The sequence below is a fragment of the Camarhynchus parvulus genome, chromosome 1A (assembly GCF_901933205.1).
Source record: "Camarhynchus parvulus chromosome 1A, STF_HiC, whole genome shotgun sequence".
NCBI classification, from domain to species: domain Eukaryota; kingdom Metazoa; phylum Chordata; class Aves; order Passeriformes; family Thraupidae; genus Camarhynchus; species Camarhynchus parvulus.
Genome location: NC_044586.1, coordinates 17,930,759 through 18,215,406, shown reverse-complemented (window position 1 = coordinate 18,215,406; position 284,648 = coordinate 17,930,759). Strand labels below are relative to the sequence as shown.

The 284,648-nt window shown below is 40.6% G+C and overlaps 4 protein-coding genes across 5 annotated transcripts; 1 reads left to right on the top strand and 3 right to left on the bottom strand.

Moving 5' to 3' along the window:
* Positions 1–16,191: 16,191 nt before the first annotated feature.
* Positions 16,192–19,897, bottom strand: MCAT (malonyl-CoA-acyl carrier protein transacylase). The gene is made up of 4 exons (XM_030960979.1): positions 19,243–19,897; positions 19,068–19,155; positions 18,583–18,800; positions 16,192–18,312 (listed from the first exon to the last, which is right to left on the bottom strand). Exons 1-4 carry the CDS (start codon positions 19,684–19,686, stop codon positions 17,890–17,892), a joined length of 1,173 nt encoding a protein of 390 aa, XP_030816839.1. The 5' UTR covers positions 19,687–19,897; the 3' UTR covers positions 16,192–17,889.
* A 47-nt stretch (positions 19,898–19,944) lies between these two features.
* Positions 19,945–29,031, top strand: TSPO (translocator protein). The gene is made up of 4 exons (XM_030960004.1): positions 19,945–20,025; positions 25,915–26,115; positions 27,764–27,902; positions 28,648–29,031. Exons 2-4 carry the CDS (start codon positions 25,928–25,930, stop codon positions 28,822–28,824), a joined length of 504 nt encoding a protein of 167 aa, XP_030815864.1. The 5' UTR covers positions 19,945–20,025; positions 25,915–25,927; the 3' UTR covers positions 28,825–29,031.
* A 1,470-nt stretch (positions 29,032–30,501) lies between these two features.
* Positions 30,502–62,693, bottom strand: TTLL12 (tubulin tyrosine ligase like 12). The gene is made up of 14 exons (XM_030960644.1): positions 62,522–62,693; positions 55,614–55,789; positions 53,446–53,644; positions 52,103–52,262; positions 51,376–51,509; positions 48,767–48,843; positions 44,610–44,726; positions 44,290–44,484; positions 36,104–36,215; positions 35,073–35,224; positions 34,918–34,999; positions 34,407–34,475; positions 32,795–32,933; positions 30,502–30,979 (listed from the first exon to the last, which is right to left on the bottom strand). The coding sequence occupies exons 1-14, from the start codon at positions 62,639–62,641 to the stop codon at positions 30,828–30,830; spliced, it is 1,884 nt and encodes a 627-aa protein (XP_030816504.1). The 5' UTR covers positions 62,642–62,693; the 3' UTR covers positions 30,502–30,827.
* A 5,496-nt stretch (positions 62,694–68,189) lies between these two features.
* SCUBE1 (signal peptide, CUB domain and EGF like domain containing 1) lies at positions 68,190–264,347 on the bottom strand. 2 transcript variants are annotated; one of them, XM_030959460.1, is made up of 23 exons: positions 264,179–264,347; positions 261,331–261,453; positions 233,237–233,365; positions 211,602–211,736; positions 164,353–164,478; positions 155,643–155,759; positions 152,750–152,839; positions 136,900–137,016; positions 116,621–116,743; positions 97,284–97,400; positions 95,202–95,324; positions 91,743–91,862; positions 90,588–90,680; positions 88,477–88,593; positions 86,628–86,786; positions 85,422–85,625; positions 83,849–84,010; positions 80,428–80,595; positions 79,427–79,588; positions 77,848–78,045; positions 76,284–76,436; positions 75,730–75,809; positions 68,190–74,688 (listed from the first exon to the last, which is right to left on the bottom strand). In XM_030959460.1, the coding sequence occupies exons 1-23, from the start codon at positions 264,264–264,266 to the stop codon at positions 74,536–74,538; spliced, it is 3,057 nt and encodes a 1,018-aa protein (XP_030815320.1). In that variant the 5' UTR covers positions 264,267–264,347; the 3' UTR covers positions 68,190–74,535. The 2 variants fall into 2 exon arrangements, with proteins under 2 accessions (XP_030815320.1, XP_030815321.1); XM_030959461.1 differs by lacking the exon at positions 152,750–152,839.
* Between the last annotated feature and the right edge of the window lie 20,301 nt (positions 264,348–284,648).

The window sequence follows — 284,648 nt, the reverse complement described above, 5'->3', positions numbered from 1 at the left end:
AGTTTGCAGTGTGTTGGAGTACAGCAAATTCATAAGAGCCTTAATTCCCCAAATAATCCAAGTAGAATAAATATACATTATGATTTCCTGGGTGATGCTACAGTAATAGGCTGTTTCAAGGATGCAACTACAAGCAAAGAGTTAATTTAATAATTCATATAACCAGAGCTATCAAATATTCCCTAGTTTAGCTGTGAAAGCAGCTGCAAAATGCAGGGTCACGTGCATGGCCACGTGCAGTGGAAATTTCCTAGCACAACAATACCTCTGGCAGCAGAAGAAAGCAGCCTTCACAGCCTTCTTTCTATCGAGAAGGTATGTCTGCTGTGGCAGCTGACAGCCAGAAAAGTGAGCCTGAATCTTCATGCTGGTTAATCCTTTTTGTTCCTGCACCCATCATACTTCAGAGGAACGCTGAAAGGAAGTTCACTTTTTAAATGTATTATATATTTCATTAAGGACAGAAACAGTTGTTGTGTTGATGGTGGTTTGGGTTTTTTTTCGTGTTTTGTTTGTTTGTTTGGATTTTTTAATTATAAGAGTTTTTTAGCTTAATTCAGCAATTTTAATTGATGTTACAGTTCCATAGTATTAGATGCTGTTTTGCTGTCACTCTGACATTTACACTGACACTATTACATCACAGCTAATAATAGATGCTGTGGTTTTCAATATTAAGGCATCTCCACTTTTTAACATTATTGTTAAAAAAAGGGAAGTGGGGTTTAATTTGAGAGCAGCTCAGTGGTGCTTACTATTATTATATCAGGAAATGCAGTGGCAGCCCTGGTGTGCTATCTTTGTGATGGAAATGACTCCTATGATGACATCTGGGTATTTTATTTTAAGCTTGAGGCAACTCACAAGGTTACCTGTATGTGCAAAATTCACAATTGCCAAGAGAGGAACTATTATTGATTTGAAGTGGTAAATACCAGAATGGAAATATCAGAACTGGTGAACAGAAGAAAGCTGTGGTAAGCAGTGACAGTGCAAAGGTTAATTTACCTTTTATTATATTGTACCTTCGAGGCAATTTTCTTCCAGCATGTGCGAATGTAAACACAGCACAGTCCTTGGCATGAGTTGGAAGATAAGCTTTGTCATGTTCATTTTACAGATGAGTAAACCTCTTGTACGGCGCTTGAAGGGGGGAGACAAGGGGGGTTCTACTGCACAGTGCTGAAAGAAGTGGTTTGCATAAGACACATGCACACAACACAGGCAAACACTTTTATACATTTAAAAACTTAGCCAGGAAAGTCTTAAGGGCATCCCAGCTCCAGGTGGAGTGATGTATCTATGCTGCTGTTCTGCTTCTCCTGGTGTTTACCTTCACTCAGAGAGATGAAATCATACTATAAATAGAGGGCAAAGTCCGCTCTCAAACATTACCTGGTGTAGTCTGCTGTTTGACATGACAATAAAGTGTGGAGCAATACTGGGGTTGGCTCTTTAGAGCTCTTTTGCAGTACACTGTGCTCTCTAGTGATGGGTGATACTGACTGAATCACAACACTGCTATCACCAGCACAAAAGAAAAACACCGAAAGTCCCATGACCTCACTAAACCTTTTGGGCAAGGTGTCAGTAGCGTTTCAGCAGATCTCTCTCTTTAACCTTTCAGTAACTCTGCATTGGCTGTGCTGCCAGGGCTTCTGTTCTCTGCTCCACGCCCTTTTCCTCAGGTGCCCTCGAGACAGTGGGGGATGCAAGTGTATTTTTGTTGCTAAGCTGAACTAAGAGGAAAGCCTGCTCCTCCCCGTTTAAAGGTGAACACCACCACATTCCCAAACCAAAGCCCTGCGCGGGTTCCAGCACGCTCAGCGTGCTGGAAAAAATCCAGATGGGCCCACTGAGAGACAAGAGCAGCCATTTGGAACAGGGCTCCTTCTGCAAAAGGTGTCCGCAGGGCCTGCTCACGCCACTTGGCATCTCCATCGGTGCGGCAAGGCTCACGCACGCCGTGGCGGCCAGGGGCCCGTGGTGACCAAGTGCCGTGGCGGCCACGCAGGGGTCCATCCCACCACGGCCGCTGTCGCACCGCGGGGCGGTCCTCGCCCGGGGCCATCCCGCTCCACCGGCTCCCCCCGGGGCGCAGGGCGCAGTCAGCCCCGCTGCCCTCGCGGCGCTTCCCGCGGCGCCGGCAGCGCCGGGGCTGGCGGGCGGAGGTGGCGGTGGCGGCGGTGTCCCGGCGGGGCGGGGCGGTGCGGCCGGGCCGGGGGCGGGGCGCGGGCGGACAAAAGGGGCCGTCGGGCAGGATCAGCGCCGAGAGCGGCCGGCGCGGGGGGCGCGGGGAGCCCCCTCTGCTGACGCTGCTGTGTGCCCGCGACGCGGCGGGGACTGCGGGCCCAGGTGAGCGGCAGGACACGGGCGGCGCCTTTCCGCGGGGGGAGCGGGGGGAACCCGGCCGCGCTCTCCGGGCAGACCCAGGCTGCGCCCCCGGGGCGCTGCGGGGTGCCGAGGGCTGCCGGCGGTGCCGGGACCCGCCGCCTCACCTGTTCCCCGGCCCCGCGGCGTGCCCCGGGACGTTCACGGGCAGCACCTCCGCATCTGCGGCTCGGGGAGGCGGGATCGATGCCCTGTAACAAACGCGGCGGGCGGGGACGCTGTGCCCGCGGGCGGGAAAGCGTCCGGCCCCGGCTGCTCTGCCCCGGCGGGGACCTGCGTCCTTCCGAAGGATGCTGCGACCACCCGTGCGCTTTGTATCAACTACGGTGTTCTAAGCAAATGAAGAGCGGAGTGCGTGTAGTTTCACTCCTAGTAAAGCAGGAAATAAGCCCTCAAAATAAGTCCAAGATATGTAGCAAAATATGCCAGAGTTAAACATAAAATATCCCCGAATAACTCGTTTACCATATCTGTGTACGTTTAAAGCAGTGCTGTTGATAACAGGAATGATCTGCAACAGCAGAGATAGATACAGAAATCTGTGCAGCAGCGTATACTCAGTAATGCTTAAGTCATTTCACAAGGAGTGATTTCATCAGCGTGGTGAGTTTTGTGATTAAACAGATTTTGAGGTGTTTAATTGGAAAGTATTAGCCTGAGGTTGCTTCTCAAGGCCATAGCAGAAAGACAGACACAGGTAAAACAGGAAGACAGAGTAGATTCAATTGTCATCTTTTGTCAGAGGTACATGGACAAAGTTATTTTGAATTAAAATATTGTGGACACATCAATTTTTTTTCATTTAATGCATGTCAGCTGAATGAGAGTTGGCAGTGAGTATAATGAAGAAGAAAATCAGTCTTTATGCAAGGTGTTTAATGTCTTCTGATGTCGAAATGTCACCTCTTAGAGACACAATCTCTTTGAAAAAAGAAATTTAACAAAATTGCCGACTTCTCCTGTTTGGTAGGTGTCTGTGGTAGTTCTTTTTAATGATTTCTATTTCAATAGGCTATTGACCATAAGACCATTTAGAGCAGACTAAAAAAAAAATGAATGTACTCAGCTTCTGCAGGGTAACAGCCTGCTGGGCAAAACAAGAGCTGGTGGGAGTAGAATAGGAACTGTGAGCTTGACACAATACAGGAAATCTAAGTAAAACTGCGAACAGCATGGCATTTGAATTCTCAGTACTGATGTTCAGAACAAGGACAGCATCAATACTGAGATAAATCTGAGTTTTTTGACTCACAGTCACACTGTTCTTGCACACCAACAGTTTCTCTCACCTTCCCAATGTGGCAGCATTAACTGGGATTCCAGAGGCACCTGTAGAAGATGCCACCAAAGGTCTTAGAAGATGATGAGTTTTCTGACCACAAGTCCAGTAAAGTGTCCCTAAATGGGACAGGCTGGAGGTGCAAGGTGACAGTGTGGGTGCTGTGCTGCCCAGTGCTCAGGGGATCAGGGATGGAAAATGCTGCCCATGGCTCTCCCAAGTGTGCCAGCTTTTTAATATTATGAATTACCAGGTTTAAATTAAAAATGTTATTTGGTCCATTAAAGCTCAGCATCTGTCTCAGTATTTTTATAGGTTATGACCTTGCTGACCAGCATCCTTGAATTCTATATTTAATATCAGGGCATGAATCCCATAATATATCTGCTGAGGATGCAAGCAGGTTCACTGCAGGTACCTTACCCTCCAGGTGGATGGAGTGGTTGAACAAGGTCTCAAAAGTATATCAGATTTTAATTTTTAATGTGATTGAACACATCTTAAAATTAAGACTCAGATTTTACTATGCAACTGTTATTAATAATTATGAGTTTTGCACAAACTTTTTTGAACACCAATAATAACTTTTCTGTCTGAATAGTTTATATTAGGAGCTTTCAAAATTAAAAAAATCTAAGACACAAAATTTTGGAGTAAATGTGAACAAAGAAACATTTTTCCATTCATAGATTATTGGACCATATATATTGTCATACTTACCTCCAACAACTTGGCCATACCATTCAATAATCAATTTTAAGCAAGTTCTTATTTATTATATAAGAATCTTGACCTTTTGGTGAGACAGAGAAGTACAAAGGGCAGAAGATGTTTTGAAAAGGAAATGTAAATGTTAGGGCAGAATCTGACTCAATTTAAACCTTAACTCCTTATCAGCAAGTTGATATCCCTGAGATGGGTGGTGGTGTCACAAAAACCCCCAGAACAGAGCCTGGCAGAATATGTGTGTGGTTTTGGTTCTTTTTATTAGAATAGTTTCACTGTGGTATCAATATATGCTTATTGTCAATGTTCTTAGCTCTTCCCATGAAACCTCTTGGGAACTGAATGTGTTCATTTTGATAGAAGCAGACACTCCTTGTTTCTTTTTCAGTTTAGAAGCCATTGAAATAGGTTTGTGAGAACTGAAGGAATCCATAGACTCTTTAAGGAAAATGATACTTTATAGGCTTATCAAATGATGGCTTTTTAATGCAGACGTACCTGTGGTATCTACTCTTTAAGGTGGAAATCTCTTGTTCTCTATAGTCACAATCTCTGTCACAGTAAGAACTGGTGCTCTCTGGGTGCTCTAACGGACAACATGGAAATGCTGATGATACATAAAAATTTTGAAGTTCTTGAAGTCTTGACTTAGTCAGAGCCCCTTAAACATTTTCGGTAGAGACTGAAATACAAAATACCTGTATGTGCTCTTTGCTGTAAAAGGTTTCCTCCATCTAAAGTCTGCTCTATGCATTTTTCATGTTACTGAGGTTACAGAACTTGCTTAGGAACATGTTTTTTATGTTTAAATATAATCAAATGCTTAATTCCCATTCTCTTTTGAGATAAGAGAATGTCTGTTACATTCCCACTGGAGGCATGTTATCATACTAACTTACTGAGCATAAAGCCAGAAATGAAGTAAAATGTAAGAAGTGCAGTTGTGTATTTTTTAGATTTACAAAGTGTCCCTTAATAGCTGTTTGAGGCAATATTAAGAAGTGTTTTGTGTAAACAGACTCCAAGGTCATTGAAGTTAAGCTGACTGAGAACATGGTAGGAGACAAAGAATTAATTTATCTTTGCTCTTTGACCTAAGACTGATTTAAGAGTTCATCTAGCACCCTGGGTTAACTAACCTGCACAAAATGAGTAATGATGACTTAACCTCTCATCTTCCTAAGAGAAACTCAGGTTGCTGATGGTTACATTGCAACGTTTTGCCCTGAGCTGTGGTGGTTCCCAAGGCAGGTGTCCCTGTGAGGGAGGGGCAGGGATCTCTTGGTGCCCACGGGCTGTGTGCTGGCCATGGCTCGCAGCATCTGGCCTGCAAGGGAAGAAGGCCAGAAGCTGAGGGCAACTGCTGCTCATTGACAGAGGTCACAGGAGAGCCTAAAGAAAACCAAACAAAAAAATGCCTGAGATTTTAAAGTGTATATTCCTGTAAGCAAAATATTGCTGTTTCTCTGAAACCTTAACTAGCTCTTAATCTTCAGTTGCTATGTCAGAGACTTGTCCTTGTAAAATAGCACAGAGATTTGTGCTTGCAGCCGTGAGGATGATGTCATGTTTTGAAAGAGGTGGCCATGGATTGAAGATATACATGCAAACAACCAAGCCTCTATTTGTTTTTCATTTAAATTTAGTTTGCATGGGCAGCTGGTAGAATCTGAAGCAGTTTGAGATAGGCTTTGATACAGTGGGGGTAAAGGATGAGGGTCCTGTCTGTCAATCCATATTTATGTAGGCAGGCACTAGGAATTTTGAGCCTGAACACTGGAATTATATTATCAGTAGTGGTCTTCTGTTTTCATAACCAGTTTTAAAATATAGTAAATAATATGTTGGTGTATTTATAGCTTTACGGTGTCACATCTGCATAAAATATGTCAGGTTGTATGTGTAAGACATTAAGTGCACATAAACTGCATTGAAAAGTTGTGAAATACATAAGGATAATATATAAACTATAACTAATGCTTTCAGTGCATTGTACTAAAGAATCATTGTGCCTGTCTTAAAATCTGTTAACACAGCAAATCTAATTGAACTGACTACAAGTAAATTTCAGATCCTTTTATTTTCCCCAACTCTGGCTTGCCTGGTTTAGCAATGTTCCTTTTTCAAGAAGATTTTCTGTTCTCTTTTGCTAGATTAAAAAACACCTCACAAATAAAACCAACCTGACTACGCAAAGTAAAGACATCATCAACATAATATTTCTACTGAAGATGCTTCATTACTTAATCAGTCTTGTGTTCATAAATTGCCATAATTTCCATCATATAATTAGGCATTTGGAGAGCTGTTTTTAAAATTTGGATCTAGACCTCTTTTCATCAGAACATTATGTATGTATTTGACTTGAAATACATTATTTATTCTGCTGAAGGCATTTTACCATTGAAACTAAGCTTTAAGCATGCTCAGTCAAAGCTGTACAGGGAAGCTTGAGCTTTTTTGATCTGGTTGCTTGTTTGGAAATGATCTCTGTTGCTGTCATGGGGTCATGCCAATGCCTCCTCAGAGGTGTTGTGAGGTGGACACTTGCTCTCTGCATCACAAGCAATTACTCACAAACATGTACAATCTCTTTGGTCTCTGTAAACCAAAATCAGTTTGCCATTTCTTCCTGTATAAATGAGAGAAAGAAGATAAGGTTGAGATGGGTGGTAGAAGATTGATGCATCCTGCTGTGGAGAAGAATATATGCTCCTCTTGATCAGCTCTGCACAGATCCAGACCTGAGGAACACAACGGGTCCATATTAATGTAGCTTTTGTGTGCATTTCTATATTACACCTATACATCCAAATTTTTTTAAATGATGACAGAAATCAGTAAATGGCCTCAAGACAGGTAATTCTCAAGAAGATAATTGCTAAGCTTTGCTCTGAATCTAAATTAGACCCATCCTGTACGCCTTCAAGACAGTGATCCTCCCAGACTACGTTTGCCTCAGTACTGCCCATCCTGTAAAATACATTTGAGCACCCCTGCTCGCTGGATGGGCCTTGCATTGAGGCAGTGTGGTGGGCAAAGCCAACATACAAGGCTGCAGCTGAGCTGTGGAGAGCATGACCCAACAACTCTTTTTTAGCCTGTGGGAGGAAGGTATTATCATGGTAACAGGTGTGAGGTAGCACATGTTGCACTTTGGGCTTTTGTTGTGGTATTGTATGGTTTGTTTACATGTCTGAGTTCTGTACTGTGTTGACTTATTATAGGTCTTTTGTGTCCTGAGATACAGTTTTCATCTCACACAGATATAGACATTTCCGTTGTATGGCCCCGTGAATGTGAAACTAGCATCAAGTCTAGAAATGAAGAGAAAAAGAGAAAAAGAAAACACTTTTTTTTAGTATTTTTCCCCCTCACTATGTTGTTGTGAAAGCTAAAAATAGTAAGTAATACGTGTGCAGGAGACAGCTGACCTTTTATGCTTGGTCTTAATACATTTTATCCACTATAGCATTTGTTTTACTAGATAACTTTTAACAACTTTCTGAACTGCGAAGAAACACAATTAATACATTTCCATTGGTACCCACAGGCTACAGGAGTACACCATTACATCCCTAGGTGTTTACTTTGTACGTGTGAGCCAAACAGTTGGCTTGTTAAACCTCCAAAAGTCCAGCACTGCGTGCTTTGACTGTTTCTCTATGCAGCCTACTGAGATTAACTGCATCCAGAAAGCTGACACTTTAATTGTCCAAGGGAGTGCTTCAGCATCCCTGGGATCCTCCAAACCCTGCTCTGCCATTCCCAGTTCCCCATTCATGGGTCTACAGGATGCCTTGGAGCTCCTGCCTGAGCTCTGGTGGAGTTCTCAAACCAGGAGCTACCCTGGGTCACCCAGGCCGTACTGCAGTAGTGTCACATTGGACCTTGCACAAGAAAGGGACAGGGATGCACTTGTGGGAACGTGATCAGCCCTTGGCCACCACTACACCCAGTAACCCACTGGTCTAGATGTTGCCCTGGGAAATGGAAGATCAAGTATCTGCTGCAGTGAATATGGAATGATTTAATGTGATACAGCTTCACTCCAGTGTGTGTATGAAGCCTTGGCACCTGATTCAGAGCTACAAAGCCCTTGGGGTGACTGGGTATCTGGAAATCAGGTATGGTGCTGGAATGCACAAAGTTCCTCTATGGTCATCACCCTTTTTTTCTCTGATTTTTTTTTTTTTTATGTAAGAGAGAGACACACAGCAATACATAAAGGAACAGCGCATCTTTTGAAGCAAATACAGCACCTAAAACTACTGTCTCTTTAAAAAAAAATACTATCTGAATTAAAAGAGCCTTTTAGCTCACCTGTAAAATACATTCAGATAGGTGCTCCCTTGGAAGGAAGGCTGTGGTATTTCCCCTTAGAGAGAGAGTTGGGTCACACAACTCCCCTCAAAGCCAGTGCAATAAACTCAGAGGACCTGATCCAGCTTCTCTTTGTCATGGCTAAACTACACATCTTTTCAGAACTTTCAGAACTCTGGATATATTTAAAACCCTACATTCTAAACATCTTCTTAAGTAAAGCAGAAATGCTACAAATAGAAGGAAAAAAATCCAGAAGATGAAACTACAAACTGTATAAAACACATAATATCTGCCAGCTGACACTGGTCTGTAACATGCTTTTCTCCAGCCACATTAAACACCACTGCCCACTGTAAGAGGATCCTATGCTTCTGTAAACCAAGCCTATTTTCATTTATTTAGTATCACATTTTTGTGAGTTTGCTTATGCAGTAATGTATACACATTAGTTATGAATAATTTTGCTTTGTGGAAAATGTAAACTTCATCTAAATATTGAAAAAAGATCCACAAAGGCCCTAACCTCATCCCAAGTGAAAAATTTAAAGTTTTTACAAGACTGCAGCAATGTAGCAAACCAAATTCATACCAAGCAGCATTATGACATTACCTTCTGCTTGCTTTAGTTTAATTTCTGAGAATATTTTATTTGCATTTTATTTATTTGACCTGCTGAGAGCATGTTTAAAATGAGAAAGAAATCAAGCCAGCAGAACTTCCCTTTGTTGCTGTCCAGGATCACTCCATCAACAAAAGGGATCAGTTTTTTAATGATGGAGCCAGGAAGCAAAGAAACCATGAAAAAGCTGGCCAAACCCAATGTCAGATAAAACCAGAGCATCTCCAGAAGGTTGTAATTAAGTTCCTCATCAGGCAGAGCCTTCCACTACAGCAAGTGTCCAAGGACGTGTGTAATTGGAATAATCCCCATCCGCAGCTCTGATGTTGTTTCCCTTGATAAACCAAATAAAACAATCCTAATTACTACAAAAACATCAGCTCTGCTCTCCAAACACTGCTCTCTGTGTTACACAAATGCTTGCAATCTTAGACACGAGCCACATGTGCTGATTTTGTGGTACTGGTTGTGAATAACTTTCCCATTGTACAAGCAGGCAGCTCTACTGATTTTACTGGTTCCTACTGTCTGCTCCATCATGTGGAAAGCTATTAATGGGTTTAAATCTTTCTTATATTCTATTTCTATGGTGAGTTGCTTGTAATTTCCATGGTAGTAGCCTGCAGCTGAAGAAGATGTGTAAATTTGGACCTGAATTAGACTTAGGAAAACCCGTTCAAGTTTGTTTTAGGTACTTTGCTGCCTGGGGTTCTCCATGGGTTAGAGTGATTTAATGCCAGGCAGGTTGTTGCAAACAGTGTAGGAAAGCATCTTGTACTAAGTGAAACTACTGAGAAACTATATTTGTCTACACTAGTTATATTTATAGAGATTTTCCAATTTCTGGGTTGTTTTGAGCCAGTATAAAGTAGCAGCCATCTAAATGCTGCATGTTTGAATTGCTGGACATCCACTGGGTCACTGAAACTTTCCTTTGACTACTCTTAAAATAGTAATCTTAGAAACACTCGTGTTCTGACTGGAGAAGTTAAAAGAGTAACTTTAAGAGCACTTTGAACAATTTCCACCTAAACTGAAAGGACCTTGCATAACATGAAGCCCTGAGGTTGTCTTTCATGACTTGTTGCAGAGTTAAAATGTCTCAAATCAGGAGAACCCCCAGGCACTTTGTCCTCTCCAGCTACCCCAATGGAGCACGAGAAGAGGAAACCTACAGTAACCTCCAGACAATTCCAGACACCACAGAGCAAATGGAGTTTGATATCAGGTATCACACTATATTAATACTCCTTCTGTCCTCCCCAAGTACAAAGTGCCAGACTTTCCAGAAAACTGCTAAGCCAAGTAATCATAGTGCATACTGCTGGAAATGGAATAGATGCAAGTGTAGATAACCTGTGGTGCTTAACACTGACTGTGCAAGATTATGCTGCATTAAATGTCTGTAAGTCTTTATCTTGCACAGGGGCACAGAGATGGCTCTTTATTAGAGACCCACCTGTTACAGCAAGCAGCTGAAGAAGCCATTTTTACATAATTCTCCAGGCGCCACTTACAACAAACTAGTAGTGCTGCCTTGGGTTTTTCTTAATCCCATACATACATTTTTTCCAGTACAAGAATCAGGGGTTGCCTTTCTCCCCCATCTGTGAAAATTCCTTTATGTGGTTTTTCTGGTGGTTTTTGTAGGTGGACTGCCAAGCCCAAAGGGTTTTTTTCAGCAGACTCTAGAATTAAGTTCTTAAGCCTACTTAGTATTTAGCAGATCTGGTGAGCAGATCTCAGCAGAAATGCAAATTCAAATAAAAATGTATATTCATATTATTTGTCTAGCAGAACAAAATCACGTGTCTAAGAGAAGCTAAATCTAATGGGAAATTTTCATCAGGAAAGCATAACCAGCGTTTAGCATCAACATGTGCCACAGATGTTCAAGTTTACATATATCCCAAGACCTCTTTAAAAGCCTTAAGGTTTTGGTCACTTTGTACCTGGGCACCACCCAGTAGCTGGAGACACACACTGCACAGTGGAACTCATTGGAGTAAATCTGTTGGATGACAAATCCAACATTTTTGTAAGATGAAATATCTTGCAAGGTTTGAAGTGAAGGCAGTTTCAATATTTTGACTTGGTGGGGAAGGGAGCAGGACAATCAAAAACCCCAAACCAGAATCTCATTGTCTTACATAAAGAAATGAAACATCTAAAAAATCAACATATTTTTTCAAAAGTGCCAAATATGCAGCTTCTTATGAAAACATCAAGACACTTCATGTATGGGCCTAAAATACTTAATCAATAAACGCATAAACAGGAAACAAACCTCCTGCAACATTTCAGTTTTACATTCCCAGTTTAGCCCAGCTGTTGAGGGAATTACATTACCTGACTTTTGCAGAGTGCTTTTAGAGAATTGCTGTTGTAGGGTTCTCCTCTAACGTGCACATCTTGCCTGCCTTGCAGCTCAGCTACACAGGTTGGACATCAGCTGGCCCTGATTGGAGATGAATTTAACAGGAGGCACCACAGGACATTAGAAGAAACACTGCTTCACCTGGCACAAGTGTAAGTTACCTTATTGGCAGATCCTTTTAATAATCATGTTAGACAAACAAGAATGTTTCTGTACACAAAATAAAAAATTTATTGCTGCTACTGCTGCCTCATACAGAACATAGAAAAGCAAAGCAGCTTGTTTTACAAGGAAAAGTTTTGTAATAATGTAAAGTGTAAGTTGTTTCAACAGACTACAGCCATTTAAAGTCCAAAGACTTAAATAGTGTCTTGCTTTTCAAATTCCTCAGAGGCACAGTAACTTCAGACACAATTTTAAGCACAACTGAGTAATGAGAGACTTGCAGCCCAGTGTGGGATTAATATGTTACTGCATGTGCAATAACTTATGCATGCACATCCAAGAAAACATGGCTGGAACTAGTTTGAACTGCCTTTTATCTGCTGTGAGCTGAAGGGTTGTCCTGCATAGTTATTAACTGACATGGAGCAGTGTCCTGACATGAGATACTCAGCTGTGTCTGAAGCCCCAGGTACTCCACCTTATTTTCTCCTTGCTTCTGGGAGGGGATGGTCACTCATTGCAGACCTACCAGAATGCAGTTCAATTACAGCTATGTAACATAACCTGTAAATACATCTGTGTATAACATTTGTATACACTTTCCACCTCAGCAAAGCTGGATTCACACTCCAGAGAGAGCTGGTGGCACTGCTGTGTCAGCCTTGTATTGCTGTCCTGATTCATCAGACATGAACATCTCTCGTTGGGTTATGCTCTTCTAAGTTGGAAACAACCACAAAGATTGTCACTTTATCACTTAATTCTGAACGTAAATTATCTTCAGATTTCAAAGGTCTTCTTCCTAAATATTTAGAGAAATATATACATACACATACACTTTTAGGAAGGAATATACTAAAGGTTTTTGTTTCCTAAACATTGCTATTTTATTTGCCACTTTTTAGAATGTATGTTATATCCTCATGCTTTCTTTGTTTTGTTTAAATCATCAGGGTTGCTATCAGTGTTTTCCAGACATGGAATGTTATTGAAAGTGTTATAAGAAGCTGTGGAGATGTGAGCAGAAACTGGACAAAGCAGATCACTGGCTATGGAGGCTGGGTACGCTCTCTCCCTTTTCTCCCACCTTTTTGTTGGCATGTAGGCAACAGGAACACCTGACCCCCTTGTAATGTCAGGGAGTGAAGTATATCATGTGGCTTCAGGCTGGGCTTTATCCCTTAGTTCGTTGGTATCCCCTCAGTGCCCTGTTTCTTTTCTCTTTAGGCTGAAATTTCTCATTTAAAGACTACCCAAATCCCACAAAACTCGTGGGGTTCTGCTCTGTGGGGAGGCACCTGCCACTATCAGATGCTGGAAGGGTCTCCCTGGGGAGATGAGCAGAGCTGCTGCCAGCGCTACTTACCCAGAGAAGAGAGGATTCTTTAGTGGCTGGAGCCCCCAGTAAAACTGAACCCCCACTGCATTTCTGCAGCAGAACCAGACTGTGCTCTCGGGCCCACACTGACCTCCCACATGGGCACTCTTTTAGTTTCCTTGCACCTTCTTTTTGCTGCGTGTTATTTCTAACGACCAACCCATTTCTTCCCACAGACTTGCAGGCTTCCTGTCAGGTGCCTCTGCCAGAAGCTGGTGCCTGCAGCCTTGCTTGTTGCTGCCTTTTGGTGGGCCATGAATTACGGACTGTAGAATTAGCACACAGAATTACCACAGGAGGTCATTGCTGGACACTGACCAACATCACTAACACCCCAGTGGTGGCAGCTGGTTTGTTTTTCAAATTTACACTGATAAAAATCTCTTTAATATTTAAACCTAGGCGAGTGCTGGGTCACTGCTTTTTCATATCTTTTTTAAAGAAAAAACTTTTAAAATAAGGAGGTTGTTGCTGGATAACTGCCTGACTTGCTAGTTTTGAAATGTGACTCCACGCAATTAGAAAGTCTGTCTTTTTTGTGTTTATTTTAATGCAATATAAAGTGTCTATTTCCTATAAATGAGTTTGTTAAAGAGATTCTGGATGTGAAGAAAACTGAAGGCATGCTGGCCATCCTTTAAATTTTAACACTGTAAAAGCAATAGTAAAGATTAAAACCATGTTACTTTTTTAAAATTAAATTGTTGCTTCAAACCTTTTGCAGTGTTGTCTGCTTTATTTTCCAAGACTGCTGTCACACATTAATGGCAGGATCTTCTGCCCCTTTTCAAAGTAAAACTAGGAGCTGCCCAGAACAAAAGTCCAAGAGCTGATGGATTCTGAGAAGGGATTTTCTCAGAGGATGCATGTCTTTTGGCGAGGCATGTGCTTGGGCAGACTGGAAGCCTCAGGGGAACATGAGCAGAACTTACAGGATGGAGATGGCCGAGGTGTCACCCTCCTGGACTCCATGGGTGACCATTAGGGCACAGCAGAGTTTTTCCTCTCTCAACATCTCCCATTTGTGCCTGGTATTCTCTCTGTATCTGAGTGCATCTTCTCTTTTTGCTCTTGAAGCTGGTTTTCAGTATCCAGCTATAGACCCTCTCAGCAACAGAAAACGAAAGTGCAGCTCTGTGGTTTGAATATTCCCCTCAGCACAGGGGGTGCCTGTTTTTGCCCAGACAAGCAACTCCTTAGTGTATTTTTAAAACAGGAAAATACAATATTCAGTGGATTTATGATCTAAGCACTCATCAGAGAAGTTGGAGTTTCAAGTTCGAGTCTCTGCTTTAAATGAAACAAGGAATTTAAAACCCTCTTTAGTGAAGACAAATGCCAAATCAAGCCAAATTTAAGCATGTTGAGGAACATGCTTCCTCTCTTTAATGAATGGTGCCTAAATCCCATTATGATGCTAACTGCCCATCTCAAAAAATGTTTCTGGGAAAAAAAAAATGAAGCTTCACTAGACTATTTCATTTGACCGTTTCATGCAAAGGATTTTGAAATATCTTTGAATGACTTGAAATACAGAACAAAAGGAAAGCAGGCAAAGAAGGAATATAAAGGGTGATGGCTCTAGCATACCCTAGAAATTCAAGCAGCAGCAGCAGCATATATTTCAGTGTCACACTTTTCCAAAATGCTCTCAAGCTGATGTGCCCTTCAGCAGTAGGTAGGCAAGTTTTTTCTAGAAAAGCACAGTTCACACACCTGGAACTGGAGTCACACACAGGCCAGAAGCTGGCCCACATAGCAAAAAAAACATACTAAAGTTTTATCAGTGAATTGACTGCTCTATTGAGCTCTATTAGCAGTGTGATAGAAAAATATGTTAACGATATTATTTAGTAAAGGGTAAAATTTAACATCAGGAGGGTCTAATAAATGAACTATTTGTATGTAATAAAAGTACCAGCTGTGAAAAAAATTACTCTTCCCAGCTGAATCAATTTAATACTATCAAATAATTATTTCTAGATAAATAACCTTTATGCACAGGGGAGCAATGATGAACAGGAGACTCTTTACTGCCTATTTTATCCAAGAGCTGTGTGGGGTGACTGCTTTTTCACACTCTTGTGTTGAATCACAAGAGAGGGGGATTTCATCATCCAGCATGCATGGAGCAAAACACAGTCTCAAGGAATACAAAATTCAATCCCAGCAAAGAAACAAGTGAAACACAAAGCAAATGGCATCCAAAGCTACAGCAATCAGCACTAACTGGAGTAGCAGGGAGCAGTTGGTGCCAGGCTCCTGTTTCACCTGTGGGGCACAGTTAGTTAATCCTTTAGTCACAGCCCCACAGTGACTCAGGGGACCCAACGTTAATTCTGTTTTTTTCACTGCACACTTCCTGATATGTGACAGCATTTACGGCACTTGATTTTCTTCCACATCCTGTTATGCTTCTTCATAGGCGAAGGAGCCACACTGGTTTCTCACCTCTCAAATATTCAGTTTCCAGAAGCAGAGGGGATAGAGGAGCAAGAGCATTAAAGAAATGCTCTGAGATCCAGGATTTGTAATTATTTGGGCACTTTCTGCCCAGGCACAGGCAATGTTATTGTACACGTTAGGTGAGGCTGTGCTGATGGGCACCACACAAAATCAAGCCCTGAACACTCTCCATACAGAGGTACAACACCTCCATCACACCTCCTCTGCTCCTAGGAATTGCAACATCAGCACAAAAGCATGATTCCCGCTGGTTGCTGGTTTTGGAGACACAAAGCTCACTGAGGAGCAGCCTCGCCTCAACCACTGCACAGAAGAAAAGCAAACACCCAACAGTGGTGACGGGTCCTTCTTCCCACTAATTAAACAAGACCCACAACATTGGAATGCTCTTATGATACAGATTTCTCTTCAGCTGACAAAAGTGCAAAGGTTATCAATGGTTTGCAAACAGGAGATTTCTAGCATGAATTTCCCAAAGAGCTTTAATTCTCAGCAAAGTGTACAACAAAGTGAAATGAGGGGGAAAGAAAAGGAAAAGAATTATGGCAAGAACACTACAAATAGAAAGCAGGTCTCCAACATTTCCTCAGAAAGGTTAAATAATTAAAAAGAAAGTCCAGAACTTTCAAAGCACTAAAATTAGTGCCACCAACATACCACACTCAGTTTCACCTATCATAAAAGCTGGTTTGAAAGTCATCAACCTTGCATTTGGTCCTACAAGGTGTGGTCAGAAACTTCTAACACAGGACAATCCAGTGTTTAATAATATGAATGGATTTAGTTGCAATATTCTAACCAATAATTCTAACTGAAGATTTTGGTATGCTTTTCTGAATAATTAACACCTTACCTGTAACACAGGAACTTTCACTGAAATAATTTTCTTTACAGTTTTTCCAACCTTTAATCATCAGCCTCTAGCAGTCGAATGGTGAAGCTGAAAAACTGCAGTACTTTACTAATTGTTAATGTTTACACATGCTAAAAGTGGAATTTGTACTGTGAGGGCAGGCACAGCTGCCAGCTGCAGTCCACAAAAGAACTGTTTAATAATACAGCCCACTTAGCAAAGATAATAAGGGCCAGTGTTTTTAATTCACTTTCTCTGTCATAAATGTGAAGTTACAGAATGATTGGTACTGTAATTGGAAGTTCTCTTGCATTTCATAATACATTATTGAAGATGCTGCCAGTCATTTAAGTAAAATATCCTAATTATTTTTTATGTATCTGTTAAATACAGCATAAATATACCAAAATAAAAAATACAAACTGGGTAATGGGAAGCTCTTTCTAGAAGGGTTTGGGACAACCTGCTGATCTCCAGCTCATCATTTCCTGCTGCCAGGAAATGTACATAATATTTTTGTAAAGCTTTTTTTCCCAGTGAACATTTCTTGTGTAACTTAGCACAACCAGTGTGGCATTGGACAACTCGAGGGAAAGTTACTTCCATCCACATGTGGACAGAGCCAATAATGATGCACCCCAAAGCATTAAAAATAGCCAGAAAAGCTTCAGTTTATTTATAGTTTAACCTTAAGAAAATAATGTTTCTAGTAACATCATCTGCCTCACTCAGCTGCTACCTGGCAATGTTGACACAAAGTAAGAGAACTTTACATAGATGAATACCCCACAAGCCAGGTGAGTAAGAAAACAGGAACATTAGAACACTGAAAGCCTTCCCAACAAATGGCTCCTCTAAATGCACCCTCCAGCCCAGACCCAGAGCAGGGCCCTCCAGAACCTGAAGCCAAAACCCCTGCATTCCTGCAGATCCCTGCACCAGACAGCCAAGGCTACCAACTGGAACCTGAATCCACACCCAAAAAACTCCTCCAAAAAACAACCAAACAAAACCAAAAAAAAAGAAAACCACCCAAGAGAGAAAGTTGCTTGCAGGATTGAGGCCAAACTGTGCTACTTGGCCTGTTTGTTGACAGCTTTGCAGTCCCAACACAGACAGAAGAGCCAAACTTTGCTCTCCCCTTTCCACACCTGAGGAACTCAAAGGAAAATGTTCATTGCAATTATGCACATAGTGAGTGCTCTTTACATCATGAGAAGCCACGAATGTTTAAGACTTCCTCTTTTGGGAGCACAGAGTTTTAAATCAGAAAAAAACTGAGTTGTGTGGATTTTTCTCAAAAGGTTATTTAGGTCTCCGCTGCTTCCTCATCTTCCAGAGCATCTACATGTTTATATTGTTTCCAGGCCTTTAAATTACATTGTTTGAGAATGGCTCCCAGTTGATTCCCAGGCCCCACTTCATACGTGTAAGGAAATTCTGTTCCTTGCTTTCTTTCGTACACTGAGTGCATGGTCTGCTCCCACAGAACAGGTGACACCACCTGCTTCACTAACAGCTTCTGAATGTGCTTTGAGTGCATGTACTTTTTGCCATCGACATTGGAATACACACAGAGCAGCGGTTTCTGAATTTCAATCGATTTTAGAACTTCAGCCAGTGGCTCTACTGCTGGTTCCATAAGTCTGGTATGAAAAGCCCCACTGACTGGAAGCATTTTTGTACGTTTAAAATAATATTTTCGGGCATTCTCCTGCAAAAACTCCAAAGCCTATAAAAGAGAGAGAGAAGTGAGTCTTGCACAACAAAGGTTTTCTCAGTCACCCCACAAGAATCACCTCATCAGACTTACTGTGATAAAGGGATTCCTTTCCCTACCCAACAACTGAACACATGCAAGAAAAAAAAAACCCACAGATCAAATACTTTTGTTTGGACAAACTAAGGCCATACATAACATCCACACAGAAGCGGAAAGTAAGAGTTTTTAAAAAGTGAAATGCTCAGTTCAAAGGAAGGAATAGTTACTCTGAAGCAATACCTGTAAGTGTCCTGCAATGACTCTGCTGTCTGGAAACAAATAGTTTGAAACTGTGCACACGGGGTTCTCTATACCCAGCGATTCACAGTGTTTCCGGGCTTCCAGGCAGGCAAATTTGTAATTTGCCTCTCGCCGGCCGACAACCGAGAGCATTCCACTGGGGACAACTTCCGACGCCCTTTGCATGGCTTCGGCGCGCACTTTCACCGCGTACAGCGCTACGGAGAGAAACAGAGATGCGGCGTAAATGTGAGCGCGGGCACCTGCGCGCAAGAAAGGGCAGTTGTTCACTCGTCGTGAAACGTCAATGCTTTTAATGCCGTATTACACATGTTAAAGCGAACAGTCGAAGTAGAAAGTAAAATTTCTCCTCTAGTTAAAAATAAAAAGCGGGAAGGACACAGTCATAACAGGCAACGCTTTGGAAACAGCACGGGCCCGGGCTGGGAGATCCTAGCAGGGAGTTCCGCACGTCCCCCAAGCACCTTCGGCAAAGCCCAGGGCTCCAGCGAAGACCAGCGCCGCGAACTCCCCCACGCTGTAGCCGGCGGCCGCCACGCAGCGCTCCACGACCTGCGGAGACAGAGAGCCGAGCGCCGCCTCAGCCGCATCGCGGGCAGGCCCGAGGCGCCGCCGCCCCGACCGCCCGCGCCCCCTCACTTCAGGCTGCAGGTGGTTGAGCTTCTCCACGGCGGCCAGGGAGGCGACGAACACGGCGGGCTGGCAGTGCTGGGTGCGGTCCAGCGCGTCCCGCGGCCCCTCCAGGCAGAGGGAGAGCAGGTCGTAGCCCAGCACCTTCTCGGCCAGGCGGTACATGTCCCGCACGCCGGGGAACTGCTGCAGCCCGCGGCACATGCCCACGAACTGGCTGCCCTGCCCCGGGAAGAGCAGCACCGTGCCCTCCCGGGGGCACCGCCGCTCCCGCCTCGCCGCCGCCGCGCCCGGTTCCTCGGCCTCCACCGAGCTCTGCAGGAGGTCGCTCAGGGTCGCCGCCTGGTCCCCAGCGCCGGGGCGGGAGCTGCCCCACCGCCGCGCAGCGCCGCGGAGGCCGCCGCGCCCGCTGCAGCCACCAAGCCGCCATGGCGCCGCGGCCCAGCCGCCCATGGCCGCCGCCCGGGAACGGGCGTTGCCACGGGAACGGGGCGGCCCCCGCCGGCAGCCGCTGCCGGGCCGGGCGCCGGCAAAGGGGACGGGAAGGGAGGGGGGAGGGGAGGGAGGAAAGGAGGGAGGGAGCGAGGGAGACCGGTCGGGCCGCCGCGGCGCTCGCAGCCCTCAGCCCCGTGCGCCGCCCTGGGCCCGGCCCGCGCCAGGCGCCTCCGCCCGCCCAGCTCCGAGAGCCCGCCCCGGGGCGGGGAGCCCGCCCGGCCGGCCTCGGGGGCGGCGCTTGGCCGCCCGGGCAGAGCAGGCGCGACCGGCGGCAGCAGCAGCGCGGCACGGGAGGAGGTAACGCCGGCGCTGCTCGCGGCCACTGCTCGGGGTGGGACGGGACGGGGAGCCCGAGGGGCGGCGCAGCCCCGCGGCGGGGCCCGGCTGCTCGCCGGTGGGGCCGCCCGACCCCGCCCCGCCCGGGTCCCGGCGCTCCCGGGGCGCTGCTGCCGCCGGGACCCCGCCGCGCCCCGGGCGCCCTCGGCTCCCCCGTGGGTCGGCGGAGAGGGTTGAGGGAGCGATCCCGCTCCCTGCTGCTGGCGACAGCCCCGTGCCGGCCAGCCGGGATCCCCGGGCAGGACGGGACCTGCGGTGCCGGCTGGAGACGGGCGGGGTGGGCCCCGCTCACGGGCGGACAGGACTCGGGCAAACTCTCATGGCTTTGCCGTGCCGGCGTTTAGCACGGAAAGTGCTTTAAAATAAACAAACCAAACCACCAAGCTGTGAAGCTTGCTCTTAATTTCGATCCGGCACGCGAGGTTTTCAGTGGCTGGCAGCTGTGCGCACCGCAGAAGGGCAGAGCCCGTTCCTCCGGTCCCACCGGGCCGGCGGCTCTGCCGCGCACACCGGGCACGTTCGCTCTCGGCACTCGGGAGGAGTTTTCACGTTGCTCTTTAACTACAGGTATCTTCCTTCAGTGTCGCCGAGGAACGTTTCTTTAAGGGTGAAAGAAAGGGCTTTGATTTTCAATTCCGAGTTTTTGAGTGATACTTATAAATCAAAGCCCAAAATGCACTGTGATGTAGTTGGAGCGTTCAACGCTAAGATTATTTTTTTTAAAAGCGAAAGTTGGCGTGCCGGAGTTGCAATTGTGTAACGACATTGCATGAAGTTAGGTTCTGAAACAGTATCAAGCATTGAGTCAGAGCAGCTCAGTAAAACAGACTGTAAGTCTTGAGAGAAGGAAAATGTGTCATAATAGCAGGAAACTATGTTGACTTTTTATTTTTCTCACTTTTCTATTCTCTGTGCTATTTGGTAAAATGATTTCTTCCATTTGTGTCAGCCTCCAGATAAAATACCTGGAAGTGAGTTGCTAAAGTTAGCTGAAATGTGTGGGCAGCAACATAGGAGATATCTGACATATATGTGACCGTATCCCAGCCCGTGGCTGCCTCTACCTGTAACATAAGCATCAATGAGAAGAGATTGAGAGTAAATGGCAAATTCTCCACGCAAAAATCTTGCTCCAGTATGCATTTCAGTTCCCTGTATGTGAATAAATCATAGATTTATTTGCACAACTTGTGCTCTGCCAAGTTGAAATCTCACTGGGGAGGGAGATCTTTTGTTTCCATCTGTACACCTTACATTATAGTCTTCAATAAATACAATATTTTTAAAAATTCTAAATACATATTATAAACACATATTATACACTTATTAGATATTTATATTCTATTTATATCCTATAGCATTTATTGTTTGAAATGTCTGAAATCTGTTTGAAATCTCTATTACTTGAGATTAGATAGCCTACTTTTTTTTTTTTTTGGTGGTAGCTGTATTTTTTTGTCATGGGCTGTGAAATAAATTTGATTTTAGTGTTGCAGCTTCCCAGGAATTAAACCCATAACACACATAAATAGTTAATCAATATAAATTAAGTATGTTGTCTTTAATTTTTCAGACAGCTATCTTGGGAAGAAGCCTTCTTCCTGGGGAAAATTTGCATGCTGCCTCTCAGACCTGGGCAGAGCCTTATTTGCCCTTAAAAAAAATGTATGGTAGAGGATGAGAGGAAGCGTATGTGTCTTGGGGACCCCCTTCCATGGTATGGTCCCAGCTTTGTCAGTCCATCTCCAAACACTGGGCATTGGGAACCCCAGGGCTGCCAGGGTGATTTAGCCCTGCTGGGAGTTTTTTGTTTGTGTTTTTAATGCAATTTTTAAGCCCCATGTGATTGGGTAGCCAGCCTCCAGCTGCACATGAATGGAACTAATCAGAAGTTTTATCAGCACAGGGGTGTAAGAAAAAGGGATGAAAGCAATTCTCCTTTCCTACCTTCCTTCTCCTTCCTGCAGACAGGTTGCCCCAAGGAGGGAAAGGCACCTGTCCTTCAGAGACCTCCTCAAGGCAAAGAAGTGTTTCAGTTCATTTTTCATCAGGCTGAAGCAACTCAGCTGCTCTGTCATGATATATCTAATCCCACCTATAGAGCAGCCCATCCCTTTCTTTGGGTGCACAGTGTTTTTTCCAGGAAGAGGACACAGAAAGTTTCTGGTAGTTTTTTCTTCATGTTATGCCACCATAGAAAAACAGCAGAGAGATGTCCATTTGGCGGCAAGTTTTTTCCTACTCCAGTTTTTTCCCCTTTATTTCTCCTTTTACTTTATGTAGCTGGAACTAACTTTGGATAAGTCAGATATTTTGAATACTTAGAATAATTATTCTAACATGTATATAAAGCAAAGTAGCCCTCACTGCTCTGCTGGAGCTGCCTGAAGTCACACTAGGGCTAAACAGAAAAGGGGCAGCAATATATTCTTTTTGCAGCACCCTGCAAAAAGAATATATTGCAGGGCAGAGATAAGAAGTGGAAAAGAAGTAAACAAGTTAAGTGTGTGTGAGAAGAAAATATTTCCAACCTTGATGGTTCTTAGAGGCAGGTATCTGCTGGGTACACTGCAAATATCATTCACAGACATCCAGCATTCTTCAGTACGAAAATGAGGGTGCAAGAATGTTGTGCAACTCACCCTGGAACTGGAATAGGATTGGGAAAGTAGTTATTATTTCTAGGTTGAGTAACGCTGCTGCAGCCAGTGGGGCTGTGTTAGCAAGTCTGTGGTGTTCAAGTTCTCACCGATTCATCTCAGATCATCAGCTGTACACTGAAAGGAAGGCAGGGCTGATGAACCTCTGTGCTCACGTTACTTTTAGAAAATGTACAGAGTGTTCTGTAAACATTGCACAGCTCTTGTACTGCACAGGTAAGCAAAGACTGCAACACTGGCCAGTGCACAGATTCCCCAGTGCATCTTGCCTTTTACTCATTCTCTTGCTAAAGACCTACATCAGGTAACCAGACACAGACAGACGTGGCTTTTTCCATGCTGTTTTCTGAGTTACCTGTGCTTTTTTGTGGAAAGTTGATACCAGTATTTAATTTCTTGGGAATGAAAACACAGGAACTCCCACTGCAGATGGACAGCTGTGGTCTTGCTGCCAGCACACCTTGCTGCATGGTTTCATTTCTCCTTCTCCTTACAAGACAGAGTATTTTGCCATGCTTGGGAAATCCTGAGAGATACAACTGGAAAATAGAGCACAAAATAAATTAATAGCAATAGTTGTTAAAAGACTGGGACACCAAAATTCAATTCCAGCCAGTATGTTCAATCTCTTAATTTCTATTTCCTCCCCTTTGCTGTGCATGAGTGGCTTCACTTCTCTCTTTTCTTTGCTTTGCACCCTCCCTGTTTCTATTTGCCTGTCTGGTTTTCTTTCTCTTAAGAATTATTTCAGTGTTCTTTCTCCAACATGCATGGGTACATAATTTATTCACTAATGACTGCCACAGAGCAGTATTGTTTTAATTTTATAGTATTTAGCACTTTCAGACTTTGTTCCCTGGGAGGTAGTTGACAGAACCCCTGACAAAATCTGTTGCTGATTGCTGTGAGGAGACCATCCTTATATTGTTAACATCCAAATAAAGCATAAAGCCCTTTGGGTTCTTGCTTATCACTTTTGAAAAAATAGTATTTGGCAGCCACTCTGGAGTTGCACATATCACAGCATGTGTAGAGAGCTAAGTCTGGCCTCCCTGTAGGCAAAGCAAAAGGGTTAAAAATTAGTGAGATCTTATTAAATTGCAATTTCTAACTTAACCTTTGGGAATTACTCATCTGAAGGCAGCCAAAGAGAATCGTTGTGCTTGGAGCTCTTGTTCCCATCACACCTTGTTGCTCCTGCACATGGCACTTGCTTCACATCCCAGTAAAAGCAGAGCCTTTCATGCTGTCAGTGGGGATGACAAGTAGTGCACACAGCAGCTGGCAGCCTGCTTCCTTGGGAAATAACAGCACAGATCTTAGTGCAGGAGAACAGGAGAACTCCTCTGCTCCTCTTAAGATGCTTCTCTTAAGTGGAATCCACTAGGCAGAAGTATGGCAGCAGTGAGCCCTGCAGATTTTTCCTCCCTCCCTTGTCCATCCTCCACCCAAGACCCAATCGGTCCTATCTCAGTAGAGTACCACATTGTCCTCCTCTTCCTGCTTCTCCCCAGCCTCAGTTCTGAATTCTTCCCTGCTTGGCTCTTTTCACCCATTCAGTCTTTTTTGGTTTTTGACTTTGACTTGTATCTCTGATGGCTTTGTCTGCTGCCTTTTTGTGTATATTTCTATTCATTGCCCACTTCCCCCAAGCCCAGGCCTACTTGCCCCTTCTTGTTTACCCCTCTCAACCTTCTCATCCTGTGTGCCTTACCAGTCCCTTCATGCTCAGTTTGCCTTCAAAACTCTGCTCTACTTCAATCATCAGGATTTCTCTCGATCCCATGCAAACTGCATTGTGGTCCCAGCCACTGAAATCTCACATTAAATCTGTGTGGGCAGAGCCCTGAGTGCAGGGACAAAAACCATAATGCAAGAACTTTCTTGCTGCCCAAGCTTCCCCTGATCTCTGAACAGAAATTCACCAGGTCAGAGCTGTGACAATGCAACCTCATCTGTGCCATTTCCTATTTGTTTAAGCACATCTGTCACAAGTAGGATTTCCTCTTCCCCGCTCCCTGCCTCCTCATCCCAGCAGTCATGACTAAAGCAATAGAAGCTTTGAAATCCAGGGAAACACAACAGCCAAGATAGTATCACTATGGCACTTTTCTCTGACAAGCATCTGAAATGCTCATTGATCTAAAACTTCATTTTCTCTCCTGGGCCTTCTGTAGTTGCTCTTTCCCTACTGATGCAGTCTCTCATAATCTCTCTCCTGCATAACAGATGAACAGGAATTGGGTGTATTTGCCTACCGTATATTTGAAAAAACATCTTTCAGTTCTGCCCTTTTTTTATTAATTGTAGCTCTAATGTTTACATTTCAGTAAACTAAGCACAGCTCTTCTGTAACATTTGGTCTCTGGCCAGAAAATCTGCAATGAAACTTTGTCCTCCTTCCTTGCTTGCTGGTTTTCCTGCTGCCTGTACCCTAACTAAAGCAGCATGGCCCAGCAGAGCAAAGCGTTACTTAGCCCTACTTCTGTAGGCAAATTTAATGGGCTTGACAGCAACAATTGCTGCAACTGATTGAATGCTTTATGAAGGAGCCAAAGGTGTACTCCCCACGTATCCAGATCACCTTCCTTGTTTAGCAAAACATCAGTTAAGTGCTTATCTTCTCATTGTCTTCCCTGGTGTTTGTGTTCCAAGGCAGCTTCTCAAGTGTCTGCTACTGTCACATCCCTCTGGCTCCCACTGAGCATCCTGCAGGCAACATCTCACATTATTTTGCTTGAGCACAGGAAAGCACGTGCTCTTTTTTTCCTTGGCTCTGCCACTTCATTGAGGGAATAGGCTTTTTGGTGAATACAGAAATACACACTTACTGCATTTATTTATTTTCCAAGTGCAGTTCATATAACATCAAACTGCTTTATTCCTCTGTCATACTTACTAGTGAGGATATTTCTGTAGGTAAAATTCACTAATCTTCATGCACTCAGCTGAGAGAGAAGTAAAGGCCCCATTTCCCTCTGGCTCCCCCCTCCCCAGGGACAGATTCCTTAACAGGTACAGGTAAGATTATGGTACAAGATCCATTCATTTCAGCTGCAGTCTCTCTCAGTGACAACACTGGGCTGTGGATCAGATCTGACATGCCTACATTTAAAATCTGTTAGAAATGGAAACTTTTGCAGTTGCATTTTAAAAGTTCTCTGCCAATCAGTGTTGGATTTTTTTTCAGGTTCACTGTCTCAATGGAAGTGCTACCAGCCTGGGCCCCAGCAGTAGGTTTCACACTCCTGCCACATGCAGGAGGATTTTTAGGAGGCAATATAACCAAAAGGGAAATCCCAACATGGTATCAAACTCTACAGAAGCCATCCTGGTGTCCACCTAACTGGATGTTTGCTCCTGTTTGGGGAACTCTCTATACATCTATGGGGTATGTTTTTCACATTGTATTAAGGCACTGGCCTGATCTCAAAGTTGCATTTGGTATAATGCTGGACCAGAGGATATGACTGTACTCCTGCGGCTTTATGTTTGTAAGAAACTGTGTCAACCTGCCTCTTTAACAGGTAAAAACTTGTTTTGGGAGTCATGTGTGGGTTTGATAGGACATTTTGTATGCAGAAGTACCTGCATCAAAAGCAGCAGCTTGAAAAGCTGCCATTAATTTGTTTTCCTCATTCATTCTGAGGAGAAGACATGCCAAACTGGAAACAGCAGAGCAAGGCAGCACTGGGATTTCTTCTAAGTATATCTTTCAGTGGTTTTAAGAAAATTTAAAAAAAAAGGGGTGGGGGAAATTAAGATAGAACTGTTCTAACAGAGCTCAATAATGCAATGGATGAAACTGAATGCTAGACTGGCACTCCCATGTTCTCTCATTTTGGTTTAATTTTCTTTCCAGAAAAGCTTTGTAATTTTTATAGCCTCATGTCCTGTCCCTCGCCACCAGACTTCTCTTCTCCTTTTCCTCACACAGACTGTACTTTTTAACTTATTTAAGTGGAATACTTGTGTATTTGAAGAGTTAACATTTGAATGAGATCATTACTGACCTGTGAATAAAAACATGCCTTTTATCAAGGAGAAGAGAGTTGGGTGGCTTTCCCAACTTCGTTCAAGTTGATTGCACAATCTGTAACCCTGTGTCTGGATTCCTCACCACAAATCTGGGTAGCAGGTTAAATACCTTAAAGTCCAGATTGTGACAGTTAATAACTTATTTTGGTAATAGCAGAATCAGTGTATCCTAAGGTGGATGCTCTTGCTCATGTATTATACATCCAGCCCAGTGGAAAGATCATACTTACTACCAGCCTTCTCTAATCCACCATGCACACACATTCCTTGAATGACCAAGACATTTCATTCCTCCAGAATCTCTTAAATATATGGAAAGCAACAAATAACTAGCAGCAAGATTTAATAAGCTTACCTGTCTTTCTTGACACTTTGCTTCTTAGATTTGTACATCACAGTATTGGCCTGAAGTTGAAGTCAGGTGTATGAAAAAGTTGAAGTCCATACTGTGCTTTGGAAATCACTTAGGAAATGGAAGTTTCTAATGCTTACCCTGCCCCAACTTTATTCTGTTTTCATTATTCTCTGCCAAAATAGCAAAGCTGCATTGTTTAGTCCCTGTGAAAGTAATGAAAGCGACCAAAGGGTTCTTCCTGCTCCCCATACTGAACTGTGCTTTGGGATCCCACTCAATGCCATTCATTTAATCTTCTTAAAACTAGGGTTGGATTTATTTTTAAAAAGTCTTTAAAGCACCACGTCCCAATACCAAAACAAAGTTTCTTCACCATTTGCATCTTAGACTTGTTCCCATTTCAATGTGGTATTCTTTTTAAAGACAAATGCAGTAGATTATCTGCTTCTATTGGAAGTTTTCTCTCTCCATGTTATCCAGAGCAGCTGATCAAGTCTGTGCTGTCAGTTACTTTGCCAAGTAAGGCTTAGACCTCTCAGTCTTCCAAGTTAATCTAGACCCTGGCACTGAACTTATTTCATGGATCAAGAATGTGTGGTAGCTTTAAACAGTGTCGTGAATGACACTTCCCCTTTGCTTTCTGCAGATACGGCTCCTACCTTGTGTGGAAGGAACTGGGGGGCTTCAATGAAAAGTCAGTGGTTCCTCTGGGTCTGTATGCAGGGAACCTGGCATTAAACTGGGCATGGACTCCAATATTTTTTGGAGCTCACAAAATGGGATGGGTAAGTGGAACACTAAGGCATTGGCATGAAAGGTTTGTGTCATCATATTTTCTTCCTGAAAATGGGCCTGAGTAAAAAATACGGCTTGCAGAACTTTTCTAAAATTCTCTTTAATGCATGCCAGCACCCACCTGAGAGAATTTACAGATTCTGCCAGCCTTTGGTAAGAGCTTTGTGTGACTATAAAACAAACATTTATACCTCATTGCAATTCCTAGATTTCTCTGGCAAACAGCAGTGATAAGCAGCTTATTACAACATTATTTAGGTGATCAACATCCCTTTTAGAAGAGACTAACTTTCTGCAGCTCTCTGAAGAGAAACTGCTCAATTCTCAAAAATAAGAATTGGTAATACAAAAAATAAAATAGCAGTACATGCAATGCTGTATCAGGGAAAGACTGCAGTCCATCACAGATTCATTCACATCTCATCTCTTCAGGTGACATGAACAAACTGGACAGGTTTGCTTGCTCCAACTTACTCTTGGAAGTATCCCACTGCCCACTGAAGAGGGTATGGGTGAAAGAGACTTCATTCTTCCTCTCTGCTCCCAGCTGTAATGCCCTTTCTTTTATGGTTTTATGACTTAAAGTGGTTTGTAACTCAGCAGAAATCTTTTTTGCTGGCTGGTTTTCTGAGGATTTAACACACAGAGGGATAGAATAGGTGCCAGAGCTAGGTGGAAAGTGACACACAGGAAATGCAACGAGTAAAACAACACTAATCACCTTCTGTGTTTCAGGGGTTGGTGACTCTCCTGCTTACAACTGGTACAGCAACAGCTACCACTGCTTCCTGGTACAACATCAACAAAGCAGCAGCTTATTTGATGATTCCTTATTTAGCCTGGCTAAGCTTGGCTTCTGCACTCAATTATCGGATCTGGAAGGACAATCGCAACAAGAAAAGATCTGAATAAGCAGTTTTCAGCCAGAACTATAATTTTTCCACGATCATTTTTATATAAAGTTATGGCCTTAGTTTATTATTAGCTGAACTAGTTCAGCCCTAACTTTGGTATTTACAAGTTGACAAAACAAATACGACTTTACTAGGCAAGCCAGAAAGGGGTGTATGCCTGACTGGGTTTTATAGCAAACTAAAAGAAAGTCTTGATTGAAAAGTGGTAAGGGCCGTATTCTAGTGTTATGTGTTACATGACAACAGCATTGTAACCATTACCAGAAGAAAGCAGGGACTCAAACTTCCTTATGCTCAGAGGAAGAAATCCTGCCACACACTAACAGTTTCCAGAAAGGTGTTCCTAACAGTGACAGGGATGATTGTGGCCTGAATCTTTCATATTTACCACTAGGCACAGTGCTTTTGTGCTATGATATGTCCCACTACAGCCACCAGATATTTGTCTTCTGGCCATTGTACCCTGAAAACGTTTAAGACAAGCTCTTTTTAACAATTTGTGCCTTCCCACTTGGAAGAACTGTATATGCGTTCAGCTAAATGTATTAAACTACACGTAAACTTAATAACCTTGTTCCTTGCTGGTATTGTTTTAAATTGTTTTGAGCAGAAAAACACTGAAGGCAGCAGGATGCTACAGCCTCAAAGACAGCCCCTTCATCTCATCTCCTCACCTTTGCAATGGCCAAGACAAACCAGGAAATTCAAGCAACTGTAAAGAAACTGTGAGAACCCAGTCACAACATTTCTTTGATCAAATTTACATAAGGAGCCCAAACCAGTTGGGACTCCCCTGAGCAGCAGGCCAGCATGGTGTGAACATCACTTCTGGCTGTGCAGCCCTGCTCTCCCTTCTGCCTCACCTCCACAGCAACTGGATGTTCCCAAGTTTATTTCTCCAGCATACTACACTCCAGTCAGTGGAACAAAGCAGGTTCCTGCAGACCAGCCTGAAATAGCCTCAAATATTCCTTCATGTTCCTGATCGTGATGGACAATGTGCTGCATGTTTGCAAAGTTGGAAGCAAGATTTAGAACACTTACACAATTTTATAATTGCACTTTCTTCTCAAGCACATCCTAATTGCTGCAAACTAGCTTAAGTAATTACTACCCAAACAATATATATGTCATGGCAGGCAGCAGAATTTTTTGCAGCTTGCACATATAATAGCTAAATTTCAGCCAAGTGACCCTCATTTGAGGAAAGAGTAGGAATGATTCATTTCAAATGGGCAACCCACTGCCAACTACCTCTCTCTTATGCCCTAAACTTCAAAGTCCAAAGACTGTTTGGGCTTCTAGCAGAGTTTTCAAAATTCCTTTCATTCCTTTAGGTTTCTGCATTCCTGTGCTGCTCCAGACATTGCCTCCTGCTCACATCCTCAAAAATCTGGTTTCTTTAAGGGGCAGGCTAAGGATGACAGCCATCAGAACAAGCTTCCTAAATTCTGTGGGGTTGTTTTCTCTCTTTTTAAATAAGGAAAATGGGATGATCCATAAAATCTTTAGTCCCATTAACCCCATAGTTCATTGCACTGAAATACCCTATTTATTGTTATTATGATTTCCCACCCCCAGAACGTCTTAGATCTTTGTACAGGAGGGGTAGATAAGAAAGAGACATACAAACCCCAGCATGATTCAGTAAATTATAGTTTTAATGTTGACACAAGGAACTTGTGCAATGTTTCCCAGCAAGCAAGCAATCAGGCTACCTGAAAAACAAATCCTACTCTGAGGTCTCCAATATTCAATAAACAAGACACTTTGTCAACACAGAGCTATGTTTTACAGAAAGAACAAAAGCAAGACGAGGACGATGCAGACAAAGGGATTATCAATACAGTATTTGGTATATGGCATATTCTTCTGAGAAATTTTTTTCCCCTGGTGATCAGTACAGGAAAACAGTTGCATCAGCAGCTCATAGAACTGATATATAAATCCTGCTGTTAAGCATATCTGACAAGGAAATTGATGGAGTCAAATCTCCTGTGGTTAGACAATGCGTGTCACATGGCAGTTGTCTGTTTCATCCAGAAATAGGGTGCTGAAGACATCATTAAAAAAGGTAGGGTGGTATTTGCAGGCTCTGTCACAGTCAGGATTAAAGTTCACCTCCAAGATCTGAGGCTGCATAATTCTTTTCCCTGTCAAGGCAAACACAAACGTTGCTGCTTAATACAAACTCTACAGAGATCCCAAATCACTATTTTTCTTTAATCCAGAAATTAGAGAAAATTATTGGAAAAAGCATCTTTTGTGACCCAAACTGCCAAGCCAGTAGGGTGTTTTTGTTTCAGTGGGTTGGTTTTTATTGGAGGGACAGAAATGTTCTACCATCATTATCCAGAGGACAATTATCCAACAGATTCTGAAACTACTGTGCTAATTCAATGCCTCCTCTGGAATGAGAATTTGCAGCCATTCAATATGATCTCCCTGAATCAGCTGTTTTGCTTGTCAGTCTCAAACATCTTCAAGAAAACTCTGCTTCTCCTTTCACATTTCAGTACAAACCTTGCTTTCTTAAACCTCCTAGGTATTTAGCAGTCCTGTTCCTTTAACTGCAGCCACCCCCATCTGCCACTTCATACCACTCCTAAAGGAAGTCAGGAAATTTAATTTTCTCTTAAAACTTCATCAGTTCTGAATCAAATGCATTCTGTGCAGAGAAAACCGAAGAATTTTGTTTCATGTCTGGTGTTGAGATTGTTAAGTGAGGGAACAACCTTCTGATGGATAAGTGAGTCCTACTGTGCTTTGCACAGGAGCAACAAATCTCTTTGTCCACAGGCTGCCCACAGCTTTACAGCATTGCTACTGGCACACCCTTGCTTTCAAAAGGCCAGGCACCTGTGCAGCTCATGTTCAGCCAGGATGTAATGTGAGGTTGGTTCTTTTACTACAGTAGTTGTCCTCAATCCAGTAATGTTTGTGAGCTGCTTTGCTTATCCCATTCAGGACACCTCTGGGACAGGTGAAAGAGGATCCAGTGTGGACATAGCAAAGCACATTCAACCCTTGCGCCACATCATCTCAGCAGCAAAGGCTCCATTTTATATCTCCTGTTTCTCAATCATTTCCCTCCATGAAAGCAACTCAATCTTCACAGAATCAGTCCCTGCAGCAGGGGCCATGGGGCACTCACCCAACACACATCATCTAATTGCTCTGCAGGCAAACTGGCACAGGTAATCAACTTCTCCTGTGGCCCAGAGAACCCAGTACCACACAAAGAGAATATGCTCAGCTCTCTTCAATACTCCCTGGCAGTTCTCTTCGTGTTGGTGGCTATGCTACTTTTTTACCTCTACAAGGAACACATGTCTGAGTCAGGGACATTTACAGAACATTTCTGAGCCTCCTAGTGAGACAACAAACTAGTCTGTCTGGCAGACTTTGCTACCAGTCCTCCATCCTCCACAGCTGCCTGGAAGAAAGGCTTCAGGTAGGCAGCCATGCTGTGGCACTAACATGAAGCAGCCTCACTCACATGTTCTTGCAGAGACTTGGTAACAGTTGAATGTCAGCCCTGAGGACATCAACAGCACTGAAATGGTGAATGTGGTCCCTTCCCTGCCACAGTAAGTCACTGTGCACTGAACACTGCTCCAAGCCTGCAAGCCACAGGCAATTAGATGTCTCCAAGAATTTCATAGAGAGTTGGGTATTTCAGACATTTGTTTGGGGTTTTTGTGTGTGTGGTGGTTTGACTGGATTCTTTTGGTTCCCTCCCACCCCCCTGTTGTTTTGCTCTGTTTTTCTCCAAACAGAGAACAACAGCAGCAGGGAAACAAGGATGCAGCCCAGCAGCTGGCAGCTGCTTCACTCCTGTTAGCAGCATGGCAGATGCTATCCCCACAGATTTGCAACTTCAGGTGTCAGTGGGAGGCACAGAGAAGAGACTTCTGAAAAGGTCCACAAACATAAACAATTACACACTCAAATAAAAAGCTTCTCACCATCTCTGCTGGTGTCCCACTTAAGCATCAAGTCAATGGCATATATTGCTCTTGAAGATGGATAATCACAGATGCCAAGAGGGGCAGGTTTAGATGTAGCAACTTGGAACAATTCAGCAAATGCCTTAAAAATACTTGCCTAATAACAGAAAAAGCAGTGAATTCTGAATGAGCAGTGAGCTTCCATAAAAGCAACACACATGTTTCTAATCACTTCATTCATGCAGCGTTTGAAAGGGTTCGTATCAACTGCACTACACAACAGATGAAAATCTGCACAGTACTGGCTTCCAAATGTGCATTTAGACCTAATGCCAACACAAAGAAAGAACTCAGCACCAGGTAATATCCATGGACTTTTCTGGGGAGCCAATGAATACTATGGAAATCCTAAAAATAGTGCATTTAACATTAGAATTAACCCCCTTCTCAGGCATTATGCCAAGTATTGCACTTATGTGTAGAGGAGGGGAAAAAGAAAACCTAGGAGAGTTCTGTGAAGACCAGCAGTACAATTGTGAAATTCTTGCTTTTTTTCCTGCCTATTCAGTTGTAGTCTTGCTTTGTTTTGTTCTGTTTTGCAATGAAAAATCTTCTACCCATTTATACCCCTAAGAAAGGTGGGGGGACATAGAAATTTGAAGAATGTATTACATAGGTATTTTGAAAAACAGTCAGATATCCAATCTGGAAATGAAATAAATCAGGAAGAACACAGAGATGTGAGTTTTAGCATCGAATTTATGCTGCAGTGAATTTTTTTTCTGTACACTGTACTACTTTGGGTAACCTACAGGATGTATTTTTACATCTCTCTTTTCACCCCTTGTAGTCTCTTTCAGACTATTTTAAACCCTGTCATAATCTGAGTATACAAGGATCTAGTTAAAACAAATGTGAATTAATTTAGGAAATCAAGCCACAGTTGGATAATTTATGTACTTTTGAATGAATATGCAAATATAAAGGCTCAGCTATCATTCACTCTGTTTCTTCCAGCTCCTAATAAATATGGAAGAATGAAAGAATTCACTTTTGTGCATGTTTCTGAAGCAGCTCTTCACATTCAGCTTTTTCTTTCAAGCTTTTTCTTTCACAGGAAAAATGAAAATCAATGAGAAGGCCCTCATCTGCCTTCCTGCATGTTTTATGGAACTGTAGTATTTGCAGCTTCCTTTTTACAGTAAAAAGATGCCCTGGTATGAGAGAGCCATCTGTGTTCTTGTGAAAAGTCATCTGTGCAAGGAGCAGGGACAGGGCTCTGGCAAGGCTTCTAACACAGAGAAGCTGAAGCAGCAGCAGCAAACTCTGCACTTCAGAGTAGCCAGGTCTGGCTGTATTGCTAAGTCCAACATAAAGAATTATCACAGTGTGATCATGAAGTAAAATTCTCAAATCATAAAATACAACCCTGTAACAATCAAGTATTTGAGGGCAAATTACACAAAGTTCTGAAGTAAAGATTAACATATGATCTCCTTTGCGATACACATGAAATATGTCTTCTAAGAAAAAAGCAAGACAAGACTTTTGGAAAAGCTGGTTTGCTGAGTAAAAAAACCCCAAAACACATAATGAACATTTACATGAGAAAGATGAGTTGCTGACTTACTTGTACTGTTGTCCAAGGATATTCAGGATATTGTTTTTCAAACAGAGGAATAAAGTCTTCACAGTGCACCTAAAACAGTTCAGTAACATCAAAGGCTGTCTTGGTCAGGAATGACAAGAGAACAGAGCATCAAATATATCTGCCATTCATACAAATGCAAGTAGAGAACTAGGGAATTAAGACAGCTCCTGAATACCTTCCTTGTTCCAGGATTTCTTGTTGTAAAAGATCACACTAAGGCTCTGACAATGACAAGGTGTTGTTTTTTATAGTTCTTTTATTGTCTCTCTCAATGTGGGTTCCATTCAGAACATAGGTTTGTATTACTTTAGATAACCACAGGTGACTGGGGCAAAGAGGAGAAAGAGTCTAGGAAAGTATTTGCTTAGGACTTCAGGTATTTTGAACACCCTGTTGAAGTGGATGTGACACACACTAATTGCTAACAGCAAACACCAGAAGATTTTCTACCAACAGAAAGGTGAGGGAGCATTTTGGGCAGTTTGCTTACCTGTTTCAATGTCGCACCAGGAGCATAATTCATGACGGTGAAATGCTTCTCATAGTCATCCAAGTCATCAAGCGAGAACACCCTAAGGAACAGAACAACTCCTCAGTTTAAGGGCTCCATGTCAGCAGGTGCAGCCTGCGAGGGGAGGGCAGCACCTGTTGGAGAAGCGCAGCCAGAACACGTCGTAGCTGTAGAGCCGCAGGGGCTGCGCCGAGCGCAGCAGCACCACGTAGCGCACATCGAACTTCACCAGCCCCACGTCCTCGCGCTCAAACAGCACCGGCTCCTCGATGTACTTGCACACCACCTACAGCACAGCACAGGCACAGCTCAGGTGAATTGCAAGTGTCACACACCTACAGCACAGCACAGCACAGGGACAGCTCAGGTGAATTGCAAGTGTCACACACCTACAGCACAGCACATGGGACAGCTCAGGTGAAACACAAGTGTCACTGCACCTCGGTGACTTAGGACAGCCCTGCCTGCATTTTGGCTTTTCCTCAGAAAGGTGCACAAATAGGCAATGTTGCTTTTGTTCACACTCTGACTACAGGGCGTGGAAACATGGAGGTCAGGATGTTCTCATTTTTAAAAATCACAGATTTCTAACTCTGGTGACCTTGCTGTTTTGCAACAATTGTGAAGCAATTCTGTGTGCATTTCTGTACCCCAGAAAACATATACAGTCCACACGTCACCAACAAATGGTGCTGAAGTGAGCTCCAGTGCTCACACACAGTGAGGTACAGGTGGATGTTGCAGGCTCCCTGTAAAAAGCTCCATAGTTCATCTTCTGTTGCAAGGGTGGTCCTTTGTGCCACTGAGCAATAACAACAACCAGGAGATAGAAGCAATAATGTTCTCAAACTGATGAGCAATGCTAACTATACCCAGTGTGTTTGTCTGCCAGCCTGAGGACTGGCTTTACAGCAGCACCACGCTGGAGTACCCCTTATTGCCAGGGCAAGTTTTATTCTTTACATAAGGCAACATCAGGCTCTGAGTTCATCTCTGCAACAACTGGAGTTTACCAATTTGCAACTGAATCTACTCTGAACTGTATGCTTATGGCCAGCATACGTATTTTGAAGAATAAATTTCCTTTGTATTTTCAGACCTCGTTCGATGAAGCAGTTTTTTCAACTCTGCTTTTTAAATCCCATTCAAAACTATGCCCTCTCACCTTTGGGCTGCTTTCCCTGTGCCTGATGATACTGTTCAGGTTGTTGGTGATGTGGGTATCCAGGCTTCTGGCCAGGTTCCATGGTTTGCATATCCAGTGATTATCTTCTCCTCTGGGAGAGAAAGTGAGAGAACGATACCTGTAAGCATCCACCTCATTCATCTGGCTAAATATCCATTTGGCTGGATACATGTCTGTTGAAGATTGCATGCAAGATGTTTTCCATTACCATCTGTATGGCTGATTACCTTGTCAAGTGAGCAGTTTGCCTTATCTCTCTCTTTGAATGACCACATTCACACCTTCCTCGGGAGGGGACCTCCGCTGATAACAGACTATTGAATATCGGTGCATGACTGATAAGAACTATAACATCCCATTGTGAGATGCTCCGCCCAGAGGGAGGAGCCAAGCACTGCTACCCCATATACTCCAAGATTCTGAAATGGCAGTTTCAGTTTATTTCTCCACGAGATTCCCCAGAGGAACAGCAGCTACCTTTTCCTCCTGGATCTTCAGAGGAAGACTACATCCTTCTCTACAGATTCCCCTTGCTCCAACAGAACCACACCTGATACTTCAGAGGACTGCAGCCACATTTTCAATCGGACTGCCACCAACACCCTGACCAACAGGGTGTCAGGTTGGGTTTCTGACTCTGTCAGTGTTGTTCCAGTGGACTGTATTGTTTATTTTATTCTTTTTATTTCTTCCCTATTAAAGAACTGTTATTGCCTGCTCCCATATCTTTGCCTGAGAGCCCCTTAATTTAAAATTGTAGCAATTCGGAGGTGTCGGGAAGGGTTTACATTCTCAATTTCAGGGGAGGCTCCTGCCTTCCTTAGCAGACTCCTGTCTTTCCAAACCAAGACAGATTTTGGCGCCCAACGTGCGGCTCGAGGGCACAGAAACCAAAAGGGAATAACAGTTCTTGAGTAATCTAATTTGTGTGTGTGGCTATAGAAACCTCATTAAGCGACACCATGTGGTCCAGCTTGCCCTGGTTTGGGTGGCACGTGATCGTGGCTGTATTTCTCCCATTTATAGGCCCTTATCTAAACATGGGTCCTATAACCAAGGCTACTGTGTCTGTTATCCGGTTTGTGTTATGGGTGAATAAGGTGAGGAATTCATAGATTTTTAACTTCCTCTGGAAAGCAGGCACATGGATTCACAGCTATCACACATTAAGTGTGTGTTTTTGGAGTTACTTTAATAATGGAACCTGCTGTAAGGAAATGACCCCAGGCGAAATCTTCTCCCAACCCTTTAGCCATTTCTTTGGGTCTGCCCCACCAGTTTTTGAAGGGTTCAGATCCACTGTAAATATTAATGATATCATACAGTGGCTGGTGTTGCTGATAGGCCTGCTCTATTTAGCATTTAGAGAGAAGGGGAGACTAACCTGGATAACTACCATGACACCTACCCCAGAACCTAATACGCCTCCAGAGTCTAGGGATGCTGCTGCCCCAGAGCCTGCCCCTGCCCCACAGTCCACCCCAGCTAGGGATGCTGCTGCCCCAGAGCCTGACCCTGCCCCACAACCCACTCCAGATGTGAACTACCCAGATTGGGTGGGGGGTTTGGTGAAGGAGATAGGCCAGATGCTGAAGGAATACACTTCCCCAGCTGGTGAGAGGCTTTCCCCCCACCCTGAAGAGGGAGAGTCTAACAGTGCAGCAGCAGCAGAACCCACAGATGTTACAACTGTCCAGGCTCCAGCTGAATTGCAAAGGCAATCACAGCCAGCAGCAGTTGCCCCTGTAGAAACAAGGAGATCTAAGATGAAAGCAGAACACCCAGATAGGGGAGGGCCCTCACAAGCCACAGGGGAACCAGAGGTTGCAATCATCACCGAGTCCCTGACGTACGAAAGTCTCCGTAATCTGCACAAAGACATTGTATGACGAGGATGTGAGGCTTATACAACCTGGCTACTTCGGGTCTGGGATCTTATGGGTACAGGTGTCCAGCTAGATGGTGGTGAGGCAAGGAATTTGGGACCCTTGACCCAGGACTCAAGTATCAATCAGATTTTTGTAAGAGAGCCAGGGTCCCTTTCCCTCTGGGAGCGGCTTTTAATAAGTGTCAGAGAGAAGTTTGTTCACAGAGAAAGAATGCAGGAGCACCACCATAGAATGCGCTGGAAGACTCTTGAAGAAGAGATCCAACAGCTGAGAGAAGTGGCAGTGTTGGAAGTACTTTTTGGGAGGGATGGACAGCATGATAATGACCCCGACAAAGTCAGGTGCACAGGGCAAATGTTGTGGAGCCTGGCAAATCTAGGGCCATCCCAATACACCACCTTTATTGCAACAATTAATGCTGACACCAACCGAGAGACAGTGGGTTCTGTGGCCAACAAGCTTAGGAATTATGAAAGTATGATTAATAGCCTGATGCAGGCTCATGTCTCTGCCGTAGTCCAAGAACTCAGAGAAGAGATGAGGGAGATGATGAAGAAGAACAGTTCCCATATGGCACCAGTGTGAGTCACAGGCCCCAGAGTCAGAGCCCAACGTTCCCCAGCTACAGAAAGAGGGTACACCCCAAGAGCTGACCTGTGGTTTTTTCTGCGTGACCATAGGGAAGACATGAGAAGGTGAGATAGAAAACCCACTTCTGTCCTGGCAGCACGAGTGCGTCAACTCAAGGAGGGAAACACTAATCAAAGGAACCCCAGTAAAGTGAAGGTAGCCTCAACCTCCCATGACCGAGCTGCTGAGTATGATCTGTCAGATCCCCTGGAAGGCACCTCTACCATGTATACCCAGGGTTAGAGGGGCCCTGCCTCTAGCCAGGCAGAGGTACGGGAAAACCGGATTTTCTAGACGGTGTGGATCCGATGGCCTGGCTCATCAGAACCACGAAAGTACGATGCCTTAGTTGATACTGGTGCGCAGTGTACCCTAATACCATCGGGACATGTAGGGGCAGAACCCATTTCCATTGCCGGGGTGACGGGGGGATCACAGCAATTGACCCTGTTAGAAGCCGAAGTGAGCCTGACTGAGAAAGAGTGGAAAAAACATCCTATTGTGACTGGCCCAGAAGCCCCGTGTATTCTGGGCATAGATTTCCTCCAGAACGGCTATTACAAAGACCCAAAGAGACTCAGATGGGCTTTTGGCATAGCTGCTGTGGAGGCAGAAAACATCAAGCAGTTGAACACTCTGCCTAGACTATCAGAAAGCCCATCTGCAGTAGGACTCCTGAAAGTAGAAGAGCAACGAGTGCCAATTGCCACCTCGACAGTGCATTGCCGGCAGTATCGGACAAATCGAGATGCTGTGATCCCCATCCACAAAATAATCCGTGAGCTGGAGAGCCAAAGGGTAGTCAGCAAGACTCACTCACCCTTCAACAGTCCCATCTGGCCTGTGCGCAAGTCTGACAAAGAATGGAGATTGACTGTAGACTACCGTGGCTTGAATAAAGTGACTCCACCGCTGAGCGCTGCTGTGCCGGACATGCTGGAGCTCCAGTACGAGCTGGAGTCCAAGGCAGCAAAGTGGTATGCCACTATAGACATTGCTAACGCATTTTTCTCCATTCCTTTGGCAGCAGAATGCAAGCCTCAGTTTGCTTTCACCTGGAGGGGCGTGCAGTACACCTGGAACCGACTGCCCCAGGGGTGGAAGCACAGTCCCACCATCTGCCATAGACTGATCCAGACTGCACTGGAAAAGGGTGAGGCTCCAGAACACTTGCAGTACATTGATGACATCATTGTGTGAAGAAACACGGCAATAGAAGTATTTGAGAAAGGAGAGAGGATCATCAAGATTCTGCTAGAAGCCGGCTTCGCTATCAAGAAGAGTAAAGTCAAGGGACCTGCCCGAGAGATCCAGTTCCTGAGAGTTAAGTGGCAAGACAGAAGGCGTCAGATTCCCACTGAAGTCATCAACAAAATCACCGCGATGTCTCCACCAACTAGCAAGAAAGAAACGCAAGCTTTTCTAGGTGCCATAAGTTTTTGGAAGATGCACATTCCCGAATACAGTCAGATTGTGAGCCCTCTTTACCTGGTCACTCGCAAGAAGAACGAGTTCCACTGGAGCCCAGAGAAGCAACAAGCCTTTGCCCAGATCAAGCAAGAGATCGCTCATGCAGTTGCCCTTGGCCCAGTCAAGACAAGACCAGAAGTGAAGAACGTGCTCTACTCTGCAGCCGGGAACCATAGCTTGTCCTAGAGCCTTTAGCAGAAAGCGCCTGGGGAGACTCGAGGCCGACCCCTAAGATTTTAGAGCCGAAGTTACAGAGGGTCTGAAGCCAACTACACTCCCACAGAGAAGGAAATCTTGGCTGCGTATGAAAGAGTCCAGGCTGCCTCAGAAGTGATTAGCACGGAAGCACAACTCCTCCTGGCACCCCGACTACCAGTACTGAAGTAGATGTTTAAAGAGAAGGTTCCCACCACCCACCACGCCACTGGCACTACATAGAGCAAGTAGATTGCTCTTATCACACAGCGCGCCCGTATTGGAAACCCGAATCGCCCTGGGATTCTGGAAATAATTACAAACTGGCCAGAAAGTGAGAACTTTAGTCTGACTGATGAAGAAGAACAAGAACCAGTGACACGGGCTGAAGAAGCTCCTCCATATAACCAGCTGCCCCCAGAAGAAATGCGCTACGCTCTTTTCACTGATAGTTCCTGTCGCATCGTGTAGAGATGAACCGGAAGTGGAAAGCAGCCGTATGGAGCCCCACACGACAAGTTGCACAAGCTACCGATGAAGAAAGTGGATCAAGCCAACTTGCTGAACTCAAAGCTGTTCAGCTAGCCCTGGACATTGCTGAGAGAGAGAAGTGGCCAAAGCTCTACCTTTACACTGATTCATGAATAGTAGCCAACACACTGTAGAGATAGCTAGAGAAGTGGAAAAAGGCCAACTGGCAGCGTAGGGGAAAACCGATCTGGGCTGCTGATGAATAGAAAGACATTGCCGCTCGGTTAGAGAAGCTACCTGTGAAAGTCCGTCATGTTGATGCCCATGTCCCCAAGAGTCGAGCTAATGAGGAACACCGAAACAATGAGCAAGTAGATCTAGCAGCAAAAATAGAGGTGTCAAAGATAGACTTAGATTGGCAACATAAAGGAGAGTTGTTCTTAGCTCGATGGGCCCATGATGCCTCAAGTCATCAGGGTAGAGATGCCACCTATAAGTGGGCACAAGACCGAAGAGTAGATCTAACCATAGACAGTATTTCTCAAGTTATCCATGACTGTGAGATGTGCGCTGCCATCAAACAGGCCAAGCGAGTGAAGCCCCTCTAGTATGGTGAGCGGTAGTCCAAGTACAAGTATGGGGAGGCCTGGCAGATTGACTACATCACACTGCCTCAGACACGCCAAAGCAAGCGCTACGTGCTGACCATGGTGGAAGCCACCACTGGATGGTTAGAGACCCACCCTGTGCCTCATGCCACTGCCAGGAACACCATCCTTGGCCTGGAAAAGCAAATCTTGTGGAGACATGGCACCCCTGAGAGAATTGAGTCAGATAATGGGACTCATTTCAAGAATGGCCTTATCAACACCTGGGCCAGGGAACATGGCATTGAATGGATATATCATATCCCTTATCATGCACCAGCTGCCGGGAAAGTTGAACGGTGCAATAGACTACTTAAAACTACACTGAAAGCACTCGGAGGGGGGACTTTTAGAAATTGGGAAATGAACCTAGCAAAAGCCACCTAGATAGTCAACACCAGAAAGTCCATAAATCGAGCTGGTCCTGCCCAGTCTGAACCACTGCACACAGTAGATAAAGTCCCTGTTGTACACATGAAAAGTATTTTAAGAAAGACTGTTTAGATTACTCCCACCTCAAGCAAAGATAAACCCGTCCGCGGAATTGTTTTTGCTCAAAGACCTGGTTGCACTTAGTAGGTAATGCAGAAAGATAGAGAAAGCCGTTGTGTACCACAGGGAAACCTAGTCTTAAGTGAAGACTGTGTGTAAGGTTTGGGTTTTGAGTTTTTGTTTTTGGTTTTTTTTTTTTTTTGTGATACAGATAGAAATAGGAAAAGGGGTAGATAATGTTGAAGATTGCATGCAAGATGTTTTCCATTACCATCTGTATGGCTGATTACCTTGTCAAGTGAGCAGTTTGCCTTATCTCTCTCTTTGAATGACCACATTCACACCTTCCTCGGGAGGGGACCTCCGCTGATAACAGACTATTGAATATCGGTGCATGACAGATAAGAACTATAACATCCCATTGTGAGACGCTCCGCCCAGAAGGAGGAGCCAAGCACTGCTACCCCATATACTCCGAGATTCTGAAATGGCAGTTTCAGTTTATTTCTCCACGAGATTCCCCAGAGGAACAGCAGCTACCTTTTCCTCCTGGATCTTCAGAAGAAGACTACATCCTTCTCTACAGAACCCCCTTGCTCCAACAGAACCACACCTGATACTTCAGAGGACTGCAGCCACATTTTCAATCGGACTGCCACCAACACCCTGACCAACAGGGTGTCAGGTTGGGTTTCTGACTCTGTCAGTGTTGTTCCAGTGGACTGTATTGTTTATTTTATTCTTTTTATTTCTTCCCTATTAAAGAACTGTTATTGCCTGCTCCCATATCTTTGCCTGAGAGCCCCTTAATTTAAAATTGTAGCAATTCGGAGGTGTCGGGAAGGGTTTACATTCTCAATTTCAAGGGAGGCTCCTGCCTTCCTTAGCAGACTCCTGTCTTTCCAAACCAAGACAATGTCTTCTCCTGAAAAAATACTTTATAAAGCTGTGGGCTACACTGCAAGAATTAAGACTTCTGCTGACAGCTGGGAGGAGTAGGTCTTAGGAATAAGGGAGAGAAAAGGCAGTGGTACCTTTCACAATTTTTTCTTTTAGTTAGGGCCTAACTCTGTCTCACTGTTTATCTCCTTCTACTGCATCTGACTCCAAAGGTGAGTCAAAAGGGGAAATCATCCCATCAACAGCATCATCATGAACATGCACAAGCAAGTCACAGTGTGAAATTGTTCTGCCAGGAGCCTGAGAACACTCTGGCAGGATAGTGTGCAATTTTCCAAGTTGGTCCCAACTGACACCTCAAAATGATTCACATTAAATGACATCAGAACTCATCTCATTGGGAAAAAAAACCACACAGTTTATCAGCAGCTCACACTACAGGAAAATAAAACCACACCACCATTGTCTCACTTTCTAACCCCCAGACACCTCCTGGGGCAAAATTCTTTGAGATATCCTTGAGAAAATCCAGCAATATGCTGGTCTTTCCACCTATCTTTTCAAGTCAGGACAGGGTGATGCTTGATGCCCTTTCCTCAAACTATTAAAGTATCATAAAGTGAGCTAAAGCTAGCATTTAACTTCTGTTTTGTTTGAAAATTCCTACCACCTCCTTCCCATTAAGCTTACATGCACACTGCATGCACTGTCAGTCCTTGATACTGAAAAGGAATTAAATCACCACACACGAGGGACATGTGGCAGGTGTGCTCTCTCCTGGTCAATGCCAGTCCATAAAGACATTATGTATAGCAAATAATGGCCAAATGAAACACCTGGCAGGTGTCACCATAATAAACAGGCATCACCAAAGCAGCAACCTTTCAACCAGAGTACTCCATGCCAGACAGAAAAGCAGTAGCTAATGCTCTCTTTCTCTCTCACAAGAAGAGAAATCATAATTTCCACCCAAGGGAGCTGCAGCAGCAGAAGTGTGGATTTAAAACCCTAAAGCTCCACAACTGCTTCAGTCTAACACTAATTTTACTTTCATAACCTTACAGAACCCAAGTACTTTAAACATTTTCCATTCCAGCTTAAGTGCAAGAACAACTGCTACTGTGCCCTTGAAATAAAAACCCACATTTGTTGCAAACACATTTTGAGGCTCTGTATATCTGTTAAATACAAGAGGCAAGATCCTGACTAGGAAAAGAGCAAAGGATTTCAACTATGTATTCAAATCACAGCAAAGTTTCTGGGTTTCAAACTGCACTGCTTAATTACTTTTACCTAAAATAAAAACCTAAAAAGCCTCCACTTTTCAGGTAAAATTCACTTGAATATAAATGCAGCAAGAGCTCAATCATGGTAGTGCAATGGCTGCCAAGACCAAAATGTGGGCTCCTGGTCTCTGAGGAAAGTGAGATCAAGACAGGACAAAACCTAAGGAAAAGGAAACACAAGTCACCTTCTGTCACGTTGCTGGAAGCAGCTGATGAACTGAGGCAATTCTGTCTTGAGGTTAAAAGTCCGAGGCAACCACCTGGGCCCATCTGGTCCTCCAGCTCGTCTAGCAATGGATGCCAGGCAGTCTTTGACAGTCAGGAGGTTCTCACATGGGAACTGATTCACCATTACCTCAGGCCTCTCCTCACTTAGCTTCCTACAATGCAAACACGTGCTTGGTGAAGGGGGAAGGCTGGGGAGGCCTTTGGGAACACAGGTTTTTATAGCAAAGAAATTTACAAAGTATTATCAGGGGAATAATGAATCCTATAATTAATTAACCTATAATCTTTGAAGTGTGAGAAGTTGTAGAGGATGTCTGCCTCTCCCTCGTTGTCTGTGAATACAAAACGGGGATGTGTCAGGTTGTTGAGAACTTGAGGAATGTCTGTGAAAACCCTAGAAGAAAGAAGCACACAAAAGAAGAAAAATGTCAGTTTAGTTCCTGAAACTGATCAACTAATGCTTGAATAGAAAAAAAACTTTTATGTTTTTCCTGTATACACTCTCTGTGACAATCTCTTCTTGATTCACAAAAACAACTTAAATTGAAGTGGGATAGATAAAAACCTTGTGAGAGATTACCTAAAAATTATCTATTTTGAGATAGTAATATCAAAGGTAGTTTAGCTCTGACAGCTTCATAAAAATAACAGTTCAGAAGATGATGACTAAATCCCTGACACAGAAGCAGTAACATGAATTCACTGTTCTACATGAAATATCCAGAAATGAGAGTGGCCTTGTGAATGCCTGCACTCCTGAAAGAGCTCGAAAAATCAACTTGCTCTCATCCACATGAAAGAAAGTCATAGGAAATCTTGTCAGCTTAATTCTGTAGCTTCAGAAGATTATTTTTGCTTGTTCAGAACTATAAATAACCCAAGCACATGAAATTAGGTACATTAGGTATATGCTGGGAATACAGAAAATTTTGAGGCTTGATACAAATTCCCTCTCAACCCCATTTAAAATCACACAAAACACCAACCCAAACCTGACACACATTTCAGAATGTAACCAAGAATGAGGTAAATTGTTGTGTATCTTAGGGAATTTCCCTCTCACACAAAGCCAGTGACTTGGATGCTAAAATAAGCAGATAGAAATAATGGCTATTTTGATGACTTTATAGCTTTAAGTGAGGCCACATAATTCAGAATTCAGCATGTTAACTCAAAAAGCAAGACTGTTTTTTATATAATTCTCATGGTAAGGAAACATTTAAACAGAATAAAAAACCACTAATTTTTTCCATGAGAAACTACTCTATTCTTCCTTCTCTCCAGATCTATTCTTACCAGTTGTAGAACTTTCCTCTCCTCCTCCACTACTAACCAGTTGGAAAATATATTCCCCTGAGAGACGCTTCTCTAAAAAGATGAACTGCAGAAATAGACCAGTCACAGGGGGAAATAAAATCTTTAAAAAGCAAAGTATGTCAGGTGCTTTGCATAGCTCCATGTGTGAGACATTACAATATTTATACTATTTATGCTGAAGCCTATAACTGAGAGAGCTGACTTCACTCTGGATGAAGGGAATCAGCCTGTTGAAAGAAGCCACCAGTCCTTCCTCACTGTTCCAATAGAACAAAATTAGTATTTCCATTAGAGTCCCACTAGCATTTCTTCCTGCAATTTGTGGCTTCTTGGCTTCTCCTTGTAAGTCTGCACACAAGGGGAAAGTGTAATACCAAATGTACTGGATCCACTACAAGTGCTGCCAAACCACAAGCTCCCCTAAACATCCACTGGTTTGGAGCAACTGTTAGTCCCTGCTGGAGCCAAGAGGAAATCAAAGTGGTGACCTAAAGATAAAAGGCCAATTATATAATGCTGTAACAAAGTCCTGAAGCACCCAAAACCTCCACACAAATAAGCAAGAAAGAACACATGCAGCACAATTGAAGTTGTTCAGAAAATCCCGAACTGGTTCTTTACAAACACACCCTACAAGTCACCATCCTGCAAAGATCCAGTCCCAGAGCACTCAGGATTACATATTTGAAGACTTGCTTAAAATGCAGCACAAAAGAAATAGGGGAGCTCAATTTAGCTTTAAGTGCAAGAACATCATTGCAATAAGATGAGGGAGGTTAAGATTAGAGAGGAAATAAGGCCATTTCATTTTTTCTAAGGTAATACACTGATAATGCCACAAAAGATACAGAGAGGTAAGGAATGCACCAAGTCCCATTCTGGCTTTGGCAGAGGGCAGAACACCTCCACTGCAATCCTGTATTATCAGCCAAGCTATTTTGGACCTTTCAGTCCAGTATCAGTGACACACTGAACCAATGAAGCCAGCTAACCATGCCTCCCAAATGATGCATTTTTCCCCCTGGTCTCACTGAAGTCCTGGCAGGGATGCTATGAACTCTGGGATTAAAGATGACATTCAGTGAAGTGATACAAGTAAGATAAATATGTTTAGATGTTACTTAACTTTAAACTCAAAATATTTAGAGCTAAGAAACAGTTATGAGAATCAACTCCCACAGCACAGAGCTGACAAGACCAACAAAAAAAAAGAGCTGCCTCACAACAGCTCTTTGGACATTTTAAAACAGTAACTGATGTAGCGGAAAAGAAACATGAAAGAGAAGATCAAAAGAAACAGAGATGATCAAGCCCAACACCAACTGGAAAGACTTTCCCTAATGAATCTGTCTTTGAAGCATTTAGTTCTTTGATTCTTTTTTTCCATTCAGCAATGAGCACAGCTGGATAGAACAATCTCCCTAGGGCAGCAGTTACTATGCTACAAGACCTAATTAAACATATAAATTTGCTGTATCAAACTACTTGTACTCACTCCCCTGCTTTTCAGGGCTCAGGTTAAACATTTATTTGATCTTCCACTCTCTGTCTTAACTCTGCTTGGATACAGATGACTAAGAGTTTGTTCCAGGTTCTAAACTTTGCAACTTGAATTTCTTCTGAATCCCCTAAAGCAGCAGCAATCCACAAAGGAGAGCACAAACATTATTAACAGGTTACACCCATCTACCCAGCTCCACATGTTCCCATCTGTCTGCCCAGCGTGACAGCCCTAAAACCTTTAGAGAAAGCCAAGAGCACTGGAAGGCTGCAGCTCCCACTCAGTCATCTGGACTCTGAGATGCTGCTCTACCTGTGGAGGAACATTAGTACACAAAATTCAGAGCACGAGAAAGACCTTACAGCCTTTTGTCCAGATATGGACAAGATAAAGGAAAAGGGAGGGAAGCCTTTAAGAGTACGTTGACTGGGTATGGATTAAATTTCTTAGAAGAGAAGCAAGAAGAATTTCATGTGCTTCCCCCTCCTTCTCTGCCTAATGTGAGTGCCATTCATTTGAAATGTACGATACAAACTAAAGAGGTAAGTAGTGAAAAATATGTCAGTGTTTCCCAACACCCTAAGTCTTGCTTTCTGCCTCTATCAGAATGCATCTGCCTTTGACTCCTGTATCTGAGTACATCAGATGAAAAGTATCAGCTTTTGCTTATCCTCACAGTCATGCAACCAGAGATTTCAACTACAAATGAAACCTTGACTACTACTGGGCAAGTTAACAAATGTCTCTCCACAAGAAGTGACTTCTGATTCTCAGTAGTTCTTCTCAAGTAAACTTCATCTAGGGAGTAACAAATCAACACAAGAAGCTGGTGTGTGAGTACACTACCAAATACATTTTAGTGCAAATTTACCATTTAAGCAAATAGTTTCAAGCAAGAACTGTGATCCCAGTGTCAGACCACAAACACTCCAGAGTTCAACTCACAGCACATGCTAAGCAATGGTTTGCTCTTCTGGAATAAAACCAGTAACAAGGCAGCCTGGCCATGCAGCACCACTGGTTTTGCTCAAAAAAATCCCTTATCTTTGCAATATTCTTCCAGCTTTCTTCGGAAAAGGTTTCACAGCATACAGCTCATTTTTGTAGTAAACACATGTCCAATTTAAAACATCCCAAGTTTTTACAGGATTCCTGTTTGGTAATGCCATCTGAACAAGGGGAATAGTCTGTTATATTCACACAGCACAGAGCAACCCATACGGACATACATGCTATAATGCAGAAGACAACTCTTCAGTGTCTCTTCTACACCTTAAATCATTCTTAGTGAAAACAACTTAACTTGTGTAACTTAGTGTTAAAACATGACACAACTTTTCTTTCACCCAGAAGGTGGCACTTACTAAAAAAAAGAAACAAAAAACCAAACTAAGTTTTTTTTTTTTTAGAAATAATGTAAGCGACAATTTGTTCACTTTGAAGAATAAATCCAAGAGCAGTAACTAGTAAGTCAGAATTTTAGGCAAGTAGCTCCACATAAACCCACCTTTAACTTGCCTCTGTTGTTCAAAGATGGAAAAGGCTGCTCAGCCTGAACACACTGCAATTACTGCACATAATCGTGGTAAGAAAACATTTTGTTTGTGGATACGTACTTGAAAACTTTGTCTTTGGCATAAACTGGTGGATTTATCGCTACAGGAAGTTTTTCCTTGTTTTCTGCTAAAATTGCCTAGAAAACAGAAAACCACAAAAAGTTAATTCTAGGCAGAATGAAAGAGTCCATTGCATGTCTTACTCCATTCTCTTTAGTGCAAGTGAATTTCAGCAAAGTTACAATTCCATTACGTTGTGTACTATGTTGTTCAGGAAAAAAAAAATCAGTACAAGAACAGAGGCAGAAGGAAATCCTAACAGTAAAAAGGAATAAGAAATAAGGCTTCAAGACCAGGGCACATCAACACTGCTGAATGACTCTGAGAAATTCTTGTCTCCTAAACATGAAAAAAAAATCCTCAAATCACAGCCAACCATATGCAATAGAAGACAAAGTTGTTGTATTTCCAACAAAGTGGAAGACTGACCACTTAGTTGTGATACTTTGTTACAGATGACTAAAAAAAATTATAGGATGTTGGAAGCCAATTCTGCTCCTGTGAAAATGAGCAAAACGGTTTTGCAGTCTTCAGCAGTAACCATGCCTGCAATGTCTCTCTCCATCCTGTACAGCCCCCCTCTGACTGCTAAAAGGAAATACACTTCTGCATCCCTGCTGATGCCCTGCAAAAGGAAGCAGCTCTCAGAAACTCTGGGACAGGAGAAGTACATCTTGAGAAAGAAAAGCAGCTGCTGCTCTGCAACAGTTCTTTGAATTCCAGCTGATCCAGACTGTCATAAATTGCAGTGTCCAGCCACATATGCACCTCCTTACCCTTAAGGTTGGTATAGCAATAAAATCCTGCATAAGTGGAAAGACAAACAAAACCACAACGGTAATCAAAGATCTTAGACATCACCTTCTGAAACAGACTGGGCAGGAACAAATACAAAAGAATGGTTGCAGTCCCTCCAGAAAAATAAAGGAGCCTGTACTTTTAAGGTGAGAAGATTACAATTCTCAGAACAGTACCAGAGGATGCATTACTGTGTTTTTTGCAGCTCAAACCCAGGCAGCTGTTGAAATCTCCCTAGTCCCATGAGATACCTCCTCCATCCCAGACATTTCATTAGAAGCTGCCTCCCCTGACACTGGTTTCTGCAATCAGTGCCCCATCACCACCCACAGTATCATCTAAGTTACAGCCTTTGTGGTCTGTGTTGGAAACCAGAATTAGATAACACAATAAAAAACAGGTATCAAAAAGTTAAGCCAAAATGTCACTGTGATAACTCTCTCACTATTTTACATACAATGAGAACTGTCAGCAACATGGTATCTCTTTCTAGCTGTATCACCTTTCTAGCTGTATCTAGCTGTATCTCTTTCTAGCTGTGTCACCTTTGGTGTACAGGGATGTGGCATGCCCTGAGCTACTCCTCACTGGTTTGTCACTAGCTGAGACTTTCTTTTACTCTAGAATGTCTAGCAGTAAACAAAAGCTCTGTTGGTTGGTTCTAGCATCAGTAGAGCTCTCATCTCCCCTCAACAGCTGAGTGGTAGAGACAGTTTAAAAAAAAAGCTACCTTGAAAAGATGTTTTTAAGGTAAAATGGTAAAGGAGGATTCTGGACTCATTTGCCACACAGTTCCTTAACTTGACCCGATCATACCAAAACAGAATTAAAACATGCAAAAGTTGCCTTCTCTGAGACCAAGGCAACTTTTGCCAAGAGAATACATATAAGACAAACTCTGGGTGCATTGCTGTTTCTCTGTTAATGCAAAGTACAGCTCTTCCAAAAATGCAAAATCACAACCAAACAATCTGCCTTAGGTTACAAGACAGCCTAGCTATTATGAGTGTACAACTTTACCTAGCAGAAGCAGGTTAACTTCACTTCTGACTGGATATTGTTATAACAAGCTGGATAGAGCATTTTCTGCCTCTCATCCACCATAAAGAAACACAGGGTTGAGGTTTAGAAGCTGTATTTTGAATGCTATTAGTAGCCAGTACAGCATCCTCATAGGTATCAGTTTACTCATTCTTCTAATAGGTCAATCTCATGTAGACATTGTTCATGACAAGGAGATTCCAAACATTCATTTCACATCCTTAAAATAGCCCAAATGTTTATTAGAAAGGAAACAAACTCAATCAGTACTTTAGAAGAGTGCCATCAACTTAAAAATGTTTCTGCTCCAATATTTATTAATTCTAAACCACAACATAGCCCAGAATCCAGTCTGAAAAATTAAAACTTCTCTTAAAATAATAAAACAAATCCTTCTGTAATTCAAGACTGAACAGCAATGCTACAATAACAAATTCAATCAATAAGCCTAACAGGCAATGTATCAAACATCTACCTGGAAGATGGATGCCTCATATGAAGTACCTTGTAGTGTGCTTATAAAAATAGCCATGCAATACAGCAATAAAATATTAAAACTTCTTTATGTTGCTCCAGTATTTAAAGACTTACATATTATGTATAAGACATTTCTTGTCTCACTGTGCTTTGAATTGTTTTTTTTTATTTTAATGGCTGTCCTTTGAATCAGTCTTTAAAAAGAAGCAAAATCAGAATTCTTGCAATGCTTTTCTAGACTCTGTTTCTTCTTAAAACAGATAAGATATGGAATTAACCTGTTAAAATCATACCTGGTAATGCTCATCTGGTGGCTCTGGAGTAGAAGAGCTGACATCCAACACTTCAGTAGGCACCCAGGGTAACAAAACACACTTCCTGATCAGGCGATCCGTCTCCCCGTGAGCGTAATCACGAGTGACTTCATCTGCACCAAAACCAGGAGAACCTTTAGGAACTGCCCTTCATTTCCCACTGAAAATCTTCAAATGACAGCTGCACAGTCAATACCACCACAACTTTTGTTATTTAAATGAAAAATTAGAGATAATTAATGAAACGTGATAAAAGAAGTATTATTTAGGATGTTTATCTTCTCCATGTGATTGAGGCAGAGGGTGGCCCCTAATTAAGATTACAGGAATAAATCATTGGCCTGGTGTTTCTCAACTTTCAGAGCCTGGCTTTCTGACTCAAAGCTACAAACACAGATTTTAAGGGATTTTTTTTATAATCCCTCAGATGACTGAATTTGCAGTTTCACTAAGGTAGTGATGCAAGATTTAAATTCTCTGTCAATAAAACAATAGCAACATTTTTGGACTGCTAAAAGGTCTGTATCCTAAAATACAGAAATATTAGACAGAGAGAACTTTTATATTTGACAGCGTTACAAGAATGCAGCCATTTTAGTCTTGAAACATTTGTTCTACTGTGAAATGTTCAATGACTTTGTAAGAACTGGCCCATTTTCTATTGCAAGCTTTAAAGAAAACCCCAGCTCTTCAGACACACACTCACCACCAGTTTCAAGGTCTCTCAAAGGCCAGAGAACCGTGTAAGCAATTTGTTGAGGCATATAAAACAGAGGTGCTGCTGCAAAACTTGGCTCGTCTGAATGCTGAATGCGTGATCCAAATTCATCCATGATGTACCAGACAGGAACCTTTTCCTCTGCAGTCTGTGTGAATAAACAGAGGGGGACATCTCGCACACATGGACTGCAGGAAAAGCTCCATGAGACAGAGGCACTGGCAGCACCCCTACACCACTTCTCAGATTCCTGCTTCAGCCTCCTCTTTCTTGTGCTACTGCTATTGCCTACCAGACCCACTTTCCCTGAACCAAACCAGCTGCTTAAGACAGCTAAACCAGCAGAAGGCTGCTTGGTAGGATTAGTTTTCCTTCAGTTTCTCTAAGAATCAATCAGCTAAAAAGTGTCTGAAGTTTAAGAGTGAAGGATAGCAACACTGCCACCTGCAACAACAGCTGGCTGCAAGTGTGGAGGCTGCATCGTCCAAGCACCCCTCCCTGCAACACTTGTCACGAAAAAATCCTGAATGAGAAAATAAACTTTAAACTGCTTGGTAGCACTAATGTGGCCTTTTTATGGAGGCAGAAATGGAGCAGAGAGAGTAGACTTGAGATATTTCCTAGAAAAGTGAACAGAAGACAAGTTCAGCTACAGGATGAATTGTCTTCTGGAAAATCACTTTTCAAGTAGTAATACAGATAATTCCATTTCACTTACAAGCTATTCATGACAAATTGAGAAACAAAGAGATAGGATAGAAAGACTCAGAGATACTGTTCAGATTTCCCTTTCATTTAAGGAAAAAGTCACACTGAATCCCCTTCTCAGGGATTTTTCAGACCTGATTCTACTGTGAGTTAAATTTGAGCTTAAATGATAAAGATGACCACTCCAGAGAACAATCTCAAGACCCTGAGCTAATAGGGGCAGTCTGACCATGCTCTAACTGCTCAGGGCTAGCCCTGCCCATTCCGCATAGGACTGAGGCCAAAGAATTCATCTTTCTCCTCTTTAATTCCAAAGACTCAAAAAAACATTGAAGCTCCAATGCAAATGGTCCAATAGGGTTTTCACCTGCACCCCAAGGGCTGTATTCCCTCAAAAATGGCATGTGTGCACTTGAAGTGTTTGAAGGCTCAAGATGTGTTTGCAAAGTGCTGAAGGACTACAGAGGGTAGGGTGACCAAATCTGATGTGGTCTTACCCACACACGCTAAAAGCAGCATCTGCTCTCCTTCCAATGAGAAAGAATGCCTGTAAGGATCCTTGCTAATATTCATGTATTGGAACATACCCACCCCAAATTTTTCAGCATCCCGTAAAGTCTTACCCCTTGAGAGAGCTGGTAGGTCTGGCTGTACTTCCACATTTCCTGCAGCACGTGCTCGATGCTGCCCTCGTCGGGGATCTCTCCGTGGAAGGGGATGCCCATGAGGTTGGCCATCCTGTGCAGCAGGCCGGGCACGTGGCGCAGCTGGTGCCGCGCGTGCTCCACGCGGAAGGTCCAGGCGTGGTCGACGAGGAACACGCTGCAGGAGAGTTGGGGTGGCATCACACCCCGGGCTGGGGTTACACCCAGGGCTCTCTCACACACAGACACATGCTCTGAACAAATGCTGCGTTTCCCTGGAGATGGTGTGATAGCTAATCTGCTCTTAGTCACCAAGTCACTCCCTGAGCACACACTGTGGCATTGCAGGAGCAACTTTCCAGCAGTAATTTACGCTCTGGTTTTGCTCTAGAAAGCTTATGGTGCATTAGTGAGCACTTCCATGAAAATGAGGAGCAGATAAAGAACAGGCACTCAGTTTATGAGCTTATTCCCTTTAAAAGCCAAGAACACAAATGCCTTCCCTTTTTATCACTATGAACTCTACTGCATCAACCTGACATTCTTGCCTTAACCAGGAAAACAATACACTGTTTTGAAAAATTACTTGAGGACCTTGTTAGCCACAGGGTTTGTGACATCTACTGTCACCTGTAAAGCCAGGTGGAGAAGTCTGATCATCTGAAGCCTGTATAGGCTATTAAAAGAAAATGAGCAGTAAGTTTTAATCATTTCCATTTGTTTTGGTTTTTTTTTTCTTTGGGTAGGGGTGGGGTGTGTCACCAAATTATTTTTAGAAAAAACTGCATTGCTTAAAAAAATTACAATCTAACCCAAAATAAAACCATACATATCTGGCACAGCTTCCCTTGACAAGTTTAACCCTTGCTTAGGCTGCATGACTTTTAGAAAAAAACAGTTTTTCAAACAGAAGGGTTCTTCACATTTTGGTGATATCATCTGACTGAACAATTAGAGAGAAAAATCTGAATTCTACTTGCTAGCAAAATCCCCACACCACACAAAATACCCTCCACAACACCTATATTGCAGAAAGCTAAAAACATGTTGGCTGTCACATAGGGCAAATATGGTTGAACAATTATTGTATCCCAGATTTCACACACACATGAAACCACACTTAATTTTAAAATTAAAGACTCCAGAGAATGCTAAGGTCAAGCTCTTTCAAAATGTTAGCAAACAGGTGTGTTGGTGTTCTGCTCCCACATTCAAACACCTGAATGCTGCAGAGAAGCCCAAGATTATCACAGGAGCTGGTTTTGAACTTGATAATTCAAGTGTATTCTCAGATTTAGAAAGGTGATTACTTAGGTTAAGGCAGGGGTATAAAGGCACATACCTATGAATCTTTGTTGGTTTTACTCATCAAGCTTAATTTAAATTTTTAGGTTTTGCATGTTTACCAAAGATGCAAAGATCTAAAAAGTATGAATGGTCTCACAGAAGTTTTACAGAACTGAGCAGAACTGGACTTCGATCTCCAGCAGAGATGACTTCACCTCACTGCTTTTTATTAATGTATGACAAATACCCTGTTCTATGTCTGAAACCAGTAAGAACACAAAAAAGCAGTACTATAATATAAAGTTGTTTCTTACACAACTTTATACTAGTCTTATACATGCCTCCTAGTCTTACATTCATGACAGATAAGCTGATTGTTAGCAAGAAAACAGTAATTTGATATATTCAATTCCACACACATGCACACAACCACTCTTGAATTATATTTCAGCCAACTGAAGGAAATGGAAGCCCACAGAATATTACTGTGAGTACTTTCTTGGCATGAGGTTTGTGGAGATCACAAGTATTTCTTTAGCTTTTTTTTTCCACTGGCACACAGTCTTGCAGATACAAAGGTTTGCTTTATTTCTGTAGAAATCACCTCAAGGTTGCCTTTTCCTTATTTTCTCTCTGAATTTACTAAAAACCAACTTCTAAGTATCTTCCTGCATGATTTAAAAAGGAACCACATTAAGATATTTGTGCTCCCAGTACCCTTTGCAAGGGGTGCTTCATAGCTATGTCTTAGAGGTGGAAAAGAGGATTTCTGAATAGGTTCCAACAAGTCTCAAAGCAAGTCACTATTATTTTAGGGGTTTCACACTAATCAAAGACTGAACAATATTTTCACAACTCACCTATTGGGATTAGAGGCTTGAAGTCCATTCTCATTTGTTACAATAACTTTGAAACAAGGTCCATTTCCAGGATTTGGTTTCTTTTTAAATTCTTCTTCCATTTCTTCATCAACTTCTTCCTCCTCATCCACCTCTTCTACTTGCATTATTCCAAAGTAGTCACCAGCATCAAATATCTGAGATGGAAAGTGCAGAAAATATCATGCAACTGGATAAGATAGAACTCTGATATGCACAATAAGACACCTGCAGACATTTCTTCCTTGTAATCTGATAAAAAATGGCATTTTTAACTTAAGAGATGAATGAAAAACAGTATTTATTCTTTCACATTTTAACAGAGCTGTTTGTTTGGGAAGTTTCTTTAGTCAATATTGGCAGGAAGCTTTGTTGGTTTCTTTGGCAGCAGCAGGTCTACTAATGATTGTCTATCAGCTTAATGCCTCATTAAGAATTTTAGAGGCTGAAAACAGAATACCCTTGCTCAACCTTTGCTAAAATCAGTAATTTAAGACCTGCAAAAGCGAGTGTTACCCAGGCTCCACCACCATACTAAAGTACATTAAGGTCCCTGAAGAAAAAGAGCTTTTCCCAATTGAGTTCTGAACCAGTTAAGAAATCTCAGCCTGCTTCTCTCTCTCTTCTTTCCCTATTAAAGGAACTATCAGTGCTCACTCACCCCCAGGTAAATTGGGAGATTCCTTATACTGCTATATATAAAATTAAGTTTCATACACTTATGTCTACTAAGGTGCTGAAAGAGGTTTGTTTACATTGTTGCCTACTCTGGATGCAACAACTCCATCTAGAACATACAGAAATGAGGGCAGTCACCATACAGGGCTCCCTTCCCAAACAGTGGGCTTGCATATCTGGCAGAACTAAGACCCTGCTGACAACTTCCATCATTTTAAAACGAACATATGCTTTTAGGAAGACAAAAATAGGTAAAGCCTCCAAAGACTGTTGAAATTATTTGAGAGAATTATTTTGCTAGAATCACTCACATACTATCTAATAAACAAGGCATGGGCAGACAGATCATTTGCCTCAATATAGTATGACTAAAAAGTAGCAGGAAAGGAGAAAGGTCTAAAGCGTGAGCTCTCAAGTTACTGGTTCAACACTCCAGACCTGCAATGGTTCAACACACAGCCTGCAATGCCACATCATTAAAAATCATTACTTCTATATATTGGCAACTTCTTAGCTGTAAAATGCCAGTGGCAGCAACAAGCTTTCATTTTTCAGGTGAGTGTTTCTATGGGACAATTATTTTTGCTAAGCCTCAACAGGAAGGTGATGAAATCAACTCCACAACTGTGAAGAAAGGGCACTTAGAAAAAGCAGACAGTAGCTCTAAGAGGGAGTGTCCACCATTACAGGGAGAAAGCCAGCAGGACAACAACAGCTACTTCTCATCTTAAGCCACAGTTCACAGATCAGATCCAAGTGGAGAAGTACCTGAAATTCCCTTCTGAGGAACACGGGATGGAATTTTCCTCTGGGATGGTGGAAGCCAAGGGGAAGGGGCCATGTTGGATAAAAAATCAAAGAATGTCTTTGGTTAGAAGGGCCCTTAAAAGATCATCTTGGTTCCATCCCTGCAGCCACAGGCAGGGATGCCTTCCAGATGCTAACAATAGCTAACAGCTATTAGCTGTTCTTAGCTAACAGCTTCTTAGCTAAATGCTAAGGAGATGCTAACAGTATGTTGGCTAATACATACATATGCATCTTTTTAGGGTGAAGAAAATTACTCTCCAAACAAACTTATTAGAGATTAAAACCACCCCTATTAAAAAAAAATCAGAAACTTAGTTTCTTTCACTTCAGCAGGTATCAAAATAGCAGTTCCAATTTATTTCTAGTTTTCAGTTGCTAGAAAAGGATAACATTACTCAGTAGTATGCAGTATCAAAACCTCTTGCTGTTCTAATAGTAGTCTCCAATGCTTTTTAAAGTCCCTGCAGGGTTGCCTTGAAAATTTGTAGTTATGGAAATTCATGGAGCTGCAGGCAGGTCCCAGCAAAAGGAAGAGCCCTTCCCTGTGCTCACAACTAATTTTTGTCAGATTGGCTCCCAGCTGGGTGAGCTCCATGGTCTGGTTTAGGGCACAAATGCTAATCCCAGCCCATGGCAGCCAGCAAAAGCAGCGTGCCAGGAAACACGTTCCACTCTTCCCTGAAGTGACACTTCAGGGCTCCTGCCTGGATCAAGGGCCATCCTCAACAACCTCATTAGCCAGCAAAGAAGCGACAGACAAGTGAGTGGGAGTCATCAGAAAATGAGAAGTGTAAGTGGGAGCCACTTGGCATGTGCTGCATCGTGGCACTGCGTGTGTTTTCCACACTTGGCTTTTGTCTTAAGGAGTTTGTGAGAGGGACAGGAGGCCAGCCAGTGGCTGACTCAGCTTCAGCCTCCCCTCAGGACAGGCTCCACCCGTTTACCAAAAACCCACAATGAATATCGAGTTCCTCCACAACACTAAGGGGAAGCTGCTGCGTTTATATTTTATTTTATTTTATTTGTACTAAATATCATCTCAAGACTGAAAAATGAAGGGATTCCAAATGCCCTAAGCCAAAGTTTTGGTCTTTCCCTCTGACAAATTACCAGATACACGAGGCTTTAGCAGCTGCATTTAACATAAAATCTCCACTTTTAATACCTTTACAGAATTATGCTTAATGAAAAATTTCTTCTAGAGAATTTATAACCACCTAAAAGTGAACTATGTGTATTCCTCACCCAAAGTAAATCACGCTTCTCACAGCAGCAGCAGCTCAAGACCACCTTAATCAGTGGCTTTTTGTGAGGGTTTTGTTGTTTTTTAAACTCATAATTGATAATACAAGCAGTTCAGAAGTTCACTGATGAGTTTGGCAGAAGCACCTCGTTGTCAGAGTGGATACACAGACAGTTTTGTGTCTCCTCTCTTCCTCCCTCCCTTTGAGCCAGGCTGTCACACTGAACCTATTAACACAGGAGCTCCATTAAGGGAATCTTAAGTAAGCTCCTTAGGCAAAAATCAGCTGGATAAGATCACACCACCAATCTGAAAAGCAATCTCTGGCTTGAAGCAGAACAGGGAGAGCTCACATTAAGTATTCCACCAGCGCAACCAATAACCTCTAGACAGCAAAAAGGTACCAACACATTCCAGTGGCACAACTGCTTGTGAGCAAAACATGTTTGGGCAAAATCCCTCCCTCTTAATGTTCAGGTAGAGTTCCAACCTAACCAAACCCAGCGAACCAGAGAACTTGATACCAAAGCAGGCACATGTCATGACAATTACCACACAGGCATCTCAAGCAAATTCTTTTAAGGCACACTGCAAAATGCTTTGAAGGCCACAGGTAACCTCTGAGCAACAGGCTGCCTTCCACTGCTCTGGAAAATAAAATCTAGCAGTATTATCATGCTGCATTCCTTCTAGTAATTAATTGAGAGCCTCCATTTCTAACTGGGATGAAACTCCAAGTAGTCTTTTGCCAGCAGCATCTGAGGGCTACAAAAATCTCCCTGCAATACAGAGAAGCCTGCAAAATAACTTAGTGTACGGCTGGAATAGAAAAAGAAAAGATTATTAATAAATTAGATGCAGGCACTGTATTTTCCAGGCTTATAAACATACTATACAGTTCATCCAAGAGCATAAGAATCATCCACTACACTAGAAACAGAATTCCAGCACTTATAATGAATGATTACACATGCATATATTTTATTTTTCAAGTTTCTGGCAGAAACACAAAAATAATTTCCTCCCAAGAGATGCTGAATGTTAAATGCAAAACGAATAACTAAAGGCATGTTTACCAATCTAGCAGTTACACCATGTTTTGAATGAGCAATCCAATTACATAATGCTCTCAGAAGGAAACCTGCTCCAGCAGATCCCAAGGTAAATTAAAAAACAAACCAAAACCAACCAAACCCTCCACTTCTCACAGGCTTTGGTGTACACAGTGGAGGGAGGGTGCATTCACTCTCTATGTTGAAATACGTGTGACAGTGTTGAATAACAGCTGCTTGGGCTGGGTTCTAGAGGTATTGATGCAAGAGATATTTTTATCTGTATTATAGATGCACATTTTTCAAGTTCTATGCTAGAAAGTTTTAATCTGTGCAGCAGGTTAGGACAAAGGAAAAATTCCTCCCATTTAACACATGTCACAAGGAAACTCATCCTATGTTCTACACTGCCCTGGGGTTTTGCCCCGAGTTATACTTTATTACCTAGATTCCCAAAACCATTTCACCCCTTCCCCTCACCTCCTTTTGTTTCTTTACTGCTGCTCCTCAAGCCACTCCGCATAGTCCAGTTCTAAGTAAGATCCTGTGACTCTGTCTCCACCTCCTCAAGAGGTTATCCCAGTCCACAGCACTCCTCATAGTAACTTTTCCTGGACACCCCAATTTTCTCCATATCCTTTTGCCCTACTTCTGGGCAAAAACCAGAAGCTGCAGCAGTAGAGACAAGCACTCTCAGCAGCTTGCTTTATCTTCCAAAGCTCACTGAAATAATTAAGTCTCTTTTTCCACACACACTGGGACATTTAGTATAGAAGAGCCTGCTTAGCCACTACTGCAAGTAAAATGAAGCAGCAGGAGCAGTCTGCTGCCTTAGGGCATGTGCTTTCTTCCTTCTGCCTTTCCTCATCCCAGCCTCCGTAAAAACATCAGCACCAGGGGTCTCTCCTCGCTCTATTGTCCTACCTTCTCAGTGTTACACCCTCCCAGCAAAGCTGCTAACAAGCAAGGATTTCAGCCACAGGTCACAAATCTCAAGCCTGCATTAGGTCACAGCACAGGTTCAGTTTGCTACCTCCAGCTTCACACTGGCATGTGGAAACATAAAGCTCTCAACTTTGGGTTTTCTTTATGCTCCCTTCTGTTCCATCCTCTTCCAGGACATCCCTTCTCATACCCTCCTACCTAAGCAGAGCAGCAGACATTCTGTGGTGGTGTTCCCAGGGGTCCCAGGATGAGGGAAGAGACGATAATGTTGACTCCATGTTTCAGAAGGCTTGATTTATTATTTTATTATATATATTATACTAAAACTATACTAAAAGAATAGAAGAAAGGATTTCATCAGAAGGCTAGCTAAGAATAGAAAAGGAATGATAACAAAGGCTTGTAACTGACCGAGACAGTCCAGACAGCTGGACTGTGATTGGCTATTCATTAGAAACAACCACATGAGACCAATCACAGATCCACCTGTTGCATTCCACAGCAGCAGATAATCATTGTTTACATTTTGTTTCTGAGGCCTCTTGGCTTCTCAGGAGAAAAAATCCTAAGGAAAGGATTTCTCATAAAACATGTCTGTGACAATGTTCCTGCTCCAAGTTCCTTGCATGAATACTTACTGAGGGGGGTGTAATTCCACAATGCTTGAGATAGTATATGCTTGAGATAGTATAGATTTTCAAGAATCTTCTCTATAATAAACACATATTCCTGTTATTAACACTACCACACAACAGACTGAAACCAGCAGGAACATAATCAGACCTTTCCTGGCTATAAACACTCATATCATGACTTGCAATGCTTTTCTCCTGTTCCTACTTCGGAGCTCAGATGGGGAAAAGAAGCACTAAGGTAATTACAAATCACTTTACCTCTACATGGGCGTTAAACTGCAGTTCTCTCACCTTTTCTACCATTCTATACTACCAGTTCAAACTTCTCACCCCATCTCACCCATTTCTTCACTGCTTGTCCTGCCTTCCAGCAAACCACCACTAGTTCCTTTCTCCAGTTACCAGATCTCTTTCTCTCCCCAGGACTAGAAATTCACCTCATTCATATCTTCTTCTCCAGGTCAACTCCTCCAGTCTCCCTCGAGCACTCTCAATTCTCTGGATGAAAGGTTTGGCTTACGTCTCTTTCCCGCCTCAGCTCCTTGTTCCTTTACTCCCACAAATCAAAGACAGCTTTCCTCATCACCGAGGCTGGGCTGCAGATGTGCAAACCCAAAAAAAAAAGTCTAAATACAACCCGTGTCTTTACAATCTGTTTACAATCACTCATTTTCTTGTCTTTCTCTTCCCTTTCTCAACACAAACCTCCAGGAAGCAAGCAGATGGTTGCTACAAAGGTGAAAAGGGATACTCCACCCTGCAGGGCGCCTGTGCCTCCACATTCCCTTCAGTTCAGGGCCAGGGGTCAGCTCCACCTGAAGAAAACTGCCCAAGCCAGGTAACTCATGCACACATGAGATGAGCCGGCTGAGCTCTGCACAGTTATAAGTGACTGACCACACAGCAGATCTCTGTGGAAGTGAACTGGAAAAAAAATTAAAAATCAGGCAAAAGCCAATGCAAACCATAATGGATTAAGATATGACAACATCCTGAGTCTAACACTACTACCGTTGCTGTTTTTTCTTAACTCTCATTAGCATAAAAAGCTGAAGGATTGAGGACACTGTCCTGCATTTGCCTGGGACAGAAATAACTTTTTTCTTTGAAGCTGGTAGAGTGCTGTGGTTTTTTCCATTCATCACCTCTCTCCAGCACTGTATCTCTAGTTACGAGGCTTTCCAAATGCTTCCAAACTTCACGCCGACAACAAAAAGACGAAATCAGATATGCACAATACACCTGACGTCTTTTACAGCCCCGAGCTGTAGTCTCGGTAACACAACCCGCGCCGTGCCTTTCCCGCTGTCCCCTGCTAATCAACACTGGGACTCTCCCTCTCTTCTTCGCCCAGGGCTGCAGGGGCTGCCCTCGGCACGGCTCTCCACGGCCATTCCCCGGCTCCCGCTCGCCCCACCTCGGGGCTGCTCCCTCAGCGCGGCTCTGCCCCGGCTCGGGGCTGCCCTCCGGGGCTGCTCCCTCAGCGCCGCTCTCCCGTGCGGGGCCGCCCCAGCGCCGCTCACCCACCTCTCCGCGCAGTTTGCGGCTCAGGCTCTCCCAGTATTGCGTGGGGACCCCCGATGCGCGGAGCGCGGCCCCATGCAGGGCCACGAAGGCCGCCACAGCCTGCTCGCCCTCTCCCGCCATGGCCGGGCCGGAACGCGCCGGGCGGGGCCGAGGGCGGGCGGGGAGGCGGGAGCGGCGCTCGGGGCGTTCCCGGAGCGTTCGCGGAGCCGCCGGGGGTTCGGCTCTGGAGCGCGGTAAGGGCCGTGGGCCCCGGGAGCGCCGGGACGGTTTCAGATGCCCTGGAGGAGAAGGGCCCGGAGGAGGCTTCAGTCTGCTGAGCAGATGCGGGTTCTGCTTCTCTTTGTTCTTCTTCTGCTCTTGAGCGTTAATGAAATTCACAGTGTTCTTGGTGCAGTGCTGGCCACAAGATGTTTTTTATTTCCCCGGTGTTTTAGGGACTCTTCTGGAAGGCCCCAGCCATTGCCCTTGAAGTGGGTTCTGGGTGGGGTGTGAGGCATGGCAGGCACTGATTGCTGGCCACAGCTGTGAGAATTGTTTTGTCCGAGTTGTGATGCTCAGGAAAAACATTGTGTCAGTAATTTATTGAATTAAAGCTTTTTTATTTTGAATGTTGACAAGGAAACTTTAACATGTAAGCCTAACTTAAACATCTGTCAGTACAACAGGGAGTGTGTTTTTTGCAAGAACCTGTAGCAGAGTGCTGGCTTCCCAGTTCTTTCATTGGATAGTTTAGAAGAGATTTCTGCAAAAATCTCTTCTTTCCAAGATTTTGTGGGGAATAGCGTAAACCAGTTTAACCTGAGGCCTTTAAAACATTACTAGTAGCTTTGGTATGGTTATAAAGGTATGGTTATGAAGCTGCAAGAGCAAAGCCAGGTGTCTGACACTGCTTAGAGCACAGGTCCGGGCTTTGCTGTGCCTGCTGCTGCTGCTGGGAGCACCCACATCGCTCCCTCTGCACATTATCTGCTCCACAGACCATGGAAATTCCTTTTCCTGCCAGCCCATCCTCAAATCAATTCAACTTCAGTGCTGCTTGGGCTGGCAGTGCAGCACTGTGCTGGGAGGAGCATCCTACAGCCCTGGAAATAGTCAAGTTCAAGAAATCGGATCCAGTGTCTGGTCAAGAAAGCTTCACTTTCACAGACTACAGTCAGTGGAGAACGTGCCATGTTGAAGAAATACCTCTTTGCTCTCTGCTCTGTCTAGTGTTGCTGGACTGGTGTCCTCTGTAACTACCCAAGGGTAGCAACAATCCCTTTCTCCACATAATCACAGAATTATTCAGGAGGAAGGTCTATAAGCTTAAGGGCTACAATAGGTTAGCCGGGCAGAGAGAGAGTAGAAAAAGATTATAAATGGTGCCTACGTGCTCTAACACTCAGCAGCTGAGGATCTAACTCAAATCTCCAGGTTGGATATCTGAATAGTAAATGCAGGCAAATTTTCCTCTTTGCCTGAGACTTTGTCTGCCTCACCATGTGCTGTGTTCCCACATTTCCTCAGCATAAAGGCTCCACTAGGATGTCTCTAAGGAGACCTCCCTGATTAAACAGCAGAAGATCAAAAAATAGTTGGATTTCCAGTGTTCCCTGTGTTCCCACCCTGCTACCCTGAGTTTCAGCATATTTTTTGCTAATATTGTGGTTTGGGAAAAGAGGATGGCTGTGGTGTTGATCTTGCCCTAGTATTGTAAAATGTGGAGGTTTGACCACTTACTAGTAGTCCTCCTGGGGACCTTGCTTACTAAAAAGGCCACCCTTCCCTCACTTCTGTCTTTGTCATGTTATATAGTTAATTCAAATCTTTTACTTACCTTAAAAAAAGAACAAAAACCACAGTGTTTTTCCTTAAACAGACCAAGGAGGAAAAGTTTAGGGCATCTTCATGTTTTTGTTCAGTAGTGCCACAGTGATCATGCTCTGTCCAGAGGCAAGGGGAATGTGATCCTGTTCGAACATGAGATTTACATAATTCTTTTTCTCACCACGTGTAGGCAGCTGCTTTCTCACTGCTGCTTTCTCACTGCTTGTTTGCACTTCCACATCCCTTTGGATGGGAGTTGTGGCTGCTGGCTGGCTGTTTGGGTGAGTTTGCAGGTCTGTGGGCTGCTGCTCATAATCTCCAAGTAATAAATAAGACACAGTGAGAATCACTGATGGTAAGAGTAGACTCTAAGTGGGCTCTTCCCTGACTTTGTCCAGCACTTACCTAAGTGTGGTCTTGCTCAGCTGCTGTGCTTGGCAGCTTGTTTTACTTTTTTGCTTGTTTTTCACAACAGCAGTAATTCCTGGAGCAGGGAGCGGGGCCCAGCACTCACCATTGTCCTACCACTTCTTCAAGCACAGTGAGGCTTTCAGGAGCAGTCCTTCCTGCTCTGATGGATGCCAGAGCTACAGCCCAGTACCACTGCCAGCCTCTCATGAAAGCAGGTGTTTGTGGACAATCTTTGTAAAGAAAAGTCACCACAGTATTTTATTCCGATTGTTTCCTTAGGAAGAGTGGCTGATTCACAGTGCCTGAACAGTGCAGTCCTTATTCAGGCAATGTGCTTGTTGAATTTAATGGGTTACTTTACATAGGAATTCACAGAGAATGCAAAAAGATCCCAGCAAAGCTGAGCTTACCAGCACTACCCCAGTCTAAAATAAGAGGATTTAGCCTTCTGGCACTATCCAAAGGAAGCCAGCCCATGGAGCCCTCGAGCCCCTCTGTCACAGCAGGCTCCACGACTTATCCACCACCACCACATTTAGTTTCTACCCTGCAGCAGTCTGCAGCAGAAATTTATCATGAGTTACCATATGTGAAGTAGCATTTGTCCCCAACAACCACAGCTAGAGTTTTTCAAAGTTTTGTGAGTCTGGCAGTTTGTGGCTTTATTCCAAATGTTTATGGCTGTCTCATCCAAATAGATCTGATGTGCATTCCCCACTTCATATTCCTGTTGTTTAACGTTAGAACCTTCCTCTTTGCCAACATGGCATGGAAACCTCCTTAAGAGAGGTAAGGATATAAGGGGCAGAAGAGACCTTAACAACACAGTGAAAAGGAGATGAAAGGACATATTTTTGGTGCACTTTAAAATAAATAAACCATTTACTTTCAAGTCAACAACTTTCTCAATGGTAAAACTAGAACTTCAGAGCATGGAAAGCTGTGTTAGGGGCTTAGATGATAAGAACATAATTTGCTGTAAATATTTTATCATAGCGGTATATGTGAGTTTAAAACTTCAGAGAGGTTTGTAAGAAGGCTGTTTTAGGAAGGGAAGATGAATTCTTCTGCATCAAAAAAGCAGTCATTGTGTATAGCTTTTGCCTGCTTGCTTTGTGGACAGGTGCAACTTTTGCGAAGGTTTTGCAACATCCACCTGCCAGCTGGAGTCTGTATGAGGTCTGTCCCATACTTTGGCTACCCTGGGACAGTGGGGCTGTGTTGTCCTGTTGTGTGGCTGGATGGTCACCTGAGTGAGGAGGGAAACCCATGTTTTCACCTTGGAATGGGTGCCCAATGTGAGCATGAAGCTTGGAAAGAGCTCCGGGGAACACTCGGCAGGTGGATGAGTGATCTTAGCAGGTTGGACTCAGACTTCTCTCTAAGTCTGGCAAGAGATCAGTGTGTGAAGGATAATAAACCAAACAAATTGTCTGGCACAAACAGTATTTCCCCTGAGTATTTTCCCCGAAGTGACAAATTTACTGCACCCACCTTATGTGCTGGCATAACATACACTGACAAGTGCAGGTGTTTTACCCTCAAAGATACTCTCCCACTGCTCATGCAGTTCTGGGGTAGAGGGAGGCTGCCCTCATTCTGGGGGTACAACAGTGAAAAAACACCTTGCCAGGCAGCTCCAAGGATCTTGTGCCCATGCAGGCAATCCAACATGCTGCCCTCAGTCCTGAGGCATCCTGCTGTACCTCCACAGTTTTTCACCAGCTGCTTGTGTGCCTTCAAAGGTAGATCTCTGTTCTTCCCTTTCCCATGTCTTTAGGCATACGTACCATGCTGTATAATATATTACTTTTATAAAAGTTGGACCATTACTTAGGAATACTGTTCTACACACACAAGTGAGGTGCAGGTGCTGTTATTCTACATGTTAAGAAGTGTTTTTGGAGTGTCTCATCCTGTGCTGACTGCCCATTTAGATATTGCATTTAAAAAGCAAAAAAAGCAAATTATGGTTGTTGTACAAGATAGCCCCTTTCTGTGACACCAGGAGATGGTTGATGTTGATTCCTGGATAAAAGAAGAATGAACAATCTATGCCCAGCCTGCCTTCACTTACCTGCTGGGCTGTGCCAGAGTGCTGTTCCTCAGGCTGTTACGTTCTGTATACTTGTTGGGAAGTCATAGCAAGACTGGAACTGAGAATGGACCCTTCTGCAATTTACACCAGGCAATGCCTGTTCCAGTAAATGAGAATCTTGTATTTAAATGAAGACTGTCACAACTGCTGAAACTTAAGTGGCTGTTATAAAATTGCCTGTTCTACTCTTGTTTAGAAAGCAATCAGTTTGACAAGCAGGACTTTTATGAAGCTGTGCTGGCTGTGACTGATGCCTGTGTTGTCCCCCAGGTGTTTTTCAGTAACTCCTAGAATAACCTTTTCCATGATTTTCCCAGGCACTTGAAGTGACACTGACAGGCCTGGAGTCTCTGGAGTCCTCGTTCCTTGCCCTTCTTGAACATAGAGACAATGTTTGCCAGCTTCCAGTCAGCTGGGACTTCCCCAGATTCCCATTCCAGATTTTGTCCTTGTGCACAGATAATTCATTACCAGTAATCAACTTGATTTCCAATGACTTTTAGGAACTTTGGGGTTCAGCTTTTCTGTCTTTGATAGGAGCTGGCTTTTCTTGTTACTCATTTAAAGCTCTGAAGCCACAAGGACAGCTGAGTGCCATTTCATATGGCACATCTGTAGTCCCATAAAATGATCTTGTGTCTTCTTGGAATGCAGTGAGGATAACTGCCATTTTACCTGAGTGAATTCCTACCAGCTGAAAAAGGCAGTAATGGATATTTTGCAGCAAGTTTCCTAATGCCTTTCAAACCTGCCAGACACCAAGAGTCATCAGTCATACCAACAGTATTTATATAATGAACAATATATATAAAATCAGCAAAGCTGATACTGTCACGTCATAAATGCTTTCTCTTAACAAACTGAACTGCTTACTTGAGGATAGCAGCAGAATGGCACATGCCATGCTGGAACATGAGAGGTTTCTGCCTCTTTCTTTGAGGCTGCTTCTCAATAGAGGGCTGTGACAAAGGGCAAGTGCATGAGCTATACATGGTAACACCAGAGTTAGTTTAACAAGTAGTTAAAAGTCCTGGAGGAATATTGGTCATCTAGTCCTTTGCTGTAGCCAGGATTTCTTTTAAAAACTCTCCTTGAAGCCTGTTTGGAAGGAACTTGTATCAGTGTCCCACAAACTCCAGCAGCTGGATGAAAAAGAAAAAGCTCTGTTGCTTAAGGATGCAAATTAGACCAAAATATGTAAATGCTATCAAAAAAGAAAAGTTCTCTTCTGATTCTTGTCCACACTTGTGCAAGAAGCCTTGTCCTATACACAAATAAATGGCAGGCAGGGGTATCCATTCCATTTTAAGTTTATTATGAAAGTGATTTTAACAAAAAATTTTATTACATGCTTCATTTTTAACTTTGACATAGAAATCAAAGCTATTAATATACAGAGGCAAAAGGTAATGTATTTTCTTATAAGGTACATTTACAACAACGTTTTCTACTATAAATCTGACAGAATTGTTAAAATATTGGTAAAGCTTAGCACTGTATTTTATTTTCTAAGTATCAAATTTTGTACAGTTATTCACTACCCTTGCTCTAAACTATTATTGTACATTTCATATGGAAATAGCTGTTTGTACACAATTTACATTGGTAATAAAGCTTAGAAGTCCCAGCAGCATCTACAACAGTTCAGTTTAAAATCTCACTCCTGCGCAGTGGTTTATGTGGAGCAAATTGATGCAGAAACCAGTATTACACCCTGTGTGCTTACCCCTGAAATTCAGCCTGCCACAAATTCCTGGTTAAACTGGTGCTGGATATGGTCATAATGAACTTTTTTGCAGGATAAAGTACCACTGGCCTCAGTGGTTTTGGCTAAAAAAGGCTCTGTGATCTGATCCAATGTGAGGTTTTATCGCTTCCACTGCTCCCTACAAGCATAGAGATCCCACAGCTTTCCTTGTCTTTCTACTAGCCATGTGTGTAATCTATTAAATTCCCTTGTATTTCTGAGTTCTGTGTTGTTTCTTATCCTAACAATGGAAGAAGAACCAGCACTAACTTTAAGATACATATTCTTTTTATGTTATGAGAATGAAAAGCACTTTAGAATGACACTTGATAGTGAATTCTGTTTAAATTAGAATGTTCAAGTGCCCCAGAAAACTCTTCCTGTCATGTCAATGAGACTGAAGAAATAACAGGATCTGTAATCTGGAATGATAAAACTGGCAACTGCCTCACATCCACCCCAGTCTCCTAAAGTATCTTTATAATCAACATGTTGAGATCCTGCTGCTCTCAATGCAAATTAATGGCCTAAGTTATAAAACATAGAAAACAATATTTACAAAATAATTTTAATTAAAAAAGTAACAAAAACAAACTCTAAAAAAGATATTTTCACAATAATTAAAATAAAGTTTAATTAATCAAAGCCACTTTTTTCTAGATATTGAGAAAATTGAATTGCAATTGTTTGTATATCTTTAAACTTGTTATCTCTGCTCTCTGAATACAGATGGTTTAAATTATTAGATCTAGAGGTACTTCTGTACATTTAACTCTTGTATATTACATATTAATTTTATAGATTAAAAGCTTTATGATGAAAGAATAAATAAATGAAATAACAAACTGGAATTGTATATATTCAGATCCTTAGATAACAGGTTTTTGACATTGTTTATTTTCCACTCTGCTTCTATTCAGATGAGAGAAAAAACACAAGACCTGACTCTGAATCCAAGTCTCTCGCTGAGGAGTAAGTTCATAGTACCTTACAGAAATTTCCCTTCTTCCATAAATTCTTTTGGAAGACAAAATATTCCTTTTCCCAAGTGCTTACAACAGTTTGTCATTCTAGAAAACTACTTCATTAAAGTCCCAATGTACTGAGATTCTATAAGAACTCCTCCAGTTACTCCCATTCCTGTCAATCAGTGGTTTTAAACTACGAAAAAATGCAACTCCTTGAACTCATGATACAGATATAAGGAACTGTGTGTGTCACTCATTCCTATCTTTAAGAAATCATCCAGACCCCTGAGGTGGCTGAGGAGTTTGCCACTGGGTCCAGCTGCTGAAGATTTTACTCCAGCTAAGTTTGTAAGAGCATTCAAAGATATTTAGAGTCCAGACAATGGGAGCTGTCACAGAGCAGGTAAGTTTTGCTGTCAAACACCTGTCAGCAGATCCTGTATAAGAATCACAGTGCTACTTTTGCTCCTGAAGTTCCAAACCTGCTATCTGCAAGATTAGAACTGGGTTTTTTATAGGTAAAACTGATCTAAGAAATTTGAATGTGTTGGGCAGGCTTATAAAAAGGCACAGGGTGGGGTTTGACTGTCCTTTTGGAATGCTGAACACATGTAAAGGATGTTTCTCACTCATGTGGCAGCATTCTTGCATTCTGCTCACAGACAGGATATCAGGTGAGCTGTGCTCTTTAAAACCCGCTGACAATTCAGAATGTGGACCTTCTGAAAATTCTCTGACCAATCCTGTATTTATTTAAGCTAGTCTAAAACTAAACTAAACTAAACCTGGCTTACAAGGTAAGCTAGTTTTAAGTAAGCTTACTCTAGAATAAAGCTGCTGTGTAGAAAGGATTAATCTAAATCTTAAGTAGTCATAACTTTATTCTATGGGGATGGCACAATGAGGAAATAAATTTCTTTTGAAAAGTTGGTCTTTAGGTAAAAATCTAATGTATGATGGAAGAAGGAAGATAGGGCAAGAAAATGGGACGAAAGAAAGACTTCAGTTATTATTCAGTTATTTTAAATCCAGTTTCTGTGAGCTAAATCTCCAGGCAGGATAAGTCTTGTTATTGAAGGCAAGATGCAGTGTGGCAGAAGAGGTTACAACGCACTGAACACAGAATCCTGCTGCTCCCTGTGCTCAAATGACACACAGAGGCACCTTTGTGTCCTCAGCACTTTCAAGGCACAACTCGGGGCTTGATGAGCAACTTGTGATTGCTGCCGTGTCCTGGACTGCAGCAGGTGTGCAGGCAGTGATTTGGTGGCCTGTGAGAACGGTTAGGGATGATTCACCACCACCTCACTAAAAATAAGTGCACTATTTAAAGCAGAAAGAGAGGCTTAAAATGATAAGTGCTGCAGGTGCAGCTTTTAAGCATATAGGCATCTGCAAATTGAAAATAAAGAGCTTGGTTTGTGCCACAGAATTGGGCAATCACAAATGGGCACTTCTTCAGTCTACCTGTATTAACACATAAATTTGTTGTTGCACCTGTCCTGTAGACAACGTGTAATTCTGTAAGAACAGCTACAGGGCTGTATTTATTGGTATGTTCAAATGAAGTATTTCACATTTAGGGTAAAAGCTAAAATGTTATATTCTGCCACGTTCACAAAGCTGGTTTGCTTAAAGGCAGCTTTATTTCTCCTTGTACGGTTTTTGATTCCCAGATGTGTGTAGGTCTCATCTGTAGAAGAAGACATTCTTTGCTGTTGTGCTGTTATTGTGTAGTAGCAACAGGTTTTCTGACTTTGACAATGAAGGCATCCTACACTAACAGATGAAGAGCTGAACTCACCTCCTATTTGGTGACTGCCGGTTTCTGTAACTGTAAATCTAGTATGAAAGTCAAAGCATTTTTAACTTCTAGAGCTGATATAAAAATTCTATGCTGTTTTTCAAATCAACTGAAACCAGTTCAGACTGCCCTATATACCACTTGTCATTACTTATTTCATTAGAAATTTGTACATCCAAGAGCATTTCTGTGCAGAGTGGCAAGCGTTCAAGCCTGACTCGATTTCTAAATATATCAGATATGAACCCCCTCGATGTTCAAAAGCATTTAAGTGTCAAATTCTGAGGGTCAAATTATTCTCTTTCTTTCAGCACCTTCCTTCAGCAACACAAAGCCTGCGTTTGCCTCAGAAGTCCACAAGTGCCTTGTCCTGACTGTGCAGTCCCTGCCCTGACGTGGCTCTGGGGAATATCAGCCTCATTCTCAGGTTGTCTGTCAGGATGAACTGGACACAACGCCGCTTTTTTGTAGTGTGGTTTTAAGTCAGGGCAAGTGGTGCCAGAGCCAAATGCAATTTCTCTTGCCTGTATTCACCTCTCACAGCTCTACTGAGGTCCCACTACCAGTGGCCAGAATTGGGACATGTCCCTCTTATGGTTTCTCTCTGGCACTGGATTTCCCATGGAGCTTGGAACCTGGAAAATGTTATGGTGCTGCCAGTTGTTTCTGGAGTCTGGCATCACTGTCATACAATGGTATTATGTCCAAACATGTTGATTTTAGCAAGGATTTTACTAAACTCAGTGTACAATACCAGATTCTGAAGTTTGCTTTCTCAAGTGTGAAATACTAAAGATCACTGTAAATCATTTGCCAAGTGAGTAAGTTATTTTTCACCATATTTTCCATATATTTTCCTTCATATCTTTCAGTAGATAGGCTGCAATCCTGACTCCTTTTAATGGATCTGAATAAAACTCTGAACGACCTGTCAGACTTCGAACTACTGTTTGGCTAAAGTAGTTTTTCAGCTGTATACTCCCACATAATTGAGTACCTGAAAAGAATTTTGCTTTTTAAAAACTTTTTTTTTTTGTACAAATGACTACTGTCAAAGAAAAAAATTAATGAAAATTGGTGACCCTTTTTAGTGACCCTTGGTGAACCATAAATAAAAGTAGTTTTAACATCCTCAAGAAAAAGTTAGAACAGCCTTTAACAAAGGACCTTTATGGAGAAGTGACATTTTTTAACAAGGGTTAATGTACATATTAAAAAGAAAGCTCACCAAAGATCTAAGGTTCATGAGTGAAAAAAAACCAACCTGTTAAACTATAAAAGACTGTTCAAGCATAGAAAGAAAAAAATTATATTCTTCAACAGAAAAAGGAAGAAGGCAAGCAAAATTACAAGACGGTTAGTAGAAAAACTCAACAGAATATTTAAGGTGTGTTCTCATAGAAATGGAATATTCAACCACTTGCAGTCAACAGAAACCAACCATTAAGTTTAAGCAGTACTTGCTCAAGGACAAAAAGAAAGTGTCAGAAGATAACCACAACCACCCCTAATACCTGTCTTCGAGAACATCCAAATGTGTTAAACTACAGGTAGACAGGCAAAAAAAAAAAAAAAAGCAGCAAAGCAAAACTGTGTGTTAGTCTTTTTCTGAAAGGATGCTGCCAGGAGAGTTCATTTCTCCATTTAATAAACTTGTAGAATCAAAAGGGAAAATGATACAGAAGAGGAAGGGACTGAAAATGAAAGAGGCTGAAATACTAATAGAAAATAAAGGCTCCTCTCCCATTTGATTTAGCTTCTGTGCCAGGAAACAGCAGGAAACCCAGGATTTCTCATCATGGCAAACCCACTATCGCTCTATGAGCAGGGCCTGAGCACAAGGCTAAAGCTCTCCTGCAGTCCCTGTGCTTGATGAGCGCTGTGGCTACAAATCTGGGATAAAAGGGAGAGCCAGGTCTCTGCAAACACAGAACCTGCCCTCCAACTCTTCTGCAAAACGGTGTCCTGTTCACCCCTGAGCCCCTGGCAGTCTGGGCCTTGGACACAGTTGTGTTCCCAGTGTTGGTCTGCATGTGGGGGGTTCCCAAGGGAGAGGCAACAGCTGACCCTATACTGGGCAGCAGTTGCATCTCCACTGATGCTATTTTTCCTGGAATAATAAATATTGAAAGAGATTGTCCCAGAGTAAACCATTATCCAGTATTATAAAACCTCAAAAGGCTTCAGTTGGGTGTTAATAGAAGTGACAAGCACTTGGAGAAGTTATTTAATTGTCTACATAAAGATACATATAGATATGAGTAAATAGGGTGTGTGGGAGTAAAGACTTAAGCATGAATAATATTTACAATAACTAGAGATAACGTTACTAATGTACCCACAAATAGAAGTATATATTTATATATTTATATATTGTACTTAATTAGATGCTCTCTTAATGGAAAGAAAACCAAGACTACTAATGTTGTTGTTCATTTCTTACATATCCTATTGTAAATGTCTTTAAAGGGACCGACTGATGCATGGAAATCCAGAGCTAATCTGTTTCAATTAAGTAATGGACAGTGGCAAACCTCTGAAGAAGTTTAGAAGAGGACAGATAAAAACATTAGGACATTAGGGCATGGGACTCAATCTCATGTAATTCATAGAACAAAATTATATGCTTTTTTTCTTCTTTTTTTTCCTTTTTGATTTCTACTTGGACAGAGGTTCCACCAAGCCACAAATGAGAAATAACAAAATTTAGATTGTTTCGTTTTCTTCTAAAGATTCAAATATAAACTTCAAGTGCAATTCAAAATCCAAGTATTATTTATACTACATACTTTCTATAACAGAACTTATCTGCAGGTAGTTTAATCATATTTGAATAGATTCCTCCTTTTTTTGACAAGAGTTATTGTTGATGAAAAATAAAAAGCTAGAAAGAATATTTTTACATAGTGAGATTTCAGATGAAAAGTGAGGATACACTAGTGCAGCCACAAATTTGGATCTACAACTAGATGTACTCAGGGATGCTTTTTTTTTTTTTTAGTAAGAATCCCATTCAGAACATTGACTTTTAACAATTATAAAACATTATAGGTGTTCTTCATTAACAATTGTGAACAAAGTCTGCAAAAAAGAGCTTTCAAATTAGCAAATGTTTCTACTATGGAGGAAAGATAATATTTGACAGGAATGCAAAGTAACCAAATATTGAATACCACTAGACTATTTGTATGGTCGTAGAAACCTGGAAACTTTTGATCGCAGTAGCTTTATAAATGATCTTGGAAACATTTCTTTTGACTCTTGTGCTGTGTACTTGAAATAGTTTTGAGGGTGTGCCAGTACATCAAAGAGAGCTTTAATCAGTTTCTTGTCCTATGGAAGACAACACAGGTATGTTAGATAAAAGCAAGGTTTGGATTTAGTGTCTGCATAGGTTTCAAAACTGAAGAACAATCAGGTCTGTTTTGCAAAACTTGAGTCTGGGTAGAAGAGTGTAAGGAAATTGCTCCACGTTGCAGTGGAGTTTCAGAGGGATAAGTCTGCCTGCTGTGCTGGATGCTTTTTGCAGGGCTCCTGGCAGGAGCATTAACCACAAACTGCAGATGTCTGCATTAGAACTGCAAGCTGCCTCTGCCTGTTCCTTTCCACCTGTTCCATGCTGCTGTCCAGGCCTTCCTTCCATGGATGGGAGACAAGGCTGATCCTCAGGGATGCTGAGCTTTCCAAGGACCTTCTGTACCTTGGGAAAGCCTTGATTCAGAGCCTCAGCTGAGCCTGTGCCTGGCACTGTGCACTGCAGCTGGGACCTGAGCAACCCAAAAGCTGGAGGGAGAGAACAGTGCTGGGCAGGGATGGCCAAGGGAGCTGGCTCTTCCTCAGCTCCTGTCCTTCCAAGTCCTACATTCACACGGCTCAATTTTGCCCTCTGACCAGCCTTTTTTCAGTTTTAATTAGTTAGTTATTACAGGTGTTGCTTGTATCTTTGGAAAACCATTTCTTCTTGAGGCAAGATAGTGATTTAGGTAAATACATTTTTTAATGCACAGCAAACTTAATGAGTCATTTAAACATTTAAACGCCAGACTAAGGCTAAAGAAGGCTCTTCAAACAACAGGTCCTTCATTCTTGGCTGACTAATTTTTTGAACATACAATCTTATTAATCATATTAACATATATTTCATTTAGTTCCTGCTTCCACAAAGGACATAAGCATGTTCTGAGCCCAGCTCAGGTTACTTGATTTTGGGCTGCTTCAAATACCAGCATAAACCTCAGAACACAGAGAATTGAATTTGGGGTCACACTTGAGCTTTAAATATAATGACTGTATCAAGGTATTGAGAACTATTTTAGGAAAATGCTTAGGAAAAGGAATTCTTGTTTGGCTTCAAAGAAAGCAGAAATTTCTTACCTTTAGGATTTCTTGATGGTTTTCTGATGCATATAATCGGCCATCTCGAACAATGTCTTCTATCAGTTGTTGGTAGTCCTCTGAAAAATAAAGATCTGGTGAGTGACTGTGGCATCCTTTGGGAGGGCAATAGTCCGACATGAGCTAGACCTCCTCTTGAAGACAGAGCTGAGAAATTTTGCATCCAGTTAATTATTCGGTGTCTCAAAGGTTGCTGTATTCTAATTTAATCACCTTAAAATTCTCTATTTCTTTATGACAGTGGTTTTGAATTATCCCTATACATACTTACATCCTCAAAAAACTACTCCCTCCAAATAATAATGCTGTATTATCTCCACTCTAGAGATGAAGAAACAGGGATACAAAATAACTTTTCAAACATTATATATGTTATATGCATGTTATTTCAAAGTCTTTGCAACTAAAATTAAATGAGGCACAAAAAGTTTTTCCTCATTCTTCTATCTCTGCAAGCAGTGTAAGAGAGATTCTAAAGGAAAATTTTCTGTAATTCAGCTATAACACAAAGATGAAATCAATTCCATTCTCACCATCGTAAGTCACATAGGGGACCTGAAATCCTTTGCCACTGTTTCCTTCATTTGACTTGAACTGAATCCAGAGTTTCCTTGATCTTGAGGTAAATGCAATAGGTCTCTCATAGGTCTGACATGTTTCATACGTAGTAATTGAAGTAGGAGAAGCTAGAAATAAAGTTAAATGATGTTCTTTATATAATAATTTTTGCACCCTTCCTCATCTAGGGTCAGGCATGTCAAATTGACAAGACACTTCTCAGCTGAAGTGTCCTGAGAGCAGAAGCTTTTTGTGACAGAACGGATGTTGTCCTTATTTGCCCATGAAGAGAAGTAGGTTTTTCCATAGAGGTATCAAAAACTACTGTCAATATTATTTTTTTTTTTTACTACTCTAGCATTGTATCCCAGAGTGCCCATATGCTTGTCCCAGACAGGTAAGGACAAGTGAGCTGCATGCCAGGCAGACATGGTAGCCAGCCCCTCACATGGCCAGTTTGGAGAATTCATCTGATAGCAACAAACCACTTACAAATAGAAACACAATAAAACCAGAAAGTAATGTTTGGCATGTTAATTTTGAAGAAAAGACTGTCACACCCTGCAGAGTCAGTGATCCACAGAAGAGTTAACCTGGATGTGAGGAGGAGGTTGGTGACAGCCAGCACAGCTTCACTAAGGGCAAATCATGTCTGAAGTGCAACCTGATGTGCACTGGCTTTGGTCACTGTTGGAACCACAGTTTGGGGTCAGAAGGACAACTGATGTGTTTTGTTATAGTAAGTGTTTGCTTTTAAAAAAGCTCATCTGCACAGGTATAGTTTCCTTCCATCTATAGTGACTTGATGTCTTCTTTCTGATATACAGAGATGTCAATACAGGCCCTCGGGGATAAAAAATTGTGAAAATTGTTCTAGCAAATAAAATACACAATTTTTGTGAGTAAATACACTGTTTTGAACAAAAACTCCGTATGAACAATTGCCTTTCAGGTTTGGTGCTTCTTAGCAAAAAATATATAGCAAAAAATCACCAGAAGGATGCCCACATCCTCCAATGCAAAAGAGGAGTGCATTTCATGGGGATCTTAACTTTAGAAGTTGTTGAGTTAAATTCATAATCAAAGACACAATGCACCCCCTCCAATCTACAGAAAAGCAGGATAACTTTGGATTTCTTGAGGGTGTCAGTTGTACCAACACATTGCCCAGATTTAGCAATAACTGCAGCATATATATACATATATTTACAAAAGATAAGTGAGAGCACAGTTTGTACAGATTACAGAGATAGTTCTCCAAATATAATTTATCATTGTTAATTTCTAGAACGGCAGTGATTTATCCCATGTGGTAACTGGGCCAGACGTAAGCCCATTAACTGCTTTGTGGTTCAGACAATAAACTTGAACAATTAATATCACACCAATAACTGTTATTGGTAGTGTTCTAACTTGCTGTGCCACATCATTCAAGAAACCTTTTAGAAACACTAGCTACACTGAAGACAGTCATCCCTTCAATATGAACTATTCACTCCATCAGTTTGCAGGAAATATAACCCATATCTGGCAGCTTACCACTTTTTCTCATTACTAAAACATCGCCACATTCATCTTCAATTGGGAGAAATATCTCAGGTACTACGATGAGTATTCTTCTCTTTGGGGGTGGATTTATATTCCAAATGCATTCCACATTAGCTGGGTAGTCTCCAGGATAGTTGGGTGATTCAATGTAGCCAGTGTAGTCCCCCAGTTCTCCTCCACAGTGCTGGTCTGGGGAAAAATATAAATTAGTATTTGTGTGAGTTGATAAATTCATCTAAGGTATTTTTCTGGATCTGTCATGAGCAAGTCTAAACTCCTCCTTGTGGCTTTAGAAATGCACACATTCTCCAGCTTTAAAGGAATATTTGATCCACGAGGTTGCTCCACCTGATTGCAAAACCTTAATCTCTGGAGCACGAACTGATTCAATGCTTCATCCAGGCTGCTTTAACTTTGCTTGAGAAATGCAAGTAAATAAACATGATCCAGTTGTGGTTACCATGGATACTGTGCTGACATGCAGAAGATATATATAACTATGCTTTAACTTACACAGTTTTTAATTGACATTAGTTGAATGAGAGTGCTGGTCCCAACAGCTGGCCTTACTTAATTACAGATCTCAAAAATCAGTCTTAATTATAAAAATCAGATTAATTACAGATTTCAAAAATCATGTTGAATTTGGCACAAGTTACTTAAGTTTGATCTCCCCAGGCCTACTCATGCACATAAAATTACATATATGTTTAAATATTTTGTTTAATCCAACCCCCAAATAGTATGCAAGGTCAGATACTGGCTTGAAAACTGAGATGACCTAAGACAGCAAAGTAACAAGGGTGGTTTTATTTTACAGGAAAATCAGCAAACTTCTTCAAATTCCATACAAATATATCGTTTACTCAAATGACATTAGAAATTATGAAGGGCTTATAAAACACATGGCACATAATCAGACTAAAAACTTACAGGAGATCTGCACATGAATAGTTAGTTAGATAACATTGCTTAATTATTATAGGAACATTCTCTTAAATTAGCATGGTAGAGATGAAAAAAAATGCTTGCCCAAAATAATCAGTCATTCACAAAGGATCAAATAAAACTGTACTGAAATCCTTGGGGACATTTAAAATTTTTAAGATAGGAGGCTGAGTACAGCAAAAAAGCCTCCAAGAAGATCTCACTATCATAAGCGAAGCGATACCTGGCAATTGCAGCGTGCATGACCATATCTTCTGACATTTTACAATTATTCTAAAATGGCAGTTACTCTGATAGAAGATATTCTGCTCTACAGAGACACAGAGAAATATGCATCACTGTTACACAACTTACAGGATATGGGAAACTAAAGGCTCTGTAGTTTTAACTTGTAGCTGGAACTCTGTGAAATCATATTAAATCTAAAACACTCATATGCCTCAAGTGGTACTTTCCCAACTTTTTTTCCTCATTGTTTTCCCAACTTTTACTATTCCCTCTGGCAGCAGATACTTGCTAACTAGGAAATACAAATCTGAAGTCCAGACTGACAGATGCAACCTTTGAGCTGCAGTTCAGATCCAAAGACACACTCTGTGTCACTGATATAAATGTGACTTACTTTTGCAATGTGTGACATTGGTGGAGCCATCAAAATCTGTACTGGTGTTGCCAGGGCAGGTAATGCAGTAGTTCTGACCAAACTCAGGCTGGTATGTTCCCACAGGGCACCGGATACATCTGTGTGTTGTGGAGTTGTAGTAATGTCCAGGAGAACAGTGAACTGCAAGGTAGGAGGTGTATTATTTTCAAAAAGCAGCAACCTCCAGTGCAGACAGCTTTCCTCTGCCCTGGACATACCTGGTCTGCAACATTCTTACTAGGCCATAAAAAGCAGAAAAGACACCAGCTCCCTGTATTTCCCAGTATAAAGAATCTTCCAATTAAAACCCAGAGCAAAACCCATATGAACTAGAAATGTGTGATATGTATCTCTCACTGTATTTAATATATTGGTAATAAATAGAAGTGGATGTAAATCCACGTCAACAAGAAAAATTACTTTCACAGTAGCAGGAGAGAGGTTTCCAATAGTGTCTGTTTGCCAGAGTCAGCATGTCATTTCAGTAACTAAACCAAAATGCATTTGGGCAGATTCCTTCTTCAGCATTGGCACTGGAAGTTGACATTATGGAATACAGAATGCATTGCACCCTTACAGTTTCTGCCTACCCCATGAGTAATCCTTAATTTGGTATAACTTTTGTACTGTTTAGCTTCCGTGATACAGTAAATAAAAATATACAAGACATGAAAGCTAAAGCATTGTCTAATCCAAGTTTGTGTTATTTATTGCCACACAGTGGGGCTGATTCCCTTACCAACAGCAGTGCTGACCCCCTGCCTGCCTGTGGTAAATTCCAAAGAAAACCATAAATCCTGTTCAGCCTGCACAACCCCAGACCATTCCCAGTTTACAGATTTCTTGACCATTTCATTTAATCACATGCCCATGCAGCAACAATGTTTGTTTTGGAGCCTTCAAGACCCCCTTGGCACTGCTGATAATAAACCAAAGGCCCAGAAGTAGGAGGATGAATTGTGGAAGGATTTTGAATTCACCTTTGGTTTCACAGTCTTGAAAGGAAACAGCACCTTCGTATTTGGTCACAAGCCCACCGCCACAGGGAAAGCAGAGGGTCCTTCCTGGTTCAGGCTGATACGTACCAAGAGGACAGACTGTACAAGGTTTAAAACCATCTGAAGAGTAGTGCCCAGGAGAACACTGCCCTAGAAATTGAAAATGATCATCTCTATTAGTGTGTTGACTTTTCTGGATGAAGTATAAAACCCACAAATAGTTAGCAAGGCTTTCTTTCACTTAATTATGTGACATCAAGACAGCTGCAGATCAAATTCTAATCTTACCTGCGTATTTTGTATTGTCCCTTTATCTTCTTCCTGAAACCACCACCAGTAAATAGAACCAGTTTCATAATATGCTTTTTGGCAACTATGATTGTGTTTGCATTTATTTTTTTTTAGAAAGGGGTCTACTAAGATTTCATTAGACTACTTTGTACTTTCACCAAGTCTTTAATCTCAGTATTTCAAAGCACTTTATAGGAAGAAATGGAACTGAATCATGCCTATGAAGCAAGTTTTTGTATCTCCGAGTTAGCGATATGGACAGTGGATCATGGGGTTTACCAGATGGGATGGTAGCAGTCCAGCACCTTGTCTATGAGAATACCTAACACCAGCAGCTTTTCACATAGGTGTGAAAACTAGTGCTTGTCAGGTGCTCCTCTGCCAGGAAACAGAGATTTGTGTAAAGCAAATTGCTTTGTGAATCAATCTACTGACAGAAGTTTCCAAACTTGCTCTCCAGGCAGTTTCTGATAGGCATTTGTTTGGCTTTGTTCTTGCTAGCTTGAGTACTTTCCTCTGTGAACCTGAGAACCAGGATGTCAGGTTTTTCAAGACTGTGGCATGAATGTGTATCTTCACCCCACTCCAGACTGGGACACCAGCACTGTGAGATGCCACATATTCCCTGAGGTTGCCTAACCCCAGTACTTTATAATTTAGCTTCCCTGAGAACTGAACAGCAGACAGAAACAACTGGCTTGAAAATAAGAAAGTTTTGAGAGCTCTAGGTATTATTGCAGTCTCATAACAACCCTGATACTTGCTGGGAAACGTTTGGGGCATTCAGTATTTTGGGTGCTTGGCATGAATGAGGAACTTTGGTACTTAAGATGAACTAGAGCTGCTGAGTGAAAGCCAAGTTCAAGTTCTGTCCCCACAAAAGTCAAACTCCTATGGACACCCGTGGGGTCAGGATCTCCAGGATCTCCTTGTGCTCCCATCCCAGCTGGCTGGAATATGACTGTACAAACTGGCTGTTGTGACACAGACCTCAGAGAAATATTATGATGCTACTAATTTGAGGACAATTTTGCTCTTGTTATTAGGAGCAAAACTGATCTAACTGGCCTGGTCCAACTGGTTATTGGAACCCAGACTGGAACATGTTTCCTGTAGGATTTGTGACCCTTGTGGGGGACCCATGCTGGAGCAGGCTGTGCCTGAAAGACTGACCCTCTGGAAAAGTGACTTGGAGAACTCTTGCCCATGAGATGAAGTCACATCGGGAAGTTAATGAAGTCTCCTGTGGGAGGGGCCCCATGCTGGAGCAGCAGCAGGAACAACATCAGTGTGATGAACTGACCATAATCCCCATTCCCATCTCCCTGCACTGCTGGGTGGGAGGAGGTAGACCTGGGAAGGAAGGAGGGGTGTGGAAGAGGTGTTTTTAGGAGATATTTTATTTCTCCTTGTCCTGCTCTGATTTTGATTAGTAATGAATTCACTGAATTTTCCCAATTCAAGTCTGTTTGATATTTGGTGAGGGGTCTCTCCCTGCCCTTAAGTCATGAACATTAATCCTGTCTCTCCCCTCTCTAGCTGAGGAAGGCAGTGAGAGATCAGCTTTGGTGGGTGCCTGGTGTCCAGGCAGGGGCAACTCATTGCAGCACGGAATTCACTTGCAGCTACAAGTGATTTCTGCACAACAGGCACTTAAAATCTCTGACACATGGACTGTACATTCCTCACATTCAGAAGTGAAGATTTCAGTGAAAGTTTATGGGTTACTGCACAGGCATTTCTGCTCTGGAAGATAAGATGCAAAAATACTATTGATTACTGGCAGTGAGTACAGACAGTACAGACTTTCTAACAAAGCCACATGTGCTGACACAAATTTTGATAAAATCTTTGACAGGGAAATTTATGAAGTCCAAAGTATATTTTGTCTTGCCACTTCCAGAGGAAAAGGGGAGAGCTGACCAGAAAAACAGACTGTTTTGATCTGACAATAACCATTGTGAGATACATCCACTCTGCAAAAATAATCAGAAGGGGTTTTTTTTTGTTGTTGTACAGAACAATAATTCCAATATAAGCCTTGAAACAAAAGTCTTTTTCTTCTAGTTGTTTTGCTGCTTTTGTCAGTATGCCATAGACAATCTTTATAAACTCAGGCTGTATTTTGATATAATTTTCTTGTGTTATGGATCAATACAAATCAGCATAGCAAAAATGCACAAGTGTTTCAAATTTTTTGTCTGATAGTTCCTTCATACAGCAAATCAGCAAAATCTATCATGTGTTTGGACTGGTGACACTGCAGTTATTTTTTATTCAGTACATGGCAAAAAGTAGCAGTTTCTCAAGTGATATTTGCCATGTGTTCTCTTCAGATATCCTTGAAGAACTCGGTAATGTAAATTACATGGATGAGTTTTCAAGTTAGAACTTGTGTAGCAGATAGACAGATTTATTTCAAAGTCACACAATGTATCTGCTATAAACTAGATTTTGATAGTCTGTAATGAAATGAGGTAAAGAAAATAAACAGTTGTATCTTAAAAACTTAGATTGATCAAGTTACAGTAGAAGCACCAGGTATTATCATCATTATAATTTAGTTTATAAATCATGAAGTTGAATCAGAGATGCTACATCATAAAGTTACAGTGCATTCAAGCAGCGCTGAAAATTGCAATCATTAGTTCTGAGTCTGGGTTACAGATCCCTACAGGATAACTATCTCAAATTGATAATTGCTGCTAATTAGAGCAAGAAAGCTGCATCTCTTGCAAAACACTAAATGAGCAGGTTCATTATTAGACTCACCAATACCACTCCAAACCAATCCATCCCTTTGGCTCACAATACACTGATGAGCCCTAACAAGTCAAAGCACTTCCATACCTGAGGTGAAGCACAAAGTGCTTTGCTTGGCTTGCTCATTTCTATCCCATAACTCACACTGCTGCAGCAGATCCCATTGTCTTGTCAGCAATGGGAGCGGATGGCCTGAGCCAAACCATCCACTGCTTGTAAGTGCACAGGGATTTCTTCTATTACCTTTACAAGCCAGAACTGTGGCAGGCTCTCTCCTCTTTCAGCCTCCTTGCCTCACAGGGTGTGTGTGTGGCAATACCTAAAGCTTTTATGACCAAGTTCAACTTGCCTCCACATTCCGAGACGTTGCGGGCGCCCGCCACTCCCTGGCCATCGTTGCTGGGGCAAGGCTCACAGGTGAGCTGGCCTTCTGTGTCCTGGTAGGTTCCTGGTGAGCACGGGATGCACTGCTTGTGTTCTCCGCTATAGAAGGTGCCCGTGCTGCAGGTAACTGAGGAAACAAGGGGGAGTCTAAATAAGGATGTTCATTTTGATCACATTATTCGCCCTAATATCGAACATTTAGAGAAGGTGGATGTCTTTGTCCCGAGGATTATGATGGCACATGTTTTGCATGTGTTAGTCGAGGATCCTGATGTAAACAGACCCATCTCCACTGGGGTTTAGGTAAATTTTATCAGGGTGAGGTCCTGCTTCTAATGTTTAAACTATTAAATGGCTTTGTAGTGCACTCAGGTGTTTATCACAGGTGTGTTAATAAAGCTGGGTGCAGTCTTGAAACAGTATCTTGCAGTTTATTAAAGCAGTTCTGCATACAGTGTGGGAAGTGTGAGCTTTTAGTTTATACCAGGTGCAGTTACAAGTTGGTTTTATGGCAGATGACAACAAAAAGTCTGTCCCCTGAGATCAGTTCTAGAGATTTCTCCATTGGCAATGTGTTCCCTGTAATAATTTCTGTAATAATTTCTGTCTCTTGGCACTCAAACACCCCAACTGTACAGCATCCTAAATACAGATATGAATACACGTGCTTTTCTGGCTTTAACAGGGCACATAACTGCATTTCACATTTTTCTCTGCTGGGTAGGGGTGGTTAAAATGTCTAGATAATGTCCAGTTTCTAGATACTGATAGCAACAACCTTTCAAATACAGTTTCTATATCACTCTTCCCATATGATGACAACTACCTCTGAACCCACTCACTGGAAGCACCTATCAGATGGGACCTCTTTTGGCTTGTAAATCACTTGGTATCTCAAAAGCTGGAAAAATAGGTATGATTTTGAAAAGATGTCTGTCAGTGATTAGAAAGCTTGCAGTGCTGAGAACTGCCATTAATAAATTTGCATCAGCACACTGTCCCCAGCAAAGCACTAGAGCCTGATAACATGGGAAAAGGCTTAAAGGAATTAGGTATTTTGCATGAAATAGATTTCTGTACTTTTTTTTTAACTGGACCTTTTGAGCATTAAATATAACATATCCATGGATCATGGATTGTTTGATGGTGAGGAGAGTGACACTGGTGATATAAAAGTAAATATACAGCAACTAGGCAAATATCATATTATTGTTTTACCGAATTATAAATATATAAAAATATAAATAAATGTAAATATATGTAAATATATTTTTATAAGATGGGAGAAACTAGGAACTAATTGCCAACATTGTCTTGCGGAAGGTTTTGATATCTACCACCTGACAGCATGGGAATGTATCCATATTCACACTTCTGCTTTCCTACAACCATCTAATGAATTCCCTTCAGAGTCGTATGAACCATCCATAGTCCATGCATATATGCTGAGATTTCCTCCCGGGTTCACCATGGAAAAGGTAATTTCAGACTGTTTGATTTGGGGGATATGACTGAATATTCGAGCTCTTTGGACTTACCACATTTTCCATCCTGCAGTACTTGCCCTGTACTGCACGCTTCATGCCCTTCAGTAGCTTTAGCTGGCTTCTGAGCCACTTCATATTCTGTCCCAGAAAACTGAATGTAAAATTGCTGTTTATTAATAGATTTCCTCAATGTTTTGATTGCAGTTTGCAGCTTCTGCTCCATCCTTTTCCGAACACAGTCAATGTTACAGGTGTCTAGATGGGAAATGATAACAAAACTAGAAGCAATTGAGATTCATGTTTAAAAGAGGTACTTAACAAAAAGTTTAGCCTGCATTGCACTATGACACCTCTGTTTGTTTCACTGTCTTGTCCATATAAATTGAAGCAGCAGCTCACTGTATTCAATATCAGGCCTTTCAAAGGGACAGGACAGTATCCTGAGGTCCATGGTGCAGTTCCATGGCCTGCAAATGCACACTGAGTGCTGCAGAAAGCATCAATCCCAATGTGCTCTCCTTCCAGGTGTGTGTTCAGTCTGCCACCATTAATGCTCCTGAATTTTCTCTGCCCATGCTTTTCTCAGTTGATTAGGAACTCCTGCCACTTCCCTGACCAAAACACCTTTGTTTTAGTGACAAAAAGAAAGGTGTTTTCAGGCACAACTGCTGTTTGAATCACTTGACTAATGAGGTGCCCCTCAAGGTTAAGAAATCTGCCTTTGAAGACTGACATCTTTATAGGATTCAGTCCTATAAAGATGGAATTTATAACACAATATTCCATCTCATTTATAACTTGAGGCAATTAGTTTTATTCCAAAGTTTGGTAAGAAAACATGAATTTTTCAACTATGTGATAAAACTCTCTGCTTTGCAGAGTAAATATTCAGCAACTTACATTTTGGAGGATATTTTTATAATAATTTTTGCAGAACTTCTACCTAATCTTTATGTTCCCTGTACATCGATTAGCACTTCTGCTGTTTAAAGAAATCACACTGGATTAAAGCACATGTCTTAAGTCAAGGCCTTGAAGGAATTTTGATGCAGGTTCAGTTTTTGTTCCTTTGGCTTAATTTCATCCCTGGCTCTTTTCAATTAAAGCTCTGAGACTTTGAATTTGGAGAGGTTGTTGAACAAGGTGTTGTGCTAAAAGGTGTTCATGGCAGCTTGATGAAATAACATCAAAGAGATTTTAATAACACCCTGAGGAACTAAATTCTGATTTCTCTCCACAGACCAATCTTTCACAAACCTGAGACTTCTTCAGACTTCATCTCCACTTCAAACTCTGCAGTGATATGGGACACTTCTTTTGATGGTGACTTGCGGCCTCGGCGTTTTTTCTTGGAGGAATCGCACTTGAGGTTCACAAAGGTCACCTGGCAGTTGTCTGTACAGGGGAACTGACCTCCTTTGCGTGAGAGAAGAAACACAGGGAAGAAATCAAGTAGCAAAGTCGCACGTGACAGGCTAACAAGTGATATCTCACTGGGTTATCATGAAGGCAGTGATGGGCTTCATAATCTTTCCTGTGTGTTGTGAGACACCTCCTTCTCCAGGCAGTGCTGGGATTGCTCATTTTGCTATGAATGCAGAAGGCAAAAGCACAGCCTGGTGATGCTCAGCTGCACAGTGGTGCCTCCAATGCTTAAAACTGCCCAGCCCTTTTCTGCATAAGGATTAGAAAGCTCTTTACAGAAATTATTTTAAATCATCAAACACTGTAAACTATATTTGATGGCTGAACAAAGCAAGAGAGTCAATTTCATAAATCTGTGAGAATGTCAGGCCTGGGACTCTAAAAACTATCAGTGGGTATTCCATCTCTTTCAGAAGTGACAATCATCAGATAGCAAAACTTTAAAAGGCTTTGATTGTGAGGTTATGAAAATGTATTGGAAGGTTTTAGCTGAGCAGGAATCATAGTTTGCCACAGGTGATGAACCTTCCAGGTCAGGGAAGACAGAGAAGTTTGTAGCACTCAAGACACCACAAGGATTTCATTCCAAGGGTGTGGTTACACTATGTAATCTCATTGTTAGAGGTTCAGATGACATAACAAACACAAAGCAAAGTAAGCAAAGGACAAGGAAATGCATCCAAGAAACACATTCCCATAGTGATTGTATGGACCAAAAAATTCAACTTCTATGAGTTTAAAAACGAGTCTGATAATCACATCTTATTCATTCACAGGGTAAGCATCTTGATGACTAAGACTTAAGTCAATACTCGTAAAATGAGAGATACAAAAGTGTAGATTGCGGGGTAAAGATGAAATGTAAGTCTAAATTTTAAAAATAAAATCTGTAAATTATTCACTTCTTAAAAAAATAGGTATTTTTACTCTTCTCTGTTCAGGGGTCAAGTAAGATTTCTCACTTGCTAGTGAAAGTGGTAGTAAGACAAATTCATAACAGAGAATGTATCACCAGTAGATGTTTGGTGTAAGCTGCTAAGTTGTTTTAAGTAGCAATTTAACTTTTTTAATACCACATTTTTGGTAATGACACCTAAATCTTCTAAATATTTTTTTCTAACATCATAATTGCTCACTCTTTCATAACAAAAGATCTAAGGCTGTGTAACATCAGATTTTCATAATAACCTTCCTTCTTAGGGGTTGTCTTTGGTGCTACAATAGGTTACTAATCCAGCATAAACCAAACAAATAATAGCTTTTCTTTTCTTTTAAAAACCTCATTTGGGAAAACCAAACCAAACCAAACCAAACCAAACCAAACCAAACCAAACCAAACTGACACAGTTTCACACAACTTTGCATTAGTCACAGCTTTTTGTCTCAGGGTATTTGTGCCATTATCAAGGCCAGAAAAAGGATCAGCTTCATTCCCAACTCATGTACTTTTGAACATAGATTTTTCAAAGCAACTGGTGAGATTTTCAGCATCCAAGATCCAAACCCAAGGCACTGTTCAGCCACAGTGGGAATCTTGGCCTTAACTTAAATTCAGACCAAATATGTAAACAATTGATTTTTTCCCTGTCTGCAGCATGAAAACAAAGCATGTAAATGAACGCGAAAACAAACAAACAAACAAAATTAAAGTGCCATTTACATGCTGGAAGAAACCACCTACCTGAAACAGCCTGCTTCCCAGAATCTTTTGTTTTTTCTTTGCTGCGAGGCCGTAAATGGCATTTTGCATCTTTGATTTTAAAACGAGCTTTCTGCTTGATTGGAGGGGCTAGGGAATCTGTTGATGTAAAGTAAAAAAGCTACCATTAGGACAGAAATGAAACGAGATCTGGAACTTATTTTTAAAAACAGTCTCAAAAGATTTCTTGTGACTTAGAGAAGAGGCAGCCCAAGAATTACACAGCTTGTACAAAGGGGTCCATTTCCACAAGTTCAATTTTCAAGTGAGTACCTACCCTTGGGCCCAACCAGGTCAATGAATGTGCTAGTACCACGCTTGCTCTGCACATCTTCTCAGATTTTGGGTGAATTTGTCTTTTACTATGAGAAAGATTAATTCCTACCTTTATTTTTTTTTTTCTGGGCTCTCTGTGAATTCCAATGTTACTTGTAGTTCTGCTCCTGCTAGTGCCAGTAAGGTTAATTTAGTGGAGCTGTGCTGTTGGCAATTGAAAACCATCCAAAGGAGCTGCCTCTATTGCAGTCTGTGGCTTGCATGCTTTGTCCCTTAGCTTTAAACTCAAGGCAGGTTTCACAGTCTTGTTCTAAAGGCTGCTATACAGTCATGCAATGAGTAGAAAATGGAGCTGCTGGCTGATTTCCTCACGAAGTCCCTGGAGTAAAAGACTGGCCTGGCTGTCACCTGCCAGCTGCTTTGGGATGCCTGCTGGCCCTGCAGAAGGTGGAGGGTGGTCCCAGGTGATGCCACAGCGTGGGTCCCTCTTTCCTTGGTAGGGCTTTGCTGAGGCAGGACTTTAGAGGTGGCCTGATCCTGTGCCACAAGCAGGCACATCTGCTGCCAGGCTGTGTCACTCCACAGCACTGTACCTCCCAGCACAGCCCAGATATATAAGAAACACATGGAGAACTGGAAAATGGGAGACAAGTTCAGCAGGTATGTGTAAGGTGGGCTGACTCTTCCTACTGTTGGATGTTGTTTCAGCTGTTTCTATTTTTGCCAGGCTTCAAGTTTTTGTGGGTATTTCTTTCTTTTTTTTTTTGCTATCAACTTTCATAAACATTTCAAATGTCTCTGCAAAAACAGTCCAGCCTTTTTTGAGAAAAAGATGCATGAAATGCAGTATTTTCTCACAGAAGTCTCATAACCTTTTTATGGGGGGATAACCTTTTACCCTTGCAGTAGGAGAGGCTATGCTCCTGTGGAAGGGCTTTGCAGGGGAGGGCTGGAACCCACCCTTGTGCTACTGCTGGGTCCCTCTGGCTCACTCCCTAGCCTGGGAAAAAGTCCAGTTTTGATATGCTCACTATTGCCTTGCTAGACTATGGAAAGCAAATAATTCTAAATATTAGTCCTTATTGAACATATCTCAAACCTGCAGCACTCCCACACTGACCCATACCAGAATGCTGCAGCTCCACACACCCCACCCTCAAGGAGAAGCTGCAGAAAAGGAGTGTGTGCATAAGGGAGCATTGGCTACCTTTGATGCCTCTAGATTTTTGCTTTTTATAAATTTTCAACATATTTGTAGCTTTGTAGACCGTTAAGACATGGTTATATAACTCCTGGTATTTTTCCTACCTTTTCTCTTAGACTTTAGAATAATAAGCTAACCCTACTAATACATACTTGGAATTCTGTTTAGCCTTATTCTTAAGAAGAGAATTCCTGACAAGGACATCTTCTTTTCTACCAGAACTTAAGAGACATAACAAGAGAAGAGAGCAAAGAAGCCCCAGGGGGGCTGACCCACGGGTGGGTTACTGGGGTAACTGATTTCCTATTGGATGTCCCAGCCAGATATCCTAATTAATTAACCTTACAGAATTACAGAAATCCTGTGCCACGTGTGCATAGAATCACATTTTGTGCACCTGAAAGCTTTTACTGAAGAATTACTTTTTTACCTTCCCCAAGAATTACTTTTTTATCTTACACTGCTTCAACGCTGTCGCAAGGCTTTTCCTTCTGTTATTAGACAACACCTTAACCCTTGTCTTACCTAGGAACGAGCCTGATGTCCTGCAATCCCCGAGCTCCATGCCCTCCCTCTGGGGCCCAGGACAGGGGAGCAAGCAGGGCAGACCCACCTGAGCAGCTGGGCAGGGTGGAGTTGCGCCTGGGCTGTACCTTGCCATGCTGCACAGGGACGCCGCAGCTCAGTGTGTAGCTGTTCTCCGAGTCTGGGGGACAGAACACAGTCAGCACATGGGCAACAGCCTCACCAAACTCGAGGCTTCAGCTTCTCAGAGCTGCTAAATGACAAGATATTTTAAGTGCTGAACTTGGATTTTAAGTGGCTGACATACTTTGCTAAAAGCCTTCAACACCACAGTGTTGATGGCAAGGTTTGTTTCTTCTAGCACTGGAATGATATATTTCATAAGTGATTTGGCACAAGGTTAGGTGTGCACAAGTAAAAAATATTTTGTGTTTGTCCATGGCAAAGTCCTTCTGCTTCCCTGTAATTTAGAAAATAAGCCATGTATTTTCATAATAATTTTAGCTTCAGGCTCCAACAGAACTTATTGGCAGAAACAGAAATGGTGTGCTTAGAACCATAACAGTGTTTACATATTACAGAGATAAAACTCTGTCTTGGTGCTTACAATTAGAGAAATGCACAGTTCCACTAATATCTCCTAAACTGGTAATAAAATGTGAATAAAATGTTAGCTTGACTGCATATAATGCCAAGGCTAAATGTGAAAAGTAGACACCCAAAAATAATCCTGTGCTAGAAGATCTATGAAAAAGGAGTAGCAATCCCCTCCTTCTTCCCTGCAAAAATGTGAAGATGAAAACTACCAGTAGCAAATGGTGAAAAATAAAAAGAGGGAGGGGAATGAAATGCCCAATTTTTTATAAATAACACTCAGCTGGACTGAGAGATGTGCCCATGTTAACCAGGATGGTGCAGAAAAAAATTGTTATAAATTGAATTGCTGTGGCAAAAGGGAAGGCAAAAACGAACAGTTGATTTCAGTGAATTCCTGTTATTTTTTAATACAAACTTTTTGTTAGAATTTTCCCACCCTCTCAACTGACGTCTCAAATTAAACAATGAAGGACAAAACTTCTCATGTGGAATTGACAACCAGCTCTTCTTGATTTAATTTATAACGAGGTTTTGCTCATTTACTGTTGTCCATTAGAAAAAATGAATGCAAGAATCATGAATGCATTAAGAGAGAAAAGTCAACAAGTCACATCCTAGATGAAGAGGACAAATAATTTGCACAAACCTGGAACAAAAAGAGTATTGGATGGGCATGACAGGAAGCAGCTCTCTATGCCTCCTGTCTTACTGCACACTAGCTGAGCCTTGGGAGCTGGTTTGGCATTTGGGAGACATTTCACCATCTCTGAGGAGAAAAAAAAAAAGAAATGTAAAACAATTGGACACTGCCCAACCCAGCACCTTGTGTGCACACTTGGATACAATGGTGAGAAAAGGCAGGAAGTGGCGAAAACCATAATGACAGATACAACTGTTTGTGAAATAAGCATGTATCTCATAAGGGAGAGCATTTGGATTGGGATGTTGAGCTCATGCTTGAAAATGAAACTCCCTTCACATTTTTAGACCTAAACTCTACATCAGCCTTTATCTCCTATCCTCCACGCTGGGATCTTTGTGCTCTATGAGCACAATTCTGTGTGCTCATCTTGATCTCAGAAGCAATAGGTAACACTAATCACCTGAGAGGTCCTTTCTCTGATTTGGAGGCACAGCTCTCTGATTTAACAGATCAACTACACACTGTGCACAGTGGTCTGTTTACTTAGATGACCACTAAAATGATATTTTTAATTCTGTATCTCCCACTGACTTTTTAACTTTAGCTCTACGCTCTAGCTTCTGGAGCTAGAAAACTTCCCAGCCAGGCAGAGGTGAGGCAGCAGATGCTAGGATGGAGATGGATAGTCCTGCTGGCCCTTTCAGACACTGCTGAAATGCCTCAAACAGTGCTAGAAGGGACCCTGTGCCACACACAGAGATCACAGAGCCATTTCTCATCAGCGCCTACAGCATGAGGCACATTGCAGCTCATGTGAAAGAAAAATCTAGCTTCTCCTTTTGGCTTCATGGCAGGATAAAGACAGAGCACCCTGCAGGTCTCACAAGTGACTCTTCACACTTGGGTAAGGCAGTGCTTGTGTTTCAGCTGAAGACACATGAAGTTGTTGTTAATTGTTGGAGCAGTCTCTGTGTTTCACTCTGAGTTCACTTTGAGAAGATGGAATGACACTGATAACCATAAACCTCCATTTATTTTAATTTGCCACTCCTTTGGATTGAAGTGTTACTTAAGTACATCTTTTCCCTCACAAATGACAAGGCTCATTCTTGGTTGCAGCTGGCACATGCCATCACTTCTGACAGGGAGGAAGCCTCACTGCTTCCCTCCTTTCCCCAGAGGGTTCCCCTCTGCACTGTCTGCTGACCAAGTGCAGCTGGGCACCTCTTCAAGCAGCTACTTAAATCTCAGCCAAGTGGCTGTAGGGCAGTTCTTGCTTCAGCCCCATAGAAATGCTGTTTCAGATACATGATTTTTCTCCAACTGTTTCTTGCTACTTCTTCCAAACCTGCTCACCTTACAAGACAGGTTTGGCTGACATTTGTTCTTCTCACTGCTGACTGTAGTACTGTAAATGTCTTTCTTCCTACCTGTCAGCTTGCCAGCAGACCACACTGAGGTAGGGGCTGCTTCTGACACCAGAGCTGTAGTAGCTAGACTGTTTTGGGTCTACCAGGCCTTGGCAAAAGCCCAGGAAAGCCATCATGAAACCAAGCAGTTCCAAGCAGTAACTGGAATGAGTGTTGCCTGGCTTGGCTTGAGTGCAGAGGAAGAGTCCCAGCAGCCTCCAGCTGGTTTGTATTCCTGGCCTCACTGGTCATTAAATATAAATATATACAAGTCCCATAAACATGCCTGATGTTCACATCTCAGATATGGGAATAACCATCCTTCACTTATCTCCCTCCTAAGGCTTCTATGTTGCTCTGATGATATCTTTAAGAAAACTATTTCCTTGGACTGAGGAGGTAACAAAACACAAAGTGCCACTGCTGAGCAAAAGAGGGTTTTGTTACTGCAAATGTCTCCAAATCACGTGGTATTCAGGATCACTAAATATAATTCTTCCACTTTTTATTGTGCTTTTGTAACAATTTAGAATATAGTTTCCTCTCAAAAATGTTGGTAATAAAGGCAGGTGATCAGCAGGGAGGTGATGATCATTTTAAGCCTCACTAGAAGTCACCAACAACTAGAGTGTGTATCAACAGACAAGGGTGTTCTATTTCCATCTTCCAGCTGAGCATTATAAATAAGGAGGAGAAATTTACAAGCAGGAGAATATTTTCAATACAGCAACATTCTTCGTAGGCTGAGAGGGAATATAGCACAAGTAGTCTAACTTCATAGCAGACCTCCAAAAATTTTAGTCCCAGCTGCTAACTTACAAAATCCTTCCCAGAGGATTACTGGTATATGGCAAGGGAGACCTAGTGGATAACTAAAAACCACAGTGAGCGATTTCTTGCTGTCACAATCTTTAGTTCTCTACATAGCAGGGAAGGTAATAGCCAGGTAAGCAGGAAAGTGAAGCACTTAATTGTGCTTAGGAAGAACATGGAGGCAAAGGCTGGAATTCAGCTTGAGGCTCTCACCCCCCACCCCACCTCGGTTATAAAGTGCTTTCTATACTGCTGTACCCATGTAAAAAATGCCACAACTGCATGATCACATGAGGCCAGTGCAGTACTCTCTGCTCCAGATTAAGCAGTGCTTTCTCTCAGTATGTGCAGAGATTCCCTGAAGGGAGATCCCCCTTTTTCTTGTTCTGTCTTGCTCCCAATTAGGTATTAGGTATCATCCCCAGATGTGCCTACGAGAAGTTATTTGTGTCTAAAAAATGTGGCCATGAAAAACCCCAGGTATGCTATTCTCATTAAAAATAAAAAATCAGAATTAAAATCTCACAGAAAATACTTTGGCTGTAGCCATGATCGAGATTTGCTGTGCTTCACATAAGACTCCAGAAAAATAAGTTATCTCTTTAAAGGATACAGAAATTCAGGTCTGCCACAAAGTGGCACTAGCAGCAAGTACCAAATTTTTCTGGTCTCAGGACTTGTGTTCATTTTGATTAATAATTTTGACACAGCTAGTATAAAGTCAGTACTTTATATGAAGCAGGACTTCTTCAGAGATAACTTGAAAAATTGGGGTGTGGTTCTGTGAATGTAGGTATTATATCCTACCATGTCCCACTTGTAAACAGTTAAGTATTTTGAATATACTAAATTAGTGTTAGAGGTAAATAGTTATAGCTGACATTACAGAGATGGGAAGAGGGCAAATTAAGGACAAAAGTATAAAATATCTAAGATGATGATGATGATGATGATAATAATAATAACAACAATATACTTAGATTTATGTGAATGGATTCATAAACTTTAAAAAAACATTCCACACAAATAAAATCTAACATATTGCTCATTTGCTAATCGACCTAGAATTGTATCCTAGCCCATGGAGCTCCACGGGATCAGGTGTATCTGAGTTTATAAAATGAATTTGGGGATCTAGACTGTGAAAATGCAGCCTCTCTAAAACAAAACCATGGGCTTTTGCACCCTCCTGGAGAACACATTCACCACAGACACCTCTGAGTCACACTTCCACACTTACCAACACAGTCCTTTTTATTCCAGTGCAGTTTCTTTCCTGGTGGGCAGACACACTCATAGCTCCCCATGGTATTAAGACACCCAAAGTCACAGCTACCATTGCTGATGCTGCATTCATCAATATCTGAAAACACAAAGTTGTGAAGAGTCTTAACCATGTGTATACACATATACTGTACATTAGGACACGACTTGCATAAGGAAACCTATTTCTACTGCATCTTTTACATTGGAGCCCATATAAACATGTATAAAGACAGTGCCAAACAACTGTAGTGCATATTGCATGTATTTGTCCTTAAACTGTACAGCTCTTACTCTTCCAAGGATTTATGCATTTGATACAGTTTACCTGCCAGGACCAGTTACACTGAAATTCCTGGATACAAAACATGCTCAAAAGTGTCTGCAGCATCTGGACAATAATGGACAACACAGAAAAATGGCATAAACCTCTGTGAGATTACATCGCTTCAGCAAAACAAGGAGGTAAATTCTCCACAGTGATTCCCAGAGTTTCTTTTAGAAGTTCAGGTGAAGGAGGAAATGATGCTTTCGAAAGAAACTAAGCAGTTAAAGGGTAGTTTAGACTTGAATAAAAATAAAAGGTAAAGTTTGAAAGAAGGTGAAGAAGTTATGTATGTTATCACTGATATTCCACAGAAAATATTTTGACTTTTGATACATTAGAAAAGTATTTAGCCAGTATGAAATGTATCTTTTTTAGTCCATGCATTCATATACTCATGCCAACAAGGTCAATCTCATCTCCTCTCTTTCCACCACCAGAAAGAACATTTATTTATTTAATGAGCTGAAATGACACCAAATCAACAGGAGACACACAGAATTCCTGATGCTCTGGCTCACTGGCAGATCTCAAAATTAAGCATACAAGGACTAAAACTAATGACAGGCCTAGGTGGTAAAACTTGGGACCTGGACAAGTCTGGATTCAGAGTTGTGATTTTTCATCTGCTCATAATGGAAAAAAGCAGGAGGTTTGGATCCAGTTATGTTTTTGCTCAAAGTTCAGCACCGAGTATTTCCAGTGAGAGTTTTGGTCCTTCTTCAGTCTTACTGAAAAGACTGAAACTGAACTGAGGCTGAAGGTTATTTAAAGACTGAGGCAGAACCCCAAACTTTGAGGCTTTCCCAAAATTAGTGCATTAAGTAATTAAGGAATTAACAGTGAAACTGAAGATCAGTCTCTCTATACCTCACATAACACAGGTCCCAAAAACTTTCAGACTGAATTTGCTTTCACAACTGCTTTCAAGTGGGACCTTTTCCCAAACTGCTTCCTTAGATGGACTCTTATTTCTCTTCCAGTCTGCCCCTACTCTTATCAGGAATTCATGTGATACTCCTCCACAAAAGAGAGACCAGCATACACCGCCTACTTTCTTCTCCCCAAAAAGAAGCCATGCAGAGATACCATTAGCAGTATCTCATGTTGACATTACAAAATCAGGTGAACACAGCCCTCAGAGGTGAGGCGCCAGCCTTTGTTTCTGCTACATTAGCTGAACCTCTAATTTGGTCACCGTGGTAATGCTGCGCTTCAAAAATATCCCTCTCCTACATAATGAAACATTACAGCACCAATTCTTTCCAGTCATGTCAAAAAGGTTGAAAGCAGGGTCCCCAGAAGATTGGAGGAAGATCCACCACAGCCTTCTGTTATGCATTTCAGAGGCAGTTTATGCCACAGACTGCTAAAGACAAATGCCATCAGAGCCAAAATATGCAAACTTTGCAAAACTGACTTATTCCCCCTATTCTCTTTGTTGCCAATCATATGATGCCACCCTGCAGTAGTGAGTAACTTCAGTCCTGTGGAAATTCTGACCAAAAAATGGTGGGACATTGGTTTTCATTGGTGTTTTTCTCTTGGGAATGCTTCAGCATATTTGAGATACTGAAATTTTAGTTGCACCCAGCTCATGATATTTTAAGTGTATTTTAACATTATGTCTTTATCATCTTGAGTTATAAAACCTTAATCTAAAAGAATGAGTGGCTCTGTAAGCAGTTCCCAAAGCAAACGAACACACAAGTAAGCAAAACTCAGTTTCCAAACCTCCACAGTGTGTCAGTCCATACAAGGTGTAGCCTTTGTGGCAGAGACACTCAAAGCTTCCAGGGTAGTTGATACAGGTGTGGTCACAGGTCCGTTCAAAGGAGCACTCATCTATATCTGAATTAATAGAAAAAGCATTAAGAAATCAGATTTTATCAGGTTACACTGAATGACTGGATTTTCTCACTGGGTTGCAATGCCTTGTCACTGATAAAATATCCTTTACCATCCCATGTAAAATCTGAATAAAATATCATTCTCATTCCTCTAGTGCCTTGTAAAGAAAATACTCACAGGTACATGGAGAAGAACAAGAAGAGCTAATTTGGTAAACCCGATGAAGATTGTATTATGTATGTTCCCCATTAGATGGCAACCTTTAACTTCTGATCACACTGACCCAGCAGGGCTGGGCAAGTATGGAGCTTTTGGGGAAGTTAGTGGCACAATGGAAAAAAGGTTTAGGTTGAATCAAGCAATTCCCTCTTTTACTGAGCAATATGCTGACATCCTGCCCAGGAGGACAGGGAGCTGCTCCCAGACTTCTGCTCTGTCTTACAAGACTGTACAGACTTGAGAGGGTACGCAAAATACTGCCAGAGAATAAATAACCCCTCATAAGGAATGGACAGGCTGCACCTAGTGCTGAAAATGTTAGCCCAAAGCCCACATTCTACCCAATTCAAGAAAATATGACCTCTTCCCCTTAAAAAAAGCCAGGCAGCTGTAATTATCACTGCTCAGTAATGTGAAACCCTGGCTTACACAGCCTCTTCCATGCAGCAGGCTATGAAAAAAGCAACTGAGAGCACGTTGCTTCCAGGACAGTACAAAGGCTTTGCTGAGCAGGTGCTGTGGAGGTTGATCTGACAGCAGCTCTGACAGAATGGACTTGCTGGAAACATTAAAGGTACCTTAAACAGCAATCTCTGCAAAATAACACTTTTGAGTTAATTTTATTGTTGTTGGTTTGTTTTTTTTTTTAATAAATTATCTTCTGTAATTAATTTTTCTGCTTACAGGTCAGAAAATTGAATACAATGACATTATTTGAGAGTGGTCATTTCAACAAATCTCATTCCTCCAATGTTCCTGAGTTATAAATGAATGGAATAGCAATAGCATTCCTACGACAATTTCCACACTTTCTAGAGCTAGTTTTTAAGAACAAAACCTGAGCAACACCATTACAGAATGTAACTTAGACTTTCATATTGTACATTCTTGGAAAGCTGTTGGTGTTTGAAAACACTTGAAAACTCACCATACTTCAGGAGATTCTAACCAAATTCCTATATCCAAGTATTATTTACAAAGTTTTGACATTTCAGGAAGCATTCTAGGTCTCATTCTGTTATTATAAATACAAATACTTACATTCCAGAACTATAAAATTAAGATTTCCTGTATGAGTACACAAACCCAAATCTGTGTGAGTTTATGCACAAATTTAGAATGATACATACAGCTATCTTTTATATGACCTCCAACTTTAAATGTTTCAAAACATTCACACAAAAGATAATTCACAATGTGGGAAGCAACTGTTCAGGCAAATGCATAACATAAAATGAAATAAATATGATGAACAGAAATCTGTGCTGTCCAGTTTTGTTTGTGCATCACAATCACTTTCTATGATAAAATCACAAAAAGATGACAACTGAGCTTTTCTCTTTCTTACACCTATTTAATTTTAAATGCATTTTTAAATCCATTTTTAAATATCATCATTTGAGTTCTGAAAGTAATTTCTTTTTAAGGTTTCTTTTATAGTCTTGGAAATGTGCAGCTTTTGAATTCACATAAATGGCAAACTGTTTCAGCTTTCTCTAAATAAATACACGAAGTAAAATAATTTGGGAATGAACACTGCAGCTATAGTTTAAAGGATTTTTAATGCTTAAGATGCCAAATCATACATCATGGTTTCATTCATGTGTAACCTCGTTCACTACATGGAATTGTGGGAGATTTACAAAAGCAGTTCATTTTCTGGCCTCTGACTTACCTTGGGAGTCTCTTTTTCAGAACCAATTTCATATTTCTGAACAGTGATCTTATCCTGCACTAGTTTAGTCCATAGTGTTTATGCATGCTTTCCCGTGCAGAACTGTGTGTTGCTGCACATATGGCTTGTTTTTCTTCCCATTAAGAAGGATGCACTTCCCCCTTTGCCCGTGGAAGGACAGTCTGCCTGATGACGTGACCACTGCTTGCCAAGTACCAGGCACTCAGGATGGCCAAATGCATTTCTGCTCCATAGCTTTTTCACCCTTGAAACCCCTCAGCCCCCTCCTGCTGCTCTCTCAGACACTCAGGCTGCTGAGTTCAGCATCCTGTGGAACAAGGGAAGCCCCTGCGCAGGCTCCCCTGGCTGAGCCTCAGCCCCGGCTGCTCCCGACTGAGGCAGGCAGGGAGGGAGCCAGCTTTCTGCACAATCACCAGCCCCCTGAGGAATTCAGCACTTGTCATAGAAAAGGCAAAAATATGCACCACATACTCTTCATTACAAGAAACTGGTGGTGTGATACAGGATGCTGAAATCCTCCCCCCCCCCTTTTTTTTTTCTTTTTAAACTCTGAAATCTGTGCTCCGGATGATGTTATCCCCAGGGTCCCAGGAACTTTGAAGCTGGCCCTCACACATCTGTGGTGCTTCACAATACCTCTCCATATTTAGCCTGAAAGGATGTGCTTATTTCCCATCACCCTCATGACACAGGTGTATCTCACAAGACACCACAGAGTTGGGAATTTGATGTTCACTGCCCTGGGTTTCAAATCCTGCTTTACCACAAGAACAGAGAACAAACATGGGGATCTAAGCCCTGTCTCCTTTGTACAAGCAACTCTACAAAATCTGGTAGCCTCATCCATTTAAGAGAAGTCAAAAAATACAAAAGCAGAGATGTGGCAGGTTACAGTCACGATCCTACCGCCATGTACACACTCAAACACACAAACATTTAGGAATTGTGTTGCTCTGAGTTTTCCCCCTCCCACACCCCAAAATAAATACTTATAAATTAACTTCCTGGGTCTAAGGTACACTTAAAATGATTTAAAGTTATTAAAATTTATTTTCTAAACTGTTTTGAGATAAAAAGTCAAAATCTTGTGGTTTTGAAGTACTGCAGTGGGAAACTTCAACTTAAAGGTGAAGTTAGTATTCTATTTTTGGTCGCATTTGGCATAAACTCACATGCAGTCCAAGCTGTCTCCGAACATTTCAGATTTGCTAAAGCACTTATCTGACATCAAACACATTTTTTAAATTTCACCTAGGCAAAAATTCATGGCACATTCACCACTGCAATCAGCATAGGTGACTGTGTCATTTCAGCAGATTAAGAGGTGTCTTCACAGCTAAGCTGTGCAAGGCTCACAGGGACTATGGGGCCAAATTCACTGCTGGTAGCACACGATTAGTCTCCTGCCAATTTTTTTAGGAATACTAATGATTCATATAAAATCTAAGAAAGGAGCTCCCTACTTCACAGCAGATCCAGTGGAAGTGCTAAGTTCAGGGGTTGGAGCAGGCGACTTCCAAAGGTCTTTTCCAGACTCCACCAGGGATTCATGGGCACACTGGCAGGGCTGCTGACAGCTCTCCTTCCAGTCCCTGTTTCCAAGACATCAAGGCATCATCTCAGGCTGAATAAAGTCCAATATCTCTTCTAGCAATCCATGTTCTCACCTCCAAAGAGAATGTTTGAGGAAACACTCCTTAATTTTTCCCTAGAATGGATTCAACTAGAAGAGATTGTTCAATGGTTTAATAAAAGAGCAGGATTTCCCTGGGGTTTTGAGGCAAGCAATTTTTGGCAGTGGTGGCCATGCTCAATAATATTAGTTTGGCTAGGTTCCTATTATTTCAAGTCAGCATTTGGGTTTTATTGTTGATTTTTCAATCATATGTAGCTTTTTTTTTTTTTTTTCAGTTCAGGCTTTCCCATGTTAAACGATCCCATAATGATCTTTATTTTTCTTGAATGTAAAGTTTTTTAGTGGGTGTCAGATTGTCAGCACTGCAAAGTAAATTCTTCTATCTCCAAAAGGGAGCTACCAGAGATCGAATTTCTTCTAAGTTTCCTCAAACAGATGTGTCTCAAAGGTGACCTGAGGGAGCAGGAAATAAAGCAGCTCGTTTTCCATGCTCATTCAAGTCCCTGCCCTTTCCACTAGTGCTGCCACTAGACTCCCAATTACAGTAGCACCAATTGTTCTGTGGTTTGTATGATGTGGACACTGACTCATTTGTGGACGTAGAGTGCAGGGCACCCAGAAGCCATCACACAGCAGTGATTTTTGCTAAGCCTGGACCTGGGTTGGATTCCAACCAGCAGCACTGAAGTGAAAGGCTCCTTTCTGTACTCTGCTTCCAACCCTCAGACACGGTACCCTGTACTCCTGATTGTCTTCGCTCTAAAATAAATTTCTGAGTAATTAAAAGGAACCAGTGATCAGGAAATGAAAACATAAAGCAGGACATTTCCAAAAAAACCCATTAGCATTACAAACAAGCAGCTCAGCACCAAATACACCCAGGTGAGACTGCTAAATCCTGCTGGATTTAGAGGTGTTTTAGAACTGCAGACTGATGGAGGAACTGCTGTGACTCCCTGACAGAACGCACATATGCAAAACTCACTTGCACAGAGGTGGAATTTGAGGGTTGTGGTTACAGAACTGAAGAATTCAATGCCCAGCTTCCCAATTTCACATTAAGAATCTACTTCAAAAATGAGGATTGTCCCATCTCTGTTTTCCTTGATGTAATTTTGTTAATATTAAGAACAAGTGAAGAAATTGTTTAGAGAAAATTAATGGTCATATCAACAGCTTTTCTTGAGACATACACTAAGTAGCTAGGTCAAATTATGAAACTGGCAGCCTCCTTCCAAAACACAGGTCATATATCATAACTGCCAAAGAGTTTAGTCTTGAGCCTGGAGTATTTTTCACCTGATCTGAAAATAAAACCAGTAAGGAGAGATTTGGTGGTGCTGTTTGTGCTACAGAGAACAAGACAGGAATGGCTCAAAGGCAGTCAACAAAAGCTTTAACAGGCATGGGGAACAGAGTGCAGACTGTAAAGGTCCTGGACACTGTAAGCAAAAAAAAATTTGATTTGTCTGCGTTTGGTGAGGCAAGACATGAAGTATGCACTAGATAACTGCATATTTGCAAAATCGATAAATTAAATTTAGATATACTATTTCAAATATAAGTAAAACAGAAAAGAAATATTTTTTACTGAGAAATTGAATGTACAATAAAAATAAAAGGATATATCTATCTCCACTCCTTCGTCAGTAGAAGTGACTGATGACACCCTGAATGCTGGTAGATCAGTCAAAAATGGTAATTTTTGATATTACAACAATACTTTAAAGTGCTATTACAGCTGTGAGTCCACACAGTCCCAATCCTCCCAGTAAGCTTAGGTATACCTTGATTATGGCAGCAAAGATTTTTTTTCTATCTCATAACTGCTGCCCAGGCTGCTATGGAGAATATCCACCACAAGGAACCTGTGGCTTTCAGATTCAGGTGTTGGTGGGGGTTGAGCCCCAGGCTGGGAGCAGTGGCCCAGGTGTCCCAGTGCAGTGGGCACAGCAAAGCCACTCTCAGGGCACTGGGGTTATCTCTTAACAAGGCCACATTCTCCTCATGCAAAGGCCCACAAGATGTAGCTCTGTTTTGTCCATCTTACACAGCCCTGGTTTATTTTTAACCCCCAAGCCAGATGTGGACTCAGTGTGGAGCACCCCAGGCCATACACACAAGCCAAACTCAAGTTTAGTCAGAATGTTTTGTATTCACCTTTCTCAGCTTCCAAGTTATCGGCTCCTCTGAGAAACAGAGCCTTTCCTTGTTCTCATTCATTAAGCACACATACATAGAAACTCTAAAGAAGTGTTACATGATGTTTTTAAAATAAACACTAATGCTTTTTTTGTATGTATTTTGGCTGAAAGTTATATTCTGTCTTCTCCTGCCCCCACCTCCACTTTCTGTGGGGAGCTGATACCACCCATGTAATGTTGTTCACCTCACGGCCGAGCCAGCCCGGTTTCCAACAATATTTGACAGACATTAGGGAAACCACATATCTTAATCTGAGTGGTTGCTGGACCACTGGGAGTCATGATTCAAGCTATGTTCCCCAACAAATGCTGGTTTAAATTCAATGCTGGGAAGGCATTGTTTTGCTGCAGCAGCCACGTGATGGGGTTTGCACCACATCTCAGGTTTTTTGATCTACAGTGACTTAGCCCTGTTCACAGTTAGTAAAATGCATCCTCCATGTGAGCATGTAGCTCTTTAATACAGGGCCAACCCTGACCAGAAGGAATGGCTTACAGCTAACTTCTTCTTAAGTTTCAAAGCCTACAAAAATAAAACCAATGAAAAGGAAGCAGGGAAAGATGTAGTAATGTACAAATCTTCTACTTCATTACCTTCCCACTGAGTGCTTCTGGAGCAGGCTAACACCAAGGGGGAAAAAATGGCCATAACCCCAGGCCTTTAAAAGTAATTGAAAACCCACACCCATTTAGACTTCCCACTGCATTACCGAGCAGCAATCATCCTGCTACTGAGACTTAATTGTTAATAACATACCTAATGACCTGCAGAAAAAACAGATCTGGCATTAATTGCTGTACTTTTAATGGGAAGTGCTAAGTGCCCAGGTAGCACAGTCTCATCTTGTAGTTCAGAAATTGGAGTGGGAAACTGTCCATTATGACTAGTGTTGACTTGGACTAAAGCATTTATTTATTTAAGAACTTTATTGCTCACAGTTAAGTATGTGATTAGTGAAGACCAAATGTAACCCACTAATCAGGGGCTGAAAGACTTCTGAAGGAAATTGATTCTGTTCGCAAGGAAATGTGCTTTTTATTAGAGATGATTTGTTAGAATGCAAAGAAGTAATAAAACAAATAAATGTATATAAACAGCAAAAGAACCCTTCAGTGTATGTTTGAGACAGAGGCAATAAATAATTAGAAACCTGTGACTTATTATGGAAGCATCCCACTGAGGAGGTATTTAGAGGATTTAGCAGTACACAACAAAGTGACTGCTACTCAGCTTCAGGGATAGGGACACAGTCTGTACTAGGGACAAATGTTATCATCTGCCTCATTCTACCTCACAGCCTCAGGATCCTATCTGTATGTTTTTATTCAGCATATTAAGATCCTGGAAACAGCTTGTTTTCATCTACCTCTCAGCTTATCTGTACTTACAGTAAGCTCAATAACCCCTTATCTCTGCTCCTGGGGCTGTCACTCCTAGGACAGGCCACGTCTTTCTGTGTCTTCATACAGTACCAAATGCAGTGTGAACACTCCATACAGCTCTGGTGCAAGTGCAGTTTAGGGAGCCACAGCTGCCTCTGCTGTTTATCATTTTGGTCTGGTCATTTTAGATACTCTCATTTTCCTTTAAGGAATATCTGGGCATCAGTAACTTCTCCTGTTACTGTGTGTTCTCACACTTCTGCTACATGTCTGAAATTGAATAATGTCTTCCAAGACATAATCCAGAAACTGGATGTTTATTTTGATAGAATGAGGACATTTAATGCCAACATTAAATACTCATACTCATTTAGTCCAACCTCCTGTACTTAAGCAGCCTCCAGCATTTTGCTTGGTAAACTCCAAAAGCATGCCTGTCCCAGAAGGGATTGTCTAGGTGTTTTCCTGAACAGATCTCTTAATCTTTTTCATCAATTTAACTTTCAGAGTTTAAATAGGTGTGATCCTTTTTAACTGCTAAATTTTGTAAAGGCTGAATACACTTAGAGGCTGAATTTATCTTAGAAAGTGCAATGCATACCTGATCCTTTCAGGAATAAGCAGGTACCTCCTTTTAGATTTCTTGTATTATTTTCTTGGGCCTGAGGTTACACACAAGAAAGTAGGAATGATTCCAACTAAGCAGCTCCCTTGGGCTGGCTGGCTGCCTCTACTAATTCCTGTGAATTCACCTCAGTTCAAAAGACAGCAATCTTTCATTGGCCCCTTCGGTGTTAGAGGAACTGCAGCAGGCAGGTCCTTCTTTGATGCTAAGCACCAAGGGGACCACTCTTCACCCAGCAAACTCATCACCCTCATTAACATCACAGCAACTGGTTTCCCACTATTTACCTAGACGTTAAAGCAAAGGGAACTGCTTTTAGGAAGAGCAAGACAGTACATTTGGTAAGGTCTTTAAAGGCAAATGGCAGCTTATTTCCTTTATCTCTGCTATCAGACCTTATCAAAAGAGACCAGTTGCACTTTCTGTGAACCACCGTGCTATCTCTGGAGTTTGAAAACAAAAGGAAAGCAGGTTAAACAAGACTTGGCAATAAAATCGTAGGCCTAGATTCTTTGCTCCCTCTCCTCAGTAAACACAATCTTTTCTTCAGGAATTCTTCCAAGAGAGCTTTATGTGATCTCACATAGAAACAAATTAATTTTTCCCTTCCTTTTTCAGTTTCTTTCAAAAATTCCATATTTAGTTTTTCTTCCACACAGAATCCACAAGATCTTTCTCTTCCATAAGCTTCCCTCAGGACTTCCTCTGAGTCTGCAGAAGTGGGGCTGTGGAACAACATCTCACTGCAGTAAATGCCCGTTCCCTCAACGCTCGTGTATGTTCCCTTAACGCGTGTGCCAAGCCCAGCGACCACCACTCATTCCTCTTCCCGTCAGCCCTGCAGAGCCAAGTCTGCTCCAGGCACTACGGCTTTGTTCTGCCTCATGCATCAGCCATAGATTTGCTTGCTTTTGCATCACCAAGAGCTTTGCCCAAGGGGTGGGAAGGTTTATGCTTTTGGATGGAAACTGCAGAATCTGGCAATTTCAGCCAGGCAAAAGTTGGCAGCCAACTCTGGGGTCTTTGGGGGTTTCTTTGACTGTAGGTGATGGGATTTAGACCAAGGCTTTTTCTATAATGAAATACATCATCATCATCACCACCATTATTATTATATTATTATTTCTCTGCTGTTGAACAAAAAAAAAAAAATTCTGACATGTTTCCCTGCAGCAGCTTGGAAGACCTCACCAGCTGATATTTTTGGGGGCAGCACCAAACTTAAAACCAGAATAACAGTAGAAGATTACCTGATAAATTCAATTTTGGCAGATAATTATTTGTTCCTAATATTTTAAACATGGTTGAGCAAAACTACTTGCTAAATCTTAGTTCTGCAAGCAGAGTTGGGGAACTGAAGTGTCAACTTTTCACCATGTGACTGCTGAGGAGGGAAAGGTGGCTGGCCTCAAGTGCCAAGCCAAGTTTCCCTCTTCCTCCGATTCTTCATCTGAGCTCAATTCTGAATTCAGTCAGCTGTCCTAGCAGAGAGAAGAATGAGAAAACCAATGCTGGTCACCAGAGACAGCTCTGCAGATACTTTCAAATAGAGAAGTTAAAAAAAGAAAGGGATTTTTTTTTTTTGCAGGTAAGAAAGTTTGCCTGGTCTCTTATGGAACATGGAAAAAAAACTACTAATAACTAGACACAATGGTATAAAATTAGTAAATCTGCCCAAGGTCACAGGGACAAAGTGAGCCTAGGGAGGTGTTCTAAAAAGGCATTTGGACAGGAAGATTTCAAAGTGGTATTGGTTTTCTCTGTTAAGCACGTCACACTTAACTTCACCATAAGCTCATGGCAGTTCTCTCATCCTGCCTTTTCTCCGTACTGCTCTCTTTGTGAATAACAATTTCGAAAGGATTTCCAAATGATTTTTAAAACATATAAAAATGCACTATAGGGATCTGAATCTGAGTAAAGCACCATTATCTTCTAACATCCAAAGCTAATAGTATAAAAAATGCCTAAGTACACTTAATGGTATAATTCATTTTTATAACCTATTACTTTAAAAATCAATAGGAAATGAGTTAAGCTAAGCATTTTGTCAGATCACAGGATCTACAAAATCTTCCCATGATTGCATCAGGAAGGGATGGAAGTGCTTGGTGGAAGGCCAAAGAAAGTCCAAATACATTTTCAACTTCAGCAATGGCAAATCAGAGAAAGGTTAAGAAAGCTGTGATAAATGAGTCTGATTCAAAACTGAACCCCCAGAATGCTTAATCCAGAGAATGCCAAGTGCAGCAACAGCCACTGGCATTTTTGATAATGCCAAAGGTGTTATGTAAGTTAGCACCAATGAAGTTGTAGCAGTGTGGGCACCTTGGATGACAACTCTTTTCAATGTATGAACATTTCAGGGACCAATCTGTGCAAGCACATCCTCAGTGCTCTGTAAAAGGTGCACTTGTGCTAACAAATGCATTTCTTGGCAGAAATGGGGACCACCATCCTCCACACATCTCTGGTGCTGAATTTATTTGTTTTATAGCTTCCTCACATTAGGTACAGATTGTCTCTGACATACAATTTTGAAACAAAAGTATTTATGGTATGAAAATACAGATCCTCTCGAGCCCATCTGTATTCCTCTATGGGACAGTTGGACACAACCACTTCCCAGCTACACAAGATCCTCCAGGCTTTGAGGGCTGAGTCTGCTGTGACATGAAGTGAAAGAGAGATTGTGACAAGAAAGGCAAAAGCCTAATTTTCTGTGTGAAGGACATCTTGAAACTGAAAACTAAAACTGTGCCAATGCTTAGACCCAGACATTACCCTTGCTCTTGGGCCTATGTTTACCAGTCCCAGCTCCTCCTCACCCCTCTCCATTACTTAAGGGCTTTGTTGTGCTCAGGTTCCTCTGTTAATCTCAGGAACCCAGCAGGAGGCAATTCGCTTTGGTTCCTATTACATTTATCCTCTTACCATTGTTTTGGTAGGACAATCTAAAATGCAATTGAAGTCAATACTGTTACAGTGTTTTTTTAAGAAAATAAGTACTTTTATCAAGAGGTTGCCAGGATTTTATAAGCAATTGTATAATTTTCCAGTATTAATCATTTCCCAAGGCAAAGGCAAGCTGAGTTATCTACTGCTATTATAGGAATCAACTGTGCTACTACGTCAAGAGCTTGGGGTAGGAGAAGCCATATATCAAGAGAAGTGCATTAAAAGAAACTTCAGGCAGGTTTATTTGTTTTCCTACAAACACAAATATGTTTACTAGTCTGCACTCTGCTCAAGCCACTATTTACACAGCAACTCTGTAAGAGCAGCTTAACAGCCTGAGGAGAACATAATAAAGGTTTTATCTTTTCTGTATCAAGGAAGGAATATTCCCTCTATCCTGCAATATATTTGATTTTTAACTATATTTTTGAAAAGAGAAAACTGTTCAGGTTGCTAAGATGTTGTCTCTATCACCCTTTAGTAGGAGCTGCTAGTGAGACTTCTTGAAGGAACAAGGGACTAGTCTGGGTGAAAGCATAGCTGGTGTTATTTGATGGTGCTGAAAGAGCAAGTACAACAACACAGTTTCAGTTTTCAGCTGAGAACTCAAATGCAGCACTTCCCTTCACTTCCCGTGGACCTGTGCATTCCCAGCTTGCTTCAATCCCTTGCTGAAGTCAAGGGACCACTGAATATACACAAGAATTGCTGTTCTCTGGCTCTGCCTCAAAGGCTTGCTTAAAAACCCTGCACAGAAAGGCTGGCCTCTGCAGAATCCTAGCAGGTATCCCTCTGAAAACACCAACACCATGATTTGCAAACATGCCTCAAAATTCCTCTGCCCAGCAAAACCCCAGGAGACACCCCTCCATTCCACTGACTCAATATTTGGGCTTAGATTTTTGGTTTTGTTTCACCTGTCCTAACTAAGGCCTCATCTCCAAGCTACCAAAAGAAAGAGTAGTGGTTCATAACATGGCTAATGTAAGAAAAATCACATTCCTTTGTTACAACAGGTTAGGCTTTTACTGTCATTAGAAGAAAATAATCCAAGCAGGGCACTTTTGAAAGGCCCAGGAGTGTGGATGCAAGCACAGAAAAACTCTTTAATATTTGGGATAGGCTGTCATTTTATTGCAATTCTGTTTAGCACTCAGGGTAAAGGCTATCTGACCATAATCAGTGTAACTGAAGGCTTGAGCTCAGTAATATGGCATTAATGTGCCAGAGTAGAGAATAGATATACACATATAGTCTTTCTCTGATTCTCTTTAAAAACAATTCCTATTGAATTACAGCTTTCAGCATGATTTATCAATAGATTATTGTTTGTGGAAGAATGCTACCTTCCTGCTCAAACTATTCCAAGGCTGACTCATATCCTGGTAATTCATTAATACATAACATGATTCCAGCCCAGTAAAGTAATTTCTGCACTATACAAGTCATAAATCCTACAACATCAACTGAAAAATATATCTCAAATTCTCTTTCTAAACACTAATGGAACGTTTTGCTTGGCTTCCCACACACATCATCAAGAGGAGGGGGCCAGACAGAGCTGTAAAAAGCAATTTGAGAGCAGTGTACTTTATAGAGTTTAACAGTATAAGAGCTACCATACTGAATGAGACCTGAGGTCAAACTAATCTACTTTCTAACTTACAACAGTAGCCTATGTCAGAAGCTTCATGGGAAAATAGAAGTGAAATAATCTCTCCCATCTGCCCTCTCCACATTAGGTCTCATTCTATTAGAAAGTGATTTAAAGCCTAGATTGTGAGATTTAATATGCCTTCCAAGAAGCAGCAACCAAAGAACATTCCCCTTTAACTTATGAAAACACTGCTGCAGAGGGGAGAACTGGAGGTGGTGGAGGGTTGTGTTTGTTTTCATGTTTCAGCAGACTTAATTGCTACAACCAACACTGCAGATACTATCACTTGGCAAACAAACTTGTACTGGCTAGAGCTATTTTTACTTCATACCTGGGGCATTTATTGTTTCTGGGTATGATCTTGAAACCCTTTTTTCTCACAGAGGCAGACTGTACCAATATTCACAGTCTCACTGACACCCAGTGTAACAGAAAGGATTTGAGAAGTATTCCTTTCATTGACAGTGTAACATGTTGCTTACCCAGTGGAGTATTTTTTAATCTTGATGCGAGAAGCAATATGGTGCTTGTCATAAGCGAGATATTTTTGTAAGGCTCAGTGGTGCAGAATGCCAGAGAGAAAATCTGCATAGGGAGTGAACATCATCAGTGACAGGGAAATCATCCTGAGTTTTCTTTCTCTGAGCTAGTCTGATTTCCACAAGCAGCTCCCAGTATCTCCTCCAGAGCATCAGTGCCTGGTTCTCAAGCTACACTGCCCTGGCAGCTGAAGCAGCACTGTTGTCTGTGCATGAAGAGTTCCCACAATTAAAACACACTTGGGCCACAATCAGCTGGACTGGATGAAAATCAGCCTGCAACAAGCCAATGTATTTTATATGGTAGGGCACGTCTGTCTGATGAGGATGAGTATATGAGTGCATTTGCTTTTCTGTGTATTTAACGGGGGAAGAAAAGGAAAGAGAGGGGGTAGACCAACAATGAAACTTACCACTCCTTTTCACTGGAAAGCCGAACCATGTTGATAAACTGAATCTGAGGGACCAGATGCTCCAGCCCTGACTTCTATGCTCTGATGTGTTTTGTTATCTTAGGTGAGTGATTGTGTCCTATATAAATCAATGCAAGGGTTGCATTGTAATCCTGGGACCTTCATCAGGTCATGTGACTGGGACAAGGCCCGTTGCTTTGTTGAGTTATATGACCAAATGTGAGTGACAGGTCACTGTCATGTAACCCAAGGGCGCAAACCTCCTCGGCTATTTTTTATTTTCTAATTTGGTTACTCCGTCTCAAAGATGGCTGGAGATTCAGTGCTGCTGGTGTGGATGCCCTGATTTATTTGGGATTAAACTGGTCCTGTATATCCACATTTATCATCAATGGTTCCATACAGAAGAGTATAACGAAATCTTTGTAGCTAATTTTTAGGGGCTTCTCTAGGCCAAAAATAATTCCCACAAACACCTTCTATCTGTCCTTCCCTGTATGATTAATCCCTCATTTCATACTCATTTTCAAAACTGAGATACCGTGCTGGGAGATCCAAATCTTACCCTGGGAAGGCAAATAGTGCATATTTCGTACAGTTAGAAGATGGACATTATGAGAAGTGATTACCTACCCAGTTAATAGGGCTATGTTTCAAGGCCAGGCCTGCAGGACCCTTGGATCACAGACAACTACTGTTTTTCAAGGTGCTATTTTTCTTTCTTTCATTCTGGGATGAAAGAAGGCTTCTCCTGACAGTAGGCATTGGAAGCCCTATGTAAACCATCCCTCTACTGACAGATATGTAGAGATATAAAACAAAAACCAAACAAACAAAAAAAAACAAAAAAAAAAAAAAAAAAAAAAAAAAAAAAAAAACAGGAAACAAAAAAATCCAGAGCTGGACAAGATTTGAGGTATATTGCAGGACAGAACTGCAAAATGGTGCCAGAGTTACTAAGGAAGTTGCTTCAATATCTCCACACTGCTCTAGGCCATTACTCCCAGTTGCTCCACTCCATGAGCATCAAGTCTTGAGGAACACTTGTCTAGAAGTGAGACTGAGGAGAGAGGAAGGGCGGAACAGTGGGGCATAAGAAGCACATTTGTTTCCAATGAAAGAAAAGGACAAATATCAAATATGATGGTTTTAATGCTCATGACAGGGAAAACTCCCTTGTAGTGAGAGGGAAAACCACCTCAAATCTGCTGTACTTGGACGTCCACTGGAGAGCTTTGTAGCTATCTAAATATAGCAAAAAGTGCCCAGAGAAAATTACTAGAGGGAAAATTAGGTTATTCATGAAGAAATGGGGCAAATTCTGATGGGGATTTCCTATTGTAGAAATATGCATCACTGAATCTCCTTTGGACAGACACCAGCAATATCAATAGCAGACTGTGAGACCCCGTGTTCCAGTGCCTGGCTACAAAAGGGTCAATTACATTTGTTTAAAATCTGCTAGGAAGGTAGTAAAGAATAACCAACAGTCAAATAGACAATACTTCAAAGCAAATAAAAAATGCTGTCATCCATGGCTGTAAAGAAGACCCAAAAAAGCCAGGTGGCCCATGCAGGTATTCCACGTGCCTTGGAGGTACTGTTCCCTGGTGGAGAGTCATCTTTCATACAGTGGCTCTATCAATTCAAATGGTTGGTGAGAAGGCAACTTGAGCAGACTTTATTTTGTCTGTGATATCACCAAACCCTACTTAAAGCCTATTCTGGAGACTGTAACGGGACCAGAATGAAGCAAATGCCTTGAGCTTTTGCCCCCTGCAAAAGTTTAAATTCCTTGGTGTAGGAGGATTTGTCTCTATTTTGAACTGGGGTGGTGAGGGGTAGAGGGTGAGTGTGGATTTAGCAGCCCAAAATATTACACATTGATCACTGAGTGTTCCTACTAAAAGCACTTCTCCACCCCCCACCCCCCCCTCCCCCCCTTTTTTCTTTCTATCTCTACCACTCCCTGGAGAGATTTGCAATAAATGTGTGTGCTGTCTTTCCCTGTCTTGCTTTGCAAAAAGCAATGCCTAGAGCAGGAAGAGAAAATTAATGACGATAGAATTTCACACATTTTTCTGGGTGCTTAATGAAGCTTGAACTTGAGCAGAGTAGAGAGACTGCTTATTGTTGATTTTTTTTCAAGATCACTGCACAACAAACAGAAACTGAATAAGCAATTAAGTTAACTGGCTCTAAAACTCATCCTGGCTGAGGATTAAGGTAATTATGTCTGAGCTTACACACATTCATTGCAGCATTATTTCATTACAGCAAGTCTTGCCTGCTTGCTTGTTGCTGATGTCATTCTAGAACTGATCTGAGTTGTTGTCCTTCTATTACCATAAAGGTTACAAACACAAACTCTCCTTGCTATAAATATAGCTATGTTATTTTTACTGCATGTTCAAAGGAGATGCAGACCTCTTTTTGCTAGGTTTATACAAATAGATTCAACTGTTTCTTCCTGCACCAAAGTATTTACAATACCTTAGACTTAAGGGATCAATTAAAGTAATACACAATAGATGGGTTTGGTATTGTCATACAGTGATTTCTCTGTCAAAGGGGGGAAACATCTATTTTTTAGTCTGAGAAAAAAAAAAAAGACGCTGGGAAAACAGTATCAGTCTGCACAATATTACTGGCAGGGCAGTATGGATTCTTCACTTTCTGAGTTACAAAGAGGTTTCCTTTTAATGGCTGGAATGCAGGGGAGGGTAAAGGAAGGGAACCCCCCACATTCTCCCTGTCTAACAAGGAGCCACAGCGTGAGAACCACTCCCTAGCAGAAGTAATCTGTGATTGACAATGGTTTTCTTGGCAGCCAGGGCTAAAAATGGTTTAGCTGTAAACAGACAAGTTCAGAACATTTTAAGGCCCTTTCCTAAGGCAAGGGCTGCTTACACAGGCACTCAACATGCAGGGTGGCACCAAGAGAGCACCAAGCTTCAGAGTTCCTGAAAAAATCAAGGAATTTTTGTATCAGGATATGAGCACAAGGACAAGAGAAAAAGAATACCTTGTTATGAGCAATTAAGCAGGGGCAGATTTACCAAAATTGGAGATTTGTTCTCTGGGCAGTCCACGCATTTATATGCGTGATCTTAGGCAAGCTGCTATATATGGCTTCACCCTTCCTGCCTAAAAACTGAAAGAGAAATACTTTCATCTTCATGGAGAGCATGAATGTGGGGAAGGCACTTGGTATGACTGGGGTGGGAGCTCTGCAAACAACCAGAATAAAGTCTGTGATGGATACAATTTCCCCGTAATCTCTAAGTCAGCTCTGAGGTCTACAATGAAAGGACATGAAGGAAATTAGGTGAGGTGGGACAACTTCAGAATTTCACTGGGAATAGAAAGGAACATTTAATATTGAAATGTGTAGAATTGCCTTGTGCTGATATTAATGATGCACATGTTTGGAGATGAATGCTCTGTACACTGGGGAGGCCACCCGAACTAAACAAGACCCAGTCCCAAACAAGGCAGACTCCTAAGGCCCTAAATGAGTGTTTTGTAAACATGTTGATTAGTAACTGAAAGAAATCTTTATTTAAAAGATGAAAACCAGAAGAGAAGGGCAATGTTGACAGAAAGATCATAAATCATGGAAACTCTATTATGAATCAAAACAACAGATGTAACATGAACAACAGCATCCTTTATAAACAGAAATTAGACTGTTCTGCTTCACTCTTTGGAAAGGCTAATATGCCTAAAATAAATTTCCCTGAATCTCTCATTAATGTTTTACAGTCAGTGTTGACCAGCTGTTACAAAAAACCAAAATGTGGATGATTTATATCCCAGAAGAGTCACTCACCACAAACCACATTTTCCTGATGGAGCTGACATTAAGAACTATAACTACTTCCCCTGACTATATTCTTTGCAGGGGAAGAAGCAAAGTACAGGTGATTCATATATCAGCAATTTCTTGCTCTGCATTCACTTTCCTCCTCTCTTTATAAGCAGGCTAATATTAACTGCATGAGTCACCAATTATCACCTTCAGCACCAGACAGGAACTAAATTATCACAGTGATGTCTCCACAAAGCAGGCATCACACCACGTTCGCTGGGGCCCAAATACCTCAGACTTTAAACAGGAAATGACTTTGTTCTCCAGATTTCATGTTATGAAGAACCAGAGTTTCTGGCATGGAGGAACTTGTCCAGCCCAAAAACTCTCTGGACTTGCACTAATCTAGCTTTTACAGCAACAGATAAGCTACAGTTTATCAATCAGTGTATCATGTAGAGGGAAGATGGATTGCCTGCCCTTCCTCACCGAAAATGGGAAAAGCAGGATGCCCCCAGACTATGGTTATACTTCCATGTCTGATCACATGAGGGGGAGAAGATCAGCTCCTGCTTTAGTCCTTTCATGGTGTGTATTGTTACTGATGGCTCTCTCATTTTGGAGCTCTGGCACGTGAAGAAACAAAACTCACTTGAATAGCATTTACAGAGCTGCTTCTAGATTCTCACTATCATCACAGAAACCTGATTATTTACAGGGAGCTTTTATAGCCTACTATTAATCCTCGGCATAATGAACAAATAAATTCTGCACCAGCTCTTGCCTAACTTTTCTTGAGTTTTTCCCTGGTGTCATAACAATTAGTTCAATGGGGAAACCTCTGACTGATACCACAGTGAAAGTATGTCATCACACAAGAAACTCATGAACAAGGTCTTTCCAACCATCTCTAAATACATCATGAAGGGAATGTTTCTTTTTAATACTCTGTCCCTGTTTTTAGCAGGTAAATCAAAACCTGGCAACCTCCCCATGTCAGACACAATCCTACAGTGTTATTTCTGCTGAATTATGTGGCATGAGCTGTACTAATCTCAGGTCTTCCCATCCTGTCCAGCTTAAAACCAACCTTTCACTAACTTCTTTGTGCCTAATCACACAGTCAGGGGGGAGGTGGCTTCTCAAATGATGGATGGAAGTACCAAAAAGAAGCAATGGAAAAATTCTGAATGGCACATATATATTCAGATAGTGGTTTCTCCTTTGTGGATAAACAAAAAAGATCTAAAATACTAATGCTGTTTTGGACTTCATAACTTTTACTTATTCAAAACCCATGCAAATAATCATGTATTAATAAAATGGCATTTTCTGCACAAAAATTTAATGGAATACATCATCCTTCCCTTTCTTTCTCTACTGATGCATGCTCATCATTCTAGCCTTTCCTATGAGTTTTTTAAAAAGTAAAGCTACAGAGTTTAAATGACATTTTTCCGAAGATACATGGTCAGTACTTGGAAATGGTTATGTATCTAATTAGTCACAAAACACATAACATCAGATGATTTAGGTAACAAATCATGACATGCACAGCAAATGATATAAAATATGCTTCATTTGAATTCCCACCATTATCCCTTCATTATCCCACCAAAATGCCACCATTATCCCTTCATAAATAGTTTCTCTCAGGCAAAGGTGAGCTCACAAATTCAACTCTTTTTTTTAGTTCAAATCTTGCAAATGCTGTATTATAGTCGGTTACTCTGAATGATTTTGGTCTAAATAAGATAAGCCTCTGTCCCATTCAGAGCATAGCAAATGAGAGGATTTGAACATAAGACTCTCTGCCTGAGGCTATTCCACTACCCCACTTGGATTTTTACACTTCAACAGGACGCTGGCATTCCTACTACTAAAAAACATTGAAACAAGACATTTCTTCTAATCCCACCTCAGAAAACAGAAATCTCACAGGTGTTTTCTAACCTTACTTCCTATGACAGTACAATTAAAACCTGCAGTACAAATGACTTAAGTATAAAAACAAGAACAACAAAATCCACTGGAAATAACATTCTCATTATGTGAAGAGTAAGGTTAATAGGCTATTACCTTGGCAGGTCCTTTCATCTGTGAGCAGTTTATAGCCTTTCTGGCAGCTGCACTCAAAGCTGCCAACCGTGTTTCGGCAGAAATGGTCACAGCCACCATTGTTTACCAAACACTCATCAATATCTGCAAGAATGAACAGCAAAGATTTAGTTCATGATAGCAAAAATTTAATTTGTGACAGCAATTCAGTCGTTCAGGGCAGGAATATAGGAATACGCAGATCCCCAAAGAGGCTGCTGTCCCTGTCAGGAGCCAGGCTGGTCAGATGTGTCCCTTCCCAAACCTATTTCACAAGGCTTACAAGGAGAGCTATGGGCTGAGCTGTTCAGGAGATAAAGGTGTTTCTCTCAGAACTGGAACCAACAGGTGACCCAAGCTGAGGTACTTTGGTGTTAAGGAACATTCATGGGAGCTTCTCTGTAGATGGAGTGCTCTGCCTGACAGCAGATTTCAACCTGGGAAGGATGTGAATAGTTTTACCTTGTACAGGAACTAACAAAACATAAGAACACACAAAAAATTGAAGAAATAACAAATGTGAAGTAAAAGACACTTGAATTCTGAAGAAATACTCCCATCATCCTTACACAAACAAATGCAAAGATACATTTTCTCAGAACGAGCATTACATGTTACTTCACTCATTATTCAGTGACACAGAGTGTCACCCATTTTCATGTATCAAACTTTTCTCACTTAGCGTAGCAGAAAAGGAACTAACTCTGAGTGCATGCGAAATGTTGCTTCTTCAGTTATTCTGAAGACAGAGCACCTATTGCCTTAATTTGAAAGCCATATATATATATATATATATATATACATATATATATATATATATATATATATAAAAACACACACAGTATGAAGGACAGCTCAATGGCTCTTCAAATAGTGATTATGAAGTGGACTGATGAACTTGATAAGACCTCTGTTCTGAATTTTATACTGATTATTCTACTTCCCACTCCTTTTAAGTTCTCCCAAATGTTATGAAGATCTGGAATGACCAATCCCTTTTCCAATCCATAAAAGGTTGTGAAGTAAGTATATAACAGGCCACAAAACAGCATTTGAAATACAGGGTATCTTTTCCATTCTCCCCCAATTATAAAACCATGGATTTATGTTTATTTGAAAAAGGTGGAAATAAAAGTACTTTTATTATTTTTCAGGAGAAGAACAGTGCCAAAAAATAGCTCTTTTAATGAATGCATACAGTGAAGAAATAATAAGACATTAAGCCTTGGCTTCCCGCTTCTGGAATTGAAAACAAAATGTTTCAAGGAACTAAATGGAGAGCAATGTTTCCTTTTGGAAAGCTTCTTGCTATAAGATCTTTGAAACTTTGAGGTAACAGCTGGCCATTTAAAGAGTAAATCTTGCAAAATGCAAATCTAGATACCAAAAGGTCTAACATATGAAGATGGGAATTTATCAAAACCAGCAAGATGATGGTGAATGAAGGGCATGCTTTAAAAATTATTTGAATTCAGCAGGATTCTTAGTGAAAATAATTCATTAATTTTTGGAAACATATGATTCCAACATGAGAATGAGGCATGGTGCTTACCACATTTCTGCATGTAAAATATAAACAGCAGCAAGAGGAGTGAGGTGGTAACTCTAAAAATTTGAACTGCTGTGAGGGAAATTCAGCCATCATTTCTAAAGAGCACTTTGTTGCACACACATTGACAGAAATATGTCCAGGGCTCAAATAAGCAAGAACAATGTATATTGTTATAAATGTTTTCTTATGAGTTGCACTTAAGGCAAGGAGATGGGAAATTTGTTCTCAGACCCTCTGAAGTAATGCTGCTGCTTATTACTTTTGTGTCTGGTTCTGCAGAGGAGCGGCGTTTGCATTCAACCCAATTAAAGAATGAGGATAAACTGCAGGCAGCAGCTGAGGAACACCCTGAGTGCTTTATGCAAAACCAGCTCAAATCTTTGTGTCTTGGGTAACAAAGTTCTCAAAGTGCCCCAAAATCAGGAGTCTGTTTGTTGTCTGTGGTGCTCCAGTTCTGGCATTTGGCTGGCCAACAACAGATATCCCTGGGCTCCCAACCTGATAGGTCTGGTGAAGAACACACTGAGGGTCACCTTTTGTAACACCAGGAGACTGGAGGTAGCAACCCTTTTGGTTTGGCTGTGATCATCTGCACAAGTCAAGACTGGCAGTGAAAAGACAAGAATTTCTTTTCATTTTTCATTTTCATTTCAATTCAAAAGGAATTTTCATTTCCTTTTGTAAAAGTGATTCCTCCCAGCTCCCTAATGTGCAACTGGGACTGTGCTGTGGGCATTAGGATGGATTACCACAAAAAGTCCCATCCTTTAGCAGAGCACAGGCGTACCTAACTACAGTTTAGCATGCCCTGACAAAACTGTGGGACAAATGGAATTGCGAATTAAAATTACTAATATATTATGCATCATAAACACACAAAACAGTCATCCATCATGAAGAAAGTATCTTTTACTCATGATAAGAACAACATGACCTTTGGGCTACTCTGCTGCCTGAGACTGCTTGAAGTAGAAATTACTTGCAGACTGTCAAACACCATTCTGGAGTAACGATTGATGTTTTTAAATGATGGCCCCTGGATTTCACATGTTAAATTCCAAATTCCAGTCTCTTTTCTGTGTCTCTCATGATCATAAGGGGCAAAAATGAAACCCTGCTGGCATCAGAGTGCCGATTTTAGGCTGTTAATAACTGTAATTCCATTAACAGTGCAGCATATTAGCTTTACACCAGCAATTCTTTGGAATAATTCTAAACCAGGATCTCAGTAAAACCTGTGAGAGTCCACAGGAAAAGAAAGTATTTATTCATTTCTTCTAACTGGAAAACATGACATGACCTTTTGAAACAGGGACCATCAAAACAGAATAGAGGTCAAAACTGTTAGCTGTAAAAACATTCTAAATAACATAAACAGTATCAATGTCTCTGCTTTCACTGTATTTCTTTCCATGGCCATAGCGAGACTGACAAGGCATGTAAAAATTATTTCACTCTGTGGAGAGCAGCACATTGCTGCATTTCACTTGGAAGAGAGCAGTATCCAACTGTATCATGTCTAACTGGTTCAGAGAAATTGCATAAAGTCTGTATCTCCACTATTTTTCTTTCCTTGGTCATAAATAATATGTGTTATGAGCCATGTGAAAATAAATTATTCCACTGCATGAGAAGGTAAGGCCACATTTATATTTAAACTCATTGGTACCCAACTTTGTCAAGTGCCTCTTTGAACTTCACAGAGGGTAAGTGTGTCTGCCTCTCATGTTGGGCAAAAATACACAGTGGAAACCCATTGTGGTGTCTCTACCAGCTTTGACATTATTTAGTCAAATATTTCCATACTATTATTGGAACTGTCTGTGGAGCAGCCATAAACCTGCTGTCTTCAAACAGTTCTCAAGTGGCTCCTTGAGATGCAGGTTGCAGAAAAATAGCTCCAACTTCCCACAGGCTCTGCTCCCCTTTATCCTCAGAAATGCAGGAGGATGTAAAGAACTGTATTTCCTCTGTGGGGTTGTACATAAAATGCCCTGATGATACTGTGAGAGTTATTTCAGACTGGGGGGTCTGAAGGGCTTTCAGTGCATTGGGAATAAACCCCAAGGGATTTATCCCAATGCAGTGAGTCAATATTGTTAAATAATACCTTGCTCATCCAAGCTCATGATATGCTACAAAATACCAAAATGGGACACATGCAGATATGAAAATACAGGCCTGTGAGAACCCAGAGAAGTACTGAACATTATGGTCAAAACTATCAGGTGAAGGTATGGTGTAACAAACAACTCATCACTCAAGCCTCCTGTTAGCTCTGAAAATGGTTCATCCAAGCAATTAAATACAAACAAAAGCAAAGATAAGGTTTGCAACAAGGAAGCTAACACCTTCTTTAAAGTTGTAATATTTGAAGGAAAAAAACCCCAATTGCAAATATCTGCATCTGGAGATGGAGTTCAGCAACACCATCACAAAAGCTGTGTGTCCATGTGAACCCAGGAATGAATCCTGGGTTTGTAAAAAAAAAAAAAACAACACATAAAACCCATAATATAATTATTGTAATAAGTATATTAATCTATAATAATAGATTCTCCTATTTTTTCTGAGGATCTTAAAATGTGAGGGAGGCAGTGGAATCAGCTTTAAATAAAAATATAGAAACTCAGATGCTTTGTGCTAAGTTGCATAGCTGCAATGCTACAAATTGACTTGGCTAAGCAAGCAGACTGTTATTTTTCTTTTCATGATCTTGTGAAGATTAATGGGAATGCCTGCTCCTGTTCCACTTGCACCTTTTTTAAGCTCTGCTCAGTGCAGTTCATGTTTGGAAGGTGCTGGTTCTGATCAGGGTGCATGTATGCACTTGTGTGTGCACATATAAACCCACAGAGATTTGCCTCGCTGCATACAGGCCAGGGAACAAATTAAAAAACAGGGATTTTAGGTAACTTAGAACTTAACATTTCACATAAGCTGCTTAAAGGCAAATGAAAGGGTAATCAACATGCAATCTTCATTTAGCTGCTGAACAATGATGGAGATGGAGATTTCCAGAGCCTCATCACAGGCGGAAGTGAGGATCCTCCTTTCAATGGCTGGACAAATATTTGAACTGATTGTGTCTGTCTAATCCTTCACAGATTTAAAACACTACCTAACTCCAGGAGAAGAATATACTCCCAGATCAACCTAAAATAATTACTGAAACTTCATAAGCTTCTTTTTTTTAATAATGAAAGCCAGTGTGTTGGAATTAGTAACGCTATTACCGGTATACAGTGGACATCAATATAAATACATTTTCTGCAAGGTGGGCTGGTTTGCTAGTTCTTTTTGTTCCCTGATTTCCTAATTTTCCCTTGCTTTTCTTCCCTTGCTCTTCCTTGTGGTTTTACAAATCACCACTGTCCCCTAGAAATTGGAACTAGTGTTGCCTTGTTGACACAGATATTAGTTCCCTGCTGCACACAGACCACAAAGTATATAGCAGCCACAAAACTTTTTAACCCCATGCTGGAGGTAGGGAAATAGAGGAACAGAAAAAATAACTGACTCATCCACACTTGAATCCAATTTCAGAGTACAACTCAGCTGGTTACCCTGGGGTGCCAATCAGTGCAGGCTTGCAGAAAACACCTAGCACTGCATGCTGTTCTACGTTACAAATATTACAAAGCCACCAATGCTCAGACTGAAATTATTTTGATATTTGCCCTGCCACTTCTCAATAAAACTTGTAAACTCAGGATTAACATAAGCGGAAGTTACCAGGCTCCACTTGCAATACTCTAAATATAATATTACATAGCATCTTAAGTAATGCATGCCAGGGATATCTCATTAAGATAGAAAGATAATTTCATATCCCCAGATTCATTGGATCAGTGCCACTATGAGAAAATCTAAATCAAAGTAGAACACAGGCTCTGCTGTTCCATCCAGAAGCATCAAGCCAGCTCTTGTGGAGTTAGTTTCCAGCGAGTTGGAAGTCCTAGTTCCAGTTTTACAATGGATTTATCCAACATTTGGGCAAGGTGTAAGACTTCCCTGCTTTATTTCACTTGCAAAATTGAGGATTGGTAATTATCATTTGGTATTTTCAGGACCAATACTTTCAAATGCACTATTATGGAACAAAATCTTAGGAATCCAAGTCATTTGCTGTCAAAATTTTTAAGTCAAATTACATTTGTTTTAAATTTCTGGTCTGGGCTTCAGAATGGTTTGATCCAGCAGCAGGTTCCTTGCTGGTAGTGCTTCGCACTGGAAGACTTTGTGAATCTCTGCAGCACTGTTAGGGCCATGTTTACTTTAGGAGTAAAGTAAATTTCTGTTCCACCACTCCACCTGAAACTGCACAGTTCATTGTCTCTTGCATGTTTCAGGGAGGAATAATTCTATTTATGCAGTACCTTCCACTTGAGGATTACAAAGGACAGCAGCTTATTTTCTTCATTACATTAAACCTACACAACACTTCTGCAGGAGAGATACATTTAATTAATTCTTCTTTAACAAATGTGAAATGGAGGCAGGTAGCATAGTGTGCAACTTGCCTGCATCAGATAGCTACAAAATGAAATAAAACATATATTATAGCAGCTCGAATTTGAGTTTTGTGCTTCAACAACATCCTCATTTTCCCTCCCACAGTGCTAATTAACTGTAAAGTATGATAGTCATTACTGAACTGAAGTTCCACTAAGTAGCAAATGAAGATTCTCTGTTTAATTAGCTTTATAGCTGGGTTGTGGGACAAGGCATTTTCCTAATTAACAGCATTAAATCTAAACTGGGCAGACAGGAATGAATGTAATTAAAATTTAATCTTCCTCATCCTGAAAACAGGCTGCCCACAAAATAGAGAGCTTTGTGTAAATGCTCTTAGAGCATGGAAAGGTTGAGGCAGGTTTCAACACATTTCCCTCATGTCACTTTCTCAATTTTCACCTGTTATCTTCGCAATTTCACGAAGAAACCTGTCTTCCAACACAGATGGTAATCTGTCACATATGGATTTAGGTGTCAGCTATTCTCCTCCAGGACATATCCACTCTGACATTATCCACCAACCAATCAATAAAAGAGTCCGCCAGGCTGCCAAGAGATCAATCACCTTGTAAAACAAACATTATGTCCTATTATTTTCTTATTACAGTTAATTAGATTTATAAAACACAAAAACCTTTGCAGGTGAAAAACTCAGAAATGCTGTCATAATAGGTTAGGCCCTCATTTGTAAAGGGGAAGGGATTTACTAAATCTAATGTGAAAAGAAAGGATTTTCATTTAAAATTTTTGCTGAACACTGAATTCTTTTCTAACCTTAAAAACATGTTAGTGCAATGCTACGAACCCAAACAGTGCAAGCTGAGGCTGTGACACCAGAATGTGAAGGGAACTGGAGACATAAAGATACAGACTGATAGTCTTTTCAGTGTCTACGCTGAGCTAAATGTTAAAACTACCCCCCTCCCCAGTGCCCCCCTGCCAGAAGCAAAGATAACCTCACAGGAATCCTAGGAAATAAAACTACTTTTCCTCCTCCTGTAACATTTTATCAATCAAAATGCTTTCGTCAATCAAAATACTCTTTATAAAACATTGGAGAGGGAGAAATAAGTGTGCTGTTCAATCTCCCATGTGAACTCGGGGACACCAAAGAATGTGTCTCTGTTTTTTACAGAGCATGAGGAAAGTACAGGACATCAGATTCTGGGAAACTGGGCTGTACCTGTGGCCAGTGGGTGACTACAGGCAGATCTGGAGGCTGTGGGGAAAACAGTGGGAGAGAACTGTGCAAATACTTTGGGCTGACTGCTTACCTACCTCAATTATTCACACAGCCACTACCACCAGAATAATTCCATGTGCAATGTAATAATTCACACAGCCACACCACCAGAATAACTCTAATGTTTATGCAGCAGGAGCAGAGGCAGAACTAAATGGGTTGCTGCAGGTTAACAACAAGAATAAAAGAGTTAATTCAGTGTTTCTTAAGGACTAAATCAGATAGAACTATGGGCCTGACATCCCTGGCCATTTTCTCTGTGCTAGGTGTCACTAAAAAACAAGGCCTGGCTTTTACTGTATTTAATTTTTCAATATAGTCTGAATGAAGAGCAAAGGGGCAAGTGAGCTAACTGCAATATTGGACCAAGATATAAGAATCCCTAGGTTTAGTGTATGAACTCCATTTACCCATGGTTGTTTTCATTTACCCCCTTGGAATTATTAACTGCTCAGGAAAGCTCTCTGCTTATTTCCAAGAATCCCAGTTTGCTTCTAGAAAAGTGTTTGTTTAATTTAAAAAATTGGTATTAAGGGCAGTTAAAGGTACTGATGTTCTCTCCAAAATCCCAGTGAAACTGTACTAGCTTTCCTGGGATAAAGCTACTCCTTCTGAAAGAGGCACTTGAATACAATTAGTCCATGATAATTTAAATAGCTCTTAATAAATCAAAGAAATTTGGATGCTGACCAAAAATTAACCCTCCAAAAGTTTCTGAAGACACTACTTCAAGCAGCCAGGGATTTGCTCTGTACCAGGGAAGACAGAGGCATCACTGAGAGCAGGATCTAGTCATATTAAAGAAAGAAGAACCATATTTTATAATGAAAAAGGCAATGATAAAATAATGAAAAAAATGCTTTAAGTTTGGAAAGTTGGAAATTATGATCATGTGAGTAGTCAGCTCCCAAGTAACAGAAAGCACAGCACACTATTCCATAATATACCGTGGTTGTTGATCCTCAGGGGGCTTTATATTGTTGAATAAATGCAAGGTCTTTTCAACAACTGAAATGCAAAATATGACCCTCTGAAGCATTAATTTAAAGGATTTGGCATTTTCAAAGGGGAGGTTCACGAAGACAAATAACAACTGCAAGTTTCTAGGGAGCAGGGATATTGCCCACTCATGAAAAAACCCCTAACTTAGTACACATGAATTTATTTTGTGGGGATAGATGGAACCCTTGGGAGGGAATGAAACAGAATGATTTACATGGCAGCTGACCCAAGCCTGCAATTTTTAAATGGAAGATAATTTGTTATATTATATTTGTCTGTCATGAACAAGTCTAGAGCAGACAAATGAATTGTATCTCTTTAAACTAAAAAAACCCCAAACCCAAGGCCCAGCTGAAAACCTAAAAGGCAATTCCCTTAAAAATAGGGGACAGTGATAGTTTCACACATATTCTGGATTAGATAAATTTGCAGCAGCAGTTAGAAGGATTCTGCTCTCCCTTCTCTCTCTTTTTTTTTTCATTCCATTTTCTTCTTTCTGACAAATTTTGACTGTGTTGATATCTAAAATTTGCATTTCTTGGGTTTCTTTTTTAATAATGGGTTTATGATTTGATTTTTCATCACTGAAGTCTGAAACTTCAACTGTCTCTTGGAAAGTCTGAATCAATTATGTGTCTAAATCAGTCACATACATACTCCTCAGCGCATGTCCAACTGCTCATTTTTCTGATTGCCCCACTAGGCTTCTGACCACTGTCACCACCGACCACCAAGAGTTTTCCATCTTATTCTCCCTCAAATCCTACTCATTCACTCATTTTCTGCTGGCAACCATCAGCTTTTCCCCCTCTCCAACATCTCTTCCACAATTTATGGTTTTACCATGACCTCTTCTGAGCCTTCTCCTCAGTCTAATAATCTACCACCTCTCTTATCACACACCAAGAACAGTCAACTCCCTGTTTGCTCTAAAAAGTGGGGGGAAAAAATAGAAACCTAGTTTTGAGTCACTTCCCAGTCTTAGCAAGTCTAGAAACAGCTGTTTCCAGGGCAGCAGGGCTGGCCCAGATGGCTGTGGTTCTCTCTCTGGACATGACACAGAGCTTTCTAATGAGCTGCTACAGCTGCCTGCTGGATGCTTCTCTGTTTTCCTCACACTGGATTGATCCTGCATGTTCTTTGTCTTGAGACCTGGACAACATAGATGCAATAGCCTAAAATGACTGCAGCCTCAGCAAAAAGGCCTTTATGTTTGCTTCTTTAATCCACATTTATGTAGTTATTTTGAAAATGCTTTTGTAGCTACTGGGGAACTCCTCCTCTCATCCAGTTTGGGAGTCTTACCCACATCTTCTAAAACAAGCATCTCTTCTGATAAGCTGAACTTGATCATTGTTCTCCCATTGGTTTCTCAGTTTCCCCTCTCTCAGTCCTGACGTTTATGATGGTTTATTTTGGACACAGATGGTCTCACATCTTGCTTAGAGTCATATCAAACAAAAAATAACCTCAAAACTGCCTCTGTATTTTAATATTCCCTTTTGGCTTTATCTTTCATTTGTCATTCCTAACAAATAAGTTCCCTTTGTGTTTTCTTCTCTTATCAACTACAAGCCTACCTGTTATCTCTGCAGCATGCATGTGGTTGATTCATATGCCAAAAACTTCCCTGTAGAGGCATTTAGCGGGTCCAATTATAGGACTCGTCTCAGGGCTTCCCCAAAGTGTGTGTTCTGAAAATCTTGCCAGTACTCAAGCCCTGAACAGGACCACTGTTTTCATGATAAAATTCCTAATTTTCCTGTCATTTAATGTTGGTTTTGTTATATTTTTTTGGTTGGGCAGACACATCTATTGTTTCACAGAATGAAATCACCCACTGGCTGCCTTCGGTTACATGTTTTTCACAAATGCCTCTATTTTTTTAATCAAATGTTTTTGTCACTTGAAGAGGAGTCCTGGGAAGGGGAAGAGAGAGGGTGATCTAGCTGCAGCAGCATTAAAAAAAAAAAAATCTGCTGGTTTCTGCAGTTGAGCAGTTTGGGATTCACACCAATTTGCCTTTACCAAGAGTGCTTCTTCCTTGCTTCCTGAAAATGGCATGTGGTCTCAAAACCCTTTAACTGTTTAGAATACTGGGTAATGGTCAGAACTTGTTTGTCAGAAGGATTTTAAGGAAGTTAAGCTATTTTAATGGAACATTTAATTGCACATTTAATCTGCGCACCACACATATATAGAAAATTATTATTTTAAACAAATGTTTTTGTTCCTCCTAAAAGCACTAATCCAACTACTGCAGAACCCACATTTTCACTACTATCATTCTTGATCTCAGTCTCATGTTCATGAATTAATTTAGGCATTGGCTTCTCATGCAAGGCAAAGGTGGCCCTCTGTTCATGCAAAGACATAAGAGGTTTTTGTATTTATTTTTTTCCTTGTTTTTAGGCTAAAAGACAGACCTCAGCCACAAGATTTGTATTTGCCTTATGATCAGCATAGAGAGAGAAAAGGTATTTTTTGTTCTGACATGCAGCTGTAGTGGCTTGTGAATACACCTGATCTATTTTCTGATGGCTCTTCGCTTGCAGGTACAGAGAAGCAAACTCAAATGGGCTTATTTTTGAACACACACTTATTTCTTGTGGCAAACACTGGGAGGGTAAGCTGCTGTAACTTGAAAGCAGAGTTGTGTATGAAATCTGATAGAAGCAGAGTTGCTTATAATGAATTATAATGAAAACTAGATCTTGATTTGATTATTGGGAAGTTTATTCTTGGCTGAAATCGATGAGAAGTAGGGAGAAAGCCATCTGGGGGGGAGGAATGGCTCAGAATGAACCACTTCAGTCAACACATAAGGGTTGCTAAAAGACAACATATACTTTAATAGCTAACTTCTAAACCTCTACCCTCTGACTTCAGACAGCTTGTGGACTGGCTTTGACAAAATCATTTGATAAATTCAGTTGGCCTTGGCCTGCCACTGAAAAAAATCAAGGCACTCTGATTCCCCTGGAGAAGGATGTTTTTCAGAGGGAGGAACACTGAAGAAAATCAGAGAGGGACTGAGAATTTGCCCTGCACTGACTTCCACATCTGAATGGACAATACAGGCCTCTTAGCACCACTATATTAACATTTTTTCTTATATTTTGTTTCTAGTATTGAGCTCAAGGAGAGGCACTGTGTTTCTCTGAGGGGAAGTGGAAAGGCTAACCTTGTCATGACAAGTAAAGTGGTAACCCACAGGTTGGGATTAAACTCTTTCCATGTCCTTAGGAGCATGCTATTGCAATAAGAGATGAGTTCAGAGGGTGCCAGCTGTCCCATGTTATTTCCCAATGCACACCTCTTTAAGCTTGTACAAATTGGAGGTAGCTGAACCATATGATGTAAGACCTCTAATCCCATCAGGAATTACCAAAGGCTGTGCTTATTTTCCCTTGGGGTCACCTATTCTTCTGACTATATTCTAGAACACACTTCACTGAGGGATTCCTGAGAGAAGTAAAAGGTGTGAGGTGCGAAATCAAATTGTATGTATTATCTCTCCTGATGCATAGGAGAGAGGATGGAGATTCTAGTTGGGCATCCACAGTGGGGACAACTGTAGCCTTGGGGATCAAATGAAGAGTCACACAAAATGAGTCTACACAAAGGCCTGAGGATGACAACATCTGTTTTAAAAAATGAAACAGCAAATTTCAGTGCCTCTCCTACTGAGGTTCTTGACTTGAAATCCCATGAGCATTCAGTTTTCTGAAATGTCTGAGAAATCTTCCCCTAAAAAGTCAGAAGTGTATCTGACTTATTACCCTAAAACATTTGTACTACTTGCCACTCCCAAGGATCATGAGTAAAGCGGTTTATGTGCTCAGGTCACCTTCTTCATAGAGAGTCTAAGTACTAAGTATATCTCAATCTTGTTCTACTTGCAGAGTTTGGCATTTTTTTTTTTCCAGCAGAGTAAGTTAAAGTATGCTGAGAGTAATCCTGTCTTTCCCCTAGGTACTTTTGACAGATCCAAAAAACATGCACACTACAGTTCTGGGATATCCCAGAGTGATCCAGCCCAGACACCTTCATTTATGTGCAGCAAACAGACAGATGCTACTCATCAGCTTAAAGGAAAAGCTGCTCTCTCTCACTCCTTGTCACTGCACCTTTGACTAAGGTAAGGCTAAGGGACCATCTCCTATATGCTCCTTTCCAAATCAAACTATGAATCCAAGGCACTATATCAGCAGAATGTTACAAAATTGAATGTTCTGTACACCACATTGCTCTGGCATGAAGCACTGACATTATGAACCAGAGTCAAATGTAAAAAGTACAATCACTCTATTAACTACCTAAATTTTCTGAAAGATAAGAGATGGCCATGGTGCAATGATCAAGGAAAATGTAATCAGAAGAAAAGGGAATAAGACAAGCAGGTCTCTGCCCTTTCTGGCTTTGCCAGAGATCCTCTTCAAAAACTCACTGCTGCTTGTAATTCTGAAGCTGACATTTATGCTGACATTTGCTGGTATCACAGCACTCTGACTGCAGAGGAGGAGGTGATGACTGTCAGCTACTTCTTTCATTTGAGTTCATTCTTTCACAACATTTGCATGTATGTATGTTTTTCCTTTTTTTTTTCTTCTTTTTGAGAAAGCATTGGAAAATGGTAATGTCTTGTTATGGATAATGGCTCATAATGCTTATGTTCCTCGAAAACCCTATGTGTCTGTGTAGATGGAGCTGAACTGACCTCTTCACATGTGTTCAAAAAAAAATTAATGTTGCTAGAGAAAGGTGAGCTGGGAAAAGCTCTCTTTGTAAGCCCCATGACCTGCTCTAAGACCACTGATGCTCCTTGCACTGCGTGAAGCATCACAGATATTGCACATACTGCTCATGGGAGGTACATAGAAAGAAGCTGTGGATTCAAAGCAGGAATAGTCAGAGAGCTATGAACAGATTTGCGTCTACATGTTAAACTCTTCAGGAGATAATTTAAATTCCTTTCCATTTAAAATGGTGATGTATGTGAATGAATTAAACCAAGGAAAGCTTTGTATTTGGGTGACTACTTTTAGTGAGATCACTTTACAACTATGGGGAAAAAAAAGTTCATTCACATGAAATCATTTGGGTCTGTCTTGTATTTTTCTCTTGGGTCAGACTCATTTAGTTCAGAAGGTCTCTTCCAAACTTACAGTCTTGACTCTAAAGGCATTGAGACCTCTATTTTTGTGAGAAGTGTGGTCATATAAGCCATGAAAGTTTCATCTACCTTAGTGTAAACTTGACTGATGCATACATTTTAGAGGTTTTCTTGCACTGGGGTATATTTTACTGTCTAATTTCTACTAACATGTAAAAAAACTGTCAAATTGATCGGGGATATGAATCAAACAAAACCTGAGTTTATCAAAGGTACTCTGACAGGAAAACCATTGCATAAGGCAACAAATGAAAAAAACATAGTACTCTGAAATTTACCTAATCAATCACAGTGAAATAAAGGTATTATCATAATTCAGGCAAGCTAATGGTGGATGCACGAGATTAACACCTATATCTTACTATTAATAAATAGTAAAAATAACCTATGCTCTGTCTGGTGTATTTTTAAAAAAAAAGAGGAAACATTTTCAGTTTCATATGAATTGATTAGGACTGACAAGATGCAATTCTAAGTGCTCTAGTCAATTTAATCCAATTTAGTGAAAAAAAAACGGAAAAAAATTTTATGTAATTTTGATTAATGGAAGAATGGAGGAAATCATAACTGTTCACAGATACTCTGTAGTCAGGAAATGAAGCCAAATTGGCCATCTAAACTGTTCACAGTGAGCTTTTCACTTAGTGTTAGTGTGTTCTTAATGAAAAGAGAGGAAAACCTTCAGCATCTGAGTCATAATCTTATACCAAACTGATGTCAAGCATACATTTAAAGCATTTAATTTAATGAAACCTTTCAGTTCATATTTAACAAAACATGACATACTTTATTTCATTGGAACCCATTCTTTAAAAAAACTCTCTTCTCACGGAAACAATTCCATTTTCAAAATTTAATTCACCTTCAGGGTTTCATTTTTTTTTATGTACTCAAAACTGATTTTAAAACACATTTTCCTGCTGTAATAGGCTGCAATTAAGCAAGATTTAAAAAATGTAATTACTATATCAAGCTAGCACAGCCAATGCAAAATTTCCCTCTTCTTTCAAATAAACTTTGATGCAGTTCTTTAAGATTTTTCATTAGTCGCTACACTCCTGCTTTTTTCCCCTTTTTTTCCTTTTTTTCCCCCCTAGATTGCTTAATGATAAAGGAGGTTTCAGAGCTGAGTTACTGGACAGATCATTCACCAGTCAGGCATTTCTGATACTCCCACTGCAGCACAGTCAAGTATTTAAGCGCGTCAGTGCCACATTTCTTTGGTGCGTTGGAATGCTGAAGGATGGGGGCCTGTTTCAAGGAAGTGGAGAGCCCACCCCATTGCTGGGTCACCATGACAATGAGACAGCAGGAAGGAGAAATGTTTGCCATGCAGGCACATAACCCCAGCGTAACACCGCTCTGGTTAAATATGCCAGAGCACTGAGAAGGGCTGACTGAATGTCACACAGCCAAGAAAATGCTCCATCTCTAGGTGGGGATGTGGAGGGAACTTTCTGTCTCCCAAACACACCTGTGAGATCACCTGGGCTTGGCACAGACCTGTTCCTGCACAGGAATTGATCCTGATGCGGTTAGTCGCAGCTGGTGGTACATTATGAACATGTAATACCACATTGCTACTAAACCCCCTGACATTCCAGCCCAGCTGACTATCCCAAAATCCTGTTGTCAGGTTCCTTCCCCTTAAGGGTGCATCTTCACAAGATGCAGATTAAATGATGAAATACGGGTGAAATGATACAAAACAGGAAATCAGCTGAACAAAATAATCCACATCTTGCTATTACCAAACATCTATGACTATGCAAAGTTAGGTAGCACTTTATGGATGTTTGTGGGAAAGCCATAGTTGAGATGTTGCTTTTGCTCAATGACCCTTTGAAATCCAGTTTCTCCTGCTTAAAACTTCCATTTGCTGTGCTGTTTGACTCTAGGAGCTCAGCAAGGGCTGCAGTCTGCACAGTTCCTCTCTGTACCTCTAGGTGCAGAGTGCTGGGAAGTTGCTTTATTTGGGCACAAGAGTGCCTGTGGGCACAGTTTCTTTGTTAAGTCCCAGAGCAGAAATGGAGCATATATATCATATACACAGTCATACATTTTATACCATACTAGAAGCTTGTGCCCTTCCTCCTGCTCTGATTCTCTTCTCAGAGAAGCCACAAGGGAAAGTCCCTGTCTCTCTCAGACATCATCTTTTGCCATTATTCTCAGTCCTTCTCTACTTTAAATCCTGGCAAAAGAATTCTCCCTGGCCCAGCTTGTCTCCTGTAACTGCCCTCAGGAAGGTGAGATCTTTATTGTTTGATCTAGTTTGGCAGATGGATTTCAACAATCTTCAGAAATCTCTGCTAAGTCTAATTTAGTCTGACTTCACTCCTCTTGAACCCTACAAGTCTTTTGCAAATGAGCCTCCTTCATTATCAGTTACCCAAACTGTGTTTAGTATAATTAAAATGCTGGACTGATGAATCTTCTCACTGAGGGCAGAATGGAGCTGGATCCATGGAAAAGTCACTCAGCAGGAAGGAGGAACAGAAACCAACAAACAAGGGAGATGAGGACCACAGAACCCCTGATATGCTCAACATGGAGGATATTAAAAAGTGGGTAGGAGGTAATGAGCAATAAGCATCCTGGGCCTCTATGTCTTTTAATCTTCAGTCTCCCTTTCTGCCTGAATTGGCTGAATTCTGTGGGATAACTTGGTAGGCATTCAAGGAAGTGACCTACACTGTTTCCTGATGTGTAGCACAATAATCAACACCATCAAATGAACTGAGCATCAAGCTGGCATCACCCAGTTACAATGGCAGTAGAAATTAAATAGCATTAATTAGAGGGAGAACATGGAACCCTTTCTGCCTGGAATGTCTCTTCTCTTAGCTGTCAAAAGCCTGCATGGTTTGGCTTACTAAGAGCCAAGCTGACAGGAAAGCTGAAGGGAATAAAGGAGCATTCTCCATTGTGTGCCAAGCCAACTGAGGGAGGACTTGAGTTCAAGACTGATTTTTAAAAGACAGCAAAAGGTTAATGAACTTTTATCCAAGCACCATTAATACATCTGAAGATCATTCTAACTAGACCATAGACAACACTTTTGCTCTTATTTCACTGCAAGACCAGGTAAGTAATGTATGTAACAGAGAAATCAGAGATTTTTAATCAGAGATTAAGAAGATTTTTCCAGTTTCCAAAAAGCAAAGCAATCCTTCACAACAGTGGATGGTAGTCTTCTGATATGCTCTGCAGATACCTGTATATATTCCATATTAAAATTATCTCCACAACAATTTCCCCCCCGAATTTACTGACATTTGATATAAACCAGACTGTACTTTGCATTAAAAAAGGAGCTTCATTCTTTGAGGAACAATGAACTCTCATTTCTCACTACAGAAGAGGTCAACCTCTTGCAAAACCACTGAAGGCAGGTTCTTTGTATTACTTGGAAGTTGCTCTCCTACACCTTCCATTCTCTGTTACACTGGGAGGGGCCAGGAGGAATACCAGATTTTTAGTCAGGACTCAGTTCTGTACTCTGTGATTTAAATTCCTGCCAGCTTCTATGACAGACCTACAGAATGGGAACTGTGATGTTGCAAACAAAGCATAGAACAATTATTTACATTTAAAAGGGTTTCTTTGCCACCTTTTGGCAATCAAGAATATTTGCATAAACTCTTTTTTAAGAACTTGTCTTTATTTTTTTATGTATACTTTCCTTTTTTCTATACTAAACAATTAATGCAATTCCCAACTACGAAACAAAAACCTGTGGATATTCTGGACAGTAAACTTTTTTTCCCATTACATGTCTACACAGTGCCTAAAACTGACTACAGTCCTGACTGTTGAACAGAACAATCTAGAAATTTTTGTTATTTAGAAAAATAGTATTTCTATTTTGTGAATTAAAAAAAAATAAAATTCATTCACTTGTAAAAAAATAAGGAAGAAATGTGTCAGCAGATTTCCATAAACTACCAGTATAGCAAAAGGACATTATTGTGAATATATTATTCACCTACAAGTGAGCTAGAATTACACATTCATAAATTACTCTACATCCACTTTGCAATACCCAAAATTCAGATGTTTCTTTGAGTCTTATTTAAGACACTTGAATCTAAGCTTCTACATAATTTCATGTAGTAGCTGCACTATGTAAAATGGCTTAGAGAGGAAGATGCCAAAATGGACTAAAAAAAAATCACAGACTTTCCAATAAAAACATTATTTTTGGTCAACATTATTTGCTAAATTAAACCTAACCATATTAATCATTTTGCTCAGCCCACAATTGCATTTTTCAGTTAATATATTAATTCTCCTTCCAGTTCCTCTTAGCTTCTCTTACATGCCCTACATCTCTACTTTCCCTTAACAGACAATGGCATATCTTTCTTCTATATTTAGAAACATAACCTCCCTTAAAATGATGTTCTATGAGAAACCTCACTTGGACACGCTGTGATGCTCCATGGACTTGAAAACTGTGCCCAAGAAAGACAGGATGTGACAGCTCCATGATCCCTGAAGATGCTTTAAAGGGCATCCAAGAGACAATCTCCTGCTCTTACCACACAGATGTAAAATTACAGCTGGAGGAAACAGGGGAGTGGGTATATGAGAAACTGTGGGCCAGTCAAATCAAGGGGAGTAAAGAGGAAAAAGAAATCCAAGGAGAAAACTTGTGCTGATCACTCTCTTTTCTTTTCTAGAGATTGCAGAGGAAGGAATATGTGCACACTGACTTTCTCCTGCCTGGTCTTTTCCAGGCTTTACCTATCAGCAAGAGGAGCCAAGGACATTAATGTCACTCCACCAAAAAGTTCACTTCTGCCCTCAGGAGATGCAAATCCTACAGATCACTGTCTTTGACTAAGGGCTGCCTGCAAAAGCTGTGCAAGAAACTTCATTGGTCAGTTTAAGTGCAGGATCATTTGTGCATAGGTTTAAATGCAAAATCACTTCAGGAGAGCAGAATCTAGCCAGAAATCTCACAATACATAAGATAAATTTTATTATTTAAATCAAATTCAAAATTTATATTTTACCATTTTAGGATAAAGAGTATTTCCTAAAATGTCAATAAAGGTTAAAAAGAAATGGCTTGTTGCTTTATTAAACCATCTGTGTTAATTTCCAGTGGCTGCTTATTTTAAGAAAGTAAGAAAGAACCAGCAGCATGATAAAAATACAGATTTTGTTTCTTATATTTTCTACTCATAAAAAAGAGGAAAAGCAAAATGTGAAAGAGCTTAGGGCTAAGGTATTTGGTTTGAGGATCAGTAGAATATTTCATTTTTCTGTAGGAATAATTATAGTCTTGATTATTATATAAATATTGTTTCATGTTAGTTCTCTGGCCAAAGGTCTAAATTTAGAATTACTCTTTTTATTCATGACACAGTTTCAATAATAAACATTATGATCAAGCCTAGGTGCATGTTACATTATTAAAATGCCTCCTTTTTAAGCACTTGGTGGAATCACTGTTACTGTTCTGCTACAGCTTAGCTAGTCTGCTGATAAAAATGAAGGTTTATTTTTATGCGGCTTGAACTAAGATGACTGAGTTTTGATGTGTGCTCACCCTTAACTATTAACATTGTGTGAGATGGCAGCTTAAATGTTTTATTTTCGAATGAACAGGTAAATGGACTGTTATTTCTATAAATACTAACAGGATCATGCCCAAGCACCAGGATTTTTCTGCCTGGAGCAAGAGGAAACCACACATTTTCTGTTTATTTTTGTGGGTTTTACTATTTTAAGTAACATCAAGTCCAGGACTGAGGATATTCTGACATTTCTGGTTAATTTGAACGAAAAAAAGTCACAATAATTTCTTAGCAAGTTAGGTCAACTTAAGCTAAGTCACTGAGCGATGAAAAATATTCTCTGTGACAAGAATACATGTCATGTCCTCCTGGATCTCCATCTCCAAGTCTTTTGCAAAGAAGCTCAAAAGGAATACATAGGAAAGTGGGAAAGTGGGAAGATGGTTATGGATGGCCTGATTCTACCAACATGTACCCAAATCTCCTCATGTGCCATTGAAGTGTGTCTGTGTGGTGACACTTGAGAGCTGTCCCTGTCTTCTTAACCGCGAGCACATCCTGACAGCGCTATCAGATGCTTTTTTCTGCTCTCTTTTCCCCGGACCCCAGCTTTAACACACACATGAAAGACAGAATGGCAAGGCTCTTGTGCTGCCTTTGGAGCAGTAAAACCTGAGCATCAGCTGTGTGGTTTAGACTCCTGCATTTGTCAATGTTATTTTGGTTTTCCTTTGGAGCTGGCTATTTATCTTTTGAAGGTGCAGAAATGACCAAGGATCTGGGCTTTTTTCTAAGCAGTAACTGGCTTCACTCAGCAATAAGCAGTTGATTATTCTCAAGTAACAAAGTATTGCTTGACAATTGTAACTCGCTTTCTGAATAGACAAATGCAGACACCATTAGATGACTGAGGTTTTACAAAGGTATCAGAATGTCCTTTGAAACTAAAGGCTTTTTGCAGCTCCGAGTTGTTCCTCTAAATCTCTGCTCAGCTTGAAACAGTTTGACCTCTGCATCTCATTTCTTTGCAGTAATAAAACCCTCTAATAAATAAAAAAGAAAAACCACTGAACCAGGTAAATACATAAAAATTAGGGAAGGAGAAAGCTAATGAACTTAATTGCAATCACTGTAGCAGTATTGCCTCGACTTAAAAAGTATTGATTAAATAACTGCATATTTACATCTTGTACTGGACCTGCTGAAGGCAAATGATGCATTGCAAAGCAAACAGAGGCTGACCTTTGCACGTTTTCCCATCAGGCTGCAGGGTAAATCCAACTGGGCAACTGCAGCGCACCCCTGTCGCGGTATCCTTGCAAGTCCGATCACAGCCTCCGTTATTGACAGCACATGTTTCTGCAGAATGAAAGAGAGACAGAGAGGGAGAGAGAGGGAGAAAGGCAGTGTAATGAAATGCTCTGGGGGAGGGGAAGGGCACTGCCTCTTTGGGGCAATATTACAACATATTAAAAGCAATGTAAGTTTTAAGTAAGCCAACTGAAGCAAGCTCAAGGTCATCAGGGTCCACGTAGTGGTTTTGACTGGTAAATCATTTCCACAAGTCATGCTTTCTTTTTCCTCCCAAACTGGAGATTTTACTTAGTTTATTTAGTTCGTGTTTTTTCAACTCTCTTAGACAATAGGATGGGTTATTACATATGAAACCAGTTTAAAAAGAAAAAAAACAAGTGATTGCCTTTAAAAGTAGAATCAAACATTCCGTTTTGCATCAGTCAATGTCTAGCTGAGGTATTTTAAAGTCCACTTTTAAATGATGTTGTAGGCATAATGAACTTTAAAAACAATAGAAAGCAAAGCAGAGTGCTAGGCTTGGAACTGAGAATTTAAAACCCTTAGTTAAGAAAGAGTTAATGGAAAATGAACTACATATATCACTTTGACAAGAATCTACATGCCCAATCTGTTCTTACTGAACTACAAGCAAAAGGCATCTGGGTTTTGTCCACTTAAAGCTTTTTGCAAATTGAAAGGAGTTTGGAGTGGGTGGGAGGGCATAATTGAGGTCACTGAACCCATTCCAAGCTGTGTCATTGAAATTTCCCAGTGCTTGTAGTATGTAGAAGGGTGGCTGGGCAAACACAGGCAAGAGAAAGTTGCAATACTTCTGAGCTTTTGCTACAGTGGGCAGTGACTATTAGGTACCACTGGATTAAAAAAAAATAAAATCTCCAACTTCATTACAGAAAAAGCAAGAACCCCTCCCTCGCTGCCATTGTTTGGTGTTATTCATGTATGCACATGCACACACCGGAAACATGCATATGCACACATACTCACAAACACATCCATAAAGGAGATAAAAGGCAAGGGAAATGATTAACTTCTCTTTGATCCACAGAATGGAGTGGATGTAAGGATGCCAATTTAGCACGTCAGTTTGAACTGTACATTTTTCTGAAAAGTATTTACTTCAGAGAATAAGTCCTTTTAATAGTATCTTTTTCAGTTGCTCTGGATTTGATTAAATTAAAATACCCCACTGCCCCCCAAGATTGCCATTATTATACTCAGCTCACCTCTTTCCCTAAAGAGGCTTTGTCATTACTTACTCAGATTTACAGACTCCTATTGCTGAATATTCACAGCCTGTGTCACAATTGTACCCTGTGGACAGGGTCTGACAATCAGCTATAGGATATGCTAATTGGGAATTGCTTTAGAACAGTACATTGATCAAAAATTATTTACACAGAACAGAACAGGCTTTATTTTTCTATTGACTAGTACTAAAAGATTTTTATTTTAAAGTGCTTTGCCCTCAAGGTGAACTTAGACTGGCCATTTTTAAGAACTTCACTGCTTAAAAAAAAGAGTAACTGTTTTTTTCTCTTTTGCACTGGCATAGGCCTCTCCACCAGTGTGAAATAAGCTCCTGGCACTTAAGAACAAACTGAAACACAGATTTGGGGCACACATGCATTAACAGCATGGGACAGGTCCCTGAGCCCATATACATTCACACACGGTCCTCCAGACAGATTTTATATTTTTATGTCTGCTTGCTATGTAATGACATCATGTAGAGAGAGCTACCAGTATAGAAATGGATTTGCATGTAACTGCCAGGAAGCACAGCTAACAAAGGGATTGACGTGTTATCTGGAAAGGATTTCTGAAAATGGAGCAGCTCCTGATTTTCAGACAGTTCTTGCTCACCTTGCAGGACCTCAACCTAACTGTTTAAGCAATATAGTTCTGATTTTCATCTACTTCTCTGGAAAGCACTATTTTATAGACTTACAGGCTGAAACTTCTGCTTGAAGAATTCTGCAAATGACAATTCTGGCATTTCCACTTGTATGTGAACATGAGTGCATCCTCGTAGACCAACGTATCACATAATAATTTTATGTTTCAGGGAAGGCAAAATGTATCAGGTCATTAAAAATTTTTAACTTGGGCACAGTTTAAGGGCAGGAGGATTTGCCAGGAGTAAAGAGTTAAGGTTAAAACTCAGGAGAAAGTGCTGAAGGTTACGTTTGGCATGGCACTGCAAAGAGCAGTAAATCTTCTGTTAGCAGATTAACTCTGGCATATGAAGACTCCTTTATTGCAGTGTGTCAACACAAGATGAACATAAGCAGTAATATTTCTGCTTTCTGGATGACATCCAGTGAAAATGAATAGACACAACAATTTTTTTTTCTCATGGCATGGATGACTGGATCTAGAGGGTAAGGGTCATTCAATGAACAAGAGTTATTTCTACGTATAAATAGAAGGAATCAAGGCAGCTTTTCTTATTTTCACACAGATTTAGTAAAACAAACCGAAAAGGGTAAATACCCTGCAACCTTCCTAGCAACTCTGACTTTCATACATGATGAACTCCTAACAGAATGAAGATCCAAGTGAGCAAGAGGACACGTGACAGTACCTCTCACACTTTGGATAATTGGAGAGATGTACTGATGAAATTCCTTAAACTCAAGGTCGTGAGAAAACATCGGTAAAAGAAAGCAAACATGAATAGCAGAATGTGGGAAAGAGGCTACATCAAAGAGAGGAGCTGAGGGCTACACACAGCACAAACCCAATGCAGGACCACCTGTGTTTCTGAGAGGGGTGACACCAACTCATCCCTCACCTCAGCACTACCAAACCTCAGCATATATTTGAAACACAATTTTTAGGCCTCAAGCCAAGAGGAGAAGTAAATTACTTATTTCCATTCTATCACAGTGGAGAAGCTATGGAAGGGAAAGAACAGACGTTAGAAATTGGATCAAGTCTTCATGGTGATATTGGTCCAACAGATAATTTTTTCTGTTTTTTTCTCTGTGAAAGACAGTATCAACATTTTAGCATATTTTTTTTTTGTTTGTTTCAAACTTTTTTTTGGATTTTTGGTTTGGGTTTTTTTTTTTTGTTCTGACAAGGTAGCAAAAAAAAAACCTGGAAGACGCAACTAAAGCAGCATCATGTTACTGACATTTAGATTGCTTCTGAATTATGACAAAGCTCAAAATCTGAAACAATTGGACCTTACTGTTAATTTAAAGTGATTTGAAGCCCCATCTACATCCCTACTGAATTCATACCAGAAAATTCAAGCAGAAACAGGGATCTAAAGAAAAGGGCATCTATTTATATGAGGTGGTCTGGGAGATATTACGTTGTATTTTTCCAGTGTAAGCTCCTAATTTTGGAACAATCTCTCATGTGTCTGCTCAATGGATCCACAGACAAGAAATATCTAAAATCATTACCAATGTGCTATGGTTTAATCCATAGGAACTCTTGCTTTAACATTAGTCCACTGCACTATGGGATATGCACTGCTTCTGGATATTAAAATATCCAATTAAAAAGCATCAGCTTGAGCTGCTAGTCCTTCAGCACCAGATCAGGAACATTGACTTGGTTACCAGGTGAAGTTACTCCAGTGCCTGCAATGGCTTAGCAGGGAAAGAGCAGCTCTTTAGGTTCTACTTCTGAAGCTTTTGAACTAAACCAGAATCTCTATCAGGTGGCAAGAAGTCACTTTCTTAAAGAGTCACACTAGACAGGATTTATTTGGCTTTGAAACTATTAAATGCCTGAAACTCTGAACAGATCTCATGGTTTGAGAATATTTCTGAAAGCCTGATTTTCAGCTTCTTCTATGAAACAAGTAAATGTAACAATTTAAAATACAACCATTTAAAATACAACCTTCTAGTAAAAATCTGTTTGTTTGGGGTTTTTAAAGTAGTCAATTATTTTATAAAGCCAGTTTCTGTGACTTCAGTTTATCTCATGAATGAAAGAACATAACATGATTTTAAGGGTATTGGTCAAAATCAGGCAAATCTTGGATTCTCTATTATTCATTGTTGGTTCCGTCTGGACTAAGATCCAAACCAGTTTTATAGGAACTAAGATATGATGCAAAGCAGAACAAAATTCCATAGGTCCTTGAGATTAGCAGGGTTACATCTGAGAATCATTCAGTAATCTATGTCTTAACTAGGTCATTCTCTATAATATTTGATAAATCATGAGGAAAGGTATTAAAACTGGACAAGGTAAACACCAATAAAGGCAAGAGGAGGGGAATCTAGCACCAAGGTGCTTTATTTAGAGATATGGAGAAGTGATTCTCCGATCTTTTCTGTTACTCATCATGGCAGTCTGAAGTCAACAGGATCCAGAAAAATCCCACTTGTTCCCAGACTCCTGATCATAACGCAATGACTGAAAAGAGTGGATAACAATTGTAAACATAAGAGCTGCTCTCAAGAATGTGTGTAAAATGTGCAAAGAAGTCTTAACAGAAGAAAAAAACCCAGCTGATGTGAAAACAAAAGAACTACACAACCTAAGTGAAAATGGGAGAGGGAAGCCACTAAAGTCATCACCTACATTCAAGGGCGCCTTGCAGCATCTGTCTCTTAGGAAAAGCATGAAGGGACACTGAATGGCACCTTCTTGCTCAGAAAAAGTTGTTCTTGGACTAAATGAAATGACTGCTCTGTAGAGCTTATGATTGCCATTTCCTCTGAATCAGAGAGGAAGACCCCCTTAAGACCCCCTGTCTTAAGGCCTTGTGCAGAGGAAAAGGATTTTTTTGCAGCAACTGGTAGACTGCAGATGAAACACATAGTAGTCCAAACTGAAGAGTATTCTCTAAGTTTGCCAGATTTCTAAACTGCTTAGGTTGACATGGTAAGCAGTAAGTACAGCCAAAAGGAAGACTTGAAAATGGAAAAATGCTTTTTTCCACCACCTAGTTCCTATGATTACCCAAATGATAACACTAACCAAAGGGCAAGTTAAAGAAAACCAGCAATTTAAACTGCCTTTATTTGGAATTCATTTGCAGTGGACTAAAGCTTATTGGGGTCAGCAGAAACAGGATGACTGGGCTCAAAATCTGTGCCATGTTATTTTGAGCTTATTCTGAGTCAATATTTATGCTAGGCAAGAGCAATTCTTAATGGAGTAGCCTGGAGCTCAGAATTTAGAGAAGCCATCAAGTCCTATCAAGTAAATAATAATCTAAGTAAAGTTATGAGTAACCATACTCAGATTGTAATCATGTCTCCTTCTACACCTGGTCTGGATTTTGCACAAGATCCGAACATGGCACCTTATGCTCAGAATAACCGTCTTGAATTCAGGGGTCAGACACATGAACAAGTTAATCTTCATGCAACTAAAGCTAAATGGTGCTTTAGTGCACTCACAGTTCTAGCCAGTGCAACAAGAAGGTATGTGGATTAATTAGACCATGTTTTTCCTAAAAAAATACCTCTAAAGAAATAATTCCTGGCAACTGGAATGGCAAAAAGGGTAAACTCCTCCCAGTAGCTGCTTCTCAGCAGAAGTGCTGTCACTAAAGCTGTTGTAAACTGCTACTGTCTCTGAATCAAATGATAACCTGTTTACCTATCCTAAGCACGAGTTTATTTCTCTTTAATTCACAGTGAAACATCACCTTTGAACAACTGCGAAAAGATTAAGGACGTCTGTTAAAGATAGTCATACATATGGCTTTGAGAATTTTGAGAAGTTCTAATCTGAAACCATTGATTGCCGTTGTCTGTTGTGATTCCTTGCATCACTGTAGTGTTTTGGGACCAACACCAGGGCTCCATTGTGCAAACTATGTTGCAGTTTTGAAAAAGTGATAATGGTAAGGTATTAGAGCAGTTCTATGAGAGGACAAGATCCTGTTGAGCTGAGTGGTACTGGCTTCCTCCCCTTAAACAATGTTGAATTCATTTAGTTTAATACACAAAGTGTCTGGAGTCCTTAATTTGTGCCTCCCCTCCCCTCCTGAAAAAGCACTTTGCGCCATCTGGCTCAAAGGCTGCCTGTGCAGACATCTCATCTGTTTCCTTTACATTGGTGCCACAGCACAATCTCCACCAAAGAGAGCTCTTTCTGAATTCCAGACAAATTGGGGTTTTGAACTGGGGTTCCTTCTCTTCCTCTCAACTTTTACCTAGAGAATCCGTAAATAATTTTAACCACTAGCGGTAGGTGAAGCGCATGACCATGCCTAAGAACAAGGACTACCTAACTGAATAAAAAAGACCACACTGAAGATCCCCCCCAAATTCTGATCAAAAATGCACAAATCCTGAAAGCCTGAAAGTTGGAAGAGATTCAAACTTAACTCAGGAAAGGCCATTAAAAAAAATTCTGTGGATTATAAAATCAGCTTGCCTTTACGTAACAGGGAATATGCAGTATGAGTAAGAAAGCCATGAGACAGAGAACAGATGATAAGACTGCTGTTGCCATCCATAAAAAGAATTTTACTGAAAGCAGCAGTACATGAGGTACACGTGCTATGTGGCAGTAGATCAGGGTACAGGGAGGGGCTCAAAGGACAACAAGCACAAGAAGAAACGAAACACAAAATATTTCAATTTTCAGTTAAGGGAGAACTGTGCTATTCTCATGCAAATTATGCTCTGTGATGCTGAAAGGATAGAGAAAGAGCATTCACAAGAGGATAATGAAAGAAACAAATAGCTGTGAACAGATGAAGGAGAAACTGAAAGAGCTTCATATTCAGCGAATGAAAAAGGTAAGACAGAAAGGGTAACTTGCAGGATGTGGAATTCTTCACTTCGTTATGCTTGTCTCCTCATTTCCTTGCAATTTCATGATTGGTAGAATTTTATTTGCATGAAAATAGGATGAGAATTCTGCCCTGCCACTTAGTGAATGTGTGAAGAAAAAACTAGGCGAATCTTACACTGAATCATGAACCCCTCAGCTCTCAGTTCAGAAAAACTTGATTCCTCTTCAGGGAACACTACATATTTAGAGAATGTCACTTGATAGATTGGATCAGTGTTTTATAAGCATCCTATGAGTCCAGTCTGGTTCTTAAAATTAACACTTGTAGCTGTGGTGCTCTCTCTAGATAGAGAAGCTGCATTTAAGAAAAACTGAACCTCTCTGAACATCGAGAAGAAGCATTATCTCCTGACCTTGGATAAATCCTTTCATTAAAATGGGAAAGCAAAACAATGGAAGGTATGGCCAGGAATTCTGGATAAGGTCAGAGTCTTTATCATCAGCAAAGAAATGAAAAGGGATTTTTACAGGAAATAGCACACCATTCACAAACTCAATGAATAAAAGTGATGGTAACTCAAGATGAAAAGATCTGCCCTTGGGAGACATAGAATGCATGAATGACCTCAGGGATTCCTTCCCCCTGTTTGCTATGATTTCATACAGCAAAGTAGAACTGACAGAAGGAGTTAAAGTGAGGTCTTGGTTTCACAGTCAGTAACTGAATTATAGAACCTCCTAGCAATATGCCTGCTAATGAAATGTTTGCAATTCTTTATTGATTAAAGCACAAAAGGATTATGATGCGAACAGAGAAACACACTTGGCTTTCTGACAGTGAGTGTTTCTGAGTCGGGTAAAAGCCATTCAGAAAAATAAAGACATATTTTAAGTAATTGGAAAGAATCCTAGGAGGCAGTACAACAAAGCTAGGCACTGAAGTACATGCTGGAAAGATGCTCTTGGCTTAAAGTGACCCTCGGTAGGCTGTAACTGGGATAGAATTTAACTACTTTGAAAGAACACTTAAAAACAAACACTAGCTTGCCCATCATCCTGCTCTTTGAGACAGAAACCTGGGAGTAGTATCACTCTCATTCTATTTTGAAAGAAGACAAAAATTAAGTCTGCAGAATCCGTTTTTAATTCACGTTGGAATGAAACAACGTAAGGTTTTTGGAAATTTTCTGATTGCAAACCAGATCTCGTACACTTTTTACTCCAGTGTTTGGTAGTTCAGCCATTAAATTGCATGTTAGAAACCCAGCTCACATTTTCTATGCTTTTATGTTTACTGAAACTGAAAAATCCCTAGCCTTTATCAAGCTATTGATTACCAATAGTGGCCCCAAGGGTGGAACATATACATGAGGCAATAATGAGTTAGTCTGACTTTATAGACCAACATTTTTCTTGAACAGGGGTGGCAATGCACTGTGAAAGGGTCTTTAGAATCACTTCCTTACATTTCAAATGAATATTCAAACAAGTACGTTCTGTCTGTGTACATTCTGTCTCCCTATTTCTGAAGACCATCCCAGGCAAAAGCACTGTGAAAACCCAGTTTCCCCACAAAACCTACTTTCAAGAAAAAAGCCTTTTGATAGAAAACTCTCATCAGATGACAAGATTCTTTAAGGTTAAGAATGTGTGGCTTTCATACATTCTACAGCTCCTTTTCCTGATCTGCAAAGAAGCTAAATATGGCTCTACCACAGAGTCCTGAAATCCAGAAAATGATGAGATTTCCATATTATATACACTGTCACTGTGTGGCTTATACAGTATTTCAAGATAGATTCTACAGATTCTATAGTATTTCAAGATGCTTGATTTTGGACAAGTTATTCACACAGAGTCACCAGCAGAGAGATCTTTGGATGGTGAAAGACTATAGAAGAAAAATCTCCATATTGATGAGCTATCATTTTAAACATGGCAGGAGAAAATAAATTTGAGACTCTGGTAATTGTAGTGAACTTTGTGGATTCTATTTTCCTGTAATCAAAAAAAGCTGAATGTCTCTACTGAAGAGAAAACAGTGATTCAAAAAGAGTCCTGTGTGTCATAGAGTGAGGTGGAAGTAAAAAAAAGCCCACTAGAGAAATTAGAAGATTTCTTATTTTTCAGGTGCTCCAGACAAGTCAGTCAAAGCACGCTTGAATAGGGCAGCCTAATCCTTAGATAACCGGAGGTTAAGAAAAGAAGCCATATGGCTGACTATTAAATTCAGATGACTCAAGAAATATGATGTTGAGTACTACTTTTGGTTCAAATGGCTAAACCCAAGCTCTAAATTTGTAAATCTCTCCCTTTTTGATGTAACAGATATTTAAATTCTTGCCTTTGCTACAAATGTTGTCAGCCATGGCACAAGATCAAGTTGTGGGTTTTTTATTTAATATGATATGAGCAGCTCATTAAAATCTATTGTAGGTACTGGGCTAATGATATGAAACCTAAACAGCTTTGACCAGGACAGAATAAACACAGTTACCTTGGCTGATGTGGCCAGGTACCTTCAGGAGGCACAACACTGGATGAAAGAGTTGACCAGCACACAGAGAAGGGAGTACTGGCACGTCATTCAAGTGGCCAGAGCAGGACTTGCACTTGTGATCTATTATTCTGAATTGGCTTTGGCTGTTTACTGCAATGTTTGGGATCCTTGGCATTGAGCTGATGGGGAAGTACAATTTCCACAGCAAGCAAATGCAAGCAAAGAGATGATTCTGCCTCACATAACTTGCAGGGAGGATATTCTCTGTCATCGACTAATCCATGGCAGAAATGACCAAATTGCAATTTCCACAGTTCACATCTCTAGCTATTGCTGTGCAGAGGGAATGGTCTTAGCTGACTGCACACTTACCTCTCCAGGCAGGTAGCTGGGTGCTCATAATAAATGGCTGGAAAGCCTCTGATAAGATAATGAAAGAAGAGACATCTGCAGAAATCAAATGATTCTTGCTACAACAAGGAAATTACAGAACTAGTGAAAATACTAGTTCTGTATTTGCTGGTTAAGTGCTAGGAATACAGCCAGACCACAGCCCTGGCTGTGAACAACTCCTAGGAAATCAGAGATAAAATATAACGCAGGTGCACATATATCCCAGCCTGGCAAACCTGGTCCTTGGTTTCCAAATGCCACCCCAGAAGCAATCAAGGCAGAAGCAAAATTGAGAAGTAACAAACACCAGCACAGTTCCAATGCAGTTCATAGCTTATACCAGCATTTCAGCTGACAGTAGAATACCTTGGAACCAGCTTCCAGGGAAGAGAACTGCATCGCTCTCTTTGAGGTCTGTTGCAAATAACCTTACTGATGACCAAGAAGTCGATGTCCAATGACAAAATCCTCAGCTGCCCTGACACAAAATTAGTTGATTATGTCTTGTGAAGGAGTGAATTTCTGTGCAGTTTGGATTTCTGAAGACACTTCTAGCAGTGGTGTCCGTTTTGCTTCCCTTAAGCATGGAAAGGAAATTACTACAATTCCTCAACTCCACGATGGGCTCATTGTCCTGTTGCTCTTTGCTATACTTACAAGTACTTTGTACACCCTGCCACGGTGCCAGATTATTCCGACCAGCTCCCAGCACCAACAGCACAGGTGGGCTGCCCACAGAAAGCTGCCCAATCCGGGGTGCAGCTGCAGGGTATCGGAGCTCTACGGCTCAGGTGGACTGCAGACTGTGCCGAGGGTAGGGACAGGGATCAGGGAGAGGCCCTCCGTATGGTTTCCAAAGAAGCTTATTCCCGGAGATTCAGCGCCAGAAAGAGCAAACTCCACTGCATACATCAGATTATAAGGGGGAGGAGGTCTCAGGGAAGGATACAATCTTAGACCAATTGGGAGAAATTGGGGGTGGAACACAAGGAGGGGAATACAATGTTTAAACCAATACAGGACTGCAGGGGAGGAGAATAATTTAAACAAACCAGTGGGGTTTCGAAGGATGCAAGATTGATAGGGAAGTTTCTAGAAAAAGAGGCAGGCTTGGGGAAGGATTCACATTCAATAGGAGGAGGAAGAAGGAACAGAGGGGCAGATCTTTGGAGAGATGGACAGCCAGGGCAAACCCAATAACGCAGGGGGAAAAGGAACAATCCATCAAGAATAAAATATGCTGTAACAGTACAAAATAAGAAAGATTACAAAACTGACTGCTAGAAATGCATTACAATTAAAAACCACAATGCTACACACCCCTCTTCTTGTGATGAGAAGGAACCAACTTTTTATCTTCTAGGGTCAGAGCAAGAATGTTTTATGGTCAAATGGAGTTCTTACAACAGTGATCTCAGAGAAGAGATCACTCTTTACAACTTCCTGAAAGGTGATTGTAGTCAGGCGGGGTTCGTCTCTTTCTCGAGGCAGTAACTGACAGAACCAGAGGACACAGTCTTAAGCTGCGCCAAGGGAAATATGGGTTGGATATTAGGAAAAAGTTTTTTACGAAAAGGATGATGAAGTTCTGGAATTGTTTGCCCAGGGAGGTGGTGGAGTCACCATCCCTGGATGTGTTGAAAAAAAGGCTGGATATAGCACTTGGTGCCATGGTTTAGTTGAGGTGTTAGGGCATGGGTTGGACTTGATGATCTTTAAGGTCTCTTCCAACCTAGTGATTCTGTGAATTCTGTGAAGAATGGAAAAGGGATTGAGGGTGAGGAAGATGTTTAGTGTTGGCAGTTGTTCTGAAGTCACCTTGTGTTAAGCCCAAATGAACCTGATTCATTGACTGCTAAAGAGTAGAGGAAGGAAAATGAAACACAATGAAAAATGAGTCAGGTCTGCCTCTTCAAGAGGAGCTGACCAGAGGACAGGATCTAACAAACAGCCTGCAAAAAGCATCATGTTTGTGTTGCTAAAACACTTTACAGATTCATGTAGTCTAATAAAGCCTGGGATGGTGGTGATGTAGCAAGTGACTGCATTTTTAAAGACAATATAAAAATACTTCATAAAATTACTTGGTTCAAAGAGTTGATGTCAAGGACAGCCAAAGAGCAAAGCATTATCTCTGACTAGACTCCTTGAGCCTAAATTTCAGACAGTTCTACAGTTCTGGTTCCTCAAAGAGGAAGTTTCCAGCTGCTTGTCACCTCTTTGTAAGCACTTGGCTTATTTGTAATGAGGGAGCTCAATGGCATAACTGATGCTATGAATTCTATTTCTGTGACTAGAATATCAAGTTCTAAAAGGTTTCTAAAAGAAAGCTTCAGGATATCAACAGACAATTGCTCTATAAAAACCTTGCAGCCTTTTTGAGTGAAAGACAGTGGTCAAGAAGAATTAAGCCCAAAAGACTTAATTACTTTCAATTTATTTATGATAAAGTGCTAGGCTGCTGGATGATTTATTTTTATAGTTTAGACTGTGATGGGGCTGTTGGACTTATGAATTCTATCCAGGGCTATAACAGCAAAAAGAGATATGGAAACATGAATAAAAGCAACTTCCATAGATGAAGATGTGACTCTGGACAAAATATTTTGAAGGTAAGTGTATTAGTAGGGTTAACTGGAAGTTTGGTGCTTCTGAAGTTGTGTGCCCATACTAGAATGTCTCTCATAGAGTTAGGCAGGGCAGATATACTGTGATTCACACTCATTCTGGATTTAGACTGAAAAATACGTGAAATGCACCAGTCCACTCCTCTAACCAGGTAGGGCAGACTCATACTATGATGCTAGGATAGAAAAAACAGTTGTAGCAAATGGGTTCCCAAGGAAAAGAAGGTAAGGGAAGATGGAGAAGGTTGCTGTGATGCTCCTAAGAAACACACAAAATACTTTCAGAAAATATTCTGCTATAAAAAACACACATGCAAAACAGAGATTTGAACATAATTTTAAGAGCTGAGGGCTGTGCTCAACTAACTGCAAGATAAACTACACCGGATGTTTACGAAGACCTGAAGACATTGGTTGTGCCCTTCTGCTTTGTAGCAAGTGCAAGGTGTTCTGCAAAAAAAGGAATGTAAGAGTGCCTTAGAGATGATGGTACAGCCCTGCTTTTGGAGCTGTGCACTTCTGCAGGATCCATGTCCTTTCTCAACTACGGAATGCTCATGGCTCAAGGTGCAGTTCAGAGCAGCCCCCAGAGAACGGAGGCAGGACCTCTCCAGGAGTCCCCCTGGAGTACTGGCTGCAGTGCCTCCACTCCATGATGGCAATGGCCAAGGGGAAGTGAGGAAGAGGGAAATGAGCTGTATGAATGTTCACTGACCAGACAACAGCCACTCAGTTCCATCTCTGGAACTGGAGCACTCTTGTCTGTGAATCCAAGTGCTTTTCTTTGATTCAGCGAAATAAGGCTTCAGCTGGAAGCCCTCAGGGTCTGTCCAAAGATTACGAAAAAATTGGATGGAAATTCCTAGGCATCTTTGGACATTTCTAAAGGGAAGTTTCTTGTAGGTCATCAGAGAAGACCAGTTTCTCATCTGCCTCAGAAGATCTAGATAAGAATGCATCTAACAAGAAGGAAAATTGAGTATTTACCTAATTTTCTCTATTTAAGATTTAGCCACAAGTCACAGGACTACACCATGACTTGGACACACAGCCAGTCTGAGGTGGCCAGTCTTGGTGTAGCAAGATGACTGCTCTAGGCAGCCTTGTCTGACAGCAGCACTGTTCTAAAGCAATCTTGTCAGGCTTATTCGGAGACTTGGCTGACTTCTAGGGTTATACAGATCATAGTCATTTTGATAGCATGCAGCAAATGACAGGGGACTAGCAATTATCATCTCAGGACTTGCAACTGAAGGCACCTTTCATCATATTACTAAAATTACATAGTCATCTACTTTTTCTACTCTCCCAAGACTGTCCGCAGGAGGGTCAAAAATCACAGTCTGTTTAGAAAAACTGGGAAAAAAGTTTCCCGAGGAACCGTCCAGTATTTCCTAAAACAGCTGTTTAGAAAATATCTGAAGACATATGGAATTTCATGGAAATGCCACTACACTTTGGAAATTAGTAAGAGTGCATTAAAAAAAATAAATCTGAGTATCAGCAATCAGCAGAAAGATACAAGTAGAAAAGTCACTAAATATTAAGCCACCCACTCAGATCTCACTCACTAATTAAATTTCTTTTCCTCTCTAGTTAATGTTTTTCTAAGGAATCAGTGGTTTAAACACAGCATGTCCAGAAACTCAGCTGTCAGCTGATACCTGCCCATACAGGAAGTACTGAAGAGTTCAACAATGTATTTTGCAAATTGGATTTTAAACTATCTCCCTAAGCCTATTTCTAGGGTCTATGTTCAGTTTGGAACTTGCAGACCTGGTGTAATTAAGAAGGCTGTTACTAATATTTTTTATGTTAAACTTTTTAATACTATTTGCCTGGACTCTTGGAAGCAGAGTAAGCTTATTTTCAGGTTGGATATTTATTTTTTTCAGAGGGTGAGGCATCAACACAGTGTACTACGGTGCTCAGTACCTCTAGAGAGTACTGCACATACTATTTGTGGCTGGGCAAACTCACCATTGAGACCCAGAAGGTTGCATTTTTCAGTGGCCTAGAGGTCTTTTGGCACACTAATTTTCCTGACTTCTTGTGACACTATGGGTCTCATTGAAATTATAGCTATAAGTGTTAACAGCACATTTATAAAGCAAGATGAGCTGTCTCATAGCTTTTGTTAGGTTAAATAATTTCAAATTGTGTATCATTAGAAAATAAAACAATATGGGTCACTTGCTAGGTCTGCAAACTAATTGGAAATTAACAATCACGGCTAATCTAAAAATAAAGGAACATATGCCCAGATTTTCACATGAAGGAAGATATTTTACCTCAATCTTGTCATCTAATACCATTACAAAGTCATAGCACTATGCCATTTCCTACACAGTGGTTGTATGCTGGTCTCTGGGTAAATGGACTATTTGTCATGGATGACAAGATACAAATTATATGGAAACTTTATAAATATTTTCACCTACTCCAACTATTAGCACAGCAATCAACTAAATATTCAGAGTGAGGCTTTGGTGTCCTCAAGGTGGTCACTCCAGGTAGGTATGGATGCTCACAGGCAGAACTAAGCTTTCCAAAGGCTAGCAGGACAGTCTGCAAAGGACTTAGTGGTTTTAAGAAAAGAAATAGCAACCCTGAGGGAAGAGATCAGAATTTTTTTCTGTCTCTTCTGTGGTGATGAATCCCTGTCTTGTTTGTGGGTCCATTGGGTACATCTCAGTCTGTGCTACGCTGTGCTCTTTGTCTCATGCAAAGTCTGGCAGAGGCCCAGCCACTTGACCCTTTCTATTCCCAAAAGGTCCTTCTCACTAACAGCCAGAAATGTAAAGTGGAGGAGACAAGCACAAAGGTGTGCAATGGGAGCAGAAGCTAAAGAGTTGTCTTCAGTGTTCAGTGCACTTTCTACTCTGTTCCACTCTCAGGCTCCAACAACACAGGGAAACAAGCCATGCCTCAGAAAGAAGAATGTACAGAAGCTCACTAGTCACTAGGGAAAGATCTTTCAGTGGTTACTAAAATAGCTGCACAAAGGAAATAAATGAATTTCCAGTCATAACATTTACAATTCAATCAAAATAACAGGAAATTTTAATTAGGCAAGTACACTTGCTCATTTAACACCACAAATGTAATAGAACATTGGTTTATATTGTCATCATCATCCACTTTTAAGTCAATAGGCAGGTCTGCAACAGGAGATTTTTCAGGAATTCTACAGCAACACATACACACAAACACACAAATCACATGTAAAAAGTAGCTTGCATAAGCTAAGTAAGGTTAATGGCAAAAGCTTCTTTCTATGCAGAGAAAATTGAGCATTAAAGCTGCAGCATTAGGAAAAAAAGTTTAAAAACAAGGAATGAAGTTGTAAAACAGATGAGAACTTAACAAAATTGGTGACCTTTCCACACAGATGAAGTCAGGTTAAAAAAAAAACAGGCCAAACCAAAACCAAAGGAGACCAAAACCAAATGAGACCAAAAGAGAACCTCCCCCCAACACACATACAGACAAAAGTGAGAGCACAACAAAGGAAGTGGAAGAAAAGTGTTACCCATAAGTAGCCGCCGTTTCACCCGCTTGTCCACATCAGCTACTGACGTGGCATTGTACTCAGAACTCTCAATTGCAGCCTCATCCTTCTCTAAAACACAAGTAAGGGACAAACATGGAGCAGTTGGTTAATCACAAGCCCAATTTTCCACTGCCTAAGACAGTTTCTTGGCATGGCACAGCCAAGGCCAAGAAGCAAGGCATGAAAGCACTAAATCCCCGTTAGAGAGTTAATTCCCTTTGAGAATCCAGGAAAAAATTAAAAGTGTGTTTAGGGAAAGGAGGAAGAAAGAGGGTGGGAAGGAAGAATGATCAGCTCAGAAGTAATTAATCACACAGAAGAAGCTGGATTTCTACTGGAGAACAAGACAGCTAACATGGGTGCCCCAGAGAGGTGTTAATGACAAAAATTAAAATTCAGAAAGGCTAGTTAAACAGACTACCAAAGACAACCTAGGCTAATGGGGGCACCAGGATGTGAAGGTGGCAGGCAGAAGACTGGGACAGACAGAGAGAGCGAGAAGAGTCCGGTGATGGATGGGCACGGATGCGCCACAGCCTTGTACACATCGACACACTGAGAAACGAAACAACAGCATGCAAATTAAACAACAACAACAAAAATAAACAAACAACAAACCAAACAAACACAAAAAAAGATCAATTTGGGCAGTGCTGGTTGCCTGCTTGTCTATGAAACGCTACTAGCTAAACATTCAACACTAGGAAAGATGTTGCAAGAACAGGGTTTAGTAATTTTATTAACATGCAGCGAGCAGGATGATGTCACCAGAGGTCACCTTACAAGGTAGTCTCTGACATCCTACAGGTAAGAGTTTCATACAGCATAATGAGGACTTTGGTTATGCTTCATTAGAAATACACAGAAACAGTCACAAGTATGGTAAGAGATGATCAGTTGATGAAATAAAATTAAAGATTTCTGATACCGGAGAGCAATGGAGGAGCAGCAGCTGGGTAAATAAAAGGATTTGTAGGAAAAGGGAAGTGCTCATTAGGAAAACAAAAAATGAAAATGCAAGTTGGGATTTTCACATGCAGCAAACGTAAAAAAAATAAAACGTTAAGACAAGCAAACGAAGACAAAATATGTTAGACAAAGGGTCAACAAGTATTTATCTGGCATCGCAGAAATTTGCATTCTTGCAGTGATGGCTGGAATATATACACCACTGAAGACAGCAAACACTGGAATCACTGAGGTGAGGAGGAGGAGGAGGCTGGCAGGTTTTGTTTGTGGCAACTCTACATGGTTGAGTGGTAACAAGAAGTTGTTTTGTTTTGTTTTTAACAAGTTCTAGATGGGATCAGGCTGCAATAGAGGCTTTTGTTTGAGTTTGTTTGTTTTTTTTTCTCTGTAAATAATTAATAAACGTCAGTTATCAGACAAGACAGGCAATCAGGAACCATCACCAGAAAGCAGGAATAAATAAATGTAAAAAAAAAATAAATTAGAAGTGTTCTAAGAGAAAGAACTATTTTAGAGGGAAGAAAATCAGCACAGGCAGTAATATGTGACTTACATCACAAGACCAAGGAATGTAACATGGAGTTGTATGTATTACATAACAAAAATGGGAAAAAAAATTTTAAAAATAGATGTAATGTAAACATCTTTTAAAATATTTTTTTACATGCTGGACAAAATAAAACATCCAAGTATATTAGTAAACAATAATAAATAGAAGATCAATTATACATTCAATAAAACCTACTCTCAAGGCTCTCACTCTTGCAAGTTTTCCCCATCTGGAACTGCCAGAGGACAGGGATTGCAGGATGGAGCTCTCTGTTATCAGAGGCACTCACTGAGAGATCCCCTGCACTCAGACACACCTTGTGCAGACAAAAAGGCAGAGCGCAGCTCTGAGCCCTGCCCAGCTTCACCTCTGCCAGCATAAACCTCATACTGCCCCACAATTTGTGCAGTTAAACCCCTCAGAAGTGAGCAAGGCTCTGGGCAGCTACAGAGCTTTATGCCATGGATCTGACCAAGACACTGGCTAAAGGTAAATGACAGATTTCCATGGGTTTCAAATGCTCTGTCTTGCAGTACTGGAGAGAAAATACGATAAATATGTGTCTGTGTTCTTTTAACTTCAAGAAATGACTAAGAATTTGTAAGAACTTGAAATTATACAAACAAAAAAAAGTCATCATGTCCGCAACGCCAATGAAAGCCATTATGGATTTCAGGTTCTGATCTGTGAGTAAGAATTTTCAAATGTTAACTTGTATCATGCAAAAATGCACTTTTAAATTTATCTTTTTAAAGTGGAGTAGAAAGAAATGGAATTAAGCAAATCATACATTTTCTAATCATAAATGTTTGCAAAGCATCTGCCAAGATGCTCCATGTCTTGACTGGCTCTTTCCGGTTGATATTCTGAATGAAAGCTTAGTCACTACAAGTGTTGCAGTTTTTAGAATTGTGAAACATACACCAGGGAAGACAGCACATAATGATGACTCCTTTTCCCTGGCAACAGCTCAGAAAGGGAGGTAATTTTTCTAACCTTGCTCAAGCAAGAAAATCTTGACTGATGAAAGGGAACTGAAGAGCTGAACTTTCATTTAAAATGATGAATGTTCTACACCTTTTTACTTCAGAAATAGTTATGAACAGAAACAAAAGTCACAAGCAGGTAACAAAGGGATACTTCATTAAAAAACATTTTGACAGAACACACACAAATGCCTCTCTGTGTGCCTGGCTGTGCCAGGAGCTGCTGGAACACCCTTCTGTCAGCTGCTGGAGCACCCCTCTGTCACACAGGCACCACACACACACACACACACACACACACACACACACACGTGGCACAGAGATTCTGAGCAACCCCAAATCAAACGAGCTGCAGAGAAGTACTCACCAATGCAGGTTCGGCCATCTGAGTGCAGGGCATACTTCTGATGACAGCCACACACAGGGCCAGTATCTGTGTCATCACAGGTGTGCTGGCAGCCTCCATTCCCATAGTTACAGGTTACTAGTTAAGCCCCAAATGAATGTGTATATATATATATATAAATAAAATGACAATGAAACCAATTAGTCTTGAGAGCCTCAGAACACAGAAGAACAGTAACATACCAAGACATAAGGCAGCATAACATTTGTGCTTGCAATTATTTCTATTTTTGCCTTGTGCCCCCTCCCTTCTACCTGTCTCATGCCCTAGCCTCAATCCGTACAGTGAAGAAAAGAAGTGAAAGAAAAATAAAAGCATTTTCACCACTCTATTTGTGTTAATAATTTTAGTGTGACTCTCAGCCAATCCTATGTCTTCCTAAAAGCTACATGCTTCATGTCCATGATGAAATTAAGTCTGCCAATAAAAAGGATAGTTTCAGATCTATAGACAGAATCTCTCTTTTGCTGCCCCGTCATTCTCTCAGTAGAGGAAGCAGAGACCAGGCAGCAAGAACCAAACTGCAAAAGTCTTGAAATCTACTATATCAAGTGCTGGCCCCTCTAAAGAAACAAGTTTAAAAATAAACCAGGAAATGTTTGGGTTTTTCTTTTTCCTTCTCTGCAACAAAAAATACACAGTTGTTATGGCTCTGCCATGTGCTGGCCTCAGCCAGGAAGGAAGCACTGGAGATGGCACTTTCACTTCCAGGAAAGAAGAAGAGCTTTCAGCAATTCAAATGTCCTCTGGTGAAAAAGTACTAAACATATATTAAAGTAAATATTTTTCATGAGAATAGGTAGAGTTTTGAAGGTTACACAAATTAATAGATCAGATTCAATTGATTTCCTTTGTCACATGATGGATTTAATTTCTGCCAGCTAAGACAAACCATATGTCTCGGGGTCGGCTGCTTGTTCTCTGCCCCTGAGGTGAGTTGGGTGGTCCAGGGAACGACCCCAGGCTCTGAAGAATGAGACTAGACTCTCTGTTGTTCGGTCTTCAGGTTGTTTATTAAGTCTTATCTACAAAATTTTCTCCCTGGCAGACAGAGGTCTGACCAGCAAGGCAGCCACGACGCTCTCCGCCCGCTCCCAAGGCTGCGCTGTCTCTTATACCACAAACTACGTATATCATATTTACCTTTACCTTCCAATACCTATCACCCATGTTAGACAGTGCACCTATATTCTAAACCAATCCCCAAGTGCTAACATCACAGCAGAAGATGAAGGCCAAGAAGAAGAAGGAGAAAGGCTGGACACACCCAGTTCCCTCCATCTTGCCTCCTGAACCCCCATACCAAAAAACCCAAAATCTTCTTTTCCAGCCCGTGATAATTTCACTATTATTCTACCTAAACTGTTGTGGCTTGCTGATCTTCATATAAGGTTGGTAATTTGCTCCATGGGTCATAATCAAAACCACAGGTGTCTTGGGCTCTGTGACAGGGTCTCTGAGACCCCTAGCAGGGGTCCTGGTGTCCTGGACAGCCAGAGGTGTGTCCTGGGTCCCGACAATATGTAAAATATTAAGCTGGCTAGCACCATTTAATAAAGCCTCTCACTTGCCCCTGTGTCATCTCATCCTTTGCAGCTGCACACCTTGATGCTGGATAACAGTTCTGATCTGACTGATTCCTGAATTCAATTTACTGTCTTTATTTGGACTAGGTTCTTTACTGGTAAATATATACCAGCAAATATGGGGGAAATCCAATATGCCATTATTTAGTTATCTACTCATCATTTCAGAGGACTTAAATGTTTTGAAATGTTATGGTAATTTAAATGCAGACTACATTTATTTAAATACTGACTCCCAGTAATCAGAAGGAACTTCCTCACATTTGTCTTAGCAGAATTTTCCTTCTAGATAAAAATTTATAAAAGAGGCAGGGTAGCAAGTTGCAATATACAACAAAACCAAGATAATGATTAACAGTATTTGAAAATCATATATCTAACTAAAATCTGAGGTTGTATCTAATGCAAGAGGGCTACATTCATATATTTTCCCACTGAACTCAGTGACCCTGCTTTAATTCTAGCTTCTGAAAATGGAGTAGACCGGAATTTTCCATTACAGTTACTAGAAATGAAATATCCCACCTCTGGTGTGAGTGCCTCAGTGCTGAGCAGCCATGTCACTCTCAGTAATCACTGAAGCATTTATCTTAAAATGGAACAGTTCTAAAAAAAGCAAATGAGGGAGACCCACCACAGCATATCCAACAGAATTCCCATTAAAACCTCCTGCCAGAATGGGAACCACAAGTTTACAATTTCAGCTCCTGAGTTCTGGCAACACAGCAGGAATTGTCCACCTCTCAAGTGAGTACAGACCTGAGGCCACTACAGGTGCAAGCATCCTTGGTCCTTCCCACTCTATACTTGGAATAAAAACCCTTGTGCTGTTCAGAGATAGAGATGGAATAGCCTTGGTGCCTGGTGGCAAGAACAATCTCCGAAAACAGAGACTGCCTGGATTCCCACCACACTTTCCAGGAACATCACTTGTCTATACAACTGGAAAAAATGGCAGTGAGAAACATGGGGAGACCTGCCTGATCCATGTTCCCTTTTTGCAGCTTGACAGTTTGTGCACTAAACTGGAAAATAGAAATGGTGGGTTCAGTCCAACCAGACACGGGAGGGAATATACCCCAAATCATGAGAATCCTAAACTTGCAAGGAATTATATTACAAAACCCCCTAAGCAACAGCTACCCTCAGGCATTCTTTCTCCTTCTCCACTTTTATACCTTACCTAATAATTTATTTTTGTGAAAAAATAGCAGAAGAAAATCAGTCTGCTTTGCATCCAAAGGAAGCAACATTTATTTCCCTTCAATACACTGTAACATTTTGGTTTTTATTTTTGATGCAAAACAAACAAAACTCAATATCAATTCTCTATTCTTAAAGTTCCCACCTTTCTAATGAAGACATGCTTATTACTTGACCCCATATGCCTCTCGGACTATGTGGAGTTTCTATCTCTGCTGGACTGCAGTGCCATCACAACTTAACTTAAAGGTGCTGTTTATGCCAGATGTTTAAATACATTTCTAGCCAACAGTATTTTTATTGAGGATTTTAAAGTGCAATCAGCAACAAAGTGTGTATTTAAAAAATGTGACTGCAGTGGTTATTTTTGGCATTCCTTGCTGAAAGCCTCTGCTGGCAGAGAAGAAAATATCTGAACAGGCTTGCTCTGACCCACGTAATATGAGGAACTTTTCCTCACTATATTTGTCTATGAAAAAATTGCACCAGATTGATGGCATTTATAGCAAATCCTGCAGAATCACACACTTTTACAGCTTCTTTGCCTATAAAAGTTGCTGGTTCCCATTCTACCCAGTCCATGAATGCACATGTAGGTCAGTTCCTTTTCCTGTCTCCTAGAAACAATAGTAAATCATGTTTTTGAAGGATTTGAATTTCTGTCTAGACTACAATTTATTTATTTATTTATTTTAAGTAACTTGAGTCAACATTTTGAAGTTTGACAAGCTCTACAGGTGAAATTGCTACAAAATTCAGTTGTAAAATATGTCACTTCAATTTTCTTCCAGTCCTCAATCTGTGGCACTGACACAGTGGGAAATTTCTCTTGCTTAGAGGAAGAAAATCATACTTATTTAAAAGCAAATGGACATCCAGATCTACTCCATTTTTGTGAGAAAGAATTAAAGCAATATTAATGAGAATTCACAAAGTGTTGTTTTAAAAACTATTTCTGATAAATTTGGACTCTGCAGCTATGCAAACAGCTGTGTGCTCATTCAGAGTCTGTGACATTGAAGAGGCAAACAGAGGCAAAATAGTAAATTCCAACAGACAGAGATCACCTTAAAATATCATAAGTCATGTAAAACTGAAAGGGATGGAAAATAATGAGGGTTTTTTTTGGCTTTTTTTTTTAACCAAAGGAGAATATGGAGAATATTCACATATCTTTTAGAACTCAGACATACTTATCCCCATATGGCAGATTTAAAACTAGAGTAACACCATCTTTTGACAGTGCTTCCGCATTTGCATGTGTCCTAAGTGCAGTCAGAATTCTGGGCTCTTTCCCTTAGTGGGAGGAATGCCCTTTACAACATTCAGAGAGAAGCCCTACAAATGACACACACCATCTGTGGGACAGGTCCAGTGCTGGCAGCCAAACCACCAGTCTGTTCTCCCACCACTCTTCCACGTGGATGAAGAGCTTTGGGGCTGACACTGGAGCTTCCAAGTGCCTTCAAACCAGATTAATTCTTTTCACTGACTACAATGCTCAGGGTCCTGGGCTGGCCAGACACCCTTCAGGCCCTGGCAGGCACAGAATGGCCCTACCTGTCCACCTGCCCACACTGGAACCAGCAGCATTATTCAGTTTGACTGGGCTGAGCCAAACAGTCCTGAGACACAGCTTGGCATGTGGGCCAGTGCTTACAGCCAGAGAAATATATGGACTAGTGTAGAAATGACATTTTGATAATGAAAAATGAGAAAAAACTATCTGAAAGAGAAATGACATCTCAAAGAACAAGAAGGATTTTAATGTACATATGCTACTAAGTATTGACATTGATATTCCATGCTAAGCTCTCCAGAAGACAGAAGGTACCAGAATTCAGCCTCCCTCTACAGCCTAAGAGGGTTCCTGTTTTCATTGCTTCTCTGAAATTTCACAGAATCCATCTTACATGACCATTACAAGAAGTACTTGAAGTACATATGGCAAATTATTTAATCTAGCATTTATTACTTGGTAACTTAAAAAATAGCCCAAGACAACAGTGTTCTGATCCTGTCCAAATATGGACTGAAATATATACCATGGCTCAGATGCCACAGACAGATATTTTGTTTTTGTAGGATGGACTTATCAAATGAGCATATTGTCATCCCAGATAACTTGAAAAATGCACTGTTTCTTAACTAAACTGGCCATTAAATACATAATTTGCATAAATATATGGGCATGCTGTGCATGCAAAATTGCTTACATGCTTTATTTTAGTATGGCTTTATATTTTTGACATTCTGGGGATCTTTGTACTGATAGCAAACAGTTGCAGGAGCTGAAAAGCTGCCACTTAGCATGGGGATGTTGGCATTTTATGGTAAAAGTACTAGGCAGGATTTTCAGAATCACTTTGCACTAGCCTTCCTGCTCACTTATATGATTATTATCCAAGGAGGCAGACAGAAACAGCTGTAGGTAGGGTTACCCAGCATTTTTCATCAAAAGATTCGACTTTTACTTGTTTATAACTCTTTCAGGTTGCGACTTGCAGATATGTGAATCTGCTTTAGATTTCCTCTTATTGTTAAGCTTCCAGCTAAGAAAGAGAGGAACATAAAATGTCTTGGTTTTTTTCATATTTGGGGAAAAAAAATCTTCTGTTTATCAGAAACTTCTAATGCAATTGTGTTCAGGAGCAGGATCTTAGTATCTGTCATGGATATAGACATAGAAAGAGGAGGTAAATTCCTATGTTTTTTTCAACATAATCTGGAACCAAATCGACCGTTCTGAAGTATCTTTTTTCTGCTGCTAGCAAGTATCTATGAAAATTACTGATGAAGCATAATCTTCTTCTGGTCTTGTGTACACCAGAGGCCATTAAAGTACAGAAGTAGCAGTAAACTCCCCAAAGCTGAAGTTTATTGATGCTTTGGAGCTAAAGGATGCAGTTCATCTGAGGGATCATGTATGGATCTGTATGCTTCTGCTTTATGTATTTCTAGATGGCTTCTTCAGGTCCCTTTCAGCCTCAATACTTCAGTGTTTTCTTACCATGTTGGGCAACTAGAAATTGCTTACTTAAAATTTACACTAAGAAACCATTAAGGCTGCAGTCTTGAGCACTCAAAAGCTGCAAAATACCAAACTTCTAAATAAACCTATTGTGTCATAACTCTCCTCAATGACAAATGCAGAAAATGCTCCTGTCCTATTTAGTGCCTAGTGAAGCTGGGAAAAGTCAGGGCTGTGGAAACAGCTGGGAATCTTTTCTCATCTGCTGCAGAGTGAGTAGCAAACCAGAAATGGACTGTCAAGAAAAAATGGTCTTGATCAGACAGTGAAAAGAGCCCTAAAAACTCTCACCTATTTCTGCCTTCAATGTGGAATCCCTACTTACAGCTTGGCAAGTCACTTGAATCTCTTCTATTACAGGTTACTGATTTTATAGTCCTTTCTCTATGGCATTTGCAACTACAGCTGAAGCCGTCAGAAGTTTGGCTTGGATCATATTAATGTGCTGTAAATGCTTAGCTGGGTTCTGTGTGGATCTTGTTAATCACCTATCACTACCAAATGAGTTTGACATTAATATCTTTATATTCATTTCTCTTTTGTAAGATGGGCAAAGTAGTACTTTTTAACTTGAGAAGAGTATTTTGAAAATACATTACAAATGTCTACAAAGCACTTTGATATTACAGTAATGAGTATCATGGGAAAATCCATGAGGGAATGAAAAATTTTATGTTCACAATAGGGTTTAAGTACTGTGCAGTAGGAAAGGCATGACACTAAATTATGGAGAGGAAGCTACTGAATACAAGCCTGTTTAATGAACGCTGACCATAATGGACACTGCATGAAGCAAGAGTGACTGCCTTTTCCACATGTGAAGGTAAATGATAAGATGGGATGTGCTTATGTAACTAGCATGTAATGACAATTGTGATACATAAAAAGCATGGAGTCTTCCTCCAAGTGTTTCTGCTTTCTAACTTATTTTAACATCTTCCTTTGAGGAAGATTTGAATTGTTACTAAAGGCCTTGGGCCAATACATTTGAAACCTCTCCCAGTGGTCTGACTGAACTGCAAACTGGCTGATAAAAATTCTCCAAGAGAGGTACTAGGTGTACTGAGAGGTACTACACTCTCTGTCACTTGTTCACATAAAAAAAACAGAGCAGCAAGCTCTGACAAACCCTGAAAGGCTGGGACTCTTGGAGGACCATGATAAAACAGCCTAACTGACAAGGATATGGGGTTTTACAAGGGTGTCTCAGACCCTACCTGTCCTGTTATACAGGGCTACAGACCCAGCTCAGGCTGGCAAGTGGGAAGTATCTAGCTCTTCAACATAGCTGCACTGAAATGGTTAGCTGTGAAAAAGTTTTTTTTTTAAAGTTGAGATTTGGTTTCAGAATTAGGCTTCTATAAATAGCCTGCTGTAATCTCACAATTACTGTCCCAGGCTATCTGGCTACACCTCTGTACTTCTGTGCATTTGGAAGGACTAGAAGTAATTATTTTAAGTAAGAGCTCTGGACCATACTTGCAGAATGTGCTGTGTGTTTAGAGGTAAGTGTGCTTCAAAGTAAGCTCTGCAGCCTTGGAAAACTCAGTGTCCCCACTTAGAAATCTGTCACCAAAAGTTCATTATACTTACAACTACAATTTGAACACCAGAGGGCACAGAATAAATTGAAGTTTTTACTCTAAACCCTGAGGCATTTAGAAATAATGTTCTAGAAAAGGCTCTAATCCTCCTGCCACCATCTATTACTGAAACTCCCAAAGAATACAAGAATTTGAGGAAACAAATAATAACAACATTAGTAAACATCCTCCCACACTTCACCAATGTAGCTGACATTGCACTCTAATTAACAGCACACAATATTCACTTCTAATAAACATTGAGAATGAAAACTACTATAAAGGCATTTTCCTCTGTGCTTTTGCCTTTGGCCCTGTGTAGCCTCTTAACACAGAGCAGAAATCAGGCTGTAAATACTCTGTGGCACTTCTTTATGACATTCAAAAGTGATTCTTTTCACTTTGTACTTGGGAACTAATATCATCTATGTGTGTTTACATAGTGGAGATCAGCAAGAAAAAAACTGAAGTGTAAGAAAGACTGTCTCAAAAATACTGGCCCTGTGCAAAGCAGCAAACATTTTATGTTGCTTTACTACACTTTTTTTGTCTCTCTCAAAGCTACCAAGTAGGAATGCAAGCTATTGGACTCAGATCTAAGACTTACTGAAGCCATCAGAAAGATTCAGTTCTGAAGTTTTTAGATGACAATGCTGAGGTCAATTATTTGAACCTGAACAGAACAATTTCTAATTTTGTGGGCTAATGAGTATCTGCATCTTTAGCATCCCAGCTTCAAGAATATAACACTCTGGGCTTTTCTCTGAAGAGCAGTATATATGATGCAGCTGCATGTTTTCCAAGTAATAATTCTAGACTGTGAGCAGTGGAATCAAGACTAGAGCAATCATTTCTGTCTTTTAAAAAAATTGGAACTGACACTCTTAATTTGATAGCTCCAGTGAATTTATCATTAAATTAATTGATGCATCCACCTTTGTGGACCTTCAAAATATTGCAAGCCAGAATCCATTATGCTTTATTTGTATTGCTTTACAAGGAAAGCCTGGATTAAACTGATCCTTCACTTTTCTGCATTCATAAGGAAGTAGAAAAGTTATGATTTTGATAACTGAGCCACTGTCAACATTCTATTATTCAATCTCTCTAATCCATCCCCAAATGCATCTTCTACAGCAAAAAACTCCTCATTACCAAAATTATCAATCACCTTTGGCCAAAACCAATTTAACTTCTTGTGGAACATAACAACAATGAAGAAAACAAGACATTTTGAGGCATTTGAAATTTAATCTTCATCTACCTACATTTGCAGTCCTTCTGGTTTTTGGCAAGTTCAAAGCCAGGTCTACATTCACAGGCAACCCCACCTTTGGGTGTCTCCCGGCAGATGTGTGCACACCCATGATCTTTATTCATACAGTTCATACCCTCTGTGGAAAAGGAAAGAAAAATAGAAAATATTAGTATTAAAATAAAATTGCAAAATAATTATGCGTATCCAGTCCTCCAATAATTTTATCTGTAACTTTTATTTTTCATCTGGACTGTGTTCCACAAGACAAAAGAAGAGAGCTGAAAGGAAATATATAGTCAACAAAACAGTGTAATAAAGGACAAACATGCTCTGAGGCAAATATGAGCAATACTGTGTGTCTCTGTTTCATGTAGAAACTTGGGATTTCTCTATTCTGTATCTATAGTCTAATCTTTCATGAAAATATCAGGGATTTAAAGGATACTCCAGGAAGTTGTCTGTCCCACAGAGCTGAATAAGTGATCTCACTGTTATTTTTTTCCTTGTATAAATTCAATGGCTGTTACTGTCTGGTGCATTTTTATATGCCTGCTAATGTGCTTTATATTTTCTAACACACAAAATCTGCCAAATATTATAACCAAACATTTTTGCTTGGATCCATTTCTTTGCTATTTGTTTTCCATCTCAATTCTCTGTCATCAACAATAAACATAGCACATCTCCAACAAACCTACTACCACTTTTGTCTTTGACTCTGTTAAACAAAACACACCAGCTGTTCAACAAGCATCCAAGTGCCATGGGTGGATTCCTGCTAATGTTTATGCCACAGAATAGTATCAACCAGCTTTCTTTTAATCATCACAGAGACAAATTTAGCTTTCTAAACCATGTCAGTGATTTAGATACTGAATGCACCTTATACTCTTAGAGCCTTTCATTACCGTGCTAATTCAAATCCCACATATTCACAGAAATCTTGAACTCAGTTCTTATGGGTCAGCATCTAACATTCCTTGTGTGAACGAAGGCTAGCTAGATTTGCATTACAAAGCCTTCCCAGACTTCCCCTTGGATATCTGACCTGTAAAGGAGAGACAAATTCTCTCAGAATACACTGGCAGAGAATTCCCATTTTAACTCAGCTCGCTACACTGCTGTAAGCAACATCAGCGTGGACTCTGCAACTCATTTGGCACTTTGCAATGTGTCTGCTCCCACCTATTCTAGCCTAATTTCTCAAAACTACTCCAGTGCAAAATGTTCAGCTTAAACCTACAATGCCAGTGTATTGCAATGAAACGGTTTTTTGTGCCTAGAATTTTGAGGAGGAAATGTTACAAAAAGTCAGCCAGAGATTGCCTCAGGGTGACAGAAGTTAACAGCTTCAAGAAGTTATTCACACTGTTCAGCTTTACCTCTGAGAGGTTTGTATTAGTGGAGTAATGAAAAACACACATCACCAGTCTGATTGGGTATTTTTGTTCACCTCTCCTACAAAACACACCAGGGTCTTAAATCTCGCCACCTATGAAAACCAATATTATAGACAACAGATGTATTTATTTCTTCTAAATTCCCCTCTGTGTTGTCCTTGAGGCTAAAAACTTGCCAAAAAATAGTAAGTTACTACAACCAAGTTAGTTATTCTTTGTAAACTGCAGCCTGGAAAACAGATGCTGCCCTGAGATACAATACACACTACATGCTATAATATACCATCCTCCACATCAAAGCGAGGTATGAACGCTTTGTTGGGCTGAACAGATACAAGAAACCTGGGAATGGCCTTATTGAAGGGTTTGATGCATTTTATAATCTCTTTCTCTCCACTTCTCCCAACAAAGGATTTCAGACACAATGTGTTTGACAAACTGCATTCCTGTGCACTGCGCTATGCTCCGAAAGGGATCTGGGAAAGATAACACATGGCTGATTGAGTCCCACTGCCCAGGCTCTGAGAAGAGAGGAATTATAGAGATGAAAGCAGATATTTAATGGCCCACAAGTGTAATCAAGCAAGTGATTTTTCAGTGTTTACTTGCAGATACCGAATCTCTGCCTTTATGGGAAGACAGAAACTGTGCACTGCTGAAAGTACTGGGAGAAATTGAAGATAAAAATCATTAGAAACAAAAGTGATCCTGGTAGTTGTGTGTAAGACCACAATATTTTAGTTACTGTATTAATTATTCCATCTTTTGTATTAATCAGAGTTGTCTAAAAATTATTTCAGTTGCATGTTTAGCCATAGAAATCTTCTGAGCCTGAAAATCATTCTTTTAAAAAATATAATGGTGAAATGAAAGACCATTATTTTTCAGTCATAAGCAGGAACTCATGCACAACAAAAACTCTCATTTCAGTATTTTTCAAAATCCCTAAAAATTAAATTACAAGTAATTTCCTAAACAAAACCTTTTTAGCCTGAAAAGATTAGTGAAATAAGAATGCAGCAAATTAATATTTTACCTTGCTAAAAATGCAATCTAACCCAAAACTGTGTCAATTTGCAAATAATTTTAATCATTCAAAATTCTAATTTTTCAGTAGATACAGTATTTGTCCAGATGTCTTCTGTATTAATCTACATACACAAATAATTTATGAATCACCATTGATAAAGTTTACTTTTTTGCTAATTGACTCTTGAGGCAATATCGAATCTTTAATGATATGGCACATAAGTCACAATAAGAAAACAAAAATATGCTAAGTATCTTTCTAGTACTAATCTTAGCTTCTATACAAATGCATATAAATAGGAGAGAAAAATACTCCTAAAATGACTTTGTTCAGTATTCTCGAGTAGGATGTAGTCCAAACTTTAAAACAGACTAGAAACACATAAACCACCTCCAGTATTTTCCTATAAAAAGGTGCACTACTGGTAGTGAAGAACTGCTCTGCTGAGTTCACACTGCTGCCCACAGGAGCAGTGAGATGTTTGAACTATCATTTCTCCTTGCTCGTGCCCCCGAGAAAGAAAGCTTTGCAATATTTTAGTTAATGTTTAGCAGCCACCTAATGCACACATGCTTTTTCCATAAGGGGCGCAGAGTGGGAATAACAGCATGGGAAAACTTTCCCTAATGTTAAAGGGGGACTTAAGCCTCTCAGTGCCTGCCTTGCTGCTCAGCCCCAGGATAACGGGTGACCCAAGGAGGAGTTGGGCAGTGTGCTCCAGCCTCACGATCATGGCCAAACTTCCTTTATTTGCAAAAAGGGGTGGAAAACTACTCATTCAAATTAAAAAAAAAAAACAAAACCAAAACCACCCCCCATTATCATGGGAAAACTGCATGGGATTCTGCTGGTCATTTATCTGTTTGAAGTTTTTCTCTTTACCACCATCAGTCCCAACTCAGCAGATGGGTCCTGTTACCAAGAGGTGCCCTGTGCTTCTCATGGTGCCCCTTCCTTGAGCTGATTAATGCAGTGCAGAAACAGTACAGAGAGGGAGAACACCCATGGAACTATTGGAGGCCTCTCCCACATCAGTACAGAATTATGCCCAGAGCAGTTTTACCTCAGTGTGTTGCACAGCCTGGGCAAAGTATCAGACGATGGATCTTCCATCCAAGCCCTAACCAGAAGGTATTTATAAACCTATTTACAGAACTTGTGACCAGCCTCTCTCTCCATTGTGTGCACATCTGCCTCACTCTGGTTTGGAACACGAGGAGCTGCTCCCAGCCTGTCTTGATTTTTGCAGTGCTTGGTGTGTCCCAGTTTCTAGAACTGATGGGGCTATGGGTTAAGTGAAAAACCACAGTTCCCAAATGAAGGGAAAGATTAAATGTTGATAAAGAGAGTTGATAAGAGAGAAGTCTGTACCTACACACACACACACACACACACACACACACACAAAATCCTTACTTTATCAGCGCGACACTAAAATGTCCAGTGGTGAAATGTTCTAGGTTTTACACATTAACTGTTCATAAAAGCAGTGTCTTAATCCCAAATGCTGCTACTCAAGGTAATCTCTAAAGCCAGCACAAGAATGGGTGCAGGTCTCTTCAGCAGTGCTGGCAGTCAGTCAAATAAACTTCTGAAACACAGACACATTCTCAGCAAATTCACCTTACAGACAGCAAAACAAAATCCAATGGAAAATATAAACAGGAAGGGAAATGTCACTTGAGAAAGGAAAACACTGATCTAATTAAACTAAATCCTCTCTCAGCATTTTAGATATGACTTGAGAAACTCTCTTCTATTGCCTTCCTGGATTTTTGCCTGACTCTAAGTTACAAAAGATTGTTCATGGGAGAGTGACAGCCACTGTTATGTATACCCACAATCCACACTCATTTTTGTTCCTGGCCTAGGAGAGATTTGGATGTGAGTCTACTACGTTAATCCAGTCTGCCATCTCGTTATCACAAATCTCTTAATAGTGCTGTTCTGCAAAATGTTCAGTCTGATATAATGGCCTCTCCATTGTATTATGCTCTAAAAATGTTTTCAGCTCAATGGCCCTGAAAGTGCTTGAATCGGGCTGACTGTGACAACTAAAGCACGGATCAGCCTTTATTTCTCATTAACACTGTCTGTTCTCATCTTAATTAAGACTTTTAGCATTTAGCAATTATTTTACCATGGGGCTCATCATATATGCTTAGATTATCCTCTATATTGCCATGATTTGACTTACTCTGTATTTATATTGCTGCTGTTTTTATACATGCTGAACCATGCTGATTCCAAACATGATCTGAAAAAGACCCCTTCAAATTGTATCAATAACTTTCAGAATATTTTCAGACTACATGTGCTTGAATGTGCTAAGAAGTTACAGGATATCTTGAATTTAACCCATACATACACACTGACATGCCCAGCAGCATTTGCATAATTTACACACAATCTTGAAAATTACATTATCACATTATCCTTTCTTGTTGGTAAGTTAATTTTAACACAAGGTACACAGTGAGATCTCTTATTAAACTTCACCATGTATAAGATACAAGATACATCTTCAGTAGCAGAGAGAGGAAAGAATGCAAGAGGAAACAAGCTAAACAACTGAATTCTCATTTTACTGGTTCTGTAAACTATTAACATCATAGGAATCTTTTTCTGTTCTCTTTTTAAAAATTGTGTAAGAAACTACAGTGCTACAATAAAACCCACTGGTCAATGACCAGGCAGTTTAGAAAACTGACAAAGACAACTCCTCTCACAGAGTTCTTACTCTGTGAGGAATGGAAACCAACCAAAAGACACCAAGTTTCTGATGGAGGCAGGACCATGATGTTGGTGAAAATGTGAGATGGCATGCATACTAAGGTACATTATGCATGTATGTTTTGATCATATAGAAACAGACTGTTAACCTTTTGTCTGGTTTGTGGAAAGCAGCTCCCCATCTACACCTGGGAGTGTCCCTGCCTTTTCCTTCTAACTCCAGGAACTTCATGTGCATCTCAAGGGTGATGAAAATCAGCATTTGGCTAAACAACCCAGTTAGAGTCAACAAATACACATGGTCAGATCTTAGGACCATTAAAGCCAAAGGACTGTTTTCCAATAGACTGGATCTGACCTTTATGCTGCGCAGTTGCATCAGATGTTCTGGACACTTCTGGCTCCCTAATAAGAACCTGATTCTGGGATGTGAGGAATGTCTGGGTGACCTCTGCTCCCCAGTGAGGGTAGTAAGATGTTTTCATCTCAAAACAGAATGTCCTTTCTTGAGGATCAAAACCCCCACCAAGATTTGCTCTCTTCAGCAAGAAAATGGAGGCTGAAGCTAATTGGCTGAGGCAGGTGCCCTTCCTCAGCTGATCACAACACCACAGTTACAAAGCATCCACCTAGGAACAGACCTTCTGAGCTAAGTGAGAAAGCCCACATTGGGTGCGCTGGAAATGTAATCATCTATATAAACATCTAATGTTTTTCATACTGTTAAGTGAATGAACACAACATTTTCTTCCCATCCTCATTCCTGAAATAAGTTACTTGGTTCTGCCTAAAATTTTAGGAAAAAATAGTTGTTTCACTGACTACAACTCACCCCAACAGAGGTTGGAAAGAAAACAAATAAAGCAGGCAAACTGACCCAAGGAAACAGAATTCTACACTATTAAGTAGGTTGTCAGGAGAAATCTTGGACATAGTACAAGAAAACAGCTGCTGGTATATTATAAAATAAACAAATTCAAGTTTGTTTAGCAATTACATGTCTTTTCAGTTTGGATCTGAAATGTGCTTAGGGCCAGCATCTTCAGAAGGCAGACTTGCAGTCTGATCCCTGACAAGATGTTCCTGCTCTGAGTGGCAGCCAGGAAACCACATGGAGAGGGTTTTTGTCTTGAGATTTAGAAATGGGAATGTATCAGAAGTATAACTTCATTCTTTCAGCAGTAAGAGCACAGATTTGCAGTTCTGCAAAGGTGCTGTGGTTTCAAGAGAATGATGAGAATGAATGGACCAAGTTTAAGAAAGGAACCATGGAAATGTGGAAAGGAAACAGATTCCAAAATTGCCAGAAAATGTCATCAATTCCCATAAGACCAAGAAGAGAATGAAGAAGACTGGCTGAAATCCATCCCATGCTGGTTGTGACCAACTTGTGGCTGTGTGATGGCTTTTTGGTGAACACATGAAAGAACATCTGCAATCTCAATCTGCTTTCCACATTGCAGAGCTATCAAGAGAAGCTGAGGCTTGCTGAAACTGTTTCCAATAGTCTCTGTTACCTTCTCACACACAGATATGGATTATCTGAAAAAAAAAAAATAAATCTGCAAGATAGCCCAGAACCTGTGTGCCAATGCTGCTCTGGCAGAATCAACTGTGAGTCTCTGCTAGTATAGACTTGGCATCTGATGTTAAAGGGAAATAAATGGTAAGGGAAGAAAAAGGTAAGGACAAGAAAAAACACAGTCAGCACTACAACCTGCTTTTAACTTTGCTTCATCTGTGAATAGCAATTCCTTAAAGAGTAAAGCAAAGCAAAAGAAAAGGGAGGTTTTCAGGGAGTCACTGCCACATGATGTCCCTGGGCAGATGGGGGTGACTCTGAGGAGAGACCAGGCCATGCAGGAGGCAGAGGAGAGAAATGCACTTTCTGCATCTAAGTCTTCACCACCTCACTTCTATTTCTTGGTGCCTTGGTGGGAGCAAATAAACCTGGAGTAGTTTTGCTATCCTGAGCACCAGGGCTGTGGTACAGAGCCAGTGAAGGACAGCATCACCACAAGCTCGAGCACCTTCAGCTGGGCAGGGGTAGTGGAACAATCACCTCAGCCCACTCTGGGGTATCAGACACTCATTCACAGCAGCAGGATTGAGGAAACACAAAGAAATCCAGAGTTGGCACAAGAATAAGAAACTGGCAGGGTTTTAAAAAAAATATTCATATGAGGTCTTTGGGCCTCTTAGCACACTACAGCTAGGAAAACTTGTCTCACTGTTTTCTAGAGTCTCTCTCTTTGTGCCTGAATATAACACAGGAATACAAGAGGAAACAAGCTAAACAACTCAATTCTCATTTTACTGGTTCTGTAAACTATTAACATCATAGGAATCTTTTTTGGTTCTCTTTTTAAAAATTGTGTAAGAAACTACAGTGCTACAATAAAACCCACTGGTCAATGACCAGGCAGTTTAGAAAACTGACAAAGACAACTCCTCTCACAGAGTTCTTACTCTGTGAGGAATGGAAGCCAACCAAAAGACATCAAGTTTCTACAGTTGGTACAGCAGAAGATCAGACAATGGCAAGAAAATGTTTTTTCCTTCCTGGTCACAGGAAAATTCAGTATTTAATCAAACATTCATTACCTCTACCAAGTGAAACTTCTCACAAAGATATAGCAAAGTTTTTAGGTCTCCAATAAAAAGACTTAAAATAAACTCAGAGAGCAGACACTTTCACAAACAGAAATTTAAAAAATCAATTGAAAAGATGGCTTTTCATTACTGTTTCATGAGAAGGTTTTGAACAGGTTCTAAGCAAAAATTAAATCACAGCAGTATCATTTGTGTAAAGATAAGGCAAGCAATGGGAGGATAGGACTAAAAAAACCCAACTAAAATATTGTCATTTCTTCCTTCTTCTGCAATATGCACAACTGACATGAGACAGACATGAGACAGAAACAGTCTAGAAATATTTATAATAAAAGATCTTGAAGATAAATATTTCTAGGGCAGTTTTTCAAACACATAGAATACATTCAGATAGATGGAATAAGAGTAAATATTTCAACAACATGTTCCTTTGCAGGAACTCCTTCACATCCCAAACTCTTCCCAGGATGATTTCATAACTTCTTGCAAAATAATGTAATTAGCAAAATGATAGAGGGCATTATAGTATATGGATCTATATATATTATGTACTGTAATAGGTGTATGTATCATTATATATATGAAGCAACCTTTATATATAATGAATTTTCATAATTATTTGTGATTCCATATGTACTAATGCATATATAACCTATTTAAACTCAAAAATACATTCTGCAAGGAAAGAAGGCTGCTCACTTTCCTCCAGATAAATACAGAACATCATTTTTGTAGTAGGGCTAAACACGATCAAGATCTAAAACTCATTCTGTCACTTTGTTTCTCTACCAAATAAAAAAATCACTGTGGTGCTAAGGAATTCCTCCATGCTCACTAAGGTGGTTACACTTGTCAAAGATAAAGGCTAAAGCAATAGAGTTTCCAGCTTCCTGTTCAATTTTAGGGAGTCACTTCAGCTTTCGAAAGCTGAATGTGAAGCAACATCCATAGGTAGCTGTGCTGTAGTCCCCAGAGCTTCATATTTTCATCAAGATTTTGTAAGCAGAAAAATACAGTGGTCAGGTTTTGTCCAACAACCAAACAGCTGATTTCTACCAGCTGTGGTGACTTCCAGAAAAGTCACATATAACTTAGAACCAAAACATTAACAATGTATTTGGAGCCAGAGAGTCAATGACAATTTCTCTCAAAAATAACGCAGTGACTTAAGTGGTACATTTGCACACAACACAAGTTCATTTTAGGTGCAAAGTGTTCAAGTCCCAGGGTTTGTACAGCCCACTTCCATGCAGCCTTGGCACGCAGGAGATAGTTTGTTCCTTGAAGAAATCAAACAGGAAGGTGTGGACTTGGGTGCCAGAAAAAGCACCACAGAGAGCAGAATGGATTTCAAACTTTCCCAAGTTTGATACAGTCCCTTCTCCTTTTTCTTACAAAAACACAGTTATATTTCACTGATGATTCTCTGAGAAATAAAGTAATCCATTTTAGAACTGCAGCGGAGTCAAAAAGAATAAAATTGTACCATGCCTTCGAAAATGCTATTGCTTCTAAATGCTAATATAGCAGGATTTTACATACCTGAGGACAATGGAAGATGAAATATGAAAGCCAAGATATATGTTTGCAAACTGCCTTGTGAGAAAGCAATTCAATTTCCTATCATATATGTGTTAAGATGTGTGTAGTGTCTGGGGTAAAAGCAATGTTATCTGGAGTACTGTCATAACTAAATAATTACTTTAATAAGCTCAGAGTGTTTAACTCCTCTATCTCCTCTGTCTCTTGATTGATTATTTAGTGAGTCTGGTCCTAGAGCTCATAAATTTCAAAATTCTTTCAACTTTTTTTTTTGTCTTTCTGATCAAAGAAATGTTTATGTATCCTTCCCATACTGTGTCTCTTTAAACCATTGGCTTTTTCAAAGTGTTTTTTTTTTAACACCATAATGTGATGTACACAGAGAGGTAAATGATGTCAGAATCCTTTCTGCCCCAAACCAGTCTGTAAATCTTCAGAAAAGCAAAGTTCATGGATGCCTTTAAAAGGGGCACAATCTGTTTGTGCTTAAAAGAAAGTCCCCCTTTTTTTTGTGTGTGCAGAATAACAATGCCAGAATGTGTTATTCCAAAGAACTGTTGCCATGGTGATGCCATCAATAACATCATTTTCTGCATCCTTGTCCTTTAAACACATAAGGAACGCAACAAGCATTGGTAAATGTGAAAAAAGAACAATTACCTTTTCTTTCTCAACAGCAGAGGAAGCCTTTATTCACCTCATCAATAGAAAATTATGTAGAAAGGAATAATAAAGACTGTTACAAGAAGCACCAAGAAGCCTATTAGTGACAAAGGCTTTTTTTTTCCTTTCCATGAATAATTACAGCTCTTCAAGAAGAAATCAGCCCAGGCTAAGAACCCTTTGCAAGCTTTAGATGGTAAAACAAACATTTGATTATACAAGGATTTCCCTTTCATGTACCTTTCCAAGGAAAAACAACTAAAATCCAGAGTGAAATGAGAGAGAGAAAACCCAGAGAAACATCTGCTGCAATTAAATTTATAGAACCCTGCCCATTCACCTAAAAGACTCAACAAAAAGAGCTAGACCAGTGACAGAATCAATATAAATTTCAAGCCAGCAGGTTAAAGTTGTCTATAGTGGGAAACTTGGGCTTTTAAAGTCACATAATAACAGGAAGCTATTCCAATTCTGTACAAATGGGGGAAACAGGATTTCAACACTGGATGTGTTACCAAACAGCTGGAAAACACTGTTCAGTTTAAAACGTCAACGGCCAAAGCAAAATGGTAGATACACTTCCTACACAAAGTCAGTTCATAAATAATGGAACCTTTCCAAAGCAGGATTTGACTGCAGGAACTTTTAAAGAGTCATATAGCAAATAATCAGGAAGTCCTTCTGAGCCATTAGACTTTTGTCATGACTCTGATGGTGATGTTCAAAGAGGGGCCCTGAACGTGCTGCTTGGTGCTTTCTACATAAAGTAAAGGTCAATGTACCGTGCACTGGCTTGTTTGTATCTTTTGGAGCTTTCTTTCTGTACCTATACTAGGGTGAGAGGCTGAAGGTGGGTATGGAAAACCTCCTGCTTCCTTCTCCTTGCCTCTAAGTAGTAAAAGGGTTGTGTAAGAGAAAAGTGTGGAGCAAAGCAAGAAAGGAGTGATGTGAGTTGGAGATGAGGAATGTGCAGGTCCCACAGAGTTAGAGGAAAGGGCTAGTAGGGTTAAGGACAGCAAAGATACATAGCAGAAAATGGATCAGATTTAAAGCAACATGAAATTACTAAGATCATGCAATTCTAAGCTCTTGAGCTGAATTTCAGTGGCCTATGAGTAAAAGACAAGAAGTTAAGCATATGGTCACATTTACAATGGAAAGTTTGTGCTGGTTAGGAAAGGGAATTCAAGATGTTTGAATCTTTTCCTGCATACATGATCTTACACTGTCCTTTGATTTCTCACTGCTTCTCCCTCTACCTCTAAAGAGAGATAATGCTTGCTCATTTTGGATAGCTCCTTCAGCTTTCCACTTGTCACTGTGGAAATCCTAGAGGAATTGCGACCCAGTAGAGAGGAACAATATATGGAGATGGCAGGAACCAACTATTTTCCCTTCTATTTAGAGCTTCTGCAGTGTTTAAAGTGCTCCGCTATTCACTTCAGTTTAAATGCTAACATTGACTGGGTTCTCTTTAATGGAAAAAGAGCTTCCACATTCTTTCTAGATTTCAACACATTTAGGAATTGTTTAGAAAACCCTGTGGAAAGACTTTAATACAGCAGCTGATGGTCTAACCCAGCTTATCTGAGGGGCTATTCACCAAATTCTCCAGAAAAGAGCAATTAGTGAAATGTTTCTCAGATCCAAAAATTACTCTTTATCTCTCAAGCCGAAGGAATAAAAGACAAATTCCTGGAAGGAAATGTTATGAATTCCCTTCCATTCTGACTTGCCTGAGACTTAGAAAGAAAATGTCTACTTTTTGTAATTTCCTAGTTGGCCTTAATAGGCTGAAAACTGAATAGTAATTCCCAGTTTACCAGTCCCTCAGATCAACACTCCTGCATGGCTGTCAACAAAACAAACCAATTGTTTTGATAAATTGCTAAAAGCCTCTTGAACCCCTCTGAGATCATTTCAAGGCCACTGGAAGTTTATATGCCTAATTTATGAAGTAAGTATTGAAAGTATACATGTGTCTTATTAAGCAAGAGTTTCCTAACTCTGCTGAACTCTGTGACTGAAAGGACACTTAGTATTAATTGCCTGTAGGTTACCTCAGAACTCATGCAATATACAAGGGTCACTTCAGTGTGATACTGTTCTTACACAGATCTTTGAGAAAATCTCCTCTAATTTTTATTCTGAAGAGAGAAAAAAGCTACTAAGATGAGATATTTTAAAAGATATGCCAGTACTTACAAATTGTTCTCCTTCACCAGTAATTAAAAAAATTCTTCACAATAATCAGACGTTACCTAAATCATTCCTTTTTTCCATCCCCTGAATCCTCAGACAGAATTTCCTCCATTTGATCCTGTACAATTGTACATTTTAAGACAGAAGCAGAAGGAATGATGATTTAAAAAAATTTTAAAATAAATCAAACTTCCTTACACTAACCTATTCTAAATACTAATGGTTCTTCTCAAAAGAGAAAGATCTTTCCATCTAGGAATTCCAATTAGGAATATTTGCAGAAAAGCCTGAAGATGAACCCTCACATCCACAGTGGCCTGTGGCTGAACTGTTACAAAAATAAAGCCAACTATATAATACTAAAATCTGATTAAAACTTCAGATTTTTATGGCCTCTGCAAGGATTCATTTACCTGTACATGATCACAATTTCTACTTCAAGGGGTGTATTTGCCCTACACTTAGATCACAAAATTATTTTTTAAATGTTCTCAAAGGTGGCACTGAGAAGACTTAATGACACCTTTTTTAGCCACAACCTGCAAAACAAAAGCTAGCAAATATGTTTTACAGATGCTCTTTCATCACATTGGAGGTAACAGAGTAGGCTTTTTGTGACACATCTTTGCTAAGAAACTTGCCAGATCCTTGGCTGAGAGAAAAATAAAAGCTGTAAGTGTGTGAGCATTTCTCAGATGGAGAAAACAAATGAGAGCTGGGTCTTAGAGGCAAAATAAGGAGCTGATGGAGGCTGGACAGGCATGAAGGGACAGTCAGTCATTGTCCCTGAGTCAGAGGCCTGAAGGCAACATGAGGAATCATGCTGGCACTTAGCATATAAGCAGTCAGCAGACAGGGTAACAGTCCATGCTGGAGAAGGAAAGGCAAGCCCCATCAAGGAAAGGAAAGCAAAGCTGTTTTTGATGAAGTGCTGGAAGTGATCTAGAGTGGATATGGAATAGGGAAGGTAGTGTGCTGAATGGACCAGTAAGCTACATTCCTTGCATCTAGAAAAACAGGAATAAAAACAGAAGAAAATACTGAAAGAGTAGGATAATGGAGTAATAAGTGGAAAGGCTAGCAGACAGAAGCATTCACTGTCCAGAGCCTTCAGGCTCACCAGGAAAAGGTGTGCCACTGAGTTTTCTCATATTCCTCAATGACAGGACATGACAATTGCTTACATGTCACTAAAGGTTGTGGCTTGACAATGGGTATGCATTCCAAGATCTCTAATGCAGTTTCATCTACTACATTCTCACCACAGCTCTGTGTGCCCAGGCTGCTTGTGGGATGACATCAGACTGAAAAAACATAAGCATTCTTCTCTGCCATTGGCATAAGGGCCATCATTATCAACATTCAGCAAAGCATAACACTGGAAACTCTGTATGCTTAGAAGCAAAGTACTGGGTAAACAACCTGTGACACAAACAGGAGTTTCAGGCTCCAGGTAAAGTAAGATACTGAGATCAGCATTCTTGAGTCCTTATGAAGTGGAGTTCTTTGTGGGTTTGAAAGCATGTTTCTAACTGGCTGTGTTATTACCATAACCTGGAATTATTTGTAGATCTGGAAAGTTCCCACAGGGTGTGATCTGTATGCCATTTTAATACATGTCATATTGTTGGGTTTGGGCATCACTCGTGGGCTTTTTTCTACACTCATTGAAACAATGAAAGAGACAAAGAACACATACTTGGGCCTGACTTCAAATTTAAAAATCCAGTTTGATGGTAATCCACATCCTAGAAAATTACAGGGTACTACAATCTGAATTAAACACAACATATGCAGAACAAGCTCCACCTACATCACTTGGCCAGCCAAAGAAGAGAACACAATGCTATTTGAGGATGTGTGTTTACCAGATTGGAAGTGCTCCCTCTTTGTTCTTTCAAAAGTGATGAAGAAGACTGGTCAAGTGGGGGATGCCAGAGAGAACTGGGACAGCACCCCCTAAGCCTTTCAGAGCTGCTACAGGAAACTTTTCTTCTTCCCCTCTGACTGAAAATCTTCTGTGAAACTGCTTTTATGACCTCGCCTTCACAAATTGCTCATGCAGGTTTATAGGTCTGGCACATCTGCTAACGAGAGTATGTCCCACCCCAGACTAACAACAGTGAAGTTCCCAGCACTAGGCAACCATTCCACATGACTTATAACATGTCACTGAAATTCCAACTCCAGCTTCATGGCATGAGCAAACAGACAGGGATTCTCCTTCTGTTATGAAACCCTACTGGCAGCCACTCTACTTCCTCCCTCCACTATGGCAACTGCCAGATTTCGTAAGTACTGAGAGAGTTGTTGTTACTTTTGACCCTGACTCTTGTCTTCCAGGTCTTCTCTCTTGCATGTGAGTTCTACTGATGGCAATTTGGAAATAATAAGGAATGTAAGAGCGATGTTAGGTAAACCCACATAATCTCATAAATAAGTAGTACTTTGTAAGAGGCTTTGCACTAATGTGTTTTTCTAAGATGACATTTGCACACACATTCCTACCCAAGAGGGGTTTTTGATGAAATGTTAAGCAAGCTTAGATTGATAATTTAGAAGTCATTGCTCTTTGCATGGAATTTATGATGTTGCAAGAGCCTACAGATCCAAAAGGGACACTACAACACAATAATCAATGGCAATCTTTTTACTCAGCACAGAACCACCACTTAATTTCCTTAATGAAGGACTAGCTAGAAAGGGGTCTCCATTTGAACAGAAAAGAAAACTTGGTTGAACTAAGCCATTAATGTCAGAACAAAAAGGAAACCGGAAAATTATTTTGTGGTCTTTGATGACAAGTTATCCTAGAAGAAGTCCCTGAGGAAAGCATATGAAAGGGCTTGTGAATGAAATTGGCTGTTTGAACAGAAAATTATAAAGGTTCCGCCTTCTAAGATGGTGCAAGCCACTTGTTGAATGATTACTGCAGCTGTTGGTTCATTGTGAATGTACAATAGATGAATTTATTGTCACTCTGTATAAATTACCCTTGTTGCTGCCACTGAAAATTATACAACAGGGGTTGTGATAGCCTGACATAGCTAATTAAGAACAAATTGCGAAAGCTTACTTTTTAATGACCACTTTTGCATAGATACCTTGTCAAGACAAACAAGTAGTGGACAGATTTGTTACCAATGAAAAATATTCTATTTTGTTTAATTCTGACTTTGGCTCTGTAAGGATTTTTCAGAGTTTAAAAGTGAAGAAGTTAAGTAATTTCTTATTCTCTCAGACAAGGTCTCAAGTGATAAACTTCATTTTCTAGGAGTAAGGATAAATTAATATGCATCCCTACGCCATGCAGTGACAAAAGGAACGAGTATTATAGGGAGCAGAAGAGACCTCCTGCAGACCAGGAGGAGGCACAGGATAAGAGGAAATGGCCCCAAGCTGTGTCAAGGCGAGTTCAGTTTGGACATCAGGAAGAATGTCTTCACTGAATTGGCTGTCAGGCATCGAAAGGGGCTGCCCAGGAGGTGAGGCAATCCTCATCCCTGCAGGGGTCCAAGGAATGATTGGATGGGGTATGCAGCACTCTGGGCTGGTTGATTAAGGTGGGGATCAACCATAGGTTGGACTTGATGGTCTTTTCCAAACGAAATTATTCTGTACTTATGAGTGTTTTCAATATCTTCAGAAGTTTTTTAACAGGCAGGGACTGAGCCCAGGAGGTTCCACCTGGACATGAGGCAGAACTTCTTCCCTGGGCAGTGACTGAGCCCTGAACAGATTGTCCAGAGAGGGTGTGGAGTCTCCCCACTGGGGATATTCCAGACCCCTCTGGACACAATCCTGTGCCCTGTGCTGGCCCTGCTTGAGGTGAGGCTTGGACCCTATGAACCACTGTGGGCCCTTCCAGCCTGAGCCATTCCCTGATTCCAAGGATAATAAAGAAGTCTGAAGAAAATTAAACAGCATTGCTTTCATAATAAGGCCAGTTAAGTCAGTGATTTTAATTGGTACTTCTCACAGCAAAAATACTCCTTCCCAGAAATTTCCAAACCAAATGCATTTTACATAAACAAACAGTAAACCCGAATTTGAGACTACTTAGATTACAGTAGTAACTCCAAAGAAACTAAGGGATGTGAAAGTGGGAAATCTGTGCTTTTACAATCCATCTCAAATAGTTTCTGCCTGTAGAAAAATGTAGTCTCTCTTTTCTCCTTGCATGGTCAAGGGGGAGAAATAAACTCCCCTAGAAGTCAGAATCTCTCTTGGACACACAACGTTAAATGCAGAGACAATGTTCCAGTGCCTCAATTCCCTCAGCCTTATAAAGAGAGTTTTTTGGTGAGCTACAACTTTGCCAACATGATGTCAGGTGAATGTATTTTGAAAGATGATTGAATATGTTCACCGTGCTGGATAACGGTCTTCTGTCATGTTAGCTTTAGGTCTCACACACAAAAATTCTTCCTCATATCAAGTCTGAATCTGTTAGTTCATAACCATTACCTTGCAACAGGCCCTGCTAAGATCTTTGTCTTTCTTATAACCACCTCTTAAAAGTACCGAAACACTGCAATAAGGTCTTTCCAGAGCCTTCTCTTCTCCAGGCTGAACAACCCGTAAATCTCCCACTCTGTCTTCACAGGAGAGGTGTTCTGTACCTCTGATCATTTTTGTGGCCTCCCTCTGGACCTGCTCCAAGAGTTCCATGTCATCTAACACACTTTTAATACCATAAAGACGCATAAAAAGGCTTGGACATAATTTTGAGAAAATATGACTGAACATTCCTATGACTAAGAGATTGTAAAAAGTGCATGTGAATCTCTGTTCAAGTGTCCGACTAAAGACAACAGCCCAGTACAGGACGACCAAAGAAAACATTATTTGTTTCAAAGGACTATAGTTGTTGTGGATTTAAAAAAACAAACAAACCCAAAACAAACAAAACAACTGTCCAGCATCCAGGCTACTCTGCTTCACTTCAGTTAAACTGTGATGTTCTTGTCCTGTGCAGGGTACAACATTGAAGAAAAAATCTCCTTAGCAAAAGATTTTGCACCCAGAGTCACAAATTACAAAATACAGCAGAAAAGCTGGCATCTATTTCATTCAAAAAGTGCAACAACTACATCTGGAGCATCTACCAATGCTTCCTCCCAGACTTCAAATATTTTCATCCTACTATTCTTAGTCTTCCCTGCCACCAGGACCACTGGTGACAATTTATGCTATGGCTGTGCTTCACTTTCAAGTGTTCACATCAGTATATGCAAGTACCAAGAAGTGTAGGTATCAATTATCTCTTCAAGCTGTTGCCTTTCTTTTTGGAGGTATGTAGAACTTTTTTTCAGCTTCTAGCACCGCACTTTATTAGAACAGGTAGATTTTCTTCATGAGCTGCCTGTAAAGCTGAAGTGCAGTACTGAAGGTTTCCTGGCTCAGCTGGCTGCTGTCCACAGGGACTGCAGTCTAGGAGAACATGATTCCCAAGAAAACAAAATGATTAGAACTACCTGCATGCTGAAGGAAGTGGAGGACAGAGAAGATGGATGGCATGGAAGGTTTCTGACCCTTCCCTCAGGACTCTCCCATGTGAGAGGTGGGGTGAGCCCTTCCTCTGGGCAGCTGCAATAAGGGTGCAATGGGAAACATGAGCTGAAAACTCAACAAATAAAGGAATCCTGGGAGAAAAAACATGACAAAAACTAATGGTAATGCTGTACACTGACAGAGTGAGTCCAGAGCTCTGAAGTGTATTTGACTTATGTGGTAACTCCACCATTGGATATCATAGGTAGGGCTTCACAATAATTACACATCTTTGCAGCTCACCTGATAATTAAGCTCAATCAGATCCCCGAGTATTTACCATATAACTGCTGTGTGGTTTAGAAGATGAGATAGTTGTGTAATTTGCTGGTATTTTCCAGGGCTAAACCCTACTATTACACACTGCAGTTCTTACCACAAATCATCACCAGGATGGTCTACACAGATGTTGGTTCTCAGCTATAAAATTCCATAGGGTTGAAGACCTGAGCAACAATTAAATAGATGCTTCTAAAAATGCTGTTAATGCCCAATGTACATCTGTATTTTAAAGTAAATACCCATGAATGTTGCATTCCCCTTTTAGGCATGCTTTCAGTGAATTTCACTCAGATAATTTGATGGCAAAAGAATTTTTGCTGAAATGGCAAATTTTAAGCTGGAATTACACATTATTTATGAAAAGAAATATTTGGAGAGTATGTGAGTAAGAATTCACACACCTGAGTGCTAGCCACAGTGGTAATATAAATCATGAAGATATGGCTTCTAGAGCATGTAGATATGGAATGAAAACTGGACTAATCAAACAGCCTTTACCTTGTGAGTGAAGACTGAACTGTAGCTACTGGAGTAAATCTTCCTTTCTGCTACTGCAAAATTCAAGGTGTGATACAGATACAGTGATAACACTGGATTACAATTAGGCCACTGAAACCAACAAAGATCAACTTCCTTCACTACCTGTCACTTATAACTGGGGAAGGAATCCCTGCAATGAGTCTACTAAAAATGATAAAAAAATCCATCTAAACTTTTTTTTTCAAATAAACCAACATATTTTGGTCTAAAAATGGCACCATTTTTTCTTGCAACCATTTAAAAATATCTACCCACTAGAAATGAAAACATGAACAAAATTAAAGTGTAGAGAAAAAAAGGCCATGGAAATAGGTCTACTATACAGGCTTAACTTGAAATACTGGAATATTACTGGATTATTATGTTTACAAAATGGTAGCAAGCAGAAAACATGCTATAATTTTGTAAGCATCAGATCTAGACCTGAAAGTCCAAATGGCCTTTCAGCTAGTTATTAGGGAAAATTTCTGGGGGTGGGGGACAACTCCTTCCAAACATTGGCTTGTCCAAGTCCAAGTAAATTTGCTTTCAGGATATGGCAGTGTATCTTTTAGCCTGGAGATAGTATATTGAAGCAAAAATCTTGGAAATTTTGTTTATTTTTTTGTTTATGCACCTAGTGCTCAACATAGAATCCAGTGAAGAGATACAAATATGATTTAGGGGTTGGAGCATTTGACCTGTGAGGAGAAGCTAACAGAACTGGGATCATTTAGCCTCAAGAACAGAAAGCTCAGGGGTATCTCACCAATGTGTACACCTGATAGTAAAGGGGAAGTAAAGAAGATGGAGCCAGAATATGAAGCCAGACTTGGTGATGCCCTGTGGATGGGACAAGAGGGAGTCCCACTGAAATATAAGAAATTTCATTTGTCTGTGGCAATGTCACAGTATGACATGTTTGTAACATCCGAATTTTTCAGCGAAGAATGGAAAGGCTAGAAAAGGGTTATGACTGAGTCACTGTCTCTGGATTTAAAGGTGACAGGAATGGCTGTCTGAGATGCAGCATCTAAGGTGTAGGCTGTGCAGTCTTCAAATAGAAAAGTCAGTTGGGGAGAGTTTTAAAATAATTTGTATGCTATTTTGGAATTTGCTTTGTAAATAAAATAAAATGGAGTGAGAAAGAACTTTACATAGCACCCTAGCCTGAACATGGAAAGAAGGGGAATGCATACTCAGAAATCCTCCCTTCTCCCCTTATATCCCCTTCTGAACTATGAACTGATCATTATGTGAGGTGACTCTGCTGTAAAAGTTTGTAAAAAAATTAACTCCTGAGCCAGAAATTTGAGCTTCAAGGTCCTTGGAGAACAGTTTTGGTGTCATGCAACCAGAGATATTTTTTTCCATGTTCATTCAGGGAAAACTTTAGAAGCACTTACATAAGCTAGGTGTCTCCACACAATTTTTTAAAAGTTTGGACCTTTTTCTCCCACCAGCTCAAGGCTGAACTTCTCTGAAAAGAGATAAATATGGACTAAGAAGCACAGGACATTCTTTTGACTTCATTATATACATTCATTTTGAGGTTCTCATAGGGTTACAACTGCAATCTAGATTAAGAGAACACTCTTCCAACACAGCCCAACCACTTTACACACCTGTGTACTTGCATACTTATCATCATGTCATCAGAACACCAATTAAAGAAACCCTTGGTGTCATAAAATAATTGAATAACATAGACTGGAAGGCTACTTTTTAAAGATCATTTGTTTAAAGCTTGAAAGTTACACTGGGTCTTGCATTGCTGTATCTTGCTTTCTCAGTGATATCTATTTATCAGCACAGCAGCTATGAACTATGTTATGCTTGGTGAAAGTCTTTTTTAAACATTAGAAATTAGTTACGAGGATTTTTATGATAAAATTCTAAGCCATTTATTATGCAATATTACTGATAAGTTCATGTTGATGACATTTGCCAACTGTATTTTTTTCACCTTAGCAATAAGCTTTTATTACAAAAAAAATTAAGTAACGAAATTCGCCAAGTTACCTGTGTGGAGGAGATACTGAGATAGAATCACCTGAAGAACAATTATTACCATCCCACTTTTCTCCACACTGAAGATAATGATTTTATCATCCTTTATTCCCCTGCTCGCTACAATCAGTGTTTCTCTCTGTGCATCTTGTCAAACACAGCACAATTGTGCTTCATTCAGATTTACCTTCCAACATTTTTGTTTTCCGTGTCTATCAAGTCAGTCTGAAAAAAATCCAGTCTTATGACAATCCACATGCTTCTTATGCCATTAGGTGATCCCAGCTATGACTGCCCTACTGCTCTAATAAGATATCTGTAACCCATTGTGAAATACTACATCGCCTGGGTAAACCCTCGGCTTTAATACAATATCAAAATTTGTTGAAATGTCAATATAACTAAGTTTTCACTATTTTAAACCCTCTCTATATTTTGCTTCAAAAAAGGATGGAGAGAACTTTGGTGTCTGACCCTAGCCAGGTCCTGTTCCTGGGAGCAAGGGGATGCCCTCACACTGCCAGAGCTCCAGTGTCCCTTGCCTATTGTTAAACTCTGCTTGTGGGGTGATGAAAGTCAGAGTTAGAAAAGATTCACAAAAATATATTTGCAACAGATTGTCCTAACTTATGTATTAGATCCACACTTCCCTGCACCTGATGCTGTACTGGATTCCCAACCAGGAAATAGGGAAAACTGTAGTCCAAACCCAAAATGTTGTTTTGGGGGAGAAGGGATTTTTCTTTGCTGTATCTCTTCATGTGATATTCACTTCTAATTTTTTTTCTTTAATTTACGTACATCCAGTTAGAAACTTCCAGCAACATACATGGTGCTGAGAGCTTTATCCAAAGTCACCTCTATTGTCAATGTGGTGGAATAATACTAGAAAAATAGACGCAAATTTTCTGTACATATTTGTCTAGGTATTTAGGTATGTACAGAACTAGCTCACTGGGAAATTTTTCCTTTATGACCACATAAATCTTTTTCATTAAAATCAGAGGGTTTTTATGCCTAGGACTACCTGTGCTTGCACCAGACCTGGTGCAGCCAGAAGAAAACCCTGCCAAGACCACAAACTAACCCAACTCTCCAGGGATTCCTAGTTTGCCATAAGGAGTGGCTTAAGAAAGCAGTTTTTTTAAAATCAAGTTATAAGCCCCTGTGGGCCTTCTGCTTATTTTATGAAGGAAAAATTCATGCTACCTCTTTACCATATAACCCAACATCCACAGACAAGAGGAAATGCTTTGAGAAATTTACAGAAATTTGAGAAAATCGCAGAATCTTGTATGCCTTGCTTGTGCTGCTGGATGTCCACTAAAGAAAAAGATAACTCCCTAATATTTTGTCCTGAAGAGATCATTCTAGGAACGGAATATAACAGTACACATTGAAAATACAACATTCATAAAACCCTGAGCAAATATTTGTGCTAATGAAGGTTAAGGAGTTGGCAGTTCTGAAAACTGTAGTCCTCTATTTATCGACAGCCTAATTTCAATGCAGGCAGCTGGAGTGGAAGCGTCCCTACACTGGCCTGCCAATGCTTTCAACCCTGACCCAAAGAGACCCTCTCCAGAAGCAAGAAATAATTAATTCTTTATGCTTGTTCAGTCCCGCATTTATTTCAAGCAAGGGCTGCCCATTCCACGGAATCTGTACCCAGTGATTTTATAATACAGTCCACAGTCAGCCAGGATGTGAACCGAGACCACCTAAGTAATTTTATTAAAATAACACCCTGGAGGAGAAACAGAGGGCTGGGAGCAAAAGGCCAGAGCTGTTATCCACTTCAGCTTATTTTTGTAAATGGAAGGTGGTTGCAAAGGAAGGGAAAGCAAGTTGAGTCAAGCCTAATAGCCTTGAAAATTACATAATAAAAATTAGGAGGGAAAGTCAGAGCGCGCTAGAAAATGGCTTGGATCTTTATATACTTGCATGACCTATTCTTCTAAACACAAATGTTCCCTGTCCTTTCTATGGAATGACGTGAATTGTTCTTGATGTAGGAATTCACTTGCTGTAGGCATGTTGAGTCTGATGCAGTACTCATTAGTAATGAGATGTATTTCCATTGACTGAGACAGTGACTTATCAGCTCTTCTTTTTTTTTTTTTTAGGCCAGTTCTCAGAAATGGATGTGTCAGTATTCCAGGATCTAACTTCTGTGTTCTACTTAAGGAGTAAAATTTTCAGAAATTACTAAGCACTCTCCTTCTAAAAATTAGTCCATTTAATGCCAGGCTGTGGCCAACCAGACCTGCAGGCACACCTGTCACTGCTGGAAACCAGAAATCCAAATGGCTCCAATCTGAAGCCCCACTGCACTTTTTTTCCTTGAAACTGTTGACAAAACAGTTCAGTAATACTAAAGACTGTGACAAAATGCCTGCATTAGACAAAGTGCATCTGCATTAGTCTCCAACATAAATTTTCATTTCTCTCTTCTTAGGTATGCATCGAACACAGACTTTCTCTCTGCTAAGGATAAAGAGTTTCCTCACATCATGCCCATGCAGTCTGCCTTAGGAACACACCTGCTGCTCCAGAATGTCAGCTGAGAACACAGCTCTTGCATGAGACTCATTCCTTCTGGAGTCAGAAGTTCATTTCACTACTGACATTTGTGAAGCACAGGCTTGTCTCATGATCTAACAGGGGAAATAATGCAAGCGGTACAAAATGTGAGCTATTTGCAAAAGAATTTTTGTACCATTTGTGAAATCTATGTAATAGCTCATTGCAATCTATTATATGTAACTAAATCAACACCCTTCAGTAGAATAGCATGTGTAGAAAAAATCAAGGAAACTAAAAAAAACAAACCTCTGTGGTTATGTGTTTAATTCTGCTAAATTCAACATAAAGATGCATTGATAACAGCAGCGTTGGATTAATCCCATAACTGTTTTTGTTTGCTCAGAAATGTACAATTTAGGTGTGATTCTTAAAAAAATATGAAAATGACAATTTTAATTTTGAATTTTTTAGTTTACTTCTACAATTCCTTTCTTTAGAACTGATTAGGAGCATAAGAGAAGCCCTAATACTCTGTACCACAAGCTACTACTACATGCCAAACACCGCTCCATTCATTTTTCATCCTATGATTTTATTTCATAGAAAGACAGCTCTGCTTATCTTTGGCCAACAAACCACACTGATGTCACATCAAATTATTATTATGGAGTAAAAGTAAGTATGCCTCTAAAAGTTTGCATTACAGGACCTAAACTGTAAAAGGGTAATTGAAATTTATTTCTATAATTCAAAAAGGGATTTATCAATACTCCAGTGCATCATTTTTAGCAACACATTTCCATCCCTCTTATTCAGACATCCTAACATAGTTGACAAGTCTGCTACTTGTTTTTTCTACCTTAGCACAGAGCTGAAGCTTTGATACTGACTCTGATTCCTCTTGCCTCACCTCACACCTGTGCCAACTTAATGTCTCAGGAAACAACAGAACTGTAGAGCACGTTGCAGAAAATGGGTGTGCTTGTACTGCAAACAAGACCATAGCACCAGAAATGCAATTGTGAGACAACACAGCATGCTGGAAGGAAGAATTAACCAGCAGCAAACACAGAGAGAGGGCCAAAGCAGTAGGTCTGCTTGTTCCCTGTCACTGGACAGAAATCATCACTGCATCTTTTGCCTCAGAGAGAAAAACTGAACTTTTTGTCCTACCACGTGCATCAGAAGTAATTCTTCTTAATAGAGGCTTAGTAGCAGCCCACCTACATGAAACAGCACTTTATGTCTGTTTGGACAGAGGGAAAGACAGTCACAGAATTTTTTTTCCCAGCTATATTCCCTACTAACTTTGAAACATATTTGATGCTTTTACTAAACAAGCCCTGCTTTAAATACTCAGATATCTCTCTTGTGGTTCATATTTTGTGTTTTTCCTTCGCTACATCTTCAAACACATAATACCACGTAATCTTCAAGCAAGCAAACTCCCAGTATTTCTCATGGCTCTCTGACAGACATCTGCATCTCCTGCTGGCCCCCAGGTTTGCTGACCTGTTGCAGCCATGGATTGCCCATGCCAAGGCTGGCCCAGTGGATGCAGCAGGATTAGAAGCGGGGGGACTGTGCAGACAATGGAATCATGAAGAAAGCCTGTGTGAGAGTGCACACAAACCAACAGTTCTCCTTCTCTCGCCCCCTGGGAACAAGAGGCCACCAAATGCAGGGAGCAGGAGCCAGGATGAGACAAACAGGATGTGGCAGTTCTTGAGACAAGAGGCTGCAGGCCTGAAGGGCTCCTCTTAGAGTGCCTGCATGCATTCAAGGTAGACAAGGAGAGTGTGTGTAAGAGGGATCCACTGATGGCTACAAAGCAGACACACCAGGCTTGGGAAACCCCCCTGAGCTGGAAGCAGTGCAAGAAGTATCACGTGTGCTTGCCCTGCTTTTCCTCTTCCCTAGGTACTTAAGGCTATTACTGGAGACAGCTATTACAGCAAGACAGGCACATGTACTCTGATCAAGTACCACTGTTCTTGTTATCTAAGAAGAGTCCCTCTGGCATGCTCCCTGTGGCCTACATATTCTGGCTTTTCCCCATTATTAACAGATTATACCTTTCCAGACTTTCCCTGGATAATGTAGAAATTATTTTACTCATAAGGCACATGAGACATTTCTTAAGTCCTATTCTTTTCAGTTTTTCTGCTGCTAATTCCACAGACATAAACTAGCATTCACACACTTGCATATTTCAATCCCATTTACTCTCACCCAACAGTTTTCTGATTGATAACAAACCACTTTTCTAGATCATTAAGGCTGGACAAACCTTATAATACAGAATGTAAAGTTAGATACATGTATTCGAAAATACCAGCAAATACTTTTTTATAAAGGCTAATTCGCAAGGGCTTACAATACCTTTAAACCAATTTTTACCATTTAAAATAAAATTTGGGGTGCAATGGAGTTTTATTTCATGATTTAGAAGGCAAATTTCTTTTCAATTTACCTAGTGGGGATTTAATTGCCACTGAAACAAATGTGTCCTGCTCCTTGCTGCCTTAGTAGACCTATAATAGGATTTCACTGGTTTCTTTTTCAAGTGGAAGTAAGCTTATGTTCCCAGCTCTTGACATGAAGTTGCAGTACAGAATTTACATCAAATTCAGGGGCAAAATAGCGCTGATGCATCTATTTACTTTAGGCACCAATGTTCCTGGGACCTTCTGGAGATGTGCAGAACTCAAGTGCTCTGAATCACAGCTTCATTAGAGTTCATAGTCATCACTATTAATGACTTCAGCATGAATACTAAAGCTCCAGAGAACCTCTTTCCATCATATCCACAGGGGAGGATGGCTTTGTGCTTTAAGGCTAGAAGATTTTTAGGTTTTGTTTCTTTTAGGTTCATTCACATGGATATTTTTGCAGTTTGCTTGGCAAAATGAAGCATCAACAACTTCATTTAAAGACAGTCAAAATAATTTTTTTAATCTGCAGATATTTTAACCTTTTTCTCCCCAACGTCTAAAACAAAAATGTACATGTATTCATCTCAAATTACTGTTTCTCTGAGAAAGTTTTCTAGCTTTCTGATTTCTCAGTGAATTTGCTTATTAGTCCAGGTCATATAAACATGATTTTTCAACTAATGAACAGTTTGTCTGTGGGATCTTGCCCAATACAGTTAGTGAAGGCTGGGAATCTAGTGGGCTAGGAATCAGGAGGCAGCATTCTCTCTCTAGGAGCACACTGAATACCAGCTTCCTTGCCTGTAAAGCAGGGATACACATCTTTTGTCTGGCTGAATGGAGAGTCTCAACCTCTCAGTCTCTCTCTCTCTCTCTGTATAGTAGTTGACACAATAGATCCAGACCCAAAAGCTATTGTAATACAAATTAATACTACTTTTCCACAAGCCCTTCACCAGTGCTACCTAAATATACTTTTTGGCCACAGTACCATCCACAAAACAAATGCACTGCATTAGAGATTTTCACCACCCGTGCTGCAATTACCACAGTGATACAACCTTTTTTAGACCTTGGTGGTATAAAAAGAAAATAGCATCATGTTCAATGCCAGCTCCTCTGCTAAAATATTCATCACCTAAGTGATAGTTGTGTGCTTTTTCAAAGTGTACAATGCATAAGCTTTGCTACTGGCAGACTATGTTCTTAGTATGTTTAAACCCACGTAAAACAGCCATAATTACCAAGCATGAATGGCCAAAAGTGAAAAAAATTCAAGAGACTATAAGTTTTGATTCAAGCTATGCACAGAACTTGTTAAAAAGAAAATTAAGAATACCTCATAACTGAAAAATGCAAGCCTAAGCATCTGAGCTTTTCAAGTAGCTGTTACTTTAAAATAAAACGCAGTCATAGTTATAAAAGAAAATAATGGAGTGATATTTATTGTTATTACCTGTTACTATTGATACCATTTGTGGTTATTATTTAAATGTCATTTGTTTTTATTGTTGCTTACAGGGAAATTATGCTCATGCAACTGTGCAAGAGTTATTGTGCTAGTGTGTGGGCATGAGTATGGAGAAAGCATTCCACTGACCATGAGATGACAACCAGGCCCTAAACCTCAGTTATTTTCTGACTCTTGAATCATACTTCATGATAAAAAGCCACTATGAATTTTTTTTATGGACATAAACCATACCATTCTACATAAGAAATCTGCAGAAATACTATCAAGAAAGTGATTCACTAGATGGGTTTGTGGATCAAGCTAAAAGTTAAGGCAACTTCTGGGGGAAGAAAAAAAAGAGTTGATGAGCAAACCCTGGGGGAGATGGTATTAGGAAAAATAATTTATTTCAAATAAGACATTCTGTTACAGCCTCCTGTCACTCAATAAGGGAGATAGAATTTGTCTTACCAGAATGGCCAATCTTTTGGTATTTGTGTTTATTGTAGAACCTGTTAAGTGCTCTGCTGCATCCAATGATGCAGCCATGAAGGGGTGTCATCATAGATGTCCCCACAAACCTAGACACAGCAAAAATGATTAAATTCATGAGCAGTTTTGCCTTGAAAGGCCACTGATTTAATATGCTGCCATTTGTGCTCCTGCCAAGAAACCCTGTGCATTTAAAGCCAATGCTCTAGAGATCCACAGGGTGAAAACTTTTTGGCTTCAAGATATGGTTTCGAGTGTTGCATGAGATCTAATGAGATCCAAATGACTCTGCAAAATTGCCTTGGCTGGCCTCTGCTCAGGCACTTTGCTCTGAATTACACCATCTGCACTTGCACCAGGGATTCTCTGAGGTGTGGTGGAAAACCCTCAGCTTTGCCTGGATCTGTAGGGGTGAGACAGAGCTCATGACTGGGTAAGAAGATGGAGGGTGAAGAACACTGCCTAGACAAGGTGGGTTCCACAGCTCTTAAAACAGATGTTCAAAGCAGCTGCCAATGTCTGTCTGTTGCTGCACTCTCCTTGTATTCTGACCAGGATATTCAGGAACAAGAGAAATTCTTATTTGAAATCCGTTTCACAGAATTCACAGAATGACTAGGTTGGAAGAGACCTTCAAGATCATCGAGTCCAACCCACGCCCCAACGTCTCAACTAAAGATTACTTTGAGAGCAATCTTTCTGAATCTGCTGTCTCTTACAACGGGACACAGAATTCTAGGGTTATCTGGGAATTTCATTTATGCTCCCCATGACTTCAAGGATCTAGTGACCTGGCAATGGCCTGGATTTTTGCTTTTCTCTTACTGTGGTAAATTACAGTTGAGGCTTTTGTGGTTCTACTCTAAGTTTTGAGTTTGTTTTGCTGACAAGCATTTTGTGGCTCGTGGTATTTAGTTGCATATGGAATACATGTTCTCTGAACCCTTCTGAACTGTGTATCTCTGGCAAATGACTTCAACTGATGGCCTTGGGGATCTTTTGTAGACGTAAATTGCTATATTTCTGTTATTTGTTGCCCAGACACCAATTCAATGAGGGATTCATGCTGCAGAAGTCCTTGAATTAGGAAAGAATCTAAAAGTATTGCAAGAATAAAGGAATCATCATGTTTTTAATACATTAAAAATCTGTAAATGGCAACTACAACTGTAGTGAAACACAAATAACTAGTTATTTAAAAACACTTTTTTTTGCATGTTTATTTTTCTTCTCAAATTTTCTAATCAGTCAATGCAGAAATTACATAAGACTGCTATTGTGTTAAAAAAACCGACAGAGCCTTAATTTGAATAAAATTTTAGGTCTATGGGATTTTTGTTTTATTTCAAAGTATCTTCCTCTGAGACCTATTAAGACACTCATTGTTTCAAGGCAAGATATTTGATGTTTGTAAAGCATATTAGATACTTGCTTTATATTAAAAAGGCAATGATTGGCTTCACAAAGAACCATACAAATACCTTTTTAATTGAAATCTTTCCATCTCCCCTGCTTTCAAGTCCCCAAAGGTACCAAGCTATGAATTTCAATGAGGGCTTTGCAAAACAGTATTTAATTAGTGCTTTTCTGTCAGCCTATCTTCCATCACCCATCTAACCATTCTTGTTTCTACAGAGACACACAGCAGCAGTTTAATATTATACAAAAGGAAGAACATTCTCTCACAGATAAGAGTTTAAAACCTATCAGTTCAACCTACTTTTGGTATGGCTGTTCTCCAAACCCATACAAAATGGTGTCTGTTTTTATTATGGAGGTAGCAGACCTTATCCATTAAAAAAAAAAGGGGGGGAAAAAAGGAAAATAATAATAAAAAATCTGCACCTGAAGGAATGACAGGCTTAAACAGCAGCAGTCTGTTATATCATTGGTGCATTTCAGCTATGCCTCTAAAAGTATCATCATGAAAAAGTGGGACTAATGCTGATCCACAGCACATGATGCAGATGGACACAGGATTCTGACTGGCTTGCAGACACTCTTCAGGCTCTTTCAGTCAAATATTAATTGGTAAGTTCTATCCCCAGCTGAAGAAGCCTCTTGCATTCCTTGCCAAGTAAACCCTAACACAGCAGAATTCACAGCATCTCCTATTCCTTGTGCCTAAAAAGGAAAATGGCCTCTGAGCCTGGATGCAGTAATTCTTGATGTTATCCTCTTTCAGTGGGACTAGAGCAGGGTGACACACCCAGGGTCCAAACCTCTAGTGCTTCAGAATGCTGGTGTTACACTACAAAAAACTGCAGTGCTTTACCTAGATTAGGCACATCAGACATCACCCCAATTTTCTACATTGCCTTGCTACTGAAGTGTCATCAAATTTCTGATGCTTATCTTAAAAGACTTCTACACCCAGTTTCTCATAATCTTCAGAGAAATTATAATGTCCTTACTGTGAATGATCTAACTAAAATTTAAAAAAATCACTTCTTTATGAAGGTGTAATTCTGAGGTAAAGTTGGTTTATGGCAGAGACACAAGAGACACACACATCCTTCCTGGTGGTGAATGGAAAAAGGGGAAATGAATGATGAGATCCTGTACACACATCAGGTGGAAAACATGAGAGTACAAACAAGCTACCTGCAATAGAAATAACTTCTATTGATGATGCAGAGTGATACTGCAGGGTTTATATATGAAGATGATTAGGATACAGTAGAATGTATGGAATGGAGTAGCATCACAGCAGACAAATGCTGCTTGGACTGCACCCTGGAAATGTGCATCTTTTGGAGTAAATGGAACCATTCAGATGAATGCTTCCATATGAAGACTTTAAACTTAATTCAGCATGAATAACAATTTCTTGTTCTGACAAGGGGTGAGAAATGAAGGAAAAGGGATGCCACCAGAAAAAAGGAATGAGGAATTTTAAAAGATGTGATAAAGGACATTTGCTCATACTACACCTATGTTTTCACAATACTTTTCCTTCTTTCAATTACCTTCTTAACATGAGACTAAATAAATTCAGAAACCTGAAGATTAAAGCAATACGTATTTTTAAAATCCTGATTTCAAGCAGAATGGGGTAAAGCTGTGATAGTATCCAGAAATAAGAATAAGACCCATGAGGAAAGCTGACAGCATGACATGAATTGCTCATTATGGTAGGCCTTTCTGTCCTAAGTCTTAGCTACAAGTAGTGAGTATCAGGACACTAACTTTGGTACAGAGGGAGCAGAGGAGAAAATGAAAGTAGCAGTAAAAGCCACAAGACACCACAGGAGGGTGCTACACACAGTCCCTGTATTCTTCTGGCAGGAACAGCTAAAGGCAGCATGACTGTGTTTTCCATAGAGTTGGAAAGCAGCAGTAAGTCCTTTTCCCTCAGAGCATTCCAGAATAAATCCATTTACTTATAATCAGAGACTCAAAACCAAAAGGCACCAGTTGTTTAAGCCTGAGACCCATTGGTCATAATGGTACTGACAACTGGGCCAGTTGAGAACACAAGGAGCAAAAATTACCTTAGCAAATGACCCATCCAATGCAGAGTTTAATGATTGTATAAATATTGCACGATGCCTACACCGTGTCAGATAATAACTCCCCTCTACCACCTATTCCTTACATGCTTAATATCAGCCCATCTTCAGAAAGCTCCAGGATTCTCAGAATAAGGTTGGTATATGAAGGGATTTATACTTTTATGAATCAGCATATGACAATACACTTTCTACAAGCACAGATAGATTTTACTGTGCCCAGATATGTTTTCTTTCACACTTCCCACTTTACTTTTCAGTAGCTAAACAAACTCAGAGCACTGTACTACATACAATACAACACATTTACCACTACTTACTTTTTACTGAGGCTATTTAGAGCAATTTAAAAGAAAAAAAATTAACTACTCATCCCTCTTCCAAGAGATTTATGCTAACTTTCCAGGGTAGAGGCTACTCCCTTCTATATCCCAGTGAGGGTAGGAAAGTTCATCAAAGTAATCTGATGCATCTTGTGGGTTCCTGGAAATAGAAAATTGCATATGCTTTCTTTAAAGTATCCTCTAGTACAAGGGAGGGTCCCTTGCCCAACTGCTCAAGTATGTACACTGCCCAGAACCCATCTCTTCATTGCCTCATCTCAGTGGAGCTTCTGTTCAGGGCCCTTGGGACAGAAGAAAAGGACATGCTGACCCACAGAGATAGTGGAACTTATGGTCTCTTCTTATGTAGGAAAAGGGAAGATAATGCAAGGGAGACTTCCAAGCAAGGGTCTGGAATTTTCCCTTCCCCCCACCCTATTTCTTTAACATCACTCATCCCACTCTCTCTCTTATCCCAGTCTAGTTATGCATTCCTGAGGTGGTGTTCTTTTTGTTGGGTTTTCTTGATAATGTCCCTAATCACAGAACCATAACTTATCTCTAGTTGGATGGGAACAATCAGGATCACTGTTTCCAGCTCCCAAATTAATGTCATGTTGGCCAACAGCTACTGCATTGCCAGATCTGTTCTGCTATAATATCCCTTGCAAGTTACTGCTCCAATTTTCTTCTCTTTACTTACAGAGTAGTTACAACCTGCACCTTCACTTTCTCTACAAACTCCTCTTTCCTTATTTCTCTCTTATATAGAACTTCTCCCTCTTCAAGGAGTCCACCTGCTGCTGACTCTTTGACCCTGGTTGCACATCAGCATTCCCACTCTCTACAATAACAAGCCTTGTTTTGTTTTGGAGACTTGTGCCTCCACCTATATACCCTCTTGATGAGTTCCAGTTGTTTTTCAGAGAAGTGGTGAAGGGAAAACAAGCCCTAGCTCCTCATTCCCTTCACCTGATTGTAGTGTTCATCACTACTGGGAGCATCACAGTTTGTTTCCAGTAAAAGCCAGCATGTGCTGTATGAACATCCCATACTGCCCATAAATTCAAGCATCTCTGTCCAGAGGTAATGGGGTAATGTCATTTCCTTGGATCACACCTCTAAAGCACCCTGGGATATTTCAGGATGGAAGGTGCTCTATTAAAAAAATAGGTAACTACCTCAGAAGCTGCACCATGAGAAAACATTGCATAGCCATGTCTTAAAGTAACTTCTGGCTTACTAGTCCACACAGGAATTAAAAGTTAATGCAACAAGCATGGAGATAGCAATATAAGCAGGATAGAAAAAGGCCTAGAATGCCAGGAAATAGTGTCAACGTGCAAACTAAGATGCAGTCAGCAGCCCTGCTTTCTGCAAGGTGGAATTCTGGTGCATATGACCTTGCTCTGAGAAAGCCACCCAATATTAATACAAGAGAGGTGTGGAATAAATGAGCTGGTGACTGAGAGCACATGCCATAAAAAGCAGTGCCAGTGGGAGAGTGGAGGTCCTCTACTCACCTGATCAATTTGTTGCTAAAGAAGTATCAATATAGAAGCTCACAAATAATTTAACAAAGTGAGAACACATCTGTTGCCTAATAAGCTGTGTAGAAATGTGTGTTTTTCCAATTCAAATGCTACTGTCAGAATTTCATTCCAAAGGAGATGTACAACTACTCTCCCATACTCCAAGCTGGAAGAACAGAATTAGGAAAATGCTCTCAGAGAAGCTTCAGTCAGCCTGCGATGAATACCTGTGGTCGCTATCACTCTAAAAATTTGGCAGCTGAATTTTCTTTCTAACACTGTCTGAACATACCACAAGGAAAAACCATGCATACAACGCTACTTTCACAGAAGATAAAGTATGGTAATGATAGCCACCACACAGACTTTTTCCCTCCAGACTTTTTCTGTAGGGAATGGAGTTCGGATGGGAAGAAAAGGGGAACAAGATCTTTCAGAAAGTGATGCAGAAATACTAACTACAGAGAAGACATCCCATTTTTTGACATTCAATTTAATAAATAAAGCAAACGGGCTGCTTGTCACTCTATATCCTATACAAATACTGGAAATGCAAACTGTCTGGGAAGAAGAAATAGAATGCTCTACCCTGGTATGTGCACTAATTTGCTAACTGCTCTGTGGCTTCAATCCAGCAAAACACTTAAGCACATGAATAGTCCCAACAACAAAGGTCTGAAAGACTGCCCATACATTAAAGTAAATTGCAATGTAGGCACAAGCCTCTCTCTTGCTTTCATTAAAGCCTGCAAAACTCAGTGAAGAAAATCAATGCTGCCTCCCTTGGGTATAGCAAGCAAGGAGTGGGGTCACAGCAGCCGCTTTCAAGGATAGCTTAGGCAAATGTATTTACGGAATGCATGTGTATTTGTACATGCAAATTTTAAATATACATACACTGGTGGTATAACACTGTTTTCTAGGCCAAAAGGAAGAAAAAAACACCAAACCCAGCTTGTTTTCTAGTTGAAATACAAAAGGGCTATTTAGCTATGAAAAAACTTCCAAACTTTTTACTGGACTTGCTTTTATGGTTAGACAGTTTGCCATTCTGTGCAAACAAAATATGTTGCTGTGTTTTCCCTGAGTTTAGTTCAGAAGAGGAATCTGAATAAAATGTCAGCCTGAGCCATGGATTGTAGCTTACACAAAACAAATGTCAGGGTTCAAGCGGGTATGATGATAACATTTGGTGGGGGCACAAGGGAGAGAGATGAGTGATTCACAGTCTGGAAGGCAATATTGCAGGGTCTAGGTCAGGGGAGAAGTGAGAGCTGCTCAGGAAGGATGGGTGTAGCATGGGGATGATGAATATTTTGCCATTTGAGAAAAGTTACCTGCGATCAGAACATTTTCTGGTTACCTCAGGGGACAAAATCCTGAACAACAATATTACCAAAAGGAGCATTTTAAAGCATAGTTATAATTTCTGGTTTTACTGTCACTAGTATTTACATTCCTCTTGCTTCTCTGTTCAAATGCTAGGACCAGCACCTAACACAGACACACAGTGGACATTTGTAGGCAAATACATCTTCCTCAAAGCAGCAAATTTGATCCCATTCCTGTCACAAATGGTTAATTTTTTTTCTGGGGCACTCAGCATCAGATTTCATGTGGAGGCACCTGAAATAGCAGTCCTATGTTATTAGCCATTTAAGACCAAATGCTATCAAGAACACAATGAGTGGAAGTCTAATCTGCAAGTTGTACTTCAGAGATGAATGAAATGTTTACAGGGCAATAGTGGTGTGAAAGTGGAAGAACCTGCTTCTCTCAGAACTCTATATGCTCTGCTGGCACATTCAGGGTGAGAAATATCCAATGTGTACACAAACCACACTGCTGCTGTCACATCATTGCTCTTTTTCTGTGCATTGAGGCTTATTTAGCATCACAGTATAGTTTCTTTACCCTAACACTAGCAGACTCTCTTCTGTGCCAAAGCGAAGAGCATCACCTGTTTATAGCCCTGCTCTTATTAACATAATAATCATTAGTAGCATTTGGGAGTTGTAGGCTGTGTAATTGCTCTGCAAGTATATTCTTCAGGACTGAATTGCCTTTAATCTACTTAGTACCTCTTGGTTTCTTTCTTGCTTTTTACTCTCTATCTCACAGCTCTGTATAGAATCTAGAGTCACTTCTCTCCTATAGTTTGGTGAAATGATTTGCTATTTTTTTCTGCAGGAAGTGAATTGTAGCACAGTTATTCCTGACTTTCTCTACCTGAGCAATGGTACAACCCAAAGAAATAATGATGATTTGCTTCACCTTCTGATTCAATCTCTGCTGTTGGCAGATGTTCACAGTCTGGAGATGCCTGTTCAAATCCTACTGAAACTGCTGGGACTCTGTGAGCTTCAGAACCAGTTTGATCAGGCTTGGATCTCATCTCCACTTCAGAGAGAGCACTACAGCACTGACTAGAGCAGTCTTTGGCCTCTCTAGATTTCATAGGCTAGAAATGCTGTATTATTTCATCCTAGTCACCATGTATACACTAATTGGTGTTCCATTTCTTATAAAGAGCAAGGAGGTGAAAAGATAGAATGAGTGAAGATGGAGATGCATTGGCAGAACTGCACATGGAAATAAGCATGAGATCTGCTAGCAGCATATCTGGTTTGTAGCAATCCCTGGCTTTAATGATTTAAGTAAAGAAAGGTGAAGAAAATCCTTAGGAATCCACAAGCTGTTTGCCAGAGGTCAGCAGAAGACTAAACAGAGTGCAGTCAATAGCGTTGCGCTTGTGAGAACACAAAAAAATAGAATTCTTCTTGATAAAAAGCTGTATTTGATTTCTATACTTTGATGAAAAGCATCAGCTAAACACTAAACATGGATTTTAATTTGGGTGGTATTTATTGGTGGTCAAAGTAAGCAGAAAAAATTAGCAGTGATTTTCCTGACATCATGCCGTATTGGAAAGCAAGGAAAACCTGGTTCTGCCTGTAAATAGGACTTGTGGAAGTCCAAAGAGAGAATAAATATGAAAAAGGAAAAATGAGATGTCCTTCAACACAGCCACACTTTTGATTACAAAGTTGTTTTTGAGACAGCTCAACTTTGTATAGCTCAGCACAGAAGCATCTCCATGAAATGAGTCATGAAACACACTAAGAGAAAACAAGCCCTTTGCAGGCGTTTTGGAGGAAATGAAGAAACAAAACAACCCCAAATATATTTAACCAAATGACATATAAATAAGACAGCTAATAGGAACAAGTGAATTTGATGGACATTCAGAAGTGCTACTACATATACACTAGAGCTAGGTTAAACAAATCCACAGTCCGGACAACAGGAAAATTCCTTTAGTCACCTAATATCCCTTTTGCATAAAACCAACAAAGACAACATAAAAACCACAAAAGACCTCTTCTGCTCCCACCAGGGAGGATCTTTAAGATCCTTTTAAAGGCTCTAATTACTGAGTATTACAACTGGTGTTCTTTGACTTTATTGTTTTTCTGGCATTTTACTTTGCTGTGAGACTGCTTTATGGAGCATTTTGGCAGCTCCTGATAGGCAATCCTCCAGATTAATTCAGTGTTCATTGGGCCAATAAGTGGTCAGCTTCTCTGAGAGACAGCACAGAATGACAGTTCACTATCTCCTTCTGGGAATTCTAGGAAGATTGAACAGCACACGGTATTCTGAAATAATGCCGGATGCTCAAAAGTCCTGTTTAGATCTACACAAGCAGCATTTTCAAAATAAATCTCCAGGGAAATGTACTACTCAAGAGTCAAGTATGAGACACAGATTAACTTAGGAAACTACAAATCCTGCTTTAAAACAGCTCATTATAGTTTTGTTTGTATTTTTATGATATGTTTTTCAGACTCAGATTAGAGCAGAACAATTAAATAACCATTAAGTAAGCATTTAGGCCAAATGATAGCGTTTCCTGGGAAGCTTAGAGGGAGCTCAGAAAGCATTTTGTCTGGAAAGGTGAGGAGCAGAATCCCAGTCCTGGAGAAGAGCAGGCAGACAAACAGCTGCTGCTCAGCCAGGCCAGTTTCACCTCCAGCACTGCCTGGATGTACCCTTCAGCAGAGCTAGCAGGACCCTTTGGGTTTGTTCTCCTCATTTTTTTCCTGCAAAGCTCCCCCAATACTGAAATATTTCATCTGTGAAAGGAAACTGGATTCAGAGACACTACCAGGAGCACCATCCTGTACCCAGCAAATCAGGCTCCATGTTTGAGTTGCTCCTTGCAACAGCCTCTCCTCCCGATGTGAGGCTTCATGGATTCTCAGTGCCATAAAACAGCCACCCACAGAGGCAGACAAGGCTGCCGAAACACCACTTCCACACACTGCCAAGGACAATGTCTCCATGCCTAAATGTTTCAGAGGTTTGAAGTTTGGGGTTTTAATAATAATAATAGTAATAGTAATAGTAATAGTAATAGTAATAATAATAGTAATAGTAATAGTAATAATAATAGTATATAATAATAATAATAATAATAATAATAATAATAATAATAATAATAATAATAATAATGCTGCCCCCACAGAAAAATCAACTACTTCAGAGAACAAAATCTGGCTTAGTGAGAGAATACACTTCTTTCAAAAGTAATGCTGGCAACATTTTGTTGGCTTGTTCAGGTGGTTGTATTCCTCCTCACTTCTCAGAACCTCTCAATTTCCAATGTCAATTTTACTGCCTTCCCAGTACAAAGGCACAGTGCAGAGAGTCAGCAGTCATCCTGAATTTCAGTGAGAAGTCAAGATGCCTGATACCATCAGAATTTATTCAGTTTACAACACTGAGCCAATAGAGAACAAAGAGAACAAAAATGTGGGAAGGAAAGGCGGGAGAGAACAGGATTTGTGATATCCACTGTTATCCACTGGGTTCCCTGTGCTACATTTTGACCTCCAAACATGTACACATAATTCATCAATCACTGATGTTAAAGTGCATCAGGGATGAAAGATAAATTAAATAACAGACCAAAAGAATGGGGTTCAGGGTATCTGCATTCTATTCATAGTAGGAGCATACATAAAAACAGACACTCGGCTTAACAAAACAGATTTGGTGAAATCAACACAGTGTCAGTTAAACTGCACGTACTGACAAATGATCCCTTCACAGGTTTTCTGGAAAGTTCTTGTGATTTCTACAGCCTTCTGGTGTAACTCTAGGCAAATTATTTAACTTTTCTGTCCCTCACATCTGTAAGTTACAGCACATAGTGTAGGTCCTCTTTCAGAGTGGAGGTAGTTTCTGTAAAGTCCTGCGATATCCTCTAGCCAATTAGTGATTAGAAAAGCAAGTAATTAGGAGTTCACTTCTGAAGAAGCAGAAGGAGAAGAAATACACAGCATAAGATCATGCACATTCCTGCTTCCCCATCTTGGCATTTGTAGCCTTACAAAGAAATGTCAGTTTAAATAACCAATTGTCATTACACTAAATACTGAAATGTCAGCGCTGATCATGTGGATTTCTGTTAAAAATTAATGTTTTAGCAAGAAGGCTCTTAGCTTTGGCCTTTCTAGCACTTTGCAGTTTGATAGGGATTGAAGATAGCAGCTATTTTCCCATCCTCTGCCCATGTAAAGTGTAGGCAGAAAATCTGCCAGCTCTGGTAAATCAGCAGTGTAACACAATGCTTGCAGCACCGAAGTGGATAACACAGGCTTACATGGCATGTGCAGTGATTTAGCAAGCTATAAACACAGAGAACTTTTAAAGAAGGTACTCCATATCAAAGGGGGCCAAAAGTGTTGTGGCTTTTACCCCAAGGTGAATGTTTTATGATGGAACAAGAGAAGAAAGATTACTTGCAGCTTCTCAGCCCTGATAAATCAGGCACAGCCTTTGGAAAATGATTAGTCATACTATGCATGGTGCACAAACCCTAGGTTAATTGATTTGCTGCACAAGCTCAATGCTTTTATCAATAATGAACATAGTTCAGATGCTCTCCTCCCCCTGTTACACTTAACACCTCTGTTTCTGCATTTCAGGAATCCTGGGAGCAGCAAAGCAGGGAAATCATCCTGATGAGTTGCTCATGATTGCAGGTTGACTTTGCAATCTCAGCACACAATCCATTCCACTGAGGAAAAAAAAAAAGATTCCAAAGACACTGCTACCATGACTGTCCTGTGACTATACTGTGGCTTATTCAAGAGAGAAGTCACCTAAATGAAAACTCTAAGGGAGTAGATATTGGAAAGAAATGTTACTGGTGGGACGGGGAATTAAGGAGAGAAAAAGTATGGATTTTCACCTTACGTTGTTTCTCACTCTTCATTTTCTATCTATTTTCCTCCTCTTCACCTCATTCCCACTTGGCTGGCTGTTTCTCTTCCTCTTCCTCTTATTTTCTGTTTGTCTGACATACCTTTGTCTCACTCCCTTCTTTTTGTTTCCTCTTAAAAATATTTCATGGTGTTCCTACAAAGTTCCTGCTATGAAAGCATTCACAGTGACTTCTAAGGTATAAAATTTAACAAAGCATGCAAGTATTCTTAGGCTTAAAATATACATGACTATTAAATATATGCATCTCCCTTCTTATTTCAATTAACTCCTAAATTAATTCAGAATAGCTCAGAGCAACCTCAAACACAACTACATGGAACTGAATAATTAATAGAACCAATGAAATGCATGCCACATACAGGAGGCTAACAGTTTTTATGAACAGGTATTTGCTATTCATATCACATGGTCTGTGACTGATTTCTCTACACAGTGAAAAACACAAGCCATGCATTGACTACAGCAGGTATGAAAGATGCTGAGCATCTTTACATAGTACTCAGAGCAGGCCCTGCATTCAGAGAAAGACACATGACAAATAGAACATATGGTATATACTTAAAACAGAGTCCATTTGTTGTGCTATGTGTGGATGCAAGCTTTTTTCCTGTACGCTCTGGCTTAATATTCTTCCCAGATCTTTCTTACCTGATGTTTCAGTCAACTGGATGCTAGAGGCCTTTAAAAAACATGTCAGTTCTTTTATTTAGTATAATCTTCCTATATTCAAAGTAGACAGTATGAACAGAACATTGGTTCACTTCCAATGCTATTGAATGATTGAGTGTGAAAGCCTCTTTTGCCTATTTTCTCTAAATTTTTTTCTTAAGGTCCTGCTTTCCAGTGTGTTTTCCCATTCGTGCATGTAGTTTTCCCATCCTGTCAGCACTGCCAGTCACTCAGCTGCTGAGCTCCTGCCTGCTTGCTGCACTTTCTGTCACACAGGTGTGGAGAGATTTCTGATCTGACTTACAAATCCTGTGCTGCCCCTGGCAAGCTGGCTGGCTGTCATGCTGCTGCAGGCTGTTTCAAACAGCTGCTCCTTCCAAGAGCGCCTCCAGCTTAACTTTCCCCCTTTAGTTTTCATCCTTTCCACACCAAAAGGCACTGGCGACGGAGCCATGCAGAAACAATGACTGTACCATTAAACTATTTCAGATTCTTGCTCACTGAGAAATTACCTGCATGTCCTAGTTTATCACTTAGTCATATTCAACTGTGCATTTACTGTTCAAGCACTATATCCATATGACTTCTAGATTACCTACCAGCTGATGTTTCCTAGCTCATCTTGGCTATGATTTTTTTAGCGTTGATTTGTTTTCTGTTTTTTTTTTTAAATATTTATGCCTGTTCTGATCAGTATTCTTAAATCTGGTACCTGTTGAAGCACAGCTTCTGGACAACACTCTTGCAATTCAATTCCAGATTTTGGCAAAATCTGGACATCTGCTCTTGTTCCTGAGTGTTGGGAGACTTTTTCTTTGAGTTTCAATTAGCTCCTGACTATTGTATCTTCATAACTGTTACTTTTCTAGTGCATTCAATCTCAGCTGAAGCAAAGCAACAATAGGTATTGATTACTCAACAAAATTTGGTTTTCTTTCTGAATTAAAACGAATTCAAAGTCCCAGAAAATTTTGAAACACAAGATTTTTCTTTTGGAAGGCAAGTGAGCTAAAAAACCAAAGCAGAATGTGCAGAGACTTGGTCCCATTTTGCTGAGTGAAAGTATGATATGAATCTGAATTGGTCCCTAGGAACTCAACACAGGACTGCAATCAACTTTACTTGGCTGTATTTAACTCTGCAACTTGGGATATACTGAAAATCTATCTTGATTTCATGTCACATAACATTTTCTCACATCCTGGTTTCTGTCTGGACTCCTCTGAGCAATAGAACTGCAGCTGCTCTCATGGATGGGATCTCTCCTGCAGTCCAGACACAGTCTTTGACGATACTATAATATTTACACCTCAATTCTCTTACATATAAATGGAAGACTGCAGCCTCAGGTTTCAGATGCATTTAAAATTTTTGTAAGCCAAAAGTAGCATGCCTTTGTCTCCATCCTAAGCATTTAAGCTGACATTTACTGAAGGTCCTATGTGAAAAGCTAAGGGGAAAAAAATCAACAAAATAGTACTGAGAATTTTGATACTTAAAACTCTGCTTTTGCAGTTTTATTTGGACAGGCTTAGTTTTATTTGATAGTGTTTAGTCCTTAGAGGGCAGCTACAAAGAGGACGGAGGCTCTCTTTTTGCAAGGAGCCATAGGGAGAAAAGATAAAGAGCAATGGTTGCAAGTTGCACTGACCAAGGTTTTGTCAATCTTATGACCAAAGAAATACAGTTTTTACAATGAGAATGACCATTCAGTGAGACAACCTCCCCAGGGACATAGTGGAATCACTATCTCTGCTGATGGTGGTTTTCAGGATGTGACCAGACAGGGCACTATTTTCATTCAGGCTCCCTTTTCCACAGAAGGCTGGAGGTCCTTTCCAACCTGGGCTGTTCTAGGATCCTGTGAGACTACTTACTATCACATCTAGCCTTAAACTTTCACCTAAAACTGATTTTGTGATTCTATGATGATTACTGCTTTTCCTTACAGCTGAACCTAAGTCAGGCTACACTTAAACTGGTTTTACACCAGTTTCATTTCACTAGTCCCAGTCATAAATCATTTGTGTATGAAAGGAGGTATTTTCACTTGTTGCATCTTCCTTCCAGACAAACTAAAACCTCTTTCTATTCCAGAGGAATAGAGAAAGAAAATACAAGGTACCCTCCACACAGGCTGCAGGAGCAAAGAATCCTGATAATTTTCGTGGGTTATACACAGTTTTAGAAAGTTATACATTTCTAACAGGGCACAGTGAGATTTCGAATAGCTTTTCTATATCTATATCTCCTATAATCTGTGAAAGATAATAAATTTAATGTTTTATTCTAAATGTATCATGGGAACACGTAAAGAGACAAGTTTCAATTACACTTAGGTCATAATGTGTGCAGTTTTAGGAAAAGGCTTCCAAGATCACGCTAAGTTTGTCCAGATAAAACTGCTGCTGTCTGAAATGCTTTCTTTTTATTTTATCTATGAACTGATTTCCTTTATAATTTTTTTTTTACATATATTCCTTTACAATCATATTAGGATTCCAATTAAAAAAGACAAATAGGATTGTTCTGTGAATGGGATGCCTGCACTCATGGTAGCCACGGTGAAGCATGTTCAGGCAGAGTAATTTAACTGGTTACATCATCATGGAAGAGCTTTCATAGCTGGGATGAGAAACTTGTACTTCACAAAGTCTGGAACAGTGCTGGCAACAATTATTTAAAGGTCCCTTCCACATGAATTTAAATATGAAGAGATTATTGTGCTTTCTGTAGAAAAACACCTCTGTCCTCTAAAGTGCTTTGCAGAAATTCTGAGTCACAATAACCTTCTTGCCCAGAGCCCCACAAGGGATCAGCACCAGAGATGGGAATAAAGAATCCCAGAATCCCAACTGTAATACCTCCTTCAGTGACTGGGCACAGTGCTTCCTCCCAGGGAGTCCTAACACATTATTCTACCACTACAAAATTGCACTGAACTAAGAGAAAACATGAAGAATAAAAATAAATCTTGGAAAATAGGAAGGAAAAAAATTGAACAAAGATGGCTTTGTAATCCTCAGAAGAAGAAACTCAGTAGTTTGATGACCAATGGACTCCTATGCTACTACTGCAAAATTAACAAGGGTTTAACACATAATCAAGTTTAACAAGTTTCTGTGTATCAGCAAAAGCATGATAAACCATTCCACAGGCTTGCTTAGCAAGTGCAAGACAACGTGGCTTACCACATTTCCTTTTCCTATGGGTCTAAACCTACACTTTAAGTTTAGAAAGAGATAAGCTGGTTTTGAGAATCTTGTTAAGTTGTGGTAGCTTGACTTTATGTCAAATTCCCTAACTCTGCTAAGGCTAATGGGATAAGGGGAGGTGAAAAAGGATTTCCTTGCTAAGCAGTGTTTAACAGACTTGAAAGTGACAGTGACAACTGTGTAAAAAGCTTTTTCACCACTTGATGAGAACACCATGATTTCAGCCTTCTATAGCCTGGTACTTCTCCACCTCTTCTCATCTCCACATGTAATTGCCACTCCTAGTTCACCTGCCTTTTCAGCCTACTTGGTACTTGCTATATAAAACCATTGGCAGTGAATGATGAGCAGACATAAGACATAGTTATTAATATAACTATGCCAGATGTAGACATCCAAGGGATGAAATCTAAAGGGGCTGAAGTATTCCTAGCCACAGAGCTCCTGAAGTATGTTGCTTGTAGGTAAAAACCCTTTGTGCTTTAGGAGACTTGCCCCTGGGTGTGGGGCTCAGCTGGGAATTTGGGTAGGTGAGGCAGTTTGAAGCCAGGGCTCCTGCCCACAATGCCTTATGTAGTTGTAACACAAATGGGATGTACCCAAGCCTTCGCTGAGTTCACTCTGAGCTTCAGTGGAGATACAGGCACTCTGTCCATTTTGTCTGTCTACCTACAGGCACAAGTCTACTTTAATACTTTTTAAGCCCAATTTAGATTTGTCACCAGCTTTCCTAAATTGGGATTTTAAGGATCTGCCCCCAAGGCTTTTTTGGAATTAGGGCTTTTGTTTTATCATCAAATTCAGTTAAAACGTGCTGTAACCCACTAACCTGACTCGGTCACAGCTAGTGTACGATAGTGACCTCTACATTTATTAAACACATGCTCCCTCTGGAGCTGGAGATGATACAGTCAGTAACACCTGTTTAATTCAGGTTTCTCTTTAAGTCATGAGGAAACACATGCAACCTTGTCTCTGTTATGATTCCCAGTGTTCATACCCACTCATGCAATTAAGATATACAAAGATAAACAACTGATAAGTTCTCCATAACTTCTACAATCTATTCTCCCAACCATTCTCTCTCCCTGTTCTTGCCAACATTATTGCGAGCAAACTAGCACTGAAATCTGACTCAGCAAAGCAAAGTTAAGTTTTATGCAAAAACAAATGAGGTAAGTTGTACTGGGCATAGCATCCTCCCAAAAGATACTGGGACTAAACAAAAGAAATCAGTTGAAGACAGTGAAACAATGCAAATGCTGGGACACCAGGGTTTGCTCTGACTTTAATGTCAGCTTGGCCTCCCACTAGTATAAAATTATTATTTCTCTGTGGATCATTAATCCTTTTTGTCTACAAGAGATAATAACACTCTTGGATGACAAGCCAATGTGTCATTTGAGAAACAAGAACACAAACCCCCATCATGAGCTGCAATATGCTTTTAACCACAACTTGTGGGTAGGAGCACATCGACACAAAACACCCCAAAAACACTGGGACAAGCACAGTGCATCTCTGTAAGCAGAGAAAATTCACAGAGCAGCCCTCAATTTTAAGGAGGATGTCTCTTATTGGAAGACACCATTCTTTTGCCTGCTAAGTGCAAAAAGGGATGTATTCCTTCCTCTGCTCTACTCTCAACATCCAAAGCCCTTTTTAAACTCTGAAACCACACCATGACTTGAATGTGCTGGTGAGCTCCAAGCACGTGATCAGTACCAGCTCTGCTGGTGCCTGAGATGGGTGAGCTGGGCCTGCAGACAAGGCATCCTTAGGCTCGGTGCTGCTCCCCCACTTTTGAATACATTGCAACTCCAATCATCTCCTAAACACCTTGCAATGCTTCTGCCTTTTTTCCCAAGGCATTTGAAAACAGGAGGGGAAAGGTGGCAGCAAACTGCATGAAGAGCCTTGTGGCCAATGGTTTGAGACTAGCTGAGTCCTTGGAGAGACTTTAGGTAATGTTCTGGACACCAACCTTCTTTGACTGCACATGCATTTTACAGAGATAGAAATGCACCCACTCTGCAATGAATGGATCTTATTATGCACAAAGTCAACGAACTCACTAAAGGGCTTTGGCAAGTCAGGGCCTTCGTGTTTGGATTGCAGTGCTGGCTGCATGGGGTGCCTTTGTCCACTCCAGCCCTGTTTATCAACAGAGGCACAGTCACAATATAGCCCTGGCACCATTCTGGATAAATACATTGACGTGTATTTTTGTGTTTCAACAGTTTCTGTAGCAGCGCTTACAAGTGAGAGCTGTGAAAGCAAGTAAACACAGATATTAAAAAAGTCATTTGCTTTCTCACCATGCATGTTTACTGTTTGCAGTTCAGGCACCTCTGGCAAGTCAGAGAGATCATTTCATCTCAGTTCCTTCCTCCAGCATACCCACCTGATGTATTTCTGTTAGGGGATCATGACACTGCAGTGTAATGTTTGCTGTTATTGTAAATTGACACTTTACTTTTGAGAAGTTGCAAACCATTTGTTCATAAAATACACTGCAATTCCCACTTGTCTATTTGGTAGTTTGCTTGGTTTTCTCCAGATCTAAAACAATTTTAAGATAATGCTTCAAATTAAACATCCATGACTTCTATGACATTTTCTTTGTAAACAAGTTAACACAAATATATTTTCCATGCATATTTATTATATGCTCACAGCAGTCAGTATTCAAATCCACTCCCCTAGTCTTTCTGACAAACTAGTAATCCTCACTGCCATAAAAGCACACCCTTTTCCTGCCATGAAACTATTCCTTAGAATAAACTTCTGCCTTTAGAGTCTCATTTTTCATTTATTTCATTAGTTTCCATCTCAGATAACTAGATTCTTTTTTTATTACAGCTGGGAATTTTTATAATGTGCAAATTGAAATAATGGTTGTAGTGCAGTACTCTGCAAGTGCTTTTCATTAAGCCTCCAGCAGCTATTCCTTGCTCTGTTGGATATCTCTGTGTCAGGGTTCCTTTATGGTGGACAGAAATCTGAACAATTTAGGTTTAAAGAATGACAAAAAAACCCTATTAGATAACAACCTCAAACATGCACTGGTTCATGTAGCTTAATTGCATATTCTTGTCATAATCAAAATACTTAAACTTAATAATCATGCTAAAAAGCGGACCTGTCCATTGTTATATATATTCCACAGTTATATATATTCCATAGTTTCATGATTCTGAAAGTCAAAATCACTACTTGTCATTACAATTCTGTTTAAGCAGACACACAGCGCCAGAAACACATCTACATTTCTGAGATGCTACGTTGTAGCAAAACAACGTTTTGCTTTCTTATCAACAGAATGACTAAACTCATACTCTGTATTCAAGCATGATTTTCTGGTTAGCATTAGTCTCTAAAAATAGCTCAGAAGCATTTGTGTGGCCTTTTGAAATTTACAGCACTGTTGATCACCAGTCTCATCTTGCTACTTTGTCATTCTGTATTGCTTATTGGTAAATGAGTTTGCTAGCATATCTTCCCACTGCTTCCAGGGTCACAGAAGCCTGAATGAACACTGAGAGAATCCACTTAATTGCCAAGATTTATGACTATGTTGTTTTCTTTTCTCCCTTTCCACTCAAACTTGTCTTCCATGTCTGACATCCATAGAAAAGGAAAGCTGCTTATTCTAGTCCAAAACAGCAGCAGACAAGGACCACAGTTCTTCAGGGATTCCTTGTTTCTATTGCTAGTGCATAGGCAACAGAGAAACTGACTTTTAATCCACCCAAGGACAGGGTGCTGAACCACAGAAAATCCAGTGCAATATAGTATCAGCCGCAGTCAGTCTGCAATGAACTAATGAGCTACACAACTGGCAAAAAACCCCCACAATCTGTGTAATTTACAGAAGTAACAAGCTGCTTGTTTGGAGTTAAGATACCATGCTTTCTAAGGTGAAACACAGGTGCACCATTATCCAATAAACAGATTTTTAAGTTCTGGAAACTCAGAACCAGAAAATTACTATTTGAAAATCTGTCTCTGGCTACACAAAGAGTCTGCTGTGTGAACCAAGTATAATTTGTGTGTCAAACCAAAGCCTGTCTCTCTGTCTTATTTATGGCTCTGCTACAAGTTTGGCTAGCAGAGGAATCAATCAAATCCAACCAACCAGTAAAATGATTTTGAGAACTGTGAAGATTTAAAAACAAAAAACCCAACAAACCCCAAGTTTCAGCTTTTCTGATTGAACATGATTATTCTAAACAGCACATTTTACCCACTGAAAACTTACCAATGGAGCGATGAATGCAGGTATGTTGGTTATCACTCAGAAAAAAGCCCTCTTTGCACTGACATTCGTAGCTGCCCATAGTATTCACACAAATCTGCTGGCACCCTCCATTGTTATCCAGACACTCATCAACATCTAGAAGACAGAAGGAAAAAGAAATTCAAGGTAATGCACAGATTCAGAATACAAATCTGAAGAGTGAGGAACACACAAAAAGGCACGCTGTAAATTAAGCTAATGAAGATTACCCAAATTAGTTAATCCAAATTAATCCCTCTAATTATTTTTCCTGTATCCTAGGGTTGAAGTTGATGTGAAAAAAAAAGCCAAAACAAAACCCCAAACAGTGGGGAGAGGAATCTCCCTAAGTCTTCATGTATTCTGAGCTGCAAATTGATTTCCAGTGCACAATGAACATGAATAACCTAAAAAGGCTGTGACCCCATCTGCCAAGTGTGCTGTTGCACTCTGTCATTCCCACTTCACTTGGAAAGACATACTTCAGGTCTACAGTAACTTCTAGTATGGATAGCAGGCAAACACAAAGGGTATTACTGGGTGAAAAGAGTCTTTATAGAGTTCTGGTCTTGAACAGAACAGCATGTTTCAATTACTGGAGTCATAACCCCCTACTTTGTCAGTTTGTTTAATGTTGTTTAGTGAAAAGAAGACTTCTTAAATCTAAATGTTCTATGTCTGTATTGTCATTTTAATAGGCAAATATATAAAACCACAAAGGCAGCATTAGCTACTGGCTGTTTTGAGGGCCTATGCTCCATCGCTTCTCTTTGGCGTAACTGTTTTTAGGCTGTAGTGTTTAACAGATACCTATGTATCAGCACTGCCACTATTAGGTATCTGACCCGCCTTCAACTTTGCAATTTTCCTGTTTTGCTCATGAAAATGAGTCATATCTATTTTTTGCTTTTTTATTGCCACCTGAAAATTCCATGCTTTCCTTTTTTATGAAGACTCTTCAGCCAGTTAAGATATTTCACAGTATGTGCCAACATGTCGGCAATGGAGTTGGTGTGTGTTTTGCTTTCATTTTATTTTTGGAAGAGGCAAAAAAAACCACAACAAAGGTAAATGATCCACAACACTCCAAACCTCAGAAAAGCTGGCATAGCTCCTGCAGAAATTAATTCCACCAGGAGTGGCCACAACACAGTAAGGTAAACCCAAGCTGCTCTCAATGGTACTGTTGCAAGCAAGGCCAGCTCCAGGCAGCTCTGAATGCAGGGCTGGGCCTGAGCTCCAGCAGCTTGCTCAGCTATTGCTGTTTGTGCTGCCTTCATGTGACAGCAGTTGTAGCTCTTTCTCACAGAGAAAAAAGCTCTGGGGTAATTTACAGCAGCACCCAGGGAAACCAGGCAGTCTCATTCTGTCTTGAGCTACAATGTAAGTGTGTAGACAGTCCTCCTTTTTTTTATTTACCCGGAAAAGTTAAGTGCTAACAACTCAAATTTTCTGTATCAAAATCCCCCCTGCCCTCAGTTCTTCCTCTTTTCCAGATGTGAACATTTTCACGACCCAATCAGAGATTTTGGGAGTGTGTAGGAAAAGGGAAAGTGAAGACTTTCCTTGCCTACCCCTGCACAAGAAGGAAAATAAATAAATACTCTTGGTTAGACCCTTCCTCTGTCAGTCAGCAGACCTTGCTGCCCTATCAGTGCCAACTCAAACTTGCTCCTTCAGAACAGCAGTCTGGAATCTAGATTCTCCTTTTCGGAAAATTAGCTGAGCCCTTACTGAAGGAAAGTCTCAGCTGGTACATGCACAAACCCCAAATTATGCTACAAAGTATGTGGTCTTCCCAGAGCTCTGTTTATGGTATCACAAAGTAACTCATACAGTTGCCTTTCAACTCTCATGAATACTCTGAAACGAATGCAATGATTTGGAAACTTTTTTTTCTGCTCTTGATAGCAAATGCTAATCACTTACCATTTCCATAATGAGATCAATTTCTCACTAAGCCCTAAATCCATATGCTAGAATAAAATTATTACAATCAAAACTCTTTAAAGAGATTTTCTATGGGGAATTTCTTCCAATTGTGTTCAATTGCTACTCTCAAAATTATTTTAGTACACATTTATGAAGGACTTGAAGAAAGCAAACAGCTGGGATCTAGGAATATTCTACACCATAGATATGCCTTGCAATGGATCTTGGCCTGAGGGTGCAGGATTTACATGTTCTCAGGTCTCAGTCCTGAGATTGGGTTAGACTTTTTGAAGCACTTTGAATTACTGCAGTCTTAAAGGGCTGTATTGCTTACTATTCACCACACCAAGCAATCTATTGGACATGGATGCCTGGAAAATATTTACTGAATTCTTCACTTGGTAAATTTTCTTTCCAATAAAGTCACTTTATGATCAACCTATCAGTTCATTAATAACCCAGTTGAGAGAACAGCATAAAATAGTCTTGTGAAGTTATGCAAGAGAACTCCATTGACTCCAAGAAGCTCAAGCTTTGGTAGACCTGGCAGAGTAATTCCTTAAGGTCTCTGAATTTTTTCAAATCTCATAAATGAAATACCTGCCCAAGGGCCCATTTCTTTTTTCATTGTGCAATTCTTATTCAGTGCAGCTCAATTTATCCACTTGAAAGTGTAAACATTGGTAGTGCAACATGGATGAGACTGAATTTAGGACCAGATTTTCTAGCGATTAAGTTCCACATAAACACCAAAATAAGCAGTCAGATTTTCAACACAGCTTTTTTTAGCTCCACTTTTGCTGGTTCTCTACATGCTGAACATGGCTGTTGACTGTTTTTAAAAAACTGAGAGTAGATTCTCAGGAGCTTTAATTGGTGCCAACTCTGTGTGACAGTTTATACCTGCACCCCAGGGCCTAAATCTGGAGATTTGAAAAAAGTCACTTATGGCATAAAAGTGACTCAAACACCTACTCTAAGCCCCAACTAAACCCATATTAAAAACTTTTAAATTTATTAAGGACAAATACAAATCTTACTTGGTTTATTACTCTATTCTTAATGAAACAGATTTTTTCTCTTCTTTTGAGCAATAGACAGGTCTTCTTTCATAAACTTTTACACAAAATCAGGTACCACTGATCATTCAGGATTGTCAGGAGACAATCATTCAGATTGTCTCTCTGAGGATGGCAGCCTCAAGGTAGAAGGAGCAAGCCTCCATTCCTTTAAATTGGCGTATGGAAAGTCAAATCCATATCCCAGCCTCCTTATAAGACAAAAGTTTCAGCTTGGTCTCCCCACCTGATAGTGTGCTGGTTCCTAAAGTACATTATCCAGTGCTCACAGGAGAGCTGAGTCCCAAAACCCAACTGATGCAGGAAGATTTCACCAAGTCTTTACAATCCAAACCCACTAAAGAATGTTAAATTATTCTCACCTGAGCTGAGCTCAGATGGTTATTCCACATGGCTACTCCAACCCTCATCCTCAGAAAGAGGATGAAGAACTAGTATAGAGTGAATACACATCCTTAAGCCATCCTCTGTAATGCTCATCACAAAGAACTGTCCTGTGATTCTGTTTGCCAAAGACAACTGCTGCTGGAAGCACCTAGAAATAGCTCCATTTCCACAGCTCTTAGCTGCTCCTTACCAGCACAAATAAACAGCTCAGACGACCACCAGCACAAAAGCAAGAATTGCTGCTGCAGAATTTAGACCAGTGACAAACCTATGTCTGCAGGGAGAGGAGTGCCTGGACTTCAGAGTGGCCAATCCTCATCAAGGACAAGGGCAAGAGCCAGCTTAGGGAAAGGCTGGGAAAGGAGAAGGATCTTTCAACAGAGACAGAGAGATAATGGCTGCATAAATGCATACATATGTAGCTATATCTATATCTCTATATCAGAAGCATTATGCAAATGAATGCAGATTTCATTTTGCATAAGACCTCTGGCTTTTTGGCCCACTGCCTTCATACAATCAAACTTGTGTTCTGTACCTTAGTAAGATGAGATCCTCTGGAGAGTAGTAGTGTGGAACAGTATCAAAGGGTAGGAAATATTACAGTTGATAAAGATGAATGTTTTATGTATTAAATAAACAAATGTTTTCAGGTTCTCATTTAATTTATCTGATTAATTTTTCAAATTAACTTCACTGGTGTTTCACCCTGATCTGGCACAGAGCTTCCTGCAGTGTTTGGCCTAAAGAAGCTCTTTCAGCAAAGTGTCCTGTTTGGATACCATGGAGGGAGAAAGGTCTGCTAAGGGTACCTGAAACCAAAACCACAAGCAGGAAGATACAGAAGTGGAAACACTACACAGAGTCAATGCCAGGAACAGTATGTCCACTGTTTTCTTCCTCCCCTGATCTTCTATTCCTTCCTTCCTTCCTTCTGACATTTTTATGTCAGCATTTTCATGAACGCTTAAGACCCTCAGAAATCTGAGTCTTCAAAATCACCAAAGCATTTGAGAGCCATAGTAAAATGTACTTGCTGTTGCACCAAGGCTTCCAAAACCAGGATTTTGACTCATGATTTAAGGAGCTGATCCTGCTATTCTTTTTTCCTCTAAGCTACTCATAGAAACTTTTGGAAGATATCTCTTAGATGCCTATTTAACCAGTGCAGAACATTGTGACAGAGAGATGAAGAACTGATAGCAATACTGCAGACTTGTCTCAAATGTTAGCAACAAAACACCACTTGGGATATATTGCATCTGTAAGTGAAAATATTAGCAACCACAGGCTTGGAAAATGTAAGTGCCCGATTCTGGAATTTTAAAATCATTATATTTTGAATATTTCTAGTCAGACAGCTGGCTGAAAGTCTAAATAAAATTTTTAAAAATCACAGTGTTGGATTTACTACAGTCATAATTATACCACATCACACCTAGCCCAGCATTTTTGAAACTGTCCTTGTAGCTGATACTCAGGAGAAGACTGTAAAGATGGGACAATACCATTGCAGATATGTTCTCCCAGGTTTCAGCATCACACACCTATCAACTCTCCTAAATCACTTCCTAGACTATTGTCCTGCTGGGTCCTTCCTGCGTGATGTCTCTAATCCCCAATGAGCCCTACATGATGGGGAAATTACTTCTGCAATTCAATTATGAGATTTAATTTTATTATAAGTTTTGTAAAAAGGACATACTTTTCTTTATTTCTAAAATGCTACTTCATAGTCTGGATGAATGCCCCCAGATTCCATTACTCTGAGAAAGAGTAAATATTCATTCACTACTTGCTTTTTCTGCATTTTTCTTCATCTTACAAATCCCCCTTAGCCTCGTACCGTCTCTCTCATCTATTCTGAACCCTGAAGCACAGCAACACACAAATAAGATAATCACAGAAACAATTCAAATCACTTCAGTATATCATGTTTAAAACAAAATGTGTTCATTTCTGTGAGTTAACCTTTAATGACAGCAGCATTTGGAACACACTCTTCTCACTTCTCTAATCCTCCAAGTACCGTGATGCTCTGTTGGAGTGGGTGTCTTGGAAGATGGGATCTCAAGATACCCATGTAATCCCAAAGAGCAAATCTGGCATGTAGGAGTGGGATCAGATCAGAGGCTGCAGGCAGGTGCTCCTGCTGGAACGCTCCTACAAGCAGTGACATGCTGCGAAAGTAGGGAGGGTGATCCCTTCCAGCAGCTGAGGGGGCCATGGAAACAAGAATCACTGCTAATTGCAAGAGCTGCCAAACCATCTTCCTTAGATTGACTTCATATGAGCATGCAGGGAGGAGTATTAGAGGCAAGAGACATTGCTACCTATGTACACAGCATTTGTATCTCCAGAAGATCTGAAATCAGCCTTCATCAAAAATTTAAAAGCTGGGCCTGCATTCTCTGTCATTTGCACATGAAGCTAGATTCTACTTTTGTCCCCTCCTTTCAGAAACTGAAAAATCTGGTGAAGAAAAGGAGAAAGAGCACCACAGCTCTGAATTCAATGCTTCATTTACTCCCACAGTTGCAAAAATACTCACTAGAGCCCTTGGTGAGAAAAGATGCACTTGCAGAAGAGGGATCCTACAGTAGTCAATGTTTACTCAACTAGACATAAAAAACACCCCCCAAACCAACAAAAAGTGTGAAAACTACCTTTCCCCAAGAAATAAAGCACATTTTACAGATGGGACACATAAAGAAACAATCACAAGAATGCTCTTGGGTGATGAATACTACAATCATTCTTAAATAATTGATGAATTAATTGATCCCTAGAACCACTCTTTTCATATGTACAAGGATAGAACACTTAAAGTGATGGCTGCGATCTGTCCTGGAGAATTCAGTCTTTTGATGGGTTACAATCACCTATCTACTCCCACTCAGCACCCACTGACTGAGCTTCTTGTTTGCCTGCACAACTTGAAAAGGGTGCTTCAAATCTTTTCTGTAGTTATTTTCCAACACACAGTGGGATGTCTTAAATTTCACAGTAGGCAAACACGGCGTAAATGCAGCTGCAAGAGACTTCTTTGCTCTGTACAGCCTAGGAAACACACATATAACTCCCAGTTTAACTCTCCTGCATGTGACTGCTGCCCACTTGCTGAGCTGAAGATAACAGCTCCATAGATATTGTGTGGATGTTGCATCAAGTTCATCTCTCTTGATGCCATTTGTCCTTTCTTAACCAACTGGGCACCACTCTCTCTCTCCTCCTAAGACACCAAAACATTCTTCACAGCTTTTAGCATTTCCAAAATAAACATCCAAGTCCCTGAATGGGACAGTTCTATGCTTTCACAGGTGGCCTCCTGACAACAGTGTCTAAACTCACCCAAGTTCCTGCTCAATTATTTGTTCATGTTATCCACTCTTTTGATTCAGGCTTCAAGACAATTGTGTGTGAATCTGATCACACTTTTTTTCATATGTGCCACTGTCCAGGGAATGCCAGCAGCCTTCAGCTAGGCATGAAGCTCTTCTGTGAGGCACAGACACTCACAGCTCCATCAGTATAAGTTTGCAGTTCCCAGTGACATCTAGTTATATGTAGGCACTCCAAGTGGCAAACACTGGATTAACATTACTCCATAAACTTGTGGAGGGAAGCTAATTACAGATACAAACAAGCACCAGTCCAGATCAATTGAAGGAAAAATTTGAGATAAGTTAAGTAAATTATTTAGTGTATTATCATATGCCCCTTTGTCTTTTTCCTCAGCATCATTAACTGCTGCAGACTGAACTGAATTATCCTTCTTCGAGGATAATGACTGCTTATACCTGCTTCCTTTTACATTTACTTATAGACCCTAAAGATTAGAAAAATCTGGTTTGGGTTAACACAAAACTGCTTGTTGTTCTTGTTGTATTGTTATTATTGTTTCAATAACGAAAAAAGATTTTTTTCTTTTGGGTTAAACAAGTCATGAAACTTGACATGGAAAGTGAGACAGTATCTCCATCTCAAGTTAGGAAGATTTTCCAGGTCTATAGAATATGAAGTACTTCCTTCCTGAGGTCTGGTAATAAGAGCCTAGAAAATGGCTAGATTAAAGATTTTTGTTGTTATCTGTCAGTAACACAGTTAGGGGCCTCTCTAGAGTCAAATGAGTGATTTTAACCTCAACACTGCAGCACCCAGTAGGCTATGAAGTCATTCTAATGCTCTGTATGGACAATACTTGAGGTCCATGAAAAGTCGAAGAAATGGGAGAGCCTCAAGCACAACTTTCAATACAGTGCAATGAGAACTATAGCAGGAGTAGAAAAAGATTGGCTTATTCAGGTGAATTGGCTTAGTCAGACACATATCTACTCATTAAACTTTTGGGGAACAGAAAAATGCTGAAATCCTTCCTGTAGGTCATATCAAACCAATTACATTTTCCTGAAAGTATCTCCATTGGTGAAAACTGTTTTATAAACACAGCCTCAATTTCTGAATAGTTTCAGAGAATGAATGCTTCCTCTGGCACTAAATGTTTGGGCAAATGGGCATTTTTGCCACCTGGGAAATGAGTTCGTCATTTCCACTCTCCTAAACGTGAGCAACACAAATCCCAGTATTTAGAACAATTATGTTCTCTGATTTCTCTGGACAGAAATACCTGGAACATATTTAAGATCTTACAGCAAATAGTAATTTTTTTAATATGAAATGGCAACACTACCTTACTACTCAACACAGCTGTTCTATATCACACAGTACAAAGCTGGACTGGTTGGTTGGGGTTTTTTTGACTACCTGGGTTTAAGAAAACAGTGGAACACCTGTGCACCAGCTAAGGAGCAGCCACCCATTAGAACATGTAAGCTGCAGTAAGTTGTGTTAGTGCTAAGCAACTCAATAGATGGACACATCAGCCACATTCACCTCTTATAAAGAGAGACCAACATTGCCCTGAGCTGGGAATTACCGATGAAAAGCAACAGCAGTCAAAAAACCTGACTTCAGGAACATCATATTTATGTAGAGAAGGCAAGAATTCAGTAAGTTTGGAGCTGGCTTGGTAGTGTACAGCCAACACAAACAAAGAACCCAAAATAAATCAAAACAAACAACCACCTTAACTCTGCCTTCCCTGTAAAATTCATCAGACCTGCATATTCTTTTTGCCAGCACTTGGGAACACATAAATGGATTTCTCTAACAGCTATATAACACCGTGCAATTTCTTAAGGAAAAACTGTAAGAATTCTTACTTAAGTGTACACTGGAGATCATCCAACCTCTCTGCTCAGGCAGGGTCATCCTCGAGCATATTACTCAGGACTGTGTCCACATGGCTTTTGAGGGTCTTCCATGGAAGGAGACTCCACATCCTCTCTGGGCTGCCAGCGCACAGTTGCCTGCACAGCAAAGAAGTTTCTCCTGATGTTCCTCATGGAACACTTCCTGTGTTTCAGTTTCTGCCCACTGACTCTCAACCTGCTGTTTGGCATCACTGAGAAGAACCTGGCTCCCAGCCCTTGTCAGGACACCCTTCATGCAGATACTGACAGACGTTGGTAAGATCCTCTTTTGGTTGTCTCTTCTCCAGGCTAAACAGGCCCAGCTCTCTCAGCCTCTCTTCATACAAGAGATTTCTAATACCCTGATCGTCTCCACAGCCCTCTGCTGGACCCAATCCAACAGATTCTTGCATGTAAATTAATCTGTAAATTACAGGAACAATGCAGAGCTTTCTACAGGCATTCCACTGAAAGCTTTCTTACCTTTTACTCTGAGATATCTAATATTGGTTGTACAGAACCTTAAATCAAGAGGGAAAACTATTTACATGTTAAGGCAAATGGACTGACCATCTACTGACAAATTCTGCAACTTGAAAGCCCTGAGGGGTCGCACTCAAACAGTCTGTGTGAAATGATGAAGTGGACGCTCGCTGGAATCTACTCAAAGAAAAACTCAGTCCTTGCCTGGGGTATTCATGTCATTTCAGAGCACAAGAATGAGTACTCACATTCTTTCAATGTGCAGTCATTAACAGCCTGAGCCTGTGGTCCACTCAGGTTTTATAGACTAGAGGAGATCTTCAAGTTATCTTTAAAGTGACTAAAAGCAAGTCTCTTAGACTTCCCTAACATGTTCATACAGGAAGTTTAGCAGTTTTTTGTAAGTACTGAACAGCATTTGGTGACATATAGCCACTCTCAGGCCTATTTAAGAAAGCACTGTCACTCTTGCACCTGGGTTGGGGCAGGAACAGGCGAGAGGCAGGATCGCAGCAAAGGCAAAGAAGCTTTATTCAAAAGAACCGTGCGGTTTTTATAGAGTGGTACAATGGATTCTATTCTATTGGCTAACTAACAGAAACATCTTTCTCACGCACTGTCCTTGAGAGGAACAGAAAAATAAAGTAGAAAAACACGACCTGCAAATTTGTTTATAGTCAACAAGTTATCACATCTTTCCAGCTCCCTAAAACTTCTCACAAGCCGCTGTGAGAAACGCTTGCCGTTTCTCTCTCTCTGTCCCATGGTATCCACAAAGCACTGCAGTTGTACAGGCAGCAAGATACCATGATTTGTACCTGTTGTGCACATAGAAATTTTGATGCACTGGGACCAGAGTGCTTAGCATCTTATTTAACAAGCCCTATATGATTGGTCACATACTACAAACCCAACCCCCCTAAATCCTTAGTCAGGTCCAGAACCCTTTCATTGCTGTCATACTCATAATTTTTCTGGAATTTCTGATTAATTTCAGAAGTAATTTCTTAATTATGCCTTCAAAATAAATAACACAAATAATTAAATAGTTTCTCTACTTTTTCAAACATTATTGCTCCAAACTATGGCACAATTTATGTAACAAAGTATATTTTCATTACAGAAACATAGAACAGATAGGATTGGCAGGAAGCCCTGGAGATCATCTGGCCCAATATCCCTAGAGCAGGTTGCACAGGATTATGTCCAGGTAGGTTTCGAATCTCTCCAGAGAAGGAGACTTCACAGCCTCTCTGGGAAGCCTGTTCCAGTGCTCTGTCACTCTCACAGTAAAGAAGTTTTTCCTTATATTCAGAAGGAGACTTCATGTGTTTCAGTTTGTGCCCCTTGTCCCTGAAGATATTTGTGTGCATTCATAAGATCCTCTCTCAGTCATGTCTTCCCCCATTTCGTTCATCACAGAAGAGATGCTCCAGTCCCCTCATCATCTATACAGCCCTTTGCTGGCCCCACTCCAGGAGCTCCATGTCTCTCCTGTCCTGAGGAGCCTAGAGCTGGACATGGCTCTCCAGATGTGCCTCCTAGGGCTGGGCAGAGGGGTAGGATCACTCCCTGAGCTGCTGGCAATGCTCTTCCTGATGCTCCCCAGGATTCCACTGGGGATTCCACCTCCTTGCCCTCAGGACACTGCTGGCTTGGGAACATTTCACTGTCCACCAGGACCTCCAGGTCCTTCTCCTCAGAGCTGCTCTCCAGCCTGATCACCCCAGCCTGATCTGGTACCTGAGATTGTTTCTGCCCAGGTGAAGGACCCTGCCCTTGCCTTTGCTGAACTTTATTGGGTTCCTCTCTGCCCAGCTCCCCAGCCTGCCTGGGTTTCACAGAATGACAGCACCTTCTGGTGTGCCAGGGCACTCCTTCCTGTTTTGTATCATCAGCAAATGTACTGATACATCTCCACTTCACCCAGGGCCTGATGAGTAAGAGGAACAATACTGGGGCCAGTCCTGATCCCTGGGGACACCACTGGGTACAGGCCCCCAGCCAGGCCTGGCACTGCTGCTCTGCTGTTCAGGCAGTTCTCAAAGCACCTCACAGCCCACTTAGCCAACCTGCACTCCTTGAGCTCACCCACAAGGATCTTGTGGGGGACAGTGTCAAAAGCCTTTGTGAAGTCAAAGCAGAGAACATCCACTGCTCTCCCTCATCCCCAGCCCATCGTTCCATCACAGCAGGCTATCCAACTAGTCAAGTGTGATTTCCCCTTGAAGAATCCATGATATAAACAAAGGGATCACCCTCAGCGGCTTTGCAGATGGCACCAAGCTGAGGGTGCAGTGACCATCCAGAGGGACCTGGACAAGCTTGAGCAGTGGCCCATGGGAATCTCATGAGGTTTCACCAGACCAAGTGCTGATGCTGCCCCTGTCTTGGGCACATCCCTGAGTGTGATGGATCCAGGCAGGGGATGAGCAGAGGGAGCAGCCCTGGCAGAAGGACTTGGGTGGGTGAGAGCTGTGGGTGAGAGCTGGCCCTGCCCCAACCCAGAGCCCCCCTGTGCTGTGCAGAAGGACTTGGGTGGGTGAGAGCTGTGGGTGAGAGCTGGCCCTGCCCCAACCCAGAGCCCCAGGGCAGCAGGGCAGGGGGGATTCTGCCCCTCTGCCCCTCTCTGCTGAGCCCCCCCTGCAGGGCTTCATCCAGCCCTGGGCCCAGCACAGGAAGGACAGGGAGCTGCTGGAGCCAGGCCAGAGCAGGGACACCAAGGGGATCAGAGGGATGGAGCAGCTCTGCTGGGAGGAAAGGCTGAGGGAATTGGGATTGTTCAGCCTGGAGAAGAGAAGAGTGCAGGAAAAACTCATTGTGGCCTTCCAGTAGCTGATGTGAGCCTACAAGAAAGTTAGAGAGAGGCTCTTTACAAGTACCTGCAGTGATGGGACAAGGGAAAATGGCTTTAAGCTAAAGGAGGGTAGATTTAGATTTGAAATTAGGAAGAAACTCTTCCCTGTGAGGGTGGAGAGGTCCTGGCACAGGTTGCCCAGAGAAGCTGTGGCTGCCTAATCCCTACAAGTGTCCAAGGCTAGGTTGGATGGGGCTTGGAGCAAACTGGGATAGTGGAAGGTGTCCCTGCCCATGGCAGGGGGTGGAACTGAATGATCTTGAGGGTCCCTTCCAACCCAAACCATTCTGTGATTTTATGATTTTTTCCTTCCACATGCTCAGAGATAACATCCAGGATGAGCTGTTCCATCACCTTTCCAGGAATGGTGAGGCTGACTGAACTGTAGCTTCCTGGGTCTTCCTTCTTGCCCTTTTGGAAGACTTGAGTGAATTGTTTCTAATAATTTCTTTCTGCATCTCATAAGGCCTCTTAATAATAAATTTTGCTTTAATCTCAATCATTGCAAATTCTCTAAACAATCATTCTTGTAAAAGTATGTCCAGTGACTTTTTAATGAGTTATTATTATTTTGATGTTAGCTACAGTAATAAAAAAACTCATATTAAAACATGTTGCCATCAACTACTCCGTGTTCCTTCCTGCTCCGCTTCTTATGCAAAACTACATCTTCTGCTCTGATCCAACTCCAGTAAGAAACAGGGAATATTCTGAGATGCTTGAAAAGGAACTGGACTGAAGTCTGCAGAAGGTAATTAAAGCAGTAAAAACAAGCCTCCAACTTAGTCTTGTAGTTTGATCCATACTTTCAAGTTTGCACATTGCACACTGAAGTCAAAAGAATAATGTAAAGATGCAGAAATTCATGAAGAGTGTTGAACTGCAAAGGTAGGGCACTATGGAAATCTGAGACCCTAAAATCTACTTAGCAAGAAATTCACTTCCAACCTTTCATCTAGAACTCATTCCTACTGGAAAAGAGTTAGGTCTTACTTTCTAATACAGTCAGCAACTATGTAGCAGATATTCTTTGTGATGGCTGTTTCTTGACTGTATAAATCATATTGTTTATCATAAATCAACACTGCCAAGTTCTGACTGCATTCTAAGCATAGCTCAACAGTGACTCTTTGAAATCAGGGATCTAATGACTTCTTTGTCTGATGTCTTTTTGTAATCCATATGAATTCAGTGTTTCAACTGGACCTATATAATTTCTAGGACTAAAAAAGGCACCATTCCTTTAGGGAGGGCTTGAATGCCATACACACCTGACACACCCATTAGAGGCTGTAATCCTGCACCCTCAGGTGAACACACATTCTCCTTTGGTTTAAGTAAGCACTAAACACAATGCAGCTCCCAAAGCTTTGATAAATTCAACATATTTTATACTTTTTCCATTAAGGTATACATCAATATAGGCCACACTGACTCAGAAATTTGCTATTATGAGTAAGTTAAAACGAATTAACAAAAGACACAAAACTAACACAAATGAGGTAAAGCAGTAAGGATGCAGTATCTCTGAGCTTGTTGAGCCAAGATACTATCTACAGCCATATCAAAGAGGTAACTAAGAGCATCCATATGGGATTTAACTTCCCCATATTAGCTTCATGCTCTAAGCTGCTTATTCTTTACTTTTCTGAGTGTTCCACGTAGAGAAATCCTTGCTGTGATTGATTACCTCCTCCAGGGAGTAAGTATTTGAAAAAAAGAAGAAAAAGGCTCAGACAACAAGAAGACTTGCAGAAACAAGAGATTGAGATTGATGCTGCTGTCACACAGCTCCCAGTTTCCTAATTTATTATGACAGTCTGAGAATCTAACTTCATAGCTGACAGCCACCAAGATTTATTCTACACTTTTGATTATTTCCCCATACCTAACAAAAAAGCTTTGGTCTATGCTGATTTATACTCTCACTTGTTTTGGTACTTTTCAGATCACATTGGCTTAAGAAAGCAAACATACAGCAAATTAACATGTAAAGAAAGTTATATCCCATTTGAACTCCAAAGATTAATGTGGGGTGACCAAACATTAGAGTACTTTTAAAGGAGGAAACTTTACACAAAAATAGAAAAAGCAAGATGAGGAAAGCAGAGTGTTGAGATCCCAGCTTTGCGGGAGGGCTGGATACCAATGACCTTTCCATTAATCACCAAGAGAATTCCAGATTTTTACTGGATGTTGGAAGATCATCAGAACTCAGATGTTATAATCCCATCTTGAAAGAGAGATTTAATTTAGTTTTCTGACTGCCCGCTACCATTTGGCGCCATGGAGACTTTCACAAGATGCAGTCAGCCAAGTAACAAAAGTAAACCCATGTATACAGAAGTTGCATGTAAACATCTGATAAAGAATTGTCTCTAGAACATTTACATTCCAGCTATCCATATTTTCTCAGCACCTACTCATCAGTCAGCACAAACTGCAGAATAGCAATATGTGTTCTAAAATCTGATTCATACTACTGTACCACGAAGACTGGATGCCTTAAATTGCTGTGATGAATCACAGCTGTTCTTATTAATCTCATGTACAGACGAAACAAGACTGGTAAAATATCTGAAACCAGGAATATGGTAAAAATCAGTTAGCTGAAGACATATATCAGAAAACAAATTTCTTTGTCACTTAGGCTTGCATATGAAAACCAAAGAACTTCAAAAAATGCTTTCAAGTTTTTCATTCTGTAAGAACACATTTGTCACTACAAGGCAGTCTGCTGTGCAATTTGTAGCATGGATTTGTGTGAATGTGCTCACTGCAGCTTGTCTTGGGAAGGTTCAGTAGCTAAATACCAGAAGCTCCCCTCATCTTGAGGCTCTTACTACACCCCAAGGACCTGATAATTGCCTGTCATCTTTTGCAGAAAAGGCAGAGCTCACAAGAGTTTAAAACATGCAGATAAATGTGCTGTTAAACCTTGTATTTCAACAGTTCTCATCTTGTCTATAAATATATATTTTATACATTCCCATTCCCATCTTGTGGCTTGGACCCCTCACAGTTAGAACAGCTCCTTGCTAGTCAACTACTGAGACCTGATTTGGGGTCTGGCCTGCTTCTCTTAAGGCATGAACCACCTCCAAGTCCCAAAATCCTGTTCAAGTGAAAGTCTGGAAATGAGTAAGAACTTCAAGATTTAGATTATTAACCTTCTCTAGAAAAATACCATAATTTTACATTTGTTTTAATAAAAAATGAAGAGTTATAAAAAGAAGGCTATTTGGTACATTCAACCTTCCCCGTATCTGCCAATGGGCTTGGAATAACTAACCAGGAAAATCTGGAAGACAGTTTATGACTGATAATATTATTAGAGGACCTGCTAATGTGCTAGAAAGGGACAAAACATAACTGTCAGCTCACCTAATAGTCTTCTGGAACTAGGAAAGAAGGGCATGGAAAACTGGAAGATGGCCAAGAAAATGAACCACTTTTCAGCTCCTCTTAAAAATATTTTTATGAAACTAAGAAAAACCTTGCAAAAGTTGTTTAGTTTCATATTAAAAAGGTTAATAAAAAAATCTATTTGAACTGTCAGGAAATAGAAAGAAAACTAAATATCAGGAATACCAGCATTTGCTTGGAGTTTAAGCAAGCAACAATTGTGCACAGCTGTCAGGAGAGGAAGAAAAATACAGCTAAATTAAAAGAAAGACACTGATCTCTTTAATCATACCAGTAATTATGCAATCCTGAGTTATATGACATTTCTGGACAAGATACATCTGGTAGCTTTAGGAATGATTTCTCACACATTTGCAACTCCCCTCCCACTTCATGTTGATAGTCAGATGAGACCACAATCCCAAGTCCCAGTGTGTGTGTTAGAACAACAAGATAAGAACAGGTAGAATTTAATTTCTACCTGTTTGGATTTATTTTGGGGAAAAAACCACCAAAACCATAGAACCCTGGAATATTTACTGAAAAATGACTGAATCATATGATGTAATATACATACATTTAAAAGTTGGACTCTATGATCTAAAGGTTAAACTCAATGATCTTGGAGGGCTTTTCCAACCTAAATGATTCTGTGATTTTATGCATATAGTAATGTTAGCTTTTTCATCTGAGTCTGATTGCAGATTACTACCACCCAGCCAAGAATTACACCTCCATGCCAGGGTTAAACCTCTTCTCTTTTAAAGTAAGCCAAGAGATTTTAAAGGAGTACTTCAAGACAGGCACTTGGGTTTAGATCTTAACCTCTAGAAGACCTTAGAAGAAACGAAATTGTGTGACTTCAAAAATGAAATTTTATACTGGTTTGAGATCCCAAGGTCTATTTTATAAGAGGCATCTCAATGCCTGTGCCTCATCAGTCCCTGGTTCATCTCAGAAGTTTCTCTTTTAGCTGCAGGCTCCCAAATGCCTGGCTGGAATTGCTGCTTTGCTGCACCTACAAGAGCTGGCAAATGAATACCACTCCTGGAGCAGGTTCAGATGCTCCAGGGAAAATGCCACCTCTCCTTTCCCACAGGGTTTCCATGTGACTTAGCCACTTTGTCAAGAGATGCAAAGTACCATCTGACAACAGACAAATAAAAAGCTAATTTCCATTATTCAGGCTGGAAAATCAGGCCTTCTGCCCCAAGCACACCTTCAAGGTTGTGGACACAGCCAGGACTTTGCTATTCAATTCACAGCTGACACTGTGTCTGTGTCTGCCACACTTGTGTCTGCTCCGCTCCTGCAGAGAGCTCCGCGGAACCTATCACACACACTAGGAATTGCACTTCTGTCCCAATTTCTGACCAGAATTTCCCTCTGCTTCCCAGGATTCTTTTTCTCTAATCAGACAAATAATTAGCTGCTGAAGAACCATAAGCTATACTGAATCATCAAAACCTACTTTTATAGTTATCTGCAGGAGGTCACACATACAAAAGAATCAATTGAGATATCATATTACAAGTGTCCAAACTTAGTAATTGCTATTTTTCTGTAAGAGAAACCAAAGCTACACAGACTATTTGAAATAAAATCAGGGATGCAGAAGGGTAAGAATTCTATTCCTGCCTATGGTATAGACATGGAGAAACCTTGTGTGAAGACTGAGAAGTAACTTAATCTGTTTGCCTAGTTACTAATCTATAGAACAATGAAAATTTTATTTCATTTCCTTACAGAACTTTCTGAGGACAATTTTATTACGATTTACAAGGCATTAAGGCATGTTCCTACAGGAATTAATACCACAGAAAAACTTTAAAATAAAATAAGTATGTCTCTGAATACAATAATTTTTTTTTGTCCATGCTGCTTTGCATCTTTTTTGATACTTTCTAGAAGAATTTGCAACCATCTTTAGTATGCTTACTAAAAAGCAAAGGACTTCATAGAACCTATCCTAATCTTTAAAAAAAGGAAGAGTTAGGATGTGTGCAGCCTGACAGCAAGAATTGCTTATGCAATTCTTATTCCCTATTTAAAAAGTGACTATCACAAATCAGACCCCAGGAGAAAGAAAATATGGAAAAAACCCCCAAACAACACACAAAAAGGAGAGATGAAAGCAGGTGATAGTTATTCTTATTTACCTCAGAACAGATAAGCATTATAAAACCCCTCAAATTTGTATTTCATGCATAAGAAAGGAAATCCTATTTCAAACCTACTGTATGACACCAAATACTAGTCTTGCATCCACTGAGCAGAATTTAGAGCAATTTTTGAGAAAAAACTACTCAAGGGAGTGCATAAAATGTTTATTTTTAGCTAGACAAGGATATCATCATAGGAAGGAGGGAAGGGAGGAAGGCAGGAAGGGAGGAAGAAAGGAAATGTTGGAGGAAGAACTCAGGAAAAAGCACTTAACTTGTCCACAGCATCTGCTGTAACTGAATATTCCAAGTTTGCTATTTATAAAGAAGATTTTAATCATCTTGGTGTACTGATGTTACTAGAAAGACATTCAGTGAAGATTTATAAAGGAATGTAAACCCTGTCAAAAAGAGATGGCTTAAGATCTTGCAGAGAACACAGTCAAGCAAGATATGTAGAAGACTTGATGTCAAAGAAGATATGCAGAAGTTCTGATGAAATCTTTTTCATTATAAGAAAGGTGAAAAACATTGATACTAATCTTGTGAAGCATTCTTTGTCTCCATAAAATCCATGAAAAATGAGTGGTTTCTCAAAAAGCAAGAACTGATGCAAACCAGTGGACTCACCAAAACTTCAATTCCTTTCAATGCCTAATTTCATCGTGGTGAAAAAGAAAACCTTTGGAATAAGCAAACCAATTTCCAAAATGTTATAGAAATCCTAATTTAAATTTGTTTGTGCAAATACAGGGTTTGGTTTTGATTTGAGACCTCACTGCAACCTCTTACTGCATTTACATATTGCTGGTAGCATAAGAGAAGGGAAATAAAGGTGATCAAGAAGAGAAGGGATTAGAATGTCCCCCTTTTCAAAAACTGATACTCTACTAATGGAAACCACTAGGCTGTCACAACAGTCAGTATAACTGACAATGCCAGCAACTAGGTGGGGTGCAAATAATGGCAGGAAAATGCCATCCAAAAAAGGCTCTCTCTTTTCTAGCAATGCTGTCCCATATCTGAGTCAGCACACAACAAACAGCCATAGCAAGATTGGCATGGTTATTGTCACAATTGAAATCTTCAGTCTAAAACCTTACAAGCAGACATGCTGGCCCTCAGTAAAATAATTCCAAAAGGAAGGAAGTGGCGGAAGGAAGTGGCAGAAGGAAGTGGCGGAAGTGGTGGAAGTGGCGGAAGGACGTGGCGGAAGTGGAGGAAGGAAGGAAGGAAGTGCGGAAGGAAGTGGTGGAAGGAAGGAAGTGATGGAAGGAAGGACGTGGCGGAAGGAAGTGGCGGAAGGAAGAGGCGGAAGGAAGGAAGGAAGTGGTGGAAGGAAGGAAGTGGCGGAAGGAAGGAAGTGGCGGAAGGAAGTGGCGGAAGGAAGTGGCGGAAGGAAGGAAGTGGCGGAAGGAAGTGGCGGAAGGAAGTGGCGGAAGGAAGTGGCGGAAGGAAGTGGCGGAAGGAAGTGGCGGAAGGAAGTGGCGGAAGGAAGGAAGGAAGGAAGGAAGGAAGGAAGGAAGGAAGGAAGGAAGGAAGGAAGGAAGGAAGGAAGGAAGGAAGGAAGGAAGTGGCGGAAGGAAGGAAGTGGCGGAAGGAAGGAAGGAAGGAAGGAAGGAAGGAAGGAAGGAAGGAAGGAAGGAAGGAAGGAAGGAAGGAAGGAAGGAAGGAAGGAAGGAAGGAAGGAAGGAAGGAAGGAAGGAAGGAAGGAAGGAAGGAAGGAAGGAAGGAAGGAAGGAAGGAAGGAAGGAAGGAAGGAAGGAAGTGGCGGAAGGAAGGAAGTGGCGGAAGGAAGGAAGTGGCGGAAGGAAGTGGCGGAAGGAAGGAAGGAAGGAAGTGGCGGAAGGAAGGAAGGAAGTGGCGGAAGGAAGGAAGGAAGTGGCGGAAGTGGCGGAAGTGGCGGAAGTGGCGGAAGTGGCGGAAGTGGCGGAAGTGGCGGAAGTGGCGGAAGTGGCGGAAGTGGCGGAAGTGGCGGAAGTGGCGGAAGGAAGGAAGGAAGGAAGGAAGGAAGGAAGGAAGGAAGGAAGGAAGGAAGGAAGGAAGGAAGGAAGGAAGGAAGGAAGGAAGGAAGGAAGGAAGGAAGGAAGGAAGGAAGGAAGGAAGGAAGGAAGGAAGGAAGGAAGGAAGGAAGGAAGGAAGGAAGGAAGGAAGGAAGGAAGGAAGGAAGGGGGAATGTGCCTTGATTCCCTTTTCAGTGCCTGTAAGTAAAACCAGATATTTTACTAAGACATGCTACAGACGATTTATTAGTTGCAGACACAACTTCCCCAGTCCATGGTCTCAAAATCAGAAAGACAATTGTGATCTCTTTTAGTATCATAAGGTTGTACATTGGGAGAAAGGGAGCTCTTTGCTATTATTCCCAATGTAGTCACCTGTTTGTATTTTTGTTGGCTTTTCTTTTAATTTAAAAAAAAAAAAAACCCACAAAAAAATCAAGTGGTTGAATATAAATTAATGAAAATGTAATTGGAAATGTGGCTATCTCTGTAGATTTAGCCTCTTCATTTCATGACCAGAGAGCAATAACACAGACAGCAAGTCCAAAAAAAGTCCCACAGATCTCCTCAATGGCTCATCGTCGATCAGGTCACTCCTTTTGCTGTTCATTGTTCAAGAGGGTTTTTTCCCTACTGTAATGGGAGTTGTTTGGACAAAGTTGAAACTAGCAAGCTGTTTGAAACAACACATATGCACAGTTATTTGAATTTCAAATACTTGAACTATTTGATTATGTCTATGTCCTGTTTTAGTGAGAATTTATGAATATTAGAATAAATAGAGCTTTTCTTTATTTTTTAAATTAATGTCTGGCTGCTCTTTGTATAAGAAATACCTCTTGCACCATTAATCATTTGACCACCTCAGGCTGAGGCAAATAAATCTATTTTAGTCTGTTCTATTACAAATGAAATTTGGAAGTTTGAGTAAAACCTCATGTCAACGGTCAGGATATAATCCATCTGAACAAATATTACTCTGTTTGAAAATAAATGCAGTACAAAATACATCTACTGAAAGGCTAATCAAATCCTTGCCCTGAAATCCTAGTTCTTTCATAGCTTCAGTTAGTGCAGACTGGTGATATTGGACTTCAATATTTCTGGTTTGCTGCCTCATTTCTTGAATTTCATTGAAAATATCTCAGTTTTTACTAAAGTAGAGCTGCTGCTGACCCAGAGAAAAATATTCCTTTTACACTGTTTTATAAACATCACCTTGAAATTAACTTAGGACTGTACCAAAATGTGGTCATTCCATTTATATTGGGAATAGTGAGAAAGAGTCTCTAAGCAAAAATTAACCAACAAGTAAGAACCTATGGGAAACTGGACATAGCAGTGTAGGTTCATTTCCAGGCAACTGGTGTGAGGAACACACACAAGAATATATACCTATGTAACTCTAGGACAAACCCACCCTATTTGAACCAGAGCAATGGCCATGAATCAAAAATACAGATCCCCAAATCCTCAGACTGCTGAAGCAATGAAGATCCTCCACTGAGCTTTGCACAGTCAGTGGACAGTGTCCCTCCAGTTATTAGTGATTAGTTTTCTTCTGCCCTGTTTCATTGTCCAAGTATTCTTTCCCGGCTTACTTGTACTTCTAACATTCTGTAATTTATGTTCATACACCATATCCCAGAACTGTACTGCTTGAAAAGGGGAAAAAGGGAGGGAAAGCTCTAAAAATATGACTAGGATGACAAAAGTTGGAAGAAACTGACAAAATATAATATCTCAGTATATTTAATATATTTAACAGATTGCTTTTCTTAAAGAAGAAGCCCAAGCATCCAGCACAGGCTGTGGGGTCAGGGCTTTCCTCAGCAATATTAAACATGGGCATTCTGCTTTGAGCATGTCGAGATTAAGAGTGACAGCTGGAAGAGTCTGACCTAAACCACACTGGGGCCAACACACAGGTTTGAATGTATTCATTGTGACCTAGATCAAGTCTTTACTGAAGATGTGCCAGACGATAAAATGCAGAAAACAGATCAGGCCTTCTTGCCACAGCCATGAAATTAAAGTTTCTTGCATTCACCACTTACCAAGACAGTTGTGGCCATCGTGGGCTAACATGAATCCATCATAGCACGTACACCTGTAGTTGCCTGGAATGTTGATACACTCGTGGACACAACCCCCATTGTAGAAGTCATTTTCACACTCATCGATATCTAAAACACAAGAGGAGAGAAAAAAAGCTTTTGTAAAAAGGGAATTCTAACAATACAGAAAAAATTCTCCAACTGAGCATGTTTTTTCAAATATGCCCATCCCTAATCTTTCTTTTAGGCTCATTTTGCCTACTTCAGCACATGGTCAGGGACTGAATATATCAGGCTCATATTTGTCTGAAAAGCAGCAGGCCAATGTATAGAACACTCTTTCCCAAAATAATTGGAGTATCATCACAGTAAACAATGATATGTTGTCAAAAATAAAAAAAGGAACACTTGATTTTGCTACACTTTATATTTAAAATGTAGTTTCAATTTTCTGGCTTCAAAATAATCAGGCAGAGAATGAATGAATGAAACCTTTGACTTGTAACAACTATGAGAAGCATACTATTAATATGGCATGAGACAAAAGTATGCCTTTTATAACAAATAAACTATAATCTTCTGTATTAATCACTTACAACCAGAACCACAAAAATGTCAGTATTTTCTTCTCAGAAGGTATGATAGAGTTGTTTGGGGTTTTTATCACACTGGCCTGTATCTTAAAGAGGATCATAAAAGATGAGAGATGGATTCTGCTTCAATTACAAACAATCCTGTCATGATCTTCCCTCCCTCATACAAAAAAATCACTCATTCTAGAAAAAGCAAACTTTCTTCTTTCTACAAACTGTATTTTGGCTTATACATGGAACATCAGTATCACAGTCACTCTGGTGAATAATTAAGTGATGCACATCAAGCAACTAAAAATACATAAATAATTAAAGATAGCCTTATGGCTTGATAAGTATCAGGTCTAAATTTGTGTTGTGCTAGACCAAAAACCACAGTTAATCTCCCTAAGTTAGGCAGCACATGATAAACAGATAAAGTTATTATTTTAGAAAACCACCTGTTAGAATATCTGAGTTACCCCAGCATTACATTTCAAATGTGCCTCCCATTGCAGAGGTGATTGACATTTTTCTGAATTAGGTTAATGTTCACATAGATTTTCTCTCTCTTTTTTTTTTCCCTTCTAAAAGCACTCCATTAAAAGCTCTTGCTACCTGGTATCATACCCAGATGCAATCCAAAGAGGTCAAGGTGGCTTGGGCAAAATCAGACTCGTCTGAAGAGCCACTTCAGACTCAGCCACTCAGTGCCTTCCCTACTTCTGGTGCTTGGACTGAGAATGGCTGGGTTTGTCCCTCCTCATGCAATCTGTGAGAGCAGGGACAGGCTTTTCCCAAGTTCTGTTGCAAGGCTTCTCCCTCATGTTGGCCTCTCCCAAAAATCTACTTTAAACTCAGAATTCTCCAAGTCTCCATCCACCTGCCTTCAACAGCTTTGAAGACTCCCTTGTATAACCTCCTCAGCAGCTTGAAAAGGGAATGACAGGCTTGGCTTTATCTGCAAGACCAGCTGGCTATTTTGTAACTCAGCATTTGGCACCACAGCAATACCAGAAATAGGAAGCTGGAGAAATGATCTTCCAAACCAAAATACAAGCTGCTGCTTAAAGGTAAATTTCCTAGTCTTTAAAGCACTGCTCTTTTCCTGAAGGTTCTCATTCTTTACTAACAATTTCCATCCATGAGCTGGACAAGTGCCCACTCAGCACAGCCTGTGCTTGTGCTCTACCTTCCAAGTCCAGTATGAGAGCAAAAAGAGAAATCTATGATTTTTATTGAAAACAAGAACCAGCAAGTCAAGTGCTCATCCCAAACAACCTGCAATGCAGTCTCTGAGAAGCTGCTCTCATTAGGCCACAGCTCCGTGTGCCTGGGTGCATATTCCCAAAATGTTACAGTCTGCTTTCCACTCAGCAGAAATTTGCACCTTCCACAACCATTCATGAATATTTCCAGAAACTTCCTGCTGTTCCCTACAGGCTACAGGGACAAAAAGAGAGCTCTACAGTAATGCCATGTTTTAACAGGCCAAGTCAATACTCAAAAAGCATCTAAGAGGATTTTGATGTCAGGTGTCTCAGGTGTTCCCCTCAGGACACTCAGAAAAAATGGCCTCTTCATTTCAAGGTTTGTTCTTAACTTTTATCCAGCAATGAGTCTTTTCAGAAGAGGGCATTCAGAAGAAGCTGTTACCACCTGTTATGTTCCTCAGCATCAGACTGCCAAGGGTTGAGCAATTAATTCCTTTTTTTTTTTCAAACAATTGATCAAACAGTACTATTTGTTTAAATAAGCAGTGGGACAGCTATCAAAAGGGACAAAAAATACCAAAGAAATGTGAAGCCTTTTGAATGACTGCCCCTTATATAATACTTATTTCTAAAAAGATGTACTGTGATTAGCAGCACAAAGTGATGATGCAAAACAAATACTCAAGTTATGGAAAACGTAATGCAACAGATACAGAAACCACAAAAATAGCAAAAGAAACAGATTCTTTTCATCTCGTTCTCTTAGGAGTTCAAGTCACAATTAATAATGCAAAAGGATTAGAATATTATTTCTCCCTTTTGCATCCCAGTAGCTGTAAAAAACTAGAAGTGGAACCAAACATTCTAACTCATTTTCAGAGCCACATTGTGGGGGTTTTTGTGTTTCTTCTCTCCAAAACCCAATTAATTATTTAAAAACTTCACCTAGCAGGCTGATTGGAATTTCTATCTCCAGCATGGCTAGCAAAAAAACCAAGGGGCTAAGACTGGTGTACTTGCATTTCCAAAAAAACCAAAGCAAAAACACACCACAAAAACCCCAGCCCCTCTCTCCCCCCACCACTAAAAACCAAAACAAATGAAAAAAAAAAAAAAAAAAACAACAAACCCAAACAAGAACACCTCACAAAAACATGCAAAAAGCCTACAAAGTCCAAATGTTAAACATTTTTGAAGCTCCAACTGCCAGGAGAAATTCAAGCAATGTGACCACCACTCCATCATCTCTTTTACCTGGAGGAAGACATTCTTTAAAGAATGCCTCAGTGTGCAACAGCTGTAATTTATGGACAGAATACTACATCTGACATGCCAGAATACAGCTTCCTTAGTAAGCTTCATATAGAGTAAAAGTAATAGGAGTACATTCAATCACATAAAACCTCCAGCCTTGTTCTTCATTTTGTCTACTATAAGCCTCAAAATTCGCAGGGGCCATCTGTGTTCATTTCCTTTTGGGTAGGTCATATCCTATCACTCTTTTTTTCCTATAATTGATAGAATTGGGTATTAATCAAAACCTCAACTCTAAATACCGCTGCTTTCCCTGCTAGTTTTATAGCTTCAACTATCCTTAGCATTTTTAGCATTTGATCTCTTAATATTGTCTTTTATTATGCAGGAATTACCATAACAAAAACCAAAACCAAGAGGAAAAAAATAAATGTAGGTATTCAACCATGAAATTGTGATGGATGTAGGTGCATCTACTGATGAATTTGCAAGGTTTCTCAAAGAGAAACTCAAAGTTTTGTCTACACTGGCAAAATATTTATAAAGTTTTCAATTCCTTAAATTCCAGCTGTTCAGATGGGGAACTCTTGGGGTGTTTAGTGAAGAAATCACCTTAAAAGAGAATTGCAGTATTGCCACTCCAAGAGAAATTAAATCCATGTGGTACTACAATGGCAGGAATTGTGGGAGTCTCAGACAAGAATTAAATGCACCAAAATGATTAAGAAGGTGTAGAGGCATTTTCAGTACTGACACCACCTGCCAAGAACCCATTTGAGCTTAGTGTGTCCAAAAAAGACAGCACGTCCCAATCCCAGGGCTGGATGTAAGGACATCCTCAGACGCTGGCAAAATAATTTTGATCATCTCTCTCTGGAACTGGTTCAGAAAAACCTCAAAAATCCACTGCTTCTTTCAAAAGTTTTAAAGTAAAAGAGGTAAAAAGAAACTTGGTTACTTGGGTGTACTAGCAACTGTAGTGGTACAGCTATTTACCAAGGTGAAAGAGACTTAGAAACTCCATCCTAATTCTTTCTGGAAAGCAGAGGTGAATCTCTTTGTTACCATCTGGAAATAACTCTTTGAGCACATCCCTAGGGAACACAGCCGTGCTCTTCTACTGCCCTCCTCAAGGAGCAGTGGTGTTACTTAGAGAACACCCACTCTATGAGACTTCTGTTATTATGCAATGCAAGCATCTAAGAACTTTTAAAAAATACTCTAGACAAGTATCTGAGGATATGTTACCATGAGGATGTGCTCTAATTTACAGTCCTTGTATTTCAGTTATAGGAAGAGAATTTGAATTTGTTTTAAGTAACCTGATTCTTTTTAGTTTGATGGGACTTGTATTTCCCTCATACATAATGGGGTTGATTCTTCTTTCATTATTAGAGGTGAAATTGACCCTGCCCCATGATTGGTTTAATTTGTGTATTCTGCCACAAAGAGATGGAATTCTCATGAGCCTCACAATGCCACTCTGCAGACACCTCTTCCAGAAGAACATATAACTATGAAAGGTTCAAAATAAAACACGAATAAACTATTTTGCTTCCCATATCACAGTATTTCAGCTTTCTGTTACAGCAGAGACACATCAGCGTGCAATAACTAATGTCCACAAGACAAACCAAACTGTAAAAAAAACGAGGAAGTTGCAAAATGCCTGGTTCCCATTTTGTCTAAACATTTTCAGCACTGTCATTAATTGACTGTTAGTTATCTTTTCCAAGCAGTAACCAGCTCTCCTAGGAAGGTGGTACAGAATTTATGCCAAGAAAGTAAAAAGTCTACCTCCAGAAAAATTAATTCCCACTCTTCATTGCATCACTTGAAATTAATTAAGTTCCTGAATGTCCAAAAATGTGTGTTCCAACACATGCAACAAACTTTGTCAGCACAGCTACAGATCATCATGGGCACAGCTACTGAAATCAAAGCAAATGCCTGCATGGATTTGATGAATTTTGGATGAGTGTCACAGCTAAACTGTCATAAGAAGCCTTATGGCTATTAACATGCAAAAAGAAGAATGACTGAGGCCTGGAAGTCAATGAGCCAAATTCAGTGTTTAGTGTTGAATTCCACAGATTTCTGTAGAAAATGGGAAAGCGTGCATTGACACAATTTTTATCTTGGCATCTGTCAAGGCCACAGATCCCAACACTCACAATGCAACAGAAGATGTTCAAAATAGGCATGAGATTGAATAAAATCTGTGTCCATTTTAAAGTATTTCTTGACTAGCAATATAAGGGCAAGATCTGGAGCTAATTTAGTAAACAAAAACTTAAATTGACTTTGAAAGGAGTAATTTATGTCCTTGAACATTTTAAAATAAATAGTCAAAGAAAGCTGTCTGCCCACATCAACTTCTAATTTGCAGAACCACAAACAAAAGCGATTGTGCAGGTATATTATGCAGATGTAGAATTTCTCATAAAGAAGTTGGATCCATTAAATAGTTAGAAAAAGAAACATTAAAATCTTTGTAAATACATCTTGATGCCTGAAGCCATGTATTTCTCCAGTATCTAAAGAAAGAAAATTTTGATATTCATCTTCCTTTATCTAATTGCTTTAAGCAAAATACTGCCAAAAAGGCTCTGACAGTAAATAACATTGCCCTTACAAACTTGACAGGAAAGAAACTGTGTTTTACCTTCTTGCTTGAAGAGGGGTTGCTGCTAGCCCCTACAGAGGGCAAAGCACACCAGATGCAAAATTCTCTTTTATCAGTTGCCTTCTGCTAAAAAACGTCCTCCTATAGTTCTGCAACAGCAGCATCTTGCCTGCTTTTCCACAACTCTTATGCAGCAAAGAACACTGCAAGGTGCTGGAGCCCATATTTCCATGTAGTAATATTTTTCACTTTTATGGCTTCTCTACTAGGAGCTTTCAAAAATGTTATTGATTCTTTATTGAGTTTTGGTCACTGTTCCTCCTAGGGCTAATGCAGTATCCTCATATTCACAGAAAAATACCAGGAAAAAAGGCCTATTCCTAGGTTCTAAATCCTACACAACTAAGAAGATTTACAGTGCACAACTGTCCTCCTCATCGCATAGCTTCATGCAAGCTTGATCTCAGATGCTTGTGAAAGAAAGTAACCTTGTAAAATCCAAAGATAAAACAGCCTGAGATGAAAAACCAATTCTACAATTATTGCCACTGGCTTAGTGAAGCCAGGAAGACATATTTTCTGGGATTCACAGTAGAGAGATTCGTAAGACAGGATCAGCACTGAAATTTTCTGTTCCCATTTCCAATTCAGAACAAACAGCAACGTAGCACTGACATCACTGCTTTAAAGGAAACAGGCAGAAGTGAAGTTATATGCACACTGACAAGAATTACAAACAAGTTCAAGTCCTGGATCAGAGTCAGATCAGCATCTTTTTCTTCTTCATAACTGGGTTTGAGACTGAAAAAGCCATGAAAATAAGTGAAAATTACATGGGAATATTTGCATTTTTATACATATTCTTTGGCAGAGTCTACATTTAAAATACGTTCAGCAGATATACATCACAATCTGCACAACCTGAACCTAAGGCAATTTGTATTTCCCACATCAAGTTGCACTTTCCTTAAGAAGGGAACCAGTTCCAGATCTAAAGGCCAGAATAAAAGCTCAAACATAGGTTAAAGACCATTCTGGTAAAGTGCAGGTGAAATTTGCCAGAAGTTCAGCTCTCAGGGAAATACTCAACCTAAGCAATATTACTAAACACGTTAGATTCTTACAAAGAGTTTAGCACCAGCACATTTCCACGCATTTCAAGTCTGCTCTACTCTTAAAATTTGCAAAATACGACCAAAGTATGAAGAATTGGGCGGGAAAATGTGATCAATTATCAATGTCACTAAATCTGACCTGATGAAATAGCATTTCCATCTATTTTGCGGCATCAGAATTCATCATCTACTCCAAGTCCAAATTTTATGAGAATATATTGACATACCAAGACTCTCAATATTTCTACTCCAAAAAAACCCTTCACCTCCAGAGAAAAATCCATTTTTGAAAAATCTCTTTCCACGAAATGCCTGTTAAGTCACTTTTTCTATAAAACAAATTATTTGTTACATCTGGCCCTTTCTGCAATACTTTATTTTTTTGACTCATAAACGTTAACATCTTTATTCTTTAGATGCTGTGACCTTGTAAATGTTACAATCTAATGAATCAGAGGAACACAGAGTGCAGTTTTTACAGCTTTCAAGTTGCCATGATGTTTTCAAGACGCTTGTGCCAAAGAAAACTGTAAAATTTGATAGCCATTAGGGCTTCTCTGAGAGCAAGGTCAAGAGTGGGCAGGCTGGGAACAGGGTAAATTCAGAAAGAGCAGCCGGATGTTTCTCGGTGGAGAAGGAAAAAGAACAGGTACAATATGTTGTTTAATATGAGGTTTTTTCAGTGTAAATCCCTCAAGAGCCTTCCCACTATGGGTACTGCCTCTCCCATGTTTTTCCCATTAGTGCATCCACAAAGAAAAAAAAAATCAATTTTACAACTTCCTTCAAAAATGTCACAAGCCCCTATTTCCCAGTATTAAACGGGCAATAAAATGAAAAGGCCATGCCAGTTTAGTGGACATGATTTGGATACAATCTGTGGTATTGTTGTGCTGTTTTTCTGGAAGCCATTTTATCCAGTTTCCAGAAAAGATCAAGTACTCTGCAGCAGTTTTGTTTCCTTTCCTTCTGTAACGGCTAAACACAAAGTTCAACATGCTTTATCTCTCGCTAAAGTATTGTCTGAAAGAAGTGGGGTGAAATGGAATACAAACCAACTATGTAAAGCTATGTCCAGCTGGTTAAACAAGACACACACATTTTTAAAGTGTGAACAGTTTCAGATCTAGAACTCTCTTGCCTATAAGTATTTAGGATATGTCTGAAAGACAGATGAGATATCATCATATTTATCACTGCCTGTAGATATGACTTTTAAAAATTTAATATTATTTTAATGTTGTTTAATAATTTTTCCCTAACCACAATTATTAACTTACCATTTTAAAGAAAGCACAGAGACAACTATTAATGATCCCTATTTTGCCCTGTGTCTGTATTTTTTTTTCTATTATTATACTGTGTACAGCAAGCATGAATGAAATTTTCAAGTCCCACAGAGTAAAGGTAGCCTTACAGGAATCACCCTCACTGGTTGGGGAAAACCAGCTTTCCGACACGAGTCCTTCTCTAAGGACGAGATGAAGTAAGTGAACTGAGTTTATCAGCTGTAGAAACTGTAGGTGTGCTTAGCACTTGCTACTTTTCAAATTTTACTTAATGATCTTCAAATATTGTGCATCATACAAAGAGAATTAAAGAGCCACATTTAAAGACGGGAGTGACTAGACAGTATCAAGCACCCAGTGCTGTAAGCTGACTTCAGCTGACTCAGCTCAGACATTGGAAAAAGCAACAAGGCAATAGATGACGAAAATGCAAAATTTCTGCAATAGCTGAATGACTATATCTCACATTTTTGGTGAGTAACCATCCCATTCTTCATTCATCAATAAGAAATATGGTGTCTAGAGACTCCCTTCCTTACATTTTTCTTAAATTCACCTTCCCTTCCGCCATCTCCTGTCACTGTTCTCTTTCCTGTGCTTTTCCCTCCTTATTTAAACTCTGAGTTTGAAGAGTGGAAAGAACATTTTTAGTGGCTGGACATTGATATGCCAATCAAAGTGACAACAGGCACAAGAACCTACCCCTTTGATTCCTTCTCTGAGGATGCCTGATGTTCAAGGCAGGTATTCCTGCCTCAGTCCACATGTACCTTGCCACTGGAATATTATCACTGAAGTACAGTGAAGTAAGAAATATGCAAAAATATTGGAAAAAAGGTAACTTACAAACTGAAAGCTGAGGCTCTGCACACATTTGGTGTCACTTGCCAGCCACCTAAATACTCTATATGGTACCATACATAACACCCCAGCAGCAGGAATGGGGAGGAGATCAAACAAGTGTTATGGAACACTCTTCACTTAGCACCTAAAGAGTTTCTGACTGCTTAATTGGCAAGTCTTCCTACTGCATTAACACCTCAGTTTTACAGAGCTTTTTACCTACAGTACCTTTTGGGTGCCTGAAACCTTTGGAGAGCTAGAATCATTTATGGGAAAAAAAATAATTAAGCAGTGTTCTTTCCCTCAGGAATATTTTATGTTCTATTAATGTATCTGAGTATTACCCCTGTGTGACATCTGCCTTCTTGACATGCACAATGGAAACTTATTTGGGACCATTCCAACTTCATTTATAGTAAATAGATTTTTTTTTCCTAGATAAACCCAAAATTATTGTAATCCTACATTCAACATCTTGAACCCTTGACTAGAGCTTGGAGCAGCTTGACATTTGTCTTAATTGATATTTAAACAGATTGGCTGCAAGTTCTTTGAAGCTCAAGTGAGATATCCAAATAAAGATGGATACCTGCAGAGCACGTAACAGTTTTAGAGTCTGTCTTTATTTAGCAGCTGCCATGCCCGACAAGCTCAAGCAGAGAGGTTTCCTGTTCACAAGCTTTTATGAATGTGAAACATGACATTTGACAGCATTTTTTCCCACCACTTCTAAATCACAGCCATTTGCACCCCAATTCCCTCTTTTAATATAACGGGAAATGTTTGATTCTACACCAAATCTTCGAAGTTCTTCTCCATCTAATGGGAGAGTATGTGTATGTTTTTACTGACACTGCTGGTGTGCATGCATCCTAATGACAATTGCTTCAGTAAGTCATGGCAGGAGGTTGTTCCTGGATCTTTAAATTCAAATATGCACCAATCGATTTTGAGAAGAATGTTTCAAGTAATAAAATTATCTCATTGATACAGATATAACTCACCTACTTTTTCCCCAGACTCTGCAGGCATCTCATTCTCAGATTACTTATCTCCAACCTTACTTGCATTTAATTTCTAAATGTCTGTCCACTGAAAGGAGAAAAAATCCCAGTCTTCAATTCTGAAGTAAATTTCTTTATTAACAATCAATGAATGAATATTAACTTTTTTTTTTTATGTGGCCCTTCATGTAGGGGAACAGACGGTTGCTTCTTGCCCATTTCAGAACCAGTCAGTGGCAGACTGTGCACTGCCAAATGGAAGATTTCTTGGTACCACAGAGCACATGCTTCCTTAGTCCCTGGCAGACTGACACTTCAGTTTCAGGCTGAAAAAGCCAAGACCACAAGCAGCATGGGAGGCTGCAGAGCAATGGTTTTAAACCTACCTGGATATGAGGAACTAGTATGTTTTCCAGCGGAAGTGGAAACACTCCTTTAGCAAATGTACATCTTCTGACAGCAGGTTTACCTTTTCAAACTATTTTTCCCACCTGTACTTCAGGCTCCTGGCTGAAAACTACTCTGCTGTGCTGGTTAACCATTTGGGGAATATAATGTGACTTATACCATGTAAGATTTGTAGAATACAGGGTTTCATGTCATCCTGTATCACTTGGTCAAACTTCCTACTCTGTGCAAGACACATATCAGATAATTTTGCCAGCCTACAAAACCTAGCAGGACAGTCCCACACAAGTAATCTGTCTGTGAGCAGAGCAGCTCTACCTTACACTGCTGATGTGCCCTGCAATGAGGAAATCAGCTGTTCAGGGCTGCCTTTCCTTTCAACATTTACTGAAGTCATGTGGCTACTTCTAAATATGATCCACAGGGAAACCATGAACTTGTGTTCCCTGCCAGACACAACACTTAGGAAGCCCCAGAAACCAACTCTGCCTCCTATTTTGCCACCTGTTCCCTGGATACAGACAAATTAATACCATTCCCCAACAACATCCTTGATGACCTGAAGGCCTCTCAGCATTTTGGTTTGCAGACAACAGTGAAGATCAGCCCACAAGGAGTGCCACTCAGTCCTCCGCAGGGATAAAGGCCATAACTCCTCACCCATTAAACTGCAGCTGGCTGGGTGGTAACTTGGTTCATCAAAACACAGATCCTTCTTTGGTTTAGAATCCTTACACTTGGTTTTGAATATAGTAGATAGTTTTTCTACCTGCAGAAGCTTTTATCTGGTCTAGCAAGGTGTGCATGATGGTAGAAAGGTTGTAATGCACCTGAATTGTGTGAAATGCTGAAATGCTCTGAAAAATGAAAGGATTGCTCATTTACAAAAAAACAATGAAAGGAAGTCCCTTACACTCATGGTAATTAAGACTCCAAAGTACCTCTGGTAAGAGTAATCTGTTAATACTAGCATGTTGCCTGATTTCCAATATTAATAATTTCACATTACATTGCTTTTTATCCAAGAGATAGTACTGAGGATTTTTTACTTTCCTTCCCTTCTCTTCTATGCTGTTAAGACATTTCTTAAAAAAATATTTCAGTGCTCCAGCCTAGATATAGATGAATGATTTGTATTTGGTTTAAGTTTTCAGGAGAGTAGTGTTAATTTTGGTCATGAGTCTATTGTACAGCTGTGGGTATTTTTAGGAAACAAACAGTAAAATTAGTTGAGATGACCCTACACTAAGCCATTTACATGGCTCATTTATGTACTTGATACATTCACTTCAAAAAGATCCGAGAAGACTAAACTGAATAATCAAATATTTACAATATCTTTTTTTTTTAATCTGAAATGTCTTGCAAAAAAGCTTAAACTCATTTTTGTCCACTACCTTTCAGTTCTGTGCACCATCTAGAAGGTACAAAAGTTACTAGGCTACAAATTTTGTTACAGTTCAAGAGTTTAAGATGATCAAGTCATATTTTGCTCCTGTTATGAAAATTTAGGCTCGTTACAGATTTGTGTTTTAGAATCTCACTTGCATTAAGTTAAACCTTACTGAACCTGTAATAATAATGATGATATCCTAAATGTGAGCACACACAAGCACTGCCTGAAACAGTTCACAGCTCTAAAAGCTTTCTCCATCAGGACTGTACAATCACAAAATGTGGCGCTATTTTCAAGGTGCCAAAACAGTTGGCAATGTTGCTGCACAACTCAGAAATTTGGCACAGCCTCTCTCAGCTTCTTAACAACAATTCTGTCTCCACAGTGTGTAAAGTACCTGCCATGCAGTTTTGCTTGGATGTACAGACTGAATGTTTTCCATTTTATTTGAAAGCATGGACCTGGCCAGTACCAACAAGAAGCCTTAGATGTTGCTGTATTGATGAATGCAAAAGGGTTTTATTTTCAAACAAATACCACATTGATGCAATTTTTTTATTCCAGCTATTTTTATTCCTGAAACAGAGAACCCAACCCTACTGATACGTGCTGACAATTCTAAAATTTTTTCCACAAAGAGAGTTCATCAGTTATGATGTAGGCTCTCCTCAGTCTTTGAAAAGGCCATGCAGAAATTAAGTCTTGTGAACCAGAGCCCTGTTTATCACCAGAGACAAATAATCACAGAGAAAATTTAATAAACAGTGGTAAGCAGCCTTTAGTTTTTGACCTGTGGATGTACAGCCATTGTCCAACAGGGACATAAATGTACAGATAGTGAACAGTAGCAGGCAATCCAATGGCTTTTCCATCATCATTACCCTTTCCAGACTCTCAAACATTTCCTGGACTGTTTGGTAACTAGGGCAGAAAGCAATACCAGGAACAGGAATTAATGAAGTGACATACTCATCTTGGCTGGACATGACACAAGTGAGGGTTAGATGAGGCCAGGCCAAGCTGTACAAACACCAGTTTAGTAGTGAGGAAAGTCCAGGAAAAGTGCAAAGGACAAAATCTAACATTCAAATCTGAAAAACGTCATTGCTGACTAGTGAATCATCAAATATTTTCATTTATAAGCTGTGCTCACATCTGATGTTTGGACAAGAAAGGGAGATAGGGCAAACAGATGCAATTTCAGCTTTGCCATGAAATCAGACAATTTGGCTCCACTGTTCAAATATCCTGAACTAGAAAGCCTACACAGCTTCCATTAACACTATTAAATGAAAAAGGAATGAAACTGCAGACAGAGGAATAATAACATGGGCATTTGCTGTAGATTGAAGAGTGCTCATATTCATAGCCTGGAAATCTCCCTTTGGGAATTTTAAGCAATTTATTTTTCGTTATGCTGGGGAGAATGTTAGGTAGAGAGAACCAAAGAATGCCTACAACTTCTATGCAGTATTCAAATAATAATCTACTTTTGACAGAATACACCACAGAGAGCCAAGCTGTACAACTGCACTGACCTCTTCCCTGATAGCAAAGAGATAAAAGTGGCTAAGGTTATATAAATAATTGTTTGGTCTTGTAGACCTATTTCCATTACTCTCATGTAGATGATTTATTATGAGATGACTTTCATAACAATGTTATTTTATTATGCAGAGATAACCAAAATGCAGAAATGTCTTGCCTAAAGTCTTGACTAACAACGCAATTAACAGTTTGGGTTCTTTTTTGTTTGGTTGGTTTTTGGTTTTGGTTTTTGGGGTTTTTTTTTGTTTAATTGGACAGTACATCCAACATAAAACTAGACATTTGAGATGTCACTTCTTGAAATGTTCTTCATGAATTCTACATGCTTCTTCTTTCTTCCCATCTTTCCAGAGAATCCCTATTTTAGCACTGTCTCTGGTGTATATTCACAGTATTTCTAAGATACATAAACAGAAGTCCTGGAGAGAACACATTATAACATCCTTGGTTATCCACTGAAAACAGGACAGCAAGGCCTGACTAGTTACCTCACCCATAAATAATACAGGACTTCAGCCTCAGTAAAAGGCTCAAGAATGAAATAATGGGTTATGAGTGAGTATCCACAGCACCTGATTTAACAGTGCAGCCATCTGAAGTTTGGTCAAACATCCAGGTCAAGCTTTTCAAAGTATCTATTAATTTTTCAGAACTGACTTGAGACTCTCCTTATTGAATTCTCATTTTCAGAAAAGTGTGAAGGCCTGTCCTTCTGAAGACACTGTTAGTTACCAAGACAAAACCTCAGGTTTGTAGGGTTTGCCTATGTAGGGAAACATAGTGTGAGGCTCCTATTAAACCACATTAGATGGAGGCTGCAAAGTGACAGGTGTACAGAATTACCTGTTCCTGCACAATTCTTTGCCAGCATTCTGAGCACACCTGATCACCTGTCTACCCCTGTGAGTTTTGCAGAACACCTGGAGAAGCAAACATACTTATTTTCCATTCCTATTCTGAAGATGTCATTAAAGACAGTGATTGAAATGAAACTTCTGACTCAGATCTTTGAGTCTCTAGCTGCATTCTTCCATTTAATGTTTTTTAATAATCTACTGTAAGCATCCACTGTTGGCCACTGTCAGAGACTGCGCATCAGGGTAGACAGATCTTTAGTCAAACTTGGTCTGGCCAGCTTACACGCTTTTGATATTAAAATATAAATACACATAGGTAGGCACCAGATTCTTTGCATCCACTGTAAAGAGTCCTGATTTTGCCTTCCTGTACTAAGTATAATTTTAAAATCTTTGTATATTCCATCAGCATAAAAAATGAAACTAACTGGACAACAAGGAGAAATTCTAAAAAATGCTTTAGGGGATTTCCAGAGATCTGATAACTAGGCAAACAAAACTGACATTCAAGAAAATCTGTCCGTCTCCATAACTGGCACAAGTCACTTTTTATGGAATTTTCTCCCAAGTGCATATGGGGTCTAGTAGACTTAGTATATAAACGACTTTAATTTGTGTTTAGTTTGTGCAAGTAGGTGATTCAGCCCCTGAATTAAAAGCATTGCAAATTAAATAAAGGTATGATCACACAGTCTAGCAGTGCTTCCTGAGTAGATTGCACTAAGAAAAAAAATTAAATTAAAGAATTAAAAACATAAAACTGCGACTGGTAAGATGAATTTTATAATGATCCAATGATAATATGACAGCTTAAAAATACCATGTCCTGGTTAAATTCAAGGCAGAAGTACAGAGTATTCTTCATTAATTTAAATGCAAGTTGAATCTCACAGTTGCAGGCTCTCTGCACTGACACCCCTCATCCAACCTTGTAGATGCCCACATCCATGTCAGAAAGAAGACTCTTATTTCCAGGACATGATTTATCTCACCTATTTTTGCCTCTAATAATGCAAAGCAAATTCCATGAAGAAAATTTCTCTCCCTCAACCATAAAGGGAAAGCAAAGCAAATGGTTTAAATAGGCTGATCTCTACTACTGAGATCCACCTTTGCAAAGATGAAATCCACCCTCTGTCCTCTTCAGACAGCCCTGAAAAGTACAGGAGTTCTGTTAACACACCAAATGCTCAACAGACAGAGCCAGGGCCTGCCTCCCTCCCAGTACAACAGACTTGATTTATTCTGAAATTTAGGTCTCTGAAGGAGCATAGAGACCATAATCAAGTGCCTGAGCCCAATTTCAATGTTGAACTAAAAGAATTATAGGGTGTATTATTAATGGCTGTAAGTGACTGACAAACGTTTGCCTGAGGACAGACAAATGCAGGAAGCGAATGTTTCTATTGATTCACGTGTTAGTCTTGTGACTTGTGACCCCAGAAAACTTTTAAAATGAAGGCAGAACCATGTTTTCAAATTACCACAGGAAAAGTAAAGTAATCCCACCCCCACCAGTCAAACAATTTTACAGCCAGCAGACTGCACAAAACCACACGGAGGAGATATTTTTAATTAAGTGCAATATAAGGAAAATAATGGTTACCCGTATCCAGTCTAAACAATTATTAGCAAAAGGGCCTTAGTAGTATTTGAAAGTAAGCCATTTAAGAAAGGCTTACTGTCTGAAGCATAGGCTGTTTCCGATTACAAAGTAGAGCTTTTAATTAAGATTAGTAAGGCCTAATTCAAGCTATAATCTGGTTCCTTTAGTTAGCAAATGTCTATTAAAACCAAGCAATTAAGGTTAAATGGGTTGAAGCATTTAAAGCACTCCCTCCTGCTTCAAATACTATAATAGAAAAGACTATGTCAGCGGCTAATACAGACCAGAAGACATGTATTTATTTCCCTTCAGTTTTTTACTTCCTTGTTGATCATAAAGTTTATTGAACAAGAAACTCATGGTAAACTAGGTTTCAGGTGAAGAATATGTTGTTAATAGTTTAAAAAACAAAATGTAAAATACATATTCTGCAGTTTTATAAAGTTTGTTCCTATTATGTTTTTTTCCGTAATTTTCTAAATATCAATAAGAACATGCACTAAACCTCCCAGAGGTGTATTTCTGATTTTGACAGTTGTGCTCATACTTGGCATGGCCTTAAGCATAGATGTTGTGTGTACTTGACAGATAAAGGTAGAAGTAAACTCTGATTTATACTACTTACATAAATGGACTCTTAAAGTATTCCCACCTCATCTTCCATTTCCCATTTTTCCCATTTTCACAGCTTGTTCAAAGACTGAAATTCTTCATGCCTGGTCCCATCTTTAAGATCAAGTTATTTTAGCAAGTTCAAGCCAAATGGGATAAGCAAATCAAGGCTGTATTCCTGAGGGCATGAGAGCCTCCCCCATATCCCTCTGCCTGGCTGTGCCAGAGCCCATCTCCAGCAGGACCCTCTGGGTGCACACTCAAACCTTTCACCTGCCTTTTGGACTCTTCAGAACTCCCCCAAAGCACCCAAATAAATCACAGTTTTAAAGACAACAGGCTGTCCTTTCCATCAGACAAAAAATGCTGTGTGCAAACAGGAACACTGAGTTGTTCTCATAGCTACAAACACTGGGGCTTTCCTCAACGAATGTCAGCATTAAGGAAAACATGCTGGTCCTTCCAGAACATGTCCCCCCATCCCTTGAATCCAGACTCTGGCTAACTCAGGCAATTTTATCATGTTATCCTACTCAGGATAAAGACTGATGTTGTAGAGCAGGCTACAGCAGCTGTCTGTTGCCTTCCATACAGACCATCAGAATACTTGTCTTAAAAACAGCTCAAAATTAGGACTAGTACCTAATCATAACATCAATATTCATGGACATCACCAAGAGCCTTTCAGCATAAGCAGTACAGGACTGTATTCTGGTAACTCTTTTCTAGTAACTCTTTTTTGGTTTTATGCAGCAAAGTCCAGTGAAAGAACTCAGAAATGTGCATTGGAACCTTCTGTATTAACTCAAGGTAAAATGTGTTATTAAGCTGTTCTAGAAAATTAATGTTACTGCTGTTGCTATCCTGAATAGACTTCTGTGTATTTACTATTTAGAATAAAAGCCAAAGCTTTTGGGTTTTGCTCCGTAAGACCACATATGATGCAGTCAACAGATATTTTTTTATAATGCAGTTCTTGCATTTCCCTCAAGATTTTAAAAAAAAAAAATTCAAAACAGACAGTGAAAGGATGCAAAGTGCCAGAAGGATCAAGAAGAGAAATACATTTAATATACACCTAGATGTGACTATTAATACAAAGCTTAAGTGACAGCAACTTAGAGTTTACCCATATCACAAAAAAGTATCTTCCTAGTAAACAATCATACTAGAAACAATTTGATGAGATTGTTTCCACTGTTAAAGCTTTTGAGAAAACTGTACTATAAAAGTTCTTCCATTCTGAAGTCATAATCTCCTTAAATGTAAAACTGCGTGTATACAGAATAAGCTGCTGCCATTTTCACAAAGTGAAACATTCTATACCTAATGAAACAGACTGTATCCAACCAAAGCATTTTAGTATTCAGGTTTTTATTTCCAGACAACAGGCTGAGGTTGTCTATTCTTCTCTTATACCCATTCCCTGGCTCATTCTTACAGCAAAACAGCCACAGGTCAGAGAAATCCTGGCAGCCCTCCTTCCCTCATTTGTTTCTTGCGCTCTCAATAAGTCTGCACGCTCCCATCAGAATAGAGGTAAAATCGTTTCCTCAGGAATTCGAGCCAAGCAAAAGCCAGAGGGTTCCACTTGTGTCTGCCCTCTAGTAGCCAAATAATGCAGTTAGCCTCCCTCAGGGCTTTGGGTTCAGTCTGCAGCACAGCCAAAGGAGGATGCCTTTCCCCAGTCTGCCCATGCACACAAAGCCACCACCAGAGCCCTGGGGAAAATCCCAAATCAGGGGCAGAAGTGAACCGTTCAGAGCACCTGCCTTTGTAGAGCGTGCTGTACCAAGACCTGCACAAAAGATCAGGTGAACTCCACCACTGTGCAAGCAAGAATTGGGCTGCTTTAAGAGAAAAGTGGTGTGGGGGGAGGGGGGAAGGAGATGCAAAGAGGAGCTTTGATTGCATGCATCTTTAGACAGGTTGGAATGCATCAGGAAAAAATGGGAATTTCTAAGTAAAGTTGGACTTTGGTGCTTCGTAGTTAGCGAAAAACATTGGCATGTCTCCAAGCCACAGGTTTTATGGAATCCTTTCCCAACAAATTTCTGCAAACAGAAATGTGCAAAAAGAATAAAGGCACAACTCTGCTTGGTAGAGACACTGACATCTCTAGAGGTATGAAGTCAGATATCGAATTCCTTCTGTGCATGTGCTGCCAAACAATTCAGATATGCATTACCTAGCCTACATATTCAGCAAAGCAAATACCCCACTTACTTCAACCCCTTTTTCCACTATAAGAGGGAGAATGAAAGTTCTGAATGTGACCTCTGCTTCCAGATAATGAAATCAGAACAAAGACACTTCAGTGCAGTTTCCCTCTTACAACAGCAAGAACTAGTGCACAGCAGTAATGTCCTGTAGTATTTTCAGCAATTATATGTCCAACAAATACCTGTTTCTGCAGAGGTTGCCCTTCTCTGAAGCACTTTCTGCAGCAGGACCATTCCCTCCAACAACATTACTAATCACCAAAATGGTATTATGCATTGCTCTTGGTTTTTTCCCCCTCAGTTAATTTTTTATGCTCTCTGAGCATGATGTTAAATGTAAGGACTGACAGTGGTTCATGCAGATTAAGGCATGGGAAGGATAGCATGAAGCTTAGTAACCTCACTCTGAGAGTAAATGAAACTTGGCTTTTATATTCTCTGAGATAACAGCTCATCTGCTTAAAATATTTACTGTAAGAATCAGAACAATCTGAAAGTTGTCTATTTAATATTCCTGATTCTTTGATGGCTATACTGTAAAACATTGTCAATAGCTGTGAAAGAATGGTCTTGAATTTGATAAGTTGTCTATGGGTCCTACAGCACCAAACAAACTTCACTAAGTTTAAGTCTAAAGCATTTGCAAGATCAAGGCCTTAAATCACCTTTTTAAATTATCCAGATTTTTTTTTTAATTCCTTGGTCATTGAAAGAAAAACTGTGACCTTCTATAGGCTCCAGAAAAGCAGCACTACAACCGAAAATAAGGCAGTAGCTTCAATTTAATAAAGCGCTTAAACATAATTACTTTAAAAGGTAACAGTTTCTTAAGATTAAGCACAGGCTTGAGCACTCAGGTGATTCATGGCACTTGAACAAAAAAATTCTTCCAACTGTAATGTAAGGTATTCCTTTTGCTCAGCATCTTAAATGTGTAGAAAAGTCTTGAAATTTCAAGGGGGTCTGTCAGACCCGATCTTCAGTTTCTTATAACTCTGCCAAACATTTATGTATGAACTACATTTTTCTTGCAAGGTATCTACTTTGGAGCAGGTAATTTTTTCAGTTGAAATTTAAAACAAATATATATATGCTAAAACAAACTAAGGAAAAAACCCAGGAAGTCAGCTTTTTTCTAAAGGGATTATATGGAAAAATCACTTTGCTATGTTTAAAAAAAAATCTCCCTCAACTGCTTCAACAGATTTAGTACTGTCAGATTTTGTTTCTAATAAGGTGTCAGGGAGTTACCTTTCAAGAGATTTCTCAGGACAGAATAAGATGGTCAAATTACAGCTGAAAATTTACCAAAAAAAATTACCCATCTAAAAATTCATTAACCCCTTCCCCTCCCCCAAGAAAGCTCAACAGGCATCTGCTGAAATTTAGGCAGCTGAAGTTTCCAAAACGTCTTTTTCGGTAGGTGTTTTTTTCAATCTTATGCTGTAGATTCACACCACAATGGCTCCAGAAACTAAACCAGATGAGGAAATCTGTTCACCTTATTCACCATCACCTTCTTCCTGCCATGAGTCTCAGCTTCTATATCCCAGTTCATTGACTTTTCAGTGCAGAGATGCTAACAGAGCATTTTGGGGGTATTATTTCAGTGATATTCTTCACAGACTAGCCCCACATCAATCACCCTTGTGCAAAAGAAAGTGCAACATCAAGGAAAAGGAGCTTCCTAAACCAGTGCAGAGGGAGTACTACTCCTTTTGCCACCAGACTCCACGCACATTTTCCCTACAGATTCCTGCCATACATCCTCCACCTCAGGACTGCCTGAGGTTGGCCAAACCTGGCCTGCATTTAAGGCTCACAGCTATCCTGGGCTAGAACAGCCTGGGACTGGTACCATGGGTGCAGAGGCTGTACCCACCATCCTGGGGTATCCACCATCAGGTATCCACCATCCATCATTCCCATTACTCCACAGTGTCCTGCCAGCATGGATGCTAATGAACAGAGTGGATGCTACCTGGCTCAAATGCAGAGGAGACAGAAGCAGCATTAGTGCAGCTTTTTCGGGCAAGGGAGCAGCAGGAGGTCACATTCCCTAACTCCTCCTCTGCCATCATCCCAGCAGAGGCTCCCTGGTCATGTCTTACATCAGCCTCCAAACAAAGAATGTGTATTTCAGCAGGTCAGTGAAGACACACATGGAGACAGTGCCCATAACCAAAGGGGAGCTAACAAATGATGGCAATCAGCCACTGAGAGAAGTGCCATGGCTCTGCAGGGGGTGGCAACAGCAAGGAATGTGCTGAGGAAGAGGTGAGCTCTGAGCTGCTGATGGGGGCCAGGAAAAAGGTGGAGAAAAAGCACAAAAAGAGAGCTGGTAGGAGCTGTTTTGACTTAAAGACAAAACCCAAGGGAAAGGACCAGTATGGGGCACTTAGAGCTGCTAGCTCTCTTGGCCCAGTGGTCTTGCTGTGGGACACTGGCTGTCAGAAAAACACTGCTGTAACTGCAGCAAGCCACTGAGAGGACAGGGGAAGGAAAGCTAAAAGAAATAATTGAAAATACATGAGAAAAGAACAAAAGAGAAGCAGGGTTTGCAGTAAGGAAATGATAAGGCTAAAAGACTGCTGAGTAACAGAGTACACAAGACAACATAATGAAGACTTCAAGGAAAGGGGACTGCACCAGAAGTAAAGGTGATGGGTGGGAAAACAAGGAAAACTGGGTAGTATCTGGCAGATGTAAAATGAATGAAGACAAAAGAAGGACAGACCTATTGAGCTTAGTACACTCTATTTATGCTCCTTCATTTCATTATCATTTTCCTGGCAGTTAATTTACATTGTGTATCTGGGTGGAAAGAAGTTCCCTCTAAACACCAAGTTTGTATCACCCCAGGAGGCCACCCTGGGCTCTGCATCTTAGCAACTGCTGGGCCTGATGAAATTTTATAAGTTCCCAGAGTACCCATAGACCATCCAGCAGACAGGGGGCTTATCGACTATTTAGAGATGTGACCTTGGAAAAAAACCCTCCTTTTTTCCAAATTGAGAATTACATGTAATGCTGTTGAAGAATGAGGCCCATATTTCATATGGGATGGCATGTGTTTATGCAAAATATAGTGATATTTGTATCCAAGAAGCATTCTGGAGAGAAAAAAAAAGTTGGAGTGAATGTTCTTCTTCTGAGTCAAAATGGAAGATTTCCAAAGTGGACCACCGGGGGAGCTGTTCACTGAAGCAGCATTACGGGCTGTCAAAAAGCAGCTCTGAGAGGTAGGACAGGGTAGGGAAGAAAAGGGAGAGGAGAAAACAATAGGGTTAGTGACACATGGGGACTGATGGCCCTGGGAGCAGTTAAACAGGGCATGTCAGCCCAGCTAAGGGATATTCTGGTTTTAGCAGATGAACTACTGAACAAAGTTGGGAAACTAAAGCAATTTGAATAAATAAATAAATAAAATCAAGGCTCAACTCGGACCAAAACAAAAGCCCTATTCACTGAAGAGAAAGAAGCAGGAAGGAGGAAAAAGAAAAAAAGTTATCATAAGCTGTTAATTCACTTAGGATGTAATAAAATTCTGATTTAATACACAATGTTCTCAGGAGTATTTTCTTACTTGCAGCTATTTCTCCACTTCTCCATCCCCCAAGAAAATTCATCCCCTGATGCAAGTTAGAAAACTCACAAGTCAAAATTGAGTATTAGTAGTACCAGACCATTGAAGCAAAAAAAGAGAAAGAAAAAAGCAGAGATATAGAAGGCTTCAGAATTCAGTTCTGTGAACACTTTTATCAGCCTAAACCAAATAAAATGTTTCAATCTACTCAATAAGTGAAAATAAAAAAGCAGTTACCAGCTCAAATCAAAGAAGCTAGTTTACATTCTCTCTCCTTCATTTTTTGAAAACAGCTTCATTGTGAAAGCTGCTTTCAGTGAAATCAGCACAGAGGATCATCCAGAGTAAAGCCATAATCTGTGTGAATCAAACTAGGAAGGAAGATTTGATCCTGGAATAGAAATCCCCATAAAATTTGGAGGTGGTAGAGTGTGCTGCTCTGTGCTCAGATGGGCTGCTGCAAGCCAACCTCACAAATCCAGCAGCACAGGCTTGGAGCACCAGGTGTCATCTGGAGCACGGCCTTAGGGGAGGGTGACATGAACTTCAGCACAAGACATGAGCACCATCTATCAAGGCATTGTAACCCCAGAAAGAACAGCAGCTTCAGCACCTAATATCCCCTGCAGATCTCATTCAGGGAGACCAAGGGAGTCCTTGAAAGTGTTATTCACCTTCTACTGTAATCAGAAGAATCATCAATCAGGAAGAAGCAGGAAGAAGTCACTTAAGCTGCCTTGTTCAGTGGCATCACTGTTATTCTGCAGAGACAGACAGAACAAGTCTAAGTTCACTAGAGCTGTGCAAGCATCAAGACGCCCAAGTTTCAGAAACCAAAGGACCCCCAGCAGTGTTCCAGCTCTCCCAGGATATCATTGATGAAGATGACTCACTTAAGAAAGAACTGCTGAGAGTGGATTGATGGGACACCAAGGAGCTCTTAAAAGAAATGGGATCATTGTTCCACTTAAAGGACATCCAGAAGTGCCTTACTTACTTTATCCCTGCAGACAAAAGGAGGCTCTTGTATGAGATACTGGACTGGGAGCTGGGAAATGAGAAGTCTGGAAAGTCCTGTGTTTCCAAATCAATTGATTCAGAGCAGCCCTGTCACAATATTTGGATTCACTTTTGAAGAGCATGAGAAGAACACAACAGGTATTTCAAAGGCCATAATAAAATGAAAACCCAATGAGTGAAACCACGAATGAGCTTCTTAAGAAAATGAAAGACAAAACAGGTCAACAAGATTAAAATTATAAGAGGAGTTTTAAGTCAAGCCTGGAGAGTCAATCATTATTATTTAAATGAAAGTGATGAGATGTTTTTCCAATTGCTAAGATTTGTTTAAAATCCATTAAAAACAGATCTAACAAACAGTTGCGAGTAGAAACTTGGCTTCACATCCACAAAACTACTGAAGATGATAATGACTGTTCAGAAGGGACAATTGGTCTGTGTTCCCAATGGACATATGCAGAGGCTGGATATACCTGTGACTGAGGCAGGAATGGTTTATTTTGAGATTGTACCATGGTTAAACCCAGCAAGGTCCTGCCACTGGGGCAATCAAGAATAAAAGCCATCATTGCAGATTATCACCATCACCTGCCTATTTACCTAGAATGATTATTTACATTAAGAAAAAGACTACAAATACATCAACACGTGACCCACTTAAATCTCTAGAACTGCACAATCCCACTCACCTAGCAGTCAAGCAGAACTGCTGCTGCTATAGCACAAAATTCCAAAGTGAGTAGAAATCTGAAAATGACCCTCCCAGGGCAGAGTCTACCAGGACACTTTGCCATGGTATGCGTATGTTGCCTTCAGCAAGAAATCCATCAACAACATGATGAAGCTTCACAGGACAATTGAAAAAAAAAAAAAGCAAAAAAGTCCAGCTGAAAATTGTGAACACTTCTGCACAAAAAGTTCAAGAAACATTGTAACAACTGTATGAGATAAATTATTAAAAGAACTGAAGCAGAAGTCTGGAAATACCATGAAAAACAGTAGGAAAAAATGTTCCAAGAGGAAAATCTCAGTCAATATGGGAAACCACTGAGTAGAGTTTAACAATTCAGAGGTAACAGGGCTCAATAAACATGTCTTAAGGGTCCTACATGTAAAGTATAATCCAAAAGGAAAAAACCAACAGCCAGAGCAACTCACTGAAATTACAGTCCCACTGAGAATAAAAAGTGGGCTAAGAAAAAAAAATCAACCTATAAAATAAACTTAACACTAACTGGATATAAAACGGGCATAGGTAAACATCAACCAACAACTATACAGAGTATTTTAACCATTAATGGCATGAGAGTTTGGAGTAGTCAGAGCAGTAGTATGGGGTAAAAACCCCAAACAGCTGGATGTGAGAGCTAAACCCCTTCCTACCCAGTTCAGTGACAGAATATCCTACAACTGCAAACACACAACATTGCATTGGAGATGAGGAATGCTCTGTCAAGGCATAAGGAATCCCAGGACCTGGAATCCTTTTGAACTTTCTGGAATTTCCATTCCTTCAACACAATTTTGTTGAGATATCAACCTGTGAGGAAGCCAAAATTCAGTGTTGAGAAGGTAAGAACAAAGTCCTATGGATCATGAAAGATCATGCCTGCAGCTGAATTCAGCCCACTGCATTTCAGATCCTGACTAAAATCACAATGGAGAAGACTTCTCAGGTAATAGTAGGTGTGCCAGGGCAAGTAAATTCATTAATTGTGAATAAATGGATTCTGTATATTGACTAGAAATAGAGAATTATTTTTTAATATTACCTGGGTTGGACACATTATTCTGTCCTATGAAAATGCCAGCTAGAGAATTTGTGTTCAAGGGATATTGATCCATTACATGATATGAGAAAATATCATGGCAATGCTGACCATGAGGATTTACAAAGCATAACAGATACCTTAAAGAAAGAAAAAAGGTCAACTGAAATCTACAGAGTGAAGCAGAAGACAGGATACAAGAAGAATTATGAACTCTTCTGTCTGGAGAAACAACTGTGCTCTGTGGAAAGAAACAGGTCAAGTGGTTCAGGCAAGAAAGCTAGCCAGAAAAAAAAAAAGAAGAAAAAGATCTGTGAACTGAAAAGTCATCCTTAATCTTCACAAACTCTGGAGAAACCCAAGTCAAAAGACATTTTGAGAGAAAATCAAAGTTCAGAAAGAAATTCCCTACTGATGAAACTTAACAGACTGTCAGGAAAATGTTTCATTTTCATGTAATTGCTTCTAGAGTTCTCCACATGTCCTTAAAGGAATATTTGTGTCATATATATTTCTCCCCACCCTTCAGCTCACAGCAGCAAACCCTGAGCAAAGTGGCTGCACTCCACATTTACTGCATCGATCTAAGGATCCCATTGTTTTGAACAACTATAAATAAATACACAAGAGTACACAAATATATATTGATATACTGGACACGTTTGTACAAATACGTGCTCCTCAGAATCATCCAAAAAATGTTACTTTCCACACTCTACCCCTTACTCTAGAATGGATTTTCAGTGAAAAAAAGCAATATTTAAGACTACCATTTAGAATAAACAAACACGCACCTTTCTAAATTAATTGCAATGCCTCAATACAACCTAAACTGGCAGCTCACTAAAATTTATCAGAATGAATTTGACAGCATGTCTTTAAGCTCATTGTGCTGTATGAATGGCAATTCTACTCATTGAGTAAAATCTGGTTGTATGAGAGAGCCTGGGCTATAAGTGAGTTAGTTATGATATACTCAATGTTCTTCACACATGAAGCAACACTGGAAAATTGCTACAAACTTAGTTAAAGAGGCTCATTATCTGTACAAAAATCTTTTTCTCACAGGTAACTAGTTTCACTGATCAAAAGGCTTATTTTGAAAAGCCCAGTTATAAAGACTAGGCTTTAAAATCAAGACAAGAATTATTTAATGACCCAGTTTTAGTTTTAGCACAACAAAAACAATCCAGTGGGTTTCATCTTTGTTAATAGTCACTTTTATCTTATAACGTCTAACAGCTGATCACTGAGGTTGTCTTGTGACAAAATACTAAATACCAATCAATTAAGCTAGTCTGTTTATTTCCATAGGTTTTGAATACTTAACCTCAAGATGCAAAATAACCCACTCTCCATGTACAGTAGGCCTGAGGCAGATCTTAGACCTGCCACTGACCCTTTCTGAAGCTTTCTGCTTTTACCAAAATTTGGTATTAATTACCAATTTAAGACATGGAACCAATGCAAAATCTTCAGAAGCATTGACATAATATTGTAGGAAAAAATGTTATATATCATGCACAGTAACACCTGGTTTAGACAGCATACATTACCTGACTAATGCTGAACATCCATGCAGTTTTGCAGTCTGTCCCAGTTTACTTAGGCTTTACTCCCAGGCTTATCAGACACTAAATTCTATTAGATATGAGTTTGATATCAGACACAGATGTTCCATTATTCTGTACATCGTTAAAAGGATCACTCTTGCTTTTTACTACTTATTGAGTTTGGGATTTTTGGGGTTTTTTTAACTGAACCAAGGCAAGTCAGGCAGAGATATATGTGTATTAGACAAGCATGAATATAAGCCACATCTGCCACTAAACAGAGCTCAACAACTAAATATGAATAATTAAAGCATAAAGAAACTTTTAATGTAGAAAACCAATACAAGAAGTACCAATGCTGGGAATGCTGTAACCTCCACAGCTACGGCCTTGATTACATTATCTGAGTTCAGTAGCTCTTTCCCTGGAAGGGATGAGTAGAGAAAGAACTGGTGCTGAATGATTATCCTGCAAGCAAGAAAGAAAAAGCAGCTTCCAGAGGAACAGCAGCTCAAAGATGCTAGAGCACCGAAAGGTGGACAATCAGAATTTGTCAATTTAAACCCACGACAGAAAAGTATGACAACCACAGAAATGCTTTTGGAAGGCACTTGAACAAACATTTTGGAGGTCCATGGAGAATAATATATGACTTCAAATTTTTGTAGACCAAATTAATTCCTAGGTCTTCAATCTTTTTAATAGACTGGTTATAGATGTTTTTTAAAAAGCTGCATTCTGCTATAGAATGAGAGAGACTTGGAAGGAAAATATTATACCTACTAAGTATCTACAAGTGGGAAAAAGTAACAACCTTGCATCTTTTATTTGTAAGGCATTCTACTGTGATTACATTTGTTCTTTTCACCAGAGAATCTCTCCACTGAGATCCAATAGACAAGATGAAGCGCATAAAATCCAAAATATGAGTGTACATAGAGCCTAATAAAACCTGCTAGGCCTTTTTCAATTACAAGACTGATGTGAGGACATAGGGAAGTAAAGTAAGTTTTTTCAAGTCTGTTGTAAGTGCAATAATCTGAAATGCTTCCTTTTAAAATATGTTCCAAGGACTAGAACTATATAATCATGAAACATGTAGAGTGTCAAAGAGAATCAAACTCCAGCGTCCTGTCTGAGTAGGTACAGAAAAATACCTTCTGTAACTTATCTGGAGAAAACAATGGCGAGTCCTTTCCATCCGCTCTATGCTGCGGAGCTGGCCAGGGGCCCGGCCCGGCCCGGCCCATCCCATCCCCAGCCCGTACTCATGTATTTGGCAGAGCGCTTCCAGCTCCAGGGGCAGCGGGCCCACCACTGCCCAGGAGGAACTGGTGCTACCAGAGAATGCCATCCCCTCACACTCCCTTTTCAATTTTATTCTTAAGAGCAGGCTGGCAGGCACAACGTTTGCAGTGCCAGACAATTAGCAAAAGCAGCAGGGGGATGCTTGCCAATAAACACCCAGATTTGAGGTTAAGCAGCTGTAAATCTGCATTAATCGTTTCAGGAATTCAGCTATTTACAAAAGCTTTCAAAGAGCAAACAAATAGAAGAAGGGAGGGGAGAAGAGACAGGAGAGGAGCCGATCTGTCCTTACCTTCACACTGCTTCCCTTCCCCTTTGTAGCCAGGCTTGCAGATGCATTTGTAGGATTTTGGTGTGTTTTGACAAATTGCATCGATGTGACAGTCATCCGTAGCTTCTGCACACTCGTCAACATCTGGAAGCACAGAAGGAACCCCAAGGGGACAGATAAGAAGGGAGACCAAAGCCACAAAACACCAAGGATAGATACTCCCCTTGAAGCTGTTTGCCTGCCTGCCTTCCCAGTGTCATGCTGGAAATGAGAACATAGGATAAATAACTAAACTAGACAACGTGATATTCTCCTCAAGTCACTTATAAGCACTGCTCCATGGAGCTGGAGGGACCCGGTCTCACATTTCTGCACTATGAATAAAATACTTAGACACTAGAAATTAGCTTCTGCTGTTTAAGTCTGGTACTGGAGACCCACATCTTAGTAAAACAAGAGAATGCTTAAATTACATATAAGAGGAGAAAAAAAAAAAACTTGCATGTTCTAGCACAGAGATTTTCTTAATTTATAAAGATAGACCCTAGTTTAAATAAACTATGCTGGTGGGGGAATGGGAAAAAGAAATATTTGAACAGCAAAACCACATTAATACTTTTTACTGAGAAGTAAAAAAATAAATAAATGGAAGACCATATGAAACTCGGTAAGGTAGAGTGAAGGAAAGCAACCTGCAATAACATCATCTACTTGGACTAACACTCATTTAGGGGAAAAAAAAGTGCCAGCAGCCGTCCTGGCCCCTGCTCGGGTGGGTGCCTTACTGGATATGCCCGACTCTGAAAGGGGGGACCCAGACCACTTTTCTTGTTTTCAGAGCAGGAAGCCTTTACAAACATTTTAGTGACGGGCATTCGTTCTCTCCAGACTTAAAGAGGATGGGGAGGGAGGAGGATGAGACAGAGTCGAGATCTGGTAGTCGTGGGAATGTTAATGAAGTGAGCATGGGGGAAAAAAACCCTCTGACCTATTCAGGGATGGGGTGTGCTGGGAACACGGGAACACTTATAGCCCTGCCGAAGCTGCCCCGGCCCCGCACTGCGCACGGCCGCTCCCCGGGCACACCGGCACCCGCAGCTCCCGACGCGCGGGGCGGCGATGCCACCGCGGCCGGGCCGGGCCGGGCCGTGAGTCCCGCACCTCCCAGGGGGCTCCTCCTTGCCTCACGCCACAGCCACATCTGGGGCTCCCGGGAGGACACGGGCAGGCAGCCGGAGAGGGACCCGCAGAGCTGCACAGAGCACAGTCCCACAGCCCCCGCTCTAGGGTCAGGAAGTACCGAGGAGACAGGCGTGCTGCGCAGGGAGGCAGACGGGCATCCAGCGAGAGGCATGTGCATTTGGTTTCATGCCAATTAGATTAACAGAGCCTCAAAAAGGTGCACTAAAGTGAAAACAGTTTTATTGTTAGCTTGAAATCCTAATGCGAATTGTTTCAGAAGTGCTCACTCAGCCATCTCCAGCGATAACACAGGGATCCTTCAAAGTCACTGGGAACAGGAGGGGGCTATTTAGAGAGGGGAGAATAAGCAGACATTGTAGCATGGCACACAGCAGAGAACTTCTCTGAGAGGTGCAGACTGGGGCTTCCCCGCGGGACACCTCTGGAATCCCAGAGAGAGAATTGCCCGGACTCAGTATTGTTATTGTTGTAGAGGTTTTTTGTTTGGTTTTTTTAGTGTTTTTTTGAGAAAGAGGGGAACAGAAAACCGAGCGTCGTAATTTTCCGGACTAAGGCAGAGCTGCTGTAATCTGTTGCTTTCTTTCTTGTCCATTCGTTTATTTTTTACCACTGAGACAATTCAAATCTAGCTGTGATTTACGTGAATTAGCTTAGGTGTTGCCCAGATCAGGCACAGATTCAGCCAAGCACAAAGAGAAAAATAAGTTTTTGGGTGGCTTTCTCTGCGTTTTTTTAATGCTTTGGTTCATACTTTTGAGTCATTAAACCGGCACCCATCTCCCATCAAGATCAGCAAAAGTGACAGCTGGACTCTTTATAATGCCGTCAAAAATTCTAACTGCATTGAGCCAAGGGGGACATTTCACAGCAACCAGAGGATGCCTGGGAGTCAGGCGTGAATGCCAATGAGTCAAATGAAAGGACAAAACCAAGTATGAGCCCCTGCTCTGCTCCACATCTCACATTGCATTAGTGGGACTTTAAGAACTTCTAGGCTGACTTCGTTCATTTTGTTACATTTAAACTCCTCTATCCGAGGAACGGGGATTTTTTTCCACACCCTCCCCCCTCCCTCCCCCCGACGCCTGCCCCCGCTCGTACTTCACCTTAAAAGATTTCTCATCGCACAACTTCAAAACCTGCATACATTTCTTTCAGAAATCACTTCGGGCTCACAACATTCCAAAGCAGATAGGGCTGGGGGGGTGTTCGATTTTTGGTTTGTTTTCTTTTTAAACACCGAAGCAAAGACAAAGTATAATTAGAGCTATTAAACTGATACGAGCGCCGCTGTTTAAAACACCAGGTCTTTGGGTTAATGCGCAGACAAGGAAAACCTGTGAAGATATCCCAGCCAACGCTTGCTCTGCGGAGTCTCCAGGGCTCAGCACATACTTATCTCGTAGGCACTCAAGAAAAGTAACTTTTTCTTCCCCATCTCTCCCTGCAGAAATCCCTCGGCTCCGGCTGTGGCAAACATGCGAGAAAACGCCTCCCCACCGCAACTTCCAAAACCCTCGGCGCTACGAGCAGCGAGAAGTGACCTCCCCCTGAACACCTTACAGCGGGCAGAGGAGAGCGGACAGACACAGTCCCCCCGGGGCCGCGGCTACGCGCCGTCCGCGCCTGGGGAAGGCGGCACGGCGGCGGAGCCCCCTCTTCTTACCTGCGCCCCCGCTGCCTCCCGCCAACCTGCCGGCCCAGGCGAGAGCGAAAAGCAAACAGCAGCGCCGCGAAAAGCAAACAGTGCCCATGATAATGATGCGATCCCCGGTGCCTGTCTGCGATAAGGGACGCGCTCGGGGCCGGCCGCGCGGAGCCGCCGGCGCTGACGCCCTGACAGCGCCCCGCTGATTCGCCGGGGCTCCCGCGGCGGGGGGGCGGTGCCGGGGCGGGCCGGGGGCAGAGCCGCCCCCCGCGGCTGCCCCGCGCCCCGCCGCCCCGGGGAGGGTGGCTCGGGCGGCGGGGAGCCGGTCCGTGTCCCGGCGGTGCCTGCTGGCGGGGCGTGCGGCGCTGCCCGGCGAGGCAGAGCGGCCCGGCTCGCTGCCGCTGCTGCCGCCCCGACAGGGAGCGCGTAGGGACCCGCAGCGACCCCGCAGCATCGCCACCCTCCGCGCTGCGCCCCCCCGCGGCTGGGGCCGGCGCTGCGGGTGCCGCCAGGGGATGGACGGATAGACGGACGGACGGACGGACGGACACCCCCCACGGCGCGGCTGTGAGGACAGACAGGCCGGCGGACACTGCCCATCTCCTTGGCAACGGCGGCCAGGGATCCTTCACCCTTCTCGGGTTCAGGCTAAAACACAACTTTTTTTTTTCCACCCCCTTCCCCTCTCCCCTGCCTACCTCCTAGCTTCGGCTAACTCCGCTCCCGCTTGCCACGGGTCATCACCAGCCGCTGGCTTCCTCCAGATTTTAAGGGCTTTGCTGCGGAGGCCAGTGCGCCTTTCCGCCTTTCCAGCCCTAGGTTAGCTTCTCCAAGCCCTTCGCTCGGGTCAACCACGGCTCCGCAAGGGATCCCTGCGGACCTGGCCCAGCCCTGGGAGATGCTCTCCCCAAAATCGTCTCCGCTGCAGACGGACATGTGAGTGTCATTGTCACCACCACCTTGGAGGCGAAAATCCTTCACTTTTAAACTCAAACATGAGATATTTCTCCCCTCGGAGGCAAGCCCCATGACCCCAAACTCTTTCAGACTGTCTTTAAAGGACTGAAATAGCTGGTAGACTATTGTTACGGCGGTGCCGCCCCTCTTTCCTTTACACCTTTCTTTCACCGGTACCCCACTGCTGAAATGCTTTGCTACTTTAGTAATTCCCCTTTACTTCAGGCGAGTTTCAACTCCCAATTCCCCTGGCTGTCTGTCTGTCAAGTGGAACTGTGTATGAGTTCCACTTGTCGTCTGGAAGACAAATACACCCTGTTATAGCCTTAGATGCCTCTTTTTGACAAGTTCCTCCCAAATACACATGTATGTCAGTACAATACACTTGCCCAGAAAGTAGCACTATTAAGTATTTTTGAGCTTGAAGAGATGGGAAAGGGACGTAAGAAAAGTTGCTCAGCCCAGCTGGGTGTTTAGTAAAACTCCACACACCACGGTCCTTATTCTCCAATAAAACTGAACCACTACCGCGCAGTGCCAAAGCTGTTTGCTTTCCGCGTGTTTACACCTCTACTTTGGGCATTCCCGTCCTTAATCCCTTAGGGGTGGGGTTAGGGCTATTGCTATTTTAAATCCGGACGCTTATTATTTTGTGTGTGTGACCCGGCTGAGGTGCAGCGGTGGATTCCATGCCCGAGTCTTCCATGGATACACCACGGCGCGTCCGTGCCGCCGAGGTCCCCAGAGGGACCACACGATGCCTTGGAGCGCCACCTCGTGACCGTCAGGGCAGAGCCACCCGAAGGGCGTTCTTCTGTTCTTCTCCAAGATTTTTGGGAGTTTTGTCCCAGGTGAAAAGTAAGGCCAAATCTTCCTCCCCCCCGGCCCCCCCACCATTTGTTTCTTTTAAAATATTTCGCAGTTGGACTTTTCGTTACATTTCATGGAATCATACTAAAATTTATCATGGGATAAATAATCCCAAAAGTTTATATTTCATGAAGGAGTCCACTAGAATTGTCTAAAAATCAACTATCTCAACTTTAAAAAAAGCCACAGTGCAATAAATAAGTTTGCTAAAGCAACAAAATGCTTCTACTGCCTTGGTGACTTGCTTTCTGCCATGCATTATGTGTTGTGTTACCTGCAGCTGCTGAGTTACAGAAATCACCACACGTGTGCCTAACTCTACACATTTATACTCCATAACACCTGTATGGCACTCAGGAAGGGAGGTCCCCTTGATGGAATCTCACATTTTTTATATATGTCCTCACATTCTCTGAGGGTGGCATACAACTGAAAACTAAAGATCATTCATATCAGCTGTCCCTCTTCTAGTGGGCTTGTTGTGTTTTTCCTTTACCAAGATCCTGACAGATAGAATACACGAGGGAATACAAAAGTACTGTATTTATCAAAAGAGGGCCTGAACTGTAAGTCAGGATTATCACATAACATAAAGAGCATCATCTACAATGCCAGGCTGAATATTTCCAGATGGGGCTTTTCAGAGTCTTCCTTGCTAAGGGACACATCTTAGAGAAGGGATCTTTGTGGATCCCCACATTTTCCACCTGTAATTATGTTTCTCTAGTTATAATAATCTAACATAATCTCTATGTCAATTCAAAAAATTATTTTTATGAAAAATTTAATATTAGAAGTAATGACTAAGCAGCTTCTTCCATTGTGGACAGTAAAAGCCAGATTCATGCCTGTAAACCTGCTCTGAGTAAGAGAGATAAGCAAGAGCTACCCTGGGCTGCAGGTGGAGCCAGCCCAGTCTAGGGGGCACGTCCAGTGTTTCAGCTCTCTCATCTACCAAAGTACTTTAGCTGTGCCTAAAAACCTTTGGGCAGCTTGTTAATTGGCTTCTAATGTTCTTCCACACTAATGCCCTTAAAGCTTTGGGGAATATTCCAATAAAATAATAATAATGCTTAATAATAAAAGAGGTTTATTTTAAAAAAGGATCCGTCTCTTTACAGAATAGAAAGTCCATACGAAGCTGCATATCAGGCGAGAGCATAAATAGAATTGTGGCTGCAGAACAGCGCTCCCACTTTCAGAACACCTTCTCCCACAGACATGCACCATTCCAAAAGTGCTGTGAAAAGACAGAACAGCCTCTGCAGAATTATTTGGTTTCCTGGTTTGCTATTAATGAACACCTGTACATTGGGGCCACTGCTGCCTCAGGAGGCAGCACAAGCTATTAATAGTGCTGGGAATCACAGCAGTCACTCAACAGCCCACACAAACTTGAACCAATTGCTTTACCTCTCCATTTCTGTTTCCCTTCCTTCCTCCTGTCTCTCTTCTTTCTGTCCATTTGCAGTAAAAGCCCACTGTAGCAGAGCCTGTCTTTCATTGTATTAATGCAGCACCTCTCAAAATAACACACTAAACTTGTTTTGTCTGTCTCCCCAAGTAGGGCTTTCATGAGGCCAGTGAGGCACATAAACCCTGACCCTTTTAACTTCAGTTCATCTATTTTTCTGAACTGTACTTCAAAGAACTGGGAGAGACCTGGCTCCTTTGGATAGGAGACAAGGAATGCATGTGCCAGAATTTGTGCTGGGAGCACCTACACTATGAACCCTGAAACATGCATCTCCAAACTTTACTTAAATACTTTCTATTAGGAAGAAAGGAACAATGCAAGCCCAACTCTTCAAAGCAATATAGACCATTCTGCATTTGTACACATATTTAGGGGAAGCTTTTGAAACTAACAGGCAATAGACATGCATTGCACTGCATACTCAATGCTATATTACTTCTTTCCAGGAAAATACAGCATGTAAGTTTCCTAGAAGTCAAGTAGCAGCATGCAGCTGAAGTAATCAAATGATTTGTTCCTGTACATGGGAATAAAAAACAACAACACAAGTCCACCATAAGCCATAACAAAGTTTTGCACAAGAAAATTCAGCATGTAAGAGGACAAGGATATTTTTTTCTTTTCTTTCCTAATTGGAGGCAACAAGGAATTACATAGCAGCTGCTGCAACAGTTAAGAGCGGACATTTGCTCCATAGCTTTGGTGAGATCACAATCAGTTTTATCTCACTCTCCAATCAGGGAGACAATGTGTGAAACCTTGTGGAAGTAGTGGTAAATTTGGATATTCTGGGAAAAAAAAAAGGTGTAAGTTAGTGCCAGACTTTGAAGACAGACATCAACCCATGCTTGAGGACAGCTACTCTCTGGCTGTTACCTTCCTCCAAAATTTGTCACCTGCTTCATCCAACTGTCCCTCCCCTTTCACTGCCAGGGTGTCAAAAGAGATGAAGACCCATGCAAAGGCATTTCCTTAAACCTGTAATTATTTTAACACAGTGGGTCATAAGGCTTATAAGGCTCAAAACACCTTACTGAGAATTACTATATACAAATCCATAAACTTCTTTCCTCCTAAGTGTCTCATGAACAGTTTTCCATTCAGAAAAATGCTTCAACAGCTAGAGAGTGGCAGGAGAGAAGGGAGTTACTAGGAAGAGTAATGGAGATGTTTATTTTTTTCTCTCCTGCTTGAATTACAACCACTGAGAGGGAAAGATGAAAACATTAATGAAGACATGGAAAATACCACCATCACCATGAAAAGCAGAGTAGGTCCTTCTTTTGTGGTATTCAGTCAATCTTAGTAAAAGCATATTTTGCCAAGATGAAGGTTACATCTCAAACAGGTGAATAAGGACTTGATGCATAAAGAGCTGGATAAAACTTCATAACCTTCATTACTCAGGAGACTGGTTACAGCAGTCTCTCTTGAAATTAATAATGGACACCTCTAAAAGCTGCAAGAGAGAACACACAAAACAAGGTTGTCCCTACTACCTGGTCTGGGATTGTATCTTAGCAGGTGGGAGAAGATGACAAGGACCTGTGGATACATAGAGCTGAGAAGGATACTTTCTAGAAGACCTGTTCGATAACTCTGTTGCCAAAATAGTTTTAAAAGTGGCAGTGATGTGTCCTTGTGTTCACAAGGAGATGAAAGTGGAATTCTGAAATGGTTGGGTTTTAGGAAGTGGGGGCATAAGGGAGCCAGAAGGGAAATATCAAGGGGAAAAAAATCCAGTTGCTCTTTGTCCATCCACTAGCTTTAGGCTTGAGTAGGATGAAAATTTTAACTCATTTCCTCCTCCACTGGAGACTTCAGAACAGTGACTTGTGCTAGTAGAAGTTCTGGCTCCTAATCTGCTGCAGATTACTTGCCATTGTATTTTAGCATTGGCATTTCAGTTACTTTGAAAATGAATCTCACAGATTATTGTGATTGCTGCTGCTCTAACATGCAATCCTCTTAAACACCCAGGTTTGCACACTCAAAAAATGTCAAGCAACTCAGAGGAAAGTCCTGTCTTCGGTATTTTAGGCTTATCATAGTTAAAATCTTAAATTCTGGATAGTCATTAACTGCTCTGGACTGCACAGAACAGCAAACAGAGCTCTAGTAACTCAGCTGATGAGAGAAAGCTTTTGGATTGTTTTAGAAGACATTTTCTGATCTCTTGCTTGAAAGTGAACTTTTTTCTCAAAAATATCTACAGCTGGCTCTGATTTGTTCTTCAAAGCACTTTGAGCCCTCAGGTTGAGGTACTTTCTGTTGTACCCATGATCTGTAGTCAGCTATCAGTTCCCTCTCCTGTTCTAATCAAGGTCCTGAACATGCAAGGAACACTGAAGCATGTACATATTTATCAGCAGGACTACTCTTGCCTATAGACTTCTGCAAAGACTGCCTCAGCAGGCTTGGGATTGTGTAGTGCAGGACAAAGAGAAGAGGCCATGCCCTCCACTCACAGTCCCTTTATCCTTCAGTGCAGCTCAAAACCAGCTGTGGGGAGTGACGTGGCTCAAATCCACATGGGCAGTCCTCTCAGCTCTGTGGAACACACCGTGGCACCACTTCAGAGGCAAAAGTTGATTCAGCTTCACAGAGGACTTCACATTGTGAAATTTTAAATTTTTTTCCAGTTCAGAGCCCTGAGGGCCTACCTGCCCTCCCTTCTCTCAAAAAAAACCAACAAAAAAACCCCCCAAAAAAACCCCCAAAAAACACAAGCCCAAACACCAGCACAAACCAAAAGCACTCACAAAAGCCCCAGGACTTCCAGAGGCTCCAAATTCCAACTGCAGCCTGGCAGAGCAGCTAGAGATGTGGGTGAGTTGGCAGGGCATCTTGCCAAATCATGGTAAGATCTTGTAAGAACTCCTGCAACATTCTTTTGAACCTTTCCTGAACCAAAATAATTTCATTTTTAACATTAATAGCAGCAACAAGACTCCAGGAAAATTCCAATAGAAGCTTTTTTCATAAAATAAAAATGTTTCCTGATTTCTCCACAATTCCACAAACAATTAAAGGTTATTTCTCAGGGCACCTTCCTGCAGACAGGAAGAAAAAATATCTTTAATGCAACCAGCTCCTGCAATTTTCCTCCTTCCCTACCCACCCAGCCACTGAGAGCTAGAGTGAGATTTGTGTACTAATTTGAAATTCTGCATTCTTCAGGGAGGCCCACAGTACCAAAGCTGCTCTCAGGATTTTCCCTTTAATTTGCTGTAATGTGAAAAGAGTCCAACACTGTTGAAACTTAGATAGCTTTGCATGGCAGCATCTGTTCAATTTACTGCAGGGACAGAAACTCTTCCATCAAAACCAGCTGGAGGGCTAAGCACCAGGTCAGAGCATCAATCCCTTTACACCAAACCAAGTCCAAGCCAGTGGGAGCTATGTAGTACAGATTTCCTAAAATCAATGTGCTCATTTTAGTTCAAGTGTAAACATGTACTCATCCCCTTGTTTAGCTGCAGTCTTTACTGCACACAATCCACAATTTAAGAGCCCATTGCCATATAAACCTAAACAAGAAGCATGTTACGAAAGATGTGCTTGAGTTCAAGCCCTGACTTTATCCAGTAAGCCTGGCCTATTACCAGTAACAACTTTTATCCTAGACAAAATCTCTGTAGATCAAATAAATTTTTATTCCAAAGTAGGTACTTCTATTGAAATATAAATGCATGTAATTCTTTGTACTGTAATTAAATGCATTTTTATTCAGTTGCTCTGTTCCTTCAACACAGCTGAACTGAGCTGGGCTTTGATCAGGAATCCTACATCTCCCCCACTGTGACTGTAGCCTTAACCTTTTCAGTTGTGAAAAAATACTACAAAACACTGTAGCTGTCACCTGGAGAGACCAGTGAGTATCAGGGGGATAGCAGCAGAAATTGAGGCCTGCAGTCCTGTAGCATGAGCATATGATGATTACAAGATCTAAGTGAGAAATAATTTACAGAGCAGTGTAACACCACAATCAAAAGTTGAGAAAGATAACAAGCAGGGTCCTGTCTTCTATGGTCCTGTAGTAACTCTTTTCCATCTCTAGACATGCTCAGATTAGCTAAGGATTGTGACAGTTAAGAAGTTTCAACTGTTTCCCAATAAACAGAATAGTGCTTCTGAAACAAGAAGAATTCAAAACAGGGAGAAGATTTTTTCCTCATTGTCTTTTAAGGAAAAAGGGTAAATCTCACAACAGGATCTTTCAAATACTTGGATGCAGCATTGTAAAGTTAATATTCTTGTAAAGACAACCAAGTCTAAAGATGCCAAGATTATGGTATAATTTATTAATTAGAATAAATTAAATTAATAGTACATTAAAATTTTAATAATTTTAAATTATAATAAAGATACATTATGAAGTAGAATTATATAAAAATGTAGAATTACATTAATTTTACAATTTGTATTATATCAGCTGTGTTTCTCACATTTGTAGGTATTCTTAATGCTTAAAATATTGATGCTGAGCACTGTTATGAGCCTTATCACCAGTGAAAATGAACATGTTTTAGTTGGAAAGACTAGACAAAGGAAATGAAAAATGAAAGTTAGACCTAAGGATACAGTTGGGTGCTTAGGGTTTTAATCAGAATACTCTAAGTAAAATTCAGTTCCCACAGAAATGTGCAGTAATAGGAAAGTCCATGTCTTGTGTAGAATCATGCTGCACTTGTCAACACACCAGATAAATCTGATGGAACCAGGCTATCATGATCTTTGTGGTTTACAAGAAACTTCCAACAGAGAAGATACTGCAGAAAATATCCAAGCTCAAATCTTTGCCTCAGACTTTTCCACCACATCAACCAATGTGTCCCCTTCTATAAAACAAAACAAGACAAAAAAAGTCTATACACCCAAGTGTGTTGATCTTTGCAGTTCTAAGCTGAGTTTAACAAAACAAAAGGTCAGCAAACCTTCATTCCTTCTAGCACATTTTCCCCAAGTCTCAGGACTCTATTTCAGTCCCATGGTGGCTGCAGGCGTAATCGCAGTTGCTGTGAGGGAGCCTGTGGCTCACAGGCCGTGTTGACACAGACAGCATCCCTGTTTCCCAACACTGCTGTGAAGGAGCCACTGGAGATCCCTCTGCAGCACAGAAGGGTAACAACCCTCCCCAGACCCCTCAGACTGCCAGCATGCGCCATCTCAATGGTAGAGTATACATCTCACACGTTTTTCCACTAGTCATCTTTAAAAGGACCAGGAATTAAGGCATTCTGGTTGCTTACTTCATCCTTAAAAGCACACCCTGCTTGGTTAGGCACTTGCAGAGGCTTTCAAAATACATCATTCTATCCAAAAATATAGTGATGATTCCAGAACCACTTGGAAGCCCCAGTTATAATTTTCTGCTAAATGAGTTCTCCTCCCTAAGGACTCTCCAGAGGAGCCTATGCTTTAGTGCACTAAGCTACCTATGAGATAGCTGAAGCTCAGACTTAACTCAAATCCTGACAGGCAGCTGCAGTTTCAGCTGGTGTGAAATGGCATATAGAAGAGAAGATTATCAAATAGAATTAAATGCAGCATCCTCAGGAGGCCTGGATATAGAAAGGGTAAAATTCCACTCACCTTAATCCTGCATATTATTTTGTTCTATTGAAAGGCCATGGCTGAATGAATAATGACAGGAGGATTTAGCCTCATATGTTCATTGCTTCTCTTTTCAAATTACATGAAATACACAGTGCAGACCCATTATTAGTGTTGCTGGTTTTTAGTATTACTATGTCATTAGAGATGGATTGGATTAACACAGGTATAGTAAATTGCAGTGAAAGTAGTTTACAGAAGATTACAGCACAGTCAGGCTTCATAAAAGTGTGCTCAGAGAGCTGATAAAATCAGAAAAATGTATACTATAACAAAGTGAAGATACAGCAGGCACAAGCTACTGACTGCTTGAAAGCTTCCAGGTAAATTATCATTGTTCTTTAACTTAAATTGCACATCTAAAATAATTTGGAATTAATTTCAGTCAAATACAATAGAATTAGAGAAGCAAAATCAATACTTGTGTCACCAATTTCTTGATGAAAGAAACCCTGGACCAAAAAGGCCAGATGTATGTAGATATATCTACATGTCAAGACTGCAGATAGTACATGTAAGATCTTGATGTGCAGAACATGCATGAAACATGGCATGCCTGTTTTTTTTTACCTGGAAATAGACAATTTCATCTACATGTTTTTATGGAGCTGAGACCCAACAAGACAGTACCTACCTTCTACAGTTCTCTCTGTTCTGTCTTCAGCTAGTGCTTAATCAGGGCATTAAATGTTTGAACAGGATCTTAATTTTCATCTGCTTTCTACCTCTGCAAGTCCAACCCCACAACTCAGAATAATGTAGAGTTTTCTGGTGGCTTTATTTGGCCTTCAGTTGCACACTCAGGTATGTGTCAAGGGTGTGCAAACCCTGCCAGACATAAACAGCAAGATGAACAGTTCTGCAGACTGCAGAACAGCAGTGTCAGCCCCGTGGGAAGCTTACACTGCATGTCCCAGTTCCACCTGAACACGAGTGAGGTGTAGTAGAGCCCACATCTCTTCCTGCAGGGGACGGATACTATGAGCAGCTGGGCAACAGCAGCAAGTGCTGCCATCTGCGCCACTCAGGGTCATCTGGGCCTCACTTCATGCTTCTACAGCTTGCCAGCTACAGCTGATCAGCCTGCACACTTCGTTTTGGCCAGAAAACAAAACAGGAGTTTTGTCTTTGGATACCAAAGTTACATAAAAGTTGCTCCACACTAGGAACTGAGAGGGTGCAGCTCCAGAATCACTTCTGTATCAAGCTATAGAAACTCCAGCAAGTCTCCAGTTAGCAATTTGGAAATTTATTTATGATGAGGCCAGTATTGGACAAGTCTCTTCTGTTTAAAGAGATTGATAAATATTCATTAATTAGGTCTTATAACACAGAAAAGGGGAGTATTATTCTCCCTTAGGAAAGATAAGGGAAAGATCATACAGAGAGGTTAAATTACTTTCTCAGGTTCATGTGAGAAATTTGGAAAACCCAGAAACAGAGTCAGAGCCAGGATTTTGGAAGGAATTTCAGGTGTCTCCATTATAAATATAAGAGTGGCTTGACACAGGGACTGCAAGCTCCGTGCCTGCTTGAAATCAGGCCCCTCAAGAGGGTCCACAATTAGGCAACTACTGCTACTAATGACCTTGGCAAAACTTAGTCCCTGTTCTTGACTCCTGCTCCAGTCTTCAGTACTGCAAAGTGCAGTGTGCTGTCCTAACAAAATACACTGGGAACTAATTAAAGGCTGTAACTTATCCCTAGCCACCCAAAAATTAAAGCTCCATGTTCATTAAACACTGTTTTCTAATCAGTTCAACAGAGCTTAAATGCATTATTTTTACACTGGAAATTTGGGATAAGTCCTGGGTATTGCAAAACAGTTGTGCTCCAAGAAATCCTTTCACTCAAAAATAGATGATTACAACAGCTTCTATAAATATAAATTGTTTTACAGCCAAAGACAGACATCTAGTTTTCACTGAAATTAAGCCAGCAAATCTCTTCTGCCAGTACTATAACAATAATCATGCTGATAGTGTTATTTCAGTTTACCAAAAGCCAGGATCCAATATGTTACAAATTAAATCAAGCACCAAAAGATATCCAATGTGAAAGGAAATGAATACTAATAAAAAAAATTAAATGTTTACATTTGTTTGCTGGGTTCAGATACAAACCCAACATACACAAGCAATCCTACATTGAACTATAGCTTTATTTTCCCCCTGTTGCCATCCGCCCTACTCCCTTTTTTTTTTTTTTTTTAATTTAAAAGCAGATTATGTAGACAAAGATATTATGAGAGCATATTTCAGTTGTAAGGTTTTAGGACAGGGAAGGCAAAGAGAGCTCAGACCAATTAAAAGCTTTAGAGAAGAAAGGCAAATCAATTAAAAATGCCAGAGGGCAGACATTGCACAGAAAGAGAAGAGACTTTGACAAATTTGAAATAACTCTGTTCTCCACAGTCCATAATGGCAGATGAAAATAAGCTGCGCTCATACCCACAAATATTCAGAGGAGAATAAGGCATTTGATACTTCATGGATAAAACAGATCTGTGCTTCCACATGCTGAATAAACAAGACACAGGACTGAGGTAGTCATTGGTGGGTACTTTGGAGAAGAAAAGCAATGTATAAAATGTGAGGTGTTATTTTTAAGACACACAAGCAGTCAGCCTTCCAACTCAGCTGCTGAATTATTAGTCTTATTGATCTGCTACTGCATTATTTTTTACACCACAAAACCCATTTGCTCTCAATAGAACACGGGCACTGAAAAGACACTAGTCACAAAAAGATTTGCAATCAGGAACTTCAAAGAAATCATATTCCAATTTTGGCAGCTTACTAGGAATAAGAACTCAAACTGCCATTGCTGAATGTATCTTTTGACTGTAACTATAATTTAAAAGCATTGTCCGATGTAATTTCTTCCTTTTTTTTTTACACAGTGATTCCAGGCCAATTATTTATCCCCCCTCCCCCATAAGAATAGTGTTTTGAAGTCAGCCAATGAAACATGTTTTATTTAAGGACTATATTCCTAAAGCAATGGAATGGATTCTTTGGAGACCTAAAGGTTGCAGAGCACTTCATTAGTTCCACATAATGAAAGAATGGTGCAATTGAAGGACGTCTCTAAGGGAGAATGGTGTGAAAATTAGAGACTCGTCTGCTCACTTGCAAAAAGAAAATAAAAAAGAAAAGAAAAAAGAAAAAAAGGAAAGGAAAAAATTGAGAAAAAGGAAAAAAGGGGGAAAGAAGACGGGGAAAATGAGAAAAATGAGAAAAGGAAAAAATTTGTGGATTTTCTAAATAAAGCACACTGTCTCCATTCAGCCCATGGAGAAAGGGTGCCTACTCAATCCTCTTACCATTGACAATATAATAAAACCAGAGGAACTTTTTTGAAGTAGATCTGCACATTCCACATTTGGATTGAGGGGCAATGGACTGTTTAAATTGCTATTTACATTTCCAGCTGTTTTACCAGTGATTTGCCCAACTTAATAGCTCTTTAAGCTTTTAAACAAGAAAATAGCTATTCTCACGACTCAAAGAAGAAACCATGGTTATTTCAGTCTGCCTCTATTGTAAAAGGCTTAGACCCCTCTCTCTTTATAGATGCCCTTCCCTTTATAGTACTTCCCTTTTCCATCTCCTCCTTCTTTCTAAACCTTCTTCCATCTTTTTAGCTCACTTTTTACATTATATACTTTTAGCACCATAATGTATCTTTGCTGATACTGCTGATTCAAGGAAAGTATTTGCAAGTAGTCACCAAGGTTCCCAAGAGAGACTTAAGTTAGCCAGAAAATTAGATTTGCATGTATAATCTCCTGCTAGTTATTGGGGAGTTAGTCCATGTTAAACAAATGCTCTACAGCTATTGAAAAATGCATATCTATTTATCCACTTTCCTCTGGGGATGTATTAAAAAAACCTAGATGTGTGTACAGACATAATGTAAACAGTATTTTCTGCTTATTTTTCAGGGAAAGTGGAAAAAGAGGGCAAAGGGGCAGTCCACAGATAAGAATGAGACCAAGATGAAAGGTTAAAATGGGAGAGAGGTTATTTCATAGTGGCTGTATAAAAAACTGCAATTATTTTGTTGTAATTGGAACCTATTAGCTTGTTTAAGTTGGTGTTAATAAACTGTAAAATCATGAAGAAGAAATTAAAAAACAAAATCCACCTCCTCCTTTTCCCCTGATCAAAGCTTCAATGTTTTCCTTTTATTAACTCTAAATGTCCCCTGTGTTTACAGATGACTGCAACCCTAGTCAGACAGTGGAGCAAACAAGCAAATCTAAACCTTGCAGGACGTGGTAGCAGCAACTCTGATTAAAATTTTTAAAATGAGTATGGTTCAGTAAAGAAAATTTTAGCAGTGGTCAGAAAAATATAAGTTCTTTTTAGATTGTATCCCAACTCAAATATTTTTAGAGTAATGAATTGCAACTGGCATAACACTGGACATCTGTGATTTTCTTTTGAAGGTAACACTTCATATTTAACAGTCATACAATCTAAACTAAATATTCTAAACATATTCTAAACTAAAATGCCCATTTTTTTGGTAAGGTTTGTAAAAGTTAGTTTATGATCCATAGAGCAGGCATAGTGGCTGCTGCTGAGCAAACGTTTGTTCTGGTGTCACACACTGGCATGTCACTGACAACACAGCAGTGTCACTAGGCAAGATAGGACCAAGAATCAATGGGTATTTGAATTACTATGGTTCTAAGAAAATTGGCTTCTAACTGGACCATCTGCTCCCTTCAGAAAGGAAGGGAGGAAACCTGCACACCTGAGTCATTGAAAGGTGACAGAGTTCTAGAGGAAGCAGGTTTAAGGGTAAATCAGGTGCTATCTTTGTCTACAAAGGAAAAAAAAATCAAACAGCATAAAACCCAAGGTCCAGTAGAAGCCACAAAAAACTCGAAAAACATCCAAAAATTCTAAGCACAATTAGACCTTATGAAATTTTTCAGTGAAAACAAATTCCATTGTCTTTTAGTACTCTGCAGGAGGGTTGAAAACAAGCAGTATTTAGTAGAATTTTTCTGGAAAATTCTTTCCTTCAATTTTGAAAATTCTGAGGGAGCTCTGCTATTAGCGCTAAAAAGAATGCAAATGTACATGGGGAGGGAGCAATGGGACAGGGAGGGGGAAAGATTTTGTGAACATCTAATGTGACAAATCCAGCTCTGTTTTAGTACTGTTGAAAATTCAGCACTCTGCCTAAATATATAAGAACATATGAAAATACTGAAAAAAATGGTTTGAAAGGAAGTGCCTCAGAGCCGACATATATCTCATGACACTTAGTTCTAAGAAACTTGATGCTTTCCCACCCTACACAAGACAGATTTTTGGTTATACATAAAATATCTCCTGGTTTTACTATATTTCTGTTATCGTTGTGCAGCAGTAAGAAAGGAAGACTGCAAATCAGATCTTGTTCTGTGCCAAGGAGCTGCCTTAGGAATTTAGGTACACTAGATATATTCCCCTCCTTGGTTTCAACAGCTAAAAAAAGCATTAAAATCCATCTTTGTTGAAGTTCCTTACAAAAGAAGAGGAAAAAGCTACTGGGCAGAACGTGGAAAGAATTAGCTTATGGGCCAGTCTATTAACAGCCAACAAACCTGTGCAGTAGAGTAGCCACAGGAAGTCACACTGAGTAAAAAAATGTTTGAAAGTAAAATTTTCCAGCACTGGGCAAGATTAAGAGAGACGAACTCCTGTGAGCAGCTTCACTAAAACAAACAGTTTACAGTAATGAAAGAATCAGGACCATTCTTGAGCTGCAGGAGCCCTGAATTAGAGAATTCATTTGTATGAAAACACTTCTTTGTCTCAAAGATGGAAGATTAACTGCCATAGTAAAAGGTCAACAACTCAACCTGAGCACTCTACGCTATATGAGGAGTTTTACATTTTATCCAGCATTCAGCTGTCTCAGCCACCAGATTCAGCAGCATCTCCTAACAAATCTCATTAGGCTTCTTCCTGGACTATTAAAATCACTGTAGGTTAGGAAAGAAGGATCAAATCTATGTTGTATTGCCTGATAGGTTTTATATTTGTGTATTTACTAACATAGGAAATATTTAACCCAGCAATTACTATTTGTCTAAGAGAAATCAGATCAGTTCCTGCAAACCTGAAAAGCACTGATAAACTGCTTGGTTGCATTGCTCTGTTAACACTGATGGCAGTTTTAGGTCTGCTAGCCCTGAATTCTCGGTCTCAGACTTCAGTAGGATTCATAAGGTGTCAGGAAAATTTTCTCTCAGATGACAAAAAGTTCTGCAAAATGAAAACTGACTCTGGTCTACAAGTTATGGCACAGAGCATGGCTGCAAGTCAAACTTTTACCCTTACTCACACCTCTGTCGCTTCCAGTAACATTTACTGGCCGCACACAAACATATTGTGTGATCTCAACCTACCAAAATGAAGCCTAGGAAAAAGCATAAGCAGGGAAAGAAAAGACAATTAGTGAAGCAGCAAATGGGATCTGAGAGAGCAGAATGTCTCATGCAGCTATTGCTACAAACTCAGTGTGATGGCTCAGAGCTGCGAGCACTAGGAAGGCACAAACCATTATTCTAACTGCAACGGGTAAAACATGGGCTCTTGCCAGCTAGAGGTATTGCAACCAAACATAGCAGGGGCCATCTTAGTCTGTGTCTCCTTGTTACAGAAACATCTGAGGCAACAGAGCAGTCACACACAATATCCAGCACTATGTAAAAAACAGCTCCTCAGCAGCTCTGGGATGTGCTCAATCAATAGCTGGAAAATACTGTTGGGTTGAACACTGAGTGTAGCAGGTGCACCTAATAAGCAGCTATTAAAATGCCTGTTCCCCCAGTCAATTCCTTACAGATACTCCTTGGGCTACAGAGTTTTCAAAAGCTCTGTCACTTAAGGCTTCTGTTCTCTGGCTCTATCGCCACCACCACGGCAGTCACACGAGCACACGCACCTGTGATGGGTAATCACTGTGCTTCCTGCAGCACAGCCTTCATCTCTGCTGGCTGACAAATGCTGAATGCAGCTTCCTGGCTGGGTCTGGTGCCCTTCTGTGCTCCTCTCCCTCTGCCCTTGCCTTGTTTCAGATTGAACAGGTATAGTTTGTGCTGTTTGCTCAGTCAGCTCACACCTGCCTTGCCAGTTCTTCCTCTTAACTGTGAGTAACAACTTGGGAGCTGGGAGCCAAAAATTGACTGAAAACTCTTTCTAGTCCTGCTTCCTTGCTGGTGTACGGCTTATGTGTTGAAGGACGGGACATACCACCTGAAAATATTTTAGTCCCTTAGGTCAGAAGTACAATAAAATTAATTTGACATTAGCCCACTCCACAGTACTGCTAAAAGTCCTATGCTGAGAGTCCAAAATATGAGCATATGTAGAAATTGTCTGCCAAAATTCTTTTTAGAAGGCTCAGAGGTGGACAGCATTATCTGAATAAAGACGCCAGGCAAAGTGAAAGTTTCAAACCGTTATTGTGGATCACACTGCATAGTATCATTCTGGAGGTTTGTTTTTTGTCTTTTGGAGTTTCTCTTTTAGAGAATGAACTTCAGTCATTGAAGATACACAATGATTCTTCATGAACATCTTAACTTGCCCTCAAATGCTCTATGGCTTAATACATCTCATGCCTGCATGTGAAAGTCTGTCTCAAATTGATTCCCAGACTGTCAGTTCTGGCCATTTGTAAATAAGTAAAAATGATCAAAAAGTACAGAAAGACACAAAAATCCTCAAGATTAGAGCCCTGGAATGCTGCATTAGGTGGATACAAATATAGTTAGGACTCTTATCCTTTGCAGGACAAATCCTAAATTTGCTGCATTCAAAGAACCTCAGAAGGCAAATTTACATAACCAAACTCTTTCACTGGCTGTGTTGAGGGGAAGCAGCACAAGCTGCGAGGTGTAGGTGCAGCCCTGTGAGGCTGAGAACCAGCATAGCTGAGAGCTAGCACAGCACATTGATGGAGATGTTGGCTGCATCTGGATACAAGAGTGCTGTGCTTCTGTGGAGAAATTGGCAAAAAAGTTTGTTCTTTGCCAGAATCTCTCTTAGCAGAGTCACCAAAGCCTGTTTCCAAGGCAGAACAGCTTCTCTGGGGCTTGGTAGTATAATTTTGGCAGACAGTCCTTCAAGCTGCTTGAGCAAAGGCTGGTAAATGTATGTGTTATATATGGAACCAAAACTAAATTTCTCATTACTGCTTTGCCTTCTGATTGGAAGTTAACACTATTGCTCAGCAAAGGGCAACATTAAACTGTAATTCCCTTATTTAAAACAATAACAAATGTCTCCTGCATAGAAAACTAATAGGCCCTGTCCCCAGATGGTGTAAATTCGCATGGCCCCACTAATGTCTGATTTATAACAACCGAAGATCCAATATACCACATGATTAAATGTGCACTTTACTATCCTGGAAATGTCTTGAGGGCCATGTAATTGTGTGGTAATGAACTAAAGTTTTAATTAAGTTCTCATTTTGAATTAGAATCAATAAGTCAATAAATAGCCTTCACTTGATTTAGATGATAAATCTGCACAGCTGAGACTGCACTCTATGTCCTCCCTAGTTTTCAGGGTCTCTTTTCTCCTCCATATGTCAGAATCTAATGAAGGAGCTCTGAAGTATGGTCCTAATATATTATTGTCACACATGGTGATAATACTGGTAGAGTTAGGACTGCCAGGTTTCTATTATAAATCCTGTTCCCAAGGTTTTACAGCATGCGTGTTTCAAACTGCAGTCAGCAACGTCGTTTTTACAAGGAGCTGTCAGCCCCAGTGTGAATTTTTGTCAAAATAAAATTAAAAATGGATTTGATAGATTCAATCTGTCAATTTTTCAGGATTTTTGAAGCTATTTTTGCTAACCTCTGGCATAATATGCCTTGGATTTGAAAAATGCAGTTTCATAGCAAGCTTTTCAACACGACAAATTGCTGATTTTTGTTGGAAGGAGAGAAAGGGCAAATAGATTTGTATGGTAGCAATGACTCTTCTATTTTAAGACTAGACACAAGACCTTTTTGACCATCCAGTCTGACCCTTTGAATAGCTAGGCGACAGAATTTCATCCAGTAATTAACACATCTGTCCCAGTAACTTGCAGGTTGAATTACAGCAGTTCTTCAGAAAGTTATTACTTCTCCCTGTAGGGAATGTTGCAGACAAACTATAATCCAGCATTTGGAATGGCAGAGCTGAAGTTATCACTTCAGACTTGTACTCTTCACTCTGATTCTGACTCACTGTGTGGTCTTAGGAAAGTAACTTAATTTTTCTGATTTCTCCATTTTTCCATCTTCTGCAATGAGGAAAATAATATTTAAAAGCCTTAGAGAGGAGGTGATGAGATGTAATAAATTATTTGAGGAATGCTTTGAACTTTTGAGATGAAAGATGCTATTCTGTGAAAGTGAAGAAAGACACCAGCATGTATTCAAATTTCAAAACTGATTACTTTTCAGAATGTGTTGTTTCTCTCCATTTGTGTCAAGCTAACAGCTGCTGCTGAACAAACTGGGTTAGGTGAAGAACTGAATCTCACAGTCTATTTTACAAAGAAATAGTTGTAGAAGTTGGTATGGATACTTTCACTCCACTTGTAATACAATACTAGAAAGGTTGGTTCTCATTATGACCATATTTTTTCTTCATTTCCACTGGATAGAACATCTTTCAGTGGGACTCTCTCAGGGCTACAATAACTGGCCCTTCCTTGACTGTTTAAATATCTGGTAGCAAATTGGGTTCTGGAGAACAATTAAAATTATTGGGGCAATTTGCACTTTGGACTCTCACTGTGGCTAGACACTCAAAAAATAGAGGGTTTCATCTTCAAGAGCCTAATAATAATGCTTGGCACTAGCATAAAGAAAAATTCACACCATTACACCTTAAAAAAAAATCCAGCTTCCTTTAATTGGAATATCCAGAACCTTTTTCAGAGTGACTGTTACAAGTAAGTTCCAATAATAGTCCTTATTATTTAGGGTCTATATTTGCCCTGATAAACACACCTGCTTCAGAAAGTGTCCCTTGGCACTTAGGCTAGTCATGCAGAGTGATCTGCACACACACACTGGGTATTGTGCTGCTCTAAATTGGCTCCTCCATGTCCCCAAGAGATTATTTATTATTTTGTCACAGCTTTCTAATTCAAAATTTCCAAAAAACAAAGGAAAACGTAGGGCAGTTGTGGGTTTTTGTCCCTCTCATTGGGCCTCAGGGGGCTCCCCTGATGGGGGAAACCCTCCTGCAACAGTTCTGTGCCAGGACAGAGAGCCGCACAGGACTTTTTCGGTCTTCACATTGTTGTTATCAAAAATTCTGGCACGCTGTCTACACCAGACATAGTGTGCAGGAAAGCACCACAAAATGGGTACAAGATGTACAGTTTCAAGGTCTTTTAAAGCTGTTTCATCCAATTAACTCTTAAAATATACTTTATTTCCACCTTTCTGCCAATAACTTATCCCTTGTCTGTCCACGTAACCTCTGCACTGTGGCTTTCCTCACCCAATCATCCTGGGCCACCAACACTGCAGAAAATGGAGAAGTTGAAGAAGCCCGAGACAATGCCTGAAATCCTCCATCTTGCTTCCTATCCACTTCCATATTAAAAAGCCCCAAAACCTAAATTTCTCACCCTGTGACAAACTACACTATTCTCTATTTTCTGTTTCACACTCTTGTAGATTCTAGTCTATCCCAAAGTCTCAGAAGCCCTCTCCATAGGCCGAGGTCAAAGGAATGCTTCTCTGGGGGTCAGGACCCCTCAGAGCAGACAGAAAGATATTCCCTGTGCCCTAGGTTCCAACAGGCAGTAGAAAGGGTAAGGTCCACAGTCCATAGTACTGCAAGGCGTTCAGCCAAGTAAAATTACTTCACTGAAGGACCATTGCAATGGATCCCCAGCGATATGTGCTGGGGACATCAGCTCCTGACCCTTCTCTATTCACCAGGACATCTCCTGTGCAAGACACCACTACTGCAGCATGATGGCTCCAGGAACAGGATCTCAGTGGAAGAGAGAGGAGGATTGCACAGGAGCAGTCATGTAGCTGCAGGTCAATAGCAGCTACATACAGTGACTTTCATGCAAGACTCCAGGTGTAGGGGGGAGACTCTAATGAATAAATTTCAGATATATGGAAGTGGTGAGTCTGGATTAATGGAACTATGTAGCTGGTCTTGTTTCCCAAGGTCTGTACAGCCAAGTCCTTTAGAAATATAATTTCGATGTTAAGAACCTGTGTTCTTTGCCTCTGTGTTTTTTTCACTCCAATTGAATTAGGAGATCAACACCAGATGAGGGTTCTCAAAGCCTTGTTAGACCAAATTTCTCAAAAGAGAAATTTCTGTGATGGTTTGGGAGGTTTCAAATTCTCAGTCCTGGCCACAGAGAAGAATAAATGCTTGTATGAAACTCAGCAGGACAGTTTTTGGTTGGCTTTATAAGCTTCAACTACACAAAATAACAGACAATATGTTTTTGCTCACACACAGTTTCAATGTTTTTTAGCAGTTTAACTTGGGACCAAAAAACAGTGGGGACCAAAGA

Bases quoted from the DNA above. Each gene is read 5' to 3' on its own strand.
- TTLL12 (XM_030960644.1), bottom strand. From the start codon at position 62,641: ATGGCGGGAGAGGGCGAGCAGGCTGTGGCGGCCTTCGTGGCCCTGCAT. The intron at 48,844-51,375 runs GTATGATTTTAA...TCTGTTTTCTAG, and splicing joins CACCAGATGAGCATTACCAG to GCAATTTTAGCAGAAAACAA. The intron at 35,000-35,072 runs GTGCTGCCCTCC...TCTGTTCCTTAG, and splicing joins TGGCTGCGCTTCTCCAACAG to GGTGTTCTCGCTTGATGACT.
- TSPO (XM_030960004.1), top strand. From the start codon at position 25,928: ATGGAAGTGCTACCAGCCTGGGCCCCAGCAGTAGGTTTCACACTCCTG. The intron at 26,116-27,763 runs GTATGTTTTTCA...TGCTTTCTGCAG, and splicing joins ACTCTCTATACATCTATGGG to ATACGGCTCCTACCTTGTGT. The intron at 27,903-28,647 runs GTAAGTGGAACA...TCTGTGTTTCAG, and splicing joins GAGCTCACAAAATGGGATGG to GGGTTGGTGACTCTCCTGCT.
- MCAT (XM_030960979.1), bottom strand. From the start codon at position 19,686: ATGGGCGGCTGGGCCGCGGCGCCATGGCGGCTTGGTGGCTGCAGCGGG. The intron at 18,801-19,067 runs GTGCTTGGGGGA...TTCTCTCCGTAG, and splicing joins AGCCCTGGGCTTTGCCGAAG to CGCTGTACGCGGTGAAAGTG. The intron at 18,313-18,582 runs GTATTGCTTCAG...TCTCTTTTATAG, and splicing joins TCATTGCAGGACACTTACAG to GCTTTGGAGTTTTTGCAGGA.
- SCUBE1 (XM_030959460.1), bottom strand. From the start codon at position 264,266: ATGGGCACTGTTTGCTTTTCGCGGCGCTGCTGTTTGCTTTTCGCTCTC. The intron at 85,626-86,627 runs GTTTGTGAAAGA...TTTCCCATCTAG, and splicing joins GAAGTCTGAAGAAGTCTCAG to ACACCTGTAACATTGACTGT. The intron at 80,596-83,848 runs GCAAGTTGAACT...TTCAATTTCTAG, and splicing joins CAACGTCTCGGAATGTGGAG to GGCAGTGTTCTCCTGGGCAC.